Source organism: Notolepis coatsorum (genome assembly GCF_963971535.1).
Source record: "Notolepis coatsorum genome assembly, chromosome: 19".
In the NCBI taxonomy this organism is placed as follows: Eukaryota; Metazoa; Chordata; class Actinopteri; order Aulopiformes; family Paralepididae; genus Notolepis; species Notolepis coatsorum.
In genome coordinates, this window is record NC_140183.1 from 48,778,570 (window position 1) to 49,066,927 (window position 288,358).

The 288,358-nt window shown below is 43.0% G+C and overlaps 3 protein-coding genes and 1 long non-coding RNA gene across 10 annotated transcripts; 2 read left to right on the top strand and 2 right to left on the bottom strand.

Annotated features, from left to right (window-relative positions):
- Positions 1 to 24,277: 24,277 nt before the first annotated feature.
- Positions 24,278 to 138,660, bottom strand: ago3a (argonaute RISC catalytic component 3a). 2 transcript variants are annotated; one of them, XM_084335791.1, is made up of 19 exons: positions 137,760 to 138,660; positions 91,031 to 91,202; positions 87,323 to 87,443; positions 86,401 to 86,609; positions 70,892 to 71,028; positions 57,301 to 57,435; positions 56,855 to 56,942; positions 55,254 to 55,401; positions 55,002 to 55,121; positions 51,364 to 51,486; positions 46,600 to 46,733; positions 45,628 to 45,812; positions 44,494 to 44,653; positions 40,938 to 41,028; positions 39,509 to 39,703; positions 34,333 to 34,467; positions 32,980 to 33,081; positions 32,351 to 32,550; positions 24,278 to 32,208 (listed from the first exon to the last, which is right to left on the bottom strand). In XM_084335791.1, exons 1-19 carry the CDS (start codon positions 137,776 to 137,778, stop codon positions 32,100 to 32,102), a joined length of 2,583 nt encoding a protein of 860 aa, XP_084191917.1. In that variant the 5' UTR covers positions 137,779 to 138,660; the 3' UTR covers positions 24,278 to 32,099. The 2 variants fall into 2 exon arrangements, with proteins under 2 accessions (XP_084191917.1, XP_084191916.1); XM_084335790.1 differs by having other exon boundaries at positions 51,343 to 51,486.
- A 2,472-nt stretch (positions 138,661 to 141,132) lies between these two features.
- ago1 (argonaute RISC component 1) lies at positions 141,133 to 181,484 on the bottom strand. The gene is made up of 19 exons (XM_084335792.1): positions 181,168 to 181,484; positions 177,258 to 177,444; positions 171,225 to 171,345; positions 170,741 to 170,922; positions 169,484 to 169,620; positions 169,050 to 169,199; positions 168,105 to 168,192; positions 166,657 to 166,804; positions 166,399 to 166,518; positions 165,851 to 165,973; positions 165,003 to 165,136; positions 163,126 to 163,310; positions 151,332 to 151,491; positions 148,925 to 149,015; positions 147,920 to 148,114; positions 144,741 to 144,875; positions 144,404 to 144,505; positions 143,662 to 143,861; positions 141,133 to 143,178 (listed from the first exon to the last, which is right to left on the bottom strand). Exons 1-19 carry the CDS (start codon positions 181,190 to 181,192, stop codon positions 143,070 to 143,072), a joined length of 2,592 nt encoding a protein of 863 aa, XP_084191918.1. The 5' UTR covers positions 181,193 to 181,484; the 3' UTR covers positions 141,133 to 143,069.
- Positions 181,485 to 181,890: 406 nt separating this feature from the next.
- Positions 181,891 to 224,940, top strand: dhdds (dehydrodolichyl diphosphate synthase). 5 transcript variants are annotated; one of them, XM_084335877.1, is made up of 9 exons: positions 181,891 to 181,945; positions 182,537 to 182,602; positions 183,039 to 183,155; positions 184,286 to 184,428; positions 201,436 to 201,552; positions 202,478 to 202,579; positions 202,696 to 202,810; positions 214,650 to 214,757; positions 224,171 to 224,940. In XM_084335877.1, the coding sequence occupies exons 2-9, from the start codon at positions 182,540 to 182,542 to the stop codon at positions 224,411 to 224,413; spliced, it is 1,008 nt and encodes a 335-aa protein (XP_084192003.1). In that variant the 5' UTR covers positions 181,891 to 181,945; positions 182,537 to 182,539; the 3' UTR covers positions 224,414 to 224,940. The 5 variants fall into 5 exon arrangements, with proteins under 5 accessions (XP_084192003.1, XP_084192002.1, XP_084192006.1 ...); XM_084335876.1 differs by having other exon boundaries at positions 181,909 to 181,982; XM_084335878.1 differs by having other exon boundaries at positions 181,927 to 181,957.
- A 5,735-nt stretch (positions 224,941 to 230,675) lies between these two features.
- LOC311245963 lies at positions 230,676 to 234,027 on the top strand. Of its 2 annotated transcripts, none has more exons than XR_014620768.1 (6): positions 230,676 to 230,845; positions 232,072 to 232,089; positions 232,217 to 232,246; positions 232,666 to 232,719; positions 232,993 to 233,052; positions 233,317 to 234,027. It is a non-coding gene; the product is annotated as an uncharacterized lncRNA (long non-coding RNA). The 2 variants fall into 2 exon arrangements; XR_014620769.1 differs by having other exon boundaries at positions 232,075 to 232,089.
- The last annotated feature ends 54,331 nt before the right edge of the window (positions 234,028 to 288,358 follow it).

The following is a 288,358-nucleotide window of genomic DNA, read 5'->3' on the forward strand; positions in this document are numbered from 1 at the left end:
TAGACGGACCCAAACCACTGTTTTCGCTTTGACCCTTTCAACCTCCGTCCAGTTAAGAGTACCCCTCTCCCGTTCGGATGCACTACTTCCCTTACTTAGATACACCTCCCCCATAAGGTTTAGGTAGACCGTACATCGGAACAACCAGCTTCTTAGGGCTGCCTTGTCTCTGATGCCAGACCCTCTCCCCCAACAGGGGTGCAGGTCTCCACTTCCAGGTCAAAGGTCTCCTCCCATGAACGGAAGAGGTCCTCATATTACCTTCAGGCGCAGTCTTAGGCTGGGTCTCTTTCCAATTCTTAGGTCTTACTATCCAGATACCTCTGAATCGACACACCTTATCCCTCTGCTTCTCAGTGGCTCTTTTCAAACCTGCTGATCACAGAAGCACAACTCGCCTACTAACGCATTCGGTTTCAGCTTATTGTGGCCTGACTGTACATTGAACCGGACGCATTTATGGTCTTCATACCATATGCTATCCGACCGGCCGGCGACCCAGTCGATCGCGATCTCACAGTCCGTCATCAAGTCAGGACCCCAAGTGGCTAACTGTCCGTAGTACCTATCAGCCACTTAGTTTAGAAACCGACGGTCTCATTCCCACCCCACTTAGCTATGGGCATGGAAACTTTGACAGTTTTCCCCAGCCTCGCCTGTTCACAGCAGGTGCATTTCCCCCTCCGGCGCACTGCCCCCTCTGTTAGGTGTGGATTGTCATCCACGTACCACACAATGCCCACATTTAGTTACATGCGACAGTCGTGCCGACTAGACGGTTCACAGTAAGATGTGCTTATCTTTCATAGACACAGGGGCCTTTCAGTATCTCCACAGCACTATAAAACCGATTTCACGTGCCCTTGGAAACTCGCGGTTCCACTGCCGCCTGTTGGGGGCTAAGGTTCGGGGAGCCTACCCCCTCCCTAACCCCTGGCTGTTTTCCCAGTCGCTCGACCAAGCCCCATTAACCCCTTCGACCTACTCCATTTCGTCATCACTCACCTGAGTTGTCGTCGAAAGGCACTGGTCTGCTCGTCATCAACGATCCGGCTTGCAGTCACGGCAGCAACTGTCGTCTCTCAGCGAGAGAAAGGCTATGTCGTATATGGAGGTTCAATCTAAAACCTATCCTCCTACTCTGCGTGTGTGTTAAAAACCACTGGTCTCAAAAGCAAATGTAGGCGTGCGAATCAAGCAAGACGTCGGACAACTGCTTCTTAGTTCATAAATGCCAGGAGATTGAATGATTCTCCTAGAAACTAATCTGTCGATCCCAACTGAAAGCCACTATAACAAGGTTTTTCGTTAGGATCGTCTAATAAGCAAAAGTTACTGGTCTTCACAAGTTGTCGAATTAAGCTGAATATAAAAGAAACAAGGTTCAATCATGTAAGCTAGACACGTGGTATTCAATCTTCATCGATGACGGAGTGGTGTAGGTTTTCTTCTCTTTTCTCATCTCCTTTCGTCTGGTCTGTGTGTGTCCAGGCTGTTTCTCCATGCTGTTCCTTTAACCTCTAAGCCACACCTCCCAGAGCATTGTCTGATGACGATGCCCGTATGAGTCTTTGGCCTAATTTTTTGTTTTTGTTTTACACTAATGTAATTTTTGCTATATTAATTGTTACAGTAGGTTCATTATGCATTGTGTGTACTGACTTTTAATAATTAAGTTTTTTGCAATAGTGATTGTTTTTGTGTGTTTTTTTGTGTGTGGACCCCAGGAAGACTAGCTGGTTGCTATCGCACCAGCTAATGGGGATCCCTAATAAAATAAAATCAAATCAAAGATCAATTGGAGACCAGGTGGTCTCCTGAGGTCAAAAAGCTTGCCTCCTTTTTTCTTTTCTTTAAGAGAATCTAAGTTTATACAAATTAACCTATTGGATTCATTATTTTACATTTAGAATGAGCAGATCAAGTCATAATATTTAGACACCAACACATTGACACTTTTCTTGACAGTGTTACTGGTCATCTTGGCTGAAAACAGTTAAAAGTCATTCCACATCATGTATTTTGAATGAAACCCTATTTTCACAGTGTGGGACAACTTCTAGTATCAATGGAACACAACATTTGTAATTTGCCTACCACTTAAACATCTGACTATTACCAATTAAATGCATTCTTGTCTTGTTGCTGTTATTCTTTGTAATATGAACTCGTTTTTAGTATCCAGTTACTCAAAATTATGAACAGAACATACTTTTCATATTTCTGAGTTTGTTTGTTACCAATATCAACTAGATATTCCACTTAATCCAATTTCCTCCCTATGCCTCTGCTGGGCAGGGCTAATTTGAAACCTTGCTCCTTCAGGGTGCAACGTTCTTACATCTGTAACACAATGAAGAGGAGTCTGCTGGCCATAAATTCCTTGAGTCCTTCGTCTAAACATGGACTGTTGTTTCAGGTTTGAGAGCTTAAAGTCTGTTGTTTCTGACCCATCGTCCGTTGCAACGTGGTCAGTTTAAGACAGCTGCTGATCTCATCTTGATAAGGTTCTATTCTGAACCATTCTGGTGGAATGTGTCATAGAGTTAACGGCTTTTACAGCCCCCTCCGCCTATTGCTTATTAACAGCGAAGGAGTGCGCCGAATGCTTCCGCGTTTTCCCTGATTGGCTGCGACACGCCCCGCGGCAGGCGCGGCAACCGCAGAGCGGAGCGGCAGATCTTGCGGCATTATTTAGCCGTAAACCGCCAAGATTCTCATTTGAAGCTTAGCTCACCTGGCAGCGCGGCGGTCCTGTGGTCCTGCGGTCCGTTGGTTTCAAGTTCGAATCCCATCAATTTTTTTTTATTTAATTTTTTTTAACGTGTATTCTTTCGCCGATTAAGGTTAGGCATGGTTAAGGTTAAGGTTAAGGTTAGGCATTGTTTCGGAGTTGGTTAAGGTTAGAAAGGTTAAGTTTAGGCGCTGTTAAGGAGCTGGTTAAGGTTAGAGTTTGTCTTAGAGAATGGCAATATTCTTTCTATGGTTAAGGTTAAGGTTAGGCATGGTTAAGGTTAAGGTTAAGGTTAGGCATTGTTTCGGAGTTCGTTAAGGTTAGAAAGGTTAAGTTTAGGCGCTGTTAAGGAGCTGGTTAAGGTTAGCGTTTGTCTTAGAGAATGGCAATAGACAGCCTATTTCCGCACTGCCACTCTCTCGCGCTGCCGCGGTCACATGGTCACATTCTTGCACTCCTCCGCTGTTAAAAAGCAACACGCGCCCCCTCCACCCATCTCAGCTGCCCATTTTGACCAGAGTTCCTGTTTGTACCACAGTGTCTAACCGACTTGATGTATCCTGTTGGACATAGTCATTCTTAACTATGAAGACAATATGACACCTCTTATGATTACGTCACATATGAAGGGGGGGGGGGGGGGGGGGGGGCAGCATGCATCGCAGATGTAATATTGTAAACGCTAGTCCTGCCGGAGTATTTAAACCCCGCCCGCACGGCTCAGATCGTCCCAGAAAAGAAACTACACCATTTCTAATGGAGTGCAATACCGTCTGGAAGGCGTAGGCGGCGGTATTTGCCCTTTTGCAAGCTCAGACCCATTCCCAATGATAACAGGCTGGATGGATGAAACATTTATGGATATAGCTAATAAAAGAAATAACGATTAAAACCCGACTTTTCTTGTGATTGGCGCTGAATGGTTGGCGAGTTAACCCGACTTTTCTTGTGACTGGCGCTGAATGAGTTAAGAGACAGGTCAAGTTTATCTTTCGTATTCTTCAGAGTTGAACTCTCTCATTCACCTGAAAACAACTAATGCTAGTGCTAATAACCACAGCCACACAGTTCTCATTTGAAGATTATACATCCCAGTCACAGAAACACGTCTGAAAATGATTCCCTTGATCCCGAGCGACTAATGGTCAATCAAAGAACTGAGGCAAAATTGAAATGACCTTCGGCGATGAAGACCCCTGTGTGACTGCTTGTGATCTTCCCACTGCTGCGGCTGCCTGCAAACCAATCAGCTTGGCCTTATTTCTCCGGAGTCCACAGCATCACAGGCCAGTTCTCCCCTGCCCTCTGGCTCTCCCTCAGGCTAAAAAACGTATTCAAAAACGTATAAAAACGAGCACAAAAACACTGTGTCTAACCCCTGCCTAACATACACCACCACTACCCCCCGCAGTGCCACTGTGTCCACCAACGCCTGCTCTGATGAGATGAGAGATGAGAGATAAGAGGGTCATTGGGTCATTTTGATTGTATCATAATAACCTATGGTAGGACGGGCATCCATACAAAGCACCTCTTTTACAGCTAGCAGAGTACTCGGCTATGACTATGAAATTACTATGAAAACACATTTTGAAGGTTGGTGTTGTAGCCTATTACTAATAGTTAAAAAAAAAATTAAAAGTGGTAAAGCCATGCTTAGCTATAAACATACTTGGTATTCATCACTTCCTGTCTACTGAAACCAGGATGTAAAAATAAGTACCAGTATTGTGCCAAATATAAGATGGGATTTTTTTCTTCAGAAAAAGGGGCGTTGTCTTGTTTTTGGGGTCTAGACTTTTAAATGTCATTATACAATCATTAACACTTTGACTGCCGGAAAACGCTTAAAAGCGTCATTCCCGGCCATGCTCAAGTTGCCGGAGGACGCTTTACAGCGTCCTTATATCAATATTTCAAAAATCTGCGATCGGATTCATATTTCCCCTCCGCTGGCCTGAGATCCACCAGGAGGACCCACTGAGCTCTCTGGCGGTTCAGGAGCGCCATCTGGTGGCCGATCGGCGCAATCGCCAAACAGGAAGTGCTATGGAGGTTGTGCTGGTCGGCCGTATTACTTCCGGGCACTCTGTTTGGCTACCGGGACTCGATCTCGACACAATACATAGCGATCGATTGCCAATAACTCGATAAACAACATGATTTGGACATATATACTATTATACAAGCTGGAAATGGACCCGATATTTCTACATACCATAATAGGTAAATGACACTCATCGCCCAACGGCGCGAGGAGGATACGGTAAGATTCAGCGTTATTTTTTATCGTATTCCATATAAACTGTTATGATGAACATATCACCCACACTAGATGAATGATATAACGCTGCCCACGGAATTATAAACGATCCCCCGCCCATCCGGTCATCATCAGATCATACGTAGATCATTCTAGAAGTACGTCCAATTGAAATTTTTTATAGCGCCCCGATTGCCATCAAACTGTATTTCATCATCAATATAATGCATTTGGGGCTATATATCACGTTCTGGAGAAAGCTGCAGAAAGAGATGAAAACATACTTATACATTAGAGATTAGACCATACTTTACTATGAATATGTGAATGAAAAAGTTTAACGTTGCTACACAATGAACAATACATATAGGACTTTGAATGGGCCCTAATAATGGCAATGTAGCAATAGAATTTAAAAAGTTATAGCCCTGCAAAGAAGGGGAATTTCTCCATAGACAAATAGCGCTGGCAATCCACAGTCATTTTCCGGATTTCTGGCCGGCACCCATAGTGTTAATGATGCAGCCTTCCAGTGGCGGCCGGTACATTCTTCTCCATGGGGGGCGCTATACCAAACATTTTGCAAACATGTACCACGCATTGGCGAATATTTAATTAGGTACAACTATCACCATTGCCATCAATCAATATATGATCACAGTCAGTCAAATGCAGCCAATATGCCCTACACAATCAGAGAGAGAGTGAGAGAGAGAGAGAGAGAGAGAGAGAGAGAGAGAGAGAGAGAGAGAGAGAGAGAGAGAGAGAGAGAGAGAGAGAGAGAGAGAGAGAGATATCGCAACTCTACCTTGTTAAATTGAAACGCACAGTGGTCCAGCAGGCAGAAGGGCTTGATAAAGTATATCCACTCCACTGTCCAGACTGTGTTGATGTCCATCCATGTCCACACTGCATCCATATATAGCTTCTTGTTGTTAGCCAACAAGTACTGTGTGAGTGACGAGCTGTGTCTTTGCCCATATCCGCGTCGAACAGCCTGCAAACTACCTGGCGTTCCTATCGCCCTGCTCTAAGACAAACTCTAACCTTAACCAACTTTGAAAGAGTGCCTAAGCTTAACCGTCGAAAGAACTTGCCGTCACGCTCTAAGACAAATAGCTGCATCACAACAACACAACAGCTAGCATAGAGTAACTATCTACAGTACTAACCAGAAACTGACGTCGGCCAATCAGAGAGCGTCTCAGAGAAATGCGGCTACGGAAATTATAGACGCTGCTTGCTTAGACCACTTCAAATCGCGCCCGGCTTCCATCATAATACATCATATTTCAACGCACAGCGCGTTACGCACTGATTGGCTGCAACGGATACAGCGATGAAACCAGTGCACGCCGTGCACGCCCACTGTAAGCGCTATTGCGTCTAGCCCGAGAGAAATGCGGCTAGGAGAAATGCGGCTACGGTAACGGAACGTATTCTCTATCAGACAGTGAGTCACTTCCTGTTCCGGAAAAAACGATTATTTATATTTGATATATTAACGTTATATTGTGCATTGGAAACACAAACATACTTAAAATGAGTAAATATTATTCATTTTAAACATGTTTATATTATTTATAGGGCTATAAAACTAAAAACTAAAAAAATATATATTTCTTCTTCTTCTTCTCTCTTTTAACAGGGAGGGCGGCGCTCTAGCGCCCCCATTGACGGGCCGCCACTGCAGCCTTCTCAGCCGTGCGGCGCAAGCTCTCTGCGGGAGGTTGAGAACCAGTGTCGGTCTCTCCTCTGCCCTGAGTCCAGGATCCCTACAGCTTTCCGGCCGCAGCCGTCACGTGCTCCGAGGGTTGTAGGTTGCGAGCCGGGGGCGACCCTGCCTGTCGAACCGAAACCAAACCAGTGCGGAGGTCTCATCCTGCCCCCCGCGCACGCTGGGGTCCGAGCGCCCAGTGGTTACAACCCAGTTTTGGGTTGCACTTTTGTTTATCATTTATTTATACTAAAGACACTTGTATATGAACCGTCACTTTAAGAAAGTTCACGGTCAAGAGCTTTGCTTCCGGTTCACTAGACCAGTTCATTGTCTAAGGCAGGGGTGGGCAACTTTGTATATGGTGAAGGCCACTAAATTTCCACAATCAATCTGGGGGGCCGCATTGTTTATCGGCAGTCCCGCCAGTAGTACCCCATCACTCAAATAGCCCATAATAGTCACAGATGTGATAAATAAGGCATATAAACTATTATAATTTGTTGTAACTTTGTTTTTATTCCATTTAAAACGCATTTAGTTATGCTTAATTTCAACTTCATGAATTTATAAATACAGCTGAATTTGAAAGTATTGCTGTGTAACCCAAATATATACAAAAGTGACAAATTATAATTAAGGCTTCTATTAAAATAAATGTATGAACTTAACAAACACAAAGCAGCATTCCTGCTGCATTTCACTACAACAGTAAATCAAAAGTGCAATAATAAATGATTTTGTTAAATGTATAAACTTTTATCCTGCTACTAAACAAAACATTCCTGAGTGCCTCCCATTGACTCTTTATCAAACTGGCATGACATTCACCCTCCCCCACAGTGGGTCAATAATGGTTCTGTCTTTAACACATTGGCGACCACGGTTTGCAGTGTAATATGGTTCTGGACGACCAGGGTTTGTCAACAAACCGATGTACTTTCTAACAGCTATACATATACTTTATAGTATTGCTATCTATCCATTCTCATTGTCACTTGAGTGCATAAACCGTGCCTTCATAATGGCTTAAAGAAAATAAAAATCCATCGGTTGGTTGTCATTTTATAGCGTCGTGAATATAAGCTTTATCGCAGTTTTTGTCTCGTCTTTTTTCTGGGAAGCTAGATATGAGGCTAAAGGCTAGTCACGGTATATCAAACGCCATTTCTGTTGTATATATACGAATGAAATAAAACAAACTGCTTAGCATCCGGACTATTACAGAGCATCTATGGATGAAATGGGGGCGGCGGGGGACGCCGATTAATATTATTGATTAGCAATACAGTGTGCGTTCAAGTGGCCACATTCAACTGATCGATCGCTTGCGTGTTACAACAATGTCCAATCCGGCTGTAATTTGGGTGAATAGTATCCCACCGTCAGCCCATGTGATCGCCGGCAGCATTTCATCATTATTCATCGGAATCTGGTAGATCGATATGTCCATTGGCTGATCATAAATCCCATTATTCCAGGCTGAAATCTGCATTCCGTAACGTGATCAAAGATGGAGGATGTTCGGCTGGGATCCAGGCTCATATGAAACGCCCCTAGACAATAAAAAAAAAAATATTCCCATTCAGCCTCAATGATACTGCAGTGGAGCGATGGCGCCCCTAAGAGGATCTGGCCGGTATTGCAAGTTTCGGAAATCAAATATGCAGGTAAATCCTGCAAGTCGATCGGGGACGTTAATACCGTTATTAATATGGAATAAAACAATAACAACTTGCCACGAGTTAACGGGTGGAATCGAAACACGAGTTAACTCGTGGCTGGTCCTTAAAGTGTTAATGAGACACTTGTGGTCTCTCCTGTTGGCGCACAATAGAAGGAATGTCAACTTCAATGTTTGTGCATGCAATCTGCATCAGATGAAATAACATTTCATTTTTGTGTGCGTACTTCTGCTCAGAAAAGTGCTGGGGGGGGCGCCCCAGTGGCGAACCACATAGCGCGCTCAGCCGCGACACGGGCGACCCGGGTTCGATTCCCGAATCCGTCGTTATTTCCCGAATGTCTTCCCCCCACTCTGTCTGCCATTTCTCCTCTGTCTCTCCCTACTGGACTGCCCAGTAGTAATAAAGCGATAAAACGCCAAAAAATAAATCTTAATTTTTTTTTTAAAGTGCGGGGACGGCGTGGTACCGCGTGGCATGACCACTGCACCCCTGATTATTAGTGACCCACAATAGATGGAAATTATGTTAGCGAACTTACCTGATGTATAATGCAGTCAGTGCAGCATTGGACACTCAACGCCACTCTGCCTTAGAAGCCCGGCGAATCCTGTGTGTTTTCCTTTCATGTTTTCCTTTCATTGCGGGTGCTCCATCGGTAACAACAGCGGACAGTTTATCAAACCCCCCATATTGCTGCACGGCAACTGTGTTGAATATGTCCACACTAGGGCTGACCCCTATTAGTCGAATAGTCGACTAATCGATCGAAAGGAGGCATAGTCGACTGCCAACCTCTTAGTCGAATGTAAAAAAAATTAAATAAAAAAAGGTATGTTGGCCTGGGGGCGCATGGAGTGTCGGTGAGGGCCGCATGCGGCCCGCGGGCCGCCAGTTGCCCCTCCCTGGTCTAGGGAGCACTTTTCCGGTCCTAGCCACTTCGCGCCAGAGCGCTCAACCTCAGAGGTAATGATATTGATTAACCTCGTAGCACTTTGTGGATTCATGTTGTAAATATTCAGATACGAATTCTATGTTAGTAATTGAGTAATGTTGACTCAGTATTGTTGTTACAAATGTTTTGGGTAAATTCTATGCACAATTGGATGTTTTGGTCGGTGAAATTCGCCGTCAAATACAGTTAGTCATTCATGGTTTTTTGTCGACAGATTTGACTGTCAGGACTGGAAACGAATGTAATGCCATTCTTTTGTGGTACTTTTGCCATTCATTGTGTGCAGGTATGTGTATTCTAAATTGTTTCTTTCATGTTTATGTATTCACTTTAGACTTTACACACTTTATACATTTATATTCAATGCCATTCACTCTCAGGCTAACAGGTTTAGTATGTTAGTGTTACTGTCTGGACTGTTAGGACTGGAAACGAATGTAATGCCGTTCTTTTGTGGTACTTTTGCCATTCATTGTGTGCAGGTTTTGAGAGCTGAACCAGCAATAAATGTGGCCGTTACTGCCAACAGTAGAACCGTCTCCTCCTTTCCTGTGGCGTTTGAAGTCCCCAGAACACAACGCAGACAACATGTGTGTTAGCCAGACCAACACACAGAACACCCGTTACACTTCATTCACAAATTGAGCACACACACAAACAGCTGTGTCGACATGAGGTTGGAAATAAGTGCTTGCATTTTATCATGTTTTTATTTATCCTTTGGATGATGTCTCTAATCCACAATAAAATCAATCAATCAATCAATCAATAAAAGAATACATGAATTGTAAGGGCAATGATCTCATATTTCAACCAGAAGCAGACTAAACAGATCCACAGTTATTCTCAGTCAGTTGTGTTGTTATCCAGCCCTTGGTAAGTGCTGCCACCTCTCTGTCCAAATTTTGTATGCAGCACCAGTAGTGAGCCTAAACTGGCCAGAGTAATACCACTATACAAAAAAGGCAGCAAGCAGGACCATGTCCATGATAACTACCATCCTGTCTTCATCTTGTGTGTCATGTTCAAGATTATAGAAACGATTATATATGAACAAATTGATCTGTATATTACATCCCATAACTTGCTGTATGAATTTCAATCAGGGTTTAGAAAATCCCACTCCACACACAGACACCTGTCTTCTGTTTCTAACAGATCACATCAAGAAAGAGATAGACAGAAGGAATCTCTGTGGCATGGTGATGATGTTAGACCTCCAAAAGGCATTCGACACGGTGGACCACTCTATCCTCTTAACCTCTTAACTGGCGCCCCCAAAAGTGGCAATTTTTTTACTTGAACTTGAGGACTGCATACTTTTCTTGCAAACCAAAGTACTATACTTTATACTTATAGCACATGCATGAGCCTGGTCTCTTTTGAAAGATAACAATAAGGAAAATTCACTTTTAGTGCTAATGAAATAGAGTAACATAGGTCTGAACTTGAGTTGTAGAAAAACTTGCTACTCATGTTTTTCTGTAGTAGTTGCAATATCCAAAAGTATATTTCGAAAAAATTGGTATGGCTGAAAAATACGCTGGGTCCATAGCCTGAAGTCTTGTGTACAGTAGTACATGTCCAAATTTCATAAATCCATCCAGAAATGACAAATGAGTGATATAGAGTGATTTTGGTAAAATGTGAGGGAAAAAAAGGTCTGTAGGTTTTCATTTTCTCATAGACTCCAATGCATTCGGCGCATTTTTTACTTCCTGTTTTCGCTCGTGACTTTTCACCCAGATCCCTGATTCGCTCATCCCTACCGGACACACAAGCAGAAGGCGAAGCATCATTTTTACTTCCGGTCGGGGGGTTTCAAAATAAAAGAGCAACGTCTAAAGCACCGGAAATAAGTTATTTTATTGTGTACATTATCTAACGTTAACACAAACCTAAACTAACTTTTCCCCCCGACCGGAAGTACAAATTATGCTTCGCCTTCTGCTTGTGTGTCCGGTTAATTGATTGCTGTTTACTTGTCCGTGTTCAGTCCTTTCGATTAGCCCCACCGTTCATTGTAAACAATGATGCATGTAATTATATTAACGTTACTGTGTTGTTGTAGCTATGTTAATAAATTCTGAATGGCATTAACGTTAGTTGGGTATGATAGCATTGAATAGCATCAATGCTAGCTGGATTTGAAGGCGTATGCTATGGAAGTCCCCTGCGGCTCCACTTTGTTGAAATGTACATACTAGGGTTATAGGATAACCACCGGTTAATTCGCGATTTTTTATTGGTTTGTCATGACAAACCAATTACATAATCCAACATATGTGTAAGAAACTAACATATTCCAGTTAATGGTATATTTTTTTAATGATTCGTTACGGCGAAATCAATACTTCCATTTGTATAAATTACAGTAAGTTAACTCGAGGATAGTAGAGGCAGAACTAGGCGTAACACGATTGGCGCAGAGAGAAACGTCAGTGGCCAATCAGATTGCGGAACCCGAACACGGAACTGCAACTCTGTTGGTAAAAGACTACACGCTACCTGGACAGGAAAGCTCTTACAGCACTTGCAGGGGCGTTAGTTGAGTGCCATTTCGAATATGCTTGCTTGTTCTGGTATGACAGTGCCCCCAGCAACATGAAAAATAGACTCAAACTGCCCAGAACAAGCTAGTTAGGATAGTCCTGCAGCTCCCCACTTGTACACATTTAGACCAGCCCCACTTCAACAGCCTAGGGTGGCTCAGGGTGGACAAAAGAGTATCAATGATACAATTATGTCTAGTCTATAGGATTTATAAAGGGGAGGTGCCAAGTTACCTATACAATTACTTCCAATATGTAAAGAATAATCACAGCCATGACACAAACATAGTCCCTTTTAGATTTAAACTTATTTCGTACAGCCAGCAGACCTTCCTTTATTCAGTTGCAGTTCTGTGGAACAGCCTGCCCAGCAGCATTAACACTTTGAGTGCCAACAACGAGATAACTTGTTTGTTCATGCCGACCGTTCAGTGCCAACGACGAGAGATCTCGTTTTATTTTTTATTAGCGATTTGAATTCATATTTCATCAATCTAGCCTCACGTTACCACTGCAAACTCTCTCTGATCTCCATAGGGAAAATACCGCCCCCTATCGTCTCTCCCTGTGGTACTGCACCCCTTTGGAATGGATTGAATGAAACGCATGGGGGGGAAAAAAATCCTGCTTCCTCATTTTACTTCTCAGGCAAGTCACCCGAGACGATCGGATTCATTCTGGAGCCTCAGAACAGCGTGGAATCGGTGTTTCGACCACCCAGCGTTGGATCAATAAACGCGATCGATATTTGGAATGGCGATCAGGAATTGGAATAATCTTTTTGGAGGTAAGGAATCTATTTTACCAGTCTTGGGATAATTAGAGCTTTTTTCACAGCGATATCAACGTGTACCCTATGTGTGTGTCTGCGTGTGTGTGTGTGCTGATCAGGAAATGAGATAATCGATTTTTCAGCCCGCTTCTATAGCGTGCATAAGTACACATATACTATCGATAATCTAGCGTTTATTTGAAAACGATTCATAAATAGGCCGACACCGCACCCTGGTAGCACCCTGAATATGTGACTATTATTCAGAAGTGCTGACTTGCCTTTTATCTCTCCTTTGTGCACAAAGACATATTAACTAGTTTCCATTGATATTCCCTCGAACAATGACGCAGGTTTCTCCTTCTCTCACCGGCTGGAATATGGATTATAAACAGTAAACTGAATCATATTCTATCCACCCAGTTCTTCCTGTGGGGCTAGTTGGCGGTACCAGCAGGGGGCGGCGGTGGTAGGCGGAGCGCACAAGAGAGGCATAGAGGGAAGCAAGTCAACTGGAACGGAAGTGAGGAGAGCCAGCCTCTTCGACATTGGACTTGGACCTGGTCGGTCGTGTCTTGAAAGAGCCCCGTTGTGGACCACATGGGTGAATGTATTGAACTTGAATATATTACGGGTTATACTAGAAATATAAGCGTAGTAGCGTGTTGCATGTCCCCACTGAATAACCCTAGTGATACAACGAGTTATACTAGAAGAAAGCGGTATAGCCAAGAGTTGGCTTATGTTAACGTTATCCCCTCCAGTGAGGTGCCCAGCCAGCGTGGCTTGAAGAGGACCGGTGGTTAGAGGCACCCTGCGTCGTTGTATGTTTCGGCTAGCAGGAGGGCTGTCTAGGACCCACAGAGTAGCTTCAGTTAAGGTAGGGCCCAGATTATTATCGCGTGTCAACCCAGCCCCGGCAGCCAGCAGCCTGTCTTCACCGGCGTTCTACATCTGCTCTGCACCGGCGGTCGTCAGCCCAGCACGGGAGTTCGTCCCGTCCAGCAGAGGTCGCCATCACCCAGCATGCGCCTTCAGCCCGCTACTGCTCCCTCTGCCCCACACCGCTTGCTAGCTGCTGTGACGAGAATGTTTGACGCCATCTTACCACCCGGACAGTGGTGGTGCGGCGAGGCCGCCATCTTGGTTGAGTACATTAGCGCTTCGGTGCTCAGGATCCTATTGCACAGTACACAGTGTGGTGCGGCCTACGGGCAAAGCTAATGTTGCTAACTACAGTTCATAGGGGTACCCCATAAACATTACATGCCGGCATTAGTATATGACTTTTGTTTGGTAAAGTGGGCCCACCTTTTTCATTTTCTTTGAGTGTGATAACGTGTTTGTTCTTTAATAATATTTTCCCATCTAATTAACCCTTCCCCTGTGGGGAGGTTACCGACCTGTTGTATTATAAGTAAAGCCTTAGAGAGGTATTATCACTACCATATAATTAAAGCCTGAGAGAGGTATTATCCCTGGTACTAACCCAGACGTGGGTGATGAGTCAAGCACATTGAAGTATACTATACTTGGGTCGGCAATACCTGGTTCTATACGGTGTGGGTGTATAATCTAAGTGTCTATAAGGTATTGAGTTACAAATTGGGTAATAGTAAGACTTCGTTCTATTTGACCAAGTGCTATTAAATCTTTGTAACTGACCAGTATAAGTAACGATAAAGAATTAGATGGGAGTTCTGTGTGCGTGTCCATTCCTGAGCCTATGAACAACCCTTTTGGTGTGGGTAACATTAATACAATTAACCCCTTCCTATCCAACTTTTCCCTTTTTACTATAAGGTTTCTAATGTCACCGAGGGAGGGTACTGCTTGCGGGAGGAACTAAGTTATTTATTTACAATTCAGTCACTAGGTGTGGGAGGGTTAAAGGAGGTATTGGCGGAAGTGAGAGCGAGTTGGGGAGTACTGCTGACCGCCCTGGAAGGGCGAGGAAGACCAGAGTACCAGACCAGGTTGGTAAATCCCGGGCCCCATCCACTCCCACTGCCGGCCTCCAGTTGACGCTCCAGACCCAAAGACGAAGGTGCAGTCAGACGGAGCTCTACTGTGTCTCGCTACCCAGTGGCTGTGCACACCCGTTCCCACAAAGCAAGGATAATCCACCCTGCTACATATAGGGCAAAGAAAACGTTTTTTAATTTGTTTTACCCACTTTCTATAGAAGCATCTAAGAATGAAGTTCTATAGAAAGTAGGTTCAAAACTAAAGAAAAGTTGGATGTCTTAGTTTGTTGGATGTCTTAGTTGAGAGACAGTTGGATGTCTTAGTTTGTTGGATGTCTTACTGAGAACAGTTGGATGCACTTCCGAGCTGCTTCCACATGGAGGCAACTTCTCTTTTTTTTGGGAACTACTTTTTCTGGCGGATGGTTTTTTCAATAAATCTTCAATTAATGTGTGTTTATTGTATAGCAATAAGGTTGGATGAATGTGCCAGTTGTATAAAAGCCATTACACCACGTGCAGTCGTGGGTTGTGAGAATTAGACCATGCCTAGGGGGGTCTAACGACCACCCCTAGGCATGGTCTAATTCTCACAACCCATTCCTGCGCATGATGTAATGCTTTATTACCCTTTATTTTACCCAGGGTAGGTTCGCTGAGCACAGATGCTCTTTTTCAGCTACGCCCTGCTTCACATTCACACAGTTCCATTCATACCAGGGAGCTGCCCAGTACAACCACAGTCTGACACCATTGGCCACTGAGCAACTCCACTGGAGCAGTTGGGGGTTAAGTGCCTTGCTCAAGGGCACTTCAGCGGCAGATTTTTTCCTGCCGGTCCCGGGGATCGAACCGGCGACCTTCCAGTCACAAAGCCGCTTCTTTAACCATTAGGCCACCGCTGCCCCAAAATATATCACTTTCACACACCAAGAGATTTAGATTAACTTCACAACTGCAAATACATGGGCTGTCCAGGAAAGAGTTATATGGTCCTTCAGTGCAAGGGTTCCTCATTATTAGTACATGAGGCATGGGGGAGGGTTTCAGTGATATCAGGACAGAAGCAAGTTATTCATGTGGTATTGATAGAATTGTAGGCCTATAACCATAGGTTCAACGTGAGATACTCTCACACCAATAGCCTACACTATTGTACTCCCTTGGTGCAGTGTACAAAAGAGATGAATGGGTCTATAAATCTTCTTGGTCAAAAGATTCATTCCATCTTTCGGAGGTTTAATATCTATAAATTACACCCATATTGCCTATAAAACTCTGGTGCCACTAAATTAGGTTTTAAGAATTTATTTAAATTCAATACAGTCTTTTTGACGGACTTGGATTGGTCAGGTTCGGGTTAGGAGCCTATACATTTCCATTTCTCCATGTTTCATGCAAAGTTGGAATATTGAATCAAGTTTTGAAAGGAAAAAAATAATAAAACTCAACGTATGTCGTTCCGATATCAATCAATCCTTGCTTTTGCTGGCCATGAACACTAAAACAGTACCACTGTGAGTACCACAACACAGTAGGTGCAATATCTTTTAACCAAGGCTCTATTTAGACACGATGTTGACTGGTACAGGTCATAATTTCACTGATCACATTAATATTGAAAAACAGCACTGTGCTGCATCCTCAAATGGTTTCAACCCATACCTCATTAAACATTATAATGAGTTTTGTAGATCTCGTGCTATCATGACTGGCCTTAGGCCTATCATTGATTGATTGATTGATTGAAAAGTTTATTAACAGATTGCATAATGGGTACAGTACAGTACAGCTCAGTACATACACTTGTTCAGGGGATGCAGACCAGAGAAATACTTTCGTCTTGTTTACATCAGGGTCCCCCATTTTCAATTCATCATAACATATATGACATACATGATATACAGATAGACAGTACTGCTACATCTATACATTTATGACATATCAGATTTGCAAATACAGTACTGTTTGTGATACAAAAGTGTCCAGAAAAAGAGTGTATATACATTTGGCATATACATATATATGGCATAGAAACTGTACATTGGAGGAGGTTGGGTGGGTGGGGTGGGGTTGGGTGGGTGGGTGAGGGCTGTACCTTGGAGGTGGGGAGGGGGGGGGGGTTGGGTAGGGGACACACACACATTTTACACTGTACATTGGAATACTGACAAAGCCTTACTTGGTCATTTACTGTACAACTAGGTTAGGACATTTGTAGGGGCCAGTTTCGAATTGCAGTCTCACGTAGGTGTTTTTTTAGAGTGTTTTTGAAAGTGGGTAGTGATTCACATTCCTTTACAGCTTTAGGTAGGGCGTTCCACATTGATGTGGCATAATTGCGAAACGTGTTTAGTCCCTTGTTTGAGCCGAATCTGGGTTTTACATGATTTGTGGAGCTCCCTCTGGTGTTGTGATCGTGGTATTCACTGACCTTTGGGAAGTATTTTGACATGTACATGGGTACCTTGGTCGCGTAGTGTATCTTGTAGACCAGGCCCATTGCAAGTTGCTGTACTCTGTCGTCTACTCTAAGCCATCCTAGGTTGTCAAAGTGGGCAGGGGTGAGGTGGGTTCTATGAGTCAGGTCAAGCAGTAGTCTGACTAGCTTGTTTTGAGATGTTTGTAATTTGTTTTTTAGTGCCTTTGAGGTGCTTTGGTACCATGAGGTGCAAGCATAGTCGTAGTACCCTTGAATGAGTGCTCCTGCTAGAGTCTTCAGGGTATTCTTGTTTACCAGAGAGGAGATCCGGTACAAGAATCGCGTTCGTTGGTTGACTTTTTTTATTACATTGGATGCCATTTTGTCACAGGAAAGATTAGCCTCTAGGATGGAACCCAGGTAGGTAATTTCATCTTTCCTTGTGATAATATTGTCACCCACTGTAACCGAGAAGCCGTCGGTCTTGCTGAGTTTGTTATTTGAACCGAAGAGAATGGACTCTGTTTTGCCCATGTGTAATGATAGTTTGTTGTCGGCGAGCCATATGCAGATTTTGCCTAGTTCCGAGCTGAGGGCTTTTTCAACCTGTAACTTGTTCTTGTCAGAGACCAGCAGGGCTGAGTCGTCCGCAAACAGGAACAAGTTGCAGTCACAAGCTGACGACATGTCAATTGCATAAATTAAACCTATTGTTAACAGAATTCGGCTATAGGGCGACAATAATGTGGTCAAGAGGCATGGTTTCTATCTTGAGCACTAAATGGCGTGGTTTATTTATTCACATGAAGAGCAGCAGTTCTACAGGTCTTCTCTCACTGAGAGACATGGGGGAGAGAAAGAAGTGGGAGGAGACAAAGCTATTTATACTCGCCAGCTGGTAGTACTCCTGAGTGTCTCCGTCTAGGGTGCCCTCTAGTGGAAACAGTTATATATGCAGATAGACAGGTACTAGTGTAAACAATTATATATGCAGTTAGACAGTTACTAACAATCCTACACAGCACCTCTGCATTCAACACCTATCACAACTTGGACGATTTGCAACCATTTTCGCAGTAGAACATAATTATGAACACAGACACATCCAATTATGCTGTGATCTTCCTATTTTGGAAGAGGATACAAATCATGGTTTTTGTAGGTTAAAACACTTACCCCATTGGATTGGAGCCTGGTGAGAGGGTATCTCAATGCTAAGCGATCAGTGAAATTATGGCCCGTACTGGTCAACATATTGCCGTTTTAAATAGGGCCAGAATCCGTCCCTTAACAATAGAATCCGACATCTGTGTAGTAGGCTCCTCGAGACTGCCAAGAAGTATGCAGGAGATTCAAGATTCAACATATTGATTTGTCATATGCATGTTAAACAGACAGTTATACCGTACAATGGAAACCTTACTTTGCTAGTCCCCCCTTCACACAGAATCACAAAATATAGACTTAAACTAGAATTAATAATATTAAGAAAAAATGTAATGCTAAAATAAAGAATCATAAAAAAGTTTAAATAAGTAGAAAAAGAAGGCATGAATGACAGAGTAACAGTATCCACATTCAGTTCAGAGAGTAGTGGTATAAAAAGGATATAAAGTGCACTATGCATTGTTGCAAATAATGGTAGTGGAGGTTGGGGGGGGAGGGGGGCTTGTTGAGGGAACTGTTCACAAGCCTGATGAAGACAAGGGAGAGCAGTGTACAATCTGTGACTGAAGGGAAAATAATGAGATGTTGTTGAAATCATCACTAATATGTGTTGTCCTCGACGACCAGTTGAACTTCTCTGCTCACATTGCAGCAACAACCAGAACCTGCAGATTCCTCCTGAGCAACGTCAGAAGGATCCGGCCCTTCCTGACAAAAGAAGCCACCCAACTCCTCGTCCAATCAACAGTCATCTCCCGCCTCGACTACTGCAACACACTGCTCGCTGGCCTCCCGGCCACTGCCACCAAGCCTCTTCAACTCATTCAGAACGCAGCGGCCCTCCTGATCTCAAACCTACCGAAGTCGGCCCATGTCACCCCACTTTTTAGGGACCTGCACTGGCTCCCCATTGCTGCACGAATCCGCTTCAAGGCCCTCGACCTAGCATACCGTGCGGCAAAGGGAACCGCTCCCGCCTACCTCCGGTCAATGGTCTCCAACTACACACCCTCAAGACCCCTACGCTCTGCATCTTCTGGCCGCCTCAGACCTACTCCTATCCGAGCTCCGGGAGGGTCATCAAGGAGAAGCCGCCTATTCTCAGTCCTTGCCCCACAATGGTGGAATGAACTACCCACCCCAGTTAGAACAGCTGAAACCCGTCCAATCTTTCGCCGTTGACTAAAGACGCACTTCTTCAACCATTATCTGAAAAAAAAATAAAAAAAAATAAAGATATCTAACCCTAACTAACCTTACTGTCATGCACTTGTCCTAATAAACTAACCTACACTGTAGCACTCAACACTTTGATGAACATTGTTACTCAGCTGATAGAGTTGTGCCCTTCCTGATGACTTGTCGTACAGAACTTGTAAGTCGCTTTGGATAAAAGCGTCAGCTAAATGACTAAATGTAAATGTAAATGATTTGCCTACATAAATCACAAAGAGTTTCTTAGCAAAACGAGTTCTAAGAAAAAGCACTCTACTCTAACTTTTATTTGAATGAAAACTAAAGTAATGGTACTGTAAGTGTCAAGTGAAGCTAGCAAAGATTAGCTACTGTTAGTTCGATAACATTACTTTATAGCTAGATACAGTGACAGACTGGGGTAAAAATCAATACGGCCCTGGCATTTATGGCATACAGCCGCCCAATTTCCAAACTGAACAGCATAACCTCCATTTCTGACAAACCACACTGGAATTGGAAATCCACACACAAACGTTATACACAGTGCTGAGGTGAGATAATGTTACTTGCAATGGGCTTGGTCTACAAGATACACTACACCACAAAGATACCCATGTACCTGTCGAAATACTTCCTTTTGAACAAATGTTTTTAGGATAAACTGAATAAAAGCAATGCAGAGAATAAGAAAAATGGTAAAAGCAATAACAATACAAATATCGTCTCACAGTTTAAAACCTGAGTCCTCCCCTTTGACATGTTTATCTTATGTCATAGGATAGTTTGTCTGTTTAGAGAAGATCAACCTCTATCCTGTATAGAAACAAGATAATTCCTGCACCCTAATCTGTGATGTCCCACTGGTATTCATTCATTATTGTGTATTCCATTCAAGTGGGAGCTAGGACAAATCTAACCTCCTCCTACTAGGAAAAATGCAATGGAACAGTCCTCGAAGTCGGAATCATAAGTAGGAACACCACGACTTCTCTGATGTCAACATGGCTGTAAAAGACATTGTTTTAATCTCGATGAAGCTAGATCAATAGCAGTGTGGTAGCCTGATTCAGCGGTTTCTAAGTATATATTGTGCTCAGAAACCAGCCACACAAACAGCTGCTTATACTGGGGTCACATGCTCCTCCCTAGCCCCTTTAGTGACTGAGATGCACGCCAACCCAGGTTTGGCTGAGTGAATCCACAGTCCCTTGCTCCTCAATGGCAAACCAACCTAGATTTACCCTGAAGAACTGGTTCTAACCGAACCGTTCGTTATACAAGTATCACAGAGAAATGTCAAAGGTACTCACAGTTGCACGAGGGTTTCGAACAGACAAACGTTAGGGTTTGAAAACTTGGCGTTGCTAATCAACATTTAAAATAAATTTTATAAACTGGTCAACACTGCTCAAAACGGCTTTAGCTGCCTGATGTGCCTGCGCTGTGATCACAGCGCAGGCGCATCAGGCACCCAATGCCAGAAATAAAGCTGTGTTGAACAGTGTTGACCAAGCTGTGTTGACCAGAGAAAAGAGTATAGGAAGGCAGAGCGGAAGCGGAAACGTGACAAACTTCAAGTCTCGCTTGAAATGCTTAGGGACAGTTACATTAACTACCACCTAGCGGTTAAAGGGGCGAGAATCACATATTTTTCTGACCTCATCAACAACTCCCACAACCCCAGGACCCTGTTCACTACCATCAATTCTCTCATTAGCCCCCCCCCCCGTACCTGCCTGGATGTGTCCCCAACTAAGTGTGAGGAATTCTCAAATGTTTTCACCAACAAAGTTGAGGATATCAGAAGGAACATCTCACCCCCCACACGTAACTTAGCTGTCCCTCTAGTCTGCTCATCCACACTGACCTGCTTTCAGTCTACCCCCTCACAGAGATAGTTTCCTCTATGAAACCTGCGACCTGCCCCCTTGACACTGTTCCCACTGCTCTCCTGAAACAGGTTTTTCACACAACCGGTGCCAGCATCCTCTCCATTATTAACAGCTCACTGGCAACTGGTACTGTTCCATCCTGCTTTAAACATGCAGTAGTCCAGCCCCTATTGAAAAAAACAAACCTTGACCCCACCCAGCACAGTAATTACAGGCCCATTTCCAAGCTTCCTTTTCTGTAAAAAATACTCGAAAAGGTCGTTCTGTGCCGATTGTCTCCATACCTGCACCACAACAGCATCCTGGAGACATTTCAGTCAGGGTTTCGGACTGGCCATAGCACAGAATCAGCCCACCTTAAAGTGTCAAATGACCTACTCCTCGCCGCTGACAACCGTGACTGCTCTGTTTTAATGCTGCTTGACCTCAGCGCAGCTTTCGACACTGTTAATCACACCATTCTATTAGATCGTCTCCAACACGGGGTTGGTGTCAGTGGCACTGCACTAGCATGGTTCTCCTCCTATCTCATAAATAGAAGCTTTGCTGTCAACATTACCAACTGCTCCTCCCCCTCAACCTCCCTCTCCTGTGGGGTCCCGCAAGGGGGATCATCCCTATGTTCCCCGGGTCCTATGTTCCCCGGGTTCTATGTTCCCCGCTTTGATTGATTAATAGATTGAACATTTTATTAGTTGTATTATTTTATTAATTATTAATGTCCGCCTTGTTTCGAACGGTTAAGCTTAGGCCCTCTTTCGAACTGGTTAAGGTTAGAGTTTGGAATCAGGGCTGGTGGTCTAAAATTTCCAATCAATCAATCAATCAAAGCGGGGAACATAGGACCCGGGGAACATAGACATGCTCCCCCGCAAGGGTCCATCCTTGGCCCGATCCTGTTCTCCCTTTACATGCTACCCCTTGGTTCAATCATTCAGAAGCACAACATCTCTTTTCACTGTTATGCTGACGACACACAGCTTTATGTTTCCCTGAAACCTAACAACCAGTCTCTACTTAACAGTCTCATGTCCTGCCTGGATGACGTTAAATGTTGGATGGCACAAAACATATTACAACTAAATGAAAACAAATGCGAAATAATCTTCTTCGGTCCCCCAGATGCTGTCACCACCCTTACCAACAGTCTTGGCAACCTGTCCTCCCTGGTCAAGCCTTATGTCAAGAACCTAGGTCATTTTTGATCCACAATTTAAATTCGACAGACAAGTGAACTCAGTGGAAAAGGCATGTTTTTTCCAACTACGCACCATTGCTAAACTCAAAGCCCTTCTCTCCCCTGCAGACCTTCAGAGAGTTATCCACGCTTTCATTTCATCTAGATTAGACTACTGCAACTCCCTCTATATAGGCATTAACCAGTCTTCCCTGTCCCGCTTACAACTGGTACCAAATGCCATTGCCAGACTGTTGACCGGAACCCGCAAGAGAGACCACATCACCCGTCCTTGCCTCCCTTCATTGGCTTCCAGTACGCTACAGGATAGATTTTAAGGTTCTCCTATTTGTTTTTAAATCCCTTAATGGTCAGCCCCCCTCCTACATCTCAGACCTCCTATCCCCCTATTCCAACACTAGGTCCCTCAGGTCAGCCGATCAGAGGCTCCTGACAGTCCGGAGGTCTAACCTTAAGCTCAGGGGGGGCCGTGCCTTTGCTGTCGCAGCCCCTGCAATGTGGAACAGCATCCCCACCTCCATCAAATCTCCATAAAATCTTCAAATCTAGGCTCAAAACCCACTTCTACCTACTAGCCTTTCCCATTCACTGACTCATGCCCTGTGTTCCTGTGTGCCCTCCCATAAAACAGAGTTGTGATTGTTGTCTATATGTATCTACCCTCTGTACAGCACTTTGGTTGACACATGTCATGTTAAATGTGCTAAATAAATCTGATTGATTGAGTGTTGACCAGTTTATTTTTTTTTTTTAAAGTTTATTAGCAACGCCAAGCTTTCAAACCCTAACGTTTGTCTGTTCGAAACCCTCGGGCAACTGTGAGTACCTTTGAAATTTCTCTGTGATACTTGTATAACGAACGGTTCGGTTAGAACCAGTTCTTCAGGGTAAATCTAGGTTGGTTTGCCATTGAGGAGCAAGGGACTGGATTCACTCAGCCAAACCTTGTTGGCGTGCATCACAGTCACGAAAGAGGCTAGCTCCTCCCTTAGATAAACTACACATTACATATCCATGGTTACTTTCCGAGCTGGGCATTGAAACACACTGAGGTGGTAATTCCGTTTTCCAACTGGGAACCTCTGACCTCCGACTTTGAATGGAACGCACCAATAGTGTTTTCATGACGTGCCATACATTTTCTCCCAATATGGCACAATGTCGTAAGCACAGATCATTGGCCACAGTTGTCATTTAATGGCAATCACCTGATGTTTGCATACCAAGATATCTGCAATGATGATGTAATGAAATAGCCTACTATGAATATGAATTAAATGGAGTTACTCAAGAGGATTTGAGAAGCATAAAAAGTAAGTTTTCATTTTCTGGTTTGTATAGCACTACTAATGTAATTGGATATAAAAGTTCAGACAGATTTCATATAAGCCCATGTCACGTCTCTCTTTCACATTGCCATTGAAGTATCTGGGCTTTTCATTAGCATTACATCACAGAATAGTCTTGGCTCTCGAGCTTCAGAAGAAAGCTGAGCCCACTTGTCCTAAACCACAAGAATGTCAATGAGTGATGTTCCCCTTTAAAAAGAGCAGCGTACCAAGCTAAATATTCAACAACAATACAAAACTAGAAATGAATCCTTTAGCCTAATTTTGTAAGCGCCAGAGTAGGTTTTAGAATGTTTTTTTTTGTAAAGCTTTTGATACTCTCACAACCGGACTATTGCTGGGATATTTCCCTTTTGCTGCGAGTGGGTGTTTCCATTCATGACAGTAACACATTAAGACAACCAGGGTAAAGCAAAGCTTTTTATTGCAAGTATTAGTGAAAGATACACTTCAAACTGAAGCAAAGCAACACTAAAAGACCAACAACATAAGAGTTATAAAATAAAAGAGAGACACATTTAAAACTGAAAAGTAAAGAAGTGTTGGTACAACAGAGGCCATTTCTTGCGACACGGAGGGATAGAGACATGGATCTTGTGATGGTGAGAAGGTCACGGTTCAATATACATCCATATGCTGGTGCCTCACTCAATGGTATCAGAACCCACAATCTTTGAGTTTTAATTAAAAGACGTGACACAAATCTGACACTTCATTACATAATACATTTCATGAAAAGCTGGGCCAATCCGCACGGTCACATTATTTATCGTCCACTTGGCCACACTGCCAAAATATCAGTCTCCGAACCGGGGGGGGAGGGGGGGGACAGCATCAGATATCCTAATCTCTTTAGCAATATTTGGTTCATGATCATTACTGGAATGCTAATGGGATGAAAACGGTTACATCTGATACAGCTACGGGAGTAAACATTAGAGTAAACATTTTTTAAGCAAAAATACATTTGGCTTTGTGGATGGAGGGAAGGCCTATTTGCTTTGGATCAGGATCGACAAGTCCGCCAAATCTCCATGTCTCTGACCCGGGGAGGGGGAGGGGGGGGGGACAACCAACCGAGACAGACGACAGAAAAAGGAAACAGTGATTCATCACAACAACACCTTGGTTCATTATACAGGCACAGGTCTCTAAATCCAGCACTCAAAGGAGCAAGGAACCCTCCCCTGGTTCCCGCTCTCACATCCATTAGAAATGGGATCGACAATGAGGTTTAAAAGAAAGAAAAAAGAAAAACGTACACGTCTCGTACATCAGGGATCACTAGGTACTGTAGTTAGTGGTTTAAGTGAGAGACAAGGCCTGTTGAGGTGGGGGGCAAGGTAGGCTTTTCTTCCCCTCTGTAGGCTACCCAACACAGGCATAGCAAAGTCACAAATAAATCTGATAATGACGCAAGAACCCACTTAAGGCTGAGGCATGGATTGTTCTTGTGGAATGAAGACCTACTCCTGCTGCAAAAGGTTCTGGCACAAGAAAAAGAAAACTGGACAAGAGACAGTTTAAGAGGACAGAAGCAACACTGACACTAACATGTTTTCTACCAGAATCCATAAGCTTTCTGCCTTTTCAACATCTTTCCTTCCTTCCCTACTTCCCCGCTATGTATTAGTCTACGCTCTCGCTCTCCCACCTCCTCTTCCTGTACTGGCTCGGGGAAGTGACACGGCTAACCTAGCAGCTCAGGACGAGAAAGGTAGCTATTTAAATGTTTTCTCCAACGATCAAGTCAGTGTGGTTCAGAAATGGTTCCCTTCGTCAGCAGAGATGAGATCCAACATATGCGGTGGGGTGGGGGGGGGCGAATGGCCCTTCTCAGATGGAGAGAGAACAGAGGGAGGGTGGAGAACACGAGAAAAAGAAATAAGGAGGGGGTGAAGAATCGACCCGACTTCACCGTGACCAATCGGGGCTGATGGATAACGGGTCGACTCTAAGCCCTTCCGTCTCCTCCACCCCTCGCCCCCCACCCTCCATGTTGTTGTGCTTGCGTGTCTACGAAGGATAAGGCGTCAACATGGAGGGGGAGGGGCCTCATCCTCCCGGCTCCGCCCCCACCATGCTGCAATGTAGATGCAGACTTCCAGACGCGTATATATATATGCACTCTCAATAAATACACCATAAAATATTTTGCATGTATATTTTTCATATATATATATTTAAACACATTTAAATAGGACAACAAAATAAAAGTCGGCTCAAGAACTATTTTTAGAAGTCGGATAAGTGTTAAGACAAAACAAGATGATATCTTACAGTTATACTTTTTGTCTCTAAAATTGTTATAAGAATATCGCAATCAGGCATTACTCAAGCATTATACTGTAATAATAAAAGCAATATTTGCAGTTTTCTCTCATGGAGTTTTAACATAATGCAGCATACCAAGGTAAGTGAGGTGCAGTGTTTTTTTTTCTTTTTTAATGTCTCGTTATAGAAAGGTTTCACCCCCCCCCCCCCCCCCCCCTAGGGTACCCATAGAACTACAGACCAACCCTACAGGCCTTTCCGTCTACACACCCTGCTGCCCCACGACAGGAATACAACCGGGCTCATTAGAAAAAAGGATAAGACGTGTGGCGTAACTGCGCTAGGATGAAAGAATGCCACGGTGCCGTTTCAAATGACCATAGTATTGGAATCTGAGAGGGAAGCAGGCCGAGCCATGGGTGAAAGTCACTTGAGCGCGAGAGGCCCGCTTTCAACAACTGGCCACTTGTTTTGGTATCGCTATCCCTTTCGGCTTCTCGTTGGTTTGGGAGTATTTTTTTGGTCCCGCTCCGACCGCAGGAGGAGGCCTGGAGGGACAGAGATCAGAACCTCTTGGCTACGTGTCCGAGTGAGAGAGGCAGTCGATAAAGTGCTGTTATGTTTGTCATTCATGAGCCAGGCCGTGTCACACTGTCAACTTTGCCCCCCCCACCCTGTGTCAATGCACGTTCCACTGTACCAACGTGACCAATGGTCAAGGCTCTTGAGACGCAGCACCATCACCAAGTGAAAGCTCAACCACAATCATATACTTGGCATTTTATATGTAGGCCCTATGTAGGGGAACGCAAGCTTGCATCACCATCTCTAAAAGTAAAAATGTGTCCCTTGCGTGTGCAGGGCTAGAAATTGTATCAACCGCCCCGAAAAATATTTCAATTGTCTTGATGTATATACGTTGACCATCCCAAAATATACAATTTATTATTAGATTTTTTCCCCCCTTATTAAGACTAAAATATAGATGGTCATCTATGGTCATATTCTGACACTCAATAAAGGTAGGAAAGATTGAAATTGAGAAAAAGCTGAATAAAGATCAATACATTAGGCAATGAATTAGGCCTAATGATGAAAGGAGGCGAGTATAACTGATGCCTTCCCAAAACGTTGAGTAGTAAAGTTGAAATATCCAAGTAGTTTAGGCCCTAAGTTAGTCAGACCGTGTGCTTGATGACCAAATTTCCAATAGTGTTGGAGCCAGCTGCGTTTGTTGATGGACTTAGTTACAAGCTAAATAACCAATATAAGCAATCAAACACAATTCAAATAATAACTTTGCTTGTGCAAGGCCATCTCCATCACTGGACACAACCACTCTCTCTCTCTCCATCACTCACCTTCCAATCGGAGTGCGGATGAGCAATCAAAAACTCTGCTACAAGGACTTTATCATTAAACATTTATAATACCAGTACTTAGTGTTCAAGTGTTGTGCGTGAAAGGACAACGTAGGTAAACCTTATGCTTACTGTGGGAGCTTACTCACATTGCGTGGGCCTGCTCTTATGATCTACCAGTCAAATGTGTGATAGAGTCAATGGGGACTTTGTATTGGTTTGTGGCCAACTAGCCGGAGCTAGTATGAGGAACAGCATGAATTGTGCTGAGAAAGGACTCCACCAATCAACATCATCATCATTGGAAAGTAGAAAATAGGGCTATTGTTCCAAAAATCCGAACCATCCCCTTTAATTTCAAGCCCTGGTGTGTGTGTGTGTGTGTGTGTGTGTGTGTGTGTTGCAATGTGTTCTTGGTGAGATGTTTCCTTGACTTTACATTAGTCTTTCATTTCATTTACAGCACCGTCAAGAGGAAAGGCACTTTCTGTGGACTTTTTCCACTTCACTTCATTGCTACCTTCCACCTTGGAAATCGAGAACAATCCAAATCCAGGACACTGATGACTTGAAATGGAACAGAGCTTTACTCGTTAGGCCACTCCTCCACTTAGCTCATAGCCAACATCAGAAAAGCAGAACTGATGACGTATCAGCAGGTTGTTAGCGAGGCAAACACATCTGCTATATGTAAACATGTGTTCAATTGTCCTCAAGAGAGTTCAGTTCATACTCAACAGCCCAGATGCCCATCAAAAACAGCAGATATTCAGCTATAATTAGATCCCAATCCACACAAACCACCAAAACATCAATGACAAATGGCCCTGAATTCTGCAACATACAACATAACCAACCACATACAGAACACACACAACTATCTATATAATCTTCCTCGACTCCAAAGCACACTCTAACACGCTCTAAAGCATGCTCTAACGAAACGCCAGAATCCACTGGACCGTACGTTTACTGACCAAACCTCTGTCCTTCAGCTCTCTCCTCATCTCTTCTTCTTCTCAAGGGGATGGGATGGATTCTACTACTGGCCATGGAATGTAAAGTCCTCTGGCGATGTGGGTAAATGACCGGGGGCAAAGGGTAAAGGCAGCAACAATCAGCTTAAGGGCTTTGTCACGCTGCAGGCTTACCTGGAAGGCCAACTCTTTGTATTTCCCAGCGCACATGAGGTGCTCAGGTGAGGAGGAAGAAGCAACAGCAAGTGGATGTAATCCCCTGGGCTCCAACACAAAAGGTATGGACAGCTTTACCTAGTTACACTATATCTTTTTATCAAAAGGGCCACCTGACATGGAACCATTTGCCTTTCTATTTTTTCTTTTTAAACACCCCTCCTCGATAAGGAGCAAGCATCAGCACAGATAAAAAAAAAAAAAAAACATTCAAGGAGCAACAATTGCGCTCTGATAAGTCAAACAACTCTATTTATATTCTAACAGTGTATATATATATAGACACACAGTATATGTCTATTACATTTGGGTGAGGCTCACAATGAAGACGTTTCAAGATTCAATATTCTCTCCTGTACCACAACAAGCCTCCTGACCGTTTAAAACATCAACAAAACGAAGAGAGAAGATTAAGCCTTTAGAAGCTCACCGTCATTTTTTTTTTGCAAGAGGTGGCAAGTCCACACATCCCTACCGATAACAGTATAACAGTCCAGACACAAGCCACTAATCTGAATAACCCCACTCACTGTACACAGAAATACACTATGTTATACAGTGACAACAGTCTATTGCAATAATAAAACTTTTGTTATATCTTTTTAACCGTTAGCCTACTCGTCGTGATATAATTATTACTAAGATTAATAACTACTATAGACTAAATTTTTTTGAACTTTCTTCTGTTAGCAAAAATAAGTGGTGTGCATTACATAATTTAAAATGTACAAATATACTTTCAATCTGGCTTTTTTTAAATTTATTTCCATTTTTCATTTTTAAAACTAGTGAAAATCACGAAGGCTCAAACCCCCGCTGGCTTCCACGTGCGGGAAGGCTAAGCCTATCGGGAAAGGCAGTCACCCCGGCGTGAAGACGCGGGATGTTGCCGTGACTCACAGTCCACCGGCGGGACAGCCTCTAACCTCCAGAACCTTTTGCTATTGTACCGTTTCATAGATTCACACAGCTGACTACATCAACACAGCTGGGCGGAACATCCTAGAGTTCGCCCGCGCAAACTAAAATCAGAAAGACCCCCTCATATACCTAATTTTCCTGAATTTCCCCAAAGGGATCAATAAAGGAATATCTTATCTTAATGTAAGAGGTCGACTATACAACATATTTTTCTTTTACCCGTCCCAACCCCCCGTCCTATCCCATGCAGACTCCAAATTCAGAGAGATTAGCACCACGCCTGTGTCCAGTCTGACACATGCTTCTCTTTAGTGCACATGTATTGTCTTAACTCAGAAACACCACCGGACCAGCTTCAGGTCTACTAAGGACGCAAAGGGGCCAAGTGGCGACTGTATGTCCAACATATTAGTACACAGTCACTCCTTAAAAAGGGAACGTTGGCGGGTGGGGTTCCCATTGGGCTTCTAGTGAACATGCGGTCGTCCACTTGGCACCTCTGCTTGGTTCTGAAGTCCGGCCTCAACCCTTAACTCACTGTTAAGTACAAACTCAATATAGCAGCTGGATCCATGTTTTGATAAGCAAAAAGACAGCACTGCTCTGATAGAATACTGACGCAAAACAAAGACAACAGCTGAAACTGCTGTACAGGCAAACTCAATATAATATATCTAGGGGGAGATGATTTGAATTAAATGTCTATAGAGAAGTCAGAGAGGTGTAATTCATTTTCAATTCAAAGTTTAAAAAGGAAAAAGAAAGAAAAGGTGAATAAGAGGCATAAGGTGAGGCTTGCTTTCTTCAAGTTACAGAACGTCTGTTCGTTAGGTAGAATACGGCCTTTATTAATTTGTCCCTATTGAAACGGGATCTTCCATAAGTCATTCACACAGCTTTCAGGCATTAAAACCCTTCATTCCAAACAGGCACTTGAATATTACTCCATTATGGCATAAATAGTTTACATATCCGAAGAACATATACTGATCACTCGCTTAAGAGGACCAGTACATCAAAGTGCCATGCATGTGGCTAACCGTTTATTTTTTATTATCCAATAACACTCGTTTTTGTCAAATGAGGTCTGCTACTACTGTTCTTTCACCTTCGTGCTACAGTCCTCTAATATTCTCGTCCCTATGCTTACTGATTATTGCACTAGAGGAAAACTCACTAATCTGTCATTTCAACTTGACCCACCGCCTCAAACTCAAGAGAGAGAGAGAGGGGGGGGGGGGGGGCATCGTGCGAGATAGAGAAAAGGCGCAAAGAGAGCGGGAATGAGAGCAATGAGAGCAACGATGAATACCAATATTAAAACACAAGCTCGGCGGCTTGAGCGACATAATAAATACACGTGTGAGAATGATTAAAAAGGGGAAAAGCTAATCTCAAACGCTCCATGTGAGGTGGAGGTTTAAATTACAAAACCCCATAGATGGCTGTGTGAATGAGACAGACATTAAGGGCTTCAGCCAACAGGAACCGTGTCACCGCTCGTGCGCTCGGCACTTGACTCGAGTCGAAACTAATCTGAAGTCACATGATGAGAAATACAAACCCCCCCCTTCGTCTCCACTCAGACAGGGGGGCAGTGTATCGTCTTGCAGCCTACAGGTGGCACTGTACTCAAAATAACAGCTAGTTTTTGTGTTCTGGACACATCATTGGTCGATTGACACTCTTCACTGGTCACCATGATAAAAGTCACCATTGGGTAAAAAATAAGGAAAATGGAGGAAAAAATAACAAAAAACAAACGGGGTGGATTTCTGGTGTCAAACAAACCAACCATAACCACGACCGGATTGCCACAGAATCCCACCACTCCTTATCTGCTTTTGCTTTCCAAAAAAATAAAAAAGGGTCTAGCTAAATAAAATCTAAATGACAGTCAAACTTGACAGAATGCAACAAAGTGCTGCTGTAAAAAAAAAAAAGACATGAAGGCGAAGAGGTCAAGTTCGCAGATTTCAAGAAAGAGCGTGCCAACACGGACAGAAAATAAAAACAAAACAAAAGGAGAAGTCTCACTGGACCAGAAGTGAAGGAGGCAGATGGGGAGGGAGAGGCGGGGGGCGATGGGGGAGAAAATAAGATAGTTGGCTGGTTTAATATTGCATAATAGTGCTGAGTTTCTCTCTTGTTTTTAAAGCAGCATTTGCATCCTCAGTCCAGTGTGGGGTGGGGTCCTCCTCCTCCTCCTCCTCCTCTCCTCCCCATCCCTCCTCCCCGCCTCCCTCGGCACAGTGTCCGGTCCGGATCGACTGGGTGTTGGGTGGAATCTCACACCTACAGAAACTCCTAACTGGCAGGCCAGGCATGCATGCATGTATGCATGTATGCATGTATGCATGTATGCATGTATGTATGTATGTATGTATGTATGTATGTATGTATGTACAGTATGTATGTGTGTGTGTGTGTGTGTGTGTCTTTGTGTGTAGTTGGGGTGGTGATGATGAGGTCGGTGGAGCTCAGGCGAAGTACATGGTCCTCAGGGTGTCATGGTGGATCTGAACAGCCTTGGCCAGCGCCGAAGGGTCCCGACCGTTGCTCTGACCGGACACGTGGCTGCCCTCCGCACTGGGGGGAGAGGGAGAGATCGTTAATCATGGCCCTTAAAATAGGAGCGGTTGACGGCAAAATTAGAGCATGCTCAAACACAAAGGAGGAATATCAAAGAGTGGAGGTCTATTGTCTCCCCCCCTTCCCCCCTGCCCCTCACCTGTCATGCTCCTTGTCCACCAGATGGTAGCGGGCACGGAAGGCCACCAGGTGGGCGTAGTAGGCAGGCGCTGGGATGGAGACGGAGCGGGTGCAGCGCACATAGGTGTGGCACAGCTGGTAGGTGAGCAGCTGGAACTCGTCTGCGGTGAAGCAGTTGTCGTCCCACAGGACGTGGTAGTGGGAGGGCCGGCTGGTGCCCTGGGGAGGGGGGCGGGCATTTAGTGATGAACCAGGGATTAACTGCTTTAGTTTATATATGTGTACGCTATTTCTATATATGCACATTTCAAAATCACAAACATTAAACAATCCCAGCAAACTTGTTCCCCAGACACACGCCTTTTTCCCCCCTCAACTGAGAATCTCCACTTTATAAGGACCTCCCTACAGCATTATAAGTAAAAGAAAATATGAATCCATAAAGACCAAGCAATATTTCCTCTTTCCCTTCTGTTGGCACTTTGTTGCAGTGAGTGAATGTGACTTGTGTAACAATTATTAAACAGAATTACATGGCTCCCCACAAGCACCCAGCCTGCAGGCTTGAGGAGGCTGTTTCTAATGAGATGGGAGCGGAGCAGAGCGCGTGGCGGCGCTGCCTGGGGAGAGCAGATGGGCAGACTCTACCTGGATCCCAGCGTGACTGCAGAGGTAAAAGTCAAACTCGTAGGGGTGCGTGATGTCCGTGTCCACGGTGGTGCCGGCAGGAATGTTTCCGCTACGTCCAACCTGACGGGGGGAGGAGGAGGAGAGAAGAAGATTGTAAACTACACTCTGGTTTTTTACCGTTTCCTCCCATCCTCTTTTGACCTACTTTTCAGAAACAAATGAATTATAATAAAGTTAGGAAAGAAATCCATTTAACGATACCAGGAATTGAACAAATGGTTTTACAGGGAGCCCTAATAACGCTGTTCTGTTCTCTTCATAAATGGACCTCCACTCGATGGGAAGGCCAAGGCTAACGGCTTAGTGACGGCTTCCCAATCAACCAATTAAAAGCCTAACGACCTCGAGAGCTGCTCTGCCCGCTGTATGCGAGCGCCTGTGCTGTAAATAAGGTTATTACCGAGCCGGTCCAACTCTGGGGGCATTATTGCCGCTGCAGAGCCCTGCCCCCAGAGTTTGCATTGGGCCCTAATGCTTTAATCGAACATAATTACAGGGGTGAGGAGGAGAGTGGACCCAGCGACAACCAGGGTAATTAAGGAGGGCCATTTGGAGTAGCTAACGAGCTGGTGGGAAATAAAGAACATGGACTAACTCACAACAAACTGTTCTGGGCTTAATGGCACATATCACTCTGAGTGACAGTAGGTAGGGTGCAGGGTGTGACTGAGTGACAGTAGGTAGGGTGCAGGGTGTGACTGAGTGACAGTAGGTAGGGTGCAGGGTGTGACTGAGTGACAGTAGGTAGGGTGCAGGGTGTGACTGAGTGACAGTAGGTAGGGTGCAGGGTGTGACTGAGTGACAGTAGGTAGGGTGCAGGGTGTGACTGAGTGACAGTAGGTAGGGTGCAGGGTGTGACTGAGTGACAGTAGGTAGGGTGCAGGGTGTGACTGAGTGACAGTAGGTAGGGTGCAGGGTGTGACTGAGTGACAGTAGGTAGGGTGCAGGGTGTGACTGAGTGACAGTAGGTAGGGTGCAGGGTGTGACTGAGTGACTGTAGGTAGGGTGCAGGGTGTGACTGAGTGACAGTAGGTAGGGTGCAGGGTGTGACTGAGTGACAGTAGGTAGGGTGCAGGGTGTGACTGAGTGACAGTAGGTAGGGTGCAGGGTGTGACTGAGTGACTGTAGGTAGGGTGCAGGGTGTGACTGAGTGACAGTAGGTAGGGTGCAGGGTGTGACTGAGTGACAGTAGGTAGGGTGCAGGGTGTGACTGAGTGACTGTAGGTAGGGTGCAGGGTGTGACTGAGTGACTGTAGGTAGGGTGCAGGGTTTGACTGAGTGACTGTAGGTAGGGTGCAGGGTGTGACTCACCCTCTCATTGCGGTCGGCACAGAATAGGCGTGTGTGGTGGCGTTTCTGGACGACAATGTAAGTAATGCCTGGCTGATACTCCTTCTCTAGGGCAATACAGGCCTCTCGGATGGCCAGCAGCTCATAATACAGCACCTGGGGATGGAGAAGGGAATATGGGGACTCAGAACATTTCAGAAGCCAAAAGAAAACGTGCAATTTTAATACTAAGGAATATCAGGTCTACACCAGGCTAATACAGAATATTGGGATAATTTCCCCAATACTAGAAATGAAGAGCCATATCCAACATGGCAGAAATCAAAGCAAAGCAACTGCTTCATCAGAATTTGATCCATAGAATAGATACTAGTACAGTAGATCTCTCCAATGGTGAGGAAAGGGATTACATCTTTTGTCCACTGACCCCAAACTACCACTACTCTAGCGTTAAAAGCTGAGAAGCCTTTGAATTCTTTGCCAGGATGACTTGCGAAGAGCTCTGCCTCCAGGGCAAGAAACACATTTTCTGTTGTATTGTTTTTATGATCTAATAAAAAAATAATAATGAAACAGTAGTGAGACAATCGTACTGTAACACACACGGATGGATTGGATGGCGGGGGTCTTGAGGTTAACTCAATAGTGTAAATAAGCTATTTGTCATCGATGGTGCACACATGTGGAAGATATTGAGCCATAATTATGCAGGAATGTAGGATTTGCTTCTTTCAGACAGAGTAGAGATGCTGCAAACTGTTCCGCTCACAATTGGAAACATGTGAACATTGTTCAGCGAGCCATTCTTTAGCGAACCGATCAATGCCAATGGCCCAACCACACTGTATGCAATAAGCATTTGTATAGCAAGTGGGATACAGTGGCCACGTCAATCTCATGATAGATTTGCAATTGAAATGTCAATATGATGGGACTGAAGTACCCTATAAACATGTGCATGGAAGGAAACAATTGGGATACTAAGGCTGAAATGTAATAGTTAAGTGTTCATGATACAGTAGCACTTGAATACGTCTGATGGGCTTCCTTTCCCCAATGCCCTGTATTCTATCTAGCTACAGTCAGGGCCATACATAATTTAGACATAGACACAATTTTGGTTCTGTACACCACCACAATGGACTTGAAATGAAACAAATCAAGATGCACTTTAAGTGCTCAAATTAAAGACTTTCAACTTTAAATTGAAGGTATTTACATTCACGTATATAATATATACGTTATTGGGCGCCAGCGATTGACAGCCAAAAATGTATATATACGTTATTTGATCGTTTTCCCTTTTTTCTGATTTTAATATCCTATTCAATGTCAAGGACCTGTATGTTGCCGTTAAAAGGCATACTGGGGGGTGGCCGGGTAGCGCAGCGGACTAAGCGTCTGTCTACCACCGCAGAGACAGTGGGATCGAATCCAGCTGCGGTACCTCCGGCTTGGTCGACCGTCCATACTGACACAATTGGCAGTGTCAGCGGGTGGGAAAGCCGGTGGGGTGGGTCCTGGTCGTTGTAAACAGCGACTGATACAGTTCGGTCGGGGCGCCTGCACAGCGAGGGAAGGATCTGGGGGAGGTAGTGTGACCCTTCCACACGTTACACTCCCCCAGTGAGTCTGCGCTGCCAGGTGAAAAGAAGCGGTGGGCTGGCTACACATGTGTCGGAGGAAGCATGCGATAGTCTCCGCCCTCCCAGACCGACGGTAGGGGGTAGAGTGCGCAACGACCGGGAAGGGGATTGGGAATTGGCATGACGACTAACATTGGGATGGGAGAAAAACGGAAAAAGGAGGGGAAAAAAGATAATACAAACAACAAAAAGGCATACTGGGACTCCGAAGGTGCAGTACCGGCCAGATCCTGTTAGTAGGCAGTATCGAGAGTGCAGTAAATCCTGTTCCAGACCGAGTGTAACACTCAATGTCTCCGGACGGACTTTTCAAGTAATGGGAAACCTAGGGCTTCACTCAATCCCATTGAATCGTTTTCGGGACCCCCGATCCATATGTTGTGGTGGGTTATGTCGTGGACCAGATGGGCATAGGATGGACCAGATGGCGATCAAATAATTGGAATATTATTTTTGTAATACCACCGACCACAGGTAAGGACAATCTGACGTAAATTTCAGCTTGATCGTGCATGGTTTTCATACCCATCCCCCTGATTGGCGTGTGTTGTGGTAATAACAAATGCCGTTATTAGCAATCAATTCATCAGAAACGACCCCCCCACCCCCTTTCATGCATTCATGATGAAACATAATACCCATCATATGCATTTGATTTGAAAATAGTACCGTGTACAGGGACGAAACGCCAATGGATTTAGTAGAATTCAAGTTGCGCCCTATAGCCAGCCTCCCAGGAATTTGCCCGGATCATTCCAAAATTATACTCACCACGGAATAACACATGAACGTATTCATGAAAAAATTTATTCTTTTTTGCATCTTGAACGGAAGATAGTTACTGTCAAATGACCATGGTATTGTATCCATAGCTATAATATAAAATATAGATTTAGCTCTACAAACAACGTGACGCACAGTGAAACTATGTAATGTAGTTATACCCTTCTTGCTGTCTTGTCGCACAGAACTTGTAAGTCGCTTTGGATAAAAGCGTCAGCTAAATGACTAAATGTAAATGTAAATGTAATGAAAACCTGGCCGTGCTATAGCTAGATGCTGAAATCGAATGGCCCCGAATGTGTTAAGGGACCACAAGTAATTAGGGGTGGGGGAAAAAATCGATACGTAGTGGTATCGTGATACTTTGCGTGGCGATACTGTATTGATACAGGGACGCCAAGTATCGATATTTAATTATTCATTATTTATATATTTTTTTTATAAGGAAGTTGCATTGTTCATTTCAATACCTGTAATAGTACAGTAGTCCACACACACACATGTGCATTCAGTTAAGTTGGAATATGACTGTAATACAAACAGTTCAGTTTGTCAGGTACATGCAACACAGATTACAGTGTTTACATCTGTCTGCTTGAGAAAATACCATGTCCTGCAATAAAAATTATTGAAGTGAGATGGACTGACATTTATTTTATTCGATAAAACATGTTGACAAAGTTTTACTTTGCAGTTGAAAAAAGGTAATAAATTTAATTTGATAAAAAAAATTATATCGCAATACTCAGCGTATCGCGATACATTTAGTATCGCGATACTATCGTATCGTGACGCAAGTATCCCGATAGTATCGTATCGTGAGGTCAAATCAATCAAATCAAATTGTCACTTTTAATACTTGGTTGCAAACCTTTTGCAGTCAATGAGCCTGAAGTCTGGAACCCATAGACATCACATGACACATAGATGTCACAAATGTATCAGTACTAAATACCTATATGTCCCTATGCCATAAATGTCATGTATGTTGTGTATGTCATAAATGTCTATATGAATTGAAAATGGGGGACCCTGATGGAAACAAGACAAACGTCTTTCTCAGGTCTGCATCCCCTTAACAATTGTATGTATTGAGCCGTACTGTATTGTACCCATTCTGCAATCTGTTAAATAAAGTTTTCATTCATTCATTCATTCATCATGAGATGCCAAGCCTCTACTTCAGTTCCTGCTTGTTCTTGGGACATTTTCCTTTCAGTTTTGACTTCAGCAAGTGAAATGCATGCTCAATTGGATTCAGATCAGGTGATTGACTTGGCCATTGCATAACATTCCACTTTTTTGCCTTAAAAACTCTTTGGTTGCTTTCGCAGTATGCTTCGGGTCATTGTCCATCTGCACTGTGAAGTGCCGTTCAATGATTTCTGAAGCATTTGGCTGAATATGAGCAGATAAAGCTGAAAGTCTGCACTTATATCACACATTGTTTCATTTCAAATACACTGTGGTGGTATACAGAGGCAATGACCTGACTATTAAAGCACATATTGTTTCATTTCAAATACATTGTGGTGGTATACAGAGACAATGACCGGACTATCTATCTATCTTATCAGTAAGGTAAGATGACAATTACTGGTTGAGTTAAAGGATGTTTGTCCCAATATGTTTATTAATGTGAAAAGATACATTTATCCGTAATGATATGAATCAATAGTCTTACAGCTAGAGTGTGAAATTAACACTGGAATTGAACCCGAGTCCCACATGAAAGGTAACATTCTACCGCTTCACCAAGTTACCTCACCAGGACGATGTATGAAAATAAACATTATCTGTGTGAGGTTGCGGTGCCCAAATAACAACATACAAAAATACATGTCAGGCTAAATTATTATGAAATAAAATCTTTGTTCAGCTCGTTTCTTTAAAAAAAAAGTATAAAGGCTGTAACATTATGGATGGGAGATAATTTATTAGACTGTTTAATTGTCATGTACTCCTACATAAAGATGTTGCCTTCTCAAACTGAACAGGACTCGTCAGCATAACGGAGCAGTAGATTGCTTGAAGAACTTTTTAGCTGGAGCTGTATTTCCTCTGCACGCCCTATGTAACGTCTGGGTACAACGGGCACAAAGTAATGGCAACATGTTTAATATACATCTCCAGCCAGTTGCGTGTTACAGCATGACAACCTCCCACCATTAATACCTTCCGAATAAGGTTACAGTGTTAATATCACAGCTGTATAATGCATGGTAGGATGGCTGACTGAGCAGTTTTATCATCAGCATTGGACATAATTCATAACAGGTATTTATTAGAGAGAGATGGCCTTTTATTTTGAAAAACATCTCCACGTAATAAAAGGATTTATTTGGAAGTTTGACAGAACATAGACCACACTAAAGACACCAGTAGGTCTTCCTGTCGAGTGCTTATATGGAATGAACAAAGGGAACAACATTCTTAACCTCTGGAGATATCGTCTACAGCACTGCTATCCAACCATATCTCTAGTTCAACGGTTCTCAAAGTGGGGTCCAGGGAGCCCAAGGGGGTTCCAGGGGCTCCCCAGAAAAATGGGGAATTTTTATAATTAATAATAATAATCTAATAATTTCTTCACTGATTATTTTGACAGGTTTCATTCTCTGCACAGTTCTCAACTAAATCATCCAACACATATCTTCTCAGATGGGTGTCCCTGGGCCAACATGTTATGAAATGGGGACATTATAATTTGAATAAATGTGAGAACCACTGTACTCAGCGACTCGGTGGAGACACGACTTCGAGCTGACCTGTCTGAACTGGCCTTCCGACACACCGTCCCTGTAGAAGATGATCCTGGTGGGCTTGTAGCGGGTCGACTTGTAGAACTGGATCAGCAGCTCACGCACCATGGAGGCCAGGTCCTGGATTACTTCCTGTCTGGGCCTCTGGACCCTCACTGTGGCACAGTACCTGCTGGGGTGGGCGTCCATACTGCCCACCACCTGGGAGACCAAAGGATGAGACAGTGGGATAGAAAGAGAGAGAGATTTTACTCATGCAGTACATTTACAAGTATTATAAACAGTATACAAAGTATTTACAAAAAACAGCAAGGACAGCAAACGAGAAGAACAACAAGTGAGAGAAAGCATGGTACGTAGGGGAGAGAGAGAGAGAGAGAGAGAGAGAGAGAGAGAGAGAGAGAGAGAGAGAGAGAAAGCACGGTACATAGGGGAGAGAGAGAAAGCACGGTACATAGGGGGGAGAGAGAGAGAGAGAGAGAGAGAGAGAGAGAGAGAGAGAGAGAGAGAGAGAGAAAGCACGGTACATAGGGGAGAGAGAGAGAGAAAGAACGGTACGTAGGGGGGAGTGAGAGAAAGCATGGTACGTAGGGGGGGGGGGGAGAAATAACAGTACGTAGGGGAGAGAGAAAGCACGGTACGTAGCGGGGAGAGAGAGAAATAACGGTACGTAGGGGGAGAGAGAAAGCACGGTACATAGAGGGGAGAGTGAGAAATCAAGGTATGTAGGGGAGAGAGAGAAAGCATGGTACGTAGGGGGGAGTGAGAGAAAGCATGGTACGTAGGGGGGAGTGAGAGAAAGCATGGTACGTAGGGGGGAGTGAGAGAAAGCATGGTACGTAGGGGGGAGAGAGAGAGAAATAACGGTACGTAGGGGGAGCGAGAGAGAAATAACGGTACGTAGGGGGAGAGAGAAAGCACGGTACGTAGGGGGGAGAGAGAGAAATAACGGTACGTAGGGGGAGAGAGAAAGCACGGTACGTAGGGGGGGGGGGGGGGAGAGAAAGCACGGTACGTAGGGGAGAGAGAAAGCATGGTACGTAGGGGGGAGAGAGAGAAAGCACGGTACATAGGGGGGAGAGAGAGAAAGCACGGTACGTAGGGGAGAGAGAGAAATCACGGTACGTAGGGGAGAGAGAGAAATCACAGTACGTAGGGGAGAGAGAGAAATCACAGTACGTAGGGGAGAGAGAGAAAGCACGGTATGTAGGAGGGAGAGAGAAATCACGGTACGTATGGGAGAGAGAGAGAGAAAGCATGGTACGTAGGAGGGAGAGAGAAATCACGGTACGTATGGGAGAGAGAGAGAGAAAGCATGGTACATAGGGAGAGAGTGAGAAAGACGGGAGAAGAAAAAACAGTGCAAAGGGAGATTAGAAAGAAACAATTTCATGAAGTCATGTGCTGACAGGAACATGAAGACGTTGGGACTGACCGCTGCGATGGAGGGTTTCTTCCCGTCTCCAGCAGGGGGGTGAGTAACATCCGCTCCCAGGAAGATGACTGGCTGCTGGAACACTGACGGTCTGTGGGACAGACCAGGGAAGACAGAACAGTCAGGACAATAATCTCAAACCCCACCCAAACAAAGTTTGTCCGAGGGAAGCAACAGTTGTTATTGGAGGATCAAGAAAAGAGGGCAGAGTTTGAGATAGGTCCATTACAGACAGTGTGTATACTGTGCTCACCATGTTGCTAGTAGGAATGTCCTGAGAGGTTAAGGTGGAAACATCACCAATGTGGTGGGTTTTGGACAAGATAGTGGTTTGAAGACACAACTAGAAAGTGCTGTGTAAATTAAGTTTATAAAACAACGTTTAAGTCTAGTAAAATGCACTCTGAAGCCATAAGCAAAGAAAAGGCATGTCAACTAAATCTTATTTCAAAGAGAATTTACTGAATTGAAATATAAACTATATAAAAACAAATTAACCAATATTATGAGGAACTGTAAAAAGGTTTTTTATGCCAACTTACTAGAAAGGAACAAACATGATAGCAAGGGTATCTGGAAAGTGCTTAACGACATTGTAAGAAAAAGTCCAAATGGTGGACTGTATCCAAATTACTTCATTGCAGACGGCAGGAAAATAAGTAATATGGAGGAAGTGGCCGAAGGTTTTAACAGGTTCTTTGTAGGGGTTGGACCTTAGTCTAGCTGAAAAAATCATAGAGAGCGGTCCGACACAAAATGTGGGTGTAGAAGACTTGATCCATAGAAACCAAAGATCCATGTTTCTTACTCCAACAGATGAAAATGCAATCATGGCCATACTTAAGAACTGTACAAAAAAAACATCAACGGATTGGAATGACATTGACATGACCGTGATTAAGAACGTATTGGAAGGAATTGTAGAACCATTCACACATATATGCAATTTGTCTTTACAATCGGGAACATTTCCTCGTATGATGAAAACTGCAAAAGTATTACCGATATTTAAATCAGGGGACAAACACCAGTTTACTAATTATAGGCTGGTTTCTCTGCTCTCCCAATTTTCTAAGATTCTGGAGAAAATGTATGAGTTCATTGAGAAACACAATCTGCTGATTGACAGCCAATATGGCTTCAGGAGGAGATCCACTACCATGGCCCTCATTGAGCTAATAGAGGAAATAACAGCTTCAATTGACAAAAAACATCATGTACTGGGAATTTTCATTTACCTTCAAAAAGCTTTTGATACGATTGACCATAGTATTTTAATTAAAAAGATGGAAAGATATGGCATTAGGGGTATAGCATTGGAATGGATTAAAAGTTACTTGAGTAATAGGAATCAATTTGTTCAAATGGGCAGTGCCATCTCAACAAACATGAATATTAGGTGTGGCTTACCACAAGGTTCAATTCTGGGTCCAGTTTAGTTTATTTTGTACATAATAACAATATCTGTAAAGTATCTGAAACAATGAAATTCGTGCTTTTTGCAGATGATACAAATATGATTTGCTCTGGTGAGAGTTTACAACAGATTTAGAATGAAACCATAAGTGAATTGGTCAAATTAAGAAAGTGGTTTGACAAAAACAGATCGTCTCTAAATATGAACAAAACTAATGATTTTTGGAAACCGTAGTTATGACACACCGATCCAAGTTACGATAGATGATACCGTTATTGAAAGAGTTCAGCAAACCACTTTTTTAGGGGTGATCATAAATGAAGAAATCTGTTGGAAGCCTCACATAAGCCACCTAAGAGCAAAGATTTCAAAGAGTGTGGGTATTATGTGGAGGTCAAGGTACTGGCTGAATCAACAATCTTCTTTTATCTTATACAATGCTCAATGCTTTGGTCCTTCCATATCTGAACTATTGTGTAGATGTGTGGGGAAATACCTATGAAGCCAACCTACTTCCTTTGATTATGCTCCAAAAAAGAGCAATCAGGATTGTAACCAATGAGAGTTATAAAGCACATACAAATTCTTTGTTATTAAAAGTGTCAGTCCTGAAATTAAAGGACCTGGTAGATTACAAAACCGCCCAGTTCATGTACAGAGTCATACATTACAGCCTCCCTGATGAGATACAGAAAATGTTCTGTGAGAGAGTGGGACTCCAAAGATATAACCTTAGAGGGAAACTCAAATTGGAACAGCAATCTTCAAGAACAACCAGGAAGGCTATGTGTATTTCTCTGTGTGGAGTTACCTTGTGGAATGATCTGGAGGAGGAGACCAAATCCAGTAAATCTATAAGTATATTAAAGAGGGCGGCGGCTACGTGGCGTAGTGGGCAAGGCACTCGCCACGAAATGCTGGAGACGCTGGGCTCGTCAGTTCGAGCCCAGCGCTCCACATTTGCTTTCAGTTTAGCTGGTCGTCCACAGTAATACACATTGGCCGTATTACGGGGAGGGAAACTGAAGGGTGGGGATCGGGCGTTGTGGACAGCGACTCCTACAGGTCGGTCGGTGCGCCTGCGCAGTAGAATCAGGAAGTGTCGGGGGCAGCGTGAGCCTCCCACGCGTTACTCCTCGCCACTGAGAGATCGAGCTGCGCAGGTGAAAAGATGAGACTGCTGTTACCTCAAGTACCGGAGGGGACTTGTGCTATGTATGACTTAGTCCACATTGCAGCCGGCTTGTGGGAGGCAAGAAACAGCGTCTGTGACAGGGGAGGGTTGAATTGGATGATCCGAAAATTTGGATGGGAGAAAATATAGAAAATGGGAGAAAAAGTGGATAAAAAAAAAAAGTATATTAAAGAGGAAGTTTAAAAAGATGGTGTTCGCAAAGTATACCAGGGAGGAAGTCTAACTTATTGTATGAGAACGATTTGAGGGGAAGGGTGACATGAGAGTATAGTCTTGTGTGTGTGTGTGTGTGTGTGTGTGGTTGAAGTATTTACAAATTGTATCGTATCATATGTTGCGTATTGTAAATTGTGTCGTATTGTACTTGCTGAAGTATATGTAATCTTGCAATTAGTTATGTGATGGGGGATGGAAACAGATAAGCCTTGCTTCTTCCATCTCCTTTTCAAACAGTGTACAGTTTCTTCATTTATTTTTTTCAAATGTTGTTTTGCCGGATAACGGAAAATGTAGCCAAACTAACACTGTGGTTTGAAATTAAACTATTGAATCTTGACAAAGTATATTGGTTTCAATGAATATGTGAAATAACCAAAGAGTTTAACAGGCAGGAAAATACACTGAATATGAACGCAACTGAAAACATTATAAAATGGTAAATGGTGCATTTATATAGGGCTTTTATCCAAAGCGCTTTACAATTTTTGTTCCGCACATTCACCCATTCACTCACATTCACATACCGATGGCGGAGGCAACTCGGGAGCAATTAGGGGTTAAGTGTCCTGCTCAAGGACACTTCGACACGCTGCCCGGGAGGAGCGGGAATCGAACCGGGAACCTTTCCGACTACCAGACGACTGCTCTACCTCCTGAGCACCGACCTGGAACACACGCACCGACCTGGAACACAAGTATGAGAATAAAAGCGAAAGAGCACCGACCGTTGATGAGGCACCAGGATGTTGTTGATGCCTCCCAGCTTGACGTTGATCTTGAGGCAGAGGTTGGAGAGGGTCTGAGGGGACGTCTTCACCACGTTCTTCACCTGGACACACTGGGTGGCCATGCCCAGGAGGGTGTCTCCCACGCGCTTCACCTCCGCTAGAAGAAAGGGAACAAGGGGAATTCAGGCATCAAGACGGACACTACTGTATGCTAAAGCACAGAGGCAGTAGTCTGTGAAGCCCATCTTTCCACTGATGCATTCACTGATCTGTGGTCATACTTTTATGTTGACTAGATTCAAGATTCAAGAGATTTATTCGTCACATACATACATAGACATAGTGAAATGAAGGTGGCCATGCACTCTTTGATTGTGCAAAAAAAAATACAAATAATAATAGAATAAAATAGAATAGATAATAAAATAGACATGATAAAAAGTACTAAGATAAAATACAATGCTAAGCTTACGAATTAAAGGTATTGATTGAAAACCTTTATTTATCCTCAAGGGGAGATTCAGATGTCCATCACAGCATAACAGCCATTTAAAAACAGTTAATAGAAACAGTTCATACATAACATACACTTATTTAGTATGTGTTAAAAACAAAGATGGACAACTACATAGTGCTAAAAAGAAGAGCTAAAATAGTGCTAAAAGTAGTGAATGGAAGAAAATAAAAATAAACAAGTCCAATCATGATGTTAATTAATTAATTAGTTACAGTCCACAATCCAGCTCCTCCAGTCCACGGCAGTTAACCCGTCCTGCCTGGTTGTGGAGCGTGATTGCCACCGGTACAAAGGACTGCCCGAAGCGCTTTGTGGTATGCCGGGGGGGGGGGGGGGGGTAAGTCTGTGGCTAAACGTGGACCGCATTGCGGTCAGCTCATCATGGAGGGGGTGGCATGGGTTCTCAAGGATAGCGTACAGCTTCCTCCTAATGAGTCCTATATACACTACTATACAATACAATATACAGTTATACTACCGGTATATCTAACTATGCTATACTAGCTATACTATACAAAAACATAGTTATGTTTTTATTTATAATTTTTTCTAAAATGGTTCAACGACAGATCGTGTCTTGTGGTGCTCTCAGTGTAAACGTGGAGCTGTCGTACCGTAGACGGGAGTCTTCCCCGGCAGGATGACGATGATGAGCTGCAGTCCAGAGTAGGTGTTCTTCAGGTGTCTGAACATGGGCTCCACGCTGTCCGCCCCCTGGGCGTATTTACAGAAACACGGCTGGCCCTGGATGGGCATCCCAGCGTCCTTGGAGATCTTACGCAGCTGGTCTGTGAACCCCCTGTAGGAGGTCGGAAAGGAAGAATTAATTAATACATGCTATTCCTCTGGTCCGTGACAGTCCAGAAATATTTGTGAAAATTAGCAACTTGTATAAAGTATAAAGTCTGAAGCTGCTCCATAGACAATGAATTGGGAAATATAGGGGAATATTCTGAGTTCATATGGACATTTTCTGTTTCAGAGCTGAGAACACTAGTGTAGACTAAAGCTCATTTGGATATAAAAAATGTAACGGGCATTGTGTGGGTCCAAAAAATCTGTTTCCCATTCATCGTCAATGGAGCAGCTCCAAACTTTATACTTGACATCACAAGCTTGATTCTTACTTCTTACTCAATTCACTAATACTGGTATAGGATATTTGACAAGACACCAAAAAGGGCATTAGTATCAGAGAATAGCCTCGCTACTAAAATGTTACGATTTAGAATTTAACCACAAAGAACTGTGTGCAACATCAGAAATCATCCCTTTTGATTCGGCCAATGCTGAGTTTAGTACTATTAGGGGTGAGAATCACCAGAGGCCCCAAGATACGGTATTAGCAGGGTACTTGAATCTATACAATATTGCAATACTATGCTTTTTCCCCCCTCACCCCTACTTTGAAATCAGTATGAGTAGAGAAAAAGTGTTATTGGTGCATCCCTACTATACAGGGCAAACAATTTACCTATCTCAAACCCGCCCCTTTTTCTCAATCCTCCAATCACAACTGTTGCTTTGGGAAGGTCGAAGTTTGAGATAGGTCAATTAAAAAAGCAGTGTTGGAGGGCGGTTCTTACTTGAGGATCTCTTCCCGACACTGCCTCTGTGTGGCGAAGCAGGCGATGGCCCACATCTTGATCTCCACCCCAGTGTGGAACTGCTTGCCTCTCATGTCCCACACCCCGTGGCTGGGTGTGGCTACGGTGCGGTTCTGAAACGACAGTGCACCGTTGATCTGCTGCACACTCTCATACAAATACACATGTAAACACTCAACACTCATACCGTTCAAACATAGGCTTACATTCACATTATTTAGTATTTAGTCACTAAAAAACTATTAAAAAGCTGCTGTTTGTAAGTTATTGGATAATTTGGAATGAGGCCTGTGGAGATTCAACCGCAAGGTGGAATAAGCATGTAATGTAATGTAAATGTTTTGACAGACCATCAATGAGGACAACTTACATACCCATTAGGTTATGTGCTTTGGAGCACAATTTTCTTCTTTTCCCCGATAAGCTAGCATGAACTGGCTGGTATCTACCGTTTCCTCAAGATCTCTAGTTTCTGATGATACCTCTATCTTTGTTCTAGTTTTAAAATTGATTGGCTACAACCTAGGAAAGTCAGCAATGTGGGCCATATTGCCACAGACTCGTTTTAAAGTGTTAACTAATGGGTGAGTCTATTAACTCATTCAACGCCAGACCCGATGATAGTCGGGTTAACTCGCCAACCGTTCAGCGCCAATCACGAGTATAGTCGGGTTTTAATCGCTATTTCTTTTATTAGCGATATCCATTCATTTTCATCCATCCAGCCTGATGTTATCATTGGGAATGGGTCTGAGCTCGCAAAAGGGAAAATACCGCCGCCTACGCCAGCTGGTATTGCACTCCATTATAAATGGTGTAGTTTCTTTTCTGGGACGATCCGAGCCGTGCGGGCAGGGTTTAAATACTCAGGCGAGGTAGGCCTATACAACAATGGCATGGAACAGTAACCCCGCCCGCCCGCCCATGTGTAACACTCGGTAATGTGGGACAGACCTCCACGAGCAGTATTTGGAATGGCGATCAGATAATTGGATTATTTCTTTTGCATTACATCAGATACCAGGTAAGGAGATATATAACTGAACATAGCTCAGTAGGTACTGACATGCTAGATAGTAAGGTACTTGGCCTGGCAGCTGACTATGTTTATGGTCCGATATGTCATATATTAAATGCATGCTTAATGAAAGGTGTTTATCCCACTGTCTGGAAAGATGGTAAAATTATTCCCTTACCTAAAGATGGCAGACTAGCACTCACTGGGAAGAACAGTAGACCTATCGCTATTCTCCCAGTTCTCAGTAAACTGATGGAGAGAATAGTCCACTCACAAATACAGGATTACTTTGACTGTAATGGCTTGAACACAAGTTTTCAACATGCTTACAAACCTAATCATTCTACTTGTTCTGCCCTTACAGTAATGACAGATGACTGGCTCAAGGAAATTGATAACTCAAAGATGACTGGTGCAGTATTACTTGATTTTAGTGCTGCATTCGATGTCATAGACCATGATCTGCTCATCGGTAAACTAGAATGCTATGGGTTTTGTCCAACAGCCATCATATTTATGAAGAGTTATCTCACAAGTAGGACACAAAGGGTTTATTACACTGGCAGCTGGTCTCACTCTAAGGTCTTAGACTGCGGGGTCCCGCAAGGGAGCTGCCTTGGACCACTCCTATACGCCATCTTCACAAACAACTTACCATCAGTTCTGTGTAAAGCAACTGTACAAATGTATGCTGATGATTCCACATTGTACTATGCTGCAAAAACTGTCAGTGAACTGGACAATGTTTTATCAGCTGAGTTAAATATGGTGTTTGATTGGATAAAACGGAATAAGTTGGTACTAAACATCTCAAAAACCAAATCAATTATCTTGGGTTCGAGTCATAAATTGTCATCAATACCAAAAATGAGTTTGAACGTGTCTGATGAACCCATAGAACAGGTAAATAAAGTAAAATTACTGGGCATAATAATTGATAGCCAGCTGTCATGGGCAGAACACATTGATACCATAGTGAAGAAGATGGGGAGTGGTATCTCCATGGTGAGGAAATGTCTTTCTTATGTCCCTACATATATTGTGGGACAGGTGGCGAAATCTTTAATTTTATGTCACCTAGATTATTGTGCACCAGTATGGTCCTCTGCATCCAAAGGTCAACTAAAGAAATTGCAAACTGCCCAGAACAGAGCTGCAAGGTTAGTTTTACATTGTTCCATGAGAACAAACACCATCACTATGCACCGGCAACTCTCATGGTTAACGGTAGAGAATAGGCTGGTTTTCAACACTGTTAAATTTTTCAGGAACACTGTCTTTTCGTCTCAACCTGTTTTCTTATACAAACAAATTGTCAGATGCAGTCAGGTTCATTCTTATTTTACTAGGTCAGCTGATGATGGACAGATTATGTTACCACGTCCAAAATCAAATGCTTTAAAGAGGACTGTTGTTTATCGTGCCATCAATCATTGGAATAACTGCCCACTGAACATAAGTAAATTGAATAGTAAAGTGTCTTTCAAATACCACCTGAGAATGCACTACTTAAATATGTGAGCAAAATATTCTGATGTTGATAATGATGTCTACAATGTTTTACTGTTTTTAGACAATGTTACAATGTTTTTAGATAATGATGTCTACAATGGTTTACTGTTTTTAGATTATCATTGTTAATTGTGATTGTCATATGTATCTTATGTTGTTATGTTTTGTGTTTTGTGTTGTCTTTCTATGTGGACCCCAGGAAGACTAGCTCGCCACTTAGGTGACAGCTAATGGGGATCCTTTTTAAACAATAAACAATAAACAATATAAAATCTTGCGTTGATCTGATATTTCTTTCTACCGCGATCGCGGCTGTGTGTGTGTGGCTGTGTGCCGTTGGGTGCAGGAGGGGAGTGGGGGAGCCTCACGCTACGAGGGCCATTTCATGTATGCATGGGGAAGGATAATAATGATGATCTAGCGTTGATTTCAGGATGATTAGATAATCAGGCGAAAAATCACAACGTGTTTAGTGTATTCCACTAATCCTGGGATTACTAAGAATCACCAAAAACGATATTCATATTAAAAACGGTATAAAACGGAAATGTACGGATGAAAAAACAATCAGTTTTGTACATGTTGACTGGAAGTAACTCATTGATAATCGACGGGTGTATTAGACCCATAGCTATAATATAAGATATATTTTAAGCACTGGCAAATCTCGCAGTCCCCCCATTGATTAAAGCGGTGGCGTTCTAGCGCCCTCTCGCGCATTAAGCGATGGCTTAATAATTTTGATTCATTAGAAATGTCAAAAATATATAATAAGGTCAAACAATGGTCTACTCTAAATGGTCCCAATTGACGGTATGTCAAACCATTAAATGCTGTGCTTATTCGGTGGCTGGGTGGCGTTTGCGCTCGTCACCAATGCAACAGACTCCGGTCTCGAATCCCGGTGTCAGCATTGCCTGCGGCTTGGGCAAGTCGTCATACTATCTCAATTGACAGAGGTAGCGGGTGGAAGTCGATGGGTGGGGATTGGACGTTGTGGACCGTGACTCCTACAGGTCGGTTGGGTGACGCCTGCACAGCAGAGACAGGAAGTATCGGGGGCAGCGTGAGCCTCCCACGCGTTACTCCTCGCCACTGAGACTCCACGCTGTCTGGTGAAAAGATGCGACAGGCTGCCTCCTCGTGTACCGGAGGGGACACATGATGCAAGGCTTCTATCCTCACTACAGCCGACCAGTGGGAGGCATAGTCTAGCGACGTTCAAGACAGGGGAGGGGAGAATTGGCAATACGAAATTGGGATGGGAGAAAAATAGAAAAATAGGGAGAAAAAGTGGATCAACATTTTTTTTTATTATGTGCTTAGTCTAAGTTATTTGTGTGCGGTTGAATCCACATGGTTCTCATTTCCATCGATTAAAATCAGACGAATAGCACCTTTACAATCGGACAAGCACACACCCGTTCAATTCACACACACACCACACACACACACACACCTACTACTTTAAGACATTCATACATACCCTACATACATACACAAACACAAATGACATACAAACATACATGCACAAATAGGCCTAAACTGCCCGCTGCACATAACATATTGATGGAAACATCAAGGCCTTATGGATGTACTAAGTCTATTCTAACTATAGAAAGATCTTATATTGCATAGTGGTTTGCACCTGGATTCAGGATTCTACTGCCAAACATGTGTTGTGTTCAAGCATCACGAGCATGTGAAGAGTGTAGCATGCACTGGACTGCAATAACAGTGTCATTAAAGTTATCAGTAATGCACACACCCCTATACAAGCACAATAGTAATACTGTAGGTGTGTCTTGCTTCATGGTTTCTGTGCTGAGAAACTAGGTAAGACAGTGTTGTTAATACACAGAGGTTCAATCTCAGTAAGTCGCCGCTTGATTTAATGACTCATTCCTCCATTACTCTCAAACACGCATTGGAGCGGTTTCTATGAAACCATTCAAGGCGTCTTCAAGGAGGTGGCGAGTAGCGAGGGCTGAAGGAATCAAGGCTAACACTTATATGAGACCAGACCCCCAGAGAAAAAAGCCAGACAAACACACACACACACACACGTATAGACAAGAGACCATCGAGTCCCAGATGGCAGCCAGGTGCGTTAGAGGTGGAGGAGGGAGGGGGAGGAGGGGAAGCACGGCAGACAAAACAGAAAGAATGGGCGTGATTTAAAAGAACGGTACCATAAAGTGCTCTGTGCTCACCCTGCCGCCGTACTGCAGCATGGGGGCGGGGAGCACGCGCCCCGTCACGTGGGCCATCTCGTCGCGCACCTTGAACTGGAACTCCTGCACGAACGGGTCCGCCTCGTAGTTGGCACTGCGCACCTGGAGAGAGGGAGAGGGGGGAGAGGGAGAGAGAGCAAGAGAGAGAGTGTAAGTGAGTGCGAGATGAAAGGGGGAAGAGGAAGGGTTGTCTTGTCGCCAAATTATTCTTTTGCACTTTTAAAAAAGGAGCCAACATTTTTTATTTCACCCTCCCTAGCTTTATGCAAACCAAGACAGTGGTTCAATGTCAGGATCAGACTACACAATGTTTTTGAATTAATGAATGATCGTTGCATTTACATGGCGCTTTTCTAGACACTCAAAAGTGTTTTACAATGTAGAGTGAAAATTGCATCCTTCACCACCACTGTGTAGCACGCAACCTTGGGCTACACAGGCTGCCATTCACTGGCACCAGGCACACATCACACTACACAATGGCTGAAAGGCTCAGGAGACAGGCATTGATGAGTTAAATAATGGGGAGGGGTGATTACGTGGCCTTGATGTCAGATACCCGATTTGGGGATTTTTGGCCAGGAACATTAGGGAACCCTCGACTCTACTCTCTTTCATAATGGTCACCATGTCAGATTAGGTTATCATAGCATCATAAAATCTTGCCGTGTAGCTCGCCAGGGATTGGGGGAGGAGGGGTTTGGTTTGGACTTCGCAGGAATTGTCACACTAGAAGAAAAAAAGGCAAAAATGTTTTGCCCGGGTGTCGTGGCAGCCCATCGCTCTTCTTTAATTATGTCACACTACGAGGGGTAAAGACCCCTGGAAACAGGTGGCTTTATCCCCTGGAAACAGGTGGCTTTATCCCCTGGAAATGGCCACAACAAAATCATGTCAAAATCCGGCTGGATGTGTGTAATCTGATCCCGGTGTAAGAGTCACCCCTCAGCAGACTCTGCAGTGCCTTATCTGGACTTACTGGTGCATGGATATACTGATGTTCTAATTACATTTGACAATCTGGCCCTTTGTTCCTTTAGATCGTATGCACCGAAATAAATGAAGTCGCTCCACATTTCTGACAGGCGAAAGCTTATCTCATCTTGTCCTCTCTCACCTCCCATCCTCCTCTACATTAACCAGTCCTCTCTCACCTCCCATCCTCCTCTACATTAACCAGCCAGCCTCCCACGCCGTCTCGTGCCATTTGGAAGCAGCGTGCTTCTGAATGAAAAAAACACCAGCAGAGTATTTGTGTCTGGGATGATGCTGATGAGGATATACTGGCAGCAGTCATATGGCCTCCCAGGTGGAGAGATGCTGCTTTAATAAAAAGGTGACGATGAGCCTGAGCTAAATGAACAGACGTTAATCTGATGGCGGACTGTTGGTGTCTGTCTATATCTATCTGCTGACAAACGGACGACGCCCACTCCACAGACAAAGACAACACAGCTGCTCTCACTGACCCCAGGCTGGTGACCAGGAAAACACATGGGAGTCAACTTCAGCCATGATGCATAATGAACATCCGGGAGTAGTAGCAACTACGAAATTCACTTGTTATTGTGAAACGTTTCAAGACAAAACAGTTTCTTTTGATTGTAGGACGATTTGGAATGCCTGGTCATTCCGTCCTTCCTTACAAAAGCCAGAGGGGCACAGTTGTGACTGTAACCTTGTTTAACGTCTACAAGTCGTTAATGCCAGAGTACTATGCCAGAGTACTTTTTATTGATTTGACCTTATTAGCGTGCAAATATATACTCTTCTGCAGAGACTTCTAGGGGTAAATGGAGACATCAAAGAGTGGTTGTTGACAGTAGTGTGTCAGATGAGATTGTGTAGAACACAGGAGCACCACAGGAGGCAGTCTTATCACCACTGCTTTGCTCCGTTTACATGAGTTTCAAGATCGATCATGTTAATTGTTGTTTATTTATTTTATTTAGAGAGTCTATATTATCTGAGATTAAACAAAGATCTCACTTCTCTGTTGTAGTGTACATCTGGACCCTATAGTACACGTTCAAATGATTGGCACACACTTAAAGCACCTAGAGTTTGTACTGAACTTGAGAAATCTGCTTATAGCTTCTGTGCTCCTGACACGTGGAACATCCTACAACTCAATATTTTGGTATCCTTCTTTGGTCAGTTTAAATCCTTAATCCGTGTACAATTCTAATTCTACAATTCTAATTGATTGTACAAACACTATTATGATTGCACTTATTGTATATTGTTTATTGTATATTTATTGTATTTATCATGTATTTATTATTATGTATGTATTTATTATGTTTGAGATAAAGATTGATTGAATGGATGTGTCAACTCTTCAGAACTGGTGCTTAACAAGCTCCTTAGAAATAAATGGTCAGTATGACGAAAGAGCTCACCATACAAAACAACAAAGATTTAATGCAGCCAATAATGATCAATGGGCAAATGGTTGAGATACATGGTCAGAACAACTCCACCTGTACGCAAGCTCAACAGTTTTGGAATGAGCCGAAAAATCCTGGAAACTGTGTATAACAGCCTAGTAGAAAGCATCCAATATTTTAACATGATCATGGTACGGTAATCTGAACATCAAGAAGAGGAACAAGCTGCAGAGAATAGTAAACATGGCCTCCAAAAATCACAAGGACGCCACAACGGCAGCTAAGTAGCCTGTACGTATGAAGAACTCACAAGAAGTAAAGCTAACAGAATTATAAAGATCCTTCTCATCCACTGCAGTGAATTTGAACTATTGGTAAACCTTTATTTATTCTCGAACAATTGATTTTCATTTTCAATGTCGTGGAGACTTAAGACATTTCAATGCATACATTTTTCACAATATAATAATAAATAGGAATAAAAACATTTTGGCATAAAATCTGCATGTAGTTGACAGAATAAAAAACAATGCATATATTGCAGACATAAGAATAGGTATAAAAGACAATAAAGGTAGTGCAAAGTAAACGTGCAGACATAAGACATAATATAATATAATGAGTTATAATTTGCTTATAACACATGTATAATTATAAGCAGTCATACATATTCATAATGCTTTATAACAACAATCACAACACATTATAAAGCAATTTATAATGACTTATAAGGTCAAGTATCACAATACTTCATAAATTCTGGACACTAAATTGTAAATTAATTAAAGAATAAGGTTCTGCAATTAGGTCCGTGTTTTCTTTGAGTAACACTGCTGACAATGTATGTACCAGGGTATTTAAAATAGTCAACTATCTCAACCATTTGCACAGCAAAATGTGCCCAGCAAGAAACTGTTTAACATCAGTTATTTAATTCACTACAGGTTAGCACAATAAGATAATGTATAGGCTAATGACTATTCTGATCAGTGACGTCTAGTGTTATCATCCGACATTGATTCATTGTACCAGCACTCACTGACCAGTATCTACTATACTGATATTGGGAGAAATATTTGGCCATGACACTTGTTTTCCGTATACCGACACAACACGCTGAACAGTAAATGAATACAGGCAGAAGAAGCACTGTGTGGATAGAGCCAGTGTCTATGAAAGGAACTGGGGAAGACAGATGTCTGTCCAGCAGGTGTCTCCACTACTCACCAGCCTGCTGATCTCCTCCTGTCTGTCAGGTGCAGAGCGAGCTGTGGCTTTAATCATGGTGGAGGTCTGGTTATCAGTCAGCTTCTTTATGCACCGCTGGCCTGCTACGATGTTGCACACCTGCAGTACAACCGGACATGGACAAAGCCTTGAGCGAGTGTGTACCCAATCATATGCAGTATAATTCTTCAAAACGACCAAGTAAAAAATAAGAAACAGTATTTTTTTATTAAACATCTCGTCTTCTCTCACCTCCAGGGGCAGGTAGGTGTGCTTCTGCTCCTGGCCCACCTGTAGACAGGGCAGGTGGGGGTATTTAAGCTGCAGGTTGTACTTCTCTCGGAAGTATTGGGCTACCGTACGCTCTACTGTCTGACCGTTCTCCAGCTGCAGGGGGAACCTGGAACAGAGCAAGAACAACCACACTTAGAACACTGGGATTACAAAAAGAGGAAGGGTCACAGCCCACCAACGTCCTCACTGAAGTTATCCAGTGAGGAAGAGGAAGGGTCACAGCCCACCAACGTCCTCACTGAAGTTATCCAGTGAGGAAGAGGAAGGGTCACAGCCCACCAACGTTCTCACTGAAGTTATTCAGTGAGGAAGAGGAAGGGTCACAGCCCACCAACGTCCTCACTGAAGTTATTCAGTGAGGAAGAGGACGGGTCACAGCCCACCAACGTCCTCACTGAAGTTATTCAGTGAGGAAGAAGAAGGGTCACAGCCCACCAACGTCCTCACTGAAGTTATTCAGCACTGGGAGACAACACTACTCCTTAGAATGTTATTTGACTCCCCGTGGCAACAGGGAAAGCCATTTTCAAACGTTTCTATTAAGGATGTCCGATATTATCGGCCGATATTGGCATACAAATGTGATATCGGAAAATATCGGTATCGGTTTTTTTATTTTACCTTTATTTACCCAGGCAAGCAAGTAATAACAAATAATTATTTTATTTATTGTCAAAGTATGCATAATGTTGTGTTAATTACACGACAAGAGATATGTAATGTTAATTACCTTAAATTATTCCGTTTTTTTGGGGGGGGGAACCCTGCATATATCGGTATCGGTTGATATCGGTATCGGAAATTAAGAGTTGGACAATATCGGTATAGGTAAAAAAGCCAATATCGAGCATCCCTAGTTTCTATGATGACACTGACCCAATCCCATCCTCTTATTATTATCCTAGATAGAACCATCGTGGTAGAGGGAGGAACCATCGTGGTAGATGGGAGGTACCATCGTGGTAGGAACCATCGTGGTAGATGGGAGGAACCATCGTGGTAGATGGGAGGAACCATCGTGGTAGATGGGAGGTACCATCGTGGTAGAGGGAGGAACCATCCGATGGAGGTACCATCGTGGTAGAGTGAGGAATTTGCATTTACATGCCCACGAAAGTATTATGGATACTAGAAATGATACCAGTTAAGGTACAATTGTAATGAGTGAACGTTAAGATCATGGCAATAATGCTTGTGAAATCAGATGTTTTGATTAGATTGGATTATATTCAAATTTGCATGATATTTACTTTGAGGATAAGGGTCTAAATCTCAAAGCCAATAAGTAGAAAACAAAGAAAACATAGAAATGTATCCGTTTCATACAGTTGTTTCATAATGCACATTGCAGTGGTTTGAGCTGTTCTTAGAGATATGGCTGTGTGTGGTGTGAATAAAAAACAGAACAGTCAAGTGTCCTAATGTACAGACTGCCACAGCAGATGAGCAGCTGCCTCGTGTGCGCTTTTTGTTCCCCCGCCCCACTCAAACCAACCCTACACGAAATCTACTCCATCCCAAGGGATCTTCTGTCCCGAGACTGAGCGGCGCTGACTCACGTTTGATGGCTGGCAGGCCGGCGGGTCACATTGCAGACACGGTACTTCCTCCGCATGGTTCCACAGTGCGTCACCTCCACCTTCAGACCTGGTGGAGAGCACACACACACACACACACACACACACATACATACACACACACACACACACACACACACACACATACATACACACACACACACACACACACACACCTGGATTAGGATGAGAGTCACTTCTCTCAGCCTCATTCACACATTTACATAAATGCTTCATTTAAATCCACCAATTAAATTATGCATACATATTTTATTAAAATATTTCAGAGGTTCAACACAGTTTTAAGGATGTCTATGGATACAAAGAGCATGGGCTCTGCCACATGGCCAAGCTACCTGTAAACAGCAGAACCTGAACACAGCCGTACTGTTAACCACTTGTCTCTTTTCTTTGATCGGCCTCCTCACCTTTGATTTCTTTGGTGAATTTGACCCGGTGGGAGTCGGTGAGGGGCCGAGGCTGCTCGTCAATGTTGTGGATGTCCAGGACTTCACACATGAACTGGATGACTGGCTGGGCCTTGTAGAAGGCCGTGGCAGATACTGTAACACAGACACAATGAAGGTTCAAACATAGTAAACAAGTTCAAGTTTTGTTTTATTTGTCACATATAAAAACGTACATGTACATTACAGTGACGTGCGATGGAAAGAGATGGGGATGACTTATCTGGAAGTCCCATCAGTCCATCATAAATACATTTGCATTGGAAACAGAAACTGTGTTGTTAGGGATGCTACTGGAAGCCTGGAGCATATTTCTGAAGCAGACACTGTGTTGTTAGGGATGCTACAGGAAACTTGAAGCAGACACTGTGTTGTTACGGATGCTACAGGAAACTTGAAGCAGACACTGTGTTGTTAGGGATGCTACAGGAAACTTGAAGCAGACAGTGTGTTGTTAGGGATGCTAGAGTAAACTTGAAGCATCTTTCTGAAGCAGACACTGTGTTGTTGTTGTTAGGGATGTTGATGGAAGCCTGAAGCATGTTTCTGAAAAAAGATATGTAGCACTTTCCAAGTGCTTTTTGAAAAGACTGAAATTACATTTCATCATAAAATCATTGCGATGCTTCTCTGTGTTGCGTTTGAATGTGTTTGGTGGAAATGTTGAATTCTATTAAAAGTCTTAAATGTAACTTAAATGTTGAAATCTGCAGGGACACTAAGTGAGTATGATTTATGGTTTGTCTTGTACCTCGTGTGTGCGTCTTCTCCTTATTATATAAAACCAAAAGCCAGAGTTCAGAATCTTGGACCCCTAGCCCCATTTCCTGCTCATCAATAATACTGTCAAAGGGTAGGATTCTCAGCACAATCCATGCTGTGCTTCATACTGGATAGCCAGCTCATCCTTAGTTAGCCATAAAACTAAGTTAATGGGGCCATTGTAAAAAGCACTTAACATCATAGTGGAAAGCAAACTGCTTTGCTGTCACTTCACTGTGGTGTGGGTTTTAGGCAGAGCTGCTGGTTCCAGTATGAAGAACAGCATAACATCAGTAGGAAATAGCAATAAAGTCGGACATTATGAGCTTACACTGCAAGATACTAAGAGTTTCTTCCCCAGTGCTGTGCGCAGCCTGAATAACCCCAAAGGCTAGATTTGTATATTATCTTATTCTTAATTTGGTGTGTTACTTGTCAGGTTGTGGACGTGCTGTTTCTGTGTGTCTGTGCATTATGCACTTTACTATGATATTCACTTTAGGGGATGTTGATCTTAATCCTAGCATTTGTCCTTTTATACTGTTTTTTCCCCCCCTTACTGTCCATGTTTTTTTCTGTACCGTTTCTACTCTGCTCCTGTATTGGTTTAGTTGTAGACACACAGTATTGCTCTGTACCTGTATTCCAATGTGGATTCGTCCATACATGGCAAATAAAATCTCTGACTCTGAAACAGGTGTTTCATCTGCAGTACCGCCAATGACCACATGCCTAATGAAAGTCCATGCAGTTACTGTACCTAACAGGGCTGCTCAAAGTAGAACCAGTGGGCCACATATATGACACTTTGCAATGTTCTTTTTGGCCTCCCGAAGAGTTCCAGAGACACATCAGATATGTATTCTGTTCTATTTTCACACAAATTAATAAAATTATTTAATTTTATTACCATTACATTTACAGTAATGTAATTTAGCCAACGCTTTTATCCAAAGCGACTTACAAGTTTTGTACGACAAGTCAGCAGGAAGGGTACAGCTCCATCAGCTGAGTAACAATGTTCATCAAAGTGTTCAGACTTGAGTGCTACAGTGTTGAGTGTATGTTAGTATTAGGAAGAGTGCATGACAGTAAGAAGGTTAGTTCTTTTTTTCCTTCTTTTTTTCATTTCAGATATTGATTGAAGAAGTGTGTCTTTAGTCGACGGCGAAAGATTGGGTCGGGTTTCGGCTGTCCTAACTGTGGTGGGAAGTCCGTTCGACCATTGTAGCCCAGTTATTAACTTGCTTATTACAAGGTATTTCATTAACAAACGCCTTGACATAAGATCTAAAGACAAATTTTTTTAATTTAAGATTTATTCACGACAACGCTAGGTTGTCGTGAAGAGAGCGTATTAGCAGGTAGCTGTGTTGTGCATTACGAGGGAATATTAACCTGTAAAACCCATATTGAGCTGGAATTAAACCACCATATACGAATACAACCTCTCCTCATTCTTCCTGACATTACTGCATGACTGATCGCTACAATACGTTCAATAGGCACCGATTGGATAAGTAATGTTATGCACCTGCTGAGAGAGGATGTTTTTTCACTGAAGACGCAAACTGTTTTGTTCTCAACCATCATTTCTTTGGACAATAAACCTTATAAACTACATCAGCTGCAGCCTGGACATTAAACTCTGTCAACATCCACAACTTCTTTTGTTACCCGAGTATAAAAACACTAGTAGGTGCATCGTGGCGCATTGTTCATTTATTAGTTAATGACAAGCGGCCACTATAGCTTCTCCAACTAACGTTATTTATAAAAAAAAAATCCTGTTAATAATAATGAACATAAGTAGCATGGTAATAATACGTAGGTTATTGATCAATGAATGTATTGATAAATTAATGGTGTACAAATAATACATCAGTAGAACTTCTGTACTACTTCTACTGTAGAAGTCATGTTATTTCCTCATTGTCCTTGCTGTGTCGCCTGTCGTCTCCTCAAAAAATAGGATAGAGGCGATTTTTAGCGAGGCGACAGAAATAGCTGCGCGACCGTCGCTTCAAAATCTCGTGCCGTGTGGGCTGTCTCATTCATAACAATGGAGGTGATACAATTCTGTCGGTCGCCTCGCTTAAAAAATCGGTCACCTCACAAAAATCGCCCGCCGTGTGCGGAGCACTTAAGTCCTTAACTACTGGGAGTGGCTGGAGTGGGATCCAGCATCTAATTAATGTCCGCTCGACAGGTACAGGAGAGCTCCGGTAGATCCAGCAGGTCCATTCACACAGGAAGGAGAGAACCCCTTGGACACCAGGTCAACTCACCCAAAAAGGAGAGGCCTGACAGAATCCGCAGTGCAGTTCACATGGGAAGGAGAGACCCAGCAAACAAGACTATATTTGAGAGAGCAGGTGAACATTGGGTTCAACCGGGAGGCAGACGCTGTAGTTCGTTAACATAGCTTATAAAGGGCTGCCATATGTTGTAACATTTTGTACTGATAGCGTATTTTATTTTCTCAAGTTTGAGAAAGAACATGACACTGTTGAGCCATTGTGCTATGGAAGGACTGTTGGCGGATTTCCAGTCTAACAATATAATGCGTCTCGCTAAGAGAGATGTAAATGCGATAATTGTTTTTTGTTAAGTTAAGAGCTAGTGTCTCAATAAGGGTTCCAAAGATTGCTATCAGTGGACATGGCAACAGATCGAAATTAAGTACTGTGGACAAAGTGTCAAAAATACCACTCCAGTAGGTGTGGAGTTCTGGACACGTAAAAAACATGTGACTAAGATCGCAGGGTGTATTATGACACCTGCTGCATTTATCCTCCACCTCCAGGTATATCTCGGAGAGCCTGGATTTGGAGAAATGAACTCTATGCAGTACTTTGAGTTGTATGAGGCTGAGACGAGCACAGGACATAGTGGTGTGTATTCTCTCTATGGCCTCATCCCACTGCGCTTTATCACTAGTGCCAAAGGGCTTACTCACCATTGTGTGCTTTACCAAATGGTAGGATGGACCTCTCTGTACGTACGGAGGAAATCCCACATGTTTGTTTTTATATATAAGGCCATCCTAGGGAAGCTTCCCCTATATCTTTCCATCCTAATTAGCTTTGCCTCTAGCAGCTACCATACCAGGTCCACAAGATGGCTACTTTAAAAAAAAAAAAAACGAGAATAAACACTGAACTAGGAAGAACAGCTTTTTCAAGCTTCGCACCTTGGGCATGGAATGGGCTACAGGACCATATCCACTTAGATACCCTGGACCCCCACCATCCTGATATTATTTCATGCTTATCTTCCAGTTTGGCCATTTCAGCTTTGAGGCTTTGATTCTCCTTCTGGAGTGCGACAGGGCTCATCGGAGCAAGCCGACAGGGCTTGTTGTATCTCTTCCAATGTCCTTTTTAGCGCATCCGATTCCAATTGTGTTGCTGCTCTGTCGGTGGCGAGTTGAGTTTTCACCGCTTGTAATTCGGATTTAATTGTATACAAATCTTCACAGAGCGTTGCTCTAAGTTCTGACTTGAAGATGTTTGCAATATCCTTACGCAGGTCGGCGAGAAGCTCTAGTTTCAAGTCGGCGTGTTCCATAGGTGTTGCTGCGGGGTGGGAATGGTAGTAATCAGAGCGGGGAGGGGAATCACCCGAGAGCGGGGATTGTTGACCAGGCTTCGGCGATCTTAATTTACCGCGTCTGTTTGGCATTGTAAGCCCTTTCCAAGGTTGAAAAACTCAGTAATAAGTAGTTTCAGGTATTTTTAAAGTTGTTTAAGCATAACAAGCGCAAATATACTAGTAAAAAAAGTCGAGTCTGCAGGAGCTTCTACACCAACGTCTTACTCTATGTCTCGCTCAACCGGAAGTCCTAATATCACCTAAAGACAAATTTCTAAATGACTAGAAATTATAATTGTCCAGTTGCATTCTTCTGATCCCTCAGCCCACCTCCAAACGTCATCTTTCCATCATGTGTCTAGGGCCTTGTCCAGACGAAGACGGATCCGATAGTTTTATTTTTATTTTTTTTTTAAGTTTTACGTAAAAACGAAATCGTCTCAAGAAATAAGTGCGGGCTACAAATGTACAAAATAAACTTTCCTGTTTTAGACGTCGCTCTTTTATTTCGAAACCCCCCGACCGGAAGTGTTATCGTTGTTTTCGCTAGCGGAGTAACTTGTGTCGTCCGGTTCTGTACTTTTGAGCTGACGCTAGTTTCCAGAGACACACACCGTGGCGCAAATGCAGCTAAACGAGGTGGAGGAAGAGCTGCTGATTTTAATCGGCAGGAGAGAAAGAGCGCGTCAAAGCCGTATATAATATAATAGCCCCGTAGTGTGGTCGGAGGCAGCTCGAACTACCTGTTGTATTAAATTAATTGACTGATGTTTAACTTGTCTGTGTCCAGTCCTTTCGACTAGCTCCACCCGTGCATTGTAAACAATGAATGATGATGTTACTGTGTGTTGTAGCTATGTTAATAAATTCTGAATAGGGATGGGTATCGTTAGGATTTTATCGATACTGCTTAACGGTTCGGTACTTTATCGATACTCTTATCGGGGTTTTTTTTTTTTTTTTTTGCAAGAAAAAAAGACAATTAATTAAGAACAGAATCGACATTGCTTTATTATTTATAACTTTATAAATAAATATTATTTCTTCAGCAACAATGTTTTAAATGTGTCTGACTTTTTATAATAAACAACAAATGTAACATAAAAACACTCGTTCACCCTATCCTCTGTCATCCTTCCTAGCTGCTAGGGTGAAGTGACTTTGGGCTTGGCTGGGACCGGTGGTGGTAGAGGGAGGAGGGGTGGGCTGGGACATGGTGGCTGCAGCCTCAGCCTGACGATCTATAAAAAGTTGTCATCTTTCAAATATATTTGTAGCTAAGCAATTATATTTGATTTATTAGCCTATTCGTAATAATTCGTTATTAGCCTAGCTAACTCCGTATCTTGGCTTACCTGCAGTGGACGTGGATGCAGATGGAACACTGCGAGCAAAGCAGTTGAATACGGCGCATTTCTGCACACTAATATTATGTTTTGCCAACAGATGTTTTGATAAATTGCTCGTATTGCCACCCTTACTGGCAAATGTTTTGTTGCACTTGTGGCAACGTGCGTTGTTGGCATTGACTCTCGTAAAGTATACCGATACTTTCGAGCGCTTCGCTCTCTCCGACATGATGAGCGCATGCAGAGCTGTCTGTGTGCTGCGCGCTTCAGCAGCATGGAGCCACGGACAGCACCTTCCTTAACACAATGGGGACAAACAACGGATATCTCCGTGTTTCGATTCCACCCGTTGTGGACAGAAGCACGGATATATCCGTGGCAAGTTGTTTATTCCATTTTAATAACCTATTCAAGGTCGCAGAGCGGCACTGCAGATTTACCCTACTCTTTGAATTCGAGAAGGTGCAATACCGGCCAGATCCTCTTAGGGGCGCTATCGCGATAATGCAGTGTGCCCTGTGGCTGAACGGAGCAGTCTTTTTTTTTTTTACTTTCAATGGAGTTTTATGTTAGCTCGATTCTGGATCTGCAGCCTGTAGCTTGGATTACGTTTTGCATCGCAGATTTCACTATGCAATAAGGGGATTTATCATCAGCCAATGGACATATCGATCTACCAGATGGTGATCGATAACGGGGAAATGCTCAGGGGGATCCCACCGGACCACGGTAAGATCTTTTTCACGTAAAGTACATCCCGATCGGCCCTTGTTTTGATAGCCATCCATCCGATCGGCCTATGTGGCTAGTTAGACGAACACGATTATTGGTAGGGATGTCCCGATCGCCTTTTTTTGCTTCCGATCCGATCCCGATCATATGATTTTAAATATCTATCGATCCGATCGTTTCCGATCCGATCTTTCACATTAGTAATCAATTTTGACGCATTTGTCAGAAACTGGCAGAGTGAGACAAGCCCATCTGTTGCCTATATCCGGGGCGCGAGCGCGGAGGCGTTTGTTATTACATTCACCCTGAGAAATGTGCTTCTGCTTCATATGAGAAATATTAAAATTTTCAATATATGTTTGCACATTAGTATACATTCAGTGTTCGACTTACGTAATGGTCCATTCTGGTCTGAAACGCCGACGATAAAGTCACGTAACGTTATCCTCCTGTTGAAAAGTTAGTTTGAAAACTTCGCCTCCAGCCTGCTGCTTCATGAGTTTTTCCTCCACGCGGAATCTCCTCCTTGCAAACATTGCAACTGGCTTGACTTTCTATTTTTAAATGCTTAGTTCCAAACCTCTGACATTAAGTCTAGCTGCTCAAGTCAGTGGATATTAACCGTGTTTCGGGAGCGACGTGTTGTTGTTGTGATGTGGTCGCGACTCGCGTGTAGCGTGTAGCGTCTAAATTAAAGGGAATGTTTGTTGCAACGGTGAAAATTAAAGGGGAATGTGTTTGTTGTGGATAATTATTCTGCTCTGTGTGACAATAAATACATTAATGATGATATATTATGTAATTTAAAACCAAAACTAAGGCCTCCGTATGAGTTTAAGACGTGGACATGGTCATGTTTGTTGAATAAAATTTTTTTTTTTTGACTGCCGATTTTTATTATAATTTTTTCCCGATCCCCGATACTCTGAAAAGCACGTGATCGACGCCGATTCCGATCACGTGATCGGATCGGGACATCCCTAATTATTGGTAATCAATTATAAGAAACGACGTCCCCCGCCCCCCCCCCCCCCCCCCCATTCATGCATACATGCTTGAGGATCGTGCCGATCATATGCAGTTTGAGTTTTAACTGTAGCATCTGTAAAACGGAAATGCCATTGGATATAACGTTAGCAGCTATTAGCCCTATATCTAGCCTTCCAGAAAATATACTAGACCAAATCCTGTATAACGCTTATATTCACGGCGCTATAAAATGAGAAAGTATTGATGATTTTTTTTTTCTTTAAGCCATTTTGAAGGGACGGTTTATGGAATCCATTGACAATGAGAATGGACAGATAGCAATACTATAAAGTATAGATTTAGCTCTACAAACAGCCCCACGTCCGTTTACATTTCCCGGTCCTCTTGAGATTAATTAGACTCATCCCAGTGGCCGCCAATGTGTTAAGTACCCGTATGTGTATGTGTGAGTGTGAGCGGCTCGCGACGAGTGTGTGTAATGGCTCGCTGTGGCTCGCTTCTCGTGCAAACAGAGAGGAGAGATAGTTTGCAACGTTTAAATTCCTCGAAAAAACCTCATAATAATAATAATTTCTCGAGTATCTCAGTTAACTCAGTTTTTGTCTAATTTAGTACCGGTTCCCGTATAGAACCGGGGTCCGGGGGGCATCCCTAATTCTGAATGGCATTAACGTTAGTTGGGTAACGTTATGTTAGTGCTAATGTTGATAGCATTGAATAGCATCAACGCTAGCTGGCTGGCTACAACAAATTCTCACAAGCTGGCATCGTAAAATCTCAACACCAGCCATGGGAATACTATTTACTAAATTATGGAGACTTTTTAATCGTCAAGGTAAGAGAGGATTTGTCATGATCAACTGAAGGCGTATGCTATGTGCTTGGCTACTTAGCTATCTTATTTGGGTTTTCAGAAAAATACCTGCTATGTGACGCTAATCTCTAGCTAGTATCGTATCATGTATTTCATCACAGTAGCCTCCCGGGCCCTCATTTATCAATGCTGCGTACGCACAGATGTGTGTAACCCGTGCGTAACCTGTGCGTACGATCATTTCTAAGCAAAGTGTGGGACTATCAATTTGAACGTGTGCTTGACTTTGTGCGTATATATACGCACAGCTCAGACCGTGCGTACCTGGCGCCCAGCGGTAGAATATGAAGACTGCACGCACCATGAGACGGACTTTCATGCATTAGTTTACTTTCAACACTGACGTGTTCATATGATCCGTAATTCATTATAGTTCATTGTAAAATAGCGACATTAGTGTAATTATTGTCAAACCCTATAGCATGGTTTATATATAGCGTTATCGGAATACTACAGGGTGCACTCACTGCGCTCCGCGGGGAACTGTTTTCAGAGATAGCAGATAGGAATGAATGAGGGGCAGTCTAATTGCCGAGAGAACATAATATTAACTAGAGTCCGCTATACCCGAGACACCTCCTTCTTTTGTACTCTACTGAAGCCATGGATGACTCCTCTGATCAACCCCAACAGGAGCGCATCTACACCGGGCACACTCACGCACAAGAAAGAGTCACCATGGAGCGTGCAATTTGCTTTTTTTCCAGGCCAAGTCATATTCTTATTTTAACCTAAACTGTATATTTTTATTTAATAGCGTTAGCGTTTTAAGGGAACTAGATTATTTTTAACATATTTTCTATTGCCAGTTTGCTTTTGCATATATCAATGCTATGTTTTCAATTCATTAAATAAAACTCATACTTTTTGCAAGGGTTGACTGACCATCTACATACTGTAACTTTTCAGTGCACGTTTTTATTTACATTGTGACAACAGCCTTGTGAGTTCCCGCACACAGACATGATGGAATTCAAGTTCAAGTTTGTATTGATCACATATAGGCAGGCTACACATGGTGTAGGCTACAATGTAGCCGCTACATGGCAGTATTATTATGCTCTCATATTATTGTTATATAGGCTACCTAATACCGACATCAAAATAGATTGTATGCCTCTACAAATCATATGCAGGTAGAACATTTACGCAAAATCCGTTGCGATTTGGAATCAAATTGACAGAGAACTTTAATCCCTGGGTATTAATCGAACGAAACGAAAAAAGGCAGTCATATTCCAGCATGGTTATTAATGACACCAACGGCAAACAGTGGTTAACGGTCTTTATTAGTGTTTGCGCTGCCCAGGCAGCAATGGTCTTTAGGAAGTTAATAGATATCATATCCGATATCACCGTGTGTACACGTCTGTCAGCCTGTCGCGTATTTCTCCCATAACACGTGTTCGCTCGGTTTAGTAAATGTTTCCACATTCCATGGGGGTGTTTCATTACCGTATATGGTTAATTACGGGCGGTTCTATATGCAAATACTTAAAATCGTGCACGAGTGCGGAGCGTAGAACAAGTGGCATTTATCAACACGGAGTACTTGCAGGTGTGCGTAGGACCTGTGTACGTACGTATGATAAATCCTGACTTTTCTGTGCGTACACACATTCTAAATTCCGTGCGTAGGAACGGAAATAGAACACTTTCTACGCATTGTTGATAAATGAGGGGCCCGGTGTTTAATAAAAACTTCTAGCCAGGACATATCTGGACATATAAGACATATGTATCATGTTTCTTTTTTGTTGGCTGAGTTTGCGCATGCGCATTAAGGGAGATGTCAATCTGTTGTCGACGGTGGTAGTACAGGGGCAGTACATTTAGCTGTAAAAGCCTGATCAAGCTCAATAGCTTCTGTAACACGAACGCAACTACTCTGTACGATGCCATCGTTGTTGTGATGTTGGCTGAGTTTGCACATGCGGGTTAAGGGAGAGGTGGGCTATCGCGTCATCGGTTCAGGAAAATATGCGCATAGGCTTGTAAATATGACAACGCAAGTCTTCAGATTTGCCCACTCTGGGAGCCGGTCTCAGAAAATGCCGCATTCAGGCTCCCAGAACACAGTTCCGTGTGGATGAAAGGTGCATACGATAAAATACTTTGACTGATACGACCAAAATTGGTTTAGTCCGGACATGGCCTAGATCTCATAGCCCGGAAGGATGTTTCCATGGGAATTGTCACTTTCTGCCATAGCTGTGAAGGCATAACTCATAATTTTCACCTAAAATATGGTTTCTATCCCTTACCTTAACTACTCCCACCACCCAAAATGTTAAATACATGTTCAAAAGTCCTTCCCGGATATGGGATCTAGACACTAGTAAGGTTTGGGCACCCCTGGCTTATAGTCCGATTGGCCTGTTCTGTAACTAGCTACAACTGTAATAGTTAAAGGCCAACTTTAAGCATTTAACTGGGAGACTAAGACATGATTGCCAGCTTGTGTCTTGGGCCCCGGCTAAGAAGGACATGAACCCAACATGGCTACTGTATCAGACATGACGCAATAGCACAGCTTAAGTAGCAGAGAGCCCAACTTGCCAAACAAGTAGACATCTGAAGGCTTGTGTTTGGCATTATGCAGAGAGGAAGCTGGCAGGTAGAGGGTTAATGCTTCCTCCACATGGATGGGTGGATGGAGAGTGAGAGAGAGATGGGAAGATGGCAGGGAAAGTGTCTTTGAGACAGAGATAAGAAAAGAACAAAAGCGGGCGGCTACGTGGCGTAGTGGGCAAGGCGCTCACCATGAATGCGGAGACGCTGGGATCGCCTGTTCGATCCCAGCGCTCCACATTGCTTTCAGTTTAGCTGGTCGTTCATACTAATACACATTGGCCGTATTAGGGGGTGGGAAACTGATGGATGGGGATCGGGCGTTGTGGACAGCGACTCCTACAGGTCGGTTGGTGCGCCTGCGCAGTAGAATCAGGAAGTGTCGGGGGCAGCGTGAGCCTCCCACGCGTTACTCCTCGCCACTGAGAGATCGAGCTGCGCAGGTGAAAAGATGCGACTGCTGTTACCTCAAGTACCGGAGGGGACTTGTGCTATGTATGACTTAGTCCACATTGCAGCCGGCTTGTGGGAGGCAAGAAACAGCGTTCGTGACAGGGGAGGGTTGAATTGGATGATACAAAAATTGGGATGGGAGAAAATATAGAAAATGGGAGAAAAAGTGGATAAAAAAAAGAAAAGAACAAAAGAAACAAGCACAAAACCGCCCAGAACCACGGCGCAACTAACGCTATTAACAGCCCGTTAACATCATTAGCATTAGTTACAATACGCAGTGGGTCACGGCGGCTTACCAGGCTGAGTTTTTAAGCAAGCACAAAGTCATCAATCTTGAGTTTGCAAGGAATCCATTGATTCCACACATTGAAATTACGTACTAGCTGACTGGGAAAGGGGCTAATTATCACTCCACAGTAGCGGCATCTTTACCGGGACACCTGTATCCCTAGAGCGCCATTATAAGACCACTCCCCGTAGTACAGGTGGTATTCCGAGAATCAAGGTTGTTAACGTCAACGACTCACAATGTAAGCTAGTGCACCTCGGCTCAATTCATTTTACAAACACAAACTGTGAAATACACAGAAGGTGTGCAATAAACCTGCTCTACAAGAAACATGAGTAAATTCTCACCTTAATTACTGATGCACACAAATAACTAAAGGGAAAGTTGAAAAGGGTTAATTGTCCGTGCTGAGCTGAAGTGAAGCTGCCTCTGACGATGCGTAGCTAGGGGCAGCTTTTGTGTTGTTAATATCTTTCAATTGTAAGCAGAATAATTCTGTTTGAGGATGATTTAGGGAGATGCAGAGAAGGTGTTGTTCTCCGCACTATGTTAGCAAGTGCAGGATAAAGCCACTAGAAGCATGTACTGGATCTGGGCATGCGCTCAACCGTGAGTGAATCCATGAGTGAGTGAGTGAGTGAGTACAATTTGTCGTGGGTAAAACAGAGGGAGGGAGAAGAGAGAGAGAGAAAGAGAAATAAGGCTCCAGAGAAACCGAGAGAGATGCAGGTGTTGTTGTGGCTCGGTGTGATGCGAGAAGAGGCTCTGACGTCACACTGAGCCACAACAACAACAACACCACCTGCATTGTGTGACGACTACTGTGCTGCGAACCTTACATCCGTGGGCGAGCCGGTCGGGAATTACACATGACGAGAGCGCAGGTGACTGCCACACACACACACACACACACATCTACCCTGCAGGAAATTACATCACTTATACCCCCCAACCCCCCACCGGCCACGCGTCATGTTTGTTTTGACACCCGTTTGTTTGAGTCATTGATGTCAATGTAAAATCCAAAGGTCTCATCCCTCTGTGATCAAAAACTATTTTCTATACGTCCTTTTGATCGTCTGTGACTGTAGTAGTGTGGTAAACAGCGTGTGTGCGTGTGTGTGTGTGTGTGTGTGTGTGTGTGTGTGTGTGTGTGTGATGAAGCACAGATAGTCTTGTCTTTGGCGCTCATTTGCCTTGCCGCTCTTTTTACACTCCAACATTCTCATCGTTTGGATACACAATGGCAAACGGAAGACAAAAAAGGGGGGGGGGGTAATTTGTAGACGGTTGGTCTCTCTCTCTCTAGCCTCTCTAGCTCATGTGGGACAGGCTTGAGAAGGGAGCAGTTGATTTTTCTAAGGGCGAGAGAGCGGGAAAACTTGAAAGAGAGAGGGGGGAGAGAGAGAGAGACTCAGAAACAGAGCTCTCAAGCACTTGGCACAAAACAAAAGCTACCCGCCCCCCTGACCTCCCCAAAATGCTCCCCTACCGACCTCGGCACCACCCACCAGTCACACACACACACACACACACACACACACACACACTGCGCCCGCCTCTGTAGCCACAGCAACCGCCTAGGCAGCCAAGAACCCACCTTCCTCAAAGTCCCTCCAACACACACACACACATACACACACACACAGACACACACCCACCCACCCCTGTCCAAAGCCCCCCTGAAGTGTGCACATGGCCAGAACACATTCCCTGACACATATCCTCTGACAGTTGGACATTTTCCACTAATAATAAGAAGTGACTTCATCTGAAAAAACACTATTCCAAGTTATCACAGTGATGTGGAGAGTGAGGCAAGGAATAGAGGATGCTGTCCGCTAGCAATGAGCAACAGCAGCAGTCTCTGGAAAAGGAAGTTAGCCATGCACACAAGCCATCACATTGTTTATAGAAGTCTTCCTGTGTCCTCACCGTCAATATTGAGCATCATCTTCCACATGGCGGGCCGTACAGACTGGTGGAAGCCGAACCAGACCTCCCTGCCCCCGCCAAGGGGATGGTCATAGCCCTCTGGAGCCGAGAAGAAGGAGCGGCCCACCGGAGTGTACCTGGATGGATGGAGGCGAGAGGGAGAAAGGAGAGAGATGTGTTTAAGAGGAGGAGGGGCGAAAAAGAAGGAAATACAGGGTGAAAGAACATGGGGTCGGGGGATGACAGGAAACCAGGATGTAGTATTAGTTGACACAACCTGGACTGGTATTGTAGGTCAATGGCTGTTTGTACAGAGGTGAGCGCCTACTCCTCCACTTCAGCCTGAATCTCTCTCTCTCTCTCTCTCTGACTCACAATGCCAACGTGTCAGCGGCGCACGCCCCCCCATGCTACGGCAAACACAGCCCCCAGTGAAAGGTGTCGATAAGTGCGCTTTTTCATAAATGGCACGGAAACAAGACTTTCATAAAAAAAAACAGCCTTCCGATATAGACGCTTGCCATGGTGCTGGGGGGGGGGGGGGGGCAGGACTATATTGAGTGGAGGATGCTATGAGGTCAGGTATGATGTGTACAGTATTTGCTGTGCGCCACATTTGATTTCCTCCTTGATTGGAGAGTCGATAGCGGCCCAATGAGTAGATTCACTCCATATCAGAGGGATCAATACGCACTCTGTGCTACACGTTATCGACTGCTTCTGCTACCTTGACTGATATTTGACCAGAACTACAGTTATTTATTCAAGCTTTATTTATTCTCGAAAATACACTGCATGATTAAACTAATTTACAGCGTCGTCGAGTAATTACATTCATAGATCACATTGCATCAATAATTTTTGAAACAGCAAACGTGTTTTTTCTCATCCCGTTTGGTCACCAAGGTTTTAAATCAACCCATAGACAGTAGAGTACCTCATTGCAATGTATTCTGCAGGGTATTCCATGAGTCAGGGGCACAGAAGCCAACAGATCTACCAAGTTCAGTACAAATTCAAGGCACTTCAAGTGTAAGCCATTCACTGGATCGTGTACAATGGGGTCCAGAGGTCCAGTCCAATAATGAAGTGATGTACTTTGTACAATCTCCAAGTATGGTTTAATATAGAAACAGATGCCAATGCAACTCAAGTCTTTCTGCCAGAGAGGACCACCTAACCTTGTTATATAAGATACAATGGTCACCACATTATCACCGGTGATAAATCTGATGGCTGAATGATAGAGTCTAATGGCTTAAAAAGGGCTCATATTTAGCAATATTTTTTTCACTATTTGAGCAATTTCACACGATTCCTGTGAGTCTATGGAACACATCTGTACGTTTTTTTTTTTTTTTTTTAATGTATTTTTAATCAAGTACTTTGGTGCACCACTTTCTGCCCTTGCAAAGTCCATCTGCACCGGCAGATACCTTTGGGGGGGGGGGGGGGGAAGAGAGAGAGAGAGAGAGAGAAGACTCAGAAGAGGCTCTCATACGCGAGGCGGCAATTTGTGTGTGCGCGTCTCTGTGTTTTCATGTGTGTCTATGTGTGTGTGCTCACGCATGGTTCTGTGGGACTAATTAATTTCGCCAAGGGGGGCATAATCCCACGGGACAATGCATTGGTAACTTGTTTCAAATGACAATATACACCCCCGTGAATATTATTGCAATGCACGGATCGGAATACGGGCGTGCGCTAGTCCCATTCCCTCCCACCCGTTTTATCTAGTTCTCTGTGTGTGATTCACTGTGTGTGAACAGCTGAAGGTCTCTGCTGTCGAAACCGATTCCGCATTATTTCCACTCGCTGCTCATATAAACGTATCACAGTTGATTGTGGGCGGGCGGTGGCAGATCAGAATTCTTACACGTCACAGATCGACGTAAATTCAGAATGGCTTAGTTTAGTGGGGGAGGTTTTTGTCTCAGCTGAACTGGAGGAATGAGACTGAATGAGAATTTCACATCTAGTCAGTGTTGGTACAACCCCACATTGCTAGAAAACAATGCAAACCACTGGAAAATGCCATTTATAAAGATAGTTCCCCTTTAAGAGTGGAAGCCGCCGCAATAGCCGCATGTCTATAAATCACATCTCCATAATCCAAAACAGACACTATCTTTCTGCTAATCATTAGGAAATAGCTCTGTACAAAAAGTCCCAATTTATTGGCAAGAATGCCCACATTCACTGCATGAGATGCAAAATACAGTCTCATTCACTGCATGAGATGCAAAATACTAGGGATGCACAGAAAATTCGGCCACCGAAAATTAATGGCCGAAAATGGTTAAAAAGGCTCTTTCGGCCGAAAGGGTTTTAGCACCGAAAATATATCACTGAATGTCAAAGAACAGGGTTACGTAACGTTCGTAACCTAAAATGTTGTTGTGATAACGTAATCAAAACGTGCAACGTGTAACGTGAGCAGATTGGCAGCTCTTCCTGCGTTCTGCAGCCTGTGATAACTAACTCCTCTTGGGAGTCACGCTGTTTCTATAAACTCTGCGAGCAACACATCCAATAATTGAGTCTTTAACATGCTTTATATCCTCGCCATTACTATATGCCCATCGCGGTTAAAACCTTTTGAACTAACGTTAGCGTTAAGCTAGCTAACGCTTCCATTCCTCTTTGACCCGTCTCTCGTAAGCTACGTCATCCCCCGCTAAGAGTCATGGGAGATGTAGTAAATAGTATACAACAGTCCTGTGTGTGTGTCTTTATGCAGATCGTTATGCAGTTTTAAAGCACCTTGGCTTTGTTCTGAATGCACTTTGTTGTAGTTATCCTACAGAGAAAAGAAAATGCACTTGACTTTAATGCACATTTTGTTGTATGCAAAGAGAAAATGTTTAAATTGTACAATCTTTCAGCAGTCAGTCTGGAATTAATGTATGCATTCAAAAGTGCTGAATAAATGTTTTATTATGTTTTATATAGTGATTATTAATATTATTTAAGTAATGTTTTGCCATAATCATGTCTTTTGCCATAATCAGGTAGCAAAAAAAAAAAAAAAAAAAAATACATTATATTTATATTAATCATTTTCGGCCTTTCAGCATTCGGTTTTCGGCCAACTGTTTCCTATTTTCGGTATCGGCCAAGAATTTCCCATTCAGTGCATCCCTACAAAATACAGTCTCATTCACTGCAGAAGACACCAAATACAGTCTCATTCTAGCTCTGATAACTGATATAATTCCGTCACTCCCAACAAATTCTAAAATATAACCACCAGTGGTACCAGAAATCCCAACGTGTCTCAGAGTGGAAGTGTGAACCTAAAACAGTGGTTCCCAAACTTTTTCAATCAGGCGCCCCTTGGGTAATTGGAAACTAGGCGAACTGAAGGCAAATTCGCAGCGACTTCAGTAGACGTGAAGGCAGGGGAGAGCAGAGGACTCTGAGGGAGAGGTGTGCCTCGTCATACTTCTTGTATTTTGGCTTGCTTTCGCACCTGGAACACTTGTTATGGGTACGTCAGCTTTTCTTTTAGTTCCAGACGGTGTAAAAACGTTTCCATTTAGTTTTCCGATTTTTCCTCTCCCTGGCTGGATAGCCAACGTTGCATCAGCTACAGTAGCTAGCGGACTCCAACTGATACCGTGTGACGGCAACCTAGCAACAGTGTTTGTAAACAGCTCTTGTGTGCAACACATTGTATTTAAATCTGAATACATTTCGTTCCGCTGTGATTTTTTTTGTTCCACTGGTAGTCTTGCATTGATAGACCTCTCTCCACACTGCGTTAGATCTGTGCCAGCAGTCCACTAGACCAGTGGTTCCCAAAGTGGGGAGCCGCCGTGGGGGGGGGGGGGGGGGGGGGGGTCAACAGAAAGAAAAAAAGTTATTAAAAAAAAAAAAAAAAATTTAATGCAGTCAGGCCACTGAACTTAGAAGCAGGCCAGGCCAGTGTTTCTAGTTGCAATGGCGCAATAGTTAGATAACCTAGGTGGGGAACAACCAGGAGATCACTGCAACTCACACAAGTTGGAGAACTATCTCTCTCTCTCTTGCTCACACACACACAAAGGGAGCCGCATGTAAATGGTGGAGGCGGGACCCTTACAAATAACAAAAAATCCATCAAAATCAGTGTTGTTGCTAATCATTGACACATGCTAGCCTGTAATAATCCCCCCCAGAAAAATCTACTTTGCATTTGATATATTGCAAATATATGCCATCACACACACTGGCATTTTAAAGGGTTAGAATTATAAAATTAATATGTGGTGTTATGATCAGGGCTGAAGTTGAATAAAAGATTTATGAAATATAAAGTGGTAAATTATTTCAACAAGCGTTTTTGAAGAGGACAATTTAGTCGCTTAAGGTAAGAGTGAGTTTTTTTCCCCAATCTGACATTACAAAAAAACTGAAAATCCATCAAAATCAGTGTTGTTGCTAATCATACATATGCTAGCCTGTTTTTTAACAATAATTTGTGATGCCATCACAAACACTGGCATTTAAAGGGTACAAATAAAAAGAATCCTGCACCAGAATGCAGGAACTGAAGTCTTTGGGGGCTTTCACACTAGCCATTCAGGGGTCGAATCAGAGCACGGTCGCACCAAAATAGAGTGTGATGAGAACGCTCCCCCCGTCACCGGGGACGCTGATTCGCTCCAAACCTGGACCGCTGGAATAGGTGGTCTCGGGTGCGCGCCAGTGTCCCCGACGACGGAGCGGGGCGTGGTGTGCAAGCATAATGCTTTCATGCTTGCTTGAATTTTAGGCAAATAAAAACATACAGCACCAACTGGACAATACCCACAAAAACGATATTTATGGGCAATTTGGCAAGTTCAGACCTCAACCAAACAAGCATGTTGAGCCTCACGGCTCAGTGGATGAAAACTTCGAGATGAAGCCACGTTACAAGCCCAAGACTTCCCTGGCTCGCATTAGGCCTGGCAATTTTTTTGCCATTGCTATGTCTATACATTGGTTTCTTGTTCGAATGCATTTATTTCTATAGACTGATGTATTTTTCTGCCACGAAAAATGGAGCCTCTAATAATTGCCCAAAACATAAGCTGTAAAAGATAAGCTAAAACGCCTACAAAGCCACTTATCTGAGATGATAATTCATGTATCTGGATAACCAATGCACGGATTTTGTCGAGGCAGGTAGCGTTATTTCGGGGAGATTGATATCTATAGTCTGGTGTAGTTTTCGTCCACGAAAAATGGAGGCTCTAATTTGGACGAAAACTACACCAGACTATAGATATCAATTTCCCCAGGGCGGCTACGTGGTGCAGTGGGCAAGGCGCTCACCACGAATACTGGAGACGCTGGGTTCGCCTGTTCGAGCCCAGCGCTCCATATTGCTTTCAGTTTAGCTGGTCGTCCGTACTAATACACATTGGCAGTATTAGGGGGTGGGAAACTAATGGGTGGGGATCGGGCGTTGTGGACAGCGACTCCTACAGGTCGGTTGGTGCGTCTGCGCAGTAGAATCAGGAAGCGATGGGGGCGGCGCCTGGTAATTGGTTATCCAGATACAGATGAATTAGCATCGTAGAATAACAAATAACAAGTAAAAGACGCAACATCCGATTTGGCTTTTCTCCAGCGCGACCAGAACGTCTTTCGTTGGATTGGCATGTCTAATAATGCTGTTATTAGAAAATGTGCGTGCACGGGTACAACAGATCAGTCAACAATGTCGAGCTAAAAGTGAAGAAGATGAGGCTTCAATATCTTTTCCGTGGTTTGATGCAGTGGACAGCATAATCGGCCAAAACCAACCAGTGCCCACAGTAATGTGGCCGGTTAGCCCATCCAAAGCAAGGGAGCCCGACGTTGTGACTAGTTGTGTTCAGCGGGACTATAGCGATCAAGTATATGCATATTATCTTTTACGTTGTTCGTTATATGTTTTGTCTATCTGTCTGTAATCTATCTGGTTAGTGCGCGGCATGGCCCTAATGTTTTTAGTGTAGGAAAAGTATCCAAAATCCCACCATTGTGTAGGTTTAGCTGGTACATTACTTCCCGAGGTACAGCGAAAATGTCCCGTGTAACTGTTTTGGTTAATTCAGAAATATATAGACTATAGAGAGTTGCTCTCCTCAATTGTGCCTGGCTGGGAGCGAACCAAGACTGCAGTGTGTACGCAAACCAGAGGGGGGAGAGGGAGGGGGGGAGTTCGCACTCAAGGACGGAGCGAGAGGACGGAGCAGAGCACCTGTTCCTAATGAGAAGACACCCTAAGACCTAAGTAACAAAAAATGTCCTGGTGGGGGACCCCCAGACCCCCCGCTTAAATGGCGGGACGGTGGTGTAGTGGTTAACACTGTCGCATCACAGCAAGAAGGTCCAGGGTTCGATTCCCACTTGGGGACCAGGGCCCTCATTTATCAAATTGACGTACGCACAGATATGTGTGTAACCCGTGCGTACGATAATTTCTAAGCAAAGTGTGGGATTCATCTTTTTTAACTTGTGCTTGACTTTGTGCGTATATTTAAGCACAGGTCGGACCATGCGTAGTTGGCGCCCGGTGGTAGAATATTTTTACAACGCGGAAATAAGCACCGACTGCGCTCCGCGTAACTCAACTCGTTATTATTTTGCGCATATATTGCAGAAATACGGGAACGTTTTGATTATATTTAAAAGGCTTTGCCATTGTTAAACGTAATAAGTGGAACCCCGAAGCTGTAAGCAGAATACAAGTTATATGAACACCCACGATATAAACGCGCATTGCAACGAGAACAGACAGAGGTTATTTGTTGAGTGTATGTGTATACAAAACCCTTGCAATAAATGTGTCTTAAATGAATGAAAAGCATACATGCTCTGGACACAGAGCATATATCGTGTGGGTGATATCATGACTTGTATTCTGTGTCAAAGCCTAAATCAAAACGTTCCCGTATTTCTGCAATCTATGCGCAAAATAATAACGAGTTGAGTTCTAACAAAGAACGTATTACATGCTGGTAGGCTGATAAGAGTAAACTATGATATGAATATGAATATGAATATGATATGATCATATAAATACTGGTCCGTCCGCGAGGATATCGAGGACTCGGAAAGCCATTAAGCCATTTGAGAATATAGGCGGCCTATAGCCTATACATATTATTTAATGTTTTCATAAGCGTAAAGATACAACAGCTAGATTAATGATCAAGTTAGTTTACTGTATGCAGGCTTCGCAGGGCTGTGTGTTATATATGCGCAAGTTACTGTTGCAAAATGTAGGCTGGCTGCTATTATATGTAATTCATAGGCTACCTAATACCAACAACAAAATAGATTGTATCATATGCCTCTACACACATTATATTATACACATCATATTATATCTTGGTTCGGCAGCGCCTCTGAACAATCTCTCAGAGTTTGCTCCATCAATAAACGCGCATTTTGGCTGATAATGTGCCGGTGGCCGGAGTCTCATTCAGGCCTAATTGTATTTAATTCAATTGTAATGTTATTACTGGGGTATCTAAAACATCACAATGTAGATCAGGGTTATCCACTGAAGCCATAATGACTGATCAGAACCACGGGCTCATGACGAGCGCACACAATAGGCATTGTAGAGCGCAGAGTTGGCGTGCTGAAATTGATTTAATTTCAGTCATTACAGTGCTTAATGTCGGGTCATCTCTTGTCATTTATTTCTGTCAATCTGCTGGTTCTGTAGCAGGACTGGGTCAGTCAACATCCTTGGCTCCCGGCGCACAGAAGATTATACGTTCAAGTTGTTGGTCGGACCTCGGTGATCAATCTCGCTCTCAGTGAAGTCTCTCAGAGTTCGCTTGGGTTAGTCCACTTTTCCACATTTCATGGGGGTGTCCCATTACCGTATATGGTTAATCGGGGCGGTTCTGGTATGCAAATACGTGAAAGTGTGCACAAGCCTCGGCGTAGGACCAAGGTGATATTTATCATGACAGGTGTGCGTAGGTCGTAGCGGCGCCAGAGAATTGGCCTCGCGGGAGCTTTGGAGGGGCTGGATTGTTTATAGCAGGGGCTAATGAATTTTAATGCAACAAACAAAAACAATGGCTAATTTAATATACTGATATTGAAAAAAAAAAACGTTTTTCTCTGGTCTGCATCCCCTTAACAATTGTGTGTATTGCGCCGTACTGTATTGTACCCATTCTGCAATCTGTTTTTCATTCATTCATTCATTCATGAACAGCAGATCAGCTGTTGCAGTCAGATCACCGCGGCGGGTGACGAACAGATCAGAATGCATGCAAACACGACTCACCATACCTTGTTTGTTGTTAAGTCCTCCAAAATCCCTGCTAATGTTTGAAACATGTCACATATCCACTCGCCGCCCTCCAATTCCAGATTGGCGTTGAATGCAGCAGCTACTTTATCTGCCAACTTGCCTCGTTGTTGTTGTTGTTGTTGTTGTTGTTGTTGTCGCCACATATTATGCAGAGAGGACGTCGGCTCGGCACGCAAGAATCACCGACCTGTTGCGATAAACCCGTATTTTATGTATGGCTCCTGTTTATTAAAAGAAGCGTTATATTTCCCCGTTCTATCCAAAGATGTTTGTTTTGTTTTTTGAACTCGCACGCAGCTCGAACGCGGAAGTGAAATAATATACATGCGGCCCGGTGGGACTATTCCATTGGTTCTCCCAGTCCACGTGACCATTTCTAGCATTTCAATTGGCTATAGTGACAGACATGCTTTTGATGACGTCCGGTAGATAGATACAGCTTCACAATAAAAGAGGTGGAGATACTCATCACGCAAACCCACGATAATGTTGCCGTCTCGTAATTCGTAATGTATTTTATATATAAATAAAATAAAAAACATAACTGGGAGGGGGGGCTTAGAGGGGGCTAAGCCTTTTTCAGAGGGTGCTTAAGACCCTGCTAGCCCCTCCCCCCCGCCGCCCCTGGCGTAGGACCTGTGTACGCACGTGTGATGAATCCCGTTTTTTTTGTGCGTGCACACATTCTAAATTCTGTGCTTAAGTATGGAAATAGAACATTTTCTACGTCACGTTGATGAATGAGGGCCCAGGTTTCCGCGTTGCCAGGTACCCAGGTGGGATATCTCCCAGGCCTTTCTGTGTGGAGCTTGCATGTTCTCTGCATGCTCGCAAGCAGTGGCGATTTTACCACTGGGGCACCAGGGGCACGTGCCCCCCCTGAAATCTCAGGTGCCCCTGAGGTGCCACCCCAGAATTATTTTATTTTTTAATTATTATAATTTTTTTTTTTATTTATATAAAAATATAAATAAATATAATGTTAACAATCACTTTCCATCACAGACCGAAAATCTAATTTAGCTTACAGGCGTCTAATGTGACTTACATCCATGCTTATATATTTCACATTAGACTCCTCACTATGCCTGCGACAGGCAGCGTGATGCGTGCGTCATCTATCTGAAGCGGCAAGCATATAAAAAGCTGCCATTAACACTTTGAGTGCCAGCCACGGCATAATTCGTTATTTCATGCCATCTATTTTACCAGTCTTGGGATAATCAGAGCTATTTTCACCTATATATCAGCGTGTGCCATATGTGTGTATGTGTGTGTCTGTGTGCGATCAGGAAATAAGATAATCGATTTATCAGCCCGCTTCTATAGCGTGCATAAGTACACATACTATCGATAATCTAGCGTTTATTTGAAAACGATTCATAAATAGGCCGAAATGTTTTGTGTATTCCAGTAAAGGGCATTTATCACAGAAATGTTCTGAAACTTTCAAAAGACGAGCGTTTTCAAAATGGTATAAAAAGGAAATGAACAGATTAAAAAACAATCCGTTTCGACAATGTTGACTGCAAACAAGTCATTGATAAGCGACGGCCATATTAGACACATAGCCATAATTTAAGATATAGTTTATGCGTTCGCAAATATGAGAGCTCTATCATTGAAGTGGGTGGTGGCATTCAACGGGGTAAATAGGACACGGAGGCCGGCACTCAAAGTGTTAAGCACTGGCACGTGGACTGGTGACAGGTGTGTAGAGTAAGGTGGATGACTGAGTCAGAGTGGTGCTAAATTTTTTTAACACAATGTCGACGAGAGAACGCGATAAAGGGTGGAAATTTGGCTCCGGGAATTTACAACGAAAGAAGGCAAAGAAAAAAGAAGTGTTCAATAACAATAAAGAGGTTCGTTGGATAAATGTATCACAAAAAACAGCGACCCGACCGAAGCAGCCACAGCAGGGCCTCGTGGGGGGAATAAGCTAGCAGCACCAGGGCTGCCCACAGCCCCATGGAATACTTAGTTATTGCGACGCTGAATTCAGTATGCAGTAAAGGAATATAGCACCAGCCAATGGACATATCGATCTACCAGATGGCAATCAATAACTGGGACATCCTTTTTGGAATCAACGTTATACCGGACGGGCACTGCCAGGACGGACGTTTCCATATGGAACCATAGAGAAGTGCCCGCATGGCGTGGTTGATTCAACGTCAAGGTGAGACCGAGGCGGAGGGACATACGCACATCAGGAGGACGCGGACAAGAATGGTAAGTCATAATGTTTAATTTAAGCCAGCCTTGGCCCTTATTATTATTAACCCTTTACCGATCACTTCGTGAAATACCTGGAAATTCACAATTTCAACTCTAGAATGTTATTTTGGTGCTATTTCAATTTTGAATTTTTTTTAACAGAAATGTTCCCCTGTAAATTAAGGTTAACCGAAGTGTCTGTGAACAGGCCCTCGACCGGTACCCTAAAAATGTGGGGGCTATGGGGCATATTTTTCCTTAGGGGGCATATCTATGAAACTTGGCAGGCTGATTCATAACATAAAATAAATAATCAAATGTATTGGGAGTTTTCTTGAATTTGCCTTGCCATGGCAACAGTAGCCGATAAAGGCCCAAAGAAGAATAGCGGACAAAACTATATAACTACATGGTACTAAGGGTACTACAGGGTACTACATGGTACTACAGGGTAATACATGGTACTACAGGGTACTACATGGTACTACAGGGTACTACACAGGGAAATACATGGTACTACAGGGTACATGGCAATACAGGGTACTACATGGCACTACATGGTACTACAGGGTACTACAGGATACTACATGGCACTACATGGTAGTAGTAATACCCTAAGTGTGACTGACTAGATGCATCGGGCATATGTCTAAAAATGGACACTATGTCAATTCACCTGAAGGGGCATAGGACCGTTTATGGCTTCACCACTTTTTAGCCAACAACAAATCCTGATTTCACTAATCCTATGCAAAAAACACCTATCCCATCCTTTACAATGATTGTTCAACTACAAAAATGAGTAAATGTCATCAATTCACCATGACTTGTTGAGGAAATAATGGATTTTGAAGAGTAGAAGCAGGTGCAAACATTTGCATTTTTTTTGCTGTGGTGAAAAGAAGGAAGTTGCAGATCCCCAGGGTCTATCCTGATTGGTCAGATGGGATGGTGACAATATTTGTGTCATAGCCTGACCTGTGCTGATTGGCTGGAAGAAGTTTTTTTCATAGATTAAAGATCCCCCCTCTCCCACCTGGCTAAATATATTGTATGGGGAAGTGGCCAAAAATGGTTACTTGGTCGGTAAAGGGTTAAGAATACTTTGACTTGTTAAGCCCAGCCTTGGGCTATTATTATTAAGGATACTTTGACTTGTTAAGCCCAGCCTCGGGCTATAATTTATTATTAAGAATACTTTGACTTGTTAAGCCCAGCCTTGGGCTATAATTTATTAAGAATACTTTTGACTTGTTAAGCCCAGCCTCAGGCTATTATTATTAAGAATACTTTGACTTGTTAAGCCCAGCCTCGTATATTTATTATATGGCTATCATATATTTATTGATGGCAATGGTGATAGTTGTACTGTACCTACTTAAATATGCGTAGGCTTGTCACTTGTGGTTTCGTTTCGCCGATGCTCTGACACGGTGCTACTCAGTGTGTGTGTGCGCGAGTGTGTTTGTGTGAGAGAGAGAGAGAGAGAGAGAGAGAGAGAGAGAGAGAGAGAGAGAGAGAGAGAGAGAGAGAGAGAGAGAGACTGTCTTATCTCTTATGCGCACTGAAATCTGAAATTTGAAATGTGTGTGTTGGTTTACGGGAAATTCGTTTTCTGAAGCCTATATTTTATGTCACTGTTTGAGTTCTTGAATGGGAATGTATGCCCCCCGCTGTTACCATATGCCCCCCGTTAGATTGGTTCTGGCGCCGACTCTGGTCTGACAGCAGTGGAGACAATACAATATTATGTATGAACCAATGTGTACCTTGCATTCATGCAAATACTTGAATCCCTTTCATGTCATGGGGCAACTTGATAATTGAGTGAGAAAACACTTGTTTAAAATACTTTGATTTGTAACCAGTTGGTGGCAGTACAATATTTGAAACGATGCATGTACCTTTCACTCACGTGCAAAAATACTTGAATTAATATGAATGAATAATTTCATGCCATGGCCCATGGGGCAACTTGATAGAGTGATACAATTAATTGAGTTTATTATTAATTAAATTTATTGAGTGATAAAACACTTTAAAATACTTGTACAGCACTACAATGGCTAACATGTTTTATGTTGGTTAGACAGCCCTTGGGTGAACAGTTATTGTTGTAATTAGGAATCTCTTTTGTAATGTCTATCAATATAATTAATACATTTTTATTTCGGTTTAAATTTTATTTATTCTATTTTATCTCTATTGTCTTGTCATTATTGCAATACGTTTCTGTCCTGTGATGTCTTATGTATTATTATTATTGTGTTGTTGTGTCTTTCATGTGAAAAAAAGAGACTTGTACAGCAGTGGTGCCAATAAAATATTGCATGTTACAACCATGCATTTCCATTTATAAAGAAAAAAGACAAAAAAAGAAAAAAAAGATTTAATAATTTTTTACCTCCTATAATAGTGGGGGTCGCGGCTCTCTGGCACCGTTATTTCGGGAGTCACGGCCTGAAAACTTTGGGAACCCCTGCACTAGACTAGTGGAACACGACCATAGAACTATATATGGGAACGTCTTTTTTCTCCCTCCATCCCATCTACCCGCCAGGTCACCCCGGGCGTCCCAAGAGATGCGTGCCCCACAGTTTGGGAACCACTGATCTAGATTAACACTTTGGATGCCAACAACGCTATAAGTAGTTAGTTCATGCCGCCAGTTGAGTGCCGCCAACAACATATAGCGTTTGTTTGTCGTATTTTTTTTTATTGGCGATTTGAATTCATATTTCATCAATCGAGCCTCACGCTAGTGTTGCAGAGTCTCTCTGAGCTCAATTGGGAAGATACCGTCCTCATTTTACTTTTCCGTCAAGCCAACTGAAGAGACCAAGTGATCGCCGGCCCTCAGAAATGCGTGGATTATGTATTTCCAGCACCAAACGCTGAATCAATAAACGCGATCGATATTTGGAATGGCAATCAGGAATTGGAATAATCTTTTTGGATAACATCTGATCTGAGGTAAGGAATCTATTTTACCAGTCTTGGGATAATCAGAGTTTTTTTCACAGATATATCAACGTGTCCCATATGTGTGTGTGTGTGTGTGTGTGTGTGTGTGTGCGATCAGGAAATGAGAGACTCGATATTTCAGCCCGCTTCTATAGCGTGCATAAGTACACATATACTATCGATAATCTAGCGTTTATTTGAAAACGATTCATAAATAGGCTGAAAAATTACAACGTTTTTGTGTATGCCAGAATATTCCAGTAAATGCCGTTTATCACGGAATCTATATATTTTCCTGAAAAATTAGGGCTTTTCAAAATGCTATAAAACGGAAATTAACCGATTAAAAAACAATCCGTTTCGACAATGTTGACTGCAAACAAGTCATTGATAAGCGACGGGCAGATTAGACACATAATTTAAGACAGAAATTATGCATTCACAACGCTATCATTGAAGTGGGTGCTGGCATTTAACAGGGTTTTACCATGTTCACCAGTGGTAATCAAAGTGTTAAGGATCTCATTCTAAACTCCTAGATCAGGACTCTCTCAGCTACTCTCTTTTTTATTATTATTTTTTATTATCATCATTTTCTTTTTTCTTTACCCATGGGAAGATTTGCTGAGAATGTATGTTCTTCATTCAACCCCCCCCCTCCTCAGGTACACACTCAGACCTGGGAGCTGCCCAGTATAAGCACAGTCTGACACTGTTGGCCACTGAGCAGCGTTGGAGCAGTTAGAGCAGCGGTTCTCAAACTACGGGTCGCGACCCAAAGTGGGGTCGTGAGTAGGTGACATTTCATTGCGCATTGGCAAGTAAACAAATTTAATAAATAAATAAATGTTCTGGCAATATATTTTGGCTAAATATGACTTGTTTTATAAATGTGTATTGATAACATTGTGCTGTAATTCAATTTAATAAATATGCATGATCAAGTTCAACAACGTGTGTTTTATTTTGATATTCCTTAACACATTGACCGCTAGCAGCAGGGGGCGCTGATCCCCCTTCAGCGCCAGGTCTTTATTCAATGGATATAGTTTTAGACTGCGACATTTGCGAGTGCTTAAAATATATCTTATATTATATCTATGGGTCTAATAACGCCGTAGACTGTCAGTGAGTTGCTTCCAGTCAACATGCCCGAAACAGATTGTTTTTTCATCCGTACATTTCCGTTTTATACCACTTTGAATAGAGTATGGTTTGGGTGCTTTTGAGTAATTCCAGGAAAAAGACAAGAAAAGGGCATTTTAGTGTAATCCAGTCATCACGTTGTAATTTTTCAGCTGATTATCTAATCATCCTGAAATCAACGCTAGATTATCATTATTATATCTCGTCGTGCATACATGAAATGTAGCACGTAGCGGGGTGCTCGCCCTCCCCCCAACCTCAGTCAGCGGTAATAAGCACATACACCTACACACAGATAGCTTTGATCGCGGTAGAAAGCAATATCAGATCAACACAAAGTTTCATATATAGAGTCCTTACCTGGTATCTGATGTAATGCAAAAAAAATAATCCAATTATCTGGCCTGCCTCGCCTGAGTATTTAAACCCCGCCCGCCCCGGCTCAGATCGGCTCCTAAAACACACCAGCCCATTTCCAATGGGATGCAATAGCTCCGCAGTAGAGGGCGGTGTTGACCGTCTGCCAGCTCAGACAGGGTCTGAAGGGTATACCAGAGGCTGCAGCTATGAATTATGAATAGATATAGCGAATAAACTAAATAACGATCCCAAAAACGAGTTAACTCGTTTTTGGCACAGATTGTGTTAATGCCACATTGAAATTACGTGATACATTAAATGTGGGGTCGCCAAATAAAATCCTAAATAAAATGGGGTTGTGGTATAAAACAGTTTTGAGAACCCCCGAGTTAGAGGTTAATTGCCTTGCTGAAGAGAGGGAAGGGGTAATCATTCATTTCTGTCCAGGGATTCAAACCAGGGCAGAGCCTGCTTCTCTAAGCTGTCCCCCACCACCGCCCTCCCTTCACGGGGATCAGCGACTCACTTCATGGAGGGTAGGTGCCGGAGCACCACGTCCACGGCGTGTACTGGGTTGGTGCTGATTGGTTTGTCCAGCTCCAATGGTTCAGGCATGCTGCGGCCCGTCAGCACCTCGTGGAGCATGTGCCAGCTCACCAGAGACACAAACTTGATGGAGACTTTGAAGGGCCGGTCTTTGCCCCCCTCGCCTGGCAGAGTGACATCCAGGTCCACCTGTGGGGGTGGGGAGAGCGAGAGCAAGAGAGAGAGCGAGAAGTAAATGCTAGGCTCGTCTGTGTTTAATATGATATATGCAGTGTGACAGGTTACACTTTATAACTGAAGATCATGCTTTAGAACAACAAATATCACAATATGTAAGATACCAATGGGTCCACAATGGTGGCCATTCATAAATATGCAGTTTCTATATAAATATTTAGGTTTCTGGAGGAGTCCCGCGTACAGACTCCTCCTCCCACGTACAGACTCCTCCTCCTGTGCTCAAACTCCTCCTGTGACGTTTCGCCAGCTTCATGAATGTCCACCACAATATAAAATGTGTAGTCATAGCCATACAGTATGGGTGTGTAGAAAAAATAAATAAAAACTTGAATAACATTGTATAGAAAACTAAAGGGGGGGGGTCCATAATTTGTTGCGCAATTCCCAAACCTGGAAATGTTCCAGACTGGCACAGGAAGCATGTAGGTTGTGTGTGTAATCTGTGTATATCTGAATGTTTAGCATGGCTTGGCTGTCAGGAGGTGGTAGGTTGAAATTTTAAATGCGCATCTACTGGGCGCATTACATTTAGTCGTTTAGCTGACACTTTTATCCAAAGCGACTTACAAATTGTCTACAACAAGTCAACAGGAGGGGTACACCTCTGGCGGCTAAGGGCAAGTGACATTGTTTGAGAATGTAACGTGTATTTTGTGTCTCACCCCTGCGGGAGCCACAGGCAGTGGGTTGGCCGTGTACAGACTCCTCTTCCCATCGTACACTGGCCTGCGATCCCCGAAGATGGTTACCTTGAAGTGCTGCACCATGGAGTCAACCACCTCCCTGTAACACACACACACTTAGAATGAGATTCCCTTCGATTAGGATACCCAAACCTTAACTCATTCCGGGCCAACAGCGCCCTCTGCTGATGGCCCTTCCGTGCCAACGCTATATCCAATGGAGAATAGGACTTATTTGCGAGTGCATAAAACATATCAAATATAATAGCAATAGATCTAAATAACACAGTGATCGTCAATGAGTTTCTTCCAGTCAACATGTATGAAACGGATTGTTTTTTTTCATCTGTACATTTCCGTTTTATACCGTTTTGAATACGAGTATAGTTTGAGATTTCTAGTAATTCCAGAGAAAGACACGATAATAGCCCTTTAGTGGAATACACAAAACACGTTGTCATTTTTCGGCTGATTTATGAATAGTTTCCAAATAAACGCTAGATTATCGATAGTATGTGTCCTCATGTACGAAGAGAAGCGGGGTCTGAAAAATCGCTTCTCCGTACTTTGGTCGGCGCGAACCTCACACACACACGCTCTGATGGCGGTGATAACCCCAAGATTCGTAACATAAAGGCCTTACCTCTCACATCTGATGTCATGCAAAAAGATTAATCCAATTCCTGATCGCCATTCCAAATATCGATCGCGTCCATTGATCCAACGTTATAGTCCAAAACACAATGATCCAACACAAACATCAGGTTGGATGGATGAAAATTAATAGATATCGCTAATAAAAGAAATAACGATTAAAACCCTGACTATACTCGTGATTGGCACCAGAGCATGTGAGCGGAGCGGAGCGCTCGAGAAATCCGCTCTTCGCTCTAGACGTCTGGTTCCGCTCTCATTCGCTCATGTTGGCCCACCCCCCCCAAGTCGCTCACCGCTCCGCTCACCTTCATTTACGAATCAAGCGCTCCCCGCTCCACAGCTCGCTCAGCAGATATATATATTTTTTGGAGCATGATGTAAATTAGCTTGATTTGACCAAACTACAACAGTCTACACCCCCTGGGCCCCTTAACAATTGTTTGTATTGAGCCGTATTGTAATTGTACCCATTCTGCAATGTTAAATAACGTTTATCCATTCAACTAGCTCTACTAAGCCATGGTAGCTAGCCTAGCCGCAATGCTATGGTCGATCCCATACACGTTACCATGTAAGCTAACAACAACAGCGTTAACTTTAAAGATGGCGGATTATACTTTGGTCTTAGCAGGATGTGAGTGACGGTTCACCCTTCTCATTGGTTGAAAATGGCCTTCATGTTTGTACATCGCCACCTGTTGCTTTGGCATTGTACTACATGTATATTACATCAGTTTCTGTGTGATCGTGTGCACTGAGCGGCCCGGAGCGGATTGGAGCGGAGGAGAGTTCTCGCTCCGGAAGTCGTGCCGACCCATTTTAAAACCCACTCCGTCGCTCACTTCAAAACCACCCGCTCCACTCCCCGCTCCGCTCCCGCGCCGCTCACATGCTCTGATTGGCACGGAAGCGATGGCGAGTTAACCCAACTATACTCGTGGTTGGCCCGGAATGAGTTAAGAGTGACTCCACTATCAAGAGCCAGTAACAATTCATTGGGGCAATACTTTATGTACAGGAATTTGCCTCGGTGACAGCAATGTAAATGCATTATAACGACTTAGTCTTAGATGATTTCGGTGGAATGTATGATGGGTTGCTTTCCAAATGTAGTCCGTTCTAGAATGCTGGTTTATGTTTGTTTTTGTTGTCAAGTTGAAACAGTCTATAAAGTTTCACTATACAACAGATACCGCAGGACTTCACATACAGTGCACAGGGACAGCACAACAAACAATAGCTAATGTAATGAGGGAAGTCACTGGCAAAACGTCTGATGTCCTCTCTACTAACTTTAAACCACATACTCTGGTGTCCTCTCTACTAACTTTAAACCACATAGTCTGGTGTCTTCTCTACTAACTTTAAACCACATAGTCTGGTGTCTTCTCTACTAACTTTAAACCACATAGTCTGGTGTCCTCTCTACTAACTTTAAACCACATAGTCTGGTGCCTTCTCTACTAACTTTAAACCACATAGTCTGGTGTCTTCTCTACTAACTTTAAACCACATAGTCTGGTGTCTTCTCTACTAACTTTAAACCATATAGTCTGGTGTCTTCTCTACTAACTTTAAACCATAGTCTGGTGTCTTCTCTACTAACTTTAAACCACATAGTCTGGTGTCTTCTCTATCAAGCTACTGAGTTATATGTAAATAATAGATTTGGAGCGCACTCTTTAGGTTTTAATGTCGGCACCCATTGGCAAACATATCAGCTGATACTATTAAATCGGCGGGCTCTACAATATACTACTATAGCTGTATCACTCTGGATTTAATCTGTAACCCAATCCAAATCCAGTCATTTCACTCTCAATTCATGAAGTTTTAGTAAATGGATTGCAGGTTTTTCGTTCCAATTTTAGTATATGTCTAGCCGGAGCTTCGGATTGCAGGTTTTTGTATTTAAGCCAATGTTGTGAAATTATTTAACTGAAAGTAAATTGGCCCTAATCCTGGATTTGTAATGATTACACAACAAATGATTCACCAAAATAAATACATTATTATTTAGTTACTGAACAACCAACGTATCAACAAACATATCTTTATGAGTCTGTATCAGGTGTGCTTCAAACTTCATTCATTGTGATTGATTTACTTGATTGATTGATTTTATTTGACAATATATAAAATAACATGCGACAGAAGCACAGTCTGGAATACTGCCAAGGATAGACACAAAAAAGCTCAGAGTTTATTTCCATTGTGGTCCTTGTAGGGGGGTAGGGGAAGTAAGTGTTCAGACATGCATCATACAGACATCGTAAAGACACATGACATCACAAGTTCACAACACATCACATAAATAAGTGCCTTTAGCTGAATATCTAGGTTAATTATAGTCCCTTTTGAGCCATGTCTTTAGGCTGGACTTGAATCTAACATCACCGTTCACTTTTCAGGTCACTGGGCAGACTGTTCCAAAAGAGTCCTAAAGATTCTACTGTGCCGTGGCTGTAGAGGACAGTCCTAGAGATTCTACTGTGCGGTGGAGGACAAACCTAGTGATTCTACTGTACTGTGGCTGTAGAGGACAGTCCTAGATATTCTACTGTGCGGTGGAGGACAAACCTAGTGATTCTACTGTGCCGTGGAGGACAACCCTAGTGATTCTACTGTGCCGTGGAGGACAAACCTAGTGATTCTACTGTACTGTGGCTGTGGAGGACAGTCCTAGAGATTCTACTGTGCCGTGGAGGACAAACCTAGTGATTCTACTGTACTGTGGCTGTGGAGGACAATCCTAGAGATTCTACTGTGCGGTGGAGGACAAACCTAGTGATTCTCCTGTACTGTGGCTGTGGAGGACAGTCCTAGAGATTCTACTGTGCCGTGGCTGTCGAGAGTCCTAAAGATTCTACTGTACTGTGGAGGACAAACCTAGTGATTCTACTGTACTGTGGAGGACAAACCTAGTGATTCTACTGTACTGTGGCTGTGGAGGACAGTCCTAGAGATTCTACTGTATCTCTCCCCAAGTTCTATGGTGGTATTCTATATACCTTAGTGGCCTCACTGTACCTGTTAACTCTTCGCGGGCACTTCTCAGGCTTGATGTCCACCTCATAGAGGTAGACATCCATCTTGGGGATCTCCACCTGGAAGCAGTTGGCCAGCAGCTTGATAGGCTTGCCCATGGTGCCATATCCAGGCCGCCGAGGCACGGTGAACAGGGCCGGGGCCCCAACTGCTCCTAGAGCGACAGAGAGAGAGAGTATTTCACTTAAGCAGTCATTATTTCATCTGAATGCAGGGTTCCCAGAAATTGCTAAATGAAATTCAAGGACTTTCAAGTACTTTTCCAAGCACTTTCATTTTAAAAGGGCATTTAAAAAGGATACAATTCACTTTTAAATGCAGTTTTATTTTTTATTGGGAAAAAAATCTGATCCAATATGTATGGCTTAAAAGTTACTTAAACCAATTTCCAACAATTTGTTACACTTTAGACTTTGAACTAATGTTACTTGTTCAAAGCATGCACGCTTTCCCGGTGGGCCAACGCGCCTTTGGGAAGCATGCGCGCGCTTGTGACAGAACAGCAGTGACAAGCCTGCGCCGTGGGCTGGACTGGTAATCTGGACATTTTCCCGGTGGGCCGACGCACCTTTGGGAAGCATGCGTGCGCTTGTGACAGAACGGCAGTGACAAGCCTGCGCCGTGGGCTTGACTGGTAATCTGGACATTTTCCCCGTGGGCCGACGCGCCTTTGGGCCGATTTATTTTTTTTATATTTAATTTTTTTTTTTTTTATTTTAAACATGACATAAAATTAGACACACGAGCATTAACAGAAAATATCCAAAGTAAATCACAGGACTATACATTCCATTTGAATCAATATAAATGTAGTTTACGAGATATATACCTAATACTTGCAATCCAATAAATTATGCTCTTGCTCGCTCTTCCCCCCAGGACCCCCACTTGGATAATCCATCCATTTTCATTCGTTGCTAACCAGGAATTACAATTCATATGCTAGCCTTTATTCTCTCCACCACTTCTAACCAGATTGCAATGCTGGTTTCACCGACACCTGAAATTCTTGCTGTAGATATCTCTAGATAAATCACATGAGATAGGTAAGAACCCATACCTTCCGGCACATTTTATCCGGTTGAATCCATCGTGATGCTATCAGCTTTTTAGCTGCTGTGAGACCGGACAAAACTAGTCTCTTTAGCTGTATAGAGGCTGCAAACTGAGAAACATCATTCAACAGCAATACAGAGGGCTGTACAGGTATGTTCAGAAAAAAAATTCTGATAATTGCAGGGTCACTTCTTCCCAGAATATCTTAACAGGTGGGCAATCCCAATACATAAATGTACCCTCATCACCATTTGTACATAAGGAACATAGAGAATCTTGTCTAAGTCCCATTCTGTTCAATCTTATAGGAGTCAGGTATGTCCTATGAATATAATTAAGATTAATTTGTTGATGATCCGGGTTGCGTGACGCAATTCGAACGTTTGCCCAGACTTCTTGCCAATCAAAATCTACTTCCAAGTCTGGTATATCCCTCCTCCAGACTGAGTCTAGGGGAAGGATTCCATACGAAGACGTTAGTAAGTGATGATAAAAGTCAGATACAAAGCCTCTCGATGTCTCTCTTTCATAGAAGAATTTGTGATATCTGTGGTGCTCAATTGGTATCTTTAATGGGACTCCATGAGCCTTCAATGTACAGTTTTGCTTGTTTATACAGTGTGCCCCCCCCCCCAACCATCTCCAATGTAGATTACCCAGTATGGTTGTCAATATCCCAGTGTACCCAACCCCCCCCACCCAACCTCCTCCAATGTACAGTTTCTACGTCAAATGTATATACTCCCTTTTCCTGACTCCTTCTGTATCACAAACAGTACTGTATTTGCAAATCTGGTATGTCATAAATGTATAGATGTAGCAGTACTGACTATCTGTATGTCATGTATGTCATATATGTCCTGATGAATTGAAAATGGGGGACCCTGATGTAAACAAGACGAAAGTCTTTCTCTGGTCTGCATCCCCAATTGTGTGTATTGAGCTGTACTGTACCCATTCTGCAATCTGTTAAAGTTTTCAATCAATCAATCAATCAATAGCATGCAGGTGTAGCCCACGATAACTGTATGCAATACGTTAAAGCTAATTACCTTAGCATATTTGACATGTATGCTACTGTACAGTGTCATGTACAGTAACTGATTTATGTTTAATCAACACAAATAGAACAAATAAACTATGGGATTAGACCGACACAAGTTAAGCTGCTAGCAACAGACACTATAACACTTCCGGTCGGGGGTTTTCAAAATAAAAGAAACAGGAGGGAAGACATTTATTTTGTAAATTTGAGGCATGCACTTATTATCTTGAGACGTTTTCGATTTTACGGAAACCTTAAAACGAAACGAAAACGAAACAGATCAAAATGGTTTTAGTCTGGACAAGGCCTAACTCTACAACAAAACAATAACCCCCCCCCCCCCACACACACACACACACACCCCTGGCCACGGGATGTCTAACATACGAGTCACTTTGATCCAGCGACAACAGGGTTCTGTTCAATTCTAACGTGACACACTCACCTCAATGCTATTCTGAGTCTGCTGAAGCTTTCCTTTCATATCACACTAGAGAAAACAACGTCTTTGGTGCTGTGTGTGTGTGTGTGTGCGCGCACGTGCGTGTGTGGCTGTGCCAATATACGCTCTCTGGCTCGGACCTGGAGATGATATCAGATAGTCTGCTGTTTTTATAGCCAAACAAAGAGCCTCCAGCTCAGATGTTACACTAGGCTTGTATGGCTTTGTTTATATGGAGCTCACATCATTAATCCCACCACCAACTTCTTATTTTGATTTCACTTCTCCAGTTCTTACCGTAAACCCAGTTTCCCCCTCAGGCCTGGTGCTCCTCACCCAAAATAAATCTATTAAAAAAGATAACTACCCAAATGTGTCATTGATAAATGAGGCAGAGCCGAGAGTGATTCATCACCGTTTTGACTCACGGGCTGACATGCGTAGGTGGGTGTGATGGTGTGTTTCTGGGGCCCTGGTCGAGGGGAAAATAGAAGAAAAGAGGCCTTCTCAGGTAGCGCCAGCCAGACAGCGTGAGCCTGTGGTGTGAGCAGCCCTGTTTGTGTTTACAGCCACTGCTTCCGAAGTGTAAGCTTCTCACCACCTGCTGCTCCTCTGGTGGGCTATGGAGAGGAGGCCGACGGGGAGAGAGGGCTTAGATAGAGGACAAGGCCCACTGTTTATAGCAACCTGCTGGGATCATAGAACTATAAAGAGAGATAGAGAGAGACTGGAATTTCAGCCACCGTTCTCAGACACAGACCAACACACATTTGTAATGGTAATTACCTCAGCAAGACTGTGGTGAGACTATACTTAGCAGACAAACATTCCACACACACACACAGTGATAGACTGGACAGCTTAGGAAAGACATTACGGTTGCACAGATCCCGATACCGGTATTAGATATTAGGAAACCGAATTGCTTCGATTATATTTAGTATCGAAAAAGGAGCAAATCTCCTCAGCGTCAATGAGCCAATGAGCATGCTTGTACCAAGACCAAATAATGCTGGTGATTGGCTGTCTAATGGTACATGTCCTAGACTAGAGGCATGCAAAAAAAACACTATGTTATGCCCAGAGAGACAAGGTGTGTGTTGTTGTATTTTGAGAGGCTTGACTACAGTGTGCATAGGTGTAAAGAAATGTCTAAATATAGAACAAAAGTGTGGCTCCATTTTATCAGGCTCGATGCCAATAGTGCGCGATGCAGTGGCGAATCCTTATGGAAGCCAAGCCTCCCTATTAAAATATGAATTAATATCAAATATGAAGAAAAAAATATATATATATATATAATTTTTTTTTAATATAGTTTACATTCTTTTTCATCAGTGCATCTGTGTTATATATATATATATTTTTTTTTAAATGTCTCCCTCTTCTCCTTCTCACTCCCTCTAACACACTGTCAGACTCACTGTGCTCACTGCAGCTATAGAGCAGGGGTTCCCAAACTTTTCAGGCCAGGGCCCAGAAAATAAGGCGTCAGAGAGCCGCGGCCCAATGCACATCGTCTGGCTTTTTTTTTTTTTTTTTTTTTGCCATGCAACCTATTTTTTAAGCCAAATATCACTTCAATCCTATTAAGTTAGTTCAAGTTAGTTATTCATTTATATGTGCTATTTATGAGAGGGCTAACTTGTTCCAAAATAATAATGATAATAATAATAGCCTCATTAAAATACTATTGTTGCTTCGGTTGTTTTCAGCGTTTTATGTGCATAATCTGTTATTTAGTTTGAAATGTTCGTTGAAATAAGTAGATTTTTCGTTTTTGTTTATTTATTAAGTTAATATAAAACCATATAGTCACATTTTAGAATACAATAGAATATAATTTTAGAATACAACTAGAAACACTGTCCTGGCCTGCTTCTAAGTTCAGTGGCCTGACAAAATAATAATAATAAAAAAAAAAATATATATATATATATATTATTATTATTATTTTTTTAAATCATCTCGCGGCCCATCCGTGGCTGCTCGCGGCCCACCTTTGGGTCGCGACCCCGACTTTGGGAACCACTGCAGTATAGAGGAGAGGAGGCAGGGGGTAGGTCTCTTTCTCCAGCCTCAACCATGTGATTCATGTATCTAGAGTCCAAAACCGATCCTAGCCAATCAGATTCGAGCTGACTGCACACCCTAAAAGTTTAAAAAGGGGCTGTGAGAAGAATCATGAGCAGTGATGCCACTAACGCGTTACTAAGTAATCTGATTACTTTTCCCCGAAAATAGTAATCTAACGCGTTAATCTTTACAAGCCAGTAATCTGATTGCAGTTACTTGTCCAAGTGGCTGTGCGTTACTATTTCGTTACCATCTCATCATAATGCAGTATTTTCTTTCGTTTTCGACAGTCAAAAATACGTTTGAAGCTGTTTTTCCTTGTATTGGGGAGTGACGTCACAGCACGCAACCTCACGGAGTTGTACCATGCTGGTGGGCGCGGCTGTTATTGTTATCATCAGACTGACCTAAACTATAGCGAGCTAGCAGGGAGACGCTCACGCTGGTAACGCTTTCTTGCACTGGAAGTTCAATCACTAGTCTACTACTTAACGTTTGTGTCAGCTAAGCCGGGTGAAAAAAACATGCGGAGGAAACAAAATACTGTCTACCGCATCTGGAATGACAGCACAGCACGACCAAACGGATAGAAAAAATACCGAAGCCGAAGCATCGACTTCTACAGGACTCGGAGGTGCACCAGCCAAACAGCAAAAGCTGGATTTCTTTACTGGATTTAAACTTTACTACCCACACTTGAAGTGCTGAAGCACTCTGAAGGACACCCTGCAGGACACGACTGCAGGCCTTCCAGATGCCATAGTGCAGGTATGTTCCACCTTTGAGTTAAACATCTTTTGCATTGCACTATTCATGAACATGGAACACCATACTGCAGTATGTAGGTTGTCAGTAGCACACAATAATAAATAATAATAATAATAGCATAGGAGGAGCAGTACCGTTTAATAGACTGTTTTTTAAGAGCATGAGCTTCAGATACTGGATAGACCTTCAAACATAAAGAACATTTTCTTGAAGTATAACACTCCAACCCATCAAGTGCTCCTGTGGAACGGCTTTTTAGTCTGGGAGGGTTGGTGCTCACGCCTAGAAAGAGGTTTGAGAAGATTCTGTTACTGAGATATAATCACTGGTTTACTCACCCCTCTCCCCTGTTTCACTAGGAACATTAGAACCATATGTGAATAGGGCAGGCCTCAAAGGTAGGCTACATATCAGCCTACATGTGGTGTTATTGACCATTTATCTTTTGTGAAATCTATAGATAGGCCTACCTGCCCTATTAGTACATTTTACTCAAACTGAGTACATTTTACTAATTTCTTTTTTGTCATTCTTATGTTGTGGCAGCAGCAGGGGGGACGACTTCGTAACCTAGTTACTTTCAAAGTAACTAAGTTACTCTGATAATCAAGTAATCAGTAAAGTAACTAAGATTACTTTTTAAAGGAGTAATCAGTAATCAGATTACTTTTACAAGTAATCTGTGGCATCACTGATCATGAGTGTGGATTCCCCTCTGCACACCTCCCCTCTGCACTCTGAACATTGTATTAACCCGTGACTGCTCCCACGGTCCGAATATTGCCCCGATCCTCGCAAGATTAAATCCGCGGGTACCTCTCGGCGTGCCGAAGCTTTTCCTAAATCACTTCCATCATCGAAAACGAGGGGAAAAGGTCGGCTCGCAACCCTGAAAATGTCGCGTGATTTTAAAAACGCTGTATTAAGTGAGCCTATTATGTAGCCGAGCTTCGGGGCCGAGCTTCGATTTTAATTCGAAGCTTTGATTTTTTTTTTTTAAATAATAAATTATTATTATTATTATTATTATTATTATTTTTCTCATGTTGTGGGACTTGTACAGCACTTTCATAAACGTTGTTGTTTTTAAATGTGCTCTATAAATAAAGTGGGTTGGATTAATTAATTAAGTAGCCCCTTTCGTGACTGAGCCAACAAGGTTTCACTCGGCTGTGTGATTTAATTCAAGGTGGATTGCTGTTGTCGTTTGAACAACTTCAGATTTCATGGGAACTACCAATCCCCCAAATCAAGAATGTTTAAGATGAATGAAGTAAGATTTTGATTATTTGAAATATGGCCTGTGTAGACTAAACTATGCACAGAATTATGTCAGTCTACAAGGTCCGGATTCTACATTAGGGCTGGGCGATATGACGATATTATATAAATATCGGGTACAGTTCATTAACGATACACTTTTTAAACGTATCGTGGATATCGTGATGTTTTGCCCAAGAGGATTGTGTCGCGTCAATCTGGTCCACACGTTGAAACTTTTGAACAGCGCCGCCCCACACACACACTACTGCATCAAAGTTACTACTTATGATAACAAAGGCATTCGTTTTGTGGCATTAACGTTATATAGTTACATGTTCAATAACATCAGCGTATTTACATAGCAACGTCCGAGGTCGACCTAGATATAGCAAGCATTAGTCGTTCATATCTCAGCCCGTGCTGACTCAGTTGTGCCCATTCTGCGGTCTGTTAATAAAGTTATCAATCAGACAGATGTATGGCTTTTATTATAACATCCGTTGCAGTAAAATCATTATGCCTCCAGTCGTTTAGTCTTCCTGCGGAGCTAAAAGCTAAACGTCGGCCGCGGGGAGCTATTGTTGTTGTCATTGAGCTCTCCAATGGCGGAAGTAAAAAATTAATACGCGCTTGCCGATTGGTGCTAAGAACAGCAGGGCGGGTGCAAGCGGTATGACGTAATTGGCAGACTCGACTGTCAATCAAAATGATTCTGTTTGCCGTCTGAATGAATGAAAACGTTATTAACAGATTGCAGCATGGGTACAATACAGTACAGCTCAATACAACAACAGTGGACTGGAGGATGCAGACCAGAGAAAGACTTTAGTCTTGTTTACATCAGGGTCCCCCATTTTCAATTCATCATATTTCATATCTAAATCATATAATATCTCATTGCTAAATATATGCAATATATAATCTAATAATCCAATAATCTAAATCTAATATATAATATAAAAATGCTAAATGCATGGGTATTTTATTTTGTCTTTAATGTTAGCTTGCAAACTCAAATACTGTCTTGGTAAGCCTCATAATGAATTGTTTGGGGAAAAAAAGAAAAACATCGTGATGCGTATCGTGTATCGCCGAAAGGTCAGAAAATATTGTGATATCATATTTAGGCCATATCGCCCAGCCCTATTCTACATGGTCCGGCAATGTAGAACTTGTAGACTCCACTACAGACCAATTATCAGTGAATGTTCATGCATTTTTAAGAAGGGCAACTTCCACAAAAAAACAAAGAACTCACCAAAACATCTCAGTAGCACCTTATCTAAATTTTATTTCCTATTTTGTTTATTCATCCCAGTATCTTTCTTTCTTATGTGTGGAATTCTACAAGGCATGTAGGTGTATATGTATTTGAGGATGATATCCTTCAAACAGGCAATAGTGATGATATAATTTGGGCAGTGCTGAGCTGGGTTACTTTCCTCCAGTGTATTTGTCCCCCGGCCCCACCCAATGGCCCCATGCGCGCACACACACACACACACACACACACACACACACATTTACATTTAGTCATTTAGCTGACGCTTTTATCCAAAACGACTTACAAGTTCTGTATGACAAGACAGCAAGAAGGGTACAACTCTATCAGCTGAGTAACAATGTTTATCAAAGTGTTGCGTGTTACAGTGTAGGTTAGTTTATTAGGAAAAGTGCATGACAGTAAGGTTAGTCACGGTTAGATTTTTTTTTTCTTTTTTTTTTTAAATCATTTCAGATAATGGTTGAAGAAGTGAAGTGAAGAAGTCTTTAGTCGACGGCGAAAGATTGGACGGGATTCGGCTGTCCTAACTGGGATGGGTAGTTCTCACACACACACAAATCGAAGTAAAAAAAAAAAAAAAAAAAAATTGAAAAAAGATTTATCTTTTTTTTTTTTTTTTTTTTTTTTTAACTTCGATTTTTTTTTTTATGTTTGAAGCTTGTGCCATCGAACGAAGCTTCGGAGCTTCGAAGTATTTAAGACAGCCCTACTATTATGGGATCCACGCGAGCTTTCTATCGTGGAAACATCTGGGCGTCCCGCAACTTTTACTCATTCACATGTAGCCCCGAAAATGCTTAGAAAAGGAAAGCGTGGAATAAACTCGCAGAAACGGAAAAGTGTCCCACGGGCGCGCCGTGATTCCGATCCGCGTGAGAATATTCACGGCCATAGAGGAGACCGTGGGACACCTTTGCAACCGAATATGTGTCTCGAATTTGCTCCCACGCGGCGCGCAAAATCGTGCAAGGAAAAATCGGACCAAAAATGAACCAATGCTCCAGCAGTATTAATGACCCTGATGTAAACAAGACAAACGTCTTTCTCTGGTCTGCATCCCCTTATACAATTGTGTGTATTGAGCCGTACTGTATTGTACCCATTCTGCAATCTGTTAAATAAATAAAAAGAAAGTTTGACTGGCCGCCGAGCCATACTGTAGTGTACATGGTGACTGCTTGACTAAAAAAAAAAAAAAGAAAAAAAAAATATTAATAAAAATATATAAAAAAAAAAATTAATACTTTTTTTTTGGCTTCCCCTGTTATTTTACCCACGCGACGCCACTGGCGCGATGCAGTATATATGCAGAAAGGACATTGTTGCCAAGACCGGCAACACGATACATTTGATGAAACACTTGAACGTGCATGGAGTTCAAGAGCAGAAAGTTGCTCCGTGTTCGAGTGCAGCCATCCTCCCTCAGCATTCAAGACTGCCCAATGTTACAGCACCTCCTTCACCCTCGCCTCTTCCCGGGTGACTTGACGACACATTTTAGCAGGTAACATTTAGCTAATTCAGCCAACTTGTGTATGGTTGTTTACTAAAGTTAACGTTACTGTAATAGATGCAGTGACTTAAACTGGAACCCCTGTAACATTAGATAATTGTTTGTGTGTAGCTTTGGTACAGACACAAATCACATCGTGATCATTTTAACACGCTTTTCAATGAAACAGAAAATAAGAACGCAAAAAATACACAAATATCGTGAATCCTATCACAATATCTGTCAAAATAACCATAATATATTATCCCCCCCCCCCCCCCCCCCCATCATCCCTTTAGCCGTAGCGTTTTTCAACCGCTTTGACCAGAGTGGCCTCCCCACACCCCTCCCCCCACCCATCGACACCAGCACCAGATCACACCTACAAAGCAGCCCCCCCACCCCCCACCCCCCCACACCCATCAGCAACGGCACCCCACCCCCAACACCAGCAGACTGCCCACCACCCCCAACCCTGACGATCACAACCAGTCAGGTCAGTAGGCAGCTCTCCAAAATTAATGTAAACAAGGCCAGAGGACCGGACAACACCAATCCCAGGGTGCTCAAGGTATGTGCAGAGCAGCTGGCAGCACCGCTCCAGCATCTTTTCAACCTCTCCCTGAGGCTGGAGAGGGTGCCCCAGCTCTGGAAGACCTCCTGCATTGTCCCGGTGCCCAAGAAGGGACGTCCCAGCACCCCCAACGACTACAGGCCAGTCGCTCTGACGTCACACGTCATGAAGACGTTTGAGAGACTGGTCCTGCAACACCTCAAGCCCCTGGTGCGTGACTCCCTCGACCCCCTGCAGTTTGCATACCAGGCAAACATCGGGGTGGAGGATGCCATCATCTACATGCTCCACAGAGCGTACACGCACCTGGAAAAGCCGCGCAGCTCAGTGAGGATCATGTTCTTTGATTTCTCCAGCGCCTTCAACACCATCCAGCCGTCACTGCTAGCGGAGAAGCTCTCTGCGATGCAGCTGGAGCACGGCTTGGTGGCCTGGATCAAGGACTACCTCACTGAGAGGCCACAGTACGTCAGACTAAAGGACAGTCAGTCTGACGTACTGGTGAGCAACACCGGCGCCCCCCAGGGAACTGTGCTGTCACCCTTCCTCTTCACCCTCTACACCTCAGACTTCTGCCGCAACTCCAGCGGGTGCCACCTGCAGAAGTTCTCAGACGACTCCTCCATCGTAAGCTACATCACCGACGATGATGAGGAGGAGTACAGAGCCCTGGTGGAGAGCTTCGTGGGGTGGAGCGACAGCAACCACCTCCAACTCAACACCAGTAAGACCAAGGAGCTGGTGGTGGACTTCCGGAGGGGCAAGAAGAGGCCCCCCCCGATTCCCATCTCCATCCGAGGGGTGGAGGTGGAGATGGTGGACTCATACAAGTTCCTTGGGGTACACCTGAACAATAAACTGGACTGGTCGGACAACACAGAGGCCCTCTACAGGAAGGGACAGAGCAGGCTGTTCTTCCTGAGGAGACTCAGGTCCTTCAATGTGTGCAACAAACTGCTGCAGTCTTTTTACCAGTCTGTTGTGGCCAGCATCCTCTTCTATGCTGTGGCATGCTGGGGAGGCTACATCAACTCAAGGGACACCAACAAGCTCAACAAGCTGGTGAGGAAGGCTAGCTCCGTGGTGGGAGTCGAGCTACCTAGACTTGAGGTGATGGTAGAGAGGGGGATGATAAGGAAGCTGGATGCCATCATGGAGAACCCCTACCACCCCCTCTACGACGAGCTAGTCAAGATGAGAAGCTCGTTCAGCCACAGACTCATCCCCCCCCGACACTCAACTAACCGCCTCGGACAGTCCTTCATACCAGCGGCCATCAGGCTCCACAACAGTGGGCAGCGACTAGCAGCCTCCAGGCCCCACAACAGGGGGCAGCGACAGCGACTGCTACCAGACATTGACCTGGGACTTATAGGAACCCAAGGGGGACAAAGTAGACTACCCTGGTACTTTGATTAATGTATACTCAGTAGATAGTAAATTATTATAACACTACCTCTTGCATACTGCACCTCATGTGACACTGTGAATAATGTGAATATTCCTCAGCTAGTCAGATAGTAAATTATATTGACCATATTGATCAAATTGTTTACACTGCCTGTGTTGTCTTTTACTACCTGTATACTGTGTTGTTTTACTACCTGTACCCCTCCCCCCCTCCCCCCCATGCTGCTATGATGCCTGAATTTCCCCAAGGGGATCAATAAAGGAATATCTTATCTTATCTTACACAAGCTGAGCTACTACTGGAAACATACCGTCACAGATGGGTCTTCTCTGAGAGAGAGAGACACACACACACACCTCTTCCTGTGTGGAGGTGGGGCAGGGAGAGCCAACTAAGCAAGAGTGGGAGGGTAGTTAGTGGAGAGGGTTGGTGTTTTCCTGCTTTCATCTTCCACTCAGGAAGGCAAGGCTCACACTGTACTGGCTTCCACACAGCATGAGTCACAGGACCAGAGGAAGGAGAGAGAGAGAGAGAGAGAGAGAGAGAGAGAGACACACACACACACACTAGGTGCATCATCCTACATCTGGACCGATGTACAGCCGAGGGACTTGCTCTCCATAACAACAACCACCAAGCCTCAGCCTGGCTTCCAACTACAAAACACACCCACCGGCTTTTTAGTTTTGATATTCCATCCACACAGGTTTTTTTTGTTTTGGTATTCCACACAGACAGAGAGAGAGAGACTCCATGATGTTCTTCCAGCCACAGAAGCACTGTATCAACACTGACACACTATTCATATCCATCCACCGTACATCTTCGAGACTGACGTAACTCACACACAAAGACACTGAGCAGAGCACAGCAAAGACGCTGGGCAGTGGGCAGCGCACAGCAAAGACATTGGGCAGTGCACAGCAAATACGCTGAACAGTGCACAGCAAAGACATTGGGCAGAGCACAGCAAAGACACTGGGCAGAGCACAGCAAAGACACTGGACAGAGCACAGCAAAGACACTGGGCAGAGCACAGCAAAGACACTGGGCAGAGCACAGCAAAGACACTGGACAGCGCACAGCAAATACACTGGACAGCGCACAGCAAAGACATTGGGCAGAGCACAGCAAAGACACTGAACAGTGCACAGCAAAGACATTGGGCAGAGCACAGCAAAGACACTGGGCAGAGCACAGCAAAGACACTGGGCAGAGCACAGCAAAGACACTGGGCAGAGCACAGCAAAGACACTGGACAGCGCACAGCAAAGACACTGGGCAGAGCACAGCAAAGACACTGGGCAGAGCACAGCTAAGACATTGGGCAGAGCACAGCAAAGACACTGAACAGAGCACAGCAAAGACACTGGGCAGAGCACAGCAAAGATACTGAGCAGAGCACAGCAAAGACACTGGGCAGCGCACAGCAAAGACACTGGGCAGCGCACAGCAAAGACATTGGGCAGTGCACAGCAAATACGTTGGACAGCGCACAGCAAAGACATTGGGCAGTGCACAGCAAATACGCTGAACAGTGCACAGCAAAGACACTGGGCAGCGCACAGCAAAGACACTGGGCAGAGCACAGCAAAGATACTGAGCAGAGCACAGCAAAGACACTGGGCAGTGCACAGCAAAGACACTGAACAGAGCACAGCAAAGACACTGGGCAGCGCACAGCAAAGACACTGGGCAGCGCACAGCAAAGACATTGGGCAGCGCACAGCAAAGACACTGGGCAGAGCACAGCAAAGACACTGGGCAGAGCACAGCAAAGATACTGAGCAGAGCACAGCAAAGACACTGGGCAGTGCACAGCAAAGACACTGAACAGAGCACAGCAAAGACACTGGGCAGCGCACAGCAAAGACACTGGGCAGCGCACAGCAAAGACATTGGGCAGCGCACAGCAAAGACACTGGGCAGAGCACAGCAAAGACACTGGGCAGAGCACAGCAAAGACACTGGGCAGAGCACAGCAAAGACACTGGGCAGAGCACAGCAAATACGCTGGACAGCGCACAGCAAAGACACTGGGCAGCGCACAGCAAAGACACTGGGCCAGTGGGCAGAGCACAGCAAAGACACTGGGCAGCGCACAGCAAAGACACTGAACAGAGCACAGCAAAGACACTGAGCAGAGCACAGCAAAGACACTGAGCAGCATACAGCAAAGACACTGAAGACACTGGGCAGCGCACAGCAAAGACACTGGGCAGAGCACAGCAAAGACACTGGGCAGCGCACAACCAAGACACTGAAGACACTGGGCAGCGCACAGCAAAGACACTGGGCAGAGCACAGCCAAGACACTGAGCAGAGAACAGCAAAGACGCTGAGCAGAGCACAGCAAAGACACTCAGCAGCACAAAGATTTAGTGAGATAAAATTCTTGAGTCTATGAAACTCGTGACTAACAAAAATAAAGATGAAGTCCAGTCTGTTATTCGCACAAGAAAAACAAACAAGTGGAGTAGGCCTCCACTGTCCCCAGTCAGAGTAACATTTGGCTCATAGCGCTCTCTGCATTCTCCAGCTTCCTGTCATTACAGCAGACCTCTGGGCATTCTGCTCATGTAGCTCACAGAGATGTTTTGAAACACACTGTGATGTTGAAATTCTACCAGACATGTCACACAGACCTCAGCTTCTCTCTGTACCGTCCCAGACAATTCACTAAAGCCTATAAAATACCTGCCGGTTATCTCTCCCCTTTGAAACGGTATGCATCCTGATTCCCTAGGCACACAGACATAACAAACACTCTTGCCCCTGGGAGTAGAAGGGAGGGAGGACTGGCAGTTAAATTTGGATAGTGCCTCTTTAAAAACACACTGGCAGCAACCTGATTATTATTAACTATTAATTAGGTCCCAGACGGAAAACGTTACCATCTGCAATACAAATATATCATCAGTTTTATCTAATAAGATAACGTTTTCAGTCCGTTCACCTCATTCCAATAACTTTTATTGCAGTCAAATGGGATTGTCAAGCAAGAAAATATATTTTTAAATATCGATACTTGCCGCCAGTATATCGATAACGTGTCGCAAGAGGAAGTAGGACGATAAGTATTTTATCCCACCCATATAGGAGACAAATACACAAGACCAGTGGCCAACGCTGTAGGAGACAGGGAGACAAAATTAACACACAAGACCAGTGGCCAAGCTGTAGGAGACAAATACACAAGACCAGTGGCCAAGCTGTAGGAGACAAATACACAAGACCAGTGGCCAAGCTGTAGGAGGAGACAGGGAGACAAATACCTAAGACCAGTGGCCAAGCTGTAGGAGACGGGGAGACAAATACACAAGACCAGTGGCCAAGCTGTAGGAGACGGGAGACAAATACCTAAGACCAGTGGCCAAGCTGTAGGAGGAGACAGGGAGACAAATACTGACAAGACCAGTGGCCAAGCTGTAGGAGACGGGGAGACACATACACAAGACCAGTGGCCAAGCTGTAGGAGACGGGGAGACAAATACACAAGACCAGTGGCCAAGCTGTAGGAGACAGGAGACAAATACTCTGGCAAATAGCACAAATAGTCATGCACACACACACAAACCAACAAACAAACCAACCAACTCAGCACAGTAATCAATAATGTGTGTAAATTGATGAATAATCCATTACCTTGGATTTAACAACAATCGTTAAAGTCATTATGAAGTGGAAAATTTTAAATGCACACAAAAAATGCATTTCCTATTTTCCTTGTCATTTTATATCCAAATTCCATTTCTTCCCCATTTGTCCCCAACTCAGGGGAAACTCCATCCAATAAAATACAATTATTTAAAAATAATCCAACTTCCCAGCTACAAAACCTTGTTAACACTTTGCCGACCAGAGCCACGAGTTAACTTGTGGCAAGTTGTTAGTTTTATTCCATATTAATAACCGAATCAACATCCCCCATCGACTCTGCAGATTTACCCGCCTCTGTGAAATCGGCGACATGCAATACCGGCCAGATCCTCTTAGGGGTGCCATCGCTCCACTGCAGTATCATTGTGGGCGAGTGGATTTAAAAAAATTTTTACCGTCTATGGGCGTTTCATTTGAGCCTGATTCCAAACGAACAGCCTTCACCGTTGATCACGGTTCGAAGCGCAGATTTCAGCCTGGAATAATGGGATTTATGATCAGCCAATGGACATATCGATCTACCAGATGCCGATGAATAATGGGGAAATGCTGCCGGCGATCACATGGGCTGATGGTAGGACCCTCTTCACCCAAATTATAGCCGGATTGGAGCTTGTTGTAAAACGCAAGCAATCGATCTGTGAATGTTGCTACTTGCACGGACACTCTATTGCTAATCAATAATACTAATCGGCGTCCCCCGCCGCCCTCATTTCATCCATAGATGCTCTGGAATAGTCCGGATGATAAGCAGTTTGTTTTATTTCATTCGTATATATACAACAGAAATGCCGTTCAATATAACGTTATTAGCCTTTAGCTATAACTAGCTTTCCAGAAAATATATGAGACGGAAAGTGCGATAAACCTTATATTCGCGGCGCTATAAAATGACAACCAACCGATGGATTTTTTTTCTTCTTTAAGCCATTATGAAGGCACGGTTTATGCACTCAAGTGACAATGAGAATGGACAGATAGCAATACTATAAAGTATAGATATAGCTATCCAAAAGGACATCGGTTTGTTTACAAAGCTTTGTCCTCCAGCCACATATTAGACGGCGCCGGCCGGTCCTCAATGTGTTAATATTGGTCCTCGACAATAGACTGAAGGCAGACACCATTTTTTGTCAGCATTAAGGGTACAGCTTCATGGGGCAGATTAGGGATGGGTACCGAATCCGGTACTTTTGAGGTACCGAACCGAAACACGTCGGTACTACCGAGTATCGAATCAAGTGAGAAACCAAAAAAAAAAAAAAAGATATTTTGTATTAATATTTTTTTTACTTTTTTTTTTTTTTTTACTTTTTTCTTTTCATGTCAACGTTCACACGCACAATATATGCTTACCTAGGATTTGACTTGATTCAACAACAAAGCAGTCGGAGCAATGACAAGCCGAAAACTGTCGAAATTGTAGTTATTTAAAGTTTGGATTTTTTTTTTTACGACTGAGGTAGGTAAATTAAATTTCTTGAGACTAAAGTACAGAAAAAAGGTACCGTTGGGTACCGGTATCGATTCACAGGTACCGGTATCGGTTCAAATGTGAAAGGTACCCATCCCTAGGGCAGATACACGGCTACATCAGTTGCGCAACAGGGATACACATTTCAATGCTGAATTCATATTTTAGACTTATAGAGATCATCAAATTATAATGTTTCAACATCCTAACAATGATGCCATCTATTGGATTTGTATGCATTTTCGAAGCTTGGTTACATAAGGGTGTTATCTCATAATTCACATTAGACGCCTTTTTGAATGTGCCTTTTTTCTATTTCAATGGTTTTGTCGCAACAGGCGCACGTCTCCTCCAAACTACACACCTTGTGTTTATTAAAGCAAACAAATGCTAGCAACAACAACAATAAGACTTCCGGTCAGATTTTTCTAAATAAAAGCTGCCACATGCGTGTCTTTTCAGATTTCGTTTGGACGATAACATCATTAAAGGTCCCATGCATTATAAATGTTTTTTTCCTGTGTTTAGCATTGTTTTATAGCAATAGGGGTTAGTATCAATGGGTCCGTGTCTCTAATTACCATATTGGCAGATTCCTCTAATTCAGTTAAGACAATCTCCTCCCCCAGTGAATTAGGTCATTCTGATTTGACTCACAATGAGACGTAGCAAGGAGCTGATTGAGCAGAGCGAGTGGAATTCGCTCAGAGCGGAACAGAGCGAGTGGAATTACTTCCTCAAACAACCGACAGATAGCAGAGAACGAGCGAATAAGAGAGGGAGAGATAGAGAGATAGAGAGAGAGAGAGATCGCACGCAGGAATGTGTGTAAATGTTAGGGAAGCACTGATCCGAAATAGGTATCGTATCGGCCGCCGATATCATTAAAATCGCTGGATCGGGTATCGGTAAAAAAAAAATATATATATATATATATAGGATTTTTTTTTTTTTTTTAAATAAATTAAATAAGAAATAACCATTCAGTACATTTATATCTATGTGTTAATTTGTTAGATTTAGTTTCACTAAGTTAGGAAAGTAATGTTTTAAGTCAAGCCTGATCTTGCCTTGCACAAAAGAATGATCCCAGTCATTCAGTGGAGATATTCAGACTCTAGATCTATTTGCAGAGCCAGATGAGTGGCTGCTTAACCGTTAAGTATTTCCCAACCTACTGTGCGATTGGCTCTTGACAAGCGCACAGTAGTCGGTTCAACACGTACTGTTATATTAATACAGTCTATTCCACTATATAGCTATAGGTGCTGTATGATGACACATTTTATTCCTATCTAATTTTTATCCATTGCAAAGCGCTCCAGCTCTTGAATACGGCCGGGGGATCCGCTCATACAATGCAGACCCAAGTTCGCACACGGCACTCGTATTATAATGAGCCTGCTGCAAGGCGTGTCTCTGTATGCAAATGACTTGCGCGAGGACACGCATTCGCGTTTATAATGAGTGTGATTCATCAGTCAAAAAACCTGGGTAAGAACAGATTTGGACTTTAAGAATTCAATGAGAGGGCGAGCACATTTGCGAACGCATAAACTATATCTTAAATTATGGCTATGTGTCTAATACGGCTGTCGCTTATCAATGACTTGCTTGCAGTCAACACTGTCGAAACGGATTGTTTTTTTTCATCGGTACATTTCCGTTTTATACCATTTTGAAAAACGTTCGTTTTTGAAAATGTCCAGAAAAAAAGTTATTCTGCAGGAATCGCACTTTACTGGAATACACAAAAAAATTGTCATTTTTCGGCCTATTTATGAATCGTTTTCAAATAAACGCTAGATTATCGATAGTAGATGTGTACTTATGCACGCTAGAGAAGCGGGCTGAAAAATCGATTATCTTATTTCCTGATCAGCACACACACACACACATAGGGGACACGTTGATATATCTGTGAAAAAAGTTCCGATTACCCCAAGACTGGTAAAATAGATTCCTTAGCTCAGATCCGATGTTCTCCAAAAAGATTATTCCAATTCCTGATCGCCATTCCAAATATCGATCGCGTTTATTGATCCAACACAGGGTGCTCGATACATATTCCACGCTGTTCTGAGGGACCACAAAGACTGCAATCGGCTCGGATTACATGCCTGACAAGTAAAATGTGGATTCCGGATTTTCTTTTCCCCATGCGTTTTCATTCAGTCCAATCCAAAGGGTGCATTACCATCCGGGAGACGATAGGGGGCGGTATTTTCCCTGTTCGAGCTCAGAGAGAGTCCCAGTGAGGCTAGATTGATGAAAAATGAATGGAAATCGCTAATAAAAAAATAACCATTAATAACGAGATTTCTCGTCGTTGGCACTGAACGGTTGGCATGAAATAACGAGAATTCTCGTCGTTGGCACTCAAAGTGTTAACAGACAGGTAAGCAAGATTATAAGAAAAATAATAAGAGAGTATTGTTGAATGAGGCCCGTTGACCGTCTCCACCAGGCAGTTGGTGTCAGTGGCACAGCCCTATCATGGTTCACCTCCTACCTTAGTGATAGAAGCTTCTCCGTTAATATCGGAAACTGCTCCTCCCCCTCCGCCTCTCTTGCGGGGTTCCACAAGGCTCCATCCTTGGCCCCATCATATTCTCCCTATACATGCTGCCCCTTGGTCTGATCATTAAAAAACACAACATAGGGGGAGCTCCAGTAGCTCACCGCATATCTCTGCGCTATTTCTGCGTCGGGGAAAACCGTGCTGAGTCACGGATCTGGTGGACTCCGAGTTCGATTCCCGGACCCGCCGTCATTTACCAGAATGTCTTCCCCTGCTCTATATCCTGTTTCACCCTGTATCTGTCGGTCATGCTTGACCAGAAAAGCGATAAAAAATAAAGTAAAAAAAAAAAAAAAAAAACACAACATCTTTTGTTCCTGCCTAGACGACATCAAATGCTGGATGGCACACAGTTTTCTACAGCTCAATCAATCAAAGTCTAAAATCCTCCTTTTCGGCCCTCCAAACCAAACCAGTGTCATTGTAACCTGTCTCCCCTAGTCAAGCCAATCGTTAAAAACCTGGGCGTGCTCTTTGACCCAGAGTTTTCCTTCAATAGGCAGGTAAACTCGGTGGTGAAGGGGTGTTTTTTCCAGCTCCGGTCCATAGCCAGGATCAAGGTCATTCTCTCCCCCTCAGACCTGGAAAGAGTAATTCACGCCTTCATATCTTCACGCTTAGACTACTGTAACTCCTGTACCTGGGGCTTAATAAATCCACAAGAGCCCGTCTACAACTACCCCAAAACGCTGCCGCTAGACTGCTCACAGGTACCCGGAAGAGAGCTCACATCACCCCTGTACTTACCTCCCTCCACTGGCTCCCGGTACGCTTTAGAATAGACTTCAAGGTCCTCCTATTGGTCTACAAAGCCCTTAACACATTGGGTGCCAACAACGAGAAATCTCGTTGTTGGCCGCCATGCGTCGAGTGTCAACAACGAGTTCTCGTTATTTCTTTTATTAGCGATATCCATTCATTTTTCATCCATCCAGCCTCACGTTATCATTGGGACTGGCTCTGACCTCGAAAAGGGCAAATACCGCCCCCCATCGTCTCCCGGATGGTATTGCACCCGTTGGATTGGAGTCAATGGAAATGCATGAGGAAAAAAAACTCCGGATTCCACATTTTACTTCTGAGCCATGTAACCTGAGACTATTGCATTCATTGAGGCAACTGAAAGCAGCGTGGATTATCTGTTTCGAGGTCTAACGTTGGATCAATAAACGCGATTGATATTTGGAATGGCGATCAGGAATTGGATTAATCTTTTTGCAGAACATCTGATGTGAGGTAAGGACTTTTTTTTACCAGTCTTTGGGTAATCAGATGTTTTTTCACATATTTCACAACGTATCTCATATGTGTGTGTGTGTGTGTGTGTGTGGCGTTAGCGCCAGGCAGGGCATAAATAATAAATGTTTCCCTAGCGTGCATAAGTACACATATACCATCGATAATCTAGCGTTTATTTGAAAACTATTCATAAATAGGCCGAAAAATGACAACGCGTTTTGTGTATTCCAGTAAAGGGCGATTTTCACAGATTTTTCTGGAATCACTAGAAATCTTCAAAACTATACTCGTATTCAAAACGGTATAAAACGGAAATGTACTGATGAAAACACAATCAGTTTGGTACATGTTGACTGCAAGCAAGTCATTGATAAGCGACGGTTGTATTAGACACATAGCCATAATTTAAGATATAGTTAATGCGTTCGCAAATATCCCCGTCCTCTCATTGACTAAAGCGCTGGCACTCAAGCGATAAATACCGCACCCCCTGCCGGCACACAATGTGTTAATGGTATGGCCCCTGCTTACCTAGCAGACCTCCTCACCCCCTATACAGGGCTCGAAATTAAATATTTTAGTTGGTAGCACTGGTGCTCCCAACTTTAAAAAGTTGGGAGCACCAGCAAAAATGTAGGAGCACCCACCAAAATGTAAGGAGCACCAACATTATGTAATATATTTTTTTTATTGATAAATAAAATATATATATATAACAGTACTGTAATGCAGTAAAACAGTGAAAGTAGCCTTAAACTATAGTATAGTGTAGACCTAGTAGTGTAGCCTATAGTGTAACTAGGCATGTGCCTGTATGACATTTTGAGGGTACGATAACCTTGGGCAAAAATACCACGGTTTCACGGTATTCGGTACATAAAAAAATCCCCCATTGAACAAAACGTATTACAGTGCACAATAATCTTTTCTGTAAGTGTTATTTATGAATGTGTGAAGACTGTCTGCATTACACACAGAGGGAACTGTCTGACCACTTTAAAACTAAGTACAGAATATAAAATACTTCCAAATAAACGTTCATGATTATGAATATGTAGGCTACATGTCAAAAGGGCATTTTGCTAATGTAATCTACTTGCAAAGACGTGTTATAATATAGCCTAGTACTATTCTTACTGGATTAAACTGGATTCATCTTTTGTGGTGGCTCAACATTATTCACACATGGAACTATGTGTTTGGGATAATGGTTCCACACGGACCATATTGTATGTTACATTGCGGTCCGCAAACTAGCTAGTGTTGACGTTGAGATGATGTTAGCTGCTAGCTGGCTACCCGAATCCACAACAGCCAGGCAGCCAACCGTACAAAATACAGTCTCAGCCAATCACATCGATTTGTACATGTTGTGAAGGGCCAGATTAAACTGAGAATCTACCTTTATTGTTTGATATACTTTGTATATTATTTATATATATACACGGAATATCCCTTTACCTGCGTTCAAACCAGAGTAATATTCGCTCTCCTTATTGGACAGCGCCCCTAGGCGCCAGCGTGCAGGCCCCCAACGGCAGGTTCAAAGACAAGTTCAGGCATGTCAGGACATGCCCGGAGACAGCGTATTGATACCAGACAAAGACTGCGGTTTGGGACTAGATATTCACTTAAGTATAAATACAGCGCAAGGTGCGCACACCAGTAGTTCAGTACCTTACCCCACCTTCACCCCGAGTCAAGTTTCAAGTTTCTTTAATAGTTGTCATACAGAAGTACAGAATACTTTTGTACAAAATGCTTCTTACTGTTGCGCTCCAGAGACTGTGCATGACAAGATAAGTATGAAATAAAAACATAGTAAAAATAGTAAAAATTAGAAGTAAAAAAAGAGGTCACAGTGTTCAGTTTAGACATATGTACAATGTTCGTAGACGTAGTTACCATACAATATACAATACTGTGCAGTGTACTAATATACAATACTATATAGTGCAAGGCATAAATGGACGAGGTGCAGTTTAGGTACAATTCACAGTAGGTGTACGAGTTGTAGTGCAAATCCTTTATCAATAAATATAAAGTGTAAGTGTGTTTGTGTGATCTAAAGTGTGGAGAGTGGGTGCTGCAGTGTGTTGTTTGTTTGAGTGAGTGTGTGCGTGTGGGTGTGTGTGCTGTGTGCATTTGATGGTTGTTGCATAGTGATTATTGTTCGTTTAGCGATTATTGTTCGTTTAGCAGCCTGATGGCCTGGGGATAGAAGCTCCTTCTGAGTCTTTCTGTGCTCGCCATAAGACTCCGGTATCGCTTGCCTGACGGCAGCAGTTCAAAGAGGCAGTTGTTAGGGTGGCTCGAGTCCTTAATAATTCTCTTAGCCTTCCCCTTGCACCGCTTGTTGTAAATGTTCTGGAGGGTGGGAAGCCCCCCTCTAATTGTGCGTTCGGCTGAACGTGTCACTCTTTGTAGTCTGCTACGGTCTTTTGCAGTGCTATTCCCAAACCAGGAGGTGATGTTGCCGGTCAGGATGCTCTCTATTGTACATGAGTAGAAGTTCCTAAGGATCTTCTGACTGACTTGGAACTTCCTTAGGCGCCTGAGGAAGTAGAGGCGTTGTCGTGCCTTCTTCACAACACTGTCAATGTGTGTGGTCCATGTCAAGTCCTCGGATATGTGGGCTCCGAGGTACTTGAAACTGTTCACTCTCTCAACGTCCAGTGAAGTGAGCAACCTTGCGTCTAACAGAGCGTTGAGAACCACGTGCGAATAGAATAGTAAAGTGTCAGAGTTTAATGCAGTAACGTCGAGTTCGACCTAATCTAATGTGAAGTAAATAGTCGTTCATTTATTGTATATCGTGCGGCCACAGTTCGTTCGTGTGTAGCATTACACAGCGGTTCGTCGTGTCTTTAGCTAGTGTACTTAGCCAGGGTGTGTGGCCTAAATACGTCGCCCACACCCGAGGAGTCCTAGGCGGAGAACCGTTGGACATGTACACAGGAGAATCGGCGATTGCAGAACCATTACTGGTTGGATTATATTGATTTGGAACGTGGTACCCGGAGAAGAGCATCGTTGATTTCCACTATCGTTTGGGATTCAACCTCGTGAGGATTACAACTCGGGCTGGCCTCGTGGAGGCTGGCTAACTGTCATCAATGCTATCGAGCATTTGGATTACAATTATTGCTTTGCTGCTGATCAAGGGAGTTTACAAGGACCGACTCCTGTACCTGGAGTCTCTTTATTCCTCATTGAATCAGACTGAGTACCCGAACATTCCTCTACCCTCCAGGCCTTACACCCCCGGAGGGAACCCATTGTCTCCAGGCGGTACCAGTGTTGCCCTATATAGTTGCTACTATACGACAGGTGGTGTCAACTTAGACCCATCGTAGGATTCCTGCTATTCTTAGTGACTCATGCTATTGACTGACTTTACGTATATTCTTCGCCATACAAGCGCGACCCTAATTCTCATTCTGTAACCTAATGTTGCATAATAATAATAAAATACCCTCAAATACTATTTCTTTGTCAATGCCGTGTTCTTGTGGGTGTTCACCATCTATATTTGATGTACTGTCTGGCCAGTAATTAAAGTACATAACTAGCAGTGGTTTAATCTATCACAATCTTTAATACAGTCAGGGTTTTGTAACCCCTCAGTTACAGTACAGTTAGTTAGCTCCACTCCATTGCGAATGAAAGCCAGCCAAGCACAGCCCGTATTAGCTAGCTACAGTTGCTGGTAGCTAACGTTAGGCAGCCGAAGATCGGTAGCTAGCTAACGTTAGCCACAGCTGCAAAAATGAATTTCAATTATGTTATGAGCTATCAGTAGCTAGCCAGCTAGATAACGTTAGACAAGTGAATAGTTTCCTGGGCCATTGTTTAATGCTTCAGTGATGTTAAAAGAGGACCTGCACGCTTGCTATCTTCGGTGCTAATGAGACTGGTCTGTGACAAGACAGGGTCTGTGAGGGGGAGGGGCCATGAGGGCACTGAGTCAACTGAACCAATCTAAAATCAGCATTCAATGTAAGAACGTCAAGCTCACGTTTGATTGGTTAGAATGGTCACGGTCAACTCACTGGCACATACTGAGTGACAAACTAGCGAATGGACAGAGGGGGGGGGGGGGGGGGGCACCAGAACAATTATTTGCACTCGCACGAATGCTCCCAATTATATTTTGAGGTCGCACAGATACAATTTCGGTCGCAATTTCGAGCCCTGCTATACCAACTTCAGGGGGGGGGGGGGGGGACGTGCTTTTGCGGTCGCAGCCCCTGACCTCTGGAACAGCATCCCCATGTCCATTAAATCTGCCCCCTCCATCGAGTCTTTTAAATCGAAACTCAAAACCCACCTATACCGCCTGGCCTTCCCTGACTCACTTTGACTCTTGCCTTGCTTGTTGACGTGTTGTTCTGTTTTCCTTGTCTATCCGTTGGTTGTTTTTTTCTGTTTATTCTATACTTTTTTGTCCTTAGCTATGTGAAGCACTTTGGTTGACAAGCGTCTAGTGATGCACCGATGTGAAAATTGTGGCCGATACCGATACCAGATATTAATATTGCTGTTCTGGCCGATACCGATATTTACCGATGTCGATATCTCTGTATAGAAAACACTTTATGATAATCAAATAAAGAGCTATTTTCAGAAATGACTGATATTTTGAAACTATTTAAGGCCAAAACATGTAAAAATAAAATAAAAATATTAAAAAATATATAATAATAATAATATCGGCCCTATCTTGATATCGGACCGATACCGATGTGTAAAAAAAACTGCCATATCGGCCGGTGCATCACTACAAGCGTCATGTCTAAATGTGCTATATAAATGAATGTGATTTATTGATTGATTGATTGTCGCACCGTGAACACGCTCCACATAGCTTCGCCGTAAGTCCCACCCCAAACAACCGGTTCATTCAGTCACATGAAACACAACTGTAATGCCATATCATGGTGACTGTTAACCATTCCTCAAACAAACAGGGTCCAGGCCAGGCTTCAGGGACATCAAAACACAGCAAGTTCAATGAGCAGCTTTCCAGGGATACCGTGAGTGAGTGACCCATGTTGTTGGCAGATGACATGACAGCTGGCTATGACAAACACTAACTAGAGCCTTTGTTGTCGGCTTACTTAGTAGCAGCACCATGCGATTTCTCCCCCACTAATGCTAGTGCCTGCCACCAAGCCAAAATATGAACATGAACATCTTTAAAGACGGATCATTTGGGGGAGCTCCAGTAGCTCACCATGTACCTCGACGCGAAAGCGTCGGGGAATACCGTGCTGCGTCACGGATCTGGTTGACTCAGAGTTCGATTCCCGGACCCGCCGTCATTTGCCGAATGTCTTCCCCTGTTCTCCCTCCCGTTTCACCCTGCATCTGTCGGTCATGCTTGACCAGAAAAGCGATAAATGCCAAAAAAATAGATTAAGTTTAAAAAAAAAAAGACGGATCATTTGGACAAAATGTTATAGTGACGTGAGGTTATCTCCTTCAGGGCGTAACAAGAAGAGGAAATCAGATTTACGTTAACTTAACATGCTTCTGCTGCGACTTAAAAACCCTGCGGCAACCCCACTCGCAGGCATCAAAGACTCACTGTATGCGTCATTCAGTAATGAGGGTGTATAGGTTCAAGGCAGCCACCCTCTGTTGAGTTACTCTAAAAGGACTCTGTGTATGTGTGTGTATGGTTAGATGATTACAGGAAGGACATGTTTCTACAAACAGAGGAGCGAGGAATCGGTCTCATTTCCTGACCCTGTGAACTTCTTGTGACCAGACATCAACTAGAGCAACTGTCATGGGGCAGCTAGGCATTTGAACTGTAGATCATGGATCATGGAATGCCTCTCAAGGGAATTTCATTCAAATTGCCACATCAACTAGCTAAATGTGGCAAAGTGGCAATACTTTGGCCTACTCCTTGTCATTGAAAGAGTGATTTAAGTGACCTTTCATTATGCAACTAGCCAGCCATTCCACAGTCAATATCTTAAAAAAAGAAATGTCCTAATACGATGCTAAGAATTCCATTTGCTGATGGACGGAAAGGCAAATTTGCTCAATAGATTACTACTAGTGATGCACCGATGTGAAAATTGTGGCCGATACCGATAACCGATATTAATATTGCTGTTCTGGCCGATACCGATATTTACTGATGTCGATATATCTTTTTTATGATAATCAAATAAAGAGCTATTTTCCAAAACGATTTTTTTTTTACTTTTGTAAGTTATTTTCAGAAATGACTGATATTTTGAAACTATTTAAGGCCAAAACGTGTAAAAATAAAATAAAAAAATAAATAAATTTTTTTAAAGATTTATATCTGCCCAATCTTGATATCGGACCGATACTGATGTGTAAAAAAAACTGCCATATCGGCCGATATTATATCGGCGGCCGATATATCGTGCATCACTAATTACAAAAAATTTGTACCCAGGCAGTGGTTCCCATAGTGGGTGCCACGGCACCCTGTTGTGCTGTGATAACTGTCCAGTTGTCCCTAGCACAATCTGCTCATTTCACTAATTCTACACATACAATCTACCACACAGCTTATAAAAACTTGATTTAATTACATACAGAAATTAAAGAACAAAATGAATTCATAAGCGGATTAAATATATAAATTGTTCATAATTTAAAATGGTATATCAAATTTAAAAGGCTATACTCTAGTCTCTACTGAATGCATATTTACGTTGCAAAGATGGTTTCTCAACTTCCGTCATGCCCAAATGGTCAATAGTGTTATTTGTTCTAAAATGTTTCCTCCCAATGAATAAAGACTACCACTAGCTCCGGGATCCATTCAGCTTTCTCTCTCTCTCTCTCTCTCCGCAGCATCAGCTCCAGTTGGTGACGTGCTAAAGCCCAAGATGAACTAGCAGAATTATCTACAAATGGACCTCCAAACGCTCACTAGTCTCACATTACCACTTACCAGACCTATCTCCATCACCAGGGCACACACTGTGGACAGAGATTGGATAGCTTTCGCCTTCTGGAGACAAATGTCCCTCCCTTTCAAAGAGTGCAGTGAAAGTGCTTATATCGAGAGGAGAGAGAGAGAGAGAAAAGGGGAGAGAGAGATGGAAAGTGTTTTGTACAAGTCCTGTTTCACAGTATCGCTCTCTGCTCTCAAAAGCAGGTGCAAGTTATTGTTTTTTTTTTATATTGTCATAGCCTATGTCGGTCTGTTTTTAACTCTGCTAAATGATCAATTAATTTGAAACATTTGTAATATTTTATCTATAAATAATTAGGTTCGCTTAGGTTCTGACTAGGTACTATATCTTTCACATGCTCGCACATTCTGCAAAAATGGTTCATGATTAACAGAGGAAAAAGAAGGTGAGAGGTTGGGGATGACAGGGACAGCTATCCGTGTCATTTATGTCCATTGTTTTTTAATGCAATTGTGTGCATTGTTTTGACTAATCTTCACTCCAGTTCTGGTGATGAAATGGGAGCCCTCTCACTGCCGTGCTGCACGGCTGTACTAAATAAAACAGTGCACAGGCAGCCTGACACACTCCCTCAGTCTCTACAACATGAGGATGACAGCAAGAAGTAAAGATGTGTTTTGCATAGTTAAAACTTAATGCCAAATGCCATCCAAGCACTGAGAAGCAGAGGAATACCTTAAAGAGAGCTGGAGACAGACAGCAACATCTAGCCTATCTGCTGGGTAGTTCTATTGTCATCTAAAAATAACATCAGCTATGTTATTGAAACTGAGCTGGAGAATGTTTGCAACCATCATCTGAACTGCTAAAGGCTGAAGTTGCGCTGACAACAATTCACCAAGATTAAAGGGGAACTATCTTATAAATGGCCTTTTCCAGTGTTTAGCATTGTTTTCTAGCAATGTGGGTTTGTATCAATGGGGTCTATGTCTCTAATTCTCATTTTGGCGCATTCGTCCAATTCACAGGTCACTAGATTCTCTAGGGCTGACCTTTGGATTTCTTTTTGGAATCGGGGCCGAGATTCGAAGCTTCGAGATAAAAAATAATAATAATATTTTTTTGGGGCTTGTACAGTACTTTGTTCAACTTTGTCAGTGCTGTAAAGTTTAAACCTTTTTAAATCTTAGACAAACGAAACACTTTGCTTTCATGAAATATTGTAAGCCGTCATTTGAGGAAAGCAACACAATGAACACAAATCTGTCAGTGCCGAGTCCGACCTCATCTTAAATAACAAACAGCATTGCTTGTTGTAGTTAACACTTTGATCGCCGGGGTTAAATTCATAATTTACCATCCCTCGCCAGCCCTATTTAACATGGAGAAGTTCCCCTTCTTTGCAGGGCTATAACTTTTTAAATTGTATTGCTAAATTGACATTACTATGGCCCATTCAACGTCCTATATCTATTGTTCAGGGTGTAGCAACGTTATACTTTTTCATTCACATATTCATACTAAAATACGGTCTAAAGTATAAGTATGTTTTTATCATTTTCTGCAGCTTTCTCCAGAACGTGATTTATAGCTCCAAATGCATTATATTGATGATCAAATACAGTTTGATAGGAATCTGTGCGAGATAAAAAATTTCAACTGGACGTGCTTCTAGGAGTTACTACTTATCATCTGATGTTGACCGGATGGGCGGGGGGTCGTTTATAATTCCGTGGGCAACGTTATATCATTCATCTAGTGTGGGTGATATGATCATTAGAGCAGTTAGTAAAGAACACGTTAAAAAAATAACGCTGAAACTCACCGTAGCTTCCTCGCGCCGTTGGGAGATGAGCGTGGAACAGACATTTTTCTATTATGGGATGTCGAAATATCCGATCCATTTCCAGGTTGTATAATAGTATATACGTCCAAATCATGTTGTTTATAGAGTTATTGGTAACGGATTGCTATCCGTTGTGATCAGCTCGAGTCCTGGGACTATTAGCGAGTGATCGGACCGAATTGAAATGAGCACCAGCTTCCACTTCCTGTTTCTGCCCTGGGCGATCCGCCGATCCGCCACCAGATGGCGCTCTTGAACCGTTGGAGAGTTGAGAGGGGCTCACCAGTACATATAATGTCTCCGGGGGAGAAATATGATTTCGATCACAGATTTTTGAAATAATTATATCAAAGACGCTGTCCAGCGTCTTCGGCAGAATAAGCATGGCGGGGAAAGACGCTGAACAGCGTCTTCGGCGATTAAAGTGTTAACAAAGAGAGGCAGAGTTGATTTTGCACAAAAATTCTTTTTTAATATATTTTAATTTTATTTTCATATTCGAATCCCATGCCCATCGAACGAAGCTTCGAAGCTTCAAAGTATTTAAGACAGCCCTAAGATTCTCCCTCACTGAACTAAGCCATTCTGAAGCTTACGCGTACCTCTGACGTAGGGCTGGGCGATAAAACGATAACGATAATTATCGCGATATATTTGTATAATCGTTATCGGAAAGAATATATATCGAAAGAAAAAAATATCGAATATTTTATTTTTTTGTGACCTGCAACAGGGCAGTTTTAAAACCAGAGACAGTGGACAGACTTGTCTTTCTTGCCTGCAACTTAAAGTAATGGCTTTGCTTGTCCAAATGACAATACTGACCAAATAGAGATTTATTTTTCTCGTCCATTTATTTTGTTTGCCTTATAATTTAAAATACAGTTTGAAACCGTCTGTACACAGTAGGCTATGTGTGCTAGCAGAGCTAGTCTCCAGTCACGGTGCACACCAAAAAAGTGCCAAAATATAGAAAAGAAACTAGCAGAGCCAGACCTATTTAACTCCCCTGGAGCCACAGCCAGCAGAGAAGCTTGTTTACTTTCGCTTTTATTAATTTTATTTTATTTATCCTTTATTTATCCAGGAATATCCCATTGAGATACAAGATCTCTTCTTCCAGGGAGTCCTGAAAACCAGCTGCAGCCTGAGAACTGGAGTGTGAGGGGATGTAACACTAAAGATGGCGGCAACGACAAAGAATTGCTGCAAAATAAACATACATCTGTTGTTTAAAAGAAAAATGTAAATATATATATTTTTTTATACTTATAACAATATCGATAATTAGCGATATCGAGCATAGCTGGCAACATTGGGATTGTAAATTAAGGGAGATTTCCCAGCGATGGAGGGTGGTGGATTTTTTTTTGTCAAATCAGTTGTGAAATAGTCACTTTTGGTGAGTTGTTTCTATACAATTCACTTATGACATTTAGGTATGACCAGGCATGCAGTGGTGGTTAAACGCCGTTTAGGCTACGTCACTGAGGCAGAAGTGCGCGCATCCTATTATTATGCAAAGTCTAGGTGATAAGTGCCAGCCGGAGTATACGGCGCGACGACACAAATTACTCGTCGCGCCGTATACCCCGGCCGGCACTTATCACCTAGACTGTGTGTGTGTGTGTGTGCGTGGAGTGTTGGGCGTGTGTTATGTGACAAAAGACCGCCCGTCTCGTCCCCAGCTCTGCCTCATGAAAGAGGAGAGAGACATGTATGCGTGCGCGTGCACGTAGCGTTTGGCCTTGGCCCATATTACGACTGCACCACTGGGTATGACACAGGACTACAAAAGCATTTAGTATAGAAATGTGTCAACAGACTAAAGCAGGGAACCACTATATTTTGCATCCAAATTATGCTGAGCAGAATGTAATATCATAACTGTATATTATTTTTCTTGCAATTGAGCCAATTTTCATTAGGTACGGTTCTGAGGTGTGTGTTTAACAGAATGCAGTATCAAAAACACGTTCACAAGTATGGGTTACTGAATCCTGAACTGCACTGTTATAATCACTAAGCCATTGTAAGACCTTACCTGTGTCCCTGTATCACTTGTCTCTGCTGCCCTTTGACTAAAAAACGTCCCTATGTCCATTTTTTTCTGGTGGCATATTTGAGTTAGTCACCCAGTAAAAGTGAGATAATTGACAATATCAAAACATGCTAGGGCTGTACCGAATAGTTCTGTTGTGGAATATTTAAAATGAGCCATGACAGTAAGCTGTAGAAATTGAGATCGAGTCAGTCGTTATAAAAATATAGAAACAGCAGTGTTTGAGCTTTTGAAAAACAAAGTGCATATTTTTCACAAAATGAAGCAATGAGACACTAGACGATTGCATGTTAGTGTGAAAAACATGATAATTTAATGTTCATGTCCTTTACAGTTAGCTATCTAGGATAACTGAAAACAACGTGAGACCTAGCTAGATAGCTGAAATTACATACCTAGGTTCCATCCGAGAGGCAAATCTTTCCTGTGACAAAATGGCATCCAATGTAATTAAAAAAGTCAACCAACGAACTAGATTCTTGTACCGGATCTCCTCTCTGGTAAACAAGAATACCCTAAGACTCTGGCAGGAGCACTCATTCAAGGGTACTACGACTATGCTTGCACCTCATGGTACCAAAGCACCTCAAAGGCGCTAAAAACAAAATTATAAACATCACAAAACAAACTGGTCAGACTACTGCTTGACCTTATTCCGAGAACCCACCTCACCCCTGCCCACTTTGACAACCTAGGATGGCTTAGAGTAGACGACAGAGTTAGGGATGCCCCGATCAATCGGCCAGCAATCGGTATCGGCCGATATTCAGTATAAATATGAGATCTGTGAATTCCGATAATGCTTTATTTTTGCACATCGTGAAAACCGATCGAAGACAAGCGCGAAAAACATGATCCAATTCTCAGCGGAGTTCTCACTCGCTGACTTCTCTCTCAGGCACACAGCTGCTGCTGCAGAGCACTGCCCCTCCCGCTCCCCCTCCCAGACCCGTCATGTCAACAAGCTCCGGCAATAGTCTAGTGCATGAGACCTCCGTTAGCTAACGTTAGCTACCTAGCTAACGTTACTGTTTAAACAAAATTACCCAGTCAACTATTCACTTTTAGTTTAATACATGAGGCATTGTCTAACGTTATCTAGCTGGCTAGCTACTGATAGCTCCTGATATCAATGTCTGATATCATCAGTTTGGCATTCGTTTTCGCAGTTTTGGGCTAGCGGTGGCTAACTAGCTATCGTTGTTCAGTGAGCTAACGTTAGCTACCTAGCTAACGTTACTGTTTAAACAAAATAAACTATTCACTTTAGTTTAATACATGAGGCGTTGTCTAACGTTATCTAGCCGGCTAGCAGTAGCTACAGATAGCTCCTAATATCAATGTCTTATAACATAATTGACATCATTCGTTTTTTGCAGCTGTTGGCTAATTAGCTATTGTGCTTCATAACTGAACACTGCGAACATCTTATAAGTTTGAGGTTCATAGGAAAATACGACTATAATTAATTCTCTGCGTATTTATTAATGCTTCAATTCATTCAGAAACGTTGCAGCAAACAATCCATATGTGCATTTGTTTACATAATGATAACGTACATAAATAACATAATATTATAGGGGGAGGGAAAAAAAGGAAACGGATATAGCCTAATGCTTCACCCTGTTAGTCAAGTTGAACTATCGCTCTGACTGGGGACGCTGAGGGCATGCTGAATGTGATTTGACCAAAGCAGAGTATACACACAGACAGTGGAGCGGTTTGCAGATAGCGAGCATTTTGACTTGTGGCGATGTCTCGCAGATAATACAACTACAAGTATAATTATATAATATATATATTTTATAAAAATAAAAATAAAATGATATATTTAAAAAAATATATATATATATTTATAAAACCAAAAACTATCGGTATCGGCAGTGTATCGGCCGATATGGCTCATAGACGATCGGTGATCGGTGGCAAAAAACGTGATCGGGGCATCCCTAGACAGAGTACAGCAACTTGCAACAGCAGAGCTCGAGCCTCCACAGCTTCAAGAGAAGCGTCAGGAAGTTGCTCATGGACAGAATAGAGGAATAGCCCCCTATAGTTTGAATGGGTTTCCAATCAGTTTTTAGTTATTGTGGGGTATACAATTTTAGCGATAGGTTAGTCTTCTAATGTTTTAAATGTATGTGTTTTGTGTTATTGTCGTGTTTTGGTTGTGGCCTAAGAGCCCTGGGACCATGACGGAAATAAGGGTTTTACTCCCTCATGTTAACCTTTGGATCCGTGTTGTGTGTTTTTAATCCATCAATAAAATCAATCAATCAATGGGCCTGGTCTACAAGATACACTACACGACTAAGGTACCCATGTACATGTCAAATTACTTCCCAAAGGTCAGTGAATAATACCACGACCACAACACCAGAGGGAGCTCCACAAAGAATGTGAAACCCAGATTCGGCTCAAACAAGGGACAAAACACATTTCGCAATTATGCCACATCAATGTGGAACGCCCTACCCACAGCTGTAAAGGAATGTGAATCACTACCCACTTTCAAAACCACTCTCAAAGAGCACCTATGGGAGACTGCAATTCGAAACTGGCCCCTGTAAATGTCCTAACACAACCCCCTCCAATATACAGTAAATGTCCTAACCCAATAATACACAAGACCCTCGTCTTGGGACCAAGGTTTCATCGATAATCCAATGTACAGTTACCCTACGCATTCATTTTCTAATGATCGTTCTCCACAAGCAATGGGCCAAGTTCGTTTTTTGGATTTTTGCAAAGACGAAGGACTTTATAATGCTGCCGTGATTTCCTGGCTGTTGCTAAAAAAAGGGAGCTAGCCTGTACCAAGTCTTCGGGACCGAAAGAAAGCATAGAATCAGTAAGTACAGTACGTCATAATTAGTTAATTAGCAGTAGGACCTCGTTCATTCATCCGTTTGTGTATTACGGTACTCTTCCGTGTGTGTAGAGATATTTTAACATGGTAAGGGATGTACACGGACATGCCACCAGGGGGAGTCCTACAGACATCGTCCCAGTGAGATGCAATAGAAAAATAGGCCAAAACTCATTCCTGTATTCAGCAGCAGTACTATGGAATAGCCTACCAATGGAGTTGAAGCCCATAAACCCCTTCTCCACTTTTAAATTCGCTATAAAGAGGTGGATCATAAGTAGCAGAAGCTGGGAGTAGTGACCAAAGGGTTTTTAATATGCGTTATTCCTTTTTATTCTTTTATAGTCTATAAAATGTAATATTATTGTATGTATTTTTTAGGACTGACCCCTATTAGTCGATTAGTTGACTAATCGGCCGAAAGGAGCCGTAGTCGACTGGCCAACCTCTTAGTCGAATATACCGTACTTTTCGCACTATAAGCCGCACCTGACTAAGCCGCAGGTGTTTTAATGTTTAATTACCATATCGCTGCTGTCGGGACAAAACCTCATAACTCCATTTTTTTTATTTTTTTTTTATTATATAAATCAACTCTGTAGATCATCCTCCATATGTGTGTGTGTGGGTTTTACAAAGTTTAAACAATGGGAAAGCATTAAACCGATCATCTGTCTAAACCTCCTAACTCTATTCACCCTCAAATCTGTTAGTTTTTTTCATCTGCTGAAAAGTTGGGTTTTTGGAGTTATGAGGTTTTGTCCCGACAGCAGCGATATGTAATTAGCATTGGGACACAATACTGTCGGACAAATAACAAGAATTAACTCATTTACAAGTTGTATTAAGTTTAGCAAATAAGGGAACAGATAAATAACATTTCAATGCAGTCAAAAAAGCAATATTTAGATTTTTACATTTTCGGGTTTGGTCATGTCGAGTCACATAAGCCGCACCGTTATATAAGCCGCAGGGTCGAAAAATGGGGGGGAAAAGCCGTAATAATAAAAATTTTAAAGAAATTAATTTTTTATTTTATTTAAATTTTTTTATCATTCTTTCCAAAAGAAAAGAGGCCTAGAAGCGTGGCTAACGCTAATGGCATGCATACCAGAGGCTAACTGCCTACGAAAACAGGCACAGAGGCACTGAAAGAGGATTTCACCCATCTAATGAACACACTAGACTAGACAAATATCAAGATGTATCCATCAGTGGACCAATCGCATGCTTTTGCAGAGGACAAGAAGCCTTCCGTCGACTCATTCAGACATTAAGCACCCCCCACAGCCCAAATGGAATGATAATTTTCTTTTTTTATATATATATTATACTTTTATTTTTTTTTGTCGACCAATAGTCAACGGCAAATTTTGGCCAATCATAGTCGACCATCCAAATCCTTAGTCGGGGACATCCTTTTTTATACCACACATCCTGACATACAGACACTACAAACACCCACGTCCACACACCAGTACATAAATCCACTGACACCAATGATGAAGGACCACAATGGAAACAAGCCTATGGCTTTATTGTGTTTTATTTTAATCCTATTGGTAAATGGAGAAATGTATACCTGTTCATATTGTGATCAAATGTATATGTGTGATTTCCATTCTAAATCAATAAACTATTCTATCTATCTATGTGTGTGCGTGCATTTCATATGAAAGTTGAAGCTGAGCCATTGGCCATTGATTCACTGTCGGTTATATTTATTATGGACAGAAGTTGTCAAATCATTACTCAGCAACTGTCAACTGTCTGCACATGTGTCAATAGTGTATTAACGTTACTATTACTGTAGTGTTTCTGCGTTTTGCGATTTTCCTCCGTCTTATACAGTAGGAAGGGGGAAGAAGTGGGTGTTCCTATGACTTGTATTCAGCTTACAGCTTCGAAACTCCACTTATTTCGTTTTACAATGTCAAAGCCTTTTAAATATAATCAAAATGTTCCCGCATTTCTGTCCGCTTTATCGTTTTATGACAGAAATCTGATAGTGTATGCACGTTCGCGCGAGGGGGAGTCGGATTCGGCACAACACCGGCAGAGGCATTATTTGTCGCCGAGTTGAGAGCTCCCCAGAGTCCAGAATACAGCTGGGCGATCGCCTACAATGGCGATTGCCTAGAGCAAACTATTGAATATTATTATGAAGAGGAAGAGGACAAACGGTGATGATCCATCCATAACATAAGGTGCGTTTTCAACAGACTATGTTGGATTCTAGTATTTTCAAACAGGCTGGATGTAACGTTGGTTGGTGACTGTCACTCAAAGCGATTTGCTAGTATGGGCGGAACCCAGCCCAAAACAGCTTGAAATCTTGAAGTGGAAAAATGCTGCTTTAGAGTACTTGATTAGAAATACAAAACAATGAATTTTTTTTGAGAAAAACCTTACAGATGTGTTCCATAGACTCACAGGAATCGTGTCAAATTGCCCAAATAGTGAAAGAAACAGTAAGATAGTTCCCCTTTAATGTATACAACTAAGGCAAACAGCAGTAACTGCTGTAAGTAGTGAAAGTGAAAAATTACTTCAAATGTTAGCCCATTTCCCATCCTGCCAAAGGTATTGTTGGTACAAAAATAGATAGAATACTCAAATAATATACCATCTACTTAGGGGTGTAAGTGTAACAATATATTGTGTATAGTATACAGCCTACACAGAGAAGGTGGAGATAATGGCCAGGGGACCTACAAGTTCCTGGGAGTACACTTTAACAGTAGACTGGACTGGTCGGACAGCACAGAGGCCCTTTACAGGAAGGGACAGAGCAGACTGTTCTTCCTGAGGATACTCAGGTGTTTCAATGTGTGCAGCCGGCTACTGCAGACATTTTACCAGTCTGTGGTTGCCATTGTATGCTGTGGGGGCTACATCAACTCAAGAGACTAACAAACTGAACAAGCTGGTGAGGAAGGCTAGCGCCATAGTGGGAGTTGAACTGGTCAAACTAGAGGTGGACGCTATGCTGGAAAACAGTAGGGGTGGGAATCGCCAGAGACCTCACGATACTAAATATATCGCGATACGCTGAGTATTGCGAATTAAAAAATGTTTTATCAAATTTAATTTATTACCTTTTTTCAACTGCAAAGTAAAACTGTCAACATGTTTTATCCAATAAAATAAAGTTCAGTCTGTTCATCTCACTTCAATAATTTTTATTGCAGAACATGGTATTTTCTCAAGCAGACAGATATAAACACTGTAATCTGTGTTGCATGTACCTGACAAACTGAACTGTTTGTATTACAGTCATATTCCAACTTAACTGAATGCACACGTGTGCGTGGACTACTGTACTATTACAGGTATTGAAATGAACAATGAAACTTCCTTATACAAAAAAAAATATATATATATATATATATTTATGAATAATTAAATATCGATACTTGGCGTCCCTGTATCGATACAGTATCGCCACGCAAAGTATCGCGATACTACTACGTATCGATTTTTTTCCCCCACCCCAAAACACTCCACCCCCTCTATGAGGAGCTAGCCAAGATGAGGAGAATGTTCCGCCATAGACATATGCCCCAAAAACACATCACAAACTGCCTAGGCCAGTCCTTTGTGCCAGTAGCCATCAGGCTCCACACCCATGGGAACGGACTGCTGCCAATTGCTGGAGAGCTAACGGCTGGTGAACTTGAGAACTGTTAGGACTATCTGACTCTCTGGTGCAGTGTGTTACTACGGTTTGGAACAATTGGTATTAGTATTATCATCACTATTACTACTGTCTGATTGAATCCTGCCACTCACTACTATTCACTACCTTTATCACTATCCTCATTATTACTTTGCACTTTGTTCTATGCTCTATTATTATTACGTATTCTGTAGTTTTTACTTGAACACTTTGGATGCCACGCCTCCCCGTCTCAAAACATGGTTGAATGCCAGCACCCACTTCAATGATAGTGCTCTCATATTTGTGAACGCATAAACTATGTCTTATATTATGGCTATGTGTCTAATCTGGCCGTCACTTATCAATGACTTGTTTGCAGTCAACATTGTCGAAACGGATTTTCTTTTCTTTTCTTTTTTTATATAATCGGTTCATTTCCGTTTTATACCATTTTGAAAAACCCTTGTTTTCTTGAAAGTTTCAGGAAAATATAAAGATTCTGTGATAAACACCCTTTACTGGAATACAGAAAATACTAGACATTATCTATTTGCCTAGCTGGATCTGGCAAGATAATTTTTTGTTGTGATTCTCCATGTTGACTGATTTGGGAAAATGGGAGAAAATGTATATTTTCATCAGTCTGCATCATTGGTTGTCTTGTGTAGTGTTTGGTGAATGTATTGTATATTTTCACGTTCTCTGTGTACAGTACTTCACTCTCCTTCCATTTTGGTTGAAGACAGGTGAACTCACCTGCTGCATTTTTATAGTGCTTAAACCTGATTGGTGTATCTACAATTAAGCAATGGTGTGTTTGTGCATCTGATGGCTGTGTTTAACCAATTGGCTCATATGTGTGGTAATTTGACATACTGTGTCTAATGTAATGCAAGTGTGTTTAGTGTTTTGCAAATCACTGTGTATTGTTTTGCAAAAAGTGTGAGGCTGACATTGTAGGGGTGCAAATCTGGGCCTATATTTTGCTCCTTGAGTGTAAGGTTTTGATAATTGTGTAATACTTTTGATTTGAGTGTTTATGTAATTGAAGAAAACTGTAAAGACTAGAACTGTTTATTTCTTTTGTACATAGGCTGTGCATATGTTTATTTGTTTGTTTGTTTATTTGCTTGTGTATGATTCTTAACTGTTTTTATTTTGTTATTGGTGTATATGTGTGTATGTATGTACAGTATATGTATATATATATATATATATATGTATATATATGTGTATATATGTATATTTGTACTCCTGTTGGGGCTTCTTGGACCAGATCAATGTTTTATCTGGCTAAATAAAGGTTAAATAAATAAATAACTGATGATTTGGTCCTGTTAACTTAAAATTTTCTATGGGGACTGCCCAGATCCCTCTCATGGACCTGGACCTCACTTTGAGAACCTCTAATGATTCTAGTTATTCAGTATTCATCTCTAATTACTCTAAAATTGCGTATTTCTGTGTTTTAAAAAACAGCCCCCCTGGGCTGAAGCCCCCAATGTTTTCTAACCCTAAAAACGCCCCTGGTGCCGATGTGGCTGAGCTCTCGAGACACGTTAGTGATTATCATGTCCTCCTCACAACAAAACAATATAATTAACACTTTAACTACCACACACGAGATATCTCGGGTTACTTTCCGATAGTTATGTTGAAAGCCACTATTTTTTTTTCTTTTTAGCGATCTGAAATCATATTGCATCACGCGAGCCTACATGAGCGCCGCCGGCGATCATATGTGGAAAAAAGTGCCCCCTATCGTCTCCCAGATGACATAAGGGATTTTGGAATGGACTCAATGAAAATGGATGGTGGAAAAAAATCCGGTACTCCACATTTTCCAGTCCACTGATCCAGCCGGGGTTACCACAGTTCATTCTGGAGCCTCTCAGCCCCGCGGAATCATGTGTACTACTGTATCACGTTGGATCCATACACTTATCGATTTTTTCGAATGGTGATCAGGAATTGGAATATACCAGTTGGATACCATCTGATGTCAGGTAAGGAATCTATGTTATCAGTGTTAGGATAATCAGACTAATTTTGATGAAGATATAGGCTGTTATGTGAAATGGGCTCTTTCGGTTTTACTGAAAAAATCCATGAGGAAATGAACGCGGCGATTATCCGTGCGCGGCGCGAATGTGCTTGCGCGCACGTATAATATTGATCATCTAGCGTTTATTTGAAAACGATTCATAAATAGGCCGACGAATATCAGCGTTCTGGAATATTCCAGTAAAAGACGATTATCACAGAATGGTCTATTCTAGAATGAACTGTTTTTTATTTCAAAACGGGTGCTTTTCAAAATGCTCTGAAACGGAAATGAAGCGATAAAAAAACAATCTGCCTTGACAGCACTGACTGGAAAAGCAGTCTTTGATAAGTGACGGGCAGATTAGACACATAGCCATAATTTAAAACATAGATTAGGCGATATTAACGTTAAGATTGAAGTGGACTGTGGCAATGGTAAAAAGGAAAACCCGGCGTGGCACTCAAAGTGTTAAGGTTGAAAATTGGCCCCCTAATCAAAATAAATCAAACCATAGTGATCACTAGGTGAGATTTTTTGATGCCATCATGAATCTTTGCCTAAATAATTGTGAACACAAGTTGAATTTGAATCGTTACACACCCCTAGAATTAATCATAAAAATATATTGTTGAATTTGCGTCACGCATGAATACTCCCATTGCACACTGTACACAGTGGGCTCTGGGCCATGACAAAACTGGATAGTGAGAAAGTCAGCCTATATCCCGTCCCTTACCAAACCCTCATATACAAACTACATCCACTCTAGCAGGGCGGCCAATGGTCGAAAATACAACCATTTAATAATAATAAATGACACAATATTGCTGAACTTAAGGTCACTGATAGCTAAGCTGGTTGATTACAGTTAGGTTTGCCAGGAAAGATGGTAATATCAGCAGGCCAATATCGGCAGATACCGATATTTTAGATATGGCCAATATCAGCCCAATATTTCAACCAACTGATATACCCAATGGCAATGCCATACTAAACAACCCCCTATATACAGACTGCATCCAGTCCCTTACTAAACCCCCTGTATACAGACTGCATCCAGTCCCTTACTAAACCCCCTGTATACAGACTACATCCAGTCCCTTACTAAACCCCCTGTATACAGACTGCATCCAGTCCCTTACTAAACCCCTCCGTATACAGACTACATCCAGTCCCTTACTAAACCCCACCGTATACAGACTGCATCCAGTCCCTTACTAAATCCCCTGTATACAAACTGCATCAGTCCCTTACTAAACCCCCTGTATACAGACTGCATCCAGTCCCTTACTAAACCCCTCCGCTCCGTATACAGACTGCATCCAGTCCCTTACTAAACCCCCTGTATACAGACTACATCCAGTCCCTTACTAAACCCCCTGTATACAGACTGCATCCAGTCCCTTACTAAACCCCCTGTATACAGATTCTGAACTCATTCACTCTCTCCTCGCTGCCAACGAGTGCACACATCCGACTCGGCACACAGGCGCACAGGCCCACACATAATACACACGCGTGCGTACATACACACACACAATACAGCTGTTGTGTATCTAATCCATAGATGCCTGGGCTGTGGGAACAGGGCTAGTGCTCAGTGGCAGAGCATAATGGCGTCAGTCACAGCAGGCAGAGCCCAGGCAGACACACACACAGATAGTTGGCTAGGAGGTACTGAATTCCGTTATATACAGCCCAACCACCTCCTCCTCCTCTGAGTGCTCCCCAGGGGTCCCCAGGGGTCCCAACACCACTGTGCCACAGACAAACAGCAGCCAACGCTGTGGTGGGGAAGGAGCAGTCAGTCACAACAACATGAGAACATTTCTAATTCCCCCTGAGGGAGACCTGGGGCACAGAGAGAGAGAGAGAGAGAGAGAGACATTTCCAGGAGTGAGGCTGTATCTGAGACATTGCAGCAGTGTCAGGGGCAGGGAGGGGGGCTTCGTAGGGTCCACTCCAAGTGAGAGAGACCCGAAGAGTCCACCATCCAGGGAGACAGAGGCAATCCAGTGTTCAGTCAGCAGCAGCGTGTGCACACACACACACACACACACACACACACACACACACACACACACACACACACACTCACACACACACAAGTAGTGAGTGTTCTCGCTCTGTTGAGCTGGGGATTCTGCTTGGGCAGGTTAAATAGAGCTCTCTGTCTTTGCACCCTGGGCCAGCGTGCTTCGAACATGGGAGAGTGTGTATGTATGCATGTGTGTGGGTGTGGGGGGTCAGTGGAGGGCACAATCAAATTGATTTATTGGCCAAGGGGACCCTGTGAGTTTGTAGTTACAAGAGATAGTGCATTTGCCCGTTGGTGTGTTTGTGTGTACGGATGGCCTTCAGGGATGGCAGTGCTGTGGGGGATATCAGAGATACATTTAATAAGGCTAGCCTCAGGGCTACATAGATCAATGAAGTGACTAAGTGAGCATGAAAAAAAAACTTCAGGATCCATTTTTTCTTGCCACTGATAATAAGCAGGCTAAACTCCGTCCATCTCCCTCACTTCTAAACCCCCAATGTCTGCTTCAGGGTCCCTCACTTCCTGTCTGCAACCTCCCCCAACACTGTGCCCCTCACTGCTCCCCCTGAAAAACAGACCTCAGGAAGGAGAGATGAGGAGGAGGAAAAGAGCGTAGCCCTGGCTTAGACCTCCAAACCTCCTCCCGACACATCACAAGTCCCAACTTTCTCCTCATCCTCCATCCCCCTATCGCTTTCTCTCTCCATCGCTGGTTCTTTCCCTTCCGCGGCAAAGCCCACCCACATGAGAGGGCTGTCAACCCACAGTCAAACACACAGACAGAGCTGCATGTCCTTGGAGCACAACGAGCGCAGAGCTGTTTTAATTAAGACTTGCTAAGGGGAGATGAAAAGAGACATTCCTTTACTTTATCGATACTCTTATCGGTTCTTTTTGATAATTTTTTTATGATTTTTATATTTGCAGTTGAGAGCATTGGTCATCTCCCTACAGTAAAGATTAGAAATTATTGAATTATTGTAAATTTGTGTGGAGTGGTGGGAATAGCTGCTTCAATAATAACTTATAACAACAACAGACAAGTTAGACAACTATGTATACTAAAAAAACGATATACACTGAATGATTAGTTGTTACCTAAAGTCCTTGGACTCCACTGTAGAGAACGGGTGCAGGCCTTTGACTGTAACAAACTTTGTCACAGCCCTGTGACACTCGTTCACCCTATCCTCTGTCATCCTTCCTCTAGCTGCTAGGGAGAAAGGACTTTGGGTGGTGGAGGTAGAGGGAGGATGTGTGGGCTCACTGGGCTGGGACATGGTGGCTGACGCCTCAGCTTGACGATCTATAAAAAGTTTTTAGATTGTAGTATTTGTAGCTAAACAATTATTTTGTTTATTAGCCTATTTGTAATAATTTGTTATTAGCCTAGGCAACTCCGTATCTTGGCTTACCGGCTGCAGTGGACGTGGATGCAGATGGAACACTGGCGCCAAGGCAGTCGAATACGGCGCATTTCTGCACACTAATATCATGTTTTGCCAACAAGATGTTTTGATAAATTGCTCGTATTGCCACCCTTACTGGCAAAAGTTTTGTTGCACTTGTGGCAACGTGCGTTGTCGGCATCGACTCTTGTAAAGTATATCCATACTTTCGAGCGCTTCGCTCTATCCGCCATCACGACTCGAGTGTATGCAGAGGCAGAGCCGTCTGTGTCTCACTTCAGCACGGAGAAAGCACCTTCCTTAAGTTAAGAAGTACCCGTATGTGTATGACTATCGCGACTCGCGAGGAGTGTGTGTAATAATAATCACTCGCTGCGGCTCGCTTCTCGTGCAGAGACAGAGAGAGGAGAGATCGTTCGCAACTTTTAAATAATAATAATAATAATTTCTCTAGAGTATCGATAGCAGTACCGATGACGTCGGAGTTTATAAATACTCCGGTCTTTTCTAATATAGTACCGGTTCCCGTTTAGAACCGGGGTCCAGTGGCAGGTGCGTCACCGTGCGTGAAACCATGCTGAAGGCTCTGCACACCAAACAGGATTCGGCTTTTGAAGGAACTGGGGAGGTGGCGGCAAATTTGTAAAAAAAAATCAAAAGGGCGGCAATAGGAGGGGCTACCGCTTTTCTTCCACAAATAAAAGCTGCGAGCAACTCCCTCTGCCACAATGAGTCCAAAGAGCATCTAGGCAAACTGCACTCTCCATAGAAACCTGCCACAATATGCTGGTGGCCCTTATGGGTGGCTGAAGATGGAGAGAGACGGGAGGGAGGGTCTATTGTCTCTGGGCTGTTTTAATGAGCAGAGTATTATAGGGGGAGACTGCAAATCAAGTTCTAAGCTTTCCCTATAGTACACACTGTGACCACAGAGACACCCTACCAGAAAAGAAAACTAATGGCAGAGAAGTAGTTTCCCAGAGAGGCAACAGGATAAAACTTGAGTATCCAAGGCAAGTACCTAAGGGGGGGGGGGGGGGGGCAGCGTAAATCCAAGGAAGGAGCAGGAAGAAACCGAGAGAGAAAACAATATTAAGACAGCAGAGGGACAGAAGAGCAGGACACATCAAAGCATCCCCACAAATAGGGTCCGTCTGCCTGACAGAAAAGGAGTTCTAACCCAAACCTAGAGAACCACTCATGTGGAGAACAACTGATCCCACCTCCAACCGTGCCCCTCACAAAAGGATGACAGTCACTCACTCAAAAACACTCAACCACACCTGGTTACCAAACTAGGCTATACTGTGACAGGCAGGGGAGGGGAGGGGGTCCCTATTATAGTGTCAGCGATGTGTCATTGTCTTCCAGTAAACCGCATCTCTGTTATGTGTGTGTATGCGCGCATACAGTCAGTCAGTGAGTGAGTGCCGACGCCAGGCCGTGCATATCCATTACAACAGGAAGCACCTGGGCGCATGCTGTTGAGCGTGCCGTGCAGGGTTACCCACCCAAACCACCCAGCTGTTAAGAGAGGGACTCATCCTGATGAATTGAAAATGGGGGACCCTGATGTAAACAAGACGAAAGTCTTTCTCTGGTCTGCATCCCCTTAACAATTGTGTGTATTGAGCTGTACTGTATTGTACCCATTCTGCAATCTGTTAATAAAGTTTTCAATCAATCAATCAAAACTCACCCGACATCATCTGGGGCAATCCTCAAATTACCATTCTGGCATCCGACATCTAGGTCCAGGCTACTACTATACAGCGACTGTCTTTAGTATAGTGTAAAGCTACTTGTCAGCATAGCATCTTCATCCCACAGAGTTAGCGTATATCAAAATGGATTGGATTTGCCTAAGGGTAACACTCATATTATCCCCAGTGCTAATCTTGCCAGTACAAGTTTACAAGCCGCATGTCAGGCTGCCCAGGCTACCACTGGTATGAAGAGTGGCTGATGGTTAATAAAACAGGCCATCAAATCATTTGCATTTTCTCACGCCACTCTGAGCCTCTGACTGACTGACTAATGGTGGGCCCCTTTAAATCATTCACAAAGTCAGAGGGCTAACGGCAGTTCTTTGGCGGCTGGAGATACACAATTGCTCGCAAAAACACTCACTGTCACACACAAACACACACACCTGACACCTCCTCCTCCCACACATGCCAACTGGTCTGGAGTCTGGACTAGCCATTAGGTGTTGTGATGGAAAACACCTCCTGTTCCCTTTCCAGCCCTGGGAACTGTTGCACCTGAGAGCAGCCCAGAGGTCAGTAGTTAGCCAGCAGGGGACCTCCTTTGGAATGGGGGAGTTAACGCTCTGTATGTATCTATCTATCAGTCGCTATGTATGTATCTCGCTCTATGGCTAACGTATCTATCCGTCGCTATGCATCTAAATATATATATATATATCTGTCGCTATGTATCAAATATCTATCTCTTAATAGCTAGCTGTGCTGTATCACGTGTCATTCAGGCTGGCTGTTCAGAGTTACCTGCTACTCAGTCAGTGTATGGTTGCATGAGTGGAAAGCTTCCGTTACAACTCAAACAAAGGCAAACGGCTCAGACTGTTTTAACTGTCACTTTGACCGGCAAAGGGACCATTTACCGCCAGTGGGCATGTATTTTTTTCATTCTTTTTTCCAATATTTCCAGGTTGCTAGGTTACTTGAGGTCACTACACCTACAGTATGCGATGCCCAATCATATTTGGTTGCCAACTTTCTAACTTGTAATAGTGGCAGTGCTGGCATAAATTGGATATCAGAGTTGTGTGATTGTGTGCCACCAACCCCCTGGCCATTTCCTGTCACAACTCAACAACACTGTGATGAGCACATTGATTTAACATCTAATGAGCACACAGTGAGTAATACTGGTGTAGCTCTTCCTTAAAACAGTTAAGGAGATGATTAGGTCCATCACCAACACCTGGTAGCTCACACGGATGCTGTGAATTAATGTCAGCGTAATTCACAATCACCCCATTGTCTCAAATAAGTAAGTAATCCATAACTAGACTATGTTTGACTTATAGAAGTTCACCTTTGCCACATGGTGAGAGTGGGAGCGAATCGGTGGTACTGACTGAATCGTGGACAAAATGACAACAGTAGCTGCTAAGAAACTCCCTGGTTACAATTAAAACACAAGAACCTGGTGGCCCTTCATAGCTTTTCCGGTAGCTGTCAAACACATCTGAGTTAAGAGACGTTATAACCCCCACCTGCCCAGGACAGCCCAAATAATACAAATCATTCCATTGATTAAAACCTTGATCCAATGTGTAAACAGTTTGCAACCCTAAAAAGTCAACGTATTATGAATACAGTGACAGAATGTATTGATTGATTGAAAACGTTATTAACAGATTACAGAATGGGTACAGTACAGCTCAATACGTTAAGAAGGGGATGCAGACCAGAGAAAGACTTTCGTCTTGTTTACATCAGGGTCCCCCATTTTCAATTCATCATAGTACCTGTAGTTCCGATTTCCATTCATGAGGTCCCTGCCCGGTTCGCTCCCCGGATCACAATAGTCAAAAGCGGGGGACTCTTCCTCCGTCCAGCCCGGTGTCTTCCCTGGCAGTGCAGAGGCGCCGAGTCCTCTGCTCTCTGGGAGCTGCTGTCACACGGGGCCCTGCTCCTCTCCCGTTCCCCGGAGTCCTCTGCTCTCTGTGAGCTGCTGTCACACGGGGCCCTGCTCCTCTCCCGTTCCCCGGAGTCCTCTGCTCTCTGGGAGCTGCTGTCACACGGGGCCCTGCTCCTCTCCGTTTCCCGGAGTCCTCTGCTCTCTGGGAGCTGCTGTCACACGGGGCCCTGCTCCTCTCCGTTCCCCGGAGTCCTCTGCGGCCGGGGGGGGCGGTCGTGTCCCCGTGTCTGCACAGTCGTCCACACGGTCAAAGTATCCAATCAGATCTCACTGCCACGGCGATAGCTAGTTGCTCCACGACGCGGGCAGAGAGACCTGCTAGCTGGCTAAGTTAGCTCGCTATAGCCAGGCTCGGGGAAGTGTTGAGAGAACAAACAAGGCTCGCTGTCAAGATATCATAATAATAACAGCGGGTTCAGTGTATATTCCGACCAATTCCTGAAACGACGACAACATAAACGAACTCGTCCTCGCAAATGCAGCGAGCGACTGACTGATGTTATATTATGTGATAATTAGCTGGCTGGCTAAGCTGTTGGATAGTTGGAGTTCTGACAGACGACGACCACTGGATCTGAAAGCAGCTGTTGTCACGACCCGCGCCCCGTGCACTGTGTTCCGGCGGTGCTGCAGTCTGTGTTGCGCCGCCTGGTATTTCGGCTCCGAACTAAAAACTGTCAACTCCGGGTTGTAATCCTCCGATTCTTGTCAAGATGTCCAGGCTGGCTGACAGGTCAACTCTGCGGGGCTCCAGCCAGCTAAATATGGTGAAGTTGCCTTTCTGACACCGACAGGAAGAGGTGGGCGCTGGATCACCACACGTCAGAGCGACCAACTCCGCCTTTTTACCCGATTTATTTACGTGTGTTGTGAATACATTTCAAGAAAACCGATGCTCCGGCAGTAGGCTTTTTTTCCAACAGATATCATTCATGGTTTAAAACATCTCAAAACAAACTAGTCAGACTACTGCTTGACCTGACTCCTAGAACCCACCTCACCCCTGCACACTTTGCCAACCTAGGATGGCTTAGAGTAGACGACAGAGTACAGCAACTTGCAATGGGCCTGGTCTACAAGATACACTACACGACCAAGGTACCCATGTACATGTCAAAATACTTCCCAAAGGTCAGTGAATACCACGATCACAACACCAGAGGGAGCTCCACAAATCATGTAAAACCCAGATTCGGCTCAAACAAGGGACTAAACACGTTTCGCAATTATGCCACAACAATGTGGAACGCCCTACCCAAAGCTGTAAAGGAATGTAAATCACTACCCACCTTCAAAAACACTCTCAAAGAACACCTACGGGAGACTGCAATTCAAAACTGGCCCCTACAAATGTCCTAACCCAGTTGTACAATAAAGACCAAGCATGGCTTTGTCAGTATTCCAATGTACAGCCCCACCCAACCCCACCCCACCTACCCAACCTCCTCCAATGTACAGTTTCCATGTCAAATGTATGTCAGTATTCCAATGTACAGTGTCCCCCCCCCCCTACCCAACCCCCCCCCCCCCCCCCCCCCACCTCCAATGTACAGCCCCACCCCACCTACCCAACCTCCCCCAATGCACAGTTTCTATGTCAAATGTATATACTCTTCTTCTGGATTTTTTTAGTATCACAAACAGTACTGTATTTGAAAATCTGGTATGTCATAAATGTATAGATGTAGCAGTACTGTCTATCTGTATGTCATGTGTGTCATATGATGAATTGAAAATGGGGGACCCTGATGGAAACAAGACGAAAGTCTTTCTCAGGTCTGCATCCTCTTAACAATTGTATGTATTGAGCTGTACTGTACTGTACCCATTCTGCAATCTGTTAATAAACTTTTCAATCAATCAATCAATCAATGATGAAATGTAATAATGAGAAGTCAATCAATCAGATGTACTCTCATAATACTGTCTAGTGGTATACTATCACCAACTAAATATGAATTTAAAATGGGGGACCCTGATGTAAACAAGACGAAAGTCTTTCTCTGGTCTGCATCCCCTTAACAATTGTATGTATTGAGCTTTACTGTATTGTACCCATTCTGCAATCTGTTAATAAAGTTTTCAATCAATCAATCAATCAATCAATCATATCACCGATATTTGTGGGGAATGAGTTTTTTTTTAACGCATTCACCTCACGAGAAAACTATAACAACATATGTGCACCACAAAAAAAGCAACACAAACAAACAAAGTAATACAAAACAAATTTATTTTCTTTAAAAAATAACCATCCCCAACAGAATCCCCCATACTATTACATACACAGAGCCAAAATAAGTTGCTTCCATCATGTCCTCTCATTCAAATCTATTGGGAAGTGCTATGAGAAGGACTGTTCTTGATCAGTGGCTTCATATTGCTTAGTCAGTGAGGCTGGGCGGAGAGCAGACCCCTGTATTCCACATGACGCGTTTCCAGGGCGACTCCCATTTCGTCCCCCTTCTTTGCAAGGTGCTTTGTGGCTTCAGTGAGTGAAGAACTGCATCTGGATTCAGTGGTGCTGGGGCTTCCCCCAGGCTGATTTTTTTTTAACACTGGCCCCAACTGTGAAAGGCCCCTCTACTGGTGAGCCAAAAATACATAACAGGTTAATATATTTATATATACAAATCACCTCGGACACAATGAAGGATCGGTAAAATGGCGTACAAAGGCATTTTGATTACACAAGTTCATAAACATGATTCAAAAGTAAGCCCATCCGATTGCTACCGTCAGGTCCCTTTCAACTCAAAGGGGCTCTAGTCTCTACCCATCAGATAGGATGTGAGGTGCTTAAGGGCAACTGAGGTGGAAATCAGACTGTCCCCACAGTGCCCTCTTGAGGATACACTCCGACACTACTCACAATAATTGTAATAATAATACAGGAAAACAAAAACTAAATAAGCAGTCTTCAACCATTACACAATCGAGGCAAAATGACTGACAGGCAGCGGGGCTCCTATCTCTATGGAAACCAAAATAAGGTGGCTCAGAATATCCAGTCATAGAAATAGTTACATGCATTCCCCCCCCCCCCCCCCCATAAAGCCAGAAAGTTACCAGAAGTGAAAGACGGGGCATATTAAGTAGTAATCAGAATTACCCACCCTAACCTGCGTAGCAAGCCCCTATCTGTGTTGCCCATGCACACAGCGCACCAATGGGGATCGTCTAGCACAGGCTGGGGGGGGGGGGGGGGGGGGGCAGGGAATGACGCAGGTAGGTGTCGTTGAAAAGGGGAATAGGGAGCATGGGGAGTGGGTGATGTTGGAAGAAGAGGGCAAGTGTCCATATGGTTTGGGTAAAGGGGGGTAAAGGGGCAAGTGCATTTGAAGAGGAAGGGAACTACATGCCAAGAGTGGCACCAAGTGGGGTTGGGGGCGTGTCCTCATGTTGGCTAAACACCTGCATGTAGTAGTAGGAGGAAGAGCTTTGTGTGAAAACGTGAAAGGCGTGTGTTGGGTGTCGTGTGTGGGTGGGTGTGTGGGTGTGTGAAGGTGGATGTGGGTGGATGACAATGGAGTGCGTTGTTATGGGGCCTCATCTTCACTGATGACCGTAGGAAAGTGCAGGAGGATTGCAGCAAGGTCAAGTGCTGAAAGTCTTTTCAGCCTGGCAGCAATCGGTGATGATCTCAGACTTCTGTTTGCCTGCACTCAAATCTATATAGGAGAGGTGACCTTGCATATTGCCTTTGTTAAATTGTTGAGCAAGCGATGAGAGTGTGGGAGAGAGTATTATGTCAAAGGGGTTCTTGTGTTCAGCATTGGGGCAGACAAGTCTCCCCCACACTGAAGAGAAACAAACCTTGAGTAAATATATATATATAAAAATGTAAAAGAAATAAGTGCCTCGTAATTACTAAAAGAGCAACACATACAGAGACAAGAGAGTATCCTCCTGTTTTAAGTGCTCCTTTTTCCATGGGTTGGCATCACATTTGGCTGGTTAATGCTGGTTCAGGTGCATGGGGTGCAAGTATATGTAATACATTCTATGCAAATGGTTGCAAGTATATGTAATACACTCTATGCAAAATCATTAAGCTAGGTTTGCTTCTATGGGCTAGTTCTCTAAGGGACTGGCCAGCCGGCACACCTACCTCTCATGTCTACAATATGCTACACCTTGCTCGGTCTCCACTAACACAAAGACCAGAGGGCTTAACCTCACACACGCTAAAAAACTCTTTACGCGCAGGGCTGGTGGCATCTAAATGCTATCGCTAAGTGCTAATGTACCATAACCTCCCGCTCCTTGAGGTTGTTAAAAACAAAAAATAACATTATTCAAATGTTATAATAACATATCACAATAATAATAATAAAAACAAATGTAGTTCATAACAATGTTAAAATGATAAGTGTGTGTGTCCGTTACCACCCCTCTAGAGGGGCCCCGTACCAAGGGGCAGGGAACACTGGCATCCGGTGTGCGGATGGGTACAGAGGCAGCATCTTGGTGGCAGTCAAAAGGTTTTCAGGATCCATTTAGCTTTTTACCGCCCGTTTTTCTCCCATCCGTATTGCATACATAGGAGTGTGAAGGTAGCATACAATAACAATAACAATAATAATACCCATGTTTAAAATAAAATACAAAATCTACATGAAAAAAACAATAGTCCTGGTAAAAGTACAAAAATAATAACAATAATATTCATAATAATTTGTGAGTGCATGAGGCTGCAAGAGTCTGCCTGTGTTTTACAGGTGAAGGGCTTTGTTGTTTTTTCAGTTTTCCTTTCTTTTGAGCTGGGCCAGACATGGGAGGCCTGTGGAAAGTGAGAGTGTGTGTGTGTGTGTGTGCGTGTGTGCGTGCGTGTGCGTGTGTGTGTGTGTGTGTGGTCAGACACAAGGAGGTCTGTGGATAGTGTGTGTAGGCAGTCAGACACAAGGAGGCCTGTGGATAGTGTGTGTAGGCAGTCAGACACAAGGAAGCCTGTGGATAGTGTGTGTAGGCAGTCAGACACAAGGAAGCCTGTGGATAGTGTATGTAGGCAGTCAGACACAAGGAGGCGATAAGGAGGAAGGGATTTGGGACGAGGTGATGGTGGCTTACTGTGGGCTGTCTGCCCAGTCAGGTAGGAATGATGAGGGAGGGGGGCAATGGGGATGGTCAGTGGAGCTCAGGCGAAGTACATGGTCCTCAGGGTGTCATGGTGGATCTGAACAGCTTTGGCCAGCGCCTGAGGATCCCGACCGTTGCTCTGACCGGACACGTGGCTGCCCTCCCCGCTGCACAACGAGAGAGAGAGAGAGAAGACACAGAACGTAACTGGTTGTGATCATACCTCAGTAACAAGAACCGTTGTCGTGGGGAGTGAAATCGAGAATCGAGATTCTGTTTTCTAAGATTAAAAATAGATTCACAAATACCAAAATTGTATATTTTTCAGTTTTCAGTCTTGGGATATGGTTTCAAGTTTCTCATGATCTTAGAACTATAATTGTTAGCTTGCTCATCAGATTGCCAAGAAAAAGACAATATAAAAGCTTTGTAAGAGGCAACGAGAATAGATTTGAAATGGAATCAAGATTCCCACCCCTATAATATTGTCGACCCAATAAAACCAGTGCTTCCAGCAGCCTAAGCGATTATAGCTGTGTTTGATGTCCCCCAATTATTTCCAAATGAATGGGGAAGAAATGTCAAATAGCTAGGACTCAAAGCAATAACCTTTGGAAGCCTTTCGGTTACGACACAAAAGACGCACTAACCTGTCGTGTTCTTTGTCCACCAGATGGTAGCGGGCGCGGAAGGCCACGAGACGCGCGTAGTAGGCAGGCGCTGGGATGGAGACAGAGCGGGTGCAGCGCACGTAGGTGTGGCACAGCTGGTAGGTGAGGATCTGCAGCTCGTCCGCGGTGAAACGATTGTCGTCCCACAGGACGTAGTAGTGAGAGGGCCGGCTGGTGCCCTGGGGACGAGAGGGCCGTTTGAAACACCTTGGTTACACGTTACAAATTCAAATCCCAGCATGAATAACAACCTTCCATCTGAAGCGCATTCTAAATATATTGTATCACCATCGCTTGTGGCATCGGGTGAGTGCATACGCAGGGAGCTAGTTCAGAAGGGGGGGGGGGGGGGGGGGGCAGTAGTACACGTCATCAGACTCGTAAAATGTGGCCTCCAGTCCCATCACAGTAGGGGGGGGGGGAAGCATTTCACTGCCATTGTACTTGTGTAATGTATACATGATGAATAAACATTTTACTTTGATGTTTCATTGTGTTAGACCCACGGCTACACCTCCAGAGGGCCTAACAGTAGTAGATTCTGGCATTCACCCAATACCACATACCCCTGAAACTAGCTACATCTCCCCCTGTGGCACAAGGTGCCCGTATGCGTGTCTTCTGCGCCGGAACTGAGCTACCATAGCTGTACCAAAACAATTAACCAACAATTCAAAGAAAAGGGGAAATGGTGGTAATATTGCAGTCAGGTATTCTTTACCTGTATGCCAGCGTGGCTACAAAGATAAAAGTCGAACTCGAAGGGGTGAGTGATGCTGGTGTCCACGGTGGTCCCTGCAGGAATGTTCCCACTCTTTCCGATCTAAGAACAAGACGACACAGGGCCATCAATGGAAACATATCCCACCAATTTTGATGCTCCCCAAAAAAAACTAATAATAAACACATAGGAAAACATCAGAAGAATCTTTCTCAATATCTAGAATCTGAAGGTCAGAAGAATTGTTCTCGATATCTTGATTCTAAGGTCAGAAGAATTGTTCTCAATATCTAGATTCCAAGGTCAGAAGGAACACGTGGGAAGGGTAAAGACTCACTCTTTCAGACTTGTCGGCGCAGAACAGGCGTGTGTGGTGGCGTTTCTGGACCACGATGTAGGTGATGCCTGGCTGGTAGTCCTTCTCCAGCTTGATGCATGCGTCTCTGATGGCCAGGAGCTCATAGTGGAGGATCTAAACCAGGAAACACCCAAGTGGCCATCATCACTAACGATCCTTTAGACCAGTGTTTCCCAAACTCTGGGCCGCGACCCAGAATGGGTCGCGGACCCGTTTTTATTGGGTTGCCAATAAAAAGTAAAAAAATAAAATAAAGCTGTAGATGTGTTGATTCAGTTTGGCACCACATACTTATGTGAATCTGGGTTTTCTACTCTAGCATACCTGAAAAACAAATACAGAAACAGACTAAATGCTCAGCATGACCTCAGAATAGAACTTTCAAAAACCAAGCCCAGAATAGATCTGCTGGTTCCCACATACCTCTCATTCGATTTCATTGTGTGTGACGACCCTCCCGCACACTGTGTTGTCTTCCTCTGGGCACACCTGGGCCGGGGTGTCCCAGGCAGGATATCAGAGAGAGGCTGCCTCTGGTTCTCTGGCGAACTCCCCATTTAGTTTTTGGTTCTTTGTTTGTCTGGTTGTTGTTGGTTATTTTGGTTCATTTGTTTTGGTTGCTTTTACACCTACACGTTCATGCTACACATACACTCATCCACACACTGCTGAAACACTGGTACTCATATATATTGGCTGCTCTTTTAGTTAATTAAATAAATATTTTGTTATTTCCAAAATTGTGCCTGTGTCTCCCTCTTCTTGTTGCGAGCTTGAGCCAGTTCGTAACAGTGCCATAGATGAAATATTATACCCTTTCTAGCATGATGTCAGGTCAGTAGAATTTTTTAATAAGTCAGTACAAATTAATCAGAATGTTGCTCAATGTTGGGGTTTAACACTTTCAGAGCCCAAGCTTAACCTTGATTTACCGGTTGAATGCCCACCATCCACTTCAATGTTAGCGTTAATAACGCCTAATCTATGTTTTAAATTATGGCTATGTGTCTAATCTGCCCGTCGCTTATCAATGACTCGTTTTCCAGTCAACATTGTCGAAGCGGATTGTTTTTTTATCGGTTCATTTTCGTTTTATAGCATTTTGAAAAGCCCTCGTTTTCAAGGGAAATAAAAAAGATTCCATGATAAAAGACGTTTACTGGAATATTCTAGAATACACAAAAACGTTGTAATTTTTCGGCCTATTTATGAATGGTTTTCAAATAAACGCTAGATTATCGATAGTATATGTGTACGTGTATCTGAGTTCCTCATCAGCGATCGCGCACACACACACACACACACACACAGGGCAAACGCTGATATCTCAGCGAATACAACTCTGATTATCCCAAGACTGGTAAAATAGATTCCTTACCTCAGATCAGATGTTCTCCAAAAAGATCATTTCAATTCCTGATCGCCATTCCAAAAATCGATCACTACTGTCTACTATCGATTGGCTACTGTGAATATATATTCCAGGCTGATTGTCCCGCGATGACTTCCATGTTGAGCAGACAGCTTGCCAGCTCAAGGAGCCAGCTCCACCTCTACATATCGACTGATCCCAGGTCAGTCTAAGCGACTGACGTGCAGTTACTCAGGGATAGACGATAGGGGGCACTTTTTTCCATTCTGAGCTGCTGGAGGAGCTGCTGTACCAACGGGAGACTCGGTTGATGAAATATGAAATCAGATCGCTAATAAAAAAATAAAACGCTAATACACGTCGTGGGCATTCAGGCATTGGGCTGATAAAACGTCATATGACGTCATGGGCACTGAAAGTGTTAAGGTTGAGGGACTGAGGGAGGGGGTAAAAAATGGAGAGTTGAAAAAGGGGTGAGAAATAGAAAGGAGAGTAGAACATGTTTGTTCATTTAAAAGTGTTACAAAATTGTATGTACATATGTTATGAGCAACTTAACATTACACTCTGATTATTGCTGTGATGTACTTTTATAATTAAATAAATACATTTCATATACATTTGAAATTCATGGTTTGTTGTGTTCTTTATCAGTAGTTTATAAATGTATGTTATGGCAATTCATGATGTATTTTTGTAAGTTTGGGTCCCGGGGAAACACCAAATTTCTCTTTTGGGTCTCGAGCTGAAAAAGTTTGGGAACCCCTGCTTTAGACAGCTGGATCGGGTGGAGCAGTTGGGTCCCTTTGGGTCGGTCTAACCGGGAGCTACGTGTTCACCACATTTAGCAAACCCAAAATTACCCGCCTGGAATCCTGTAATTAGCATCACCTGTTGCCAACTTACCTCAAGCCTTTACACCATTTTCCTATTAGTAGGTCTGGGTATAGTTTTAAAATGTTCCATGCCGGTGCCAATACAGATACCTGGGATTCGATACAGGTACAAAAACAATACTTTTTTCTCAATACCTTACTTTGCAGAGTTATATGTGTCACATGTGCTGTGTAAGCCAATCGGAGGCTTTGTTACATTTTGGATGATTCCGGATTGTGGTTGAACTGATGAGATTAACTACTTAGGTATCTAAATTCGGTGTTGAATGACAGCATTTTATGATACTCGATAGTATTGAATCGATTTATGCCGTAAGTATCACATTTCGATACACAACCCTACCTTTGATCAAGTAAAGTAATCCATTCTGAGACATTTGTACTTCAGGTCAAGTTCTTTCCAAATCTCACATGGTCACATGCCGGCTCAACGAGCATAAGAAGACCCAGCGATTTAATTGGGTCTAATGTATGAATAATAACAGGCCTAGCGAACCGAAGCGTCTTCTAATTACATGCATCAGTTTTCCAGTCGCAGTCTAAAATCCTTCCGGTAAGATTTCTGACCAATGACAGAACAGTTTGCTCACACGTGGCATTTGTTTACAACATTGGAGCTGCTTTTGAACGTTGGCGTATGAACACAAACGATTCAGGGGACAAATGTAACCTCGTTCCCAGTCTTATCTCCTCCGTGACAATTGTATTATTTTAGCCACAGAATAAAAAAATAATAATAACGCCCCTTAAATCATGTGAAGTTACTGTGTAGTAACTCTTCATACTTTACATAGTGCATAACCCACACACACTGGAATCGAGTATTGTTATATCTTGAAATAATCCAAAACATCAATTTCAACTTGGCCCTAGCGTTCTGCGTAGCCTACCTGTGGCAGCTGGCCTTCAGGCACTCCGTCCCTGTAGAAGATGATCCTGGTGGGTTTAAAGCGGGTCGACTTGTAGAACTGGATCAGCAGCTCACGCACCATGTAAGATAGATCTTCAATGATCTCCTGTCTGGGCCTCTGGACCCTCACTGTGGCACAGTACCTGCTGGGGTGGGCGTCCATACTGCCTACCACCTGGAACAGATAGGAAAAAAAAAAAAAAAAAAAAAACATCATTTTAAATAAAAACACACATCACAAAAGAACAAACAAGAAAGTGTTTCATTTCTCACTGTAAGTCATTCACTTTTGTGACTCAGCCTTTTGACTGAAACTATTGGCGCTTTAGCACCCCCTAGAGGCTGTGATTGGGTGGTGCGGGAGACTGCTCTCGTCAACTTGTGTTTTTGTCTAAACAATTACAGTACACCACATGATCATAACTGTGTATCATATGCCTCTTCAGTCAGTCAGACAAACAGGGAGAGAGAGAGAGACTGAATCATCCACCCAAACATTTGCCTCGTGTGACTAAGTCGTTTGTCATAATCACTCAGCGACCACATATCCAATCACAGGAGCGACGAGGTAGTGGGGAGGCGGTTTACAGTGACGTAATTTCCTTTTTCGACTATGAGTCAGTGCAGAGCCATTCACTTCAATCCCTCATTAACTTTCTCCCCTCTCACTAGTCTGCGTATCCTTTTCCTGCCTCATTTATTACAAATCCACCCTTACAAAGCTAAAGTGACCGCGGATGGATGGAACGGAGGCTCCAAGAAACACCCTAATTCTCAGTCTAGGCAAACTCCCTGACCACAATTAATTGGTTGACCAGACATTAATTGTCCATAAAAAAAACACCCTTTTAAAACGAGACCTAAATAACAACAATGTGAATGTCTAGACATAGAGGATGGAGAAGGCTCGTTCCTGACAGTTCTTTAGCCCGAGAACAGGGTGGTAGTGGATGTTAGCTCCCCTTCAGCCACTGTGGAGACTTACAGCAGTGATGGAGGGTTTCTTCCCGTCTCCAGCAGGGGGGTGAGTAACATCAGCTCCCAGGAAGATGACCGGCTGCTGGAACACTGCTGACCTGAGAGGGGACATGGAGGTGTATAGAAACCACACTGGTTCATTAACACATTCTGCGCCACGCAGTATGCCCATCTATACCACTCTCTGCCAGTGCTGTAACCCTATGGAGTGGCTCACCTTCTTTGCAGGGCTATAACTTTTTAAATATTATAGCTATATCGACATTACTATGGCCCATTCAACATCGGGTATCTATCGTTCCGGATGTGGGAATGTTATATTTTTCCATTCATACATTGTCGTGTTAGTACCGTCGTGAATATAAGTATGTTTTTAGAGTGTATAGCAGTAATTCCTAGAACGTGCGTTATAGGCCCCGACGCATATTATACATAATCGATTGGCGTTTCGTTCCTATACACACTATATAAAAAAATTCAAATGCATATGATCGCTATACATTATGCTCCATCATGCGTGAAGGAAAGGGGGGGGGGGGGGGTCGTTTATGATTCCTTGATTGTCACTAACGGCTTTCTTTAGTACGACACCACACGTTGATCGGATAGATTGCAATGAAATAAATGGACAATCGAGCTGGAATTAACGTTAGATTCCTCTTACCTGTGGCCGATGCGTCTGGTGAAAATTCCAATTATTTGATGTCGATCTGCTATATCCATTTTCCGTTTGTATGACGCAATAAACGCCGAAAGCATATTGATTCTTGCGTCTCGAAAGCGATCCCATGCATTAGAGTGTGTATCTTGATCCACGTTACAAGATATCTCTGCCGGAGCTTTTTCCCGATGCACAGAGCGCCACATCCGGTTTAGAGTGGAGTACAACTCACCCGAAATCCACCAGGCGGCGGTATTGAGGCGTTGAAATATCAGACAGGGTCCAACTGGCTCCCGGAGCCTTCCTGGATGAATTATGAATGCCAATAGCGAATAAAGGAAATAATGATCATAAAAACGAGTAAACTCGTTGTTGGCGTTATTCGATTGGCGAGCAATAACGAGTAAACTCGTTTTTGGCGCAAGATGTGTTAAGAGAGACTCCTGGTTTACTAAGGAGTGAGCGCTCTTTAAAGGGACAGACACTGAAACGCCACAAGCCAAATTATAGCTTTAATGGTGTGTGCGTGTGTATAGAACCTCTTGGACAGTTGTTTTGTATGATATGACTGACTTGTAGGAATGGATGTAGGAACGACGGTGACAGGCTAGGTTGCCTGGACCCACCCTCACCACTGCAACAGAACTAACTTTATTGTTGTTATGGTTTTACTATGTATTGCCATGCTTGTTTTAATCCTACCCTATATAGACCGCACGCAACCTGATTCTGTTACAGTATACACAGTAGGGGAAAACATTGATAGTGATATATAACTCAATAGATATTATATTGATACACTGACACCAAGTATCTATATATATATATATATATATACTTTTTAGCTTGACAATCTTATTTTGCTGCAATGATTACAATATCGTGACTGAGTCCAGTATCATGATAATATCGTATCGTGGGGCCATCCCTGGTATACAGTATTTTATTTTTTTATCCACTTTTTCTCCCTGTTTTTTTTTTATTTTTCTCCCATCCCAATTTCGTATTATCCAATTATTCCCTCCCCTGTCTTGAACGTTGCTAGACTATGCCTCCCACAGGTCGGTTGTAGTGAGGACAGAAGCCTTGCATCACGTGTCCCCTCCGGTACACAACGAGGCAGCCTGTCGCATCTTTTCACCGCAGCAGCTCGAACTCTCAGTGACGAGGAGTAACGCGTGGGAGGCTCACGCTGCCCCCGCTACTTCCTGCTTCCGCCGCACCGGCGTCACCAAACCGACCTGTAGAAGTCGCTGTCCACAACGTCAAATCCCCACCCTCTAACACTTGCCAATTGTGTTAGTATGAACGACCGGCCAGCCGGTAGCAACGCAGAGAGCTGGGCTCAAACCCAGCGTCTCCTGCGTTAGAGGCGAGCGCCTTGCCCACTGCGCCAATCAGCCGCCCCCTGGTATACAGTATTTATAGTATTATTACCCAAACAGTGTGTGCAAATTCTTACAATACTTGTACTCTGTACAACCTTTTGACACACCATGCATGCATTGCACACACTTGTTACTCCTATCGTAATACTACAACTCAGGAACTGTGTTTGTGTGTCTGTCTCTATAATGCTCACAACTCATTCTAATCACTACATGGTCTGGACGGCCACTGCCTTCATGGCCACCACTGTACTACTGCATGCCATGCTGCTAATACTGGTGTTCATATTATCAGGATAGTGGTGCAGTGGTATAGTCTGTCCATTTGACGCAGGTTACTCGTAGGGTTACAGCAGGGAGCTAACCGTTGATGAGGCACCAGGATGTTGTTGATGCCTCCCAGCTTGACGTTGATCTTGAGGCAGAGGTTGGAGAGGGTCTGGGGGGACGTCTTCACCACGTTCTTCACCTGGACACACTGGGTGGCCATGCCCAGGAGGGTGTCTCCCACGCGCTTCACCTCCGCTAGAAGAAAGGGAACGAGGGGAATTCAGGCATCAAGACGGACACTATGCTAAAGCACACAGGCAGTAGTCTGTGAAGCCCATCTTTCCGATGAGCCTTATTCACACATGGGGTGGGAAGATATAGAAATGCCCATTTCACATCAATGCTATAATAAATAAATGGTAAATGGTGCATTTATGTAGTGCTTTTATCCACATCACTTTACAATTTGTTCCCCACATTTGACCCATTCACTCACACATTCATACACCGATGGTGGAGGCGACCTTGCAAGGTGCTGACCTGCTCTTCGGGAGCAGTTAGGGGTTAAGTGTCCTGCTCAACGACACGCAGCACCGGGAACCTCCGGATTACCAGACGACTGCTCTACCTCCTGAGCCACTGTCGCCCCCCAAATACCATGACTCATGATTACATGTTTTGAAATGTATGGGAGTGAGTGAGTCATTGAATGGTCTAAGTAAATAACGCAGCCTAAAAAAAGATTCTGCTGAGTCATGTAGGAACAGTTATGAAAACAATCTCCACTGCTCATTTCTTATCATTTGGATGCTATAATAATGGATGCCATTTTATAAATTCGATTTTTAGCAGACGTAACATGGGAGTCAAGGTGGTCCTCCCTGGTTTTCCCATCCCAGCCTCATCTCCATTAGAAATGGCAGTGACGTGAATATGGCTATTAACACATTGGACACCAGACCGAGTATAGTCGGGTTAACTCGCCGACGCTTGAGCGCCAATCACGAGTATAGTCAGGTTTTAAATCGTTATTTCTTTTATTAGCAATATCTATTCATTTTCATCCATCCAACCTGATGTTATTGTTGGGAATGGGTCTGAGCTCGCAAAAGGGCAAATACCGCCGCCTATCGTCTCCCGGATGGTATTGCACATCATTAGATTGGATTGGCTGGGACTGTGCATAAAAAAAAGTCTGGTCCAGGTTTTCCTTCTCGGGCATGCAGTATCGTTATACCACATTGACTGGGGACACTGAGCAGCGTGGATTATGTGTTTTGGATATATAACATTGGATCAATAAACACGATCAATATTTGGAATGGCGATCAGGAATTGGATTAATCTTTTTGCAGAACATCTGATGTGAGGTAAGGACTCTTATGTTACCAATCTTGGGTTAATCAGATGTTTCTTTCACAGCGATCACAATGTGTCTGTGTGTGTGTGTGTGCCGTTGGCGCCGACCAATGCACGGATAAGCGATTTTTCAGCCCGCTTCTGTATCATGCATGAGGACACATATACTATCCATAATCTAGTGTTTATTTGAAAATGATTCATAAATCAGCCGAAAAATGACTACGTGTTTTGTGTATTCCACTAAAGGGCTATTATCGCGTCTTTCTCTGGAATTACTAGAAATCACCAAAACTATACTCGTATTCAAAACGGTATAAAACGGAAATGTACAGATGAAAAAACAATCCGTTTTGTACATGTTGACTGCAAGCAACTCATTGATAAGCGACGGGTGTATTAGACACATAGCCATAATTTAAGATATATTTTAAGCACTCGCAAATCTCCCCGTCCTCCCATTGATTAAAGCGGTGGCCATCTATACCTATATTCGCCATATAGCTCCGGCGCTGAATGTGTTAATGATGCGTTTGCTGATCTGTGGTCATACTTTAACGATGATCAAGATGTTTCAACGACAGATTGTGTCTTGTGGTGCTTTTTAAGGCTTAGACCACTTATCGGTATATCGATAATTATCAATAACTGCGTGATATCGATAAGTGGCGTCACATAGATATATTTGCATATGTAAACAAAAACAAGAAAATATATATTTATTTTGAATACTTTATACTATACTAATAAATACTAGGTCTTATGGCATGTTTTAGTGCAAATATCCCCATTTCATGTAAATTCTGTTGAATTGCAACTCTGCACTGTGCATTCAATATGCAATGCACTCCTCCATCACATCCAGAGACCACCGACTATAAAATGAGAAGGATCACTGTGGTAGTTTTGAATGGGGAAATCTGTAACACTAAAGATGGCGGCACCAACAAAGAATTGCTGCAAAATAAACATAAATGAGTTGTTTAACACATTGGGTGCCGTTCACGTAGATCTACGTTTCTGTGGCCCGACCGTTGAGTGCCAGAAACGTAGATCTTTTTTTGTGGTTTCTTTTTTTATTATTTTTTAAACATAACATAAAATTAGATATACAAGCATTAATTAACAGTACACATCCAATGAAATCACCATTTAAATAAATGTAGTATACGAGATATACACCTAATACTTGCTATCTAATACCCTACATACATAATGCTCTCGCTCGCTCCCCCCCCCCCGGACCCCCACTTGGATAATCCATCCATTATCATTCGCTCCTAACCAGGCACTACAATTCATATGCTAGCTTTTATTCTCTCCACCACATTGCAATTTTGGTTTCACTGACACCTAAAATTCTTGCTGTAGATATTTCTAGATAAATCACATCGAGATATGTAAGAACCCAAACCTTCCGACACATTTTTTCCGGTTGAAACCATCGTGATGCTATCAGCTTTTTAGCCGCAGTGATACCAGATAAAACTAATCTCTTTAGGTGTATAGGGACTGCAAACTCAAAAACATCATTCAACAGCAATACAGAGGGGTGTACATGTATATTCAGAATTAAGAAATTTGATAATTGCTGGGACACTTCTTTCCAGAATATCTTAACTGGTGGGCAATCCCAGTACATGTGCATAAATGTACCCTCATCCCCATTTGTACATAAGGAGCATCTGGAGTCTTGTTTAAGTCCCATTCTGTTCAATCTTATAGGAGTCAGGTATGTCCTATGAATATAGTTAAGATTAATTTGTTGATGGTCCGGGTTACGTGACGCAATTCGAACGTTTGCCCAGACTTCTTGCCAATCAAAATTTATTTCCAGGTCTGGTATATCCCTCCTCCAGACTGAGTCTAGGGGGAGGATTCCATACAAGGATGTTAGTCTATCTAGGTCGTCCTCGGACGGGCCCTCCATCGGTGCTTCCAGTCATCCCGATCCTCCATGCATCTGGCTAGCTCGTTGGTGCTTTCTGTTCCCGCATCTCTCCTGAGTACGTCCACGTAGGTTAACGTGGGAAGTCCTCGTGATCGATACCCGTGTGTTGGTTCCCACAGCACAAGTTTGCTGGTTGGCATCTCATGGTGTCTCTGGCAGTGACCTGCCAGCCTCATTCTCCTGACTGCCACTTTATCGCTCACCTTTAGCACCCCCCCATACAAGTTTGCATGTGACATGCTCATCCCTGTTGATGTTGAGCACCACACGCATCATTCTGGTGTAGCACCCATCCAAGGACTTCTGCAGGGTGGGCTTCAAGGTCCAGCATTCACTGCCATACAAAAGGACAGACTCAACTGTTGCATGAAAGAAGTTGAGCTTAATTTGACGGGGGAGGTTGGATTTCCACACACTGGTCATGCCGTTCAGAACCCTCCACGCAAGTGCCTTCCTCACTTTAAGGTATTGCTCTGACAAGTTGACCCACGAGCCCAGGTACTTGAAATCACTGACTTCCTTTAGAGCAGAGCCTCCTGTTGTCCTTAGAGGTGGATGATCCGGGAGGATGTTATACATTATGACCTCGGTTTTCTTGGCATTTAGCCTAAGGCCAACCTTGGCGCACTCCGTCTCCACTCTGCACAGGAGTTCCTGTGCCTGCTCCACCTCGTCAGAGAGCAGGCTGATGTCGTCCGCGTAGTCAAGGTCTGTTAGGACTATGGCGGGGTGTCGTCTCGATCTCCTTGGGGTTATTGTGACTCCTTGGGGTTATTGTTAGTAATTGATAAAAATCAGATACAAAACCTCTCGATGTCTCTCTTTCATAGAATAATTTGTGATATCTGTGGTGCTCAATTGGTATCCTTAATGGGACTCCATGAGCCTTCAAACATACCAATAACTGTGCGTAAAAATAATGTGTGGAACTGGTGAGATAAAAAAATGTATGTATGTCTTTATATCTACAAAAACCCTGTTTGTTGAAAACATCTCCTAATGTGTGTATGCCCTGCTTTTCCCATTTAGGGTATCTTATAGGTCGTTTTCCAATCAGGAGTGCATTGTTATTGAATAGGGGAGTATGACTATGCCATTTATGTAGGTTAGAATATTTCTTTTGTGTTTCACGCCATATCCGGATCGCATGAGTAATAATGGGGCCAAATTTCAATTTGCATTGCTTAATTGATAATTTGGTGTATACTATGTCCTGCAGTCTATGTGGTGCTACTATATTTACTTCTAAGTTTCTCCAGGATACAGATGCTTGGGAATCAAACCAGGTTGTCAGTGGTCTTAAAGAGTACGCCTTAAAAAAATGGTAAAAATCTGGAAATGCCATACCTCCGTCGGCTTTGTTTCTCTGTGCGGTGGATCTTTTTATACATGGAGGTTTGTTATTCCAAATAAATTTATATGCGGTAGAGTGTAATTTTTTCCAGTAACCATCTGGAGGGGGTAACGGTAGCATTGAGCTAATGAAGTTGATTCTAGGTAGAACATCCATCTTAACTATTGATACCCGTGCCTGTACTGAGTTTTTAAGTATGGACCACCTGTCAAAGTCGTATTTGATCTTATCTTGGATTTTTATGTAATTGTACTTCACCGTTTGGCTTATAGTAGGGAATACTTCAACTCCTAAACATCTGAAGTGTTTAACCATTGGTATTTCTTCTGGAAGGAGTATATTTTTTGCAGGGGCATTAAGTGGAAGGAAAGCCGACTTTGGCCAATTTATCCTAAATCCCGATAGATTGCCAAAGTCATCAATCAACTTGAGAAGATGAGACATTGAGGTGTTAGGGTTTTGCATGAACAATATTACATTGTCCGCATATAAACTAATTTGATGTTGTGTGCCCTTGATTGCGATTGGTTCTATGGATTGGGATTGTCTTATATATTGTGCTAAAGGCTCTAATGATAAAGCGAATAGTCCGGGGCTAAGAGGGCAACCCTGTCTAGAAGAGCGTGATACCGGAAAGATTTCTGAGGTGATTATACCTGTTGTAATCATGGCCGATGGGTCTTTGTATAATACTTTAATCATATCAATGAATCCTTTTCCTAACCCCATCCTTTCTAATACTGCCCATAGATAAGACCATTCCAACCTATCAAAGGCTTTCATCGCATCCAGGGACAGCATCGCCTTAGGTGTGGTGTCATCCTTGCTGGCATCTAGCACATGTAGTAACCGCCTTATATTATCCGTGATCAAGCGGCCTCTTATGAAGCCAGTCTGATCAGGATGAACTAAAGACGTCATATGCTTTTGAAGTCTGATGGCTAATACCTTGGAGTACAGCTTGATATCGGTTCAGAGGAGGCTTAAGGGTCTATAACTACCGCAATCGGTGGGTTTGTCTTTTTTAAGGAGGACTGTTATGAGTGCAATATTGTCGTTATTATGGAAGTTCCCCTCCTTGATTGAATATAAAATCATATTAAGTAATAGGGGTCCAATTACATCCCAACATGAGAGGTACATTTCTGGTGGGATACCGTCTCTTCCAGGAGCCCTACCACTTTGCATTTCAGATATGGCCTCCCTAAGTTAATCTAGTGTGATGGGTGTTTCTAACTGTTTAGCGTCATCCTCTGATAGTTTAGGAAGGTTAATTTGATTAAGATATGTGTCCATTTTGTTTTGATCGAAGGCCGTTTCTGATTTATACAAGTTGGAGTAGAACTCTTTGAATGTCTCGTTGATTTTTTTAGGGTCTGTAACAAGTCCTTGCTGTGCCTTAATGGTAGTTATATCTGCAAATTTTGCGTTGGCTCTTAACTGCATAGCTAGTAGGTGACTTGGTTTAGAACCATGAAAGTAATGCTGTTGTCTTGTGCTACGTATTTGAACTTCAGATTGTTGTTTATAAATGGCATTAATATCTTTTTTTAACACATTAATTTGAGTTTCCAGTCGAACCGAGTAGTTGTATTGTAAAGAGGAAAATAACGTAGAGTAAAGCGTTTCCAGCTCTGCCAGTTTTGAGCAACGATTCTTGCGTATTTTGGAGGAAAAGTACCCGGTAAGATCCTTGATCAATCCCTTTACGAGGGATTTGGGGTGCTTTTTCAATGTATGTGATGTATAGATTGGGGGAAGATGGTAGCATCTAACGGTGCCAGGTCAGAGAGGGCATAAATGTGTTTGGCTTAGCAGAGGTTGGTTCAGAAGCGGTGTCACAGCACACTGCCAGCGAGGGGGTTTGTTTTTAATTCCTCGGAGACATAACACTGATAGCGAGTGTACTGTAGGCCCAGAGCAGGAGGGAGAGAGGTTCATCTTAATGAAAGTTTAATGGTGTTAAAGGTTATGCAGTTGTCATGACAGCACGTCGCATGACAACCAGAAGGCGGGCCGTCGTTGCTACGGCGAAGATCTATAAGTCGAACGGTGTTTCCGGGTGTAAGGCAGATTAGAATCTGACCAAGAGCGAGTAGGATTGAGATCACACAGAAGACACTCTCTCCTCTCATTGAGAGGGGGGGGGGGGGGGGAAAGAATGCCACATCATCATTAGCTCCGGCTAACGCGAGGTGGGTTAGGCTAAAGACCAGGCCTGAACACTATTGGACTGAATAACAAAAGGACGATAGACGAACACACCGAAAGATCATTAGAATAGACTATTCAAGGACGATACAATTTGATAACATCTGATTATGAGGTTCTGTTTATAGCAATAAAACAACGCTTTTCCTCATAAGGTATTTCACGGTGTTGAAGTGTCGAATTCTTACGGAGGTGGAGAATTAGTATGGTTTATGGATTGCACTAACGGGGGAGATAAGGATCTTATCAGCCAGTGTCGGAGAGACGTCAGGACCATTAAAATGACACAACGCAGAGGAATTGGATGGAGAGCCAAAACAGATGAAGACGTGATACTGGCCAGTTTGATCAGGATCTTACAGTTGATGCCATTTGGACCCGGATTATTGCTTGCTTTGAAGTTGCTTGAAAGGAAGAGACTGTGTGCAGTGCAGAGGCGTGAAGGGGTAGCCATGGACGCGAGCCAAGCCAACGAGCGAGCAAGGCCAGCGCCATGGACCCAGCGAGCGAGCCGAGCAAGGCCGGAGAGATAAACAGCGCCATGGACCAGAACAACTGACGGTGAAAAGATAAAAGTCTGGAGAGGGCCGACGGCGGTGGAGATGAGCCTCAACCAAGATGACCGACGGGGCGGAGACGGCCAACGGGGCGGAGACGGCCAACAGGGCGGAGACGGCCGACGAGGCGGAGTCCAGCGGTCGCAGGCGGTGTTGAACGAGGCGGACATCGGAGGGGGCTTCCCGGCGGAGACGCTGTTTAGAGAGCGTTTTGAAACAACAGAGCATGGGCGGTGAATCATGGACAAAACAGGGACTTCCTTTCAGAGTCAATCAGGAGATCGAGAGACGAGACAACAGCGAGAAGTCCTGTGTTCATTGATTAGGAGTATGAGATATAAATGGAGGATTCATATATAAGATATATGTATAGAAGGATATATATATATATAGAAGGTAGATAAGAGGGAAAACAGTAAAACAACAGGATGGAATTATTGGGAGCAGACAGAGGAGCTCTAATTGTTATGAGTCGTTGGATGTTGTTGGTGTTGGTGGTCGGTTTCGGTTCCCTTTGTGCACAAAGGGGGGCGCAAACAGACATCAGGCAGCAAGATCACTGGGTTGACCGTGGGCCGTCTTCGTTTCTTGTGCACGAGAGATGAGGTTGGTTTGCTTCAACCACAGGCTATTTTTGGCATAATTAATTAAAAAACCAAATAATGATTTATGATTCTGAAGGTTGATTAAGAATCAAAGGGGGGAATGAAAGATTTGGGGTGCTTTTTCAATGTATGTGATGTATAGATTGGGGGAAGATGGTAGCATCTAACGGTGCCAGGTCAGAGAGGGCAGAAATGTGTTTGGCTTAGCAGAGGTTGGTTCAGAAGCGGTGTCACAGCACACTGCCAGCAAGGGGGTTTGTTTTTAATTCCTCGGAGACATAACACTGATAACGAGTGTACTGTAGGCCCAGAGCAGGAGGGAGAGAGGTTCATCTTAATGAAAGTTTAATGGTGTTAAATAACAATAACAATAACAAAAGGACGATAGACGAACACACCGAAAGATCATTAGAATAGACTCTTCAAGGACGATACAATTTGATAACATCTGATAACATCTGATTATGAGGTTCTGTTTATAGCAATAAAACAACGCTTTTCCTCATAAGGTATTTCACAGTGTTGAAGTGTCGAATTCTTACGGAGGTGGAGAATTAGTATGGTTTATGGATTGCACTAACGGGGGAGATAAGGATCTTATCAGCCAGTGTCGGAGAGACGTCAGGACCATTAAAATGACACAACGCAGAGGAATTGGATGGAGAGCCAAAACAGATGAAGACGTGATACTGGCCAGTTTGATCAGGATCTTACACCGACATCCATAATATTCTGGGGTCCTGTACCGATTTCACATTCTCCAGTAGGAATACAGAAAGAGCTTCTTTGAATTGTGTAATGAATTCCTTGTTTTTCAGCAATATCGAGTTAAATCGCCATCTTGGGGCTCGGGATGACAGTATACCAAATGATCCTTTTAGGAGTAAATAACAGTGATCTGATAGTGCATTGGGTACCATTTCCACGTCATAGTTATCAAATAGTCTCGGGGATGCAAAAACATAATCTATTCTGGAAAGTGTGTTATGTCTTGCAGATCGACAAGAGTACTTTCGGGTCGTAGGGTTGAGTGATCGCCATAGATCATTTACACCTGTATTCTTAGACCAATCCTTTAACGCATTAGATGAATTTTTCTGGTCGTTGGAAAAGGTGGGATAAGATTTATCCATCCCAGGATCACAAATGGCATTAAAATCCACGCCAATTATAAATGAGTATTCAGGAAGGTTTAACATTGTTCTGGTAAGTGTAGTGTAGAAGTTAGCTTCGTACAAATTTGGGGCATATACCGCTACCAACGCTATTTTCCTATTCCTGTATACAATTTTAGCTATGGTTATCCGACCATCTGTATCAGACCATACTTCCTTCAATTCAATATTCAACTTCCGTTTCACGACTATAGCAACTCCACGGGATCTCGTTCCAAAGGAAGAGTGACTAATGTTATGATATATGTTGTCAGCTAACGTAGCTTTGTCTTCCACTAAAATGTGCGTTTCGCTTAGAAGAGCCACGTCAACCTGTTTGTTTTTCATCAGTGTGAGCACGCTTTTGCGTTTATCTTGATTATTTATTCCCCCAGTATTCCAGATCATTATATTCAAACTAGCCATAATCTATACATGTTGTTGTGTAATTGTTGGTAATGCTTCTGGAGTGCGAATTCACAATGGATATACATCCAACTATTGAGGTCCCGTTGAGAGCCGAGCTTAAAAACATACATATATACAAATAAACCCCTAAATCCCCCTCCCTCAGAGAGTCGTACAGGGCTGTGTTCCTTAGACACAACCTTCGCGTATAACTCCCTCCCTTACACCACCGGTTAGCCCAAAGTGAGCCTTTTAACCTTAACTTTCCTATGCTAATTGCCATAGGATCTAAAACTTTCATTCTAATTTAATAGAATGTCACTCGTGGTCTAGCGCCTTCCCTTTAATGTAATAAAAATTTAATTAAAAATATACCTCAATTGGCATATTTATTTGAACCTTCTACTAACACGTATATGTTGGAACCTTACAGAAAAAAGAGAAAAAGAAATTGATTTTGAGAACTAAATTATATAAATCCCTAAAGTAATGGAGCAATTGCTTAAAATATTAAAATAACTTTGTCAAGCTTATACCTTTAGATGAAAATGAGGTTTTTAAATCCTTGTATGCAGTTCGTCCCCCGACAAGTGTGGGCATTAAACCGTTATGAGGGTTTATTGAACTTCCATATCTGGTTCATGTGCATATACATACCGAATGTTATTGTTCACAGGCCTTCATTGTAGGAGTACAGTGTATTCTAGAAAGTTAGCCACCGATCATGACTTGTATAAACTGATGTTATGTTCCAGATTATTCTTCCTACACAAGAGTTATGTCATTCCAGTGTATTCCAGTATATTCCAGTATGACACTGAACGATCGAAAGAAGAATCCAGAATATTGCCTGCACAAAAACCAGAAATCTATAAATATAGTGCCTATCGTTTCGTATTAAACTATTTGTACCTCAATGTTGTCAACAGGCTTATTTGCTGCCGCTTTTGAAGTCCGAGCCATGGCAAAGTCATCCAAATAAAAATAAGAAAAAGAGATGAATAAGCTTGTCATCTGAGACGGGCCGATGATGCGCCCGGCCCCGAGGGGCCGGTATCACGCAGAAACGTAGATCTATGTTTCTGTTTCGTTATTTCTTTTATTCGCTATTGCCATTCATAATCCATCGAGGCACCATGTGCATGCTGTCCTGAATGTGTCTGAGATCGCAAACGGCAAATACCGTCGTCTAACACCTTGCGGCCGCTATTGCACTCCATTTGAAACGATGTGGTTTGTTTTCTTGGCCGGTATCACGCAGAAACGTAGATCTATGTTTCTGTTTCGTTATTTCTTTTATTCGCTATTGCCATTCATAATCCATCGAGGCACCATGTGCATGCTGTCCTGAATGTGTCTGAGATCGCAAACGGCAAATACCGTCGTCTAACACCTTGCGGCCGCTATTGCACTCCATTTGAAACGATGTGGTTTGTTTTCTTGGCCGAGCTGCGGCGTGGGGGCGGGGTCTGAACACTCCGGCAAGACAAGCGGTCACCACAGTTCCCTCGATGAGGGTCCCTGCCTGCCAGATCATCTGCAATGCTGGATAACGTTGGACAAGCGATCGCGATGAAAATTTGGAATGGCAATCAGATAATTGGATTGTTCTTTTTGCAGTACATCAGATACAAGGTACTGTATGTTACCAATCTTGCGTTGGTCCGATGATTTTTTCGCCGCGATTGCAGCGTGTGTCTGTAATGTACTGTGTAGCGTATGCCGTCGGTGGCGCTCGAAGCATAGAACACCCCCCCACACACACCCTTTCGTGGATGCACAAGGAAACATAATACCGATAATCTAGCGTTGATTTCAGATCGATTCAATAATCAAGCGAGAAATGGCACGATAAATAGTGAAATGCAGATAAGGGCTGTTTTGTCTGCGTTCCCTGGGATTACACAGAATCGCTCTGGAACTATGCTCGTATTCACCACGGTATAAAACGGAAATGTATTGAAGAAAAAATTATCTGTTTTTTGCATGTTGACTGGAAGAAACTCACTGACAATCGACGGCGTTATTAGATCCATAGCTATAATATTTAATATAGGTTTAGCACTGCAAAACACCAGCATTTATCTCATTGAACAGATCGTTGGCACTAAAGGCCCACAGTGCCCCCTGCTGAACGGCACTTGATGTGTTAAATAATAATAATTATAAAAGTTATTAATACAAATATAGATATTTAGCAATAATTTGGTCCCGATTTATCGATTCTTCCAAATGGCATATCCGTCGTCTCAGCCTTAGTGCTCTCAGTGTAAACATGGAGCTGTCGTACCGTAGACGGGAGTCTTTCCCGGCAGGATGACGATGATGAGCTGCAGTCCAGAGTAGGTGTTCTTCAGGTGTCTGAACATGGGCTCCACGCTGTCCGCCCCCTGGGCGTATTTACAGAAACACGGCTGGCCCTGGATGGGCATCCCAGCGTCCTTGGAGATCTTACGCAGCTGGTCGGTGAAGTTCCTAAGAAGAAACGAGGGTTGAGAAGTATTGTATCGAAAATATAACATGTGTGTACGTACGTATTACACGTAAGTACATATATTACATATTTAAAAATGTTATACCATTTTCAAAAAAAATTCTAACCTTAACCCTAACTTTTTGTCTTCACCATAACCATTAAGCGATGTTAAACAGTGTTCCACAGTGTGTTTTGTCTCAGTATAAAATGTCACGTTAGCTAGTGAGCTGTTTAATCTGATGCCATTTGTGACGATGGGCTACAGTAAGTCACTGCCATGCTTAAAATGAGGCACTGCAATACCAGTGTTTGGACATTTTTTGTTTCTCAAGTTGGTAAGCTTGGAGCTAACCCTGTACTTCCAAGTGTTCTTGCCATAGTTGCGTTAAGGAGTCTTCTACGAGGAAGCATCGTCAAGACCTTATCTACAGGTGTACTTCTATTATACTGTACAACTCTGTTACAACTGTCCTATTATACTATACAATGACAGGTGTACTTCTATTATACTGTACAACTACAGGTGTACTTGTACTTATATTACACTGTGAAACTACATGTGTACTTCTGTTACACTGTGAAACTACAGGTGTACTTCTATTATACTGTACAACTATGTTACAACTGTCCTATTACTGTACAACTCTGTTACAACTGTCCTATTATACTGTACAACTACAGGTGTACTTCTATTACACTGTGAAACTACAGGTGTACTTCTATTACGCTCTGAAACTACAGGTGTACTTCTATTATGCTGTACAACTACAGGTGTACTTCTATTACACTGTGAAACTACAGGTGTAATTCTATTATGCTGTACTGCTGACTCTGCATGACAGTGTGTTTGTAGCCAGTGTCAGAGTTTCTGTCATCATTAAAACAGAAAAACCTGCGTGCTGCTCAACTCAAATGTCTTCAGAGAGTACCGGGTGCCGACCCCAACTAACCTAAAGTTAGTTTAGGTTCGTTTTAACGTTAGATAATGTACAAAATAAACGTATTTCCGGTGCTTTAGACGTCGCTCTTTTATTTTGAAACCCCCTGACCGGAAGTATAGTAGATGCTTTGTTATCTGCTTGTGTGTCCGGTTCTGTGTTTGTTGGTTTTCGTTAGCTAGCAGCATATCAACATCAGCCATGGGAATACTGTTTTCTAAATTGTGGAGGCTTTTAATCGTCAAGGTAAGAGGAAGGCATGGTATCCATAAACTTCAATCGGTTCGGATCCTTTGAATGAAATGAAAATGTAAACAAACACTGGCGTCACGTTAGAAAGTAGCAATGCGTTGCGTGAAATCACTGAGCCCAGAGAGGAGTGGTTTGGCAAAAAATTGTTCAGAGTATATTTGCTTAGAAAACGTAAATGTCGAATTCAATTATTTTTTATTTCTCCACGTGGTAAATACACAGGTCACAACATGTTTACAGGAACGTTTTGGAGTTGTATTTGGAGTGTATTTCGTGACTGTAGGGGACTGTAGGGAACTTCAGGGTAAAGGACTGCCCCACTTCCAGTGATGAAGCTAAGCTACGCTAACGGTGCAGGCGTTCCCTAAGCCTAATGCATGCAGAGAGACAAAAAAGGTATGTATCTTCTTGTCTAACTCCAGGGAAGATGTTAAATAAGCGAATTTCCCAAAATGTTGGAGTTTTCCTTTAACATCCACGCTAATGCTCATTAGGACTTACTTGAGCACCTCCTCTCTGCACTGTTTCTGCGGGGCGAAGCAGGCGATGGCCCACACTTTGATCTCGATGCCGTTGTAAAACTGCTTCCCTCTCATGTCCCACACTCCCTGGTTGGGGGTGGCGATGGCCCGGTTCTGTGGGAGGAGAACAGCGTTGAGGCCAAAATCACACCAGATCAAAGCCCTGTTAGATCCTTTTTATCAGCTGTATCTAGAACATAAAATCGGTAGCTACAGGGTTCATACACTTCCAAATGTCATGACTTTTCCACAACTATTTCATGATACGTAGTGCAATCTCCATGACCAAGACTGTTGTAAATATTGAAATGTAACTTTTTTTCTTAATTTTTTATGTCTTTCTTTATTTTTTTGTTTGTTGGACAGCTTCTTTGAATGTCCCAGGTCTCATTTAGACTTACGTAAGTAGAAAATACATTATTTGGGTTGTTATTCCATCAAAAAGGTAACTAGATCCATCTGCAGCCACACCTGACATTGAAGCGTTTACTAGTTGGAAGAAATAGATTTTTAATCAATTTCCATGCCATTTCATAAACCTTTTTGAAACACATCATTTCCATAACCCGGGCCTAGAAAACGCCACTTTCAAATTCCACAACTATTCCAGGTTTTCTTTGTCCGTATTAACCCTGTAGCTCCAATGTTTCTGCCTACAGATAGCTAGCATCGTAAATTATAGCCTTTTGTGAGTGAGTGAGTGAGTGAGTGAGTGAGTGAGTGAGTGAGTGAGTGAGTGAGTGAGTGAGTGAGTGAGTGAGTGAGTGAGTGAGTGAGTGAGTGAGTGAGAGTGTGTGTGTATGTGGGAGGGGGGTTATGTTCTCTTACCCGTCCTCCATACTGCAGGATGGGGGCTGGCAGAACCCTCCCCGTCACCTCGGCCATCTCGTCCTTCACCTTGATTCCAAACTCCTGGATGTACGGGTCCAGGTTGAAGTTGGCGTTCTTCATCTGTGGAGAGTGGAAGAGGCATTCTTTGTGCTTTTCTTTCATTAAGTCGAACGTGTATCGACACAGACAGTGTATTGGATGACTTGCTGATGCCAGGCTAAATTAGGAAACTGTATCTGACAATGTTCCAAATGCTATTATTTAGAGAGAGAGAAAAAAAAAAGGCTAATCGTATGTTTTAAGGCAAAATATCATCATCTCTGTAGTGGAGTATAGGGGGATTTGAACCTGGGGTGTTACATGACTTCTGCCGTCTATTGGTCAGTATTTAAAGTTTACTACTTGGAATCAGCACTAGCGTTGCATTGAGACTGATAAGAGTGAAGACATGAAGGGAGGGGGCTTTCAAACGGAACGCAGCCCTGAGTTCTCAGGTCGTATCAAATGAATGGACCTGGTGTCCAGCAGGTGTCTCCACTACTCACCAGCCTGCTGATCTCCTCCTGTCTGTCGGGTGCAGAGCGAGCTGTGGCTTTAATCATGGTGGAGGTCTGGTTATCCGTCAGCTTCTTGATGCACCGCTGGCCTGCTACGATGTTGCACACCTGCAAAAAAGAAAAACGTGAATCCAAAGCCATGAGTACGCGGAGGAATTGCTTCCGTGTTCACGTGCGGTTTATATGGTGGAAAGTCAGAAGATGAGGTTGAGTCCAGATCGGTAATCTGCGGGTGCGTTCTCTCACCTCCAGGGGCAGGTAGGTGTGCTTCTGCTCCTGGCCCACCTGTAGACAGGGCAGGTGGGGGTATTTAAGCTGCAGGTTGTACTTCTGCTTGAAGTACTGGGCCACTGTACATTCTACTGTCTGGCCACTCTCCAGCTGCAGGGGAAACCTGGTAGAAATAGGAAGAACCATTTCACTGTCCGACTGCAATAAACGTGGAAGATGAATTTACATTATTTTGAATTACAAACTGGATTTGCTGTGAATATAAAAAGAAGGTAGTTAAGGTGTGTTTTTTGTTTATATGTTTGTTTGTTTGTTTGTTTGTTTACAGATCCAAAGAATAGTCATTTTCATTCAAAGGTTAACACATTGGGCGCCAGCCATTAGCCCCATCCTTGTAGCTAACGCGCCAGGTTTCCATAGCATATTTTCACTGTGCGTCACTATGTTTAGAGAGATATACCTATATTCTATATTGTAGCTATGGAGACAATACTATGGTCATTTGACAGTGACTTTCTTCCGTCGAACATGCAAAAAAGAGAACAAAAAATGCATGTATACGTTTGTGCGTTATCCCGTGGTGAATATTGTATAGTTTAGGAGTGATCCGGGATCATTCCTGAAAAGCCGAGTTATAGGGCGCTACATGAATTCTGATATAAGCGTTGGCGTTTCTTGCCTGGACACGCTACTATTTCCAAATCAAATGTAATAGGTATTATGTTTCATCATGAATGCATGGGGGGGGGGGGGGGGTCGTTTTTTTATGCTTTGATGGCCAGTAACGGCATTCCTTTTGAACACCACACACGCTGATCAGCTGGATCGATATGAAAACATTGTACGTATCAAGCTGGAATTGACATCAGATAGTCCTTACCTTTGATCGGGGGTATTCCAAAAAGAATATTCCAATTGTCTGCTTGCGGTCCCGGACATAATTTGGCACAACTTATGGATCGAATGTGCTAGATGCGTTTCGAAGTGGTTGGATGAAGCGATTTACTTGGCTCCGTATAAATTCAGCGCCCGAAGGGGTTTAAGTGTAACACACACAGTGAGATATAAGGTTTCAAAGGGTGGGCGATACTGCCACCTAGCAGGATGCGGCCGGTATTGCACATTGGCGATCTCAATCATTTCCTATGGTAACACCGAGGTCAGTGGATGAATAATGAATAAAAATATAGAATAAAAGAAAAAACGATCCAAAAACGTAATATTACGTGATTGGCACTCAACGCATGGCGAGCAAACGCGTAATATTACGTGGATGGCACTGAAAGTGTTAAGCAGAGCTTAATAATACATTTGCACTCTCAACCTCTTGTGCTTTGTATGTGTTTGCTGGATCACAATGTATCACATCGATCATGTTACTGAATCTAGTCGTATAAAAATCACAGTTACATCCTGAGGTTCACACCCCTACTAATAACCGCTTTGAACACGGGTGCACTTACGTCTGGTGGCTGGCGGGGCGTCGCGTGACGTTACACACGCGGTACTTCCTCTTCATCTGACCACAGTGGGTCACCTCCACCTTCAGGCCTGGCAACACCAAGGAGACACGCGCACACGCACACACACACGCGCGCACACCACACCAAACCCGACAGAAATGATGATAGGACACGGTGAGAGAAGGAGAAGAGGGGCAAATATAGCAGGGGTCATCAAATAACTGCTCAATTGTAATATACAGCATAATATAAAGTAGACATTTAAATGACCCCTAACTAATAATGAAATTAAAAAGAAAGAAAGAAAGAAAGAAAGAAAGAAAGAAAGAAAGAAAGAAAGAAAGAAAGAAAGAAAGAAAGAAAGAAAGAAAGAAAGAAAGAAAGAAAGAAAGAAAGAAAGAAAGAAAGAAAGTAATAAAGTAAAATAATAGGTCATTATTATAAAGTCAACTGAAACTCTTGAAAGGTACTATGCAGATGGAAAAGAAGGAAGGATGTGAAGAGTGAAGGGTTGAGATACTGGGGTATAAGGGTTGAGATACTGGGGTATAAGAGTTGAGATACTAGAGTATAAGGGTTTACATACTGGGGTATAAGGGTTGAGATACTGGGGTATAAGAGTTGAGATACTAGAGTATAAGGGTTTACATACTGGGGTATAAGGGTTTACATACTGGGGTATAAGAGTTGAGATAGTAGAGTATAAGGGGTGAGGGGTTGGGGTATAAGGGTTGAGATGCTGGGATATAAGGGTTGAGATAGTGGTGTATAAGGGTTTACATACTAGGGTATAAGGGTTTACATACTAGGGTATAAGGGTTTACATACTGGGGTATAAGGGTTGAGATAGTGGGGTATAAGGGTTGAGGGGTTGTGGTTATAGGGGTGTGTCAGAGGTGTGAGACAGTCAGAGGTATGTATGGTGTGTGGAATGTACTTGCTCACCACTCAGTGTCCCACCTTTGATCTCCTTGGTGAAGCGGACCCTTTGCGAGTCGGTTAGAGTCTTGGGCTGCTCATCTATGTTGCGAATGTCCAGGACCTCGCACATGAACTCTATGACAGGCTGGGCTTTGTAAAAGGCCGTGGCAGACACTAGAGGGGGACAGAGAGCAACAATGAGCCTTGGAGGGGGCATAGAGAGAGAGCAACTTCACACACACTCGTTTTCCAGATTTTCAATATGCATTGGCCTACATTGTTGACATTAACACTGACAATTAAAACCAATTGTTCAAATCCTCTTTTCCACCAGTCAAGAGTAAGTTGACGTTTTTTATGTGAAAGGTTATTCCATGCCATTTCCTCTGTCGAGTAAATAATTAAAATGTAATTAAAACAGTGACGTCATGCACTCCACTGAGTCTCCAGTGACTTACCGTCTATATTGAGCATCATCTTCCACATGGCGGGGCGCACAGACTGGTGGAAGCCAAACCACACTTCCCGGCCCCCACCCAGGGGGTGGTAGTACCCCTCGGGTGGGGAGAAGAATGATCGGCCCACGGGAGTGTACCTAGTGAGAGAGAGAGAGATTGGGGGGAGGGGTGGAAATGATGAGTGTCTAGACTCTAGAGTGACTCGACTGAATTCACAGCATGACCTGATTTCATGTCCAGTAAAGCATCAGTGCGGACTCAGCAATAAGCTAGATCTAGTGGAACAAAGACATGTCTTTTGAAAAACAGGGAAAAGATCCGTCTTCAAAAACACCTTTGGCTGAAGACCCTCTTCCTGACTAATCTTGAGAAACTCAGAGGCTCTCACTGGAAACTGTGCACAAGAGCTTCTGGGGGCATCGTGTACAGAGTTCACGGCGGGAAGTCAAAAGTTTAAGAGGGACGTCTTGTTGTTAACAGTAGGTCTCTGTCCATGACCGGGGGAAATGTCGTGAAATTTAAACGCCACCTCTGCACAGCTTTCAGAGAGCTTGCCAGCTTCCTCAAGCTTCCTAGTCTAGTGCTTCACATGCATGCAAGGCCCCGTCTGATTGGCCTAGAACATCTGATAATTCAGAGTTATTAGCCAGTCTAATGCATTGCGTGCATGCAAGGCCCAATCTGATTGGCCTAGAACATCAAATTATTCTAGTGAATGGTCAAGGAACATAGCTATCGTTTCCTTGCAGAGAGTGGATCTTTTCGCACATACGACACGTCGACAAGAATCTGTCTGCAATTTTTCATAATTGACATCGTCGGTTTTGTCGACCAATCATTTCAACCCTACAAGCCAGCTGTCATCACTTCCCCGTTCAGCATTGTTCAACTGACACTTTCACACAGGTCTCAGCTATCGAGCATCTTTTGTTGCGTGATTCTGACCCCTCAAGCTATGTCAATCTGGTGCAGGACCCATATTAACCTTGCTGCCTTTCAGAACTAGCTGGTGCACGGTTATAATGCTGCGAACAGAAAACGAGCAATTACGCAAATATAGGATTTTCAATCTGCTCCTAAGAGATACATCTATTGCTATGGAAAAAAACTTAAAAAAAAACATTTGCATGTGCCCTGTGTGTGTGTGTGTGTGTGTGTGTGTGTGTGTGTGTGTGTGTGTGTGTGTGTGTGTGTGTGTGTGTGTGTGTGTGTGTGTGTGTGTGTGTGTGTGTGTGTAGTGTACTGTACACAATGTACCTCATAGAGGCCAGGTGGCGCATGGCTACGTCCAGGGCCTGGACAGAGTCCAGAGGGACCTGCAGTCGGCCGCTGACCAGAGTCTCCTGGAGGAGCCGCCATGACACCTTGGCCAGCCAGCGGATGGACACCTTGAAGATGCGGTCCTTACCCTCCCCGGGGATGGTCACCTCAAAATCCACCTGGCAGGACGGAGGGAGGAAGGGCAAAGAGGTGAGAGGGAGAGGTGGAGAAGATAAGAGGACAAAAAGCATAGGTGTTTGATGGAGGCCAATATCTAGCACATACAATACAAACTAGGGCTTGTTGGTATACAGAGATTATGAACCTCTTATTGACCTTTAATTATCGTTTCATTATTTCTTAGACGTAAAATGTGACAACATATGGATCTCGGGGTCATATACCCCGCTGCCCCAATACAAACTAGCGCAAGGAAAAACACGCTAACTATAGACACTGCATGAACACTGTGAACACCTACCTTCTCACTCCCAATAGGAAGCGCTAGCACGGTGTAGATGTTCTTCTTGCCATCATAGACTGGCTTCCTGTCGCCAAAGAGCTGCGGTTTGAAGTGTTGCACCATGTATTCCACCACCTCCCTGCAGGGGGCGACACACAAAACACACAGCATTAACTATACACCGCCAACAACTTTTCGGAGGGAAAATATGCCACGCTGCAAATTAAACCCATCGCCCTATCAGGATGCTCTTGCGTGTGGGGCCGTGAAGGTGATAGGATATTGATCAAGCAGGATACAGCTGGTGGAAGCAATATCTCATGGTCGTGGGGGAGTAGCAAGGACAAAGGGAGTAGGTGTGCCCCCCCCCACCCACCTTTGAATGCATAGTGCCTTGGCCTTCATATACGAGTGGGGGATGCAGCGCCGCTTTGAAAGGGAGAGGTCACGTGGGCTTGACCCTTGCATGCCTTCTTGGACCCTTTGTCCCAACCATAGGAGCAGGCAACAGCCTCATAGGAACAGCATGAAGTTCAAAGACTCCCAGAGTGAGTGTTGTCTAGAAAACCTCGTCTTTCTGCGCAGAGCAAAAACTCTTGAAGGTTTCAACTGAGACCTGGTTCATTTGCTCAATCGGGAATATTAGAGAGTGGTTTATGAGAAGTTACAAAGATGTTCGAGTATTCCTTTTGGGTCCCTGAAGACTGCGGTGAGCCAGTCTAAAGCAACGTGCAAGGCTTTGATCGACTTGACCCAACGAAGCACCTCGTCTGATCGGTGAATAACGATGGCCACACCGGTGACGGTGTCTCTGAGAAGCATTGACCTGATTTTCATCATCATCATCAACCTTTATTTATTCTCGAAAATACAATTGAGGTCACCCTCATTTTCAATGTCGTAGAGACTTTACAGACATTTCAATGCACACATTTCTACAATAATAAATATGAATAACTACTATCTATATAGTACTCTTCACACATGGACCACAGTCCAGAGTGCACCACAGCAATTAGTATAAAATGAACATAGGTATAAAATCAGCACACTTCGCTACAGGAGATTCCGTTACATCTACCTCTGGCCTCAGGAGATGGCAGATAGGGTTTCCCCCCTCAGTGTGTTACAGGCTGGGTGGGCCACCTGGGCTAATGGGACTTTTACACTGCATGGTACCGGCTCAACTCCAGATAATAGTCTCTTGACCACCCATTGATCAGAGAGAGAATCGTCTCTTGTAACACAACAGCACCCTCTTCTTATCAACCAGGAAATGTGCCCATGTGAAAATCATATTAGAAGCTGATGAATCCAGTGATCTATGCACATCTTTTTCAGAGAATCTCTTTGTTACATTACATAAACTAAGCCAGGTTGTGCTTATAGGTGAAGTATTTCAAATGTTTGCTATTTGGAGAAACAAGACAGCTGCTTTGGCCAGTCACGGTGGCATTGGTAGCCTAATTGGCAACATAGTGAACATTAAATACTTTGTGTGGTGTTCACAAATTATTTTTACAAACTTATAAGGGTTGAAATACTTATACCCCAGTATTTAAAACCTTATATCCCAGTATTTCAACCCTTATACCCCAGTATTTCAACCCTTATACCCCAGTATTTTGGCTGTGGCTCCTTTTCTGTGAAGAACATATAAAATAAAAAATTGTCAGTGAGTGCCCCCCTGCACCCTCCGGCCCTCCCCCTACACATTTATATTACAGTACCGAATGTCATTTTTTAACATTCGAAGCTTCGACGTCTTATAGTATAATATTAGTGTAGCCTAATCTTTAACTGCAACTGTGGAGAAAACCCCCATTGGTTTAAACAGATTGAAATTATAATATTTTTTTTTAATAATAATTAATTTATTAAAAATTTAAAAATCGAATGTTGATTTTGAATTCGAATGTATGATCGAAGTTTCGAAGCATTCGGTACAGCCCTATTACAGTGTGGAAATTGTCAGTGAAAACAAGTAAAATATGGTAAAAATTCAACATAAGGTTCACAGTGTACCTTCACCGTCAGCCTCCACCTTGTTTCATTCATAATTTTCAAGGTAAACATGATTCCATTATTTGTAATGGATGAAGTATTTTTTACATTAATTGATATAGCTTTATTGTTCTAAAATCCCAATAATTGTCCAGGTCCATCAGACCTGTCAACATTGGGTGAGTAACAAAAACACAAACACCACACAAGGTGTTCTGACAGCACAATATTGACTTAACGAAGAGATTCACAGGGGAAATATTTTTAATGCATGTATATAACAACAATAATGAGTTTCACTATGGCTTTAAACAGGTGCCAGAGAGCTGTAGACCAGAAGAAGCAGTTGGGGGGCGTCGCAGTTTCATGTGGCATGCATTGCTTGGAGTACTATCTTCTGCAGTGGAAAACTAAGTACCTGGTACCAAAAGCGAGACAAGCCGGTGCCATGTGGTGGGAAAGTGCCATACTGTGCCTCCCTACCTGGACCAGACCCTACTTGGACCAGACCCTACTTGGACCAGACCCTACCTGGACCAGACATTGCCTCCCTACCTGGACCATGGAAAAATAAATAGCCAAACAACGTTTTAGGGGGAAACCCTGGTGGGCCCTAAACAACAATCCCAGCTAGGTTTGATAGATTTACAGCCAGACTTTGTCCGTCTATACTAGAAAACAGTCCACATCCCTTCAACTAGAGCCCTCTTCAAAAGTCATTGTAACGCGACTGATTAAAATGTTGATTCTCACATCTGGCATGAAAGAGAAAGAGTGAAATGGTGTAAAACAGAGATTCTTTCTCTCTTCCAATACATTACGTTTTTATTAAAATAACTTCTAATACGAATTAAACAATAAATTGATATAGTCAGACAATGAACTTGGTGAACCACCATTATACTTTGTGCCTAATATAAAGTATGGGCTGGGCGATATAACGATAACGATAAATATCGCGATATATTTTAATAATCGATATCGAATATCGAAATAAAAAAAATCGAAAAATCGTTTTTTTTTATTATATATATATTTTTTTTTTTTTTTTTTACCTGCAACAGGGCCGTTTTAAAACCAGAGACAGTGGACAGACTTGTCTTTCTTGCCTGCAACTTAAAGTAATGGCTTTGCTTGTCCAAATGGCAATACTGACCAAATTGCGATTTATTTTTCTCTTGTCCATTTATTTTGTTTGCTTTCTAATTTAAAATACAGTTTGAAACCGTCTGTACACAGTAGGCTATGTGTGCTAGCAGAGCTAGTCTCCAGTCATCATGAGTCACGGTCAGTGTTGGGAAAGTTACTTTTAAAAAGTAACTACCGTAATTCCTCTAATAGTAACCCCGGCTTGTATTTGTTTCAACTGTAGCGGATACCAGGCTTGTATTAGGAGGAGGCATGTATAAGAGAGAGGCCTATATTTCAAATTTTCAAACAGATCATAATGAATAAATCAACATTTTGTGTCAGTTTGAACCCAGTAAAATGTACTGGGTTCATTTATTGAAACCAAGTACTGTATGAAATACGGTAGTAAACAGTGCAATTACAGGTGGTCAAAAAAAGTTAAATAAAGTAAAATAGTGCAATCACAATACTGGTATAATAATAATAACTTCGTTTTATACAATTCTGAGGTAGGCTTACTCTCTTGGTAAACATTAACCAACATTATATGGTATTTACTGCACAGCCAGGCCAGCATATAACAACAATAACAAAATATATTGCCTATGGTAAATCCGTTGAGGGAAATACCGTAATTCCTCTAATATACATGAAACCCGGCTTGTATTACGAGGCCGGCTTATAATTGTTTAGCTCAACAGCGCACCCGGTCATTAATAGAGACCCGGTTTTTAATTGAATACCGGTTACTATTAGAGGAATTATGGTAGTTACAGTTACTAGTTACTTCTTCCAAAAAGTAACTAAATTACTTACTCAGTTACAAATTATAAAAGTAACTAGTTACTTGAGAAAGTAACTATTGCGTTACTTTCAAGATTTTCTTTTTTTAAACAACATACACAAATCTAAACTATTTTAATGTTGCTGTGGGACAAAGTGAGACTAGCCTCCAATCAAATGCCATGTATGTAGATATTATAATTACTATGTTTATATAGTGGATCATACAAATACAAACACAATAGATGTTTTGGAACTTTTGATATGTATTGCCCCTCAACAGGCCACAACTGGGCAACATTAAATTATGCTTGTTAAGCACTATACCAAAAATAAATAACAAATATATACTGATTGATTGAACATTTTAATTAACAGATTGCAGAATGGGTACAATACAGTACGGCTCAATACACACAATTGTTAAGGGGATGCAGATCAGAGAAAGACTTTCGTCTTGTTTACATCAGGGTCCCCCATTTTCAATTCATGACATTTATGACATACACAACATACAGATATAAGAATCGAATCGAATCATCTAAACTAATCTAATCATGACATTTAAGACATGCATGACATACAGATATATATATATATCTCTGCGCACCAGACTGTGCTATTAAACCAGGGAGTGCAGCACTGTTGATAAGGCTGTCAGCAGTAGAGCCACTACTACTTGCCCTGCGCTGCCTGCAACACAACAAGAGTGAACAAAAAACGCTCATGGACCCGCGGTCTCACGCTGACTGCTCGCTTATGTTGTTCTGTTGGATTCGTTTTGGATTATTTGGGCTCAAAACGTACACTACACGGACCCGCGGTCTCACGCTGACTAGACTCTGGAGGCACCCGCCCACCTCTACCTCTGATTGGCTTACCATGACATTTTACTCAACCTCAGCCAATCGTCAGCATGTTTGTGCTTGGCTCGCGCACTGCCCACTAAACAAAGAAGGACAGAAAATGCCTCTCAGCGCAGAGATCTGTCTGATGAAAGAAACAGGTTCATTCATAGTAACGCGCCGCATTTTTTTGCAGTAACAGTAACGGCGTTATTAAGATTGGAAGAGTTGTTACTGAAAAAACTAACGCCGTTACTTATAGCGCCGTTATTCCCATCACTGGTGGTTTGTCCACCAAAAAGACGCCAAAAGATAGAAAAGAAACTAGCAGAGCCAGAACTGTTCAACTCCCCTGGAGCCACAGCCAGCAGAGAAGCCGGTTTACTTTCGCTTTCAAACCAGCTGCAGCCTGAGAACTGGAGTGTGAGGGGATGTAACACTAAAGATGGCGGCAACAACAAAGAATTGCTGCAAAATAAACATACATCTTAAAAAAATTATTAAAATTAAAAATGTAATACTCGATTTTTTTGTATCGAGTGATATGATATTGTTATCGATATCGTTATCGCAATATCATTTTTGCCCATATTGCCCAGCCCTAGTATATCAGATATCGGTAAAAAAGCCAATATCGAACATAGCTAGTTGATAAGAGTAATGATCCGATCCATAACTAAACAGTACTATAGACCACCAGTTTGCACTGTTGGACAATGGCCATTTGGTCAAGAAGTATTGAGATATCATCAAATGTTCTCCATTAGAGAGATCTTATTTTGTGTCGAACATTTAGCAGATCAAGTCACTATGCTTTAAAGATTTGGAATTCATCTTCGAGCCCCTGATTTAGAGGACTTGAATTGTAATCAGAAATCTACATAGTCTACATGCAATCCAGCCAGAATGATGTACACGCGAGTCAATAGAGATGGGGAGGAGAGGACAACAGTTTAGCAGATGTAGTCAACAAGAACAGCCACGATGGGAGAAGTAAAATGGAAGTGTGATGTTGTCTCATTACATCCCCTTCTCATGATCACATCTAAAAGAAAATGTTTTATTATGACCCCCCTCCTCTTCTGAACCTGCATTTAAATTAGTAACTCACAAATATTCTGGGGATTCCATTTAGCCTGCGTTCTAGCACCACCTCCGCTCCTTTCCACCGTCTGCAAAAAGGGTCAGGTGGGATTTACGGATTCTCGCGAGTGACCGATGATTCTCAGCAGGGTTTTCACATGAAAACACGAGAGGCTGCCTGGCCGGGTTACATTGTTGCCGTTACCTGTTGACCCGCCGTGGGCACTTGTCGGGCTTGATGTCCACCTCGTAGTGGAACACATCCATCTTGGGGATCTCCACCTCGAAGTAGTTGGCCAGCAGCTTGATGGGCTTGCCCACGGTGCCCATGCCCGGCCGGCGGGGGGCCTGGAACACCTGCTGCAGGGGTGGGGGGAAGGCCCCCATGGGCACTGGACAGCCAGGCAAGAGATCATAGAGATGGGCAGGATGTTCATGGGGTTGGAGGATAGGAATATGAGTATGGGGGTGGGGTAAACAGTGGTAGAGACAAGTTGTAGGGGGGGGGGGGGTACATGCAAATGTAGTGATTTGGACAGAAGTAGCGAGGGTAGGAGGATGTCAGATGTGGACATGGGCAGGGGACGGCCGGGGGAAAACCAGAAGAAGTTAAGTATAGGAGGCGATGAAAGTACACAGAAGGATGTGGTTGTGGACGGCCGAAGACAGTGTGCAGGGGGTGGCAAGAAATGTGGCCACGCGGCAGGAAGGAAGCGCAGGCAGGGGCCAAGAGGGCACGGTGGGCAGGAAGGAAGCGCAGGCAGGGACAGGAAGAGGGAGAGGGAGAAGAGGAAAGGATGGAGACCGGGTTGAGGTAACAGCGGTGGGAAAAAAACGCGGGACCGGTCGAGGGGAGCGGAGTACGAAAGAGATGAGGTAAGAGAGGGGGACGTGAGAGGAGGATATCGACAGGGAATAAAGAAGGGGAGGAGGAACAAAGAGATTAGGGGGAACGGGGGGAACATGGGGAGAGGAGAAAGAGAGGGACGGTTGAATGAGAATCAAGGACAGGGGGAGGAAGAAGAATACATTAGGGTAACGCTCGCAGACACTGGACAACGACAAGACAAATTCATTCAAGACTACTTCAAGAAACTTCACATAAAAGATGCTCTAGAATAGATAGAATGATCCGTGTCAAATATGCTCTCAGTAGTAGGTTGGACATTTGATTATAACCTTTAGGCTTAGACTAGGAAAAGCATGGGAGGGAGGGGGCAAACTCGTAGGCCTATCAGGTGAGATTTAATTCACTGGTGTGTGTGTGTGTGTGTGTGTGTGTGTGTGTGTGTGTGTGTGTGTGTGTGTGTGTGTGTGTGTGTGTGTGTGTGTGTGTGTGTGTGTGTGTGTGTGTAAAAAACAAGACTGGGCTGGTCAAGGAGGTCTAGGGGAGAGGGGGTCCCAGGCTAGCCATGACTCCTGCCTGAGAGGGGCCCAGTGTCTTAACCTCTGGCTCCCTGGAGAACAGCCCCCCTCCACCACAACAAAGACCCCAGCTGCCCGGCTCCTCCATCTCTCACTCACACACACACAACAGTGAGAGAGGGAGTGCCCCGGCTACGGTGAAAAACACAGTCACACACACAAACATGGGGGGCCCCCCTCAACATTCCCAGCCTCACCATGGAGACACCAGGGCAACACAGCATTGTCATGGAGATCAGGAGAACCTGTGTGTGTGTGTGTGTATATGTGTGTTTGGCGCAGACGTTTTGGGGGAGATGGGGTGCCACTATGGTGGCATTAGGTTAGAGGGACCTTGGCCTTTTTGCCCGTGTGATATTTATGTTTCCACACCAAGGCTCCTGCCATCAATCTCTCATGGAGTGGAAGAGCTCTCTGCTTTAAAGAGTTGCTGTGGAAATCCAAAGACCAGACATGCCACCCAGTCACATATCCACTAAGCTCACACAAACCCAAAAAATGACATGAACGATCATGCCACCGGCCAGGAAAATATAGGTTCTCCGTTTGGTGTGTGCGTGCACATGTTTCAGTGTGTATGTGTGTTTCCGTGTGTATGTGTGTTTCTGTGTGTAATGTATGCATGCGAGTGTGTAGCACCAAGGACTTCGTGGCTCACAAATAACAACATGGTCAACGGACACAGTAAACACAGACCCTACTAGGCATGTGTTGATTACATGCGGTGTGCATGTGTGTGTGTGTACGTACACACGTCACCCTTGCGCCAGTGAAGGCAGATGGTGAGAAGTGGAGCCAGGGCTCACACACATATCCCCAGACAATAGCCGTCTTCCCCTGGTGATGGGCGCTAAAGCAGACAGCCCAGCCGCGTCACCTCCCTGCTCACACTACATTCGATTAGAATGCGGAGGGGGGAAATTCAGACTTCCTACTGGGTGAAATAGAATAAAACGGCCCGTCAACTACCAACTCTGTTGGTAAGTACATTAGCTAGCGTTATATGTCGTTGTAAACACACACACACAAAATTTAAGAAAAAAATTGCCAAAAAGGTTTAGCGTGAGCATCCTATTTCCCCCCCACGGCACGTAGCTCGAACACACGCAGGTCGGGATGACCCGTTTCCCCACTTCCAACTTCCCACCTCCGACCACCTAAACGAACGCAGCATCAGTGCTCCATCCCTGCATCACAGTCTCTTAACCAACACCCACCCTTGGGTTACAACAACCTAATCTGACTCACACTCAAAAGACTCCATCTCCAGCGAGCGCTTCCGGGGCTTCTCAGATGGACACCAACCTTAACTAGTCCAAAAGTTAACCGCTTTTGAGGGAAGAGTTAACACAACAGTTGAAGGCCGAGTGGTGGACGGTGACGGATGTTTACAGCGCGCTCCCACCCCACCATGACGGGAGGTAGCAGGAGGCCAAGTGCAAGAGAAGAGCGCACAAATACACATCGATTGTTTTGACAAAAACGACTTGGCCTCCCTAGTAATTGGCTGTTTACCCGTGAGCCAAAACATGGCAGTCGGATCAAACTCAGGAAGAGTGCATGTTGAAGCACATCAAACACAGAAACACGAGTCTTTGAAGATGGGAGGGCCCCTCCCTCTCATTCTAAAAACCAAAAAAACCAAGCCATTGCATTGAAGCACTACAGTCAATAATCACGATGGACAGCTAATCTAAGTCAGACAGGCTACATTTGTTTAATTTTTTTTTTTTTTTTTTAATTAATCTAAATAAAACACAAGCTAGAGGTATACAACCAGTTCTAACAAAACTACATTTGTAAGACTGACCACGTTGGGATGCCAAACATTTGGGTTTGACGAGAGCTTCAACAGTTCCATCTAGACCTCCCAGACTAGCTGGACAATTACTAGCCAGTGTTTTATGGGTCCTACACACCTCAATGTCACCCAAGAAGCCTGCCAAATCAAGACCATCATCACTCATTATCTACCTCTGGACTGCTATAACAGGGGCTGATGTTGAACTGGAGGATGCAGATCAAGATAAATAAATGCATTGTAAACATTTGTATGTGAAGTCAGTGCGGTCGGACCTCGGCAGTCCAGGTGTGGATATTTCACGATTGTGGATTATTTTTAGTTAGATGTAAATGAATAATTCATCCATCACTGCAGATGTTAGGCCTCACTCATGTCCTAAATGTGTGAATTTAAAACAACGCGTTAGAGACAACATACACTGTCTAAAAGATTGTAAATAAGAAATGATAATAGTTCAAAGTGAGCGTGTCTGTGTGGGAGGGGGCATCGCTGCGGGGGTCATGGTCCAGTGTTTGGGGTGGTGGGTGTGAGCGGTGCAGCCAGCTGCTGCTGCTTGAAGGCGGGCTTTACCTCGTGCCTCCTCGCTGGAGATTCCCACGACCTCCGTGCCCCCGCCCCTAACCCAGGACATTGTCACTGGACCAAAAGGCCTGTCTATCGCTAATAAATCTGGATAAATTATTTCGTTTTATACAAAGTGACCTGTATGTTGAAAGCCAAGACAACCACCCGCCTATCCCCACGTTGCAAATGCACCAGCCAAAAGTACAGCACCCTGAAGCAGAGAGGGCACGGTGGCCCGTTTTCACATTGATGCCAGAGACAAGTTAATATTGATGCAATTGTTCAGGTAACCCGGGGACGAGCGATAAAAAGGTAGACCTACCAGCGCCAGACGGTCCCGGCTCCATCCCATTCACTTAGCCGCGCGAGTACGAGCTAACTAGTCCAGGGTTGCAGGACCACAACGCCGGGGCCCCTTCAGGCTGGAAGCGGTTCACACTTCCAGCCCCCTGCCCCCTGCTAGAACCCCCATACCCGCAGATGAGTTGAGGCTAAACGGCGATGGCTCTCTGTCTGGTGACCCAAGAGCCAATAATAACGACAGACTGGAGGACGACAGAGTTGGTATTCAGTCGTGTTACGGTCGGCGTTGGAAGCGGTTTCCCCGGGCAGATTGATCAGATTGTCCGCGGCGCTGTGGTTTCTTGACGGACTGCTGTGCTCCTGCTCAGGATTCTCCAGCGGAACAAAAAAGGCACAGCCCATCACCCCCGAAAACCTGCAGCTTCTTCTCTGTCAAAGATAGATGCAGTCAGAAATGTTGTTCAAGTTACAGTCGCCCTCTTGAGGCGAGCGGTGGAACAAACAAACCACTGCACTTCCGCGTTACATGGAGCTAGCTCAAAATACCGTGTTGCGGTGGTCTAGATTTGGCAAATGTCAAGAAGGTGGTAGATATTCGAGAATAATCTAAAATTAAAAGTTTACTCCTCTCCTATCAAGATACAATCCATACAATATACACAATCAAAGCACAGTCAAAAATAAATATATATTTTTAGTTGATCCAGATACCACACAGATCTAAGTGGGGGCAGGAAGTTGTCACTCTTGCAATACGTCACTTACTCAATGAGGAAGAGAACGTCATCGTAAAAGCTGTGAGTTGGAAGGTCTGAAATGTCTAAACAATTATAGGTATATGATCTATAAATCATCGTGCTGGTCAATAATTTGAACGAGGTCAACAATAACCGTTATGTACAGGGATTTGCCTGACGATTTGTGACTTGGTTCGTGCTTGTTTTAGCTCATTAGCCATATTTTCTCTGCATGTCTTAAAGCTCAGCTGTCTGCTACGGAAATCCACATGACTGCTGATTTATAATTGGATGTTATTTTCAGCGGATGTGTGAACAAGCTATATATATATATGTCTAATTTGCTGTATCTTTAATCAGTCAGTGTTATGTTAAACGAAATTCATAGCTACACGTCATTGGTGATTTTTCAGGTCTTAACGTTATTGTCTAACCTTTGCGCTAGTAGAAGTTGCATTGATTGATTGATTGATTGAAAACTTTATTAACAGATTGCAGAATGGGTACAATACAGTACAGCTCAATACACACAATTGTTAAGGGGATGCAGACCAGAGAAAGGCTTTCGTCTTGTTTACATCAGGGTCCCCCATTTTCAATTCATCAGGTATTGATCCATGGCCTCTGATTAGTCCATGCTTTTTCATACAGAAGATGTCGTGGATAAGGGAGGGTGAACTAAACCTCCTTGAGAAGCTGTCAGCCAACATACTGAAGGTACAGTAGTAGCCTAGGTCTAAACTAAAGCAAGATCATGTTGTTCTATGAGAGTGGGTTTCTCTCATTTATCTCTAGTTTACCGTTAATTTATCCAGAAAATAGTGAATATGCAGCAGTGTATATACTGTGCTTATACACAGGAAAGTGAGGAGAGAGAAATGTCATGTGACATCACAGCAATTCCAATCCATCCAGTCTTCTCTAACAGGCATAATTTAGTCTATTCAACCACTGGAATATTCCAATATAATGTGTGTGTTTGTACAGTATATTATATATATATATATTTTTTTTAATTATTTTTAATGTATGTATTATTTTACAAGTATGCTATATTATGAAGTGGTACAAATTGACTGCAACACATTATTGTTGACAGCCAATGTGTCCAATGTCCAGGTTTGTCTCCTCTAAACCCTGCTGTGTCTCACAGGCTGGTCCGATGCCTAAACATGTGGCCTTCATCATGGATGGCAACCGGCGCTTCGCCCGTAAGAAGCATGTTGGGCGGCAAGAGGGACACACACAGGGCTTCAACAAACTGGCAGAGGTGCGGATTCAACCTTTATCTTGGGGCTGGTGGGCAATAAAGCCAGCATATCTTCTGTCCGTCTCAGACCCACTCCTATCCGAGCTCCGGGAGGGTCATCGAGGAGAAGCCACCTTTTCTCAGTCCTTGCCCCACAATGGTGGAACGAACGCCCACCCCAGTTAGGACAGCCGAAACCCGTCCAATATTTCGATGTCGACTAAAGACTCACTTCTTCAACCATTATCTGAAATGATGAATCTAACCCTAACTAACTAACCTTAATGCACTTGTCCTAATATAGTAACCTATACTGTAGCACTCAACACTTTGATGAACATTGTTACTCAGCTGATAAGAGTTGTGCCCTTCCTGATGACTTGTCGTACAGAACCTGTAAGTCGCTTTGGATAAAAGCGTCAGCTAAATGTAAATATCTCAATATTTTTCTTAGTTTGATGGGATTCAACGGTATTTCGTTTTCCAGTACAAATTACAATGTGATATGACATATTTTTGATATCTTTTATCTTTATCAATTGTCATGGTGCTATTTCATTCAAAATGGTCTATCTTCTAAAATTAACTTAAAAATGTACAATATGTATATTCTACATGATATATTATATATCGTGGACAACGGTATAATTAAAATCCATACCTTTGCATGGCTCCATGACGGTATGCCTTCATATTATGTCTACCTCCCAGCCCTACCTCTAGCATGGACCATTGAGACCATGAGGCTAAGGGGGTTCCAGAAATATATTACTGGACAGATTTTTTTTTACATGACTAGCAGTGAGAGTACTTATCTAGAAAACTACTCAAGTAAAAGTAAACGGGTAGCACAAAAAAGTACTTAAGTATTCAGTTGCAATTTTGTGCATTCTCCAATATTGCAAATATCTTTATTTCAATCACTATGAAGGTTTGAAGACTGTACCTTAAAAAAATTTAAATAATCAGATCAACAATGCTTGCATCAGTTATGTCCAAAACTGTTGTACTGTAAATAACGCATCTCATTGTACTGAGTGTTTTTATGACAAACTTGAGTATAAGTAAAATTAGATTTTTTTAATGAGTAGTCAACGAATATTTTTACCTAAAAAAAATTATTTGTGATTTCAATACATTTTTACCCTTAGACGCTCCGCTGGTGCTTGCAGCTGAGCATCCAAGAGGTCACTGTGTACGCCTTCAGCATCGAGAACTTCAAGCGCGCCAAAGACGAGGTGGAGGGGTTGATGGAGCTGGCCAAGCAGAAGTTTATCAGGCTGTTAGACGAACAGTGAGTATCAAATCAAAATCAGAATTTGTGGTACTTTTCTGAATCCCTTAGGGAAGTGTATTTTCTTCTTTAAAACCGGATTGATCGTGATCTGAGAGAAAAGCTTCGAGTTGATCGTTTAACCAGTTATTCCAGAATCTTTGCTTTGACGGGATAGCTTGGATATTGGTCAATAGTTATCTAAATTACTTCTATCTCCACCGTATGTAATGGAAGAACATGAGCTATTTTCCAGATGCTAGGAAGGAACTATACATGATTACAAGTTACAACAAAAGATGATATATTTGTGTTATTTGTTCTGTAAATAATGGAGCAGCTAACTTCTGGTCTGTAATACTTCAAAAACAACACACACTGGGAGAGAAAGGCTGCAAGGAAAATTGAGAGGCTTTGTATAATTATTATCAAATAATTGACCACCATTGACAAAGTGCCTATTAAAGGCTTAATACATCTCTTTCTGCTCAGATATTACACCATTTAATTTGACATGTATAGGTAAAGAAGTAATAGTCTTGCTCTTGTTCTAATTGACTGCCTTCCAACATTTTTAAGGATCTGAATAGCTAGTATCAAATTCAGATAGTAATTCATTTTAGCATTCCTTACCTCAGATGTACATTTATTTCTAAATTGCCTAAATAAGGACCAATGAGAAGTGTCTCCAGAGTGTCTGGCAAGAGACCAGGCTTTTCCCCTTTCTCTAAATAAATCGGATACATCAGGTGAGAACCATCTATCTTTTATCCATTTTTTTTTAAAGGAGCATGTTTATTAATAACAGAAGGAAAATCCAAAGCTATTTCGACATTGGGGATGTCAGGAGTGTAGTGGATGTCGCTGTAAAATCCTGATCATTAACCCTTTAATTGCCGTTGACGCTTTTCAGCGTCATTCCCCGCCATGCTTATTCTGCCGATGACGCTGTACAGCGTCATTGATATCAATATTTCAAAAATCTGTGATCGAAATCATATTTCTCCCCCGGAGACATTATATGTACTGGGCCCTATTCCCCGTACCTGGTTCAACTAAGTCGATCAAGAGTCCCATTATCCAGATTCAGTTAACCCGATGTTTGAAGCCGGGATTTTCCTGTTCCTCGAAGGTGGATTCAGTCTCGTTAACTCGAACCAGACTTGAGACCCAGGATAAGTGCGCGCGGCCGCTTCAGTTGAAAAGCCAGCACTTATCGATAGCAGAGATCCTGATTTTCTAACGGCATTGATTGATTAATTGATTTAAAACTTTATTAACAGATTGCAGTACGGCTCAATCGCCTCGCCGACAAGTTAAATGCGTTATCTATAGGCTAATTTTAAGTCCCTCATTACCTCAATCAATCAGATTATATTTCTTTAAACTTGCCTGCTGGCAGTAGGTTTATGGATTGAATAATCAAATGAGATCTTGCTAGCGAAAATAATGAGTTAAACTGTTATACAGAATAAGGATACGGCTCTCTTACCCATTGATTGATGTATGGTGGATCTTTTACTTATCTGCACTGTGGTGTAACGGTTTCTGCTTTTGACTTTCACGCAGACGGCCCGGGTTCGAATCCTAGTCTTTTCCTTCTTTTTGCAATGTAGGAATAATTCAATTTGGTGCACGTTGAGAGCTATATAAAGAATGACATCCTCAATGCATGTAGATTTATAATATTTTAACTTAAAACTAGGCTACTTTTGCGTATAATCATTAATATTATATTCCAAAAAATTATTGGAAACGCGGGGTTTCGAACACCGGTTGCCCGGTTGCCAGGATTGAGCACTACCGCTGCGCCACTGTGCCAGACGGGATAGATTCATTGTTTATCCATTAATGTACGAGAGACCTGTGTTTAGAATATTTTTTCTTTTGAATGAAGTTTTATCTCTTTATTCTCAAATGCATTAATGTGACGTCAACGGCTCATTCAATTTCTCAAATCCGTCAAACAGCGCATCTCATCAGACATTTTAATCCCAGTTACAATATCACACAAAATCCACAATCCACGCATAGACACTTCAATTCTATGCTTGAATGAAACACAATCCGGGCGCTCCGTTAAGCAAATCTACAGCGGAGGATATATGAAACTAATCGGAGCCAAACGGCCGATAGGTTTCATTCATTAAAAATATTCCCGCGGGATTCACATTTGCAATGCGCCGTTATTAAAATAACCACATGCAGCGTGTATCGCGACTCCGAGCGCCGTATATGACGTGCATTATTTTATTTAGGACAAAGTAAATCTATAGGCTCAATATGATTTATTATCAGCATTTAGTTCTATTATTATACATTTCAGAAGCCCCCTCTAGGAAAACGAAGCACAGAAACATAATTCAGAATGGTATAATGGGATCTAGACTGAGAATCATTTCAGGAAGCGAGCTGTCATTTATTTGCGGGGGCATGGCCATGGTTCATCCGGCTAACTGAAGTTAACCCTGCTCCCGACCAGGCTCAAACTTTTTGATCTGTTGTCATGGTGATTTGGACAATCGCGCGTCGGGGAATGGGAAGGTCCGGCTTAAGTCAGGCTTGACTGGAAATTATCCGGCTAACTCAGTTATCCAGGTACGGGGAACGGGGCCCTGGTGAGCCCCTGTCAACTCTCTAATGGTTCAAGAGCGCCATCTGGTGGCCGATCGGCAGATCGCCCAGGGCATAAACAGGGAAGTGGACGCTGGTGCTCATTTCAATTTGGTCCGATCACTCGCTATAGGTCCCGGGACTCGAGCTCGATACAATGGATATCGATCCGTTGCCAATAACTCGATAAACAACATGATTTGGACGTATATACTATTATACAACCTGGAAATGGATCGGGTATTTCTATATCCCATAATAGAAAAAATTCTGTTCCACGCTCATCTCCCAACGGCGCGAGGAAGCTACGGTGAGTTTCAGCGTTATTTTGTAATGTCTTCTATACTAACTGCTCCAATGATCATATCACCCACACTAGATGAATGATATAACGTTTCCCACGGAATTATAAACGACCCCCTGCCCATCCGGTCAACATCAGATGATGCGTAGTAACTTCTAGAACCACGTCCAGTTGAAATTTTTTATCTCGCGCCGATTGCTATCGAACTGTATTTCATCATCAATATAATGCATTTGGAGCTATAAATCACGTTCTGGAGAAAGCTGCAGAAAACGATAAAAACATACTTATACTTAGGGCGGCTACGTGGCGCAGTGGGCAAGGCGCTCGCAACGAATGCTGGAGACTAGGCTCGAACAGGATGCTTCCTGTTCGAGCCCCGCTCTCCACGACGCTGAAAGATCGAGCCGCGCAGGTGAAAAGATGCGACGGCTGTTACCTCGAGTATCGGAGGGGACTCGTGCTATGTATGACTTAGTCCACATTGCAGCCGGCTTGTGGGAGGCAAGAAACAACGTTCGAAGACGGGGGAGGGTTGAATTGAAAAAAAAAAACCATACTTATACTTTAGACCATATTTTAGTATGAATATGTGAATGAAAAAGTATAACGTTGCTACACCCTGACCAATAGATATAGGACTTTGAATGGGCCATGGTAATGTCAATTTAGCAATACAATTTAAAAAGTTATAGCCCTGCAAAGAAGGGGAACTTCTCCATGTTAAATAGGGCTGGCGAGGGATGGTAAATTATGAATTTAACCCCGGCGATCAAAGGGTTAAAGTTCCTCAGATTTTCTTTTGGAGATGGTATGCGATTGCGTTTTCTTTTTTCTTTTTCTAATGCATGCTGTAGGGCAGTGATCGCTTATTCCCAACTCAAATACTCTGCAATCAGAAATTTGGCACATCTATTTGAGGAAATCATATGAATTAGAGTATTGGTCCACCTAATTTTGGCAGCTATTTTCATTTTAGTTTTAGTCTTAGTCATGTGTCAAGTGCTCCTTTTTCGGTTTCATCATATTTAGTCATCTTCATTTATTTTTCGTTTAGTCCGTTTTAGTCAACTATAGGGCTGCAACGATTAGTCGACATAATCGACGATGTCGATTATAAAAAAATCGTCATCGAGGAATTGTCGATTAGTCATTAAAAAAATAAAAAATAATTATATATATATATATATTTTTTTGCACTACCTATTTTTGTGAAAGTGGCTTCTCAGCTCTGGTCCAGCCAGCTGAAGACTTCTTAGCTTAACATAACAGACCGACAGTAAGTTTGGGGGAACTAATGGGATAACTGGGGATGTTGTTTGGTCCTGACAAGAGTCTCAAAGCAACTCTGAGGTCATGCTCAATGTCCAATCTGTTCCTCTGCTCTGTCTTCAGCTGGACCAGAGCTGAGAAGCCACTTTCACAAAGATAGGTAGTGCAAAAAAAAATAAAATAAAAAAAAAATATATTTATTATATTATATTTTTTATGTAATTGTTTTTCGATTAGTCGACTAATCGAAAAAATAATCGACAGATTAGTCGACTACCAAAATAGTCATTAGTTGCAGCTAGGGATGGGTACCGAATTCGGTACTTTTGAGGTACCGAACCGAAACACGTCGGTACTACCGAGTATCGAATCAAGTGAGAAAAAAAAATATAAAAAAAATAAAAATAAAAATTATTCATTTTTCTTTTTTACTTTTTTTTTTTTTTTTTTTACTTTTCTCTTTTCATGTCAACGTTCACACGCACAATATATGCTTACCTAGGATTTGACTTGATTCAACAACAAAGCAGTCGGAGCAATGACAAGCCGAAAACTGTCGAAATTGTAGTTATTTGAAGTTTGGATTTTTTTTTACGACTGAGGTAGGTAAATAAAATTTTGACAGTTTTCGGCTTGTCATTGCTCCGACTGCTTTGTTGTTGAATCAAGTCAAATCCTAGGTAAGCATATATTGTGCGTGTGAACGTTGACATGAAAAAAAAAAAAAAAAAAAAAAAAAAAAAAGTGTTTTTTTATTTTATTTTTATTTGTTTTTAAAGTACCGAAAAAAGGTACCGTTGGGTACCGGTATCGATTCACAGGTACCGGTACCGGTATCGGTTCAAATGTGAAAGGTACCCATCCCTAGTTGCAGCCCTAGTCCACTAAATGTCTGAGCATTTTAGTCTTAGTCAGTTTTTGTCTCAATTTTGTCTTTTTTGTTTTAGTCTAGATTTAGTCGACAAACGGATGACATTTTTGTCTATTTTTAGTTAACAGAAAAAAACTTGTCAGAAATAGTCAACATGGAACATTTTCTGATTTAAATTGCGTATTTATTTTTTAACCTAGGGGAATCTGAGTCGGTGGCACAAGTGATACACAGGAAGTATATATGTTGGTGTAGACATGGTCCAATGTATTGTTGCTCCTACAGTATATGTTGGTGTAGACATGGTCCAATGTATTGTTGCTCCTACAGTATATGTTGGTGTAGACATGGTCCAATGTATTGTTGCTCCTACAGTATATGTTGGTGTAGACATGGTCCAATGTATGCATCAAAGAGAGCATTACGGATGTGGTGACGTTGTTTCTGACCAGAGAGACGACGCTGAACTCTGTCTGTCTTCTGTGTCTTTCCTTTCTCTCTGCCATGTCTGTCCTCTCTCTGCTGTGTCTGTCCTCTCTGTCATGTCTGTCCTCTCTCTCTCTGCTGTGTCTGGCAGCGGTTTATTCTATAACAGGATACTGTAAACTAAGTAAACAGAACACACAGTAGTACTAGTAGTAGTACACACTGATTGCAATCTGCTTGCATAAAAACATTATATTAAAATCACATTCTGAGGTCAGTGTTAAAGTGCCACATGGAAGAGGTCTGGTTAGTGGTTAGAGTTAGAGGTGGTCTAGGTCTGGTTAGGGTAACTTAGGGGTAGTTAAGCATTCATCATAATTTATTATTATTATTTAGATAGATGGATGTAAAGGGCTAGACCAACTCTTAACCCCTATCCGGACCTAGACCACCTCTAAGTCACAACCCTAACTTGGGGGTTAAAGTTAGATGTGGTCTAGGTCTGGTTAGGGGTTAGAGTTAGAGGTGGTCTATGTCTGGTTATACTGATCCGATACCAGTGCATACATAAAAAAAAAAAAATATATATATATATTATATAAATTATAAAAAAAATTCTCTTTTCTTTTTTACAGCTACTGTTTTATATATACTGTTTTTTAGTAATAACTAGAAAGTAATGGTATTTATTCAACAACAGGTGATTGTATAGATTAGTATTAGTATCATTAATTGACAACTAAGCTCAATGAGTTCACCCACGGAATGGTTGTTGGTACATTGGTTCCGCACGGACATTATACGTTGTTGCGCACTTCCTATCCAGGCTGCTCCGTTTAGGGTTGCTACTGCAGGCACTGTTGTGATTTTTAATGCAAAATAAATATTCAACATTCTCTTTTGAGACTCCGCCTCAGACTCTTATCATTTGGCACTAAAAGCTAAACATTGTCACCGGTATGGCTGTCTGCATTATGTCATTAATTGTGTGCGAGAGGTCAATCAGTGACCACATGTCAAAATACTTCCCAAAGGTCAGTGAATACCACGATCACAACACCAGAGGGAGCTCCACAAATCATGTTAAACCCAGATTCGGCTCAAACAAGGGACTAAACACGTTTCGCAATTATGCCACATCAATGTGGAACGCCCTACCCAAAGCTGTAAAGGAATGTGAATCACTACCCACTTTCAAAACCACTCTCAAAGAACACCTACGGGAGACTGCAATTCGAAACTGGCCCATGCAAATGTTCTAACCCAACCCCCTCCAATGTACAGTAAATTACCAAGTATGGCTTTGTCAATATTCCAATGTACAGTTTTGCTTGTAAAGTTTGAGAACCCCTGCTATAGAGGAATCACTGTCAGACTTATTTAACCATGATTCAGTTAGCACTAAATATCAAGATCAATATGAGAGACCAGAATTTTAAAGTGATCCATATTCTGGCTCCTTATGTTCAGATGAATTAGCCCCAGGCCTTTCCTATTTCTAAAATAATGTGGATTAAGGCAGACTGGGGTATAATCTTATTCAGGTGTGAGTGGAAGGTAATTGGGAAACTGTTACTAAATCGGAAGAGCTTGTAGTAGGCCTATGTAATGAGAGCTGATGTTTTGTCCAATCAGTGAGCCTAACTCGAATGTGAGACACAGTAATAGTGATGTGGACAGCAGGGGGGGCTAGAAATGTCAGGATGCGTGTGATATCAGGAGGTACAGTAAATTACAATAATAACAACAACCTGTTATTGTTAACAATACTGTTATTGTAGTTATCAGGTATTGTATGCCTTACAGAAATCATCTGTTTGGACAATCATAATACTAATACTAATAAACATTATTTGTATAGCACCTTTCATACAATAATTGCAGCCCAAAGTGCTTCACAGCAATGATGTAGACACAAAATAGACATTGGCATAAAATGAGCATAAGATTGGTGTAACTGAGGGGTACAATTCCCTGACTGTATTGTTAGATATGATACTTACTACCACTACCTCTTGTACTTTAGACTCTGGCCACCCAGTACTAGGTATAAATAATTATGATAAACACTCCCACCTGATGAAACGGATCCAACACAAATGTACCAAGTCGAAAGTCTGCGTTTATTAATAATACATAGCAAAAGGTATGTACAACGATCACTTAATTACATTTATGATTTGAAATAGTATGCACTTTTATGGCAAATGAGTATTCGTAGGTAGATCAATATCGAATGTCCAATCTCTGATTGCGCAGGAAGCAAATATACAACCTGGAATATTTAGGGAACAATAGCAATGATACTTGAATGATTATATAGCTGGATACACTAGGGGAAGGTTCCGACTGCTTGTAGGACAGCTGGAGGGGGGGGGGTAGAGTCTGGCTGTATCCCGTCTGGCCGAGGGTATCCTGGGAGAGCCCACAGTCGTGCGACCCGGTGCCCAGCGATCCTCGATCCACAGATGAAAGCAGTTGGACTCTCTGTGGCCGGCGTCCTCCGGTCCACGATGGAGAGACGTGAGGCGACCTCGTCGTGTAGAGCGTCTTCTCACCTGTCGTCCTCTCCGGGGGGGGTATTTCCAACACACCGCAGTGTTGGCCTTTATCCATAGAATAATCAAAGTACTCAAAGCATAATCCAAGCCGGGGAAGGCTAGCCGTCGTCGGTAGAATAATCCAATATACAGGTCCACTCGCTCTTTGGCCTGGAGCTCCTCGGGTGCAGCTTCACGTGGGGTCAACCACCCTGGCTAAGCGTCCAGCTGATGCCCGAAACGATGGGGGTGCTGATTACTATAGAACTCTTACCGCACGAGGCACTACATATGAATAGACTATTATTAGCTTAATAGAATACGTCCAACTCGACGATATAGTGCCAAATATGACTATTCAAATATTAATATACACGATGTCTCAATGCCGATACTGGGCCGAATTGGCCTTACTGCCCACACGTGGTTCGCGGGGAGGCTTTTGCGTCTGTCACTCTGTTGGAGGGTAAGGAACTGGACTAAAAGAAAGCTCTACTTTAATAGCGCAGTATATATACGCACTATGAACAAATAGTACCATTAGTGGTGCGGTAGACATATTCCTACGCGGAACTAGGACTTGTCCATACATGTTGAGCGGTACGATTGAACCTGGTCTGAGGGGTATGGCGACCTGGCACCAAGGTCTCGTCCAATGGTAGAATGGAGACTATTATGGGATGTTCAGTAGACTAGAAGGGATATTCAATGCATATTGTACAAGGAATATACAAGGGATATCAGGGGATATACAAATACAATTAAATATATATATATAAATAAATATATATATTCGGTTTAATCTGATCCTTCAGAACAGCCGCCCCCTAATTGGTCCCAACCCAATTAGTTAAGCAGAGACAGATTAACCGCACTGTCCACCACTCAAGGGTTCGCTGTAAGGGTCAGTCAACTCACAAAGTCATAGGGTCATGGTCATCATCGATTGTGTCTGGGAGTCGGGGCAGTTCTATGAGCCTCGCCACAGGACGGGTGTAAATGCGCCCTTGGACGAGTACTTCAGCTGCTCGGACCTTGCCATCGGCACCGGTGATCACTTTGCTTACGCGGCCAGCCGGCCACATAGCTCTGGGTAGTGACTGGTCAATAATCATGACGACTGTTCCTTCCGTCAAATTGTCTCTCTCTTTTACCCACTTCTGGCGGGTCTGTAGAGACGGTAGGTAGTGCAGTAGGAAACTGCTCCAAAACTTGTCGGCTAATACTTGGCTGTACCTCCACATTCGTCGGCCGTTCGCTTCTTCAGGCCGGTACATTGTCTGGGGTAACGCGGGATCTAGCCGCCCCATCAGGAGGGTGTTGGGGGTGACTGGGTCGACATCTGCTACATCACTGGAGACGTAACCGAGGGGCTTTGAGTTCAATACTCCCTCAATCTCCGTGAGGACTGTCATTAGGACTTCTTCCGCCACAGTCTGGGCCCCAAGTACTGCGTACAGGGCTGTCTTTATAGAACGTACTTCTCGTTCCCAAGTTCCACCGAAGTGGGGTGCGTTTGGGGGGTTGAATTGGAAGTCAATCTGGGCTGGAGCGAGGTGGGTCTTAAGTTCTGGGCCCATAGCTTGGAAGCTCTCCCTCAGCTCTCTTTCTCCGCCTTTGAAGTTTGTCCCGTGATCGGACAATAATGTAGACGGTTTTCCTTTCCGTGATGTGAATCTTCGGAAGGCCATAAGGAATGAGTCTGCGCTCATGGTCGGAAGGAGCTCGATATGTATCGCTCTGGTGGTCATGCATTTGAATACAATACCCCACCGCTTCTCGGTGCCTCTTCCTTTCTTTATGTGCAGCGGGCCAAAACAGTCCATGCCTGTTGAGTGGAATGGCTTGTCGCCGAGTCGGAGGCGACATGGAGGTAGGTCAGCCATCCGTGGTAGGCTGGGCTGCGCGCGCCACTTTCGGCAGTCTAGACAGGTTCGCTGGAAGCGTTGCACCGCCTCTCTTCCTTGAAGTATCCAGTAACGACGTCTGATTTCCGCGAAGACTCTCTCTGCTCCTGCGTGGTGTACATCCTCGTCGTATTTCTTTATAATCAGCTCTGTGACCTTGTGTCGGCTGTTCAATACGATCGGGTACTTAATGTCATCCGGTAAATTGGGGGCTCTCCGCAGGCGACCACCCACTCTGATGAGGGTATGTGTGTCACTCTCGGGGGCCAGATGAATCAATCTGCTGTCTGATGGGACGGGCTTTCCTCCCTGTAGACAGTCTAGTTCATCGGGGAACGAGTCTCTCTGGGCTCGTTGCAGTAGAAGCAGTTCTGCTTCCTCGTAGTCAGCTGCTGACATATCAGCGGGGGACTTAATCTCTGGGTGGTGCCGCAGGAATGTCCGTTGCTGCGCACTCTCTATGGTAATGCAATCGTCTATGTTGGGGTCTGCGGAGACAACAGTGCTCAATCCACAGAACATGGGTTTCTTATTCTCAGCCTCCTCGTCACTTGCTTCCCTCGGGGTGGGCGTGGGCCAATCTCCTTCCGGGAGCTTGAGGAATGCTGGTCCGTCACTGTAGATGTTATGACGGGTTAAGTCATCTAGGGACATTCCCCGGGTGATGACGTCAGCTGGGTTGTGTTTTGTATCAACATAGCGCCAGTTTGCTTCTCCGGTTAACTCTCCGGTTAACTCTTGAATCTCAGTGACTCTGACTCCCACAAAGACTTTGTATTTGCATGAATCCGATTTGATCCAGGCGAGTACTGTCGTGGAATCTGACCACAGGATTGTTCTATGCACCGGAATGGTGAGCTCACGTTGGATGAGCGTGGCTAGATGCGCTCCTGCGAGGGCTGCGCAGAGCTCTAGACGTGGGATAGACTGTTGCTTGCGTGGGGCTATTCTCGAGCGGGCGAGGATGAATGCTGTGTAGATCTCTCCCCCCTCTTCTTGGGCCCGCAAGTAGGCTACTGATCCGTAGGCGACCTCGGAGGCGTCACTGAAGACGTGTAAATCCATTTTACATGTCTCTGGCCTCACCGTGGGTGGGAAGTAGCTTCGGCGTATATTAACGCCTGGGAGTGAGTGGAGTTCCATCTCCCACTCTCTCCAGGTGGATGTAAGGTGTGCGGGAATGGGGTCGTCCCAGCCCTGGTCCTTGTCCCACAATGCTCGTACAATCATCTTTGCCCTGGTGGTGTACGGTAGTATACATCCTAACGGGTCATATTGTCGGGCGAGTGTTCTGTACACACTCCGTCTGGTGGTCGGTATTGCCGTCGACCTTCCCTGTTCCGTGGTCAGGGGTTTGTGTCTATAGTGGAGCGAATCTGTTTTGAAGCGCCACACTAGTCCTAGTGTCATCTCTTGGGCTTCTCCTGGGATTGTGGCCATCCAGGTCTCGCTGCTCGCTGCCTTGTCCTCGGAGGAGAGGCTGCGCAGTACGTGCGGATCGCTGCTGGCCCACTGCCTGAGATCAAAGCCGCCTTTGATCAGAGAGGCGCGGAGTTTAAGTAGGAGAGCCTCGGCTTCTTCCTGGGTCGAAACGCTTTGTAGACAGTTATCTACGTAGAAGCTTCACACTGTGTCGGACCTCTTCGTCCGCTGCTGGGTCCTCTGCGACATGTCTCTGTAGTGCAAATGTAGCACAGCATGGGCTGCATGTAGTTCCGAAAGGGAGGACTTCCCATTGGTAGATGGCTGGGTGCTCATCTCCTGGCCTCTCTCTCCATAGGAACCGCAACAGGGGCTTGTCCTCCTCTACTAATCTCACCTGCAGGAACATCCCTTTGATATCCCCGCTGATAGCCACCTTGTCCTGGCGGAAGCGGAGTAGTACGCCTAGTAGGGAGGGGCCGAGTGTAGGACCGGGCAATAGCTCTTTATTCAGATTTTGGGATCCGATCTGGTAGCTGCAGTTAAACACGATGCGGTCTTTGCCGTTGTGATGAACCTTGTGGTGGGGCACGTACCACGATTCAGTCGTCTGGTCGGCCTCTTTAATGTCAATCTTTGTGACGTGTCCCGCTGTGATGAGCTTCTCAATCTCAGCGCGGTATACACTTTCTTGGGCGGGGTCCTTGGCTAAGCGCCGCTCTGTGTTTAGTAGGTACCGCTCTGTGGCGTCTTTCTTTGCGTGAAAGGTAGGCATCCCTTCCCGCCGCAGGAGTGGCGTGGCGTATCTCAACACGCCGCTGACTGGGACTCTCTTTGTTCCCGTCTCGAGGAGGTTAATGGCGTAGATGTCGTCTTTAGAGCGAATGTCTTTCTTTTCGTTCTTAAAGGGCATTTGTTCTAAGGTCCATAGCCTCTATACATGCTGCAGGAGTGCGGTGTCTCCCTCTGTGACTCGGGAGTGGAGACAGCTAGTGGCTGTGGTTCGGTTGAGAGATTTGGCGAGTGGGCCTTGGAGAGTCCATCCTAGGCGGGTCTCGACTGCTGCAGGACAGCCTCTGGGTCCGGTATGAACCCGGTCTATCGGGACAATGAGGTCTGCATGGTCGGAGCCTATCAACAGTGTCGGGGTAGCACCGTCTATGAGTGGGATCGGTAGCTTGCGTAGATGTACATATTTCTCCATCAGCTTGGCTACGGGGTATGTGTACCGCGAGAGTCCTATTTCTTGGCTGGTGAAAGCGTCTGTAATCCTGTACCGTCGCTCGGGCTGGCCGCTTGCTGCGATAGAGAATGAGACATTCTCGCCCTTTATCGTTTTCAAATCTCTTCTTATTGTCCGAATTGTCATTTGGTTTTCGCTCCCCCGCAGCCCTAGCTGGGCCGCAGCGGACGCGAGCAGAAGGGTCTTCTCTGACCCGTCATCAAGGACGGCGTAAGTGTCCATGACTTTATTCTGGTAGCTCAATGTCACACGGACTACCTTTAAGAGCACTCTGGCTCCGCTGCTGCTGGCGGGGTCGATGTACATGACGCTTGCTTTGCTGCTGGATGGTGCGGGTGGAGGCCGCCGTCTGTTACTGTCGTGGAGTATGTCCAGATGGGCTCCATCGCACCGACTGCACTTTTTCTTTAAGCGGCATTCGGCTGCCATGTGTGATCGCGCACAGCGAAAACAGCGTCTGTTGGACTTTATCCATTGACTCGCTTCCTCCGCATTCATCTTGGGGAATGAGTCACATTGTGACAGCCAGTGTTCTTTCTCACAGTAGGGGCACACTATCTTCCACTTCTCCTTTCTTGAGGGGGTACTGTGGCTCCTACTGCTTGGCACTGACTCCGATTGGTGCATGACAGTCACCGATCTTCTTCCATCATTTAGTCTCCTGGTTCCTTCTCTGGAGCCAGGGGTGCTCCGTCCGAATGTATCTAGCCGTAAGCTGCTGACTTCTCTCGCCAGGAAGTCGGCTAGATCGAGGAGGTTCGGTTCGGGGCCATTAGGGTCTCGGTGGTCTCTCTGCCGCCTAAAGCGCTCCTGTCGGGCGGGCGGTAGCTTCTCCAAGATCCTCTCTACATTTGAGTTGGCGTATAGTTCATGCCTACCCTTTTCCCTCTGCGCTCCCAGCATCCCTACCAGGGACTGCACTCTGATGGACAGGTCGTCCAGTGCTCGATTGTCTATTGCTGGGGGTAGGCGGTCGATGTGCCTGATCTCCTGGATCACGTAATCCCATATACGTCCATATCTCTGGTCCAACGCTACCAGCGCTGCGGTGTATGGGGTCGTGGAAGTGGCGTAGGCGAGCGCTATGTTGTGCGCGCGGGGTACCTTTTAAATGCTTCAGTAGTATCGCGTATTTATGGCGTTCATCAATGACATCCACCAACATTGTCTCCAGACACATGCGGAGCTCCGTATACTGGGCCCGGTTCTCCTGGGTGAAGTCTGGTACCATAGGTGTGCCAATGTATGACGCGGATTGTTGATACATCGACGAGCGTTGGGGGAGAGGCCTCCTAGGCGAGTCTCCTCCTGCTCCTTGGCGTGGGCTGGTACCGGCTGTGTACCATGGCCCGCTGGTCCAGGTGCTGTTCCTCGGTGCGGGTCGTGCGTCGTGCTCACCCGTGAATAGCGTCGGGGGTCTGTAGCGCAGCTCCGCGGGGGTATAGCCTGGGCTGTACTGGACCTCCTGGTCCGGTAGAGTACTGTGCTGTCGTCGGGCGTGGTTCTCCTCCTCTTCCTCTTCGTCTTCCGTTAGGTCATCCAGGGCTTGTAGTCTCTGATTTAGCCTCTCCGCAGTGTATGCTGCTCCTTCCCGGTGGCTGGGTCTCGCTTGGACCGGTTGGGGAAGGGGGTCTGCGGGGGGTATAAACCTCGTCTGTTGGTCAAGTTCAGGGTCGCTTACTCGGCTAGGGGATGCCGCCCTGGAGTGATGTTTAGACGAGTTCCTGGAGCCTCTGGTGGAGGGAGGGGGTGTTGTCCTTCTGATCAGCTGTTCTATTAGTTGCGCTTGTGCTCTGTCGCGCTCGGCTTCGCGCTTGGTGAGATCCGATTCTCTCTGGGCACCGGTGGCGGCGCGCTGGGCGTCGGCCCGGTCTCTTGCCATATTCTCTTCCATCTGAATGCGTCTTATTTCCAGGCGTATGTGCTCTTCTTCGCTCCGTTGCTGTATCTGCAATCGATCGCGTTCACCCTGGAGTCTATCGCGTTCAGTAGAGGCTTTCAGGCTGACGAGGAATGCCTGCTGTAGTGTCCTCTCTGCCTCGCTGGGAGAAGACGGTTGTATAGGGGAGCCGTCCCTTGGGGTACTCCGTGCGGAGTCTTGGAGCTCTATCTCCACGGTGCTCTCCTCATCTTCTTCCGTGCCGAGTTCTCTCTCGGTAGTGTTGTCTTCCTCCCGGGACTCGTCGGGGACTACTTCTTCGGTATTGGCGGGGTGTAAAGTCATGTCTGGTTCCCCCCGGTCCCCACCGTGAGCTGGGTCAGTTACGTTAGAACCCATAGGGGCCTCTATGGTCGGGGTAGCCTGGTCGTTAGGGTTAGACATAATTTTACTTTCTAGTTTTACCGCGTTTACTGTTGGTAGAAGACTAGGTTGTTGACTGACAGCGTAAGCCTCTAGGTACTGAGGGAGCTGTCGTTTGCGCCGCGGGCGTTGTTGGTTAGGAGGATCGTTTCGTGGAGTGTTCATCATAGGCCATTTTAATATTAATAACACTATATTAATATTACACTGATTACCCTCCGGCTCGAAGGACCAATTGTAACTGAGGGGTACAATTCCCTGACTGTATTGTTAGATATGATACTTACTACCACTACCTCTTGTACTTTAGACTCTGGCCACCCAGTACTAGGTATAAATAATTATGATAAACACTCCCACCTGATGAAACGGATCCAACACAAATGTACCAAGTCGAAAGTCTGCGTTTATTAATAATACATAGCAAAAGGTATGTACAACGATCACTTAATTACATTTATGATTTGAAATAGTATGCACTTTTATGGCAAATGAGTATTCGTAGGTAGATCAATATCGAATGTCCAATCTCTGATTGCGCAGGAAGCAAATATACAACCTGGAATATTTAGGGAACAATAGCAATGATACTTGAATGATTATATAGCTGGATACACTAGGGGAAGGTTCCGACTGCTTGTAGGACAGCTGGAGGGGGGGGGGGTAGAGTCTGGCTGTATCCCGTCTGGCCGAGGGTATCCTGGGAGAGCCCACAGTCGTGCGACCCGGTGCCCAGCGATCCTCGATCCACAGATGAAAGCAGTTGGACTCTCTGTGGCCGGCGTCCTCCGGTCCACGATGGAGAGACGTGAGGCGACCTCGTCGTGTAGAGCGTCTTCTCACCTGTCGTCCTCTCCGGGGGGGGTATTTCCAACACACCGCAGTGTTGGCCTTTATCCATAGAATAATCAAAGTACTCAAAGCATAATCCAAGCCGGGGAAGGCTAGCCGTCGTCGGTAGAATAATCCAATATACAGGTCCACTCGCTCTTTGGCCTGGAGCTCCTCGGGTGCAGCTTCACGTGGGGTCAACCACCCTGGATAAGCGTCCAGCTGATGCCCGAAACGATGGGGGTGCTGATTACTATAGAACTCTTACCGCACGAGGCACTACATATGAATAGACTATTATTAGCTTAATAGAATACGTCCAACTCGACGATATAGTGCCAAATATGACTATTCAAATATTAATATACACGATGTCTCAATGCCGATACTGGGCCGAATTGGCCTTACTGCCCACACGTGGTTCGCGGGGAGGCTTTTGCGTCTGTCACTCTGTTGGAGGGTAAGGAACTGGACTAAAAGAAAGCTCTACTTTAATAGCGCAGTATATATACGCACTATGAACAAATAGTACCATTAGTGGTGCGGTAGACATATTCCTACGCGGAACTAGGACTTGTCCATACATGTTGAGCGGTACGATTGAACCTGGTCTGAGGGGTATGGCGACCTGGCACCAAGGTCTCGTCCAATGGTAGAATGGAGACTATTATGGGATGTTCAGTAGACTAGAAGGGATATTCAATGCATATTGTACAAGGAATATACAAGGGATATCAGGGGATATACAAATACAATTAAATATATATATATAAATAAATATATATATTCGGTTTAATCTGATCCTTCAGAACAATTGGCATAATTATAGACAGGCATAATTGACATTAAAACCTCCAGATTTCTGTCATTAATATCTATCGAAAAAATATTATAATAGATTCCCTATTATGATAGATTTTTATGATCTATCTATGAATCTTTAAAAGACTATTAGTAGGTTTCTGACTAAATAAAAGCAATGCATAAAGTGCAGACATAGAATGAGTATACAATAAAATATACACAAATTAGCATAAAATAGACAGTAGAATAGTGCAAGGATGAGGAAAAACACCCATAAAATATTGATTTGTAAAAAGAAAATAAATGGGAGAATTCAAGCCTCCCCTGCCCCAATAATAGGTGTTGAGGTGGGTAAGTGATGACTGGTAAAATAATTGGTTAAGTAATACAAGGAAAAGATAATACAATTCTAGACTGGTGTAGCGGGTAAGCACTGGGCATCAATAATGGCGTAGAGATGTTTCTCTAACCACCAACCCGCTCTCCTCCACAGGGAGAATCTGGAGAAGCATGGCGTGTGTATCCGGGTACTGGGAGACCTCACTATGCTGCCGCTGGACCTCCAGCAGGTCATCGCCAACGCTGTGGTCGCAACCAGGAGTCACAACAAGTAGGATGTTAATTTCATTCACTTGCACTTCAGTGATCCTCCTCACCAGCGTCTCACCTTCCCCATCCATACACAATGTTGCTGTTCTGAAAAACGTAAACCCAAATGCAAATGTATATATATCGGGTAGATATATCCTACCTTAATAATCTATAGCCTATCCATATAACACTGTAGGATTTCAATTATATACAACTCTGTATACACCATATATACATTTATCTATATCTGTAAATATATATATATATATATATATACAAATTATGCATATACCTGTACTGTATATACTTTTACCTATATCTGTATGTATTCCATACACTAGCTAGTATGGTTTACTACCATAGTGTATACTTGTACCACTGTATATAACAATAATGTACATCCAGATTCAGACAACTTTATTGACTCGTGGGGCAATTCATATTGTAGCTTCACGAGTAACAAAAACAACAAATGACAAAAACAAAAACATCTCAATGACAGCACGGCAACAACAACATTCCATGCATTAAACAATCCAGTAAAAGTAAAAACAGACAACTAAGTGTAAAAGGATACTTAAAATGACTACTGTCTGTGTTTAAAAGTCTGATAGCCGAGGGGACAAAAGATTTGGCGTAACGGTTGGCCCTACTTAATGGAACGCCATAACGGCGGCCAGAAGGCAACAGCGAAAACCGCTGAGACAGAGAGTGGAGAGGTTGATTTGTGATGCTCGTCCCCTTCTTGACCACCTTGACCTTCTACATTACCTTAGCATATTTATTCTGTAGCTTCGTCATATATACTCCCCTACACTGTATGCACTTTACTGTTCCTTTGCACTCTGGTTAGATGCCAACTTAATTTCGTTGTACCATACTAGTGCTGTGCAATGACAATACAATTGAATGGAATCTAACCAATATACTCATTCTACAAATAGATGCTTCTTAAACGTGTGCTTTGCCTACACTTCGAGACATGAAATTGCCAACGCGGTCAGGGAAATGGCCTGGGGAGTGGAACAGGGGCTTATCAAGTCAAGGTGAACCAAGCATTTATTTTCCATATCTTAGAACGACAATATACATAACATGACGTACAGTAGACTTGATGTCATCAGAGAATGTTAACGTGTGTTTCTGTTTCTGCGTTGCTCAGCGATGTGTCCGAGGCCCTCCTCAGTGAGTGTCTGTACAGCAGTAATTCTCCTGACCCAGACCTGCTCATCCGTACGTCAGGGGAGCTGCGTCTCAGTGACTTCCTCCTCTGGCAGGTAAGGATGGGACTTACTTCATGGTGATTAACCTGGGAAAATAAAAGCAAACATCAGATGTTGTGACATCAGGAATCTTAACGGAACATGCCAAAGTTATAGGAAATGTGCTTACCGTCTTCTACAGTCGGACAAGAAGATGGACAATTTTCTCCTATGCGTTCAGTAGAAAGCTATCTGTCTGCAAGCTAGCCTAGTTTAGCACAAATGAATGGAAGCAGATACGGGCCGCTAGGCTATCTTAACACTTTGAGTGCCAGCCACGGCATAATTCATTATATCATGCCAACCGTTGAGTGCCAGAAACGAGAGATGCTTCTTTTTAATCGTTATTTTTTTTATTAGCGATTTCCATTCATATTTCATCAATCTAGCCTCACGTTAACACTGGCACTCTCTCTGAGCTCGAATTGGGAAAATACCGCCCCCTATCGTCTCCGGATGGCACTGCACCCCATTGGATTAGACTGAATGAAATGGATGGGAAAAAAAGAGTCCGGATTCCACATTTTACTTGTCAGGCATCTTGTAGAGTTCCGTGTTCCTTCGCTCTCCATGTTCAATGTAGAGGGTTCTGTTTCTTCGTCATCAGTGTTGTTCAATGTAGAGGGTTCTGTTTCTTTGTCATCATGACTCATATCTTATCATATGTATTTATCCACACAAAGAACGCCTGATCCGTTTTGTTTCTTTTATGTGAATAGTTTATTTACAATAAGTGAACCAAACTTCTCCTCCATTACAAACACCACAAACACTCCCAGCTGTGACACACCATTTTCACCCCTGTGCGCACTGACAGCTGACTGATGACAGCTGACAGCTAGATATACGTGCTCGGCTTCCCGCCACTGCGTCATACCGTCATGTCTTTACGTACTGCAAGTACAAGAACAAAACACAATACTTAGAATAGAGTTGCACCACATTTCCAATACAACACATGCATATGAACGTCTAGGCTACTCACTACAAAACATAACATATGATCCCATTTTCAACATATGAGAACATATATCTCAACACATGTAATCCGAGCCAAACCCACTCATTGCCGAGCCGCAGAACAGCGTGGAATATGTTTCCAGTACCCAGCGTTGGATCAATAAACGCGATCGATATTTGGAATGGCGATCAGGAATTGGAATAATCTTTTTGGAGAACATCTGATCTGAGGTAAGGAATCTATTTTTACCAGTATTGGGATAATAAGAGCTGTTTTCACCTATATATCAACGTGTCCCATATGTGTGTGTGGCTGTGAGTGTGTAGCTGATCAGGAAATAAGAGAATCGATTTTTCAGCCCACTTCTATAGCGTGCATAAGTACACATATACTATCGATAATCTAGCGTTTATTTGAAAACTATTCATAATAGGCCGAAAAATTACAACGTGTTTGTGTATTACAGTAAAGCGCGATTCCTGCAGAATCTTTTAAAATTTTTTCTGAAAGTTACAAAAAAATAGCGTTTTTCAAAATGGTATAAAACGGAAATGAACCGATTAAATAATAATAATAATAATAATAAAAAATTTAAAATATCCGTTTCGACAATGTTGACTGCAAACAAGTCATTGATAAGCGACGGTCGTATTAGACACATAGCCATAATTCAAGATATAGTTTATGCGTTCACAAATGCGAGTGCTCTGTCATTGAATAGAGCGGTGGCATTCAACGGGGTAAATAGGACACGGAGGCCGGCACTCAAAGTGTTAAAACCCAGAGATAGCTTTATACTGAACGCATAGAAAGGAGATTGGTATCTATGTTCTTGTCTGACTCTGGAGAAGACGGTAAGCACTTTTCCTATAACATTGGCATGTTCCGTTAAGATTCCTGATGTGAAAAAAGTGTGAAAGCCTCCCTTTGTTGACCTCAGAAACCTTTAATTATATATATTATATATATATGTATATAAGGGCTGCAACCAACGATTATTTTGGTAGTCGACTAATCTAACGATTATTTTTGTCACACCCTCCATCTGTTTCCTATGGGCGCGGCTCCTTTTCCGGGCTCCAGTCATGTTTTACCTCACATGCTCAAGTCTGCACACCTGTTAATGTCACCCTGTTGTCCAGTCCCTCTGCCTTAACAGTTAACATAGCAAATTAAAATAATGACTCATGAAACATTTGAATTTGGATCTTAAGCAACTTGCTTAAATCAAAATGTATTTGAATAACATAAATACAATACAACAATCAATCATAACTAAATAAATAAATTAAATAATACAAATTAAAGTGCAAGTGTTTAAATGTAAACAAAGAAAGAAAATAAGTAGCAGCATCTGCCCCCAGCACTGCGGCTGATGGGGATGTAACTTGGTCCAGGAGGGTGACTTGGAACAGCTGTAGGGGGAAAGGAGGATGACAGATCAGACAGACTTCAAGTTCTATGTATTTTGTTTGCTGTGTGTGAGAGGAGTGTGTGTGTATGTGTGAAACTTTATTTTAGATGATTTACTGCATAATGCCATTAACATTAAACCATGGGAAAGCTAGTTGGAACTTGGCTGGCTAGGCTACAGACAGCTCACGTTAGCACAGAGTGTCGTGTTTTTGCAGACTGACTAGCTAAGTAAGATTGTGACACACACTGCCACCTTGACTACATGTGTATATAAAAGCAGCAACGCTGTAAGCTTGGCGCTGTTGTTTAGCTAACGTTACGATACATACAACATACCGCAGCCTCGGTATAACTGAAATAGCGTGCAGCAATGCTGTAGCTTGGCGCTGTTTAACGTTACATACAACATACAACAAACATACCGCAGCCTCTATAAGCCCCAGCAATAGAGTTCGCTTAGCAAGCATTATCCATATCCATGAGACGTTCTGTTTTCCAACATGTAAGCTAACGTAAAAAATACAATACTATTGCTAAAACTTACCCATGTTCCGAAGCTCCGGGGTGCATTCTTTCTTCCTCTTACCCGGGCCGTTACTACAGAATGCAGTCAGACAATGGAAACGATACTGCCCCCAGCATTTCCTGTAGTGCACTGCAGTTACAAATGAACATTTGCGTCTGATTTTTTTATACGACTCATCGACGCAAAGATTCCCCGTCGACGATTTTTTTATGATCGCCGTTGTCGATTATGTCGACTAATCGTTGCAGCCCCGATATAATAATATTTTACAACTCATTTGTATCCATTGGTCAGTTTAAATCGTTAAAGGAAAACTCCAACATTTTGGGAAATTTGCTTATTTAACATCTTCCCTGGAGTTAGACAAGAAGATGCATACCTTTTTTGTCTCTGTGCGTGCATTTAGCTTTGGGAACAGTCGCTCCGTTAGCATAGCTTAGCTTCATCACTGGAAGTGAGGCAGGACAGTAGCCTGACGTTCCCTACAGGTTTGTTGATATTCTCATTCCTTCAAAGGATCCGAACCGATTGAAGTTTATGGATACCATGACTTAAAATCCTCTTACATTGATGATTAAAAGCCTCCCCAATTTAGAAAACAGTAATCCAATGGCTGGTATTGATAATATACTACTAACTACTGGACGCTCGGAGCTAACACAGAACAGGATGGTAAAGCAAATATAATGACTTCCTTTCTGGGAAAGTGCGATGTTTATAGCAGCGGAAAATGTTTATTTTGTACAATATCTAACGTTAACACGAACCTAAACTAACTTTAGGTTCGTGTTAACGTTAGATAATGTACAAAATAAACGTTTTCCGCTGCTATAAACGTCGCACTTTTATTTTGAAAACCCCAGAAAGGAAGTCATTATATTTGCTTTACCATCCTGTTCTGTGTTAGCTCCGGTTAGCTCCGAGCGTCCAGTAGTTAGTAGTATATTATCAATACCAACCATTGGATTACTGTTTTCAAAATTGGGGCGGCTTTTAATCGTCAAGGTACGAGGATTTTAAGTCATGGTATCCATAAACTTCAATCGGTTCGGATCCTTTGAAGGAATGAGAATATCAACAAACCTGTAGGGAACGTCGGGCTACTGTCCTGCCTCACTTCCAGTGATGAAGCTAAGCTATGCTAACGGAACGACTGTTCCCAAAGCTAAATGCACGCACGGAGACAAAAAAGGTATGTATCTTCTTGTCTAACTCCAGGGAAGATGTTAAATAAGATAATTTCCCAAAATGTTGGAGTTTTCCTTTAATAGCAAACCCATTCACCACAGTCTGCAGTTGTTTTGAATTATTAAACATGTTTAATTGATTGAAATTCAGTTTCTACTATTTCTGTATTTGTTATGTGCTGTCTTTCTCGATGTCATTGTAAATGAGAGATTGCCAAATGAAACGAGCACTGATCACACACCCCATTTTGATTGGGATTATGACTGATATATAATTATGTTTTCATAAAAGCTTAGATATTTAAATGGGGTGATGAGGTCGCAGGAAAGATGTTGTAATGTTTCAAGCGTTCCAGTATCTAAGTTGTCTAAAGCGGCCTAACAGAGGTCTTTCACACCGGCAGGGCTCTGTGGCGGTGCCTGTTCCCGAATCTAATCTCGAACTAGCCGGCACGTTCACACCGGAAATAATTGGTTCGGACCGTGAAAAATCGGTGCTCAGCTGGAACCGAAATTTCGTTGATTTTTCCTTGCGAACCGTGACATCAGATCAGTGGGCATGTCATATGCTAGGCTGTAGGGCTGTCTTAAATACTTCTCGGGCATGCAGCTGGATGCTATTGCAGTCCCCCCACTGGGAGCATCGTGGATCATTGTGTTTTGGACTATAACGTTGGATCAATGGACGCGATCGATATTTGGAATGGCGATCAGGAATTGGATTAATCTTTTTGCATGACATCAGATGTGAGGTAAGGCCTTTATGTTACGAATCTTGGGGTAATCGGATGTTCCTATCACGCGCCGACCAAAGTACTTAGAAGCGATTTTTCAGACCCTGCTTCTCTTCGTACATGAGGACACATATACTATCGATAATCTAGCGTTTATTTGAAAACTATTCATAAATCAGCCGAAAAATTATAACGTGTTTTGTGTATTCCACTAAAGGGCTATTATCGTGTCTTTCTCTGGAATTACTAGAAATATCAAACTATACTCGTATTTAAAACGGAAATGTACTGATGAAAAAACTATCAGTTTCGTACATGTTGACTGGAAGCAACTCATTGATGATCACTGTTATTTAGATCTATTGCTATTATATTTGATATGTTTTATGCACTCGCAAATAAGTCCTATTCTTCATTGGATATAGCGTTGGCACGGAAGGGCCATCAGCAGAGGGCGCTGTTGGCCCGGAATGAGTAAAAAAAAATGTTTAGTATATATATATATATATATATATATACTTTTCGCACTATAAGCCGCACCTGACTATAAGCCGCAGCAGCTAAATTGAATGATGTGTACATATATAAGCCGCACTGGACTATAAGCCGCATGTGTTTTAATGTTTTGGCTTAATGTAATGGCTTATAGTCCGAAAAGTACGGTATATATATATATTATTTTTTTTGTGCAAAATCAACTCTGCTTCTCTTTGTTAATTACAACAAGCAATGCTGTTTGTTATTTAAGATGAGGTCGGACTCGGCACTGACAGATTTGTGTTCATTGTGCTGCTTTTATGAAGCCTCAAATGACGGCTTACAATATTTCATGAAAGCAAAGAGTTTCGTTTGTCTAAGATTTAAAAAGGTTTAAACTTTACAGCACTGACAAAGTTGAACAAAGTGCTGTACAAGTCCCACAACAGCAGCAGCTAAATTGAATGATGTGTACATATATAAGCCGCACTGGACTATAAGCCGCAGGTGTTTTAATGTTTAATTACCATATGTAAGGGTCCAGCCTTTCGGAACCCGTTGGTGATCGTGGATGTTTTGACACTCCTCCACGCTGTCAGGATCCACTCGCAAACTTGAGCGAAAGTTGCTTTTCGCATGCGACCAGTTTTGGTGAATGATTTATCGCCGCTAGTCATCCACGCCTCCCACTGAACGCGTAGTGCCACTTTGAACGCACGATTGACACTGATGTCGAGTGGCTGCAGATGCTTCGTTGTGCCCCCAGGAATCACAGCTGGAATTGAGTTTGTGCTCTTGATGGCTGCGTTCACAGAATCTGTTATATGGGCCCTCATGCTGTCCAAAACGAGCAAAGCTTTTTTTTGGCGAAAGAATCCTCCAGGGCGCTTGATGTAGCACTCATTCAGCCACTCCTTCATTACGCTTTCCATAATCCACCCTTTCTTGTTGACTTTAAAGGAGATGCTGTTCGGGATCTTTTCTTTTGGCATTGTAATCCGCTTAAAAATCACCATTGGCGGAAGCTTTAATCCAGATGCTGTGCAGCCAAGAACACAAGTGAAATTCCATAGATTTAGGAGGTCCCCTAGTGGCCGTTAGCTGTAAAAATCCATAGATTAGCCGCACCGTTATATAAGCCGCAGGGTCGAAAAATGGGAAAAAAGGCGCGGCTTATAGTCTGAAGCTTCGAATTAAAATCGAATCTCGGCCCGGAAGCTTCGAATTCCAAAAGAAAATTCAGGACAAGTGAAAATGGCGAACAGCAGAGGTTCGGCATTGCACTCAATCGATCCATTCAACAGGAAGCGATTTGCGACTCATCTCAAAATGAGATTAGATTCCAATGTATTGTTATTATACAGCACAAGTACGATACACAATCCAACCAGAGTGGATAAATAAATGCTCCAGAAATAAATATGCATGGAGAAAGGCTTAGTGAGCCTCAGCGCACACACACACACACACGTACTGTATACGTTCTAAATGAATCGTTCCAGCAAAGTAGGCTTGTTTTATTGGGTATCATATAGTAAGTCATACTGTAGAACATGACATATTAGCATGACATCTGATTTATTAACACTTTCCGTGCCAGCAGGGGGTGCCAGAAATAGGCGCTTGAGTGCCAACGCTGTAGTCAATGGAGGGCGATCATATACAAACGCATAAACTATATCTTAAATTATGGCTATGTGTCTAATACGCCTGTCACTTATCAATGACTTGTTTGCAGTCAACATTGTCGAAACGGATTGTTTTTCAATCGGTTCATTTCCGTTTTATACCATTTTGAAAAACGCTCGTTTTTTGAAACTTTCAGAAAAAGAAAGATTTAGCAGGAATCGTCCTTTACTGTAATACACAAAACACGTTGTCATTTTTCGGCCTATTTATGAATAGTTTTCAAATAAACGCTAGATTATCGATAGTATATGTGTACTTATGCACGCTTTAGAAGTGGGCTGAAAAATCTATTATCTTATTTCCTGATCAGCACACACACACTCACAGCCACACACACATATGGGACACGTTGATATATAGGTGAAAACAGCTCTGATTATCTCAAGACTGGTAAAATAGATTCCTTACCTCAGATCAGATGTTCTCCAAAAAGATTATTCCAATTCCTGATCGCCATTCCAAATATCGACCGCGTTTATTGATCCAACACTGGGTGGTCGAAACACATATTCCACGCTGTTCTGCGGCTCGGCAATGAGTGGGATCGGCTCGGATTACATGCCTGACAAGTAAAATGTGGAATCCGGACTCTTTTTTTTCCCATCCATTTCATTCAGTCCAATCCAATGGGGTGCAATACCATCCGGAGAGACGATAGGGGGCGGTATTTTCCCTGTTCGAGCTCAGACAGATCCCCACTGGTAACATGAGGCTAGATTGATGAAAAATGAATGGAAATCGATAGAAAAAAATTACGATTAAATAACGAGATTTCTCATTTTTGGCACTCAAAGTGTTAATGCCAATACTGAACGACTGCGCAATTGGCTCTTGACAAATGTAGTGTAGGCTAATGCATTTTGTAGCCTGAAGAGCAGCACTTCCAGGCTTTGCCTACTCGGGTGCGAGTGTAGGCATCTCTCTAAGTGCCCTAGTTACAAATAAAATGGAATTAAATAATTATATTCTTGGGCCTGGTTTAATTTACGGCCATTTCCACAATAAAGTTTATTTTAAATCAAATGTATTATTTCCTTCCATGCCTGGCTAGCCCACACCCAAGAGTAAAACAAACTTTTACTATCTGGGCAGTACATTTGGTAATCGGCGTTCCTGGCTCCAAAAAGCACAGCTAATTGATTGATTAAAGCTAATTCATCCCATTGTAACATTGAGGGGAAGCAATTCTGAACAGCTTGTTAATATGAAGACCTCGATTCAAATCAAATTTATTTGTAAGGCCCGACAACACACGTTAACACTTGAATCGCCGATGATGTGTTTAGACGTCATTCCTCGCCATGCTCATTCTGCCGAAGACGCCGTAACTCGTCTTTGATATCAATAATTAAAAAATCTGTGATCGAAATCATATTTCTCCTCCGGAGACATGAGATGTACTGGTGAGCTCCACTCAACTGTCTAACGGTTCAAGAGCGCCATCTGGTGGCAGATCGGCCAAGAGGGAGGGGCGCGCCAAACAGGAAGTGCTCATCCATAATCCGTCCGGGCACTCGCGATCGGTAGCCGGACTCCATCTCAACACACTGGATAATCAATCGCTCGCCCTAACTCAATAAACAATGTTATTTGGACGTATATAGTATTATACAACCTGGAAATGGTTCATCAGGATCAACATCCCATAATCGAAAACTGTCTACTCCACGCTGATCGTCCAACGGCGCGAGGAACATACGGTAAGATCCAGCGTTATTTTCTAACGTATTCTATACTAACTGATCTGATGATCATATGACCCACACTAGATGAATGGTATAACGTTGCCCACGGAATTATAAACGCCCCCTCGCCCATCCGGTCAATATCAGATGATACGTAGTAACTTCTAGAAGTACCTCCAGTTGAAATTTTTCATCTGGCAACGATCGCTACCAAACTGTATTTGATCATCAATATAATGCATTTGGAGCTATAAATCAAGTTCTGGAGAAAGCTGCAGAAAATGATAAAAACATACTTATACTTTAGACCATATTTTAGTATGAATATGTGAATGAAAAAGTATATCGTTGCTACACCCTGAACAATGGATATAGGACATTGAATGGGCCATAATAATGGCAATTTAGCAATAGAATTAAAAAAGTTATAGCCCTGCAAAGAAGGGGAACTTCTCCATAGACAAATAGAGCTGGCTAGGGATGGTAAATTATGAATTTGAACCATGGCGATCAAAGTGTTAATGTCCCCATGAGCCGGACACGTCTTCTTTAAACAAGTCAAGAAGAAACAACACTAAGTCAAGAACAAAACAAAAACACCATAAAGTCCAAAAAAATTTAAATAAATGCAACACTCCCAGACATACCCATGCGAAGGTAAGGAAAAACTCACTAAAACCTAGCAATAGGGAAAAATGCACCACATGCTATGTGGAGGAGAGAAACCTTAGAAGGGCCATTCAAGGGGGGATCTCCCTTAGATGTCGGTGTTAGTAGTGTTGCAGTAAAACAGGCAAACAGTTGGTAAGCATGCACTCATATGTGTGGTGAGACACAGATAAGTGCATGCGATAGCAACTGAACATTTTGAAAGATTAAAGATAGAGCTGATAGCGGATCTATTTGAGGCAAAGGGGCGGCGCAGAGAGGGTCGCATCCTCCCGGTCATCATCACGGGACGTCCAACACTCCGATCATCACTCCGAGACAGCCACTCACAGGGAGACAGGGAGACGGGACAGGCGTTAGACAGTTTGCGTGATTGTGATGGGCGGACATAGCAATAGATAGATAGAAGTGGTAAGCATATATGTGAATAGAATAGATATATGTAGTAAGCATATTATGTGAATAGAATAGAAGTACCGGTACTTAACCCAGCAATGAACTCCACGTTGACAGACCACGGACAGAAGACGATAAGAAGCTGATCCATGGCCTCGGTGGTGCACGTAGAACAGTCACTGCAATGACAGTAGATTTCTTTTTAACCCTAGGAATCGATAGAACCCCCGCATTTTGTGAGCGCAGAGCACGAGCGGGCGAGTATCGAGAGATGAGATCGGATAGATAGAGCGGTGCAAGCCCATTTAAAATTGTGTAGGTGAGGAGTAGCACTTTAAAGTCAGATCGGGCTTGAATAGGAAGCCAGTGTAGGGTGGACAAAACTGGTGTGATGTGATCAAATTTTCTAGTTTTAGTTAGTATCCGTGCAGCCGCATTTTGCACAAGTTGAAGATTTTTGATGCTTGAATTAGGTAGGCCTGAAAAAAGTGCATTACAGTAGTCTAGACGTGATGAGACAAAAGCATGAATTAGGGTTTCAGCATCAGCCATAGTTAAAATGGGGCGCATTTTTGCAATATTATGAAGATGGAAGAAGGCAATTTTGGTGAATTTTTTTATATGTGCATTAAATGAGAGGGAGGAATAAAAAATGACTCAGAGGTTTTTTATGGTGGAGCTCTGGGATACATGACAAGTATCAAAGTTGAGGGAGATGTCCTCAAACAGGCCTCTGTGTTTTGGGGGGCCAACAATTAGCATTAACACTTTGAGTGCCAGCCACGAGAAATCTCGTTAGTTCATGAGTGCCAAGAACGAGAAATCTTGTTATTTAATCGTTATTTTTTTTATTATCGATTTCCATTCATTTTGCATCAATCTAGCCTCACGTTACCAGTGGGGATCTGTCTGAGCTCGAACAGGGAAAATACCGCCCCCTATCGTCTCTCCGGATGGTATTGCATCCATTGGATTGGACTGAATGAAATGGATGGGGAAAAAAGAGTCCGGAATCTACATTTTACTTGTCAGGCATGTAACCGGAGACGATCCCAGTAATTGCCCACCCTCAGAACAGCGTGGAATATGTGTTACCAGTACCCAGCGTTGGATCAATAAACGCGATCGATATTTGGAATGGCGATCAGGAATTGGAATAATCTTTTTGGAGAACATCTGATCTGAGGTAAGGAATCTATTTTACCAGTCTTGGGATAATCCGAGCTCTTTTCACCTATATCTCAGCGTGTCCCATATGTGTGTCTGTGTGTGCACGCTGATCAGGAAATGAGAGAATATATTTTTCAGATCGCTTCTATAGCGTGCATAAGTACACATATACTATCGATAATCTAGCGTTTATTTGAAAACTATTCATAAATAGGCCGAAAAATGACAACATTTTTTTGTGTATGCCAGAATATTCCAGTAAAGGGCGTTTATCACGGAATCTATATATTTTTCTGAAAAACTAGGGCTTTTCAAAATGCTATAAAACGGAAATGAACCGATTTCTTTAAAAAAATTAATAAAAGAAATTTAAAAATCCGTTTCAACAATGTTGACTGCAAACAAGTCATTGATAAACGACGGGCAGATTAGGCACATAGCCGAGATTATGCGTTCACAACGCTATCATTGAAGTGGGTGGTGGCATTCAACCATGCTTTACCATGTTAACAAGTGGCACTGATAGTGTTAAGGAGTCGAAAGTTTTGCGACATCCACTTTTTAACGGCAAGCAGGCAAGCCTCAAGATTTTGTAATTGGGAGGAATCATTCGAACCCTTCAGACTGAAGCCAGATCCATACAAAGACTAAAGAAACCCATTCCTCATGATACATCCTTTCAACGTGTAATTAACTGTTCGTGGGACTGGTTTCAACTGAGGATTTTCCTTCATCCTTCCTCCTTTCATTCATTTCTGCATAATAGAGCTACAATTACAGTAAGGCACTTTTTAATAGTAGTAATATGATTATTTGCCAGAACACAAGTCCGATCTATTACACATGAATAATACTCAATGATCTGAGTGATTCTAAAACACTATGGACAGGGCTACTCCTCTGAGATATGTATTGATATTGATGTCGTACCTTCCATCCTGCAGACATCCCACTCGTGCTTGATGTTCCAGTCCGTTCTGTGGCCAGAGTACTCATTCTGGAACTTGTGTGAAGCCATCCTCCAATATCAGTTCAATTACAGATCTATTCAGGTAAGGCCTTGTGTCCGTTGTCAGTCAGATGCACGTTCTTACTGTGGAAATTCCTACTTGCAGAGGCATTCTAGTGAAACTTACTTACAGTCATAAATTAATAGTTTTCCATGCCTCAAATCCCAAGAAATACTTCCATAATAAGTTTCCATTAGGGATATTATCGGCCGATATCGGCATTAAAATGTGATATCGGAAAATATCGGTATCTGTTTTCAGATACATTTCTATAACCTTTATTTACCCAGGCAAGCAAGTAAGAACAAATTCTGATTTTATTTATTGTCAAAAGTATGCATAATGTTGTTAATTCCACAACAAGAGATATGTAATGTTAATTACCTGACATTTTTTAATGTTTTGGGGGGGAAACCCTGCATATATCGGTATCGGTTGATATCTGTTGATATCGGTATCGGAAATTAAGAGTTTGACAATATCGGTATATCGGTATCGGTAAAAAAGCCAATATCGAGCATCCCTAGTTTCCATAATATAAAGTAGGCTCGGTACTAGGGATGCCCCGATCGATCGGCCAGCGATCGGTATCGGCCGATATTCAGTATAAATATGAGATTGGTGAATTCCGATAATGCTTTATTTTTGCCGATCGTGAAAACCGATCGATGACACGGAAAACATGATCCAATTCTCAGCAGAGTTCTCACTCGCTCTTCTCTCACAGCCACACTCTGCTGCTGCACGTCTTGCCCCTCCTCCTCCTCCCCCTCCCAGACCTGTGTCATGTCAACAAACCCTTCGGCAAGACGAGTCGAGTGCATGAGCACCACAGAGCTCCTCTTTCAACATAACAAGGATTAAACAAAATGGCCCAGTCATCTATTCACTTTTGTTTAATACATGAGGCGTTGTCTAATGTTATCTAGCTACTGATATCAACGTGACAGTTTGGCATTCGTTTTTCGCAAGTGCTGGGTAGTGTTGGCTAACTAGCTATCGCTCGTGAGCTAACGTTACTGTTTAAACAAAACTACACAGTCAACTATTCACTTTAGTTTAATACATGATGCATTGTCTAACTGGCTAGCTACTGATAGCTCCTGATATCAACAAATGCGCATTTCAGTTTAACACATCTGGCGCCAATAACGTCCTACAACGTGTTTCATGGTAATGCTAATTCTGCCAAACCACGGCGTACGACGTTATTGATATCATATTTAATTTTTTCGCCATGGTATTCATAATTTCCTCACCCAGCCTCGGCTGATACAGTGGGAGCCTGCACAACTCTGCAACGCTTCAATACTGCCGCCTGGTGGATGATCGGCGAGTTACAACCGGAAATGGATCTCTGGTGATCTCCGTGCATCTGGAAAATGCGTCCGGCACTCACATATTGTTGCGGGACTCTAGACACACATGCGTGTATATGGATCGCTGCCATAACTCAATAATCTATATGATTTGGGCGTTTATTATTATTATACAAACCGGAAATGGATCTAGTAGATCGCCGTCAAATAAGTGCGATCTTTTTCCTCCAGTCTCATCGGCGAACGGTAAGAGGACCATAACGATACTTTCAGCGTGTTTGTTTATTATTATTAATGCAAACTGCTCTGATCAATATATCACCCATACTACATAAAGCATTTACTGGCGATCACGGAATTATAAACGGCAGTATCGGCAACAAACGGCAGTTGATAATCTATATATGCGTTTATGCCTATAACTCACGTTCTAGGAATTACTGCAGAAAACGATAAAAACATATTTATATTCTAGACGGTATTTTCGTATGAATCTATGAATGAAAAAGTATAACGTTCCTACATCCTGAACGATGAATAATCGATGTTGAATGGGCCATAGTAATGTCAATTTAGCAATACAATTTAAAAAGTTATAGCCCTGCAAAGAAGGTGAACATCTCCATAGGCTTAGAGTGGTGGCAGAGAGTGGTTGAGACGGGCAAACTCTGTGGCAGTTAATGTGTTAAGAATTATAGGGATGCGCCAGCATGAGACCTCCGTTAGCATAGGTAGCTAACGTTGGCTCACGTTAGATCACACCGAAATGATCCAGTAAACAAAATAGTTCACTTTATTTTAATACATGATGCATTGTCTAATTGTCATCTAGCCGGCTAGCAGTAGCTCCTGATATCAATGTCTTATAACATAATTGACATTATTCGTTTTTGCAGCTGAACATTGGTTAATTAGCTATCATGCTTCACATCTTATACGTTTCAGACCCTGTTGAACTATCGCTCTGACTGGGGACACTGAGGGCTGAATGTGATTTGACCAGGGAGCGAAATTAACTTTTTGACTCACCGGCCAGTGGCGGGTAGATGGGAAGAGTCTACCCGCCAAGCATATTTCTTACCTGCCAAAATTTTTTTGATTAAAAAAAATATATATATATATTTTATATAATTTTCTTTTTTTTTAAATAAAATATATATTATATAATCAAGATTTCAAGATTCAAGATTCAAGAGTTTTATATCATACTATATCATACTTGTAGTTGTATTATCTGCGAGACATCGCCACCACGCAATAAGTCAAAATGCTTGCTATCTGCAAACAGCTCCACTGTCTGTGTGTATACTTGAGTAGCCTCCAGCTCCAGCAAGGATTCTCCGGCCCTGCAGCTAGACCCTATATTCAGCTAGACCCTACATTCAGCATGCAAGGATTCTCCGGCGATGCAGCTGGACCCTATTTATAACGTTACGGTTCTTTTGTCAAATCACATTCAACATGCCCTCAGCTAGAATACGCATTCAATCAATGTTATAAGACATTGATATCAGGAGCTATCTGTAGCTACTGCTAGCCCGGTAGATAACGCTAAGACAATTTAGTTTACTGGGACAGATAGATCTAACGTGAGCTAGCTAAGCTAGCTAACGAGGGAACGGAGGTATTATGCACTCGAGTCGACTATTGCTGGAGCATTTGTTGATATCAGCAGCTATCAGTAGCTAGCCAGCTAGATACCGTTAGACAATGCCTCGTCATGTATTAAACTAAAAGTGAATAGTTGACTGGGTCATTGTTTAAACAGTAACGGTAGCTCATGGAGGTCCGATATAGACTAGAGCAGACTGCCCGCATATCGCAATGGTGGCGTTTCAGGAAGTAAACAAGCCAAATGAGAGCTTCCGATTGGTCATTTGCTTTCTTTCTCGTGAAACCAGTCACGTCACTCTACTGTGATTGGACCGTTGACTTGAGTGCAATGTGGGACTTGTAGTTTTTTAACGATCTTGCGGCGGAGAAAAAAAAGACGAGAGGCTATAATCTGTACTCGCACAATCAAAATAAGAGTATCGTTATGAACTACACATCTACACGCCACACGGCGGGCAGCCCTCTAAGTGTCAAGCGCCAAAGGTAAAAACTGAGCGCCCCTGGCGGGCGGCGGGCTTTAGTTTCGGTCCCTGGATTTGACCAAAGCGGAGTATACACACAGACAGTGGAGCTGTTTGCAGATACCGAGAATTTTTACTTGTTGCGTGGTGGCGATGTCTCGCAGATGATACAACTACAAGTATAATTATATAATATATATATTTTATATAAAAATTTTTTAAAAAGTATATATAATAATAATATTTTTTTTTTAATAAAACTAATAACTATCGGTATCGGCCGATATGGCCCATAGACGATCGGTGATCGGTATCGGTGGCAAAAACCGTGATCGGTGCATCCCTACTCAGTACATCTTTATGTCATAGTGTTTATGAGGTGTAAAATGTGCCAGATGTGGCTGAAGTTGCTTGATAGGGAGCATTGCTGTTATTGACTATTTTCTGGATGTGATTTAGTGTAAGGAATTCCATCACAATCTTCCACCTTCAGTAGGCTGAGGCTGGAGAGCTCCCTCTGACCAACATGAGATCTGGGGCCCACTTCTGGAAGCACATTCTATAATGATTTGAGCAACAGTTTGAGTTACGATCGTCACATAAAAGTCACCAATTTGTGAAATTCTTGGTCCACAATGCCTCTTGCCAAATGTTGTCGGAATTGAGACTACCGCTGTGGAAAGAGATGGCAAACATTTATTTTGTGGTGCTCTTGTGGTATATTTTGAAACCGATTTACATGACATGCTTCCCAACTCTTATTTAACATCTATTTGACAATCGGATCAGCAGGTGTGGAAGTATGATCATTATGTGTTGAATCCAACATGGGTGGTGATAGCTGGTTATGTGTACCAAGTTCTGGGTCAATCAAGACACCGAAAAGCCAGTGAAGTAATGGGTTTTCAAACATTTACATTTTCATGTTATAGCGCCACAATCTGGCCAATTGAGGCCTTTCACTGAATGTTTTTTTTTTGCCTTTCTACTTTGCTCCCATATTCCCAATTTTGTTGTTATGCCAATTCCCTCCTGGTTGTTTTGCTGCTCCACATGCCTCCTCCGATACACGTGGAGTCGCCGGCCGCTTCTTTTCACCTGACAATGAGGAGTTTCACTAGGAGAGCATAATGTGCGCGGAGGTTCACGGACTTCACGCTCTTCCCCAGATCCCCTCCCTGTTGAACAAGCACCCCGATATACCAGTAGGGGTCGCTATTGCAACGACCAGCACTCAGTCGTACCCCACCGGCTTCCCACCCGGGAACACCGACTATGTGTTCGTAGGGATGACTGACCAAGAGGTACCGCTGCCGGGAATTGAACCCGGGTCTCTGCGGTGGTAGGTGAATGCTTAGACCTCTACGCTACCCAGCCGCACCACACGGGAATGTTTAGAATGCCCATCTTTCCTCCATGTTGGAAGAAACAACAGTTGCTCTGTGCACAACAATGGTTACAATGTTTAACCTCTACCACTGCACATACATTGGCAATTTTTCTTTTTATTATTATAATGTTACAGGCAGCCATGTTGGAAGGAGAACTACACAAACATTCTATGCATTTTTGTTATCCATTTGCACACCAGTATCTATCTACAGTAGCTTGCGAAAGTATTCCCCCCCCCCCCCCCCCCCCCCCCCATGGCATGTTTCCTATTTTGTTGAATTACGACCTGTAATTTAAATGGATTTAGTCCAAATTGGTGAAGTGAAATAAAAAAAAAAAATTACTAGTTTAGTATTTTTACAGAATTCCAAAAAAAGATTTAACTGATAAGTGGTGCGTGCAATGCATATGTATTCACCTCCTTTGCTATGAAGCCCCTAAATAAGATCTGGTGCAACCAAACAGGTCAGGGCCAAAGTTGTGGTGAAGTACCGATCAGGGTTGGGTTATAAAACAAATATTTCAAACTTTAAACATCCCACGGAGCACCATTAAATCCAAATGGACCAAATGGAAAGAATATGGCACCACAACAAACCTGCCAAGAGAGGGCCGTCCACCAAAACTCACAGACCGGGCAAGAAGGGCATTAACCAGAGAGGCAACCAAGACACCAAAGATAACCCTGAAGGAGATTAGAGTATCTGTCCATAGGACCACTTTGAGCCGTACACTCCACAGAGCTGGGCTTTATGGAGGAGTGGCCAGAAAAAAAGCCATTGCTTAAAGAAGAAAAATAGGAAAACATATTTGGAGTTCACAAACAGGCATGTGGGAGACTCTCCAAACATATGGAAGAAGGTACTCTGATCAGATGAGACAAAAAAATTACTTTTTGACCATCAAGGAAAACGCCATGTCTGGCGCAAACCCAACACCTCATCACCCCAAGAACACCATTGTTTTTCATAGGCGGGGACTGGGCAGAATTGAAGGAATGATGGATAGCGCTAAATACAGGGAAATTCTTGAGGAAAACCTGTTCCAGTCTTCGAGAGATTTGAGACTGGGTTGGAGGTTCACCTTTCAGCAGGACAATGACCCTTAAAATAATGCTTAAGCAAAACACGAGTGGTTTAGGGGGAAACATGTAGTAGTAGTAGTAGTAGTAGTAGTAGTAGTAGTAGTAGTAGTAGTTTATTCAGTCTCATCACACAATACAATATACATAATCATTTAACAATCTTTGATTCAGGCAGTGACTGAAAAGGTACAGACTGAAGCATAATGCTTATATGCCTGTCCTATATTCTTAACAAAATTAAGGTCGCTTTCACACAGGGGCTGTTTGGTCCGGATTATCGGACCAGAATTCGATAGTCCGGTTTTTCGGTTTTGTGTGAATGCGCGTCGAACTCGGCCCGCGGACCAAACACGCGAACTCTGGTCCGCCTGAAAACGTAGGTCTCGGTTCGGCTTCACACGGGCTCGCAGCCACACACACACATTTCCACTCTCTATCAGCCATGCCTCTGCTACTATCACGCCTGCTCACGGCTACGCAGTTTGTGTATTTCCGCATTTCACTTTCTGAAGCGGAGGGATTTCCACTCTCCATTGTGTCCAATGGACGAGCGCCCTTTTCGACCGTGTGACATTGTTCAGATAGTTCGGTGTGCCTGACAGATTTCTATGTGAACGCAGGCGAACCAAATGAAGAATGCAACAATGTTGCAACTTCACCACCAGAACCGCACCGAGTCCACCAAAACTATATGTGAAAGCGACCTTAGGACTCAAGCAGTATTCTAAAAGAAAATAACAAAACAATTATTATTCACATTTGCTATACAAACCATTTTCTTAAAAACCAAAAGCGAATTACTCATTCTTAAATGTATATCAGCATTGTTCCACAAGTTAACCCCAACAATAGAAATACACCTCCTTTTAATCCTTTTCTTAGCTTTTTGAACAGTACATTTACAAATGTCTCTCAAATCATATTTTCTTTCATGTATTGAAAAAAAACTTTGCACACCGTCCGGGAGTTACTTTGCTTTAGCTCTGTACATTTAAATGTCTTGGAATGGCCTAGTCAAAGCCCAGATCTCAATCCAATTGAGAATCTGTGGTATGACTTGAGGATTTCTGTACACCAGCGGAACCCATCCAACCTGAAGGGGCTGGAGCAGTTTTGCCTTGAAGAATGGGCAAAGATCCCAGTGGCTACATGTGCCACACTTATAGAGACATACCCCACAAGAGACTTGCAGCAGTGCATGCACACTCAACTTTTCAGTTTTTTTGTCTTATTTCCTGTTTGTTTCACAATAAAAAAAATTCTTGCATCTTCAAAGTGCATGTTGTGTAAATCAAATTATACCAGGTTGTAAGGCAACAAAATAGGAAAAATGCCAAGGGGGGTGAATACTTTCTCAAGGCACTGTATCTAAGCCATACCCTTTACCACTATCTATCAAGGCACTGTATCTAAGCCATACCCTTTACCACTATCTATCAAGGCACTGTATCTAAGCCATACCCTTTACCACTATCTATCAAGGCACTGTATCTAAGCCATACCCTTTACCACTATCTATCAAGGCACTGTATCTAAGCCATACCCTTTACCACTATCTAGCATGGCACTGTATCTAAGCCATACCCTTTACCACTATCTATCAAGGCACTGTATCTAAGCCATACCCTTTACCACTATCTATCAAGGCACTGTATCTAAGCCATACCCTTTACCACCATCTATCAAGGCACTGTATCTAAGCCATACCCTTTACCACCATCTATCAAGGCACTGTATCTATAAAGCCATACCCTTTACCACTATCTATCAAGGCACTGTATCTAAGCCATACCCTTTACCACCATCTATCAAGGCACTGTATCTAAGCCATACCCTTTACCACCATCTATCAAGGCACTGTATCTAAGCCATACCCTTTACCACCATCTATCAAGGCACTGTATCTAAGCCATACCCTTTACCACCATCTATCAAGGCACTGTATCTAAGCCATACCCTTTACCACCATCTATCAAGGCACTGTATCTAAGCCATACCCTTTACCACTATCTATCAAGGCACTGTATCTAAGCCATACCCTTTACCACTATCTATCAAGGCACTGTATCTAAGCCATACCCTTTACCACCATCTATCAAGGCACTGTATCTAAGCCATACCCTTTACCACTATCTATCAAGGCACTGTATCTAAGCCATACCCTTTACCACCATCTATCAAGGCACTGTATCTAAGCCATACCCTTTACCACCATCTATCAAGGCACTGTATCTAAGCCATACCCTTTACCACTATCTATCAAGGCACTGTATCTAAGCCATACCCTTTACCACCATCTATCAAGGCACTGTATCTAAGCCATACCCTTTACCACCATCTATCAAGGCACTGTATCTAAGCCATACCCTTTACCACCATCTATCAAGGCACTGTATCTAAGCCATACCCTTTACCACCATCTATCAAGGCACTGTATCTAAGCCATACCCTTTACCACTATCTATCAAGGCACTGTATCTAAGCCATACCCTTTACCACCATCTATCAAGGCACTGTATCTAAGCCATACCCTTTACCACCATCTATCAAGGCACTGTATCTAAGCCATACCCTTTACCACCATCTAGCAAGGCACTGTATCTAAGCCATACCCTTTACCACTATCTATCAAGGCACTGTATCTAAGCCATACCCTTTACCACCATCTATCAAGGCACTGTATCTAAGCCATACCCTTTACCACTATCTAGCATGGCACTGTATCTAAGCCATACCAAATGTCGGGTCTCTCAACTAAATTTGGAAGAAATACAGTCCAACCAATGAATGAATGAATGAAAACTTTATTTAACAGATTGCAGAATGGGTACAATACAGTACGGCTCAATACACACAATTGTTAAGGGGATGCAGACCTGAAAAAGACGTTTGTCTTGTTTCCATCAAGGTCCCCCATTTTCAATTCATATAGACATTTATGACATACACAACATACATGACATTTATGGCATAGGGACATATAGGTATTTAGTACTGATACATTTGTGACATAAACGGTATTCAAATATACAGTACTGTTACCCCTAGATCCTGACAGAGTATATACATATGATGGGGAGGGGACTGTACTTTAGGAGGGGGTGGGTGGGAGAGAAATATCCATACGGCGCGGAGGGAATATAATACATGCGGTGGGGAGGGGACTGTCTATTAGGAGGTGGTGGGGGTTTTGGGCATTTACGGTGGCCAGTTTCGAATTGCAGCCTCCCGTAGGTGCTCTTTAAGAGCAGTTTTGAATGTGGGTAGGGATTCACATTCCTTTACAGCTTTGGGTAGGGCGTTCCACATTGATGTGGCATAATTGCTAAACGTGTTTAGTCCCTTGTTTGAGCCTAATCTGGGTTTAACATGATTTGTTGAGCTTCCTCTGGTGTAGTGGTTGTGGTATTCACTGACCTTTGGGAAGTATTTTGACATGTACATGGGTACCTTAGTCGTATAGTGTACCAGACTGAGCAACCTACTAACTGCTGGTCGCAGCTAAAGAACAAGGCTAATGCTAGTGTGTGAAACACTCCTATTAGTACACACAGCTGATGTGTGTGTTCTATTATGTTATGACAGAAAGCCAGAGAACTTCACGAAGAAGACCAGGCCCTACAGCAGCTGGAGTCTGACCGTGCCTGCGTGGCAGAGCTCATGCAGCAGCATGGGAATGGAAAGCCAGCTGACACCCAGAGGCGACAAGAAGCGCTGTTGAGCTACACTGCCTGCCGGGAGGAACGGGTTCAGGACTTCGTAGGAGCACTGAAGCACAAGAGAGACACTTTCTTCACTGTGTTATCCAGCCAGGCTGTCCTGGCCTAGGGAGGTGTTTGAAGAACTTGCCCCGTATTGAAGTGGAGACGACCGCCTCCTCTCCTCCTCTCCTCTCCTCTCCTCTCCTCTCCTCTCCTCTCCTCTCCTCTCCTCTTCTGAAGAGGGCTGCTGAGGAGAAGAGATGAGTGAATGGGAACTGCTAACGCTTTCTTTTTGTATTACACATTTATACAAAAACCAGAGGGCAATTTTACCCCTATGGGGATATTCTAGTATATGAGGGATATTTATGTCTGTAGTAGAAGTCTAATAAAAAGAAAATGCCTGGTCAAGATGTAGCTCAGTAATGAATTTGTTGTGTAAGTAAGTTGTGTGAAAAATGCATGCCATCGATTGGAATATAGCCTATGGTTCTGGGAGCCAAGGGCCCTGGTTTTTGGATACATGGAATTTTTACTATTGTGGCCCAGAAAAGCAATCTGTGTCATCTGTTGAATTTGTTTGTGCTATTGACAACATACAAAACTATATTTTGACCAGCTTTCTTAGTGAGAATAAAATTCCCTGTAAGTTAATGTCATTAAAGATGTGTGGATTATTATTTTTCAGACTTAAGCTATATGCTAAGGTTTTATGTTTGTTTGTTTGTTTTTTCCGTAATGGATGCCTTAATTGGACGGTTATGCCAGTAGAGTAAACTCGGTCAATATACATGAAGTGTCTTTGTAAAAAGTATGGCAAGCCACTTACTCCAAGGCCCTGCTAGTTGTGTAATAAAGGCACTACTAATATTTGTTTTCTCAACTAAAGGATAATGCCACCCGTTTTAACAATTCACATATTTTCTTCCTGTTTCCCAGGACAGTTGAATTATAATTTGTGAACATGTACCACTCTCCCCTAAAGATAGAAATCAGGGGGAACCATCCAGTCCTCCGTAGACAATGAATAGGGCTCTGGTTTTATGAGGCCATACAATGTTTATGTGAGCTCTTGCATCCAAATGAGGTTTATATTCTAGCATTGCTTTAAGGTCTTGACCTGAATTAAAACCTAATTTCGATGTAAGAGCTCACATAAACATTGTATAGCCTCATAAAATCTGAGCCCTATTCATAGTCTATGGAGGAGCTCTAGGTTTTACATTTTACAGTTACTTTACAGGAGGGTTCTCTCTGATTTCTAGCTTCAGGAGAAAGTGGTGCCTGTTCACAAATACTCATTCAACGGGGCACAGGAAGAACCTATGTGAATTCTTAAAATGGGTGGCATTCCCCTTAAGCCAACTATTATGAATGAATGAAAACTTTATTTAACAGATTGCAGAATGGGTACAATACAGTACGGCTCAATACACACAATTGTTAAGGGGATGCAGACCAGAGAAAGACATTTGTCTTGTTTACATCAGGGTCCCCCATTTTCAATTCATAGACATTTATGACATACATGACATCCTGACATTTATGGCATAGGGACATGCATGACATACAGGTATATAGTACTGTTACATTTGTGATATATACAATATGCAAATATACAGTACTGTTACCCATAGATCCTAACAGAGAATATACATATGATGGGGAGGAGACTACATTAGGAGGGGGTGGGTGGGGGAAAAATATACATACGGTGGGGAGGAGACTGTCTATTAGGAGGGGGGGGTTGGACATTTACGGCGGCCAGTTTCGAATTGCAGCCTCCTGTAGGTGCTCTTTAAGAGCGGTTTTGAATGTGGGTAGGGATTCACATCTTTTTACGGCTGTGGGTAGGGCGTTCCACATGGTTGTGGCATAATTGCAAAATGTGTTTAGTCCCTTGTTTGTGCCGAATCTGGGTTGCGCATGATTTGTGGAACTCCCTCTGGTGTTGTGGGCGTGGTATTCACTGACCTTTGGGAAGTATTTCGACATGTACATGGGTACCTGTGTGGTGTAGTGTATCTTGTAGACCAGGCCCATTGCAAGTTGCTGTACTCTGTCGTCTACTCTAAGCCATCCTAGGTAGTCAAAGTGGGCAGGGGTGAGGTTGGTTCTAGGAGTAAGGTCAAGTAGTAGTCTGACCAGTTTATTTTGTGATGTTTGTAATCTTGTTTTAAGAATCTAGTTCGTTGGTTGACTTTTTTTATTACATTGGATGCCATTTTGTCACAGGAAAGATTTGTCTCTAGAATGGAACCCAGGTATGTAATTTCATCTTTCCTTGTGACAATATTGTCACCCACTGTAACTGAGAAGCCGTCGGTCTTGCTGAGCTTGTTATTTGATCCGAAGAGAATGGACTCTGTTTTACCCAGGTGTAATGATAGTTTGTTATCAGCGAGCCAGGTGCAGATTCTGCCGAGTTCTGAGCTGAGGGTTTTTTCAACCTGTAACTTGTTCTTGTCAGAGACCAGCAGGGCTGAGTCGTCCTGGAACAAGAACAAGTTGCAGTCACAAGCCGACGACATGTCATTTGCATAAATTAGGAACAGTAGCGGTCCTAGATGCTTCCTTGTGGAACGCCACAGCTCACTGTAAGGGGGGGGGGGGGGTAGAGTACCATTTACCTCCACCATCTGTTCTCTCCCCTCCAGGTAGGATTGCATCCAGCTCACTGATAGACTATCAAAACCAATTGCTTTTAGCTTGTCAATCAGAATGGAGTGATTGACATTTGACAGTGTCGAAGGCCTTTTGTAGGTCCAGCATGTGCGGCACGGTGGCGTAGTGGTAACACTGTCGCCTCACAGCAAGAAGTCCAGGGTTCGATCCCCGCTTGGGGACCCAGTTTCCGCGATGCCAGGTACCCAGGTGGGGTATCTCCCAGGCCTTTCTGTGTGGAGTTTGCATGTACTCCCCGTGCTCGCAAGGCCCCCCCCCCCCCCCCCCCCCCCATAAGAGAAACCCAATGGAAAAACATGCACAACAACAACAGATCGCTAACGCTGTCACGTCCGTGACGAAGACGGGCAGGAGCACTTGGATGGTCCCCGGGCGTGGCTCACGCCACAGCCCTCGTCTGCTCCCAGCTGCCCTTGGGGGGAAGGACGACGGGATGGGTTAAGCGCAGAGGAGTATTGCATCGGCGATCCTAAAAAAGACAATGCATGCGTGTGTGTGTGTGTTAAAAACTAACCACTGTGTGCCGCTAAAAAATGCGACAGGTCCTGCATTATTATTATATATATTATGCATTATATTATATTATATTATATTATATTATATTATATTAGCATGACCATGCCGCAGTATTTGCCCGCGTCCACCTCTTGTTTTATGTGGTCGTTCAAATAGAGAAGGCATGTGTCAGTGGAGTGGGATGTTCTGAAGCCAGATTGGAATTCGTAGATTAGATTTTTTTCCGCTAGGTACTTTTCGACCTGTATGTAGACTATTTTTTCCATGACTTTCGAGATGGAGGTAAGAATAGAAACAGGGCGGTAGTTGCCTGGGTCTAATTTGCTGCCCTTTTTGTGCAGGGGGGTCACTCTCGCAATTTTGAAGTCCTTGGGGACGTGTCCCTGTTTTATGGAGAGGCTTATTATGTGGGTGATGGCGGCTGCTGAGTCTCTGAGGAATTTGGAGGGGATGTTGTCATGGCCAGTGGCCTTGTTAGGTTGCAGGGCGCTCAGTTTTTTGAGTACCTCATCTGTTGTTACCATTTCAAGTTTGAAGTCGTCTTTGCGGACCCCTAGGTTTTTGTAGTATGCTACTATGTGTTCTACCCCAAAATGCCCTGATTGGGAGCGTAGTTTATTAACCAGTGTTGTGGCTATGTTTGTAAAGAATATGTTTAGGTATTTGGCCATATCCAGTTTGTCTGTGATGAGAGTGTTTTCTGTCTTTATGTTTGTAAATCTGGTTTTTAGTTTTTTGCTGCAGCCTAGTTGGTTGTTGAGTAAATTCCAAAGTTTGCAGGGTTTGTTTTTGTTTTCCTCCGTTTTGTCATTGATCATGGTGTTTACGTCATTTCTTAGTCTGTTTCTTTAAATTTGTTGTTCAACCACGTACATTACATGCAAGTACTGAAGGTTTATGAGTAGCCAGTCCTTATTCAATAGTTATAAGTATTATTGCTTTTACTAGTCATATTTTTATTTGTAACTACTATAGTAGACTAGTAACAATTTCTACTACTTTCCCTTACAAATAAATTATGGAAAAAATACCATATTACTGTATGGTTGACATTTGATTATATCCATGGCATAAGTACGAGAGTGGTAGCATGGTGTTGCATACATTTGACCATGGCAGTATCATGGTAAACGAATTATACAATGGCCAAGATAAAACCACGGTATTACCACGAAACGACCATGATACTCTTTTTTTGTAAGGGTTGCCACAATAATTTTGGGCTACACAATTTAGATATTAATTAACTTACATGATCTACCTTTTAATGAATATTAGTATCTATTCCAGTTTTAAACTCGTCATTAATAGGGACTAGTAATAGGAAATTACTCTTGTGTGGCAAAATTATAAATTACTGCATTTATAGTGCTTTCATCCGAAGCACTTTACAACCGTACGTATGCCTCTCATTCGCACACCATGAATTGAAAATGGGGGACCCTGATGTATTGATTGATTGATTGATTGAAAACTTTATTAACAGATTGCAGAATGGGTACAGTACAGTACAGCTCAATACATACAATTGTTAAGGGGATGCAGACCAGAGAAAGACTTTCGTCTTGTTTACATCAGGGTCCCCCATTTTCAATTCATCGTAACATATATGACATACATGACATACAGATAGACAGTACTGCTACATCTATACATTTATGACATACCAGATTTGCAAATACAGTACTGTTTGTGATACAAAAAGAGTCCAGAAAAAAGAGTATATACATTTGATGTAGAAACTGTACATTGGATTGGGTAGGTGGGGGGGACTGTACATTGGAGGTGGTTGGGGGGGGGGGGGGTAGGAGTGGGGGGAGGTTGGGTAGGAGGGGTGGGTGGGGGACACTGTACAACTGTACATTGGAATATTGACAAGACCATACTTGGTAATTTACTGTACATTGGGGGGGGGTTGTGTTCGGACATTTACAGGGGCCAGTTTCGAGTTGCAGTCTCCCTTAGGTGTTTTTTGAGAGTGTTTTTGAAAGTGGGTAGTGATTCACATTCCTTTACAGCTTTGGGTAGGGCGTTCCACATTGATGTGGCATAATTGCGAAACGTGTTTAGTCCCTTGTTTGAGCCGAATCTGGGTTTAACATGATTTGTGGAGCTCCCTCTGGTGTTGTGATCGTGGTATTCACTGACCTTTGGGAAGTATTTTGACATGTACATGGGTACCTTGGTTGTGTAGTGTATCTTGTAGACCAGGCCCATTGCAAGTTGCTGTACTCTGTCGTCTACTCTAAGCCATCCTAGGTTGTCAAAGTGGGCAGGGGTGAGGTGGGTTCTAGGAGTAAGGTCAAGCAGTAGTCTGACCAGTTTGTTTTGAGATGTTTGTAATTTTGTTTTTAGCGCCTTTGAGGTGCTTTGGTACCATGAGGTGCAAGCATAGTCGTAGTACCCTTGAATGAGTGCTCCTGCCAGAGTCTTCAGGGTATTCTTGTTTACCAGTGGGGAGATCCGGTACAAGAATCGAGTTCGTTGGTTGACTTTTTTTTATTACATTGGATGCCATTTTGTCACATGTAAACAAGACAAACGTCTTTCTCTGGTCTGCATCCCCTTAACAATTGTGTGTATTGAGCTGTACTGTTGTACCCATTCTGCAATCTGTTAAATAAAGTTTTCATTCATTCATTCACTCATCGGCCGCAAGGGTGTGTCTTGCTCAAGGACACGCTGTCGGGAGGAGCCCAAATCGACGCAACCTGGAACCTTCCGATTACTGAGCCACTATATTATTTGTTGTTAATAGTTCTATTCTAAGTGTTCCTGCCCATTTATAATTTCGCTAAATTTCAAGCGTGATTCAGAATCTCTTGATGAGTAAATGACACTAGGATAAAAGCAACGTTTCCGCCGTTTGCACTTGAACACAACTTGTTTCAAGCTGTGACACAAAATATTGCATAGGGTTAAAATAAGTGAATTATAACAAATATTTGAAATGTATACTAGTGTATTTGTAAACACAGTAAGTAATATTAAACAGATTTTGTCTCGTGAGTAACTAAATGCAATGGGGGACTGAATGATACATTGCAATATACCGCCACCATACGGCGTCAATTGGTATGTTTTGAAAGTTAATAAATGGGTGGCGCTTATAACCACGTGATCCGTTTGCACCCAATGACGGGCTTCAAAATATAAGAACTGGTTCAAACCGGTTTCGATCTTATATTTCAATATATAAACTATTAGCCTACAACATTCGCTTGTATTACACATTCGCCATTGTACGTGCCGATCGTATAGTGGTCTTATAGCCTCTTGTGGAAACTCCCATTTACCGTTAAAAAAATATATATTTTCCCGTTCCTTCCCAACCAACAAGATGCCCCTCAAAAGAAAGGTAAGCATGCTTATTTTGACGGAATGCAACGTTTTTGTTAAGGAATAACTGGGCTTTACGTTTGATTTGATTGCTGCATCCGAAGAACGTCATCATCCCTAGTTATGGCGGTCAAACAGTGAAGACCTATTTTTTCATATTATCATGCATCGATCATTAACATTACGCTTTCACAATATGGCAAATAAAAATGCCGTTTTAACGACAAATACACGACTAATCTGTGGTTAATATTCGGTTCCTGCAAACAGCGCGCGCGAATACTACTACCTCGAGCTCACCCGGGCTGCACTCTATTCTAAATGCTCGCGCTCTGACATGACACCGCCGTGTTGTGCTGTATCTGCGAGGACTGGAATTATTTTAAGATTATGAGGAATGACGATATTTGAAATGTACATATTACTTTGAAATCCTTCCACCATGTTGTAGTGGTATGGCCTTTTTCTTTTGGGTGCGTGTAGTCAGTCACCCAGGAGTCAAATAAGTTCACGCTCAGCCTCTAAAGTTGAGGAGGAAATGTGGAGGAGGGGAATATGGTCGATTTAGTATCGAATTGAATAAGAACCAATACGTTAGGTACTTCAAAATAGGCAATATTTTGAGAATTTTCTATTCATACATGGATATCTGCTGCGTATCACAGTTTAAGTATTACAAATGTACGTTTTATTTATTTTTGGTTTAAAAAAAAAAAAACAAAAAAAAAAAAACATTTAAAAAGGAAGAAGAAGTATACCCATTACATCTAATCTCGATTTTATTCTAACTGAATTGACAAAACGGCAGTTGATTCGCCAGAATAGTTCCATATGTTGTGGAGACAGATTAGCAACATTGTAATCTTATCATCTTGGCAGCTGTCGGGCGCGTACTGATGCAAAACAAAGGAAGTGTCAGCGCGCCCAGACAGTCATTGTGACAAACCAACCCAGATTTGAATTCGAATATGCGCGGGAAAAATCAAGAAGTAGCCTGACACAAAAAAAAAGAAAAATACAAAGCAGGGGTGTGCATATCGGAATCGTTTTTTCTGTTGTTTAGTCAACCTATTCAACACTATACACATGCAACACAACATCTCTGATTACAACAAGAAAGACTTGATTTTATACATATATTCCTCAATTATTATCATTTTAAAGGAAATGTCTATGTAGAAATGTCATTATTTTAATCATGTGAACATTAACAGTTTTTTCTCTTTCTTTTTTTCTTGTTTTTAGCAGTCAGAACCCGTGAAGGTTTGTATTTTCCATTGTAATAGATGTGAGCATGATCATGAGTTAGGACCATCTGTTAGAAATAGAATAATTAGGTCAATTAGAAATCAAAGATCATGTCAAATAACTGCTCTTTCTGTCTTTTTAGGCTACCAGGAAGTCTGCTAGGATTGAACAGGTAAGCTTGAAATGGAAAATGAATAGGCTACTTCAAAGTTAAAACTTTATAGTCTTTTGTTTTTATTCATTCCACTGTGTAATTATCTAAACCAGTTGTAATACTTGGCTGTACCAAGGTAATACCCAGGTTTCAGATAATAGCCGTGTTCAGTCACTTAAGGGCCTGGATGTTGTATATGCTTATGCAAAAGGTCCCAGAGTCGATAAGCTGAATATAATATCTTCTTGAGCTGTAAGGAACATTTAGATAATTGCTAGATGATCAATTAGGACAAAATTAGTTTTGACCAGGGCCAGTGGAAATAACTTGGGGGCCCAGTTGATTGTTGGCATATTATGGGGGGGGGGGTGGATCCAGAAAAAGCAGACTGCATAATGAAAACAACCTTTAATCATGGCTTTGTTCTTCTTTTGTAGATTCTAGTTAATGCTCCAGTGGCGCAAACTAAGGCCAAGAAACCTGCAGCAAAAGTATGTGACGGCTTGATGACACTATCTGATTGTAACAGCATGCTTTATATGTCTCACATGTGAAAATGCATTTGTGGTCTTGAGCATAGCTAAAGTCTAGTTCACCCTATGGTAGTTCCAGCTCACAAGGTAAAGTCTTTGACAGACAATCTTTGAATGCTTTGGTCCCCTTAATGTAGTGATTTCTGCAGCATGTTATGAATCGCATATTAATATATTGATGGATGGAAACCGATGAAGCATTAGTAATCATGTGTCATGTTCTCCTTTTAGAAGGCAGCTAAAGCAAAGAAGGTCAAAGCACCTGAAAAGGTGAATAATGAAAAAGACGAGGTATGTTTCCACTCAAAACAGCAGGATTTTGAACTTGATGTTTTGGACCGATCTTTAAATTTCTGCGGCATCAACGCGATGCTGCGTTAATGTTTATAAGAAGCTGATCTTAGATAAGGTGGTGTTAAAGCTGTTACCTTTTGTAATATAGTAAAGTAGAGAAGAAAAGAAAAGCTGTATATTATGGCATCACACCGGGAGTAGGCAATGTAGCACTTGTCATGTGGTTGAGCAATGCAAGTAACATCGCTCCTCTCCCCACAGGCGCCACAGGTTGAGGCCACTGAAGATGCCGAATGAATAACGATTGGAGTTTTGCTCATTCTGTGTACTTGGTGATTGTACAGTTTTAAATAAGTATTTTTTACCAAGTTTTATATTGCAAATGTCATTTATAGTTAATTTTGGCTTTCACTTGATGCAATGAAGCTGTTCCAATGGGAGGGGGGTGGGGGAGGGGTTGTCACGTTCATATCCATTGTTATGCCATTTTGAGATGAGTACCGTCCATATCGTTTTATTTAAAGTAACATTTTTACCTTGTCTAATCTTTTTTTTTCACTGCTGAAAAACATGTTCCTACATTTTGGATTGATTTTAAGACCCAAACATCATAAGGCAGCTACTGTAAATTTTGTTACTCAAAAGCTTTAGGAGGAATAGGAGTTTTGCCACTATCTCCTTTACTTATAATTCTGTACAAGAAATAAATTAATTGCTCACCAAATATTCTGAAACACTGTATTTTGACTAAATGAAATCTAGTCAATAAAATACCACACAATATACTGTAAAGAGCGTGTATTTGGTCAACACTTAAATCCAACCCAACAAAATATGACGTGAACTTCATGATGTAATGGAAATGTTTGTTTTTTATTAAATTATGTTCTGTAACGGTGAAAGGAAGTTTTTTCTGACTCTTATGAGGTTAAATGTTTTAAATGTTATTGAATAAAATGATCCAAAATGTCAGTTTGTGTTCTTTTTAGGTTTTTGTAGTTTCTTAATTAAAAATAAATCTTTATTTCAGTGTATAACTATTCCATAATCTGAAGCTTCTGATAAACGTTTTGTAGTTAATGGAGCTGCAATAGTTATTAAAACGCGAATCCAAAGCTACTGAGGGACCTTAAACCAGTACCTTTTCAAACTTGTTTTAATTCTGTGTTTCTTGCAAGCAAGGCCAAGACTAGGTCCCCTTGATACACAGGGTGGCCTCCATGACACTTAAGCACAGTTTTATGGAGCCTGAGGATGTCTGTAACACTTTGCTTTCTGCATAACTACACAAAAACTCCATGGTACACGTCAGATTTTTCTGTTTCCTATGTCTACCAATAAATGCTAGTTTATTAAGTAGCCTACAATTTTTATATTGTTTCTTTGTAAAGAGGAGTGTGTCCTACCAGGTACAACTATAACAGTGCCCTGGGACAGTTGTAACACTGATTTAGTGCTTACAACCAGATATTAACCAAAGATTTTGCGTAAAATCAAACATTCATGAAATACAGGTATATTCGACCAATTTAGCAGTGGCCACAGATTCCTTTTGAAAGTAACTGCAGTGTTTTTACTTGATAGCGAGTATGTGATTATTCAATCTTCCAAAGTTCAATAAGTTATTCATCAATGATAAAAGTATCATGTCTGGCAACTTAATTATGACATGCATGTTTTCGAGAATAGTTATTTCTTGTTTTTTCTTTGAACAATTTGAAAACTATTTGAATTTCTTTCAACAATAAATTACATACCTGGGTTCCATCCTGTGACTAAATGGCATCCAATGTAATCAAAAAAGTAAACCAACAAACTAGATTATTGTACCGGATCTCCTCTCTGGTAAACAAGAATACCCTGAAGACTAGCAGGAGCACTCATTCAAGGGTACTACGACTATGCTTGCACCTCGTGGTACCAAAGGCGCTAAAAACTAAATTACAAACCACAAAACAAACTGGTGAGACTACTGCTTGACCTTACTACTAGAACCCACCTTACCCCTGCCCACTTTGAAAACCTAGGATGGCTTAGAGTAGACGACAGAGTACAGCAACTTGAAATGGGCCTGGTCTACAAGATACACTACACGACCAAGGTACCCATGTACATGTCAAAATACTTCCCAAAGGTCAGTGAATACCACGGACACAACACCAGAGGGAGCTCCACAAATCATGTTAAACCCAGTTTCGGCTCAAACAAGGGACTAAACATGTTTCGCAATTATGCAACACCAATGTGGAACGCCCTACCCACAGCTGTAAAGGAATGTGAATCACTACCCACCTTCAAAACCTATCTAAAAGAGCACCTACGGGAGACTGCAATCCGAAACTGGCCCCTGTAAATGTCCAATCCCAACCCCCTCCAATGTACAGTTCTCCCCAACCACCTCCAATGTACAGTTCCCCAACCTCCTCCAATGTACAGTTTCTTCCCCCTCAAATGTATATACTCTCTTTCTTAGACTATTTTTGTATCACAAACAGTACTCTATTTGTAGATCTGGTATGTCATAAATGTCTAGATGTAGCAGTACTGTCTATCTGTATGTCATATATGTTATGATGAATTGATAATGGGGGACCCTGATGTAAACAAGACGAAAGTCTTTCTCTGGTCTGCATCCCCTTAACAATTGTGTGTGTTGAGCTGTACTGTATTGTACCCATTCTTCAATCTGTTAATTAAATTTTCAATCAATCAACGTTTTTTGTCACATTTACCTAGGGTGCCAATACTTCTCAAAGGCACTGTGTATACCCATATATTTATTTTTCCAAAATACAGGTTGTCTCCAGCGTTTACAAATATCTCACATATAATCAAAGCTTTTGTAGATATAAAACGCAGAACATTTCAGGTTCAACTATCTAGTGTCTATTCGGTTCATTCAGTACCTTATTTCGTTTTTTCATAGATGGGGCTAACCTTTTGTTTACGTGTCAAATAAGGATTGGGCCTTTAAAGGGGGAACCCACCCTAAAACAGTTCATGTTCTAATAATACTACAGTTCTGTCTAGATTTGTAAACGTAAATAAATCTCTCCATAGATAGAAACACTTGAAGATGGAGCTACCCTGACTTCTTGAGATTCGACAACGATAAGAACATTTTATGGGTCAAAAGTCAAAACAATAAAATCAAGCTAATTTGAATGAAAATACATGAATATTCTATGACAGTCCAGTCAGTGAAATAATAGAAGTCTGTGTTTTTGTTATTTGTTATTCACCACACACATGAGTGCATGCTTACCAACTGTCCGTCTGCAACACTACTATCACCGACATCTAAGAAGGGAGATCCCCCCTTGAACGGCCCTTCTAAGGTTTCTCTCCTCCACATTGCCTGTGGAGCTTTTTTTCCCTATTGTTAGGTTTTAGTGAGTTTTTCCTTACCTTCGCGTGGGGTATGTCTGGGAGTGCTTGCATTCTTTCATTTATTTGCATTCATCTAAAAAAATGTTGGACCCTATGGTGTTCTTGTTCTGTTCTTGACTTATTGTTATGTTGTCTTCTTGACTTGTTTAAAGAAGACCTGTACGGCCCATGGGGACATTAACGTGTGTTGTCGGGCCCTATAAATAAATTTGATTTGATTTGATTTGATTTATTAGCATGGAGTTCTCTAGCATCAACATTTGGGAGAGAATCGTTCATGTTCACAAATATTGATTGAATTGTCCAAAATGCTACAAGCAACATGATATAAAGTCTTTTAGTTTTTCTTTCTTTACTTCATAATTTTTTTTTCATATTGTGGACCCCTCAATAGACATTTGCCCAAGGATCCCTGAATGGATAGACATATAGCTATGGACCCCACAATTTTTTTAAAGTGTTGATTAGATTTTGCAAACACGTGTCTACGTGTAACCATGACAACTCTTGAGTCGAGCTGCCTATTGGCTTACGTTCATTCAGACCACAACCAATCACAATTGTCTGACCTTTCTCTCGGCTTCCAATCGTGATATTTAAATAACGTAGGTAGTAATGGACAGTTCTTTGTATTTTCACTGTCTATAATAATATAGGCCAATAAGAACAACAATAATAATTATTATTATACAAATGTATGATCTTGGGCTGACATGTACAGTAAATGACCAAGTATGGTTTTGTCAATATTCCATTGTACAGTTTTGCTTGTACAGTTGTACAGTGTTCCCCACCCCTCCTACCCAACCCCCCCCCCCCCCACCCCAACCACCTCCAATGTACAGCCCCCACCCAACCGAACCCCACCTACCCAACCTCCTCCAATGTACAGTTTTTACATAAAATGTATATACTCTCTTTTCTGGACTCTTTTTGTATCACAAACAGTACTGTATTTGCAAATCTGGTATGTCATAAATGTATAGATGTAGCAGTACTGTCTATCTGTATGTCATGTATGTCATATATGTCCTGATGAATTGAAAATGCGGGACCCTGATGTAAACAAGACGAAAGTCTTTCTCTGGTCTGCATCCCCTTAACAATTGTGTGTATTGAGCTGTACTGTATTGTACCCATTCTGCAATCTGTTAATAAAGTTTTCAATCAATCAATCAGACATCGCTCTCTGGGTGCGATACACAACCTTGGGTATCAACAACCTTGGACTGACATCACCCTGTTGGAAACAAGCCAAATCAGCCTTCACTTATTCCCACCTTAAACCCTATTTTCCCCCGAGAAGCTAACCCCCCCCCCCAAAAAGAAAAATTATATTTATACTATTCTCACACGTCTTTGCCTTTCCTACCAACATGGCACAATGCCATAAACACAACTCAGTAACCACAGTTGTCATTTAATGGGTATCACCTGTCGTTTTATTTTGATTACAATGACTTGTTGTTTGCCTACCAAATTATGTATGCAATGATGATGTAATGGAATACTATGGATAGGTACTCATGTTCTGAGAACGCCAAACCATACCACCAGTAGAGGCCAGTCTCAGATCACAAACCATACCACCAGTAGAGGCCAGTGTCAGATCAGAAACCATACCGCCAGTAGAGGCCAGTGTCAGATCACAAACCATACCACCAGTAGAGGCCAGTGTCAGATCAGAAACCATACCACCAGTAGAGGCCAGTGTCAGATCACAAACCATACTACCAGTAGAGGCCAGTGTCAGATCAGAAACCATACCACTAGTAGAGGCCAGTGTCAGATCAGAAACCATACCACCAGTAGAGGCCAGTGTCAGATCAGAAACCATACCACCAGTAGAGGCCAGTGTCAGATCACAAACCATACTACCAGTAGAGGCCAGTGTCAGATCAGAAACCATACCACTAGTAGAGGCCAGTGTCAGATCAGAAACCATACCACCAGTAGAGGCCAGTGTCAGATCACAAATCATACCACCAGTAGAGGCCAGTGTCAGATCACAAACCATACCACCAGTAGAGGCCAGTGTCAGATCACAAATCATACCACCAGTAGAGGCCAGTGTCAAATCAGAAACCATATCACTAGTAGAGGCCAGTGTCAGATCAGAAACCATACCACTAGTAGAGGCCAGTGTCAGATCAGAAACCATACCACCAGTAGAGGCCAGTGTCAGATCACAAACCATACCACCAGTAGAGGCCAGTGTCAGATCAGAAACCTTACAGGGTGTTACTCCCTATCCAGTAGATGGCCCTCTCCATTCATTTGACATATCACATGTACTGTAACTCGGTCAAAAACAAGAAGTGTATTGGGAATGACCTGAACTTTCGAAAATCATTAGCCAAGGAGGATGTGTGTGTTGTCGCTCTTTTTACATCGATAATATCCAACCATGTTCTGAGGACGCCTGTAGTTAAGGACCACAACACTCAATATTCAAGAGTTGAGGGCTTGTAATATGTGGCTTGGACAACATACTTCAAGTTTAAATATCTTGTTCCCATCTCAGATTGTTTTCTCTGAAGCTTGCATACCATAGGTGCAGGATGTGCGCTCTTAAGCAGTTCTCAAACGTTTTCACGTCAAGGATCCTCAAATTGACATACATTGACAATAGGTCAGGTCATTTGATAAGATTCTGTTCCAGGGACCCCTATCTGAGAAAATATTTGTTGTTAGATATGAATTATTCCAGAGTTCTGTCTATGCTGTAGTTGGGGAGATAACAGAGGAGAGAGTGAAACCTATGATCACAATAGTCACTCTTATGCATTCTCTCATTGGGCTGACTTATTGTGAATACCATTTTTAGTTAAATTAAATGAATAACATACGGTTATCCTATAACCATAGTTATATGAGTATAGCGAGCGTTCTGCGCTCTAGTGGAACATATCCCATATCCAGTCTAATACTGAATACATTTCTTCACATGTACACACCCATCCGCTCCTCTACATAAGCGGGGATGTGGCCATACTAACAGCTCCTTCCCAAGTCTTTCACCACCGAAGGCGAAGACCACGGGGTCCTCAGTGAGTCAGCGCAGAGGTCATGGTGCAGGCCCGACTACATCTTCTGTCAAAGATGATGTCGTAGTCAGAGTGCCAGGGCCTGCTATTCTCACGGCTACGCCAATGGCCGTAGCACAAGCTAACAGCTAACTCTAGGCTAACTGATAGCATCAAGCTAACGTTCCCAACCGAGCGAAAGCCGGTAGCTAACGTTGTAGCTAACAGCTAACTGGCTAACAGATAGCTCAACCTGGCTATCGCTAGCCACTAGCTCACGCAGAAGCAAGCTAAGCGGCTACCACTGAAAACTGCACAACGTGAGAAAAGCAATACAGGCCAACACTTCAGACAGCCGCTGTCTTTTCATCTTATCATCCGAAGAAAAGAAGGGGAAAAAGGCAACACACGTCCCTCTTCAGAACAGTGTTTACCAGACACAGCGGTGCCGGCAACAAGTCCCTCGTGGACTATAGCCGACTTGAGCATGGAGATATTCTCATAATGAACACCAAGCTCACCTCCCTCGCACCGGGTGCTTTTCATCTTGAAAATTGGGGCCAGCACGGCGACAGTGGGTATCCGTTTGTCCAGAGACCCGGGGAATTGAACCGCAGATTCGGAATCACGGTCACAGGAAAACAAAGCTCTTACTCAAGGAGGAGCTAATGTTAATGTGAGTATCAAACCAGAACCCCCTCCACGCCGCTAAGTGGCAGCGAAAAAGGATATCAGCCGGGAGCCGGCCTTCGTAAGCTGTGTAGCCGTTCCCCCCACAACCGACACACCTGGCGCCCGCGTCGCAAAAACATCACCCGCCCCAGAGAGACCGTCAGCCCTCACACGGCCGAGCGCCTCCCAAGCAAAGTGTCCAACTGCAGAGCCGGAGGTAATGCCGGCGGGGATTGCTCAGCGACGCGAGCCCCTAATACGAAGCGCCGGTGGAAGTCAAAATGAGCATCATCTTCTAGACACTCCGGTGGCAAAGACATTATCGCTGTATTTCCTCGAAAATAGTGAGAGAGAAAACAAAGATATAATGTCAACGCAGCTCCTTCTCTTCAACGTAGCTCCTTTCCAACTATTTTGGCACTAAACTCAAGTGGTCTATACAGACACTTGTCGGTGGTGAAAATAAGGAAGGAGCTGTTAGTATGGCCACATCCCCGCTTATGTAGAGGAGCGGATGGGGGTGTGGCCAGGCGGATGGGTGTGTACATGTGAAGAACTTTATTCAGTATTAGACTGGATATGGGATATTTAAGCATTACATCACACGCAGGAGTGGTTTGTGACCAATAAACCATGCCTAGGGGTGGTTGTTAGGCCCGAGGCGCAGCCGAGGGTCGTTAGACCCCCCTAGGCATGGTTTATTGGTCACAAATCACGACTGCACGTGGTGTAAAGCTTTTATACAACTGCCAGATTCATCCAACCTTATTTCTATACAATAAACACACATTAATCGAAGATTTATTGAAAAAACCATCCGCCAGAAAAAGTAGTTCCCACAACTCCATGTGGAAGCAGCTTGAAGTGCATCCAACCAAACTAACACATCCAACTGTGTATTATTGGAATGATTGAGAGAAGTTGCCTCATGTGGAAGCAGCTTGAAGTGCATCCAACCAACTAACACATCCAACTGTGTATTATTGGAATGATTGATTGAAAATTTATTAAAACGTTTTCTTCGCCCTATTTTTTTATTTATTTCTTTTAGCCTAAACTTAACCAGTTGGAAACCAGGGGTACAGTAATAAAATTAGCAATCAACCAATCAATCAATTCAATAGACCATGCTCACTTAAAACAGCGCTGCTTCTCTCTCAGTCTGACTCCCCCGCTGTTGCAGACAGGAGTGTGTGTGTGTGTGTGTGTGTGCGTGTCACAGTATGTGTGTGCGTGTGTGTGTGTATGTGTGTGTGTGTGTGTGTGTGTGTGTGTGTGTGTGTGTATGTGTGTGTGTGTGTTTGTGGGTACGCCAGCGTCGGAGTGAGAGAGAACGCTGCAGTCAGTAGAAAGTAGGAAGGAAGAAATTTAAATCAATCAATTAATCTATCAATCAATCCGCGATTTTTCTTTTGTTCTAGATTGAGTCAAGACCCATCAATTACATCATCCAACATTGTTTAAAATACTAACACATTCCCCTTGACAGAATCGCTTCATATTTAGTCGTTATGGTGCTTTCAACATAACCATTTGTTGTCCGCGATCCTGTTTTCTCCCGGAGTGAGCCGGGGAGGGTTATGTGATTTGGTTGTGGGCGGGTCCTGAGCCCAGGACCGTGGATTGTTGCCAATAAAGACGTGTGAATGGCCAATCAGAATCGAGAAATTTGCATGCCGTTGTATAAGTTCCACTAGAGCGCACAGCGTAAGCTATACGATATATAACTGGACTTTGGAGAAGTCTTTATTTGGCATGCAGGCAGACACACATGCGATGGGCGGCACACATACAGGAACACACACACTAAAGCATTACATCACGCGCAGGAGTGGGTTGTGAGAATTAGACCATGCCTAGGGGTGGTCGTTAGGCCCGAGGCGCAGCCAAGGGTCGTTAGACCCCCCTAGGCATGGTCTAATTCTCACAACCCACGACTGCACGTGGTGTAATGGCTTTTATACAACTGGCGCATTCATCCAACCTTATTGCTATACAATAAACACACATTAATTGAAGATTTATTGAAAAAACCATCCGCAGAAAAAGTAGTTCCCAAAAAAAAAAGAGAGAAGTTGCCTCCATGTGGAAGCAGCTCGGAAGTGCATCCAACTGTTCTCACTGTCTCTCAACTAAGACATCCAACAAACTAACACATCCAACTGTCTTTCAACTAAGACATCCAACAAACTAACACATCCAACTTTTCTTTTGTTTTGAACCTACTTTCTATAGAACTTCATTCTTAGATGCTTCTATAGAAAGTAGGTAAAACAAATAAAAAAACGTTTTCTTTGGGGGGGGGGGGGGGGGTTCTTTGCCCTATAAGAGGGGATTTTTTTTTAAACCTACTTTCTATAGAAGCAGCTGGGAGGTGCGTTGTTTTAAGTGAGCGTGGATTATTGAATTGATTGATTGATTGATTGATTGATTGCTAATTTTATTACTGTCCGCCTTGTTTCCAACTGGTTAAGTTTAGGCACTCTTTCGAAGTCGCTCTCTTTCGAAGTTGGTTAAGGTTAGAGTTTGGAATCAGGGCTGGTGGTCTATCGCCCTGCTCTAAAGACTAGAGGTGCAGGATGTGTTCTCTAGACTAGAGGACAACATAGATAGCTCCATACCTAGTTAAGTGCCTGTAAATATGGTAATCAACTAACAATTCGGCTATGTTTGTGAACACCACTGAAAAACTATATAAAAAAGTCAACAATTACTCAAGCATCGACCTTGTAAACAAGTATACAATTGTAGGCTAATATAATCAATTATTATATACTGTAATATATATATATATATATTTTTTTTTACTGTATATCATATCATTTAATATTTCCTATTATGAAAAACAGCAAACACTTCACATGCATTGCATCTTGGCACTTGACTTGACAATCTTACAAGAATGGCCTCAAGTCAAACTCAACATTTAGGACATGAGGACTTAAGGTATTCAAATATGAGGTCATGATATCCAAAATGCTCCTCTTTCTAAAAGGCCCCTATCGTCCCCATGGTGGGATATTGACCATCAGCAGGTCATTATTGACCCTGACCGGGGCTGTTATGGCCAGAGCGAAAACCAGATTGAAACTTCTCAAAAAGGTTGTTGTGTGTTAGATGGACCTGAAGCTGAGCGGCAGCTACTTTTTCCAGCACCTTGGATAGCAATATGGTAATGGCCTGTAATTTGCAAGAACCTCTAGGTCCAGTGTGGGGTTTTTGAGAAGTTGTCTGATGACAGCTGACTTTAACACGGATGGAACATGGCCAGCCTGGAGAGTCAAGTCATCTTTATAAAGTGCTTTCAATCAACATGCATTCTGATTTCTGAAGGAGGGTTTGACATAGCAGGACAGCTCACCTAGGTTTTTGCGAATGGTAGCTTTCAGGCTGCTCAAATAGAACAATTTCTAACTTGCTTTCATTTAACAGGAGGCAATTGTTTTGCATTTGACATCCGCAAGACAGTATTTGAGGTTACTTATGGTGTTGAGATCATTATAGTTGTGTATCATCAGCATAACAATGAAATATGCAATTTTTGCATGATTATGCATAATGGTAGCATGTAAAGGGAGAAAAGAACATGACCTAATATCAAGTGTTGAGGCACCTTGCAAAGTGTATATATATATATATATATATATATATATATATATATATATATATATATATATATATAGAGAGAGAGAGAGAGAGAGAGAGAGAGAGAGAGAGAGAGAGAGAGAGAGAGAGAGAGAGAGAGAGAGAGAGAGAGAGAGAGAGAGAGAGAGAGGCATGGTCATGCTGGACCTACAAAAGGCCTTCGACACTGTCAATCACACCATTTTGATTGACAAGCTAAAAGCAATTGGTTTTGATAGTCTATCAGTGAGCTGGATACAATCCTACCTGGAGGGGAGAGAACAGATGGTGGAGGTAAACGGTACCCTATCCCCCCCCCCTCCCAGTGAGCTGTGGTGTTCCACAAGGAAGCATACTAGGACCGCTACTGTTCCTAATTTATGCAAATGACATGTCGTCAGCTTGTGACTGCAACTTGTTCCTGTTTGCGGACAACTCAGTCCTGCTGGTCTCTGACAAGAACAAGTTACAGGTTGAAAAAACCGTCAGCTCGGAACTAGGCAAAATCTGCATATGGCTTGCCGATAACAAACTATCATTACACATGGGCAAAACAGAGTCCATTCTCTTCGGTTCAAATAACAAACTCAGCAAGACCGACGGCTTCTCAGTTACAGTGGGTGACTATTGTCACAAGGAAAGATGAAATTACCTACCTGGGTTCCATCCTAGAGGCTAATCTTTCCTGTGACAAAATGGCATCCAATGTAATTAAAAAAGTCAACCAACAAACTCGATTATTGTACCGGATCTCCTCTCTGGTAAACAAGAATACCCTGAAGACTCTGGCAGGAGCACTCAAAGGCACCAAAAACAAAATTACAAACATCTCAAAACAAACTGGTCAGACTACTGCTTGACCTGACTCCTAGAACCCACCTCACCCCTGCCCACTTTGACAACCTAGGATGGCTTAAAGTAGACGACAGAGCCCCCTCAAGTCTCTCAAGTACCCTCAGGCGAATAAAGCGGAAGCTGAAGAGTTAGGCATGCCTATAACCATCTCTGAAGTGACTGAGGCAATCAAATCTTTACAAAGTGGTAAATCATCCGGGCCAGATGGCTATACTACAGAATTTTATAAAACCTACTCCGTGTTGGTTGCTCCTTTTCTACTGAGAGTATATAACGACTCCCTTCTAAAGGGCCAAATGCCGCCCACGCTATTAGAGGCGTCACTGTCCCTGCTGCTCAAAAAAGGTAAAAACCCTCTCCTTTGTAGCAGTTACAGACCAATCTCCCTCCTTAATGTGGATTGTAAAATATTGGCTAAGGTCCTTTCGTGCCGTCTTCAGAAGGTGGTCCCGTTCCTGATAGACCCGGATCAGACGGGTTTCATCATGGATAGGCAATCCTTCTTTAACACCAGAAGGCTGTTAAATATCCTTTTCACAACCACGACTGGCGCACCAGAAATGGTACTCTCCCTGGATGCTGAGAAAGCGTTTGACAGAGTGGAATGGAGGTACCTGTTCCATACACTTGAGAAATTCGGTTTGGGACCGGGTTTTATTTCATGGTTAAAACTCCTATACTCGTCCCTTGGTGGCCTCGGTTAATGTGAATGGTACCAAGTCGGGCCAGTTTGCGCTTTATCGCGGCACTCGTCAAGGATGCCTGCTTTCTCCCTTGCTCTACGCACTCGCCGCAGAACCTTTAGCCATATGGCTTCGCAGTGAGGACAGATTTGAGGGGATTGAAAGGTTCGGCCTGGTTCATAAACTCTCATTGTATGCCGACGATCTCCTACTTTATGTCTCCAATCCGTCATCGTCCATCCCTGTTATCCTGGATATTCTAGAACAACATAGGCAGCTCTCTGGGTACAAACTTAATCTCCAGAAAAGTGAATATTTACCTGTTAATGCATCTGCGGAACGGCTTCCTCAATCGCTTTTCCCCTTTAAAAGGGCCACGGAAGGATTCACATATCTAGGGATTTTTATGGCCAAATCACCGACGGAGCTCTTCGCAAAAAATTTCCGTCCTCTGCTGGATCGCTTTAAGTTAGATCTGACGAGATGGTCCTCTCTCCCCCTCTCGCTTCTGGGAAGGGTTAACCTGATAAAGATGGTGGTCTTACCCCGATTTTTATACGCTTTTCAGCATATACCAATATTTATTAATAAAGCCTTTTTCACTTCGATTGATCAACTTATAGGTTCATTCCTGTGGGGTAACAAAAGAGCACGTATTAAGAGGACGATCATGCAACTTCCCAAATCGGAAGGGGGTTTGGCTTTGCCCAACCTTCGCTATTACTACTGGGCATGTAATATAAACAAACTCCTTTACTGGAGGACCAGGAGGGAGGAAGAAGACCAACCCCAATGGGCTCGGATGGAAGTCTCCTCTTCAAAGTACTCACTCTGGTCTGTGGCAACATCCCAACTACCCATTTCGATCGCTATTAAACAGGTGGCTCGGAACCAAATTGTAACGGATACTTTGAAAATCTGGAATCAGTTTAGCAAACAATTTGGCCTACACGCTCCGTCGGGGCTAGCTCCAATCTCTCGCAATCACCTATTCTTACCGTCCTGTTCTGATCCTGTATTCAGAAGCTGGGCGAACAAAGGTTTGCTAACCATTAATGACCTCTACTCCGGAGGTGTGTTCTCGTCGTTTGCAGAATTATCAAAAAAAATTGGTCTCCCAAATTCCCACCTTTTCCATTTTTTTCAGATCAGACATTTTGTTCAGAATCAATTCCCACAATTCCCTGGCCGTCCTCCAGACTCTAGGACTGACCCTCTCCTATCGCTCGGTACCGGGCGGAAAGGGCTTGTCTCAATTATATATGATAAAATATTTTGGATGAACCCAACTTGCTTAGACTCCCTAAAAGCCAAATGGGACGAAGATCTGGGAATTATCATTACAGATGAACAATGGGATCATATATTAGACCTTGTACACACTTCCTCTATATGTGCAAGACACAGTTTGCTGCAGTGTAGGATCCTGCATAGGGTTCACTACACCAATGCGAGGTTAGCAAAGATATACCCGGATAGAACGGATGCGTGTAATAGATGTAAACAATCTCCAGCCGATTATATGCACATGTTTTGGACGTGCCCCAAACTCACAGAGTTTTGGACTGCAATATTTGATACACTGAGTAGGGTCCTGGGTGTGACGTTAGACCCTGATCCACTCACTGCCTTTATCGGTATCCCGAATACCCCTTCGATCGCATCCAGGGCTGCAAAACGAGTTGTGGCGTTCACTACCCTCCTCGCTAGGAGACTTATTCTTTTTAAATGGATACACCCTTCCCCACCCACTCACAACAGATGGATACATGAGATACTACATTGCATTAAGCTTGAGCGAATCAGATTCTCCCTAAAGGGCTCCCTTGAAACATTCCATGTGACCTGGCAACCATTTCTGCAACACATCGATACCCTGACTATCAATGAAGAGACTTAGAAAGGATAGAGCTTTACACCTCTAACTGCACTTCCTTAACTTTTATTATTATTTTATTCCTATTTTCTAATTCCCCCCCCCCCTTCCCTGTCCTGGTATGTATGGGTGTGAATGAGGGCCCTTTCTCACTCACCTATTTGTTTCTATTCCGTTCCGTTCTAGCCCGTTCCGAGATCTAATGCGAACTTGAGACCCCCGGGGGCTGGGTGGGTAACTGGGGGAGGGAGAGGGGAACGGGGGACACAGCTGCAGAAGATCAAACTACTCAAAAATTACCACAATACTATAGGCAGGAGTGGGGGAAAGAGTGAAATAATCTCATTGATGACTTTCTTCCACAGCCACAGCCGTGCTAGAGAGTTTTCTTTTTGTGTTTTTAGTTCTTTCTTTACCTCTTTTTATCTAAATATTTGTGCATAATACAGATGGGTCTGATTGATATTATTATTGTTTTTTGTTTTTCTTTCCCAGTAGCATCTATGCTGTGTGTTTGAATATTTTGCGGATGTGTTTTCAACAACCTCGGTGTGGGGGGGACGGGGTGGGTATGAGGGAGGGGAAGGGGAAATGAAAGGGGGAAAAAAAGAAAAAGATGGAAAATGTACGATGTTGACAATTGTAAATGTACAAATTATTTTTCCTGCAATAAAGAAGAAAAAAAAAAAAAAAAAGGTAGACGACAGAGTACAGCAACTTGCAATGGGCCTGGTCTACAAGATACACTACACGACCAAGGTACCCATGTACATGTCAAAATACTTCCCAAAGGTCAGTGAATACCACAATCACAACACCAGAGGGAGCTCCACAAATCATGTTAAACCCAGATTCGGCTCAAACAAGGGATTAACACGTTTCGCAATTATGCCACAGCAATGTGGAACGCCCTACCCAAAGCTGTAAAGGAATGTGAATCACTACCCACTTTCAAAAACACTCTCAAAGAACACCTACGGGAGACTGCAATTCGAAACTGGCCCCTGCAAATGTCCTAACCCAACCCCCTCCAATGTACAGTAAATTACCAAGTATGGCTTTGTCAATATTCCAATGTACAGTGTGCCCCACCCACCCCCCCACCTCCAATGTACAGTTCCCCTCCCACCCACCCCACCTACCCAACCTCCTCCAATGTACAGTTTCTACGTCAAATGTATATACTCTCTTTTCTGGACTCTTTTTGTATCACAAACAGTACTGTATTTGCAAATCTGGTATGTCATAAATGTTTTTTTTTATCCACTTTTTCTCCCATTTTCTATATTTTCTCCCATCCCAATTTCGTATCATCCAATTCAACCCTCCCCTGTCACGAACGCTGTTTCTTGCCTCCCACAAGCCGGCTGCAATGTGGACTAAGTCATACATAGCACAAGTCCCCTCCGGTACTTGAGGTAACAGCAGTCGCATCTTTTGCGCAGCTCGATCTCTCAGTGGCGAGGAGTAACGCGTGGGAGGCTCACGCTGCCCCCGACACTTCCGGATTCTACTGCGCAGGCACACCAACCGACCTGTAGGAGTCGCTGTCCACAACGCCCGATCCCCACCCATCAGTTTCCCACCCCCTAATACGGCCAATGTGTATTAGTATGAACGACCAGCTAAACTGAAAGCAATGTGGAGCGCTGGGCTCGAACAGGCAAGCCCAGCGTCTCCGTCATTCGTGGCGAGCGCCTTGCCCACTACGCCACGTAGCCGCCCTGGTATGTCATAAATGTATAGATGTAGCACTGTCTATCTGTATGTCGTGTGTGTCATATATGTTATGATGAATTGAAAATGGGGGACCCTAATGTAAACAAGACGAAAGTCTTTCTCTGGTCTGCATCCCCTTAACGCTGTACTGTACCCATTCTGCAATCTGTTAATAAAGTTTTCAATCAATCAATCAATCAATCAATCAATCAATCAATCAATCAATCAATCAATTAAATCAATCAGAGAGAGAGAGAGGTCCACTTCGATATTTGTTCAGTTCACACACGCTACTTGACTGTCTTATACCATACTACCAGTAGAGGCCAGTGTCAGATCAGAATAGACAAGGCAAATTGACAAACATGGAGCCATTTTACAGGGGGCCAGAAGTGACTGTATCGCCATGGTGGATGCATGTAGTTATGTTTGATGTTGCTCTTTTTTTACATAGATAATGTCTAACCGTGTTCCAGTCTTAACAGCACACAACCTTTCCACCTCATCTCCTCTGAGGAGGATACAGGTTCAAAATGTAGGTTGAATGGAGGAAGGGGAATCCTCCTCACTCCAGCAAGGAGGGCAGTAGGGCACACAATTATCCAAGCAGCTGGATGGTGAAACACAAAGTGGGAAGGGTTGGGTTGGGATCAGAGGATGATAAGTGTGCCTTTCTCTTCAGTGAGCCATCGCAAAGCACACAGAGAGAGCCGATCCCTTTCTGGGAAAGTTTCAAACCTGTGAAGAGTGTACAGAACAAGCAGAGAGTCCGTGGAGCAGGACAGTGTGGCATCAGTACAATAAGGTCAAAAGAGTTGTGAGATTTGCATGTGTTGTTGGATGAACACGGGGGAGAGATGAGATTTTACACCAAAAGCTGGTGTTTCACTGCACAACAATCAAACCACTCTTGTTTGTGAGCAACTAGGATCACTGTGGGATTTGTTGGTTGAGCTACCCAGAAGAATGCAGAAGAAGAAATCTCTCTAAAGGGATAGTGCACGATGAGAAGTATCTGAATTGACCATATTCAACAATGGGGTGGAAAGAAATCCCAATTTGCGCATGATGTAAGAGCGAAATGGCCACGTGTGAATATGGTAAATTGTCTCAACTGGATGAGGGAATGGTGTCCTCAAAACAAAAGCTACTGGTATACACAGTGGTGGAAGAAGTATGCAGTTCCTTTACTTAAGTGAGTAGAACTACACAGATAAAATAGTGCTCTGGTAAAAGTCCTCCATTCAAGTTCTATCAAATCCTCTTGACAGGCTTCAAATTTGAAAGTTCATAATCTTCATACATTTTTGCCATGATTTCTATGCAATGTATTTTTCTTCAAAGTAACTAGTAACAGGTTCAGATTAATGTAGTGGAGTAAAAAGTTAAATAGTGCTTTTGAAAAAAAAGTACAAAGTTTCCTAAAATGAAAATACTCAAGTGAAGTACAAGTATGCTACCTCAAATGTTTTACTCTAGTAGCCTACAGACTACAGTACTCAAGTAAAAATGCTTGGTTACTTTACACCGCTGGCTACACAAGTCATTTAAGGATAGCCTAACGTTGAGGACAAATCCATGTGTGGTAGCAGAACAAGCTGATCCCAAGAGGAGCATTATGGGGGAGAGGAAAGGGGCAAGAGGTGACTTGAGGTGACTTGTAGAAGGGTTTGTTGTTCAATAGTAAGGTTATGACCTTCCCATCAGGAGTGGGCTAGATATAGAGCCAAATTCCATTTGGATAGAGACCTTTATGTAGCCTTATATTACCCCGTCAACAACTACACATGCATTGACAAAGCAAAGTTGGTCAATCAACATCACTGTGTGGAGACCAGTCATCTGAACGAAATGTTGACAACATTCACACATCAAAACCTAGCAAGTCAAGTCAAATGTATTTGTATAGCCCAAAATCACAAGTTGCCTCAAAGGGCTTCACAGATCAACAAGTAACATCACAATAGATCCACAATACAACACCCCCAGACTTTCCCAAATGAAGATAAGGAACAACCTCCGATGGGCAATTCAAAGGGGATCCCCCATCAGGGTGTCGCCTAGGTGATATATGGGTGTTGCTTGCTATGGATAGAAGGATGGATAATAGAACAAAAAGGCCAATTAACTTAATTAATTGAATTAAGACAAAATTTACCCGCGAATAGAAACATTAAAGCTAACACAACGGACGAGTACATTCTCGTTGAACGGAGGTCTATGCGGTTAGCATGCAGCAGGCGCTGTGCCGTGTGGTCCCTGCAGCTCCACCCCCACAGTGCATCTATAGGCTGGGCTTCCTATATAGTTTGCAACGTGAACATTGTGTCCTATTTGAGCTCCCCACGACTCCCACAGCTCAAGACAAGCACCGTTGCTGGTAAGCATAAATACAGTTTTACCATTAATATTTGTGTACAAAAGGTGATCCCCCCCCCCCAAGAAGAGGTCATTGTGTCAATAGTTGATTTTACTGTAGATGAACATTTGTTTTTAAAAAAAGGTGCTTGATAGGCAGAATGTTTTTCGATTAGTGTAGTTCTCGTGCTTGATCGCCTAGAAATGTAACTTTGTTAAAACTTGTATTCAATATTTGGTTGTTTATTGCCTATTATTATCGAATAATCTGGCATTGGTCACTGATTGTGGAATTTTGAAACGGGTTATTCTAATGGGGTAGAGTAAAACTTTTTTTTAGTGTAAAATAAATATGTATTTTAAATTTTTGGGTCAATCTTTCTGAAATTCCAACTGGCTGCGCGAGACTAACTGTTAACAGCAGCATTTCATAAATTGATTGCCTTATATGACGTCAAAAAAGTCTTAATTGTTTTGAGTTTGTCTATATTGAACAATAAGTAGCCTCTGGTCATATCAATTAGTGTCGTTATCGCGTGCAGTTGATCACAGCTGTTGGAGGTTTAGTTTTAATTATAATTGTTTGTATTGAATTATAAGGTAGATGGCAGCAGAGCTATTCTAGGCTACTGGACATTTCTCGTTCGACTCGGTGGAACAATGGCATCAAAACTCAATTATGTCAGGAGTAACGCAATCCTCATTACATTATTTGACCCTTTTAATGGCTTGTATAGCTATGATGAGGGAGAAATAAACTTGTGAAAATCTATTTATTCTTCTCATTATGGTGACTGTACCTGTAGGCTATATGAGTTGATGGGATATAATTGAATGTTGGATTTAATATTTGACCTGATCTGTTAATGTACGTTGCGTTGGTCAAGTTGCATTTCTATTGCTTATATATTTCTATGGACCCATAAGTGCCCCCTGTCGCTTCGGGTGTGTGCACATGAGATCTAGTCATTCATCGGTACATCATGTACCCACCGAAGGTGAGAACAGAGCAGTGTGTACTGATTCCTGTGTTTTGGTTTGTTTAGGAGGTGTTGCAACTCAAGTAGTTGTTTATAGTAATGGCTAGATATGGCCTGACATCGATTTTAGAGCATGTTAAATAAGGATTTCAACTTTCTGTAAATAAACTTATACCAGCTGGCCTGCTGTAGTCATTGGTTGTTATCATGTCATAGTTTAGGGGTCACAGAGGTTACCCTTAGTTGTACTAGTGAAATCGTGATGATATCGAGTCAGGAGCTAGGAATCAAACTAAGGCTGTCAGGAGCTAGGAATCATAACTAGACTTGGCCTTAGGCTATTCTATCGCCTCTTGTTTAGAAGTGTATGGCTGATCCAAGTTGCATTGCGCAGTTTTATGCTTTATTTTATACTGTTAAAACTGCCCATATTCAACTGCTTCTTTATGCTGCTGGGGTTGCCTTGTTGTGTGTTCTGTGGCTTGAAATGGTGGCTCTTACTCCTGTTTCATGTACACATTGTTTGTGTCTACAGTTTATGCTACATGTGGAATATCTCCTAGAAATGTTACAGAAAGAAACAGCGGCTTGTGCATTCATTATTTAATTGCGTAGAAAACTTTAATTAAACTTGTTTTCTTGGGTGATCTTTGTGACCTAAAGCATTTTTGGATGGTCAGTTTCTTCTTGGTGAGTTGACACTCTATTAAGCCTGTGGTTAAGGACAGATCTATGCTCTTTATTAATACATCAACAACTCATAATGATAATGGGCCAATCTGCTGCTCCATGTTAGCGATTCACCAATAGGCCTACACTGCTATCTGATATCGGTCCATCGCAGCAAACTCGCTGCTCTATGTTAGGGAATCAGATAGTTTCCCCAATACTAAAATTAATACCAAGAATTGTGTTAACATGGTAGAGATCAATGCAAAGTGACTTTGTATAATGTATATTGCCTGCCTATCTCAATCATTTTTGTTCAATGATCCCAAACTGATGGTCTAAGTCAGCGGTTCTCAAACTACGGGTCGTGACCCAAAGTGGGGTCGCACATTGGCAACTAAAAAAAGATTCCGACCGAGTTCTCCACCCGGCAGCTGTGTGTATTTGCCATGTCTCACCCCTTCATCAATGGAGGCCGACACCCGTATTCCAATACACATCTCACTACACCCTGCGCATTTATAATCACGGGAGGGGGGTCTGGTCTTTTGTGTGTAACCTGGACTCTCAATAGGTTTGTTGTCAGAGGTGTTGCTGGTTGGCCATGATGAAATGGGCTCTGCGCATAACCAGCTGCTATACCACACTGAAGTGAGGTGGCAGAGTATTCGCCTTTGTTAACTCTGAGAAGAAGCGCAGATTTTCCTTGCAGACAAAAACAACACATTGGCAGAGAAATGTGTTGATAATGAGCTGGAAACTCCGTTAGTGGCACTCCAGGATAATCAGCGGAGATTTGGGGGTATTTACTCAGCCTTGATGGCTTGTTGTAGGAACAGAATGCAGGAGGTGCTCAATGATCTTTCGTGTGACAAGCTACTGAAAGTCAAGTTCACTGGACAAGTGGACAGGCCCTCGCAAAGTTCTGGATATCAGTCCGGAACGAGTACCCAGTGTTGTGTAATGCTGCGCTGATAAAGCGTACGCCCTTCGCCTGAATACTTTCCACAACAAATACGTGTTTCCGCGTCTCTGATTGGCCACACGCGTTTCTGGTCATGTGACGTGTGCGCCAATCGTGTGACTGCACGTTTTTGGATGGTTAAGCTTAGGTGCTCTTTCGAAGTTGGTTAAGGTTAGAGTTTGTCTTAGAGCATGGCGATAGAACGCCTGCCCTGATTCCAAACTCTAACCTTAACCAACTGCGAAAGAGTCGCCTAAGCTTAACCAGTGATAAACTAGGCGTTGGGTAGTTTGCAGGCTGTTAGGCCTAACAAAAATAATAGTTGGTTTCAGGTTGGTTGTCAGTTTGGCCATGGGTAGGTAGGGAATTTATTTTATTTTATTTTTTTATTTTATTCTTTCCCACGGCGACTATGGATAGGGAATTTCTTTATTTAATTAAAATGTTCACAACAACATGGATGCATGTACTCTGCCAGCATGTTTAATATCCATAATACTAAATGTTTGACTAAGATTTCTATGAAACTTTATTCTTAAAAAAAAAAAAAAAAAAAAAAAATCGGATTTTTTTTTTTTTTTTTTTTATATATATAATTTTTTTTTAAAACTCATAAAATATATTGGGTCGCACCTAAATCGGCAGGGTCGGTCGGCAACCTGAAACCAACCATTATTTTTGTTAGGCCCTAGACCCGGAAATAGGCGCAGAACTTGCCATTCCACGATTGGCGCACATGTCACATGACCAGAAACGCGTGTGGCCAATCGGAGCGCAAAACTCTAACGCGGAAACACGAATTTGTTGTGGAAAGCATAGACACGTCCCCTTCGCATCAACAAATCTCTGTGGGCGGATTTTCAGAGTATAAGTGGATCTCTGCCAAAGCGCACGTGAGTGCATTTCCTTTTCATGTTCTGGCAACATATTTTGGCTAAATATGCCTCGTTTTATAAATGTGTATACAGAAACAATTCCATTGCTTTTGTTGATAAGATTTCATTCATTTCATTGATAACAGTGCTGTAATTTCATTTTCGAAACGTGTGCTTTTATTTTGATATTCCTTATTTCCACGTTGAAATTACGCGATACATTAAGTGTGGGGTCGCCAAAAAAATGTCTAAATATAATGGGGTCGTGGTATAAAAGTTTGAGAACCCCTGGTCTAAGTCTATTCTATACAGTAAAAGCAATGGATCGGTACTCGGTATTAGATTTTAATGTATTGTCATTATACAGCACAAGTACAGTACAACGAAAAGTAGTTTGGCATCTAACCAGAGTGCAAATGTAACAGTAAAGTGCAATTAGCAATATACAATTGTACAGGTGATATATACTGGATATAAAATATATAAATTAGTACTACTGATTAATAGTGCTAACCAGATGTATACAAAGTTGTAGTACTAATATGTACAGTGATACAGGTATAAGGACACTATGATGGTAAGTCGTACTGGCCAGCAGCGTAACTAGTAAGAGTAGGTATTGGTAAGGAATATGTAAAAAGGATTATATGCAGGTATATGTACAATAATAATAATAATAATAGATCAAATTTCTATAGCGCCTTAACCTTTCATAGAACCCAAGGTCGCTTCACAATCAGGACAAAAAATAGGGCTAGGGAATTAGGGGGGGGGGGGGGGGGATGAGGGCAGGTAAGGGATAATGGACCTAATCTAAACTAACTGATGGGGAAAGCCTTGGTGAAGAGGTGTGTTTTAAGAGCAGTTTTGAAGGTGTCCAGGGTTGGGGCGTTGCGGATTTCGGGGGGGAGAGAGAGTTCCAGAGGGTAGGGGACGCCACGCTGAAGGCTCTGTCCCCGAAAGTCCGTAACCTGGTGCGAGGGATGGAGAGGAGACCTAGATCAGAGGATCGTAGGTTCCGGGATGGAGTGTGCTGGTGGAGGAGATCAGACTGGTATCGGGGCGCGAGGGCATGGAGGGACTTGTAGTGTAGGTGAGGAGCAGGAGTTTGAAAGTGATGCGGAACTTGACTGGGAGCCAGTGGAGGTGGATGAGGGTGGGGGTGATGTGCTGCCATGGCTTGGTGTGAGTGAGAACCCTGGCAGCTGAGTTCTGAACATACTGGAGCCTGTCCAGGGTGTTGCTGGGTACTCCGAACAGGACTCCGTTACAGTAGTCCAACCGGGAGGTGATAAATGAGTGGATCAGGGTCTCAGCCACAGAATCTTAGAGTGAGCCACAGAATCTGAGAGTGAGTACAGACAGGCTATATACTGGTGCACTCGGTATCTATTCTGTTCAGTAAAAGTGATGGATCTGTACTCTGTATCCATTCTGTTCAGTAAAAGCGATGGATCAGTACTCTGTATGTATTCTGTTCAGTAAAAGCGATGGATCAGTACTCTGTATGTATTCTGTTCAGTAAAAGCGATGGATCAGTACTCTGTATCCATTCTGTTCAGTAAAAGCGATGGATCAGTACTCTGTATACATTCTGTTCAGTAAAAGCGATGGATCAGTACTCTGTATGTATTCTGTTCAGTAAAAGCAATGGATCAGTACTCTATGTGTATTCTGTTCAGTAAAAGCGATGGCTCAGTACTCTATGTATTCTGTTGAGTAAAAGCGATGGATCGGTACTTGTTAGTGGCCGATACGGAAAATGTAAAACTGGAACATGGATACATTTACCCCCCCTTCCCAGCAATGGATACATAATACAGCACAACATGACACAATAAATACATAAATGCACAACATAGCACACGGAAGAGTCTAGTCAGGAGTGAGGGGGGGCCAAGGGAGTTATGTCCGGACCCAGGGCAGACTTCTTTCTGCTTGCTTGGGGGAACCATAGAAACAGTCGCATGTAGGCTACACACGCTGCAGTCATGTGTGAAGAGGGGGTGGGTCTTCAGGCTGGCCAGCCAGGGGGAGGGCAGTGGTGATGCAATGCCGCTGCTGCTATCGGATGTAGGGCTCGCAGAGTGGATCAAGCTCTATGGATGGTAGCTCTGCCACCGCAGCTGGAAAATCTTCCATCTCCCACTGAGCACTCGCTCAGTTTGGTTGGATGGGTTGATGGGGGAGGGGCATCCGAGAGTGCCGTGGGACAAAGGGAGCGAGAAAGGAGCGCACGCTGATGGGGCTTTCATTGGCTGTGAGCTTGTTGGAACAATATGTGCCCGATACATCTGCTCACGAGACCATTGTTTATTGACACCCATTACTGTTAGAGAGATGAGGTTGATTTTTACGCAAACTGGTGTTCTCCCCGGCAGCACACCCCCTTCTATGTTTTGTACTTGGTCTGAAAAATACTGTGGATTGGATAGTAATGTATTCTACAGGAAGCCATAAGATTACGGTGCATTCAGTTGACATTTGTGTGACTAGAACAATGGAGAGCTAATCTGGTGGAAAAAAAATATATCTTACTTTTTAGTTGCAGATGACTATATGACAGTGCTCAATGTCCTCAAGCTGTGACAAAAGTAAAGCTTGAATCACTTGGTTCATATGTTTTATGTTGATGTACCTTGCCCATTTTAGTCACAGTTGTTGATATGTTCAGACCATGCAAGTCCCACATCCAACACAATGCCAAGTAGTTTGGTCTTTTAACTTGTTCTACTGGCTTTTCATCAAGTGATGAGCTTAATTGAGTCATTAACAAGCATATCTAGGTACAAATACCATTTTAAAAAGAAATATTCAGCACTAATCTGTTCTTATTTACCAACTCGGCCATCTAATCTTCTAAGCTTTACCAGTACATCCATCAGTTAGCTCGTATAGGCCTACACAGTAGAGTAATCTACAAACATAACTACTTGTGCTTTTTCTAATACTGAGGGAAGATTATTTGTAACTAGAGAGGAGGGGACCTTTCTTTGTGACTTCTTACTAGTCGCTTAATTCAAACAGTTTGGATTTTTGTATGTGAAACTTGAAGTGGTGTGAAATACTTGCCAGTAGATTATGCATCTGCTGACTTACCAAGACCAGTGGTTGGAGTTCTGACGGTGTTCCGAGCTACAGTAACCACTAGCCAGGCAGCTTCAGACAGGCAGCGCACATGGACAGTTATAAAATTATAAAAATATTTGTAGCCATACACCACAACATGCAAGTTTTGACCATCCACAACAGAATACAACAGTGCTTATAAATACATTAATGTATTTCCAACACGTTATCTTGTAACTATTTTTGTTTCTTGAAGAATGACAGTGTATTACATAGGGCTGGGCGATATAACGATAACGATAAATATCGTGATATATTTTAATCGATATCGAATATCGGAATTTTTATTTTATTTTTTATTTTGTGACCTGCAACAGGGCAGTTTTAAAACCAGAGACCGTGAACAGACTTGTCTTTCTTGCCTGCAACTTAAAGTAATGGCTTTGCTTGTCCAAATGACAATACTGACCAAATTGAGATTTATTTTTCTCGTCCATTTATTTTGTTTGCTTTCTAATTTAAAATACAGTTTGAAACCGTCTGTACACAGTAGGCTATGTGTGCTAGCAGAGCTAGACTCCAGTCACGAGTCACGGTGCACATGTGCGGTGGTTTGTCCACCAAAAAAGCGCCAAAAGATCGAAAATAAACTAGCAGAGCCAGAACTGTTCAACTCCCCTGGAGCCACAGCCAGCAGAGAAGCCGGTTTACTTTCACTTTTAAACCAGCTGCAGCCTGAGAACTGGAGTGTGAGGGGATGTAACACTAAAGATGGCGGCAACGACAAAGAATTGCTGCAAAATAAACACATCTGTTAACAAAAAAAAAAAAAAATTATACTTATAACAATTTCGATAATTATCTATCGAGAAATATGATAACATTATCATATCGTTATCACGATATGATTTTTTGCCATTATCGCCCAGCCCTAGTATTACAACGCGCTGGGGCCCATTCGCAGATCATGTGTCTGGTCTGAGAGAAGGATGAAGTGTTGGAAATACACGAGGACTGTTGTATTCTGCTCTGGGTGCATTTAGACAGAGAGGAATAAGCATTGGTTGATCTCATCTGCCCAGTTCTACTCATTGGACCAATGCTGGAAATTGACACTGTGTCCTTGTTATTATTTTATCAGGCTGGCATGTCCTGGCATTCTTCAAAGCATCATGAAACATTATCCAAACGAAGCCACATTTTATGCTTTTATCTAATTACAAATAACCATACCTGGGTGTTTTGGATGGCACTGTAAAACATTTAAAAACAGAAAACATGTTCCATATATATACACAAACGCAGCATCCGGTCTAAATGGGTTTTAATAAACTGCATCAATACAAAATTGTACTTATGTCCACACTTGAGTGTTGGTTGTGCTGCACAATTAGCAGCAATTCTCTATTGAGAAAAACGGCAACAGTCTTAAAAATCAGCAACACTAATACAAAAGCAGTCGTGATACCAAATAGTTTGCAACTGGTGCCATATGCCACTAATACTAAATAAAATATGTATCCATCTGTGGTAAAAATTTGGACATCAATCTGTATTGGATGACCTGAGTGGGAATGGAAGGGGTACTTCAATCAGTACACCCCTTATATTTACTAGGTGTCAACATGGCTAACGCCAAGCCTTTTATCTATACACAGTTGGTATTTGAAAATGTGATCACAAGTGACACTCAAACGGGAAACGCCCTGATGCCTCAGGTGAACTTGCATAGTTTACATAATGTTATTCATGATGGGGCCGTGTTCAAGCATGCAGTTGGGTCAAAAGAAATTAACTTACAATAGTATTCCAGCGTATAAGAAAGCTCCTGACTCAAATACCATGGCACGAAGGATATCTGCATTAGGAAATGTGCCTCTGCCCAGCCATTTTGCCTCTGCTTCTGGCCAAGGCTGACATGATTACCCTCAGCATTCCACTGCTCTGGACAACAGCCATGTTGTGGTGTTGGCATAGCATTTGATTGACTTCAAAGAGCATGTGATACTACTACATAAGCACATGCAAAAGTATTTCAACCAGTTTTCAATTAGGTTGAATAATCTCAATTTAAACTTCAACAATTTTTTCTCCCCAACATTTCCCCTTTTCTCCACTGTATGCTATCTTAATAAAGCAGCCATCTCATGAAGAGGATCTACTTTGGCTCTAGTGAATGGAAGACTAATCTATTTAGCCATGTTCCTTTTCTTAATAAAATCAGATGGCAATTACAGATGATGGTACACTCTTCCTCTGAATCTCATCGCAATCGAATACCCTGTTCTGTCATAAGAGTTAACCATCTCCTAACCAGATTGTTTTACAAAGTGTGCAGCAAGCTGCTTACCTTATTTTAAGGTTGTTTATAAGAACCCTGCTTGGCAGGGAGATTAAAGAAGCCTAGGATTGCTCTTTGGTATAGAAAAGATTGTACACATGCGGATAATGGATTTAAGTTTAAAGGCTATATTGATACTATCCACCTTACAGCATGAATCGCACCATGTAAGAAAATAAAATAATATGATCAACTTTACAGCATGAATCTCACCATGTTCGAAAATGTTACTGCAGTTTCATGGCAGACTTGAGGTTTTGTTTTCGGATGCTTTCGATTGGGTGCTGAGAAAGGAACACAGACAATGGTCTTTTGGACCATGCATTCAGTGAGATTAGTTGCGTCATTCTTTGGAAGATTCGGAGAGAACGTACAACTATTTTGTCCAGTGAAATTAACAGGCTTGCTGTATATAACAGTAAAACGGCATCCGTTTCAAGCCACAAATGATTAGATGACCTTTCAAAAGAAGAAAAACCAGATAAACAAGATATGTGAACAAACAAACACGTTTTGGCACTTTCAATTTCAAACACTAAAAACGGGGAAGTCCCTGCTAGAGCTCCAGGTGGCTGCAGAGCTGGTTCTGCCCTCCATGTGGCTGTACCTGTTTCCTAATAAGGATGTGACATCACCTGAAAATTTGAGAGACATTTTATCTGATGGCTTGCCAAGGGTTTTTAGTGTTGTGGAAGGAGGCAAAGTAGGCGTTTCTGAAAGAACAAACCTCTGACGGGAGAGTAGGGCTGGGCGATAAAACAATAACGATGATTATTGCGATATATTTTTCCTCTATAAATATGAAACGTGGTCATGGTTTTTTTTTACAATTGTTTTTTTTATTATTAATGCCAGTTATAAACGTTTTTATTGTTATGCAGTTTGTGTTCATGTTCCACCTCAGATTTGTGGACAGACTTGTCTTTCTTGCTACTTAAAGTAATGGCTTTGCTTGTCCAAATAACAATACTGACCAAATTGAGATTGTTTTCTCTTGTCCATTTATTTAGTTTGCGTTCTAATTTAAAATACAGTTTGAAACCGTATGTACACGTCTGGCTATGTGTGCTAATCAGACTTGAGATTTAATTTATTTTTCATTATTAATACCAGAATTGAGATTTTATTTATTTTCATTGTTAACTCATTCTGCGCCATCTCTTAATGCGCCAGAGGGTGCTAGTACTCCAACGCTTTAATCAATGGGGGGACTGCGAGATTTGCGAGTGCTTAAAATATATCTTATATTATATCTATGGGTCTAATACACCCGTCGACTGTCAGTGAGTTGCTTCCAGTCAACATCCACGAAACGGATTGTTTTTTCATCTGTACATTTCCGTTTTTGAATATGAATATAGTTTTGGTCCTTCTGAGTAATTCCAGAAAAAGACGCGATAATAGCGTTTTAGTGGAATACACTAAACACGTTGTCCTTTTTCACCTGATTATTGAATCTTTCTGAAATCAACGCTAGATTATCATTATTATCCTTCCCCATGCAAGAATGAAAAGAGCCCTGGACCGCGGTGCTCCCCCAGCCACCTCCTGCACTCAACGGCACACAGCCACACACACAGAGACGGCTTCGATCGGGGTAGAAAGAAATATCAGATCAAGCAAGATTTTATATATAGTGTTCTTACCTGGTATCTGATGTAATGCAAAAGAAATAATCCAATTATCTGATCGCCATTCCAAATACTGCTCGTGGAGGTCCGTCCCACATTACCGAGCGTTACACATGAACGGGCGGGCGGGGTTACTGTTCCATGCCATCGCTGTTGAGGCCTACCACGCCTGAGTATTTAAACCCCGCCCGCACGGCTCGGATCGTCCCAGAAAATAAACTACACCATTTATAATGGAGTGCAATGCCAGCTGGAAGGCGTAGGCGGCGGTATTTACCCTTTTGCGAGCTCAGACCCATTCCCAATGATAACATCAGGCTGGATGGATGAATGGATATAGCTAATAAAAGAAATAACGACCAAAACCCGACTATACTCATGATTGGCGCTGAACGGTTGGCGAGTTAACCCGACTATACTCGTGACTGGTGTTGGATGAGTTAATGCTAGTTATACAAGTTTTATTGTTATACAGTTCGTGTTCATGTTCTACCTCTGGCAAGTAGGCCTAGTTTGTCATGTTCTGACAATAAGGAATATTCTGATCACAATTAACCTTCTGGTTTCTTCAGCTTTCATTCAGCAGCAAAAATAGCCTTTAAACTTGACAGAAATGATTATTTCATGTATATCGAGATAATTATCGACATCAAGGGATATGAAAAATGTTATCGTGATAAAAATGTTGTCTATCGCCCAGCCCTACGGGAGAGTGATTCATTTCGACAGCTGTGTGTGTATTCAAGAGTGGGCGTGTGTTGGGAAAGCCTGCAAATCTGGTTGGACGAGAGCGTATTTAAGAAAAAGGGTGGAGGTTGGAGTGCAGCATGAAGCCTCTCAGTAGTTCAAGTCACCACGCATCGGTTTGGGTTGGCTGGGCGGTAGGGGGTCAGGCTGACTAGTTTACCATCAGAGACTCTTTGGAAGGTCAGGATTCCCCCGGCTGTTGCTTTCAACCTACTGGATTTGGCTTTTCTGCCCAGGAGCAACTTTAAAACCGCAGATAACTTCTTCTAGATCAAAGGGGTGTGATCGCAACCAGGTTGGCAGATGGATCCCTCACATGTTACACTATCCATTCCTACGGTTTTGATCACAGATGACAATGTTTTCGGTGGTCAACTGCAGTGATGAGGACCGACCTTGTTTTGATAAACTTGTATGTATCTTGTAAACGGCAGAGCTTCTCCAACCCACATATGGTCCTAATTTACCTGCCTGGCTTTATATGAGCTCAGCGATTTTTTTCTCAACGTTGCAGCACCATTCCGGGTGTTGAAGCTCGGTAGAAAGACGAGGTTTCAGGGTTAAACTTGGCTCCTGTTGATTTAGCTGCTTTTATTCTTAATTGTTTTGTAACAGTTTTCCATATAGGTGAGGTGACCTCTTCTCTCGGAAGAAAAACCCTTTTTTAGGGGATTATCCCTTGTGATTGAATGAAAGCCTAATTTGTCTTCTGCTTGCAATGACGCAGTGACAAATAGAAGCATTGTTGCTGCTGTCATATCCAATTAAGCTCATTTAATAGAGGTACTTTTGCATAGGAGAGGAAAAATAACCTAGTAGCCAAGTAGATCAGATCTTAAATTAGTCCAGGTGTGAAGTTCTGAAATGTGCACTTGTATGGACTGGCGTTTGGTGAACAATCACATTGGACTGGACTGGTGTAGTGAGACAAAGGTTTCTTCTTCATGCCATCGCTTTGGGCTATAAATGTTCCCTTCCGCATGCGAGGATCAGATGGTTCTAGTTTATTTGGAGGAAAGCGGCAGTGTCTTGTTCCTCTTACCAACAGTCACTTGCATGTATCCTAGTTGAAGTACATTTTCAAAAGTGAGACATACCTGTCACCTTGATCTTCTGTAAACTCTCGGTTAATGATTTCAACGTGTCTCAACACGATGTGATGAGTTAGTGTTTTCTGTTTTGATTCAAGGTTCTGAATCAATTTCCAACCCCTCCCTTTCTGCAGGTCTTGAGAGCTGCACCAGCAGAGCCCCTCAGTCAGACCCATCCCCAGACCACATCACTACAGACATGATCATCAGACTGGGCAGACTGACCCCTGGATACTTCCGTCTCCTCCAGGTATGCACCACCTCTATAGCGTGGCTTACTTACTGGGAGAAATTAATTCGACAACACTGAGCTCATCAAATGGATCTGGATCATAGTGAATCTGGTTGCTTGTCAATTGGACAAGGCAACTGGTGCTTCACAGATGCACAGATTACTTAATGGATAATGCATGTATATTTAATGGCTTTGTTTCTGAGGGTGAAATGATTCACAGGTGCTTTATTGGCAGAATTTCTGCATCCACCTAAACCGACTAAATCGGGGATTGGCAACCTTTTTAACAGTAGCAATCATATTTTTCCAGATTAAACAAATAAAACAAACAAAAAAATGAATAAAAAGTAGTTTGGAGCTGTAACTTATTAAAACCGTAGGCCTACTTATGAATTTAAAGAAGAAAGATCAACAGAGGCTTATTAAAATATCCATTATATTCCAGGCTGCATTTACAAAAGGGAAACTGTTTATACTTTTACCTGTTTATACAATATTTAGCAGGCAGCACAAAATATGGTGAGGACAGAACAACAAAGCTATATTGTTCTCATTCCGATATGAACTAACTGAAAGACCGTAGGTGCAGGGAAAGGGTGAAACAAGTATGACTTTGTAGCTAGGTCAAAAAGTGAGGATTCTGATCAACGTGGCCTTCTGCACCATGGCTTTTAGACACTTAACATTTTGAATGGCTTCAGTCATGGGGGCAGCCATAATTAATAATAATATTATTTGGGAGTGAATATCATGAACACCACATGCAGTAGAATAGTGGATAGTGGTGACAGAAAGGAGTTTGGCTTTGGTTAATAGTTGAGCTTATCAAACATGCAACATTATAAGGCTAATGGAACAGCTTAATAACATCAGGTTATGTGTATTATTAATAATTTGAATGCAGCGTTTTACTGTGTTCTTTTTTCAAGTTGGCTTCGTGGGGATTTGTGAAAGTCCTATGCTATACATAGAAATCGACCTGATGTTTTTTCTATGGATGCTTTCATACTGGCTGTGAAAATGTCACTTTGAATTTTCTACAATTTAATTGTAACCTATTGAAAATATTCTGTAATCTTTGGGTTTTCACACAGCAAAATTTCACTTGTATGATATAGCATACGGTCAGCCCCTGTTGTCTTCACTTCTCAGTTAGTTGGGTATAAAAGCTCTAGTCAGGGCCATAGGGCCCTACAGTTGGTCTGTGACCCCCCCCCCCATCCATCTGTGCCCTACAATCTGCTTTCATCACCAAACCAGTGATATGATTAGTGCCGACAACTTCCTCACAAGGGCTCTTGTTCCTGCTGATGCAGTCATAGTCATTCAGTCAGTCAGTCATTATCATTAGTGACCCACTGTATGTCGGGGCCCATTGTTGCATGTCTTTGTTCAGATCTTCTTTTACTTAAATGGAAAACAAAGGTTGTCTCCTTGTCGACTCAAATGCTCAACAGACCATGGAAAAGACCCTGCGTGTCATCCATGTAAGAATCACATTGAAGTGATGATGGGATTAGTTTAGTAGATGCTGAGTATTGTGCTGGAAGTAAGACTTTGTTTAGGTGCTGTAATTAAATTAGTCTCAACAGAATATTTGAAATGTAAGTGTTAAGTATCCTGACACCAAATTGAGAAAGGAGATTCCAATCCTTCTTACATTCCAATGGACCGTTTCAAATGAAGGGGGAGGGAGGGGGGGTAGCACCAAATGCCAGCATTCCTATCGCATAGGTACTGGGCCCCGGGGGGAGCAGGGGTTTATAGATCTGCCCTGTGATACTGTTTTCTCTCTCTCCCCTGCTCCATGTTGTGCAAGGAACATTGTGCCACCATTAGCTAAAGCTTCTCCTCCCCTGTCTAAATGTTGTATAACTGCTCTAACCACTAGGGCACAGAACAGGGTTGTGGTTAAGGCCCTCTGGGGAGGTTGGGTTTTTGACACTATTTTAGTAGGAAGAGGCTTCTTGATGCATTGACTTACTATGTACATTTATTTTATTTTATTAGGCATTGAAAAAAAAAAAAAAGATTCCAGAAAAACGTCAAGACTTATTTCCATTGTGGTCGTTCGTCTCAGACAGACGAGCAATACAAAACATGACTACAAATAACAATTTGACAAACGACATAGACATGACCATTTTAAATGCAGTACAAACGTAGCCACAGGCAACAATGCACCAGACAACATTTTCATGCATTTTAAAATCTAGTTTTTGACATTGTCGAGGAGCCATGATTTTACTTTTAAAATTGTGTCTGCTACTGATGCATTTTTGCTGGACATTATACATGTACATGTTTGCTTGGTCATATATTTAAGCCGTCTTTAGCGCCTCTATTGACGAGGCGGCAGAACTTTGGAGAGGCCCATTGTATCCACTGATATCTGACCCCTTTGTTGTGTGTGTGTGTTCTCCTCTCCAGAGACAAGTGGCCGGCGAGGTGCAGACGCAGCCACAAGACCGTGCGGTCAACCAGGTAGCCATGATGCTGGCCATCATGGGCCTGAGCCTGTCCTACTACAGTGCCAAACAGATGACCGAGACGGCCCAGACGCAGCCCGCACCCTGAGGAGAACGCCGGCTCTCCGGTCAGCGTTGAAGCCGGATGAAAATTGGAAGCTGTTGAGGAAGGGAGGCGGAAAGCAGGACATGGACATGTCAATCATCAAACCAGCACCTTTCACACCTTAGTTGTACTCACTCTTAGACACTGGATTTCCTGGGATCACTCACCATGTGCAGAGAGTTCGGGGCTGCTGTTGCTGGGGTTCTCTAGTTATACTTTCTGAAGACATCAGGACCTTTGGGAGGGTTTTTTGGGGATGGCTCAATCGGGGTCTTGATGTCGCGATAAAGGCGGGTTTTGGGTATGGTTTTTTTGGGGCGCGTGATTTAACACAAAGAAAAAAAACTATGCCCTCGTTCAGGTTGGGGCTGAACCTTTAGTCGTTGCCATGGTACATGCAATGCAAGAAGCCGTCGATACTGTTGTGAGCTATAAAAGCTATAAAACTCTGAATCCTGCCATGTGCTCAAAGAAAAGGGGGGACAGTAATGCTTTTTTAAAAAGGAAGGCTCTCTGCATTTGAGATGTACCTGGCAACGAAGTCGAGCCAGGCCCAGAGCATAGTTGGAATGGGACGGAATGGCCAACTTGCCCATTTAGGTTTTTGTAATTTCTTGTGTAGGATTTTTTCTATTTTTAATGCAAAGTTCAGCAGAGCCTTGTGAACTGAAGCGGAGGTTTATTCACAAACGGGGTCAATATCCACACGTATTCCGTATTTGTTAGGTGTCAGGCGTTAACGGCATTCCCACGAGTACTGGGAATACACAGCATTTTGAAGCTTTTAGGGAATTGTTGAAATGGATCTGAAAAGGGACTTAATCCTGAACACTACTTATTTTTTTGTCTTCTGCGATTTCACGTTTTTTTTTTTGCGTTAAACGATTAAGTCTTGTTTCAAATATCTGTTATAAGAACCATAATATATCTACTTGTTAATGCAGACGTCTAACTTCATTGGACGTTGCATGAGTGTGCAGCTTTTTAATCAAAGCAAAATTCATAAAACTGTCAACGTTTAATGATAAATGAATGTATTATTGCTGTAATGTTTTTTTTGATTATATCTATATGATTTAATAAAGCTGTGAATATTCTGAATGAGATTAAGTACATTGCCAGTTCAATAATGGTTTTTAAAGGTGGTTGGAAGTCTCAAACCTGGAAGTCTCAACAAGCTCCGTTATATAAGATATAATACATAACCCTCTTCAATATCTCAGTAAGGTGAAGCTATACCATATAAAATATACCATAATGTATATATAACCCTCTTCAATATCTCAGTAAGGTGAAGCTATGATCGCTACTCTGTTTGGCACTGGAAGCTGGTACTGTAGATCTACTTCCTGTATCAAGGGTTTTATTGTGTTAACGAGAGTGTGCTGTCAGCACATACCAGGAAGTGGTCTGCCAGCCAGACAGCAGCTGTTCCCGCTGTGGCTGGAGCATCAGGAGCCATCTCTTGCTAGTATCAATCTGAACATTTATCCCTTTCGCACAGTGACATCGGCAAATAAACGAATCTTAAAACTGGTTTGAATTCGTTCAGCTGTACTGTATGCGAAACAAGTATTTAAAGTAAAATTTATTTTGCCTGATGGCACCAGGCATGTGTAGAATCAATGGAAAACCCAGGTATGAGAAGTCAGCTGGAGTTTTTGGTGCAGGGCTCCCAGTTGTAGCCCCTCCCTGTCTGTTCCATGTTATCTATAGCTTAGTTGACTATAGACACTTATGTGTGCCGTATAGATAATACCTAAAGTGAGAATATGGGTAGAACTGCAGATAAGGGAACCAGTGGGAACCGGTCTATGGTTTGGTTGCTCTTGAGTCGGGTCATTGTTATTTCAACTGTCCTTTTTAAGGGAATACATGTCAAAGTCCTCTTGCACAAATTGTGTAGGTTTGTGGACATTAATAGTGATTCATACCTTTTGCTTCCCCAGTTTTTGTTTTTGTGGAAGGATAATGGAACTATGCCCAAGTTCCAAAAGCACATGAAGGATATAAGGATGTTTTGAATGGCCTAGGGAGCATTACTGCTCACTTGGTTGTGTGTTAGTCCGCTTGCTGACATGACGTCTGTGAGGATGTGAGCTGAAATAGAACGTATGCGCAAGTGTTGGATTGTTTGTGTCTGGGATTTATTTTCAAGCAGCTCTCGCGTTATTACAGGACCTAGATACTTCACCACTTCATTCCAATCTTCCTTTGCTAAGCAGATAATTTGATAATCCGGGGATCATATCAAAATCTCTGTCCAACCCCGTGCCAGCCAAGAGAAGGCAGACTGGTGCATGCTTTCCTACACGTTCCCTTCCCTTGAGCAGGGCAGGGGCTAGGACAGGGCACATGCTCGCTAAATGGGCAGATGTGATGCCCTGTGACAGGCTATGGCCTCGTTGGGCACCACGTGGCCCTCCTCCCCGCTCACTAACTCCATGATGCTAGTCTAGGACATGACCCTAAGCAGGGCGCACTCATTGGCTAGCCGGTGATGCGTCACCGAAATCATCCCAGTTCTGAGCCACTGAGACAAAAGGTTGGGGATGGCGATGGGCGGGGTGGGGTGTACGGGAATAGGGAATATTCTTCTTGTGGGGGGTGAGAAAAATTCAACTTTTTCATCTCACCATGTGGGGAGGAGGCTAAAGTGTAGCGCTTAAAAAAGTGACCTTAGCAGTTAAATGCAAACGTTTTATGGATGAGGTTCTTATGGCAGTGCAGGTATTTATAGGTGTGAGGTCTAGGAAAAAATTTAAGTAAAGGACCATGAACGTTATGTGTAAATCTCATTTGCAAAAGACAGCCACCTTTTATATGTATCGAATCATTGAACCATCCCTAAAAGAAGAAATCAAAGGATAACGTCCAGAATGTGTGTGAATGTTCTGTACGTAGGTGGGAAAGTTGCGATGCTCTTATTAAAAGTATGTCATGATTAGAAGCAGAGTGAATGAGGATGATTTAAAGGGTAAGATTTTAAGTTTTTGTACCGCCAACACTGTGAAAACCCCACAGACTGGGTCTAGTGGGCCCCTCAGTGGGCCTGTATAGCTCAAAGTCTCTGTTATCCCAGCCTCTATGGCGCCTTTCTGTAAGCATGTACCTCCCTCTCCACCCATTCTATTGGGTTATACTGTATGTATTGAAGTGTATATATTCTGCAAAGAAGCGAAGCCTTATGATGAGGAGACGGTGTGCCGGATGGGCCAATCCCCTGTCCCCTCCCCCAAATGAAGTGATTGTGCTGTTCCATGTGTTGCTGCTTGTATGTGTATAATAATAATAATAAAAGGAGATTCAACTACAAAAACGTTGGTATCCGTGTCTCTTTTTGTCACCTTGACAATTGTGAGGATACTAGTGAAGAATAGATAAGACAATTCAACTGCAAAACGTTTACAGAGTGAATGATGTAAACCTCAAATGTCCTCACAGTTAAACTGTATGACATACCTGATTTTTATATAGTCCTTTATAGTTCTAAAGTACACCAGTATGGCAGTAATGATTCATTCAGACATGGATGTGTCCTCCCTGCTTGAACTCACACCACCTCTATCTGGACCAAGGGCCCTATCAGTGTAGTCAAGCTGAAGAGACAGCAGGGGACACGTGCCGGATGGGCCCCGTGCGGGACAAGGGCTAGAACACTGAGTTAGTCAGTCTGTGCCCAGGGTACCGCTGTCTGTTGTGACTGGTGTCTGATGCTCTGTCTAGAGAGAACTAGGTAGTGAACCCTGTTGCACAGTCAGCCACCTCCCCTCTATATGTACAGTTCAGCCTCCCCTCTATATGTACAGTTCAGCCTCCCCTCTATATGTACAGTTCAGCCTCCCCTCTATATGTACAGTTCAGCCACCTCCCATCTATATGTACAGTTCAGCCTCCCCTCTATATGTACAGTTCAGCCTCCCCTCTTTATGTACAGTTCAGCCTCCCATCTATATGTACAGTTCAGCCTCCCCTCTATATGTACAGTTAAGCCACCTCCCATCTATATGTACAGTTCAGCCTCCCATCTATATGTACAGTTAAGCCTCCCATCTATATGTACAGTTAAGCCTCCCATCTATATGTACAGTTAAGCCTCCCATCTATATGTACAGTTCAGCCTCCCATTTATATGTACAGTTAAGCCTCCCATCTATATGTACAGTTCAGCCTCCCATCTTTATGTACAGTTCAGCCTCCTATCTATATGTACAGTTCAGCCTCCCATCTATATGTACAGTTCAGCCTCCCATCTATATGTACAGTTCAGCCTCCCATCTATATGTACAGTTCAGCCTCCCCTCTATATGTACAGTTCAGCCTCCCATCTATATGTACAGTTCAGCCTCCCATCTATATGTACAGTTAAGCCTCCCATCTATATTTACAGTTAAGCCTCCCATCTATATGTACAGTTCAGCCTCCCATCTATATGTACAGTTCAGCCTCCCCTCTTTATGTACAGTTCAGCCTCCCATCTATATGTACAGTTAAGCCTCCCATCTATATGTACAGTTAAGCCTCCCATCTATATGTACAATTCAGCCTCCCATCTATATGTACAGTTCAGCCTCCCATCTATATGTACAGTTCAGCCTCCCATCTATATGTACAGTTCAGCCTCCCCTCTATATGTACAGTTCAGCCTCCCATCTATATGTACAGTTCAGCCTCCCATCCATCCATATGTACAGTTCAGCCACCTCCTATCTTTATGTACAGTTCAGCCTCCCATCTATATGTACAGTTCAGCCTCCCATCTATATGTACAGTTCAGCCACCTCCCATCTACAGTATATGTACAATTCAGCCTCCCATCCATCTATATGTACAGTTCAGCCTCCCATCTGTGTACAATTCAGCCTCCCATCTACATGTACAGTTCAGCCCTTTGGTTAGTCAGGTCAGTGATGTAGGGCGCTGTGTACTCCCCTCTAATCTCTACTATTTTTTTTCCTATCTTTCCCTATCGCCCCCTTTTCATGGGGATTTTCTGTAAAGCTGCTTATCTCTGGACTCAAAGGTTGCTTGCCTCATCTATTTATGGGCTGGACATGTTTTTTCTACAGGGTTTATGATCATCTAAATTCTGTTGATTTGTTATAGTTTCTAGTTGATGACATCTACTTCATTCAAATAAATAAAATAAAATAATTACTCTGTTTTTTTTGGTAACAAAATGTATTATCTATTTTGAAAGCTTGACAGAGTGGTATTTTGATTGTAGTTCCCTCTATCAAGGCGTTTGTTAGATATCACAACAGAGAAACGTGTGACATCAGGGATAAGTAAGAACTAATGATTTTGTCCTATTGTCAATAGAGATGATGTCGTCAGCCACCCCGTAGTCCCACACAACTAAAGACGGCAATGTGTTTATTCTACCCCAACTAGTGCTTGTGTGAAGCTGAGCTTTTTCCATATCACCAGCTACTATAGACTTGTCATGACTAAGCAGGGTTCAACTAGAAGATAATGTTTTATTGACTACAGCTCAGCATTCAATACCATAGTCCCCTCCAAGCTCGTAGTCAAGCTCAGAGACCTGGGCCCTCATGCATCAACGTGTTCTACGCACAGATCTGTGCGTAACCCGTGCGTACGATCATTTCTAAGCAAAGAGTGGGATTCATCAATTTCGATTTGAACTTGACTTCGTGCTTACATCTACGCACATTTCAGACCTGGCGTACCTAGCTCCCAGTGGTAGAATATATTATTACAACAAGGAAATGAGCTTCTGTGCATAATAACACTGGATGTTCTGTATGAACCGTAGTTCATTATAGTTCATTGTAAGATAGCAACAGTAGTGTAATTATGGTCAAAACCCTATAAATAGCATTTGGAATAATAGATCTTTCTCTCAGAATGAATGCAGCATGTCATATATGTTACGATGAATTGAAAATGGGGGACCCTGATGTAAACAAGACGAAAGTCTTTCTCTGGTCTGCATCCCCTTAACAATTGTATGTATTGAGCTGTACTGTACTGTACCCATTCTGCAATCTGTTAATAAAGTTTTCATTCATTCATTCATTCATGGTTTATATAGCGTTATCGGAATATACGGGGTGTAGGCTACTGACTGACTGCGCTCCGCGTAGCTTGATTGATTGATTGATTGAAAAGTTTATTAACAGATTGCAGAATGGGTACAGTACAGTACAGCTCAGTACATACAATTGTTAATTGGGGATGCAGACCAACTTTCGTCTTGTTTACATCAGGGTCCCCCATTTTCAATTCATCATAAATCATAAAGCTCAACTCGTTATTATTTTGCGCACAGACTGCCGAAACACGGGAACGTTTTGATTATATTTAAAAGGCTTTACGTTAAACAAAACAAGTGGAATTTCGAAGCTGTAAGCAGAATAAGTCATATGAATATAGTGTTCTTCCCCCTTTTTACTGTACAAGAAAGAATAGAAAACGCATTGCAATGACACCATGCAGATAGTGGACAGACTATATGATGGGATTCAAGTTCATGTATTGAAAGGCAGGATACATCATACATGCAGTGAGATTCATTGTTCTATGCTCTCGTATTATATTGTTTATATAGGCTACCCAATACTGACATCAAAATAGATTGTAGTATGCCTCTAGAAATCATATGCAGCAGGTAGAAAATTGACGGGAGATCCATCGCGATTTGGAATAGAATTGAGGAGAACCTTAATCCGTGGGTATTAATCAAACAACACGGGAAAAGGCAGTCATATTCCAGCGCGGTCTTTATTAGCCGACAACAAAATAGATGCCTCTAAAAATCATATAGCCAATCGAACACAACTAATAAAGCCCTGGGCCCTCATGCATCAACGTGGACTTTGAACTTGACCTACTTCCACACGTAAGCACGGAATGTAGAACTAGCGTACGCACAGGGAAGTCGGCATTCATCACACGTGCGTACGCAGGCTCTATGGTCCTCCGTGTTGATGAATACCACTTTGTTCTACCGTCAATGCTCGTGCATGATTATCCATATATGGTCATGAAAATGAGGAAACACCCCCCATGGGATGTGAAATAATGGACCGACCCGAGCGGGACTCCGAGAAACTCCACGGAGAATTCACTGCTGTCGAACCAAGAAGACACTATCGCGTATTATGATTTATGGGATAAATAATAAAAGGCGGACTTGTAAACGGTGATGTCAGATATCAACGGCTCCCTAAAACCATTGCTGCAATTCTGCCTGGACAGCTCAAAATACTAATAAAGACCGTTCGTTGACCACTGTTTGTCGCTGGTTGTGTGTCATTATAACCGTGCTGTATGAATGCCTTTATTAGTTGTGTTTGATTGGCTATATGATTTTTAGAGGCATCTATTTTGTTGTCGGCTAATAAAGACCGCGCTGGAATATGACTGCCTTTTCCCGTGTTGTTTGATTAATACCCACGGATTAAAGTTCTCCTCAATTCTATTCCAAATCGCGATGGATCTCCCGTCAATTTTCTACCTGCTGCATATGATTTCTAGAGGCATACTACAATCTATTTTGATGTCAGTATTGGGTAGCCTATATAAACAATATAATACGAGAGCATAGAACAATGAATCTCACTGCATGTATGATGTATCCTGCCTTTCAATACATGAACTTGAATCCCATCATATAGTCTGTCCACTATCTGCATGGTGTCATTGCAATGCGTTTTCTATTCTTTTTTGTACAGTAAAAAGGGGGAAGAACACTATATTCATATGACTTATTCTGCTTACAGCTTCGAAATTCCACTTGTTTCGTTTAACGTAAAGCCTTTTAAATATAATCAAAACGTTCCCGTGTTTCGGCGGTCTGTGCGCAAAATAATAACGAGTTGAGCTTTATGATTTATGATGAATTGAAAATGGGGGACCCTGATGTAAACAAGACGAAAGTTGGTCTGCATCCCCAATTAACAATTGTATGTACTGAGCTGTACTGTACTGTACCCATTCTGCAATCTGTTAATAAACTTTTCAATCAATCAATCAATCAAGCTACGCGGAGCGCAGTCAGTCAGTAGCCTACACCCCGTATATTCCGATAACGCTATATAAACCATGAATGAATGAATGAATGAAAACTTTATTAACAGATTGCAGAATGGGTACAGTACAGTACAGCTCAATACATACAATTGTTAAGGGGATGCAGACCAGAGAAAGACTTTCGTCTTGTTTACATCAGGGTCCCCCATTTTCAATTCATCGTAACATATATGACATGCTGCATTCATTCTGAGAGAAAGATCTATTATTCCAAATGCTATTTATAGGGTTTTGACCATAATTACACTACTGTTGCTATCTTACAATGAACTATAATGAACTACGGTTCATACAGAACATCCAGTGTTATTATGCACAGAAGCTCATTTCCTTGTTGTAATAATATATTCTACCACTGGGAGCTAGGTACGCCAGGTCTGAAATGTGCGTAGATGTACGCACGAAGTCAAGTTCAAATCGAAATTGATGAATCCCACTCTTTGCTTAGAAATGATCGTACGCACGGGTTACGCACAGATCTGTGCGTAGAACACGTTGATGCATGAGGGCCCTGGGCTTGAAGTACGACCTCTGCCAGTGGGTCTTGGACTTCCTGACAGGAAGACCCCAGGTGGTGAGAGCAGGCAACTGCACCTCCTGATCCATCACTCTCAACACAGGTGCCCACTGCCCCCCAGGGCTGTGTTCTGAGCCCCCTCCTCTACTTGTTGTACACACATGACTGTGTGGCACAGCGAAACAGCAACACAATCATCAAGTTTGCTGACGACACAATTGTGGTGGGCCTGATCTCTGCAAACAACGAGAGGGCCTACCTGGGAGAGGTAGAGAACCTGGTGCTGTGGTGCCGGGAGAACAGCCTCTCCCTGAATGTCAGCTAAACGAAAGAGATGATTGTGGACTTTAGGCCAGGGACTACATCCCCCTCAGCATCGACGGGGCACCGGTCGAGAGAGTCAACAGTTTTAAGTACCTCGGAGTCCACATATCCGACGACTTGACATGGACCACACACATTGACAGTGTAGTGAAGAAGGCACGGCAGCGCCTCTACTTCCTTAGGCGCCTAAGGAAGTTCAAAGTGAGTCAGAAGATCCTTAAGAACTTCTACTCATGCACAATAGAGAGCATCCTGACTGGTAACATCACCTCTTGGTTTGGGAATAGCACCGCACACGACCGCAGCAGACTACAGAGAGTGGCCCCCCCCACCCATTCCCCCCCCAGCCCACCCACCCAACCACCTCCAATGTACAGTTTCCCCCCCCCCACCCCACCCCACCTACCCAACCTCCTCCAATGTACAGGTTCTACATCAAATGTATATACTCTCTTTTTTAGACGCTTTTTTGTATCACAAACAGTACTGTATTTGTAAATCTGGTATGTATAGTAGTAGTAGTTTATTTTTTCAGTCATCATCTCACACAATACAATATACACCATCATTTATCAATATTTGATTTTTACAGTGACTGAAAAGGTACAGACTCAAGCATAGTGCTTATATGTGCCTGTCCTATATTCTTACCAAAAAAATACAAACATTTAGACTCCAAAACAGTATTCTAAAGAAAAAAAAGCAAGCAAAACAGTATTATTCACCCTTGTAGTTTTCAAAATTAGCTTTACAAAAAAATACAAAAATGTAGATTCCAAAACAGTATTCTAAAAGAAAAAAAGAAAACAAAACAGTGTTATTCATCCTTGTAGTTTCCAAAAATAGCTTTACAAACCTTTTTCTTAAAAACCAAAATCGAATTACTCATTCTTAACTGTATATCAGCATTGTTCCACAAGTTAACCCCAATAATAGAAATACACCTCCTTTTAATCCATTTCTTAGCTTTTTGAACAGTACATTTACAAATATCTCTCAAATCATATTTTCCCTTCATGTATTGAAAATAACCTTTGCACCCCATCTGGGAGTACCTTTGCTTTAGCTCTGTACATTATTTGCATATTTTTATAGTAAACCAAATCATTAAATTTCATAATATGAGACTTTATAAACAATGGATTTGTGTGTTCATAGTAACCAGCCTTGAAAAGGTTCCGAATGGCCCGCTTTTGCAGTACGACTATTGGATTTACTGTATTTTTAAATGTCGACCCCCATACTTCCACACAGTAAGAAATGTAAGGAAGTATAAGTGAGCAGTAAATGATGTGCAAGGCTTTGTAGTTTAATATATCCTTACATTTATACAATATTGCTACTGACTTAGATATTTTTCCTTGAATATAGTTACCATGTTGTTTCCATGTTAATTTCTGGTCAATAACTACCCCTAGAAATTTTATCTCAGAAACTCTTTCTATTTTTACATCACATATTTTTAACTCTATCTCCCCCTCTATTTCTTTTCGATTACCAAAAACCATAAATTTAGTTTTCTTAATATTGAGAGACAATTTATTAACATCAAACCAAGTTTTGAGAGTTTCAAGCTCTCTTTCAATATCAAACAAAAGTTCCTTTAAATTACTTCCTGAGCAATATAAATTTGTATCATCTGCAAAAATAACAAACTTTAACAGTTCAGCAACATTGCACATATCATTAATATAAAGTATAAATAGTTTTGGACCTATCACAGATCCCTAAGGTACTCCACAGGTGACCTTCCTAAATCCTGACACAGTGTCATTAATTTGCACACATTGCTGTCTGTTTTCCAAGTAGCTCTTCAGCCAAGAGACTCAGCAGCCGCCATCACCCCAGTCATCACACACATAATAAACCTCTCTATAAAACAGGGACACGTCCCCAAGGACTTAAAAATTGCGAGAGTAACACCCCTGCACAAAAAGGGCAGCAAATTAGATCCAGGCAACTACCGCCCTGTTTCTATCCTTACCTCCATCTCGAAAGTCATGAAAAAAACAGGTCGAAAAGTACCTTGCGGAAAAAAATCTAATCTACGAATTCCAATCTGGCTTCAGAACATCCCACTCCACTGACACATGCCTTCTCTATTTGAACGACCACATCAAACAAGAGGTGGACGCGGGCAAATACTGCGGCATGGTCATGCTGGACCTACAAAAGGCCTTCGACACTGTCAATCACACCATTCTGATTGACAAGCTAAAAGCAATTGGTTTTGATAGTCTATCAGTGAGCTGGATACAATCCCACCTGGAGGGGAGAGACAGATGGTGGAGGTAAACGGTACCCTATCCCCCCCCCTCCCAGTGAGCTGTGGTGTTCCACAAGGAAGCATACTAGGACCGCTACTGTTCCTAATTTCGTCAGCTTGTGACTGCAATTTGTTCCTGTTTGCGGACGACTCAGCCCTGCTGGTCTCTGACAAGAACAAGTTACAGGTTGAAAAAACCCTCAGCTCAGAACTAGGCAAAATCTGAATTTGTTTTGACATTTTTATTGGAAGGAGAAACCTTCATATGGCTCGCCGACAACAAACTATCATTACACATGGGCAAAACAGAGTCCATTCTCTTCGGTTCAAATAACAAACTCAGCAAGACCGACGGCTTCTCAGTTACAGTGGGTGACAATATTGTCACAAGGAAAGATGAAATTACCTACCTGGGTTCCATCCTAGAGGCTAATCTTTCCTGTGACAAAATGGCATCCAATGTAATAAAAAAAAGTCAACCAACAAACTCGATTCTTGTACCGGATCTCCTCTCTGGTAAACAAGAATACCCTGAAGACTCTGGCAGGAGCACTCATTCAAGGGTACTACGACTATGCTTGCACCTCATGGTACCAAAGCACCTCAAAGGCACTAAAAACCAAATTACAAACATCTCAAAACAAACTAGTCAGACTACTGCTTGACCTGACTCCTAGAACCCACCTCACCCCTGCCCACTTTGACAATTTAGGATGGCTTAGAGTAGACGACAGAGTACAACAACTTGCAATGGGCCTGGTCTACAAGATACAGTACACGACCAAGGTACCCATGTACATGTCAAAATACTTCCCAAAGGTCAGTGAATACCATGATCACAACACCAGAGGGAGCTCCACAAATCATGTTAAACCCAGATTCGGCTCAAACAAGGGACTAAACACGTTTTGGAATTATGGCACATCAATGTGGAACTCCCTACCCAAAGCTGTAAAGGAATGTGAATCACTACCCACTTTCAAAAACACTCTCAAAGAACACCTACGGGAGACTGCAATTCGAAACTGGCCCCTACAAATGTCCTAACCCAGTTGTACAGTAAATTACCAAGTATGGCTTTGTCAGTATTCCAATGTACAGTGTACAGTGTGTCCCCCCCCCCTACCCAACCCCCCCCCCCCCACCTCCAATGTACAGGCCCCCCCCCCCCCCCCCCCAACCCCACCCCACCCCACCTACCCAACCTCCTCCAATGTACAGTTTCCACGTCAAATGTATATACACTCTTTTTCTGGACACTTTTTGTATCACAAACAGTACTGTATTTGCAAATCTGGTATGTCATAAATGTATAGATGTAGCAGTACTGTCTATCTGTATGTCGGGTGTGTCATATATGTTATGATGAATTGAAAATGGGTGACCCTGATGTAAACAAGACGAAAGTCTTTCTCTGGTCTGCATCCCCTTAACAATTGTATGTATTGAGCTGTACTGTACTGTACCCATTCTGCAATCTGTTAATAAACTTTTCAATCAATCAATCAATCAAAGCTATACCTCGTATCCCATACTTCTCCAGTTTTCTCACTAATATGCTGTGATCTATTGTATCAAAAAAATTATGTCATAAATGTATAGATGTAGCAGTACTGTCTATCTGTATGTCATGTATGTCATATATGTTATGATGAATTGAAAATGGGGGACCCTGATGTAAACAAGACGAAAGTCTTTCTCTGGTCTGCCCTTAACAATTGTGTGTATTGAGCTGTACTGTATTGTACCCATTCTGCAATCTGTTAATAAAATGTTCAATCAATCAAGCCCGTTCAGCCGAACGCACAATTGGAGGTGGGCTTCCCACTCTCCAGGACATTTATAACAAGCGTTGCAGGGCCAAGGCTAAGAGAATAACCAAAGACTCTAGGCACCCAAACAACTGTTTCTTTGAACTGCTGCGGTCAGGCAAGTGCTACCGGAGTCTCATGGCCAGAGACTCAGAAAGAGCTTCTATCCCCAGGCCATCAGGATGCTCAATGACTCTATGTAACAACCCATCATCTACACTCATTGCACACACATCCACATGCACACACTCACTTTTAACATCTTAAGCCCGGAGCCCTATCTTCTGAAAAACTGCCTAAAATACATACCTAAGTTGCCTGTTCGATCCCAGCGCTCCACATTGCTTTCAGTTTAGCTGGTCGACCGTACTAATACACATTGGCCGTATTAGGGGGTGGGAAACTGATGGGTGGGGATCGGGCGTTGTGGACAGCGACTCCTACAGGTCGGTTGGTGTGCCTGCGCAGTAGAATCAAGAATGTATGACTTAGTCCACATTGCAGCCGGCTTGTGGGAGGCAAGAAACAGCGTTCGTGACAGGGGAGGGTTGAATTGGATGATACGAAATTGGGATGGGAGAAAAATATAGAAAATGGGAGAAAAGGTGGAGAAAAAAAAAATACATACCTAAGTAAATGGAATATTGCTCCACTTCTACAAGGTTCATTTGCATGTTCTTGGTATCTAGGGACATCTATGGACCTCAGTGAATGTATTCCCAGTGTCAGAAATATTGTGTCTATTACTAGGCTTGCTTAAATTGTGATGAAACAAAGGAGAATATGAATTATGATTTTTCTTTGCATTATTGACAGTGAATAACACCATGCTAAAAATGACCAGACATGAAAAACTGCCACCGATCTTATTCAGTACCTTCTTGAGATCATGTGTACAAAAAAATCTAAGGAAATTAATAAAGGGAAGATGATTAAACAGAAGGTTTTGTAGATACAGTACTGAATTCTCCCATCCGGACCAATGCAATTTGAAATATTATTATAGAATATAGAATAGCAGGCTTATAAATGACCTTATTATAGCCAATTCACACATTTATGGATTGTGCCAAATCTTATATTTCAAATGCCCGAGTTCAATTTGGATTTAGTATCACCAGGCATGCATAAGAACAGATAATGAAATCGACTGTATGTACAGTAGCTTTCTTATTTTTGCCAGAGTGCTGCCATTTTGAAAATGATTTCAAATCTGATTGTTGCTAAATGCTAAAAATAGGGAAGAGAAACTAACTCCGCTCCAATATATGAGGAGTTGGGTGGCTTCTTTTGTCAGGAAGGGGCGGATCCCTCTGACGTTGCTCAGGAGGAATCTGCAGGTTCTGGTTGTCACTGCGATGTGAGCGGAGAAGTTCAACTGGTTGTCGAGGACAACACCAAGGTTCTTGGCGGTCAGGGACGCGGTCACAGCTGCATTCTCGACTGTGATGGAAAGGTTGTCAGCGGGGAGGATTTGGCCGGTAGGTGGAGCAATTCTGTTTTGCTTAGGTTCAGTTTGAGGTGGTTGGTCGTCATCCAGGCGGAGATGTCGGACAGACAGGCCGAGATCCGCTCAGAGACGTGGATATCTGAGGGAGGGAAGGAGAGGAAGAGTTGAGTATCATCGGCATAACAATGCTACGAGAAGGCATGAGACGTGATAATGTTACCCAGTGATTTAGTGTAGAGGGAGAAGAGAAGGGGTCCTAGGACCGAGCCCTGGGGGACACCCGTCTGCAGGGGGCGGGTGGCCGACAGGGTCCCTCTCCATGACACTTGGTAGTCGGTCATTGAGGTATGATGTCAGCCATGTCAGCGCAGAGCCAGCCACTCCCATTCATGCGAGGGACGCGAGGAGGATCTGATGGTTGACTATGTCGAAGGCTGCAGATAGATCTAGGACAGAGGAGAGGCCTTTCGCTTTTGCTAAGTGAAGTGCCTCTGTGACCGCAATGAGGCACGTTTCTGTGGAGTGGCCAGTCCGGAAGCCTGACTGATTAGGGTCTAGGAGGTCATTCTGTAAGAGATAAGCAGTAAGTTGGTTGGATACAGCATGTTCAAGTGTTTTAGAAAGGAAGGAGAGAAGAGAGACAGGACGATAGTTGCCTATGACGGTGGGGTTCAGGGTTCGTTTTTTTTATGAGCTTGTTTTAGGGAGGTGGGGACCGCCCCCGAGTTGAGGGAGGAGTTGATAGTTGCAGTTAGGAATGGGAGGATGTCTGGTGCTATGGTCTGGAGGAGTGGGGAGGTTAACTGGTCCAGCTGGCATGTAGTCGGACGGTTCAACGTTACAAGTGTCAGGGTCTCGGCTTCTGTAATGGGAGAGAAAGATGACAGAGTGAAGGATGAGGTTCTCGATTCAGTATTTGGAATGGGTGGGGGTTGGGAGAAGGAACTGCGGATGTTCTCCACTTTTTCCTCAAAGAAGATCGCAAAGTCTTCGGCAGAGAAAGATAAGGGGGGAGAGGGTGGGGGGGGGGGGGGGTGAGGAGGGAGGACATGGTAGCATGCAGTTTGCGAAGGTTCTTGGCAGAGGCCTCGATCCTATGGTGAAAGAAAGAAGCTTTGACATTAGTAATGGCCTTCTCTAGTGTGATAGTGAAAGGGTTAAATCCACCTTCATCTCGCACACTTACACAAGAGTTAGAGTCTGATGAAACTATAGACACTTTTTTCAATTACTATCTGCGACTAACGCATGTAACTATTCCAAACAAATCAAAGCAGCGACCAAATGCATTTAAAATGGCTATGATCTTAATCTGAGCATTTCACTGCAGCAAATCTATGATCCAGATCAATGTGTGGTCTTTTCAAACACTTTCTCTATCCGGGCCAGACATTTTTTCTGTAACTAGAAACCACAGCCTGAGAATGTAGGTCAGGGACCATATGTACATTCTTCTCTCTCACTGTATAGAATGAGAGGGGAGATTGAGCTACAGTTGGTTGGCCGGCAGCCCAGTGGTGCAGGAATGCTGTTCACCAGACCACTGGGGGCTGTGGAAGCGGGGGATGTTAGACAGTGGTTTGGGAATGATAGACTCTTGAAAAAAAATCCCAGAGAGAAGGAAAACAATCTTTTCTGAGTTATTTTGGTCTTGAGAGAATTTCAAACTGGCGAATGCGGAAGCCTTACGTTTGAAAGAGTTGTGGCGGCGCAAACATCTTACATTCAAACCTGTTCCACAACATCTCTATAAAACTGTCGAGGAATTGTAAAAGCTTTGTGTTCGTTTAACTAACAGGTTTATGAGAGCAGACAGTAAGAAGGGGTGGTTTTAAGAATGTGTACATTGAGGCAGTTTCTTTCTCTCTCCTTCCTGTCTCTGTCCCTTCTCTCTTCATACTTTCTTCTTACAAACACCCGGTCCTTCACATACAAATCTGTCTCCAGGGTCTTTCTCACGAGCATCTTGTATGCCTCTCTCAGCAGCAGTGAAGCGTACAGTTCACAGTGGCCTGACTGAAAGGTCTTTCTCACAAGCATCTTGTATGCCTCTCTCAGATTCAGATTCAGATTCAGATTACTTTATTCACCATACTGTATATACAAATGGAACGCGATTCGACATTATTACAGTTCATGATTTTTTTCACAATAAGAATAACATAATAATAAATAAGTGCAAAACAGGACAGAACACTGAGACAAAATAAGACTGTAATGTAAAGTAAAGTGCAGTGGTTGGGGACATGGATACAGTGCAGCACAGTTCAAGTCCAGAGGTCCAGCCCTAGCAGATCGCCATAGAGGGGGGGGGGGGGGGGGGGGGAGCAGGGGGACACCTGACTCATTTACCAGGCGGGCTGCTGAGGGGAAGAAACTGAGTCTATGGCGGAACTTTAATGTCTTGGGCAGCCGTAGCCGCCTGCCGTGGGGGAGCATGATGAAGAGGTTGTGACCCGGGTGGGCGGGGTCTGCCATGATTTTCCTCGCCCTCCTCAAGGCCCTGGTGGAGTGTAGGGACTCAAGGGAGGGAAGGGGGCAGCCGATCACCCTCTCCGCTGATCGTATCACCCGCTGCAGCTTGGCCTTGTCCCTGACCGTGGCTGCAGGGAACCAGGTGATGATGGAGAGGGTGAGGATGGACTGGAGGATGGCGGTGTAAAACTGGACCATCATGGTCCTCTGCAGCCTGAACTTCCTCAGCTGATGTAGGAAGAACATCCTCTTCCGGGCCTTTTTGTTGAGAGCAGCAGTGAAGCATACAGTTCACAGAGGCCTGACTGAAGGGTCTTTCTCACGAGCGTCTTGTATGCCTCTCTCAGCAGCAGTGAAGCGTACAGTTGACCGAGGCCTGACTGAAGGGTCTTTCTCACAAGCGTCTTGTATGCCTCTCTCAGCAGCAGTGAAGCGTACAGTTCACAGAGGCCTGACTGAAAGGTCTTTCTCACAAGCGTCTTGTATGCCTCTCTCAGCAGCAGTGAAGCGTACAGTTCACAGAGGCCTGACTGAAAGGTCTTTCTCATACCAAGAGAGGGTCTGGCCTGGGCTCTGGCACCAGATAGACTACGTCGGTTCTCTCCTTTCTCACTGGTGCACGTTATCATCAAGCCTCGGGGGCCTCTATGCCCTTTAGCAACGTGACCTTTGACCTACCCCCAAGTGACCTATTGTAAGCAGGATCTTGGTAATACAAGTTGTGACCTGGCACAGCCCTCAGTTACCCCTGTCCTGCTCCACATCATGTATTTCCAGTGTAATCTTATAGACGTATCTCCGGTGGACCACGCCCCACATGAAAGGTCACCCTCTTCACAGGGAGGGAAAATGTTGATTGGGTATCTGATTCTCAACAGGAACGGCACGAGACCCAAAAGTGGGTTGTGAGATGTCCTGACAGGCTTTCAAAGTTAGATGACAGTTAGATAACCTAGATGGAGGACTGTTGTACTGTAATATGTTGTGTCATGAGGGCGGCTACGTGGCGCAGTGGCCAAGGCGCTCGCAACGAATGCTGGAGACTAGGCTCGAACAGGATGCCTCCTGTTCGAGCCCCGCTCTCCACATTGCTTTCAGTTTAGCTGGTCGTCCACAGTAATACACATTGGCCGTATTACGGGGAGGGAAACTGAAGGGTGGGGATCGGGTGTTGTGGACAGCGACTCCTACAGGTCGGTTGGTGCGCCTGCGCAGTAGAATCAAGAAGCGACGGGGGCGGGGCCCCTCCAAAGCCCAGACCCCCGACGCTGAAAGATCGAGCCGCGCAGGTGAAAAGATGCAATGGCTGTTACCTCGAGTATCGGAGGGGACTCGTGCTATGTATGACTTAGTCCACATTGCAGCCGGCTTGTGGGAGGCAAGAAACAACGTTCGAAGACAGGGGAGGGTTGAATTGGACGATATGAAAATTGGGATGGGAGAAAAATAGAAAATGGGAGAAAAAGTGGATAAAAAAAATATATGTTGTGTCATGACTATGACCCATGTATAATTTGGGTTGCAAGAGTTTTTCTCATGCTCCGAAAGTAAGGTAGAGTTTCACTCTTCTCAATCTTATCACTCTCCTCATCTAGTTTGAATGCTGCCGCACTTGTTTGGAGGAATGACAGCTCATTATTTGCTAATATACTTGAGGGCAAATGTGAGCCACTCATTCAGTAAAGCCAGCATTTCTCTGGCTTGTAATCAAGTGAGTAAATGTCTTCTGGCTTCATGACCCGTTAGAATCTCACAGCACCCTGGAATGTGGGCAACCAAACAACAATGTGTGTGTGTGTGTGTGTGTGTGTGTGTGTGTGTGTGTGTGTGTGTGTGTGTGTGTGTGTGTGTGTGTGTGTGTGTGTGTGTGTGTGTGTGTGTGTGTGTTTCTGTGTGTTTCTGTGTGTGTTTCTGTGTGTGTATGTGTGGTTTGTGTGTTTGTGTGTGTGTGTGTGTGTGTGTGTGTGTGTGTGTGTGTGTGTGTGTGTGTGTGTGTGTGTGTGTGTGTGTGTGTCTTTACTTTCATATCAAATGCAAAAACGTTCCTCCGTGCCTCACCATCTCTGTGTCACTGCTCAATTTAACTTCAATTGCCACCCGATAAAGTTCCACTGACATTATAGCCTTCCTGCACCTAGGAACCACCATGCAGAGTTGAATGATAACTGCTACCCCTAATCCCCCTAATCTCCCCCTAGCACCCCACAGTCTCTGATTGATGTACACGAGGCCCATGCTGGTTAATTCTGGAGCATTCAAGCGAGGGGGCAGATGTGACGGGTATGGACACGGCGTAGCCAGAAACTTTATGCCAAGACATGTGGCGTTCAATGGGAAGTGTTTTTAACACTGCACTTAAGTACAGTATTTTACTAGACTAGTATTTTCATTTAGGGAACTTTGTACTTTTACTCCACTACATTCATTTGAACCCATTAGTTACTAGAAAAAGATTTAGCATAGAAAACATGGCAAAAGTTTATGAAGATGATGTACTTTCAAATTTGAAGCCTGTCAACACCCCAAGCACTGGAATACACAAACACAATGTAGAATGCGTACTTTTACATTTGATACGTAAGCACATTCAATATCAAATACTTCTCCACTCTTACATACAGTAAGTAGAATTTTGAATGGAGGACTTTTACCTTTACCACAGTACAATTTTATTAGTGTATTTCTACTTAACTTAATTAATGTTGCGGTTTATTTTCAAATGTAGCCAAGAGTAAAGACCCTAACCCTGTCAAAACAGCAGTCATAGTGTATATTTTCAGCAATACGTTTTTTTTACCAATAGGTTAGTGTTATTCGTGAAATATGAGTTTTGAAAATGTATTCAGAAACTAGCGAATATAGACATCAGGAAATGCGCGGCGCCATTTTGTTTGTAGTCATTATGAGGAGAGGAGACCCAGGGCTTTCAATGGGTGTTGGAATTTTGAAAAACGACACTACCCAGCTCAAGCCAGCTCCTGTCAATCAATTGTCATATGCACAGTTAAACAGACAGTTTGCCATACAATGAAAATCTTACTTTGCTAGTCCGCCCTTCACACAAAATCACACAATACTTAACTTAAACATATTTAAATACAAGCGAGTGCTAGAAAATAAGGTAAAAATAGATAAATATATATATACAAGGCACAGTGAGTTACATTGCACGTGCCGGTCAGTATTTACATATGAATGGAGGTGACAGTGGGTCACAGCAGCAGTTAAAAAGTGTCTTTAGTGATTCATAAGTATAAGTATATATATATATATATATAAGGGGGGGGGGGGGGGACTAGGCATTCAAGAGCCTGATGGCCTGTGGGTAGAAACTGTTTGTCAGTCTTGTAGTGCTGGCTTTCAGACTCTTATATCGCCTGCCTAATGGCAGGAGGTTTAAGAGTCTGTGTTGGGGGTATGTGCTGTCCTTAATTATGTTGTGTGCTCTCCTGGTGGCCCTAGCAGAGTAAGGCCATGGTTACACTGGGGTAAAACAGCAACGTTCTATTTTCGAATGATTACGTTTGCATGTCCAAGTTAAAAATAAAGCAGTTTTGGCAGGAACACGCGTTTTCCTAGTGGCAACGCTCAAAAGGTGTTTTCGTTTTGGAAACTCGCCGAAACTCGCCGACAATGGTGCCATGTAATTTGTGCAAGCCGGATACGGAGCCGTTCTGCCCAATGCCCATGCGCAGTAGAGACCCGCACGGTTATTTCCAGTGTTTACAGCAGAGCTGTCCCAAGTAGAAGGCCTACCGGGAGGAGGTTGAGGTACTGGAACGCTGGTGCCAGGACAACAGCCTGCTCCTGAACATTGGTAAAACCAAGGAGCTGATTGTGGTTATATAGCGTACTTGCATCGCATCCTGTTCTTGCCATACCGAGATATACCTCATCTCATGTACCTACTGTACACCATCAACGAAAAAAACAAATACGCCCACCACCTGCCAGGCCCCTATAGAGGCGTACTATAAAGTACTAGGCGTGGTCACCACTCACTCTTCCTCTTTTTCGTTTCCATCATAGCGGTCGCAAGTCGCCCTATGTAACTAGTGCTATGAAAAGATTAGAGAAATTGCATAATGTTGAATGCTTACCGGAGGTTTGCTTACCCCTGGAATCTTCGGGGCATGTTTCAGCGACACGTCAGGCCTATTCTGATGTTTCCTCGTCTGGTGGCAGCAGATCAAGGAGCAGCGTGCAAGGTTTGGCTATCGAGCTGGCTTGTACACAGGTAGGCCCTGTGTCATCAGGCATTGATGTTGGTGTTAGTAATGCTGTGGAGTGTGTGTCGGCGCCAGGGGCGGGATGGCTTGGTGAACGTTCCACTGCAGTGGACGATTTCCGAGCGATCCTGGAGCATGCTGCTAACACTAATGCTACTGCTAATGCTAATGCTGAAATGGGTCGTTGTTCTAATATTCCCCGCCGTGGGACGTTGCCGCTTTTCCTTCCTCTTGCCCGGTTCATTGATGAAGGTCAGTCGGTAGCTAATGTGGGGGGTTTCGCTGAGTCTTATTTATAAAAGGGCTGACAACAGGGTGCAGGCCGGGTGTACCGTGGCTAAGTAGCCAGGTAGCTTTGATCCTGTGCCCCGGCGGGGATGAACGATGTCCCACCCGGCCGATGCTTGAGAGCGAATCGGCTCGGAGGGTGGCAGTATGGACGGATGAGTGGTATACTGCTGCAGGATGGTTTTTAGCGGCGGCCAGTGTTACGGCTCAGCTGTCTATTTTCCTATCCACATTGGCGTCGGGTAGTGGGGCTTTGGGTCCAGCCGACATTATAAACATGTTGCATGTTTGTGGTATTATAGAGATCTTGACTCAGTCGCAAGCTATAACTGTGGGGAGGATTAGGATGCTATCAACGTTTGTTAATAGGCATGTCTGGTTGGAGCACTCTGGTTGGATAGGTTTTCTCTCCTCACGACTCCTTTTTCCACGGAAGGACTTTTTGGTCGTTCTGTGGAGGCGCAGGCGGTTGTTGATCTGGGTCCCACACCGCCTCACGCTGTGCA

Excerpts from the sequence above, each read along its gene's own strand:
- ago3a (XM_084335790.1), bottom strand. Across the intron at positions 55,402-56,854 it reads CGGCCTGCCAGCCATCAAAC|GTTCCCCCTGCAGCTGGAGA; the intron begins GTGAGTCAGCGC and ends GCTCTGTTCCAG. Across the intron at positions 55,122-55,253 it reads ACACCTACCTGCCCCTGGAG|GTGTGCAACATCGTAGCAGG; the intron begins GTGAGAGAAGAC and ends GTTGTACTGCAG.
- ago1 (XM_084335792.1), bottom strand. The coding sequence starts at position 181,192 with ATGGAGCCGGGACCGTCTGGCGCTG. Across the intron at positions 166,805-168,104 it reads CGCCCCGCCAGCCACCAGAC|GTTTCCCCTGCAGCTGGAGA; the intron begins GTAAGTGCACCC and ends TATTTCTACCAG. Across the intron at positions 166,519-166,656 it reads ACACCTACCTGCCCCTGGAG|GTGTGCAACATCGTAGCAGG; the intron begins GTGAGAGAACGC and ends TCTTTTTTGCAG.
- dhdds (XM_084335877.1), top strand. The coding sequence starts at position 182,540 with ATGTCGTGGATAAGGGAGGGTGAACTAAACCTCCTTGAGAAGCTGTCA. Across the intron at positions 201,553-202,477 it reads GCAACCAGGAGTCACAACAA|ATGCTTCTTAAACGTGTGCT; the intron begins GTAGGATGTTAA and ends TTCTACAAATAG. Across the intron at positions 202,580-202,695 it reads CAGGGGCTTATCAAGTCAAG|CGATGTGTCCGAGGCCCTCC; the intron begins GTGAACCAAGCA and ends TGCGTTGCTCAG.